General features: G+C 39.9%; 3 protein-coding genes across 8 annotated transcripts; all 3 read left to right on the top strand.

Annotated features, from left to right (window-relative positions):
• Positions 1-67702: 67702 nt before the first annotated feature.
• Lcp1 (lymphocyte cytosolic protein 1) lies at positions 67703-117012 on the top strand. The gene is made up of 16 exons (XM_048341356.1): positions 67703-67815; positions 93416-93503; positions 94095-94258; positions 94430-94559; positions 96366-96498; positions 97758-97839; positions 100168-100333; positions 102528-102670; positions 105349-105444; positions 107890-108085; positions 108859-108937; positions 109495-109609; positions 110798-110931; positions 112730-112853; positions 114712-114836; positions 115168-117012. The coding sequence occupies exons 2-16, from the start codon at positions 93440-93442 to the stop codon at positions 115298-115300; spliced, it is 1884 nt and encodes a 627-aa protein (XP_048197313.1). The 5' UTR covers positions 67703-67815; positions 93416-93439; the 3' UTR covers positions 115301-117012.
• An 11546-nt stretch (positions 117013-128558) lies between these two features.
• Cpb2 (carboxypeptidase B2) lies at positions 128559-160949 on the top strand. The gene is made up of 11 exons (XM_048340589.1): positions 128559-128632; positions 140100-140175; positions 141523-141647; positions 143659-143767; positions 145918-146019; positions 148217-148321; positions 149237-149347; positions 150675-150768; positions 153006-153208; positions 155826-155913; positions 160412-160949. The coding sequence occupies exons 1-11, from the start codon at positions 128559-128561 to the stop codon at positions 160594-160596; spliced, it is 1272 nt and encodes a 423-aa protein (XP_048196546.1). The 3' UTR covers positions 160597-160949.
• Positions 160950-161591: 642 nt separating this feature from the next.
• Positions 161592-221434, top strand: Zc3h13 (zinc finger CCCH-type containing 13). Of its 6 annotated transcripts, none has more exons than XM_048341350.1 (21): positions 161592-161914; positions 170666-170792; positions 171547-171656; positions 173214-173325; positions 180557-180665; positions 185522-185661; positions 186708-186862; positions 191153-191350; positions 192100-192410; positions 194397-194852; positions 195298-195339; positions 197772-197951; positions 201219-201302; positions 201662-202223; positions 205277-205380; positions 205935-207140; positions 207809-208321; positions 210149-210298; positions 211875-212075; positions 215511-215674; positions 218158-221434. In XM_048341350.1, exons 2-21 carry the CDS (start codon positions 170676-170678, stop codon positions 218326-218328), a joined length of 5085 nt encoding a protein of 1694 aa, XP_048197307.1. In that variant the 5' UTR covers positions 161592-161914; positions 170666-170675; the 3' UTR covers positions 218329-221434. The 6 variants fall into 6 exon arrangements, with proteins under 6 accessions (XP_048197307.1, XP_048197306.1, XP_048197308.1 ...); XM_048341349.1 differs by having other exon boundaries at positions 210146-210298; XM_048341351.1 differs by lacking the exon at positions 195298-195339 and having other exon boundaries at positions 210146-210298.
• The last annotated feature ends 49228 nt before the right edge of the window (positions 221435-270662 follow it).

Genomic DNA, 270662 nt, shown 5'->3' with positions numbered 1-270662 from the left:
AATCATGAAGCTTTGGGAATTTTTTTTTCATAACACTTCTTTTTTTTTTTTTTTTTTTTTTTGCCAGTCTTGGGGCTTAGACTCAGGGCCTGAGCACTGTCCCTGGATTCTTTTTGCTCAAGGCTAGCACTCTACCACTTGAGCCATAGTGCCACTTCTGGCTTTTTCTATATATGTGGTACCGAAGACTCGAACCCAGGGCTTCACGTATGCGAGGCAAGCACTCTACCACTAGGCCATATTCCCAGCCCACTTCATAACACTTCTTTATACTGATATTGCTTTCCTGGAAAATGAAAGCCTATATTTTTTCCTTCTGCCTTCTATATACCTTCTTCTACTTAAGACAGGGAAAGAGAGGGAAGGAAGGAAGGGGAAGGAGAGAAAAGGAAGGAAGAAGGCAGGAGGGAGAGACAGAGACACAGAGAGAGTGATTCAGTGAGGTGATATGGAGCACATTGGAAGAAATGAGTGTCATCTCTTAGTCTAGTGTCTTTTCATTCATCAACCGTTTTCTCACCTGTGAAGCCTCTGTCAGTGCTGTGGTCACATTTAGTATTGAAGCCAGGCCTCTTTGCAGGTATGTATTGAGGCATATAGGACAAATACTACTGAAATGCAAAGTTCCATTCTTTGTCACAGCTCAGCTACCCTCTAACCTCTTAAGGAATCAAGGGTTCTTGTCTGTTTCTCTCAGTCTCTTTCTGTGTCTATGTCTGTCTACCTGTCTGTTCCCCCCTCCACACACACATAAGAGGAAGGAATGAGTGGGGACTAGGGGACAACTGTGGCACTTCCTTGCCCGCCTGTGCTGCTGGAAAAGCTCCTGCAGTGTAGTAAGCTTAGTCTGGGCATGTGGTGCCGGAGGATGGTTATCCCTAGAATGAAATGCAGACCAGCGTCCTAAGATGCTCCAAGGTCCATGTTCCTAATAAGGTGACAGTCTTAGAGAAGAGAAACAGCTTCCCAGGTTCCCAAGGGTCCTGTGTGGTACAGCACAAAATCTACCTGCCTTCAGGACAGACTTGGAGATAACCTGAGCAACACCAACTTCAACTTGTGCTCATCCAACCTCCTCTAGGGGCATGGGTGTTTTCTAAGTGGTTCTCTGGTGTTGAGTTGACAGACTCGGGGTCACTCTAAGTGTGTGTGTGTGTGTGTGTGTGTGTGTGTGTGAGAGAGAGAGAGAGAGAGAGAGAGAGAGAATGTCTATGTGAATGACACATCATTGATATTTGGGAAAACATGCATGGTGGTTATCAGAAAGTGATGCTTTTCACTTTGTATTTTTGGGGGAGAAGGAGGTCATTTAGAAAACTGCTCTATGGTGTTTCCAGATGTGGGTTCCTGCTCAGCCTGGTAATGGAGGCTCCTTCCCTGCAGAGAACAGATAAATGCCCCCTCTTCCCATTAGCAGTGTCCTGCAGGGAGGAGACTAATCCCTACCTCAGTTGCTCTCTAATGGGACTTGCTCTGTGGGTGGGGTTTCCACTGGGCTCTGCTCTCCCTGGGATGCTGGAAGGGAGAAAAATACTTAGTGTTTCTCTGGGAGACTGGCCCACCAGGAAGCATCTAGTCCCACATGCTGAGATCCTCCAGGATGAATTCCCTGCCTCCCCTCTCCTCACCACCCAGTGAGGTGCCATTTACCGTCAGGATCCTCATCTTTGTTCAGTGTCTTACACCACCTGAGGGCAGATGTAGGGTGAAGAAGGGGAGCAAAGATCTGTTTTAAAGACAGCCTGGCATGTTGGCCTGCTGAGAGTAACTGGCCAGATCTTGCTTCTTCCTCATGCAGGCAAGCTTCACCCATGATCAGATTGCCTTCTGCCTAATACACCATTACTCAGAAAAAGAACTAGTTTAGCTCCTGGTGAAGTGGGGGAAAAAATTAAAAAGGGAAGTATGGCTTCCCTTTTCAAACCAGTTGAGGATTTATCTACCTAAAGGCAGAGATGTTTAAATTTTAAAGATGCATGCCTGTAAGTGATGTTCACAAACGAAATTGCACAGCTCTCTAGTCATTTCTCTTTAACAAAGACCCTGAGAAACCTGACCTGGCGTCTGGCTGGTTGACATCAAACAGTCACAAAGGCTTAGACCTGGGGGTAGGAACTGAAGTACTGACCCCCTGTGGACAGGACTCCTTCAGGGAGAACAGGAAGCCCAGGGGCAGGGCACTGAATGGGTTCCTTAGATCATCAACCCTGCTGTTCAGAGTTCTGCACCAGCAAACCAGCCATCCACCCCCAGAACTTTCTTCTTGCCAGCCTAGTCACGGGCAGAGAAGTTTGATTGTTCATTAGGAAAGCTCCTCTTCCATCACTACCACTATTTCTTTGTGCTGGTCCTTGGTCCATACTCTAAGTACACATTCCAACATTTTATTCAGGGGTAGGGTTGGGAGAGATGGGAGAGAATGAAGAAAGGGGTAATATAGATGAAGATGCACTGTACTCCTAAATGGATATGAGGAAATGAAAATTTTTGTACAACTACTGAAAGGTAATTAAAAAAAAAGTTTTAAAAGACAAGGAGGAGGAAGATGAGAAAGGAGAAAGAGGAGGAAGTGGAAAAGGAAGAGGATGAGGATGAGGAAGAACAGGAAGAGGAGGAGGAGATAATGAAGTATCTAGGCATCAGTGGTTCCCAGCTGTAACCCTAGGTACTCAGGAAGTTAATATCTGAGGATCATGGTTCAAATGGAGCCTCTGGGCAGGAGAGTCTGTGAGACACTTATCTCTAGTCAACTACCAGAAAGCCGGAAGTACAGTTGTGGCTTATGTAATAGAGCACTAGCTTTGAGCAAAAAGGCAAAAGGGGACAATGCTCAGGCCCTGAGTTTTAAGTTCCAGTATTGGCACACATACATGCACAAAAGTAACAGAACCATTTAGTAGGTCACTTATTGAGCAAGAACTGTTGCTAGACCTACAAAGCTGCCTTTGGGAAGGGCTTGACTGTGGATTACCTGGATGTGAACTCAGGTGTGAACTCTTTTCCCTGTGGCCTGTCCATTGTATACTCCCAGGAGGGTAACATAGGAGCAAACCACATTTCTGAAGACCCCAGAAAACAACTCCTCTGTCAATAACCAACAGAAAAAGACCTGTTGGTAGTAAGGAATCCTTATTACAAGTTAACCAACAGGATAGTGACTTCCATTAACTATGGTCCTGTAAGAAACCCAGGGCAAATATGATTCTCATTTGTAGAGTTCCCTAACACAAAGCCCTAATACAGGCTTCTCCTGAATGGTTGGTTACTGCCTGCCTGTGGTCTTTATCCTGGGGAGAATGGGCTGAGCTTGTTTCATAAACATCAGTAGAGTTCCTGGTGCTCTTAGCCCCAGACCCACCCAGCACCAGTGAGAAGACAGCTGAAGCGGAAACCCTGGAGAGCTGGGACTGAAAAGCTGAAAGTCCAGGAAGAGCTGGAGGGGGCTTCTGTAAGTGCCAGCCTTTGGAAGATTTCCTGAGAGCTGGGAAGGGTTAGGGGTCAAGGGTCATGACACAGGAAGCTTGGAGATAGAACACTGGCTTCTGGATGCAGAGCTATGGATGGTCAAAGCCCAGAGCAGCAAGCTTGACTTGACATCTAGAGCCATGAGCCTCTGGCATTTTAAGCCTGGAGCCATCTGCTGCTAATTCTCAGGGCCTAGAACAATAAACCTTTGGCTTTGTACACCCAGCCCATAAACCAAGAGCATGCAAGAGCGCAGCGTGGTGATGCTCCGTTGTACCTTGCCTATGCGCAACTCCCATTTTCAAATGCAGTCACTCTGAAGAATAAATACCTCTGTCTTCATAATTAACAGTATTTTTATTATCTATCTATTCCAGTCAGCACATTTTCAAAGAGTAGTAATATTAATTTATTTTATGTATCAACTTAAAAATTTTTCAGACCAATTTGCTGGGCACTGGTGACCCATGCCTGTCATCACAGATACTTGGAAGTCAGCACTGAGGATCCTAGCTTAAAACCAGCCTGAGCAGGCTTATCTCCAATTAATCACCCCCAAAAGCTGGAAATAGAGCTGGAAATAGTTCAAGTGCTAAAGCACCAACCTTGAGTGAAAAAGCTAAGGGACAGTGCCTAGGCCCTGAGTTCCAACTCTGATATCTAGAACCCCCCTCCTTCCCAAATAATACCCCTTCATACATAGGTTTTTCTTGTATATTTATTTCATACATATTTTTACTAAAGTCTTCTAAGGTTGAATTCAGTTTGCTTTATCATTGGGGAAAATAGGTCACAAGGGTTTAAATAGCCTGCTCAGTGTTGTAGAGGAAAAAGGAGGTCCATGGGGGTAATCCATCATACTGTGTCCTTTGTTGGTATATTTGCATGCACCATATGGATCTGGTTAAGCCCTGTAGCTTTTTATATAAAAAACTTCAATAAAGCCAGGTGCCAGTGGCTCATGCCTGTAATCTTAGCTACTCAGGAGGCTGAGATCTGAAGATCACAGTTCAAAGCCAGCTTGGACAGAAAAGGCCATGAGACTCTTCTTTCCAATTAATCACCAGAAAACTGGAAGTGGTGCTTCCAGTTTCAAGTGGTTGAGCACTAGTGTTGAGCTGAAGAGCTCAGGGACAGCGCCTAGCACCACCTCACCCCCACAAAGCTTCCATATAGCTTGATACAAACAAAGCTCTGATGCATATTTTACAAAGATGTCACACAGACAGTACACATCATTCTGCTGAACAAGTACACTCTGAAATCAGCACATCAGTCAGAATTGCTTGGTATGCTGAGAATTAACCAGAAGGAATGAAATATCATAAGATATAGCCATTGGATTTGGAAACATAAACAATTGTTTCCATTAGGGATTTTTGTGTCTAAAATTGAGATCCGGTTATTGAGGAACAAAGATCATTTTCCATAAATGCAGCTGGAGCTCTGACAATAGTCTTCCCTCCCTCTCTCCCTTCCTTCCTTCCTCCCTCCCTCCTTCCCTCCCTCTCACCTTCCCTCCTTCCTCCCTCCCTGCTTTTCTCTCCTTCCTTCCTTTCTCTCTCTCTTTTTTGAGAGAAAGTTTGGGATTCAAGGCACTCTAGCATTTGAGCTACATCTTCAGCCCTTTTTTTTGCTTTAATTATTTTTTGAGACAGAGTCTTGCAATTTTACCCACAGCCAGCCTGGGCAACAATCCTTCTACCTATAAATCCGGTGCTGCTGGCCACGCATGCCTACCGCCACACCAAGCTTGCTGCTTCAGATGGAGCCTTGATAGCTTTTTGTGTAGGATGGCCAGCACACAGCCTTTCTGGTCTTCTCTTCCTCCTGATAAGCCACCATGTCTAGCCTGTACTACCATGTCTAGGTGTAACCTGATTGATTAAAGCTCCATATTTATCTTATTTGGTCATAATCTGGCCCATTAACTACCTGTGATTGACTGAAACTCAGCTGTTTTATGATAGCCTGAAAGTGGCAATTTGTTTTATAAATATCTATGTATATATAATTATCTATAAATATAAATACATAAAAGACATAGAATTATATAAATATATATAATTACATTTGGCTTCCTTGTTTACATACTAAATTATTTTTCAAGTTATGTAGGAAGTCAAAGTTTGATTGTAGCTTCTTATTTGCAATTTGTAGCTTCTTATTTGTTTGATTGTGGCCTTCTTATTTGCAATTCTGTCCCTTTCTCAGTTCATACTAGCATACTGAAGATGGAGAAAGAGCACAGAAAATTGTCTTTAATGCAGTCTTCCTTGAATTTCTTTGTTCATAGGCCTAGCTCTTCTCCCCCCTCCCCCCCAATCTTATCATCACTGTGCATTTCCGTCTGGGGAAATACTGGCCAGGTTATCTCTGAGGTTGTTTCCACTTTAACACCTTATGAAAGCAGTTTCATCTGACTAGGCAGCATATTGTCCATTTCCTAACTCCAAGTCCTGGAGGCTGACTTGAGTGAGTTTTGTCTTCTGTGACCTCTTACCTGTATGACTGTGCACAGCTGGGCTCAGCCTCTGCATCCTTAGGACCTCAGTTCTAAAGTGGTAATGGCAGTGCCACCTGCCACACAGGAATGGTGTTTAGATAAAATAAGGCAATATATGTAACACCGGTAGATCAGTATTTGGCTTTAGGAAACCCTCAATCAAATAACTAAGAAGGGTCATTTGGACTTAATTTCCTCAAAGTGCTGTGGCTGCTGTGTCAAATCTGCCCACCAGAGGGCACTGGAGATTCAGCCTTGACTGAAATATTTCTAAATAGGTTTGAAGGCCTGGCAGCTTTGTTGATGTAGTTGGTGGATCTCTTCTGAACTGCTCAAAGCAGGGTTTTAGAGCCTGAAGAAACCCTGTAAATGATCGGCTTGGATTTTGCAGTTGTAAGCCCCAGGTCAGATGTGGACCTGATGAATGCGACTCTCAAAACTGTACAGGAACAGAAAAATTAACTCTGAGTACATATGTACACTCTCTGTAGAATATGACAGTAGCATAGAAACATCATCTTTCTGGAGTAAAAGGCCATGAAAATTAATGGCAGTGCCCAGCTAAAATGTGTGTATACATGTATACATGTATACATGTATACATGTATACATGTGTGTGAAGAGAGTGAATGAGAGACAGAGAGACAGAGAGACAGAGAGATCATCTTTTTAAAAGATGAAAGTGCTAAAGAGAGCACTGGTAGCTCATGCCTGTAGCCCTAGCTACTCTGGAAGCTGAGATCTGAGGAGAGGATCACAACTTGAAGACACTGGGGCAGAAATATCCATGAGACTCATCTCCAATGAGCCAGCAAAAAACTGGAAGTAGAGGTAGGGTTCCAGTGGTACAGCACCAACCTTGAGTGCAAAGCAAGGGGACCAGCATACAAAATTAAAAACACTGAGGGAAGGGATAGCTTTCAAGGATGGATGCAAATGCTGAAAGGGTGACCATTGATCAAGATGCCTTTTATTCATACGCTGCTTTTTGAATGATAACTCCCTCAACTACTGTACAACTACTTAGAGATTATAACAATGTATTTTAAGAAAAAGAGAAAGAAAAAATAAATCTAAGGGCTATGGCCCAGACCCTGAGTTCAAACCCTGGTAACTGGCACAACACAGAATGAAAGCACCAGATACTCTTTAAACCAATTTTTTTTTTTTTTTATCCTTCCTGGGCCAGCTGAAGAGACTAAAGTACTCCAGACATTGTTTGATAGGCTGGGACTGAGAATGCTTCTCTCTCCCTTTACCATCCAAGAAGCATCACTGCGTGGCCACAGCTACTGCGGCTCAGGCTTGTGAGCCTCTTTGGTCCTTCCCCTCCTCTCAAACTACAACCCACCCCAGCATGTCCAGTTCTCATGCTAGCCAGAGACCTGTGCTTATTTCAAGAGTACTGAGAGTGCAAGCAGGAACATTCTAAAGCCCTTATGGGGTGGGGTAGAGCGAGGATGGTGGGCACAGACCAGCACAAAGTAGTAGAGCAATAAACATGGCCAGGGAGAAGAGCCATGAACCAGATGAAATTTTATGCTTTCCTGGAAAGGCTAAAGTGGCAGCATCCTTCTTTCCTCTTTTTATAAAGCAACTAGCATGGCTAGTTTCCTAAAAGAAAATTGTTCAAAGAGAAATATTCATGTTTGTGTTTTGTTTCATTTTGAGATAGGATTTTGCTATGTGGCCTAGGCTCAAGCTCTTCAACCTCTTGCTCAGCCTCCTGAGTGCTGGCTAGGCGTATACCATTATGCAAAGGCATCATTGATGGTGCACGTTTATTAAAGTGATAGCTTACTGGAAGAATGCCTTCAGGTGTGTGTGTGTGTGTGTGTGTGTGTAGTGGGAAAAGAGCAAGAGATGCTCTTAGCTCTCTCCTTCTTTCTCCTTTTCTACTTCTCCCTCCTTCTCTTCCTTGAAACTTCCTCCTCCCCTTCTTCAACGTCTTCCTCCTCTTTCTCCTTCTTGCCTTCCTTATTGGTCTTCCTTCTCCTTTTCTTCCTCCTTAGCTCCACTACTAACTTTAACACCCTTTTAGAATCATTTCAGAATTACAAAAAGTTACAAAAACAGTAGCTTCCATATCTGTTTGTGTAGGGTCCTCAAAAATGCGCATTTTATGACATTTTCCTGTGTCTATATTTGTGTTTCTAAGCTATTTGAAAGTAAAGTTGCAGAAATAGAGCCCTTTGCTTCCAAATATTTCAGTATGACTTTCTGAGAAATAAACAGAGTTCAGTGGTCAAACTCAGGAAATCAACACTGACACATAGCTGTATACCTTAAAAAAATAAAACTCTGTAGACCAGGTGTGGAACTTGCCCTCGCGTTTATTCTGAAGTACATATTTTATTTGTCATTTCCTGTGAGTTGCTTTAACCTAGTTGGTTCTGCTGCTTTGTTTCTTCTTGGACTTTGTCAGACTAGTGGAAGTTTTGTAGGAGTTTTTGAAGGAGTTCCCTCAATCTGGGTCTTTCTGGGGTTTCCGGTGACAATCACACTGTGCATGTTGGGCAGGAATTCACACAAGTGAACTTATGTCATTCTCTGTGCAGGGAGAAGAGGTGCATAATCTCATATCTGTCGTGCAGGGCAAAAGCAGCTTAGCCCTTTGCAGATGTGTTAGTCATACCTAACCGGTGCTCAGACCTTTGAGATGTGCAGATTCCTGGGAGAATTAACACCTAAAATAAGGATGGGAGAGTAATGAAAAATGACTGAGATAAAGACCAAGGGGAAGGTATTCTGGAAGGGAGGAAGCTCCTTTGCTCAGAAGGGAGGAAGTGCACTATGTTGGGGACCTATTGGTCATCTCTTGTGGTCTTTGCTGCTGTCGTATACATGGCGACCTCCCACTGTCCTGGTTCTGCTCACTCTGAGTGCCTGGTACCATGGATTCCACTTTTTACCTTCTCCCTCTCCTCAGTAATGTCCTCTCAGTCTTCAGAACCCGTTAGAAGTGCTGCCCTCCTCCCTGGTTTCCACAGACTGTTTAGTGTCCAACAGGCCTGGGTTCAAATCCTGTGCATCTGGAACAGTGCTGCTTTGGAAAGCCCATGGGAACTGCCACATGGGAGTCCTGTGGAAACAGCAGATGAGCACCCACTGGGATCTCAGCTGGCAGACGTGGAGGATGGTATGGAAGGAAGGGCCATGGTCATTCAACATGACTGCTGGGTAGGCAGATGGGGTAAGGAGAGGGTCCTACCAGCCCCTCATCCATGTGGGTACCCTACCCCCACACTCTGCCATCTACCTTCTCAGCTACTGGGCCCCTGGTTCCCACTTCCCACCATATGTCATTTCCACACCACTCCTGTAATCACATTTGTGGCACTAGCATCATCAAGAATTGCATTGTATCTGAGCCCTCATGGCCAGGCCTCGAGTGTGTGCGTTATCCCATGACCTCCAGCTCACCTCTTTGTCTCCTCACCCCTGCAACTCTCTGGTAATATTGAGCACTATTGGTTCCCTCATCATTGATCACCGTATGCCATCTGACCTCACCTTTCTCTGTCCTGCCTCTGCTTATGGGCTTCCGTGACTTCCTGGGCAGCATCTAGCTCTCCCCACTTTGAGGCCTTTGATGTCTCTGCCAGAAATGTCCTCCCTGTATGTGTCTGGTTTTATTTCTTTTTTATTAAAAACTATTTTAAATAACTTATAAGTAACATGTACTCATCAATAAATATTCAATCATTAGGAAACAATTGCTTATTTATTAATGAAGGTGATGTTTATAAAATAGATGTCATAAGGAACAGCATACCTTATGCTCATGGCTCCCGCAGTCATTGCACCCATTTCCTATCACACCTCCATTAGTTCTTGCCTGGTCCAGCCTTTCTCTTACCCCACTGGAGAGAGACACTGGCCAAGGATCTTACATAAAGTGCTGTCAGCACCCCATCATTCGCTAGAGGTGCTAAAGTCTAGAACTAAAATAATACTTTGGGGTTTATTTCAATTTAGCCTTCCCTCATTTCCTGTGTATATCTATGCAGAAAATAGAACCAAAATTTACCTTTCAAATGTTTAAAGCAAGCAATATTTCTTCTCTTCTGAAGCAGAGGGAGCATATTTAATGTGTGTGTGTGTGTGCACGTGCGTGTGCACGCGCAGGCACATGCAAACTTAGACTTGGGCATTATTTAACTTTTTTGGGGGGGGGGAGTCCCCAAGGCTGGCTATCTTCTACTTGAGCAATAGCTCTACTTCTGCCTTTTTTGATAGTTAATTGGAGGTAAGAGACTCATGTACTTTCCCGTCCAAGCTGGCTTCAAACCAAGATCCTCAGATCTCAGTCTCCCAAGTAGCTAGGATTATAGGTGTCAGCCATCAGCTCCCAACTCTAATGCTCCTTTGGTGGCAACCAGAAAAATTGCACCTCCTCACAAAGATGAAAACATCCTAATTTCTGAAATCTGTGCACAGATTTGATATATGCGGTGGGGTTGGTGAGGTTCTTGACTGAATGATGGTTGCTCATCAGCAGGTCTTGAAATAGAGAGATTACCCTGAGCCTTACCACTGACACCCATTTCAGACTTCAGATTACCCTAACTGGGAGATAACAAAGCTGGGTTGCTATACACATTGATTTTGTGGTTGTTACAGCAGCAATAGGAAGCACATGGAAGCACATAAACCTTTCATTTGAGTGTATTATTGTGTCTTTAGAGTAGTGGCTTCAGTATCTTTCAGAAGATACAGCTGTGTGTGTGTGCGTGCATGCGTGTGCATGCGCACGCTCAACAGTCCTTAGGCTAACACTCAGGGCCTGGGTCCTGTCCCTGAGCTATTTTGCTCAGGGCTAGAGCTCTACCACTTGAGGCACAGCTTTACTTAATTGGAGACATACGTGTTAGTGAGATTTTCCTGTCCAGGCTGTAATGGAGTCACCCCCCCCCCCCAAAGGAAAGGATTCCTGGTTCCTCCTAGAGTCCACCACTCAGTCTCCAGCAAAAAGATGATAAAAAGATGCATTTATTGGGGACGTAAAAAGTGAACTGACCCACCAAGGTCGCAGCCCAGACTCGGGAGCTGAAACTGCGACCACATGCGGCCTTTCAGGCCTGGTTTGCAAACATCACATAGTCAAACCTGCCACAGGCAGGTGGCCAGTGGGGTTACAACATTTACAGAGCATGCCAGGTCACACACAGGTGGCCAATGGAGTAACAGTCTGCCTCACAGTATCTGTTTGAACCAACCTATCATTCTAGTTAGAATTGGTGCATGGATTTGGTGGGGCTCACATGATGCAGGTGGATACCCCTACTCACGGGAGGGCACAGGTTTAACCTTGAACATTCCTTGAACCCTCCACACCTCAGGTGGTCAAGCAGTTTACACAATCTTATCACAGCGAAGGGGAACTTCCCTGGATAGGGTGGGGGAGATACTAGTGAAGATGGAGTCGGCTTCTGCTCTCTTTAACTAATCTGAGATGGAGTCAATCTGACACCCCTCACAGCCCATGATGGCGCTGGCCAGATCTGACCGCCATATACACAGGCTGGCTTCCAACTGTGATCCCCAGATCTCAGCCTCCTGTGGAGCTAGAATTACTGAGATAAGCACCCAGCTGAGACACAACTTTCTAAGGACACATGTCTATTTCTATATTTCTGTCAGAATCTGCCAAATACAAAGTAACCAGAGCAGGAAGCCTGCTTCTTTCCATGGTGAAGGGTCTTCTGCTGGTCCTCAATTCAGCTATTTTGGTTATTGATGGATATAGATATAGATATGAGGGTAATTGCCCTGGGACATTCAAATGTGTTCTAAAATAGCTGGCAATCAGGTTTTTGTTCCTCTTACCTGATCACTGATTTCAGTTCAAGCTGCAATCTTTTCAGAAAGCTCTGTTCTCTTGCACTGTGCCAAACACTACTTGCCAAGAAAGGGTTGTTGGGAGGGGCAACAGAAGATGTCATGGTGTCTAGTGGTAGCAGACGGTTTGTGGTCTCTGTTGCTTGCAACAGTCATCTTCCTGTTTGAAAAAACACTATGAAAGGTGTCACCCCTTCTGGCTTAGGTCCTGGGTCTCAGATGCTTGCTAGCCACATGTGTGTGGAGGAAAACAGAACTCCAAACAGGCAGCACCCATGACTAGGAATGGGACTGGGTTTTTGTTAAGAGGGGGAAAAACTCAGTGGGAATCAAGCTAGTTTTGACATCCAAACCCACATGCTTCCCGTCCTGTGGGCCTGTGCCTATAGCTTCTTCTTTTTTTTTTTTTCTTGCCAGTCCTGGGCCTTCTAGCACTCTGCCACTTGAGCCACAGCGCCGCTTCTGGCCGTTTTCTGTATATGTGGTGCTGGGGAATCGAACCTAGGGCCTCGTGTATCTGAGGCAGGCACTCTTGCCACTAGGCTATATCCCCAGCCCTGCCTATAGCTTCTTGTTGAGGTGTCAGGCCTGAAACCCTGACTATAAAGGCAAAGTCTTTTCTGCTTCCTTGGAGTACAGAGTTTGTTCCTTATTCGGGAGGTTGGGGAAGGGCTGGAGCATTCAGTCTTTTACCTTATAATATTTTTTATTTTATTTTTCTTTTGTGCAGGTATTGGGACTTGAACTCAGGGCCTAAGTGCTGTCCTTTAGCTTTTCTACTCAAGGCTGGTACTCTACCATTTGAGCTACAATCCCACTTTCAGGTTTTTGGTGGCTAATTGGAGATATGAGCCTCCTAGACTTTCCTGCCTAGGCTGGCTTTGAACTGTGATCCTCAGCTAAGATTATAGGCATGAGCTACCAGCATCTGGTGGCATTTTACAATGTTCTCTTTCCTTTTCAAACACAAACTGCTGAGGCTAGTGCCAGGTAATATGGCTAAAGCATTTAATGTATTTGAGATATATGCTGTGTTTTCTTTCCACAAAATTCAGAAAGGTTATAAACTTTAACCACCAGACAGCAGAATTTAAAATAAAGCCAATTGAAAAAGTGACATTAATTCCCATTGCATTACTGTTTTTTGTTTGTTTGTTTTTAATGTTATTTGGTTTTGGCCCTGTGGCTTGAACTGAAGGCCTGGGAACTGCCCCTGAGCTCTTTTGTTCAAGGATAGTGCTCTACCATTTAAGCCATTTAGTGGTTAACTGGAAATAAGAATCTCATGGACTTTCCTGCCTGAGCTGACTTAGAACCACAATCCTCAGATCTCAGCTTCCTGCGTAGCTAAGATTATTAGGCATGAACTACAATGCCAAGCAATTACTAAGCATTTTTAAATGTTTAAAATATTTTGGGGAGTGTGGTCTTGGAAAGATGATGACACCGAGCTGGTCTATACACTCATGGGGAAATAAAGAAAGTGGGCTTGCATATTCATATTGATTACCCTGAAATTTTGCTATTCAGAGTTTATTCTTTCTTAACTCAATTTGTTTCAGTTATTTGTAAAATAGACATGTTATTAGGAAATCTTTTATTGACCATTGTGAGAACTAGATAATGAATAACTAGCATACAGACCCAATGTACACCCCACAATTGTTAGGTAAAAATCCTGATAGAAATGCAAATCTTTTAGACAGAAGTTAATACAGTGTGGGCATAGAAGTTCAGGTGTTTATACTGGAATGAATCTAAAATATATTTTAACAAGAAAGCTTTGGCTATGCTTTCCAGCTTTCCACCCACCCTCTTCTCATTCTGTTCTTGACTTGCACTCTTAAGATGTCTGAAAGTTATGTAAATTGAGGTCAAGGTTTAATTCATAGATATAGTCTCAGAAAAAAAGAACACAAAGAAAAACTATAACCTATTTCTTTCAGTTGCTTTTAGGATAGACTTAGTGTCTATTAGGCACTTTCTAGAGAGTATTGTTGCCTTGAACTGTGTGTTAACTTATCAAACAAACAGTGTCTACTATTGTAGGACTGGGATTGGGGTCTATTTCTGGGTCTTGAAGATAATCTTGCTGGCTCTTTAAAAAGTATATATTATGTTACTGTAGTTATAAAGAGGGGATTTTATGTTTAACTTTCTAAACATTTATATGTTCTAGTTTATCTCATTGCCATACCACCTGATCACCACTGATACTTTTCTATTATCATCCTTCTTTATTTTAAATATAGTGCAAGTTTTACTGATTCAGATTTTCCCAATGAGCAAATGATACAGTAAGTTGCTTCTGAAGTACTGCTAAGGTGAGCCAGACATCCCCAAACTCATGTGACACATAGAGTAGTAGCAGATGAACCTAAATTCTTCGAGGTGCTAGGTGTCAGAAGGAGTTTTTGATGAAAGGTGATCCACAGCCAGGTGCCGTTGGTTGGTACCTGTAAGCCTAGCTACTCAGGTGGATGAGATCTGAGGATCATGATTCAACGCCTTCTTGGAGCTTCACCAAAAGAAGTGCAGTTGATCATTTTGGGCCTCTATTTTGGTATTTTGCCAGAAAGAAAGGGAAAATGAAATGGGAGTGTCTCAAATAGGCAGTTCTGTCTATGATGAATGGTACTATAAAGAAATGCCCTGCCCTAAGCTGCTTCGAGGATGGTTATCAAGCTTTCTGGGAGAAGAGAATGTTCAGTTAAGGTCATCTGGAAATCTGGCATCCTGGCTGATACCTTCAATTAGGTAATGACTTTTTGTAACTGTCTCTGTATTTTCCTTAGGCTTTATGGAGTTATTGATCTGTGTGTCGAGCCAAATTTTGCATTACTATAAATGCCTTGGGTAATGCTTGTGTTTCAGGACCTCACTTCTTAAATTAAAAGTAAGAATGACCCAGGGATCATAAATGATAATTAGCGTGCGTCCCTTTGTAATAGAAAAAATTACACATGCAGCAGGTATAGGAAATTGGACAAAAAAATAAAAGAAGAAAAATGAAAAAAATATATTATTTTATAGCTTTACATAAACTCATGGTTCTTTCTTAACCTTTTAAGTAAGTGGCCTGAGGAATAAGCCAGTTGGCTCCATGAAGTTTCAATTTGAGAGAAAGAAGTTATTCTGGAGACATCTCTTATGGATGCATATATTTCTAATATCAGCTTTCTTTAAACAGGGTGGAAATTTTTAACTAGTTCAGGTGTTCCCAAGGAGCAAACAGTTCAGTGAGTTGCTTATGAAATATCGTTAAGGTGGGCCAGGCATTCCAGCACTGATGTGACACATTATGTTCCAGACTGATCCCAACTCCCTCATGCTCTCCGTGTCAGGAAACTTTCTTTCCAACTTTCAGGTACAGTCAGGTGGAATCTTTCAAGAGGGATGGGCTACTCCAGAGCCTAAGATTCACACATTGTTCCTAGCTCCCAAAGGGCTCTGGGCTGAAGGCAGTGTGGCTGCTTCTTTGGAGCAAATAGAGCCCAAAGAGGATTGGTAGCAGGGCAGGAGAATGGGAAGGGCATCGTGGAATAACTTTAGACCTCTGCTAAGTCTAGTTCTTTCCTTGTTTCTGAATAACACCTCTGGTAGATCCTGAGGGTAGTCGGGAGGACAATAGTTCCCAAATAGGTTGAGTTTGGGCATGCTGAGTCATTTGATGGAAGGAAAAGGTTCTCTGAAATCACACCCTCCACCCTCCTTTTTGGTACCAGTATTGGGGTTTGAACCCAGGGCCTCTCACTCTCACTTGGCTTTTTCTCTTAAGGCTAATTGATGTTCTACCACTTGAGCCACACCTCCGCTTCCTGGAATTGCCTGATCTGCACTGAGGTCAGTGGAGATGGAAGCCCCATGACTACTGAGTAGCCATACCCAGATGGACTTGCCTTACACACAGAGTCTGTCTGTGATGGTGCTTCCTTGGGTGGCTGCTTTCCATTGCCTCCATTTACCCTTGCTCTTCCAGCAGTACATTTCTCTGCTGTCACTGAGTGTTATTCCAAGCTTATGCCCAAGCTGCTCTGCCTCCTTGCTCTTTGTTTGGCCAACATGGCCGGCTTGTTCCCTTTCTATTTATCCGAATGTGTCCAGCATCATAACACCCCAGCAACTTATATACACAGCTGATAACCTAAGAGTGACAGATGAAGACTTATTAAAGATTTCATAGAGCAAATAATCTTATTATAAAGGGAATAATCACCCTGACTTAACAAATCTGCAATTTTTTCTTTTCTTCCTTTCCTTTTTTTTGGTCTGGTGTGTTTTTTTGTTTTTGGTGCTGGTACTGAGGCTTAAACTCAGGGCCTGTGTGCTAGTCCTGAGATTCTTTGCTAAAGGCCAGCATCCTATCACTTTAACCACAGCTCTGCTCCCAGATTTTTTGCTAATTAAGTTTCTCATTCACTTTCCTACCCAGGCTGGCTTTGAATTGCAATCCTCAGAGCTTAGCCTCCAATGTAGCTAGGACTATAGGCATGAGCCACTTGCACCCAATGTCTCACTAGATTTTTTTTTTTTTGGCCAGTCCTGGGGCTTGGACTCAGGGCCTGAGCACTGTCCCTGGCTTCTTCTTGCTCAAGGCTAGCACTCTGCCACTTGAGCCACAGCGCCACTTCTGGCCATTTTCTGTATATGTGGTGCTGGGGAATCGAACCCAGGGCCTCATGTATACGAGGCAAGCACTCTTGCCACTAGGCCATATCCCCAGCCCCTCACTAGATTTTTTTTAAAAAAACATGTTATATTTGCATAAAGTAGCTTTGGCTCCTCTTTAGTATGCAGAAAAAATGGAATCTGAATTAAGATCTATGTGCAGTTTTGCAATGTCAACTTTTTCCTCTGATAGTATTTTTGGAGTCATGAATTAATGAACAAAGATTGTTCTTCATTATCTCTTATCCCAATAAAAATATCAAAAGATATAAAGCAAGGGAATTACCTTAAAGATTCCTTTCTCTCTTCCCCATGCTCAAGATCTAATATGACAGTTTTATATTCTTATCATTTCTTGTAAATTCTCTTCCTTATGGTTAATGTCAAACCTGGTTAGAAACCATAGCATTGTCTCTGAATTTCCTCTGGACATCTACCAGATGATTCTATTTAGAGAACACACTGATTGTGTTATTCTTCCCTTAAAACCTTTTCATGTCCCTGGCCCTGTTTATTTCTTGAGTCTTATCTCCCATAACTCTCTGCTGTGCATTTTACAATGGAAACTTTATTTATTTGGTTTGGCTAATACACCTTCAGGAAATTTTCCTTGAATTCCCAGAACTACTTGGTGCTATATCTCCAGCCCCTTGGGGCATGATGAGCAAACTTCTCTTACAGGATATTTCCCATCACAGTCCTTCCTCAAGCTCTAGTGCTGTGGCAGGTTTCTGATAGATGCTCAATCAATCCTTGGTGAACTGAACTGAGCTGACAAAATGAAATGTCTGGAAAACACTAGTTTGGAAGTTTTTTTTTTTAGAGCTTTTTTTTTTTTTTTTTTTTTTTTTGCCAGTCCTGGGCCTTGGACTCAGGGCCTGAGCACTGTCCCTGGCTTCTTTTTGCTCAAGGCTAGCACTCTGCCACTTGAGCCACAGCGCCACTTCTGGCTGTTTTCTGTATATGTGGTGCTGGGGAATTGAACCCAGGGCCTCATGTATACGAGGAAAGCACTCTTGCCACTAGGCCATATCCCTGGCCCCTAGTTTGGAAGTTTTGTTCAATAGTTAATATGAGTATGAATATGAATGAATGTCACTTATTTTCTTTCTCTCACTACAAAACAGAGAGATATAGTAGAAGGGCACTCTGTATGTCTTCATACAGAGTGTGTCTTCATACAACATTTTGTATAGCTAAAAATCAAACCAAACAAAAGCCTGTAAACAGAATTTCCTTGCATGCTAGAAATGAGTGGTGAGGTAGTCTGAATGAGTTGCTATTCTTCATCTTTGGATACATGGGTTTCTGAGATGAATTGCTTTTGCATTTGCATTTCTCAGTAGCCAAAGGATTCCTATTTAAAGGTTGGAAGTGTGTAACTAAGCACAACTTGGAGAAAATAGGAAAAAGTCTCCGTTTTGTCATTTCTTCCTCTCCCCCAAATGTAATGAAAATGACACATTAAAAAATGAAGGGTCTTCAAGTGACATTCAGTCATTTGGAAAGCTCCTTGTGTTTACAATTTGAAACACATGTACTTAAAATCTATTTTTAAATAAACCATAATCCCTTTGAAGGCAGTTGGCATTCTGTAGGAGAGGAGGTCATGAGCCTGAGTAAATAAGAGTTATGTTGAAAATAAGAGCTTCCCGTTCCGAGTCCTTACCCTGTGCTGAGTACTGCACAGGTTCTTTCTTGGTACTATAAGGAGTTGGAGAGCCTTGGCCAGGACCATGACCATTTTGTTACTTGGAAGTGAGGATCTGGAGTCTGGGTTTTGTAAATGAAAAGAAGCAATTTCCATTCCTCACCTCCCGACCCCAAGGCAGGTGACCACTTTCTAACAAGGGGTTAGCACACTGCTGGGAAGTGGGAGGTGAGATGGAGCAAAGATGGAGGAAGGGTGTTGGCTAGGAAAGGCCATATTTGCCACTACAGAATAGGCCACTGGTCTGGCCTCCCTGGGCAAGGAGACTCCAGGTCTCCTCAGTGCAACACACCTCCTGAAAGCACAGGGAACAGAGGCTCCGGGACAATGTCACCAGGATCTCTTATTGCCATTGTGCCAGCCTGGGCTGGAACATGTGCTGGGGTGCCACTGTTGAGTATTGGTCCTTCCCATTCCTCTCACTCCTTGTTATCTTTGGCAGATAGCAGGGCCTGGCAATATCTTCGTGAATATGGTACCAAGGGAGTTTGTGGGAGTCATATAGTAAAGGCTCAGAATGCAAGAAGTCAGATAGAAGTACAGGACTCCCTTCCCAGGCAGGTTTAGCAGTGATACCCAGGGCTGCTTAGGAAGCCTAGCTACCCAGAGGATACTGGCATCCCTCTGGTGTACAAAGGAGATTACCTAATTCTTTCTGCTTAGATTCCAAACAGGAGATGACAGTTCCTAGCAATGGGGGCTTATATCCTTGGCTTCACTCCCACCCTTGCCCTTCCCAGCAGTCAGCGGAGAATTCTGGTGGCCCACCGAGCCCTGATTGCATTGAAGAAAACAAGACAGGGACTTACCAGAGATGGTGTTCCATTCTTCTTCTGAGTAAGGCATGGTGGTTTTGTGAGCAGAATTCTAAGCTTGGAATATGCTCTCTGAGTTAGTACACAAGTAGTTACCCATAATTACAACTCACAAACAAGATGCAGATGCCAAACACATCACATTGGGTTTTTTTGGGGGGGAGCATAAATAAAATGGATCAAAGGCAGGGCATGGTGGCACTTGCCTATAATCCCAGCTACTATGTATGAGTGGGATGCAATTAGAGGACAGAGGACAAGATTCTACCAAAACAAAACAAAATAAAAAACCAACAACTCACAAGCTAAAAGCAAAATGGCCTAAGTGGAACAACATTTGCCATTGAGGCCTGGGTTCAATCCTCAATACTGCAAAAAGAAAAAAAAGCATCTCCTAGTGGCTAAATTAGTATCCTTATCATTATTATTATTGTTACAAATATAAAGTTATACCATTTGTTCTTGGATGGAAAACGCTATAAATTCTCTTTAAAGTAATCCTAAGGTGTGTTTTATATGGATGAAAATAAAAAAAATGAACCTTCAAAAAAAAGTAATTTTAATTAAAGTCCAGAGCAGTGTACTTGTAGTGAAAAGGGAAAATAATTTTATTGAAAAATAAAGGCATAAGAATGGCTAAAGAGATTTCATAAAGATAGCAATTATTTAGAACTGATAATCAAGATATGATTTTTTTGTTTTTGTTTTTGTTTTTTTTGGCCAGTCCTGGGGCTTGGACTCAGGGCCTGAGCACTGTCCCTGGCTTCTTTTTGCTCAAGGCTAGCACTCTGCCACTTGAGCCACAGCGCCACTTCTGGCCATTTTCTGTATATGTGGTGCTGGGGAATCGAACACAGGGCCTCATGTATATGAGGCAGGCACTCTTGCCACTAGGCCATATCCCCAGCCCAAGATATGATTTTTGTTAAACAAAATAAGGTGATATTGGCATTAAGTAGGCAAATTACTAGGAAAGGAGAGAAAGTAGGAAAATTTTTATAACATACAAAAAGAATTTAGTGTATCATGAAAATAGTGTCTCATGTTAGTAAACTTGTTAGGGTAAAGACTGAGAGCCACAACTTTCCAGCATGCTAGAAAGACTTGAATGTTAGAGCCATATGTCACTTCCTATACTAAAGAAATTCTGAGTGATTCAGTAATCAAAATGTAAGGTAGAGGGGCTGGGAATATGGCCTAGTGGTAAAGTGCTCGTCCTGGGTTCGATTTCTCAGCACCACATACATAGAAAAAGCCAGAAGTGGCGCTGTAGCTCAAGTGGCAGAGTGCTAGCCTTGAGCAAAAAGAAGCCAGGGACAGTGCTCAGGCCCTGAGTTCAAGCCCCAGGACTGGCCAAAAAAAAAAAAGAAGGTAGAGAGTGAGGGGTATCGACACATATCCATAATTTTAGCACTCAGAAGGCTGACTTGGGGGATGATAAGTTCAAGACTAGCCTGGGAGACATAGGGGGTTCTAAAGCAGGTGAGCTAAATAGTAAAAGTCTAAATAACTAAACATAGATCAGACCAATAAATAAACAGCAAAGTAAAACATAAAGTAGGCAAGATATAGGTCAATAGTTATGTAATGTGGAAAGTAAAGAAGGACTTATTGTGCTTGGCAATAAAGAACAATAACATAAGCTGGAAGTAGAGGTATAGCTCAAATGGTGGAGCACCAACCTTGGTCAAAAAAGATGAGTGAAGCCAGGTGCTAGTGAGTCATGCCTGTAATCCTAGTTACTCAGGAGGCTGAGATATAAGGATTGCAGTTCAAAGCCAGCCTGGGCAGGAAAATCTGTGAAACCTCTATTTCCAATTAAACACCAGAAAACCAGAGGTGGCACTGTGGCTTAACATAGTGTAGCACTAGCCTTGAGCAAGAGCTCAGGGACAGTGCCCAGGCACGAGTTCAAGCCCTTGACCAATAAAAAAGTAAAAATAAAAACAATGACAATAACATAAAAATGTAGAATGCTCTTCCTGTGCAATGACACATGTACACCACTATACCTCACTTGTTCAAGTTTTCTAAGAACCCAGGAAATGAACACACACAACTGGAAACTAGTGTGGACTTAGTATTTTATTCCCAAAGCAACTGAATTGAAACGGTCCATACCGGACAGATTTCTATAGAAACATACAAGCTAACGTCGGGTATTTGCGTTAATTAACTTGAAAGTCATATCAACACACACTTCAGTGATGACTTTGAGATGCTGTTTTGTCATTTGGTTTGTATATATGAAGAGACCAGATGTAAAAATAATCCTTTTTTTGTTTCTTTTGGCAAAGGATTTGGACAATTTTCTTTTTATAATTAGCATGGCCTAAAAGAAATTTCTCAGATTTTCACTGAAATCCAAAGGCTCATGCTGATTTTTTACAAGTAATTGTTCTGCAACACTTTCCTAATCATTATAAATTTGCATAAGGAGCTAGGATAACAAAGAGAATCAAATAAGGAGACACTTGTGTCTTCCATTCAGAATCTGTACTCCAATACAGGAATCACTAATGTGTAGCTATGCTTGCCTTTTACACATAGTATGCTTCTCTGTATGCATCTTCACTTATCCAATCCATATTTAGAGATATTCTTTTATTTGTAAGGCTTGTATAAATAAAACTGGTTTCCCTCATTTTCTTAAAGCAAGAAGAAGAGCAGACCTGAAACAAAATAGGAAGCTGTGTGGTTCCAAACATTTCCGTGGAGCGGATGATATGAAAACCTTCTCCAAACCTAGTGCCTTGACACCAATCACACTTGGATGTGCTGAAAGTGAAGAAACAGACAATAAGGTTAACAAAACATGTGATATTGACCCCAGTGCTTTGGGCCAGGGGAGAGGTAGAACATTCTGGTGGGAGCCAGTGGCTGAAAGTTGCTCACCTCATCATGAAGAAACAAAATAGAAACAGGAAGATACTTAGGTCCCACAATTCTCTTCAAGGTCATGTTTCCCAATAATCTCTCATGAGGCCCTGCTTCTTAAAGATTTTACCTCCTCCTCCATTGCACCACTCTGGGTGGGGGCGGGGACATTGAGGATACAAACTATAATATCTATCTTTTATTAAGTCAATACTGGTAATTTGTATATTCCTGGTAAACTACTCTTTTTAGGCATACAACAGATGTCTTTCTTTCTGTGTGAGTTCTGAGGCTTGAACTCGGGGTCTGGACACTTCAAGGCTAATGCTTTATCACCTTCTTAAGGCTTTTTGATGGCTAATTGGAGATAGATGTCTCCCAGACTTTCCTGCCCTGGCTGGCTTTGAACTTGGATCCTCAGATCTCAGCCTCCTGAGTACCTAGGACTACAGGCATGTGCCACTGGCACCCAGCAACACATTTTTTTTAAAAATCGATAGTTTGGGCATTGTCACTGAATATGTAAGTAAAAACAACTTCATACTATCTGAAGGAAATAGAGATCTATTTGAGTGGACTGTTGGTATACAGAGTTTAAGAACCTTAGTCCTGAGATCAGGTAATGATTCCATCTATTCTATGTTTGTGGGGGGTGGGGAGGGAGGGGAGGCTTGAACTTAGGGCCTGGATGCTACCCCTGATCTTTTTCTATCAAAGAAAGTATTCTACCACTTGAGCCATAGCTCCAATTCTGGCTATTTGGTGATTAACTGGAGCTAAGAGTCTGTATTCAAACCATGATCAGCCTAAATAGCTAGGATTATAGGTGTGAGCAACCAGCTCCTGGCTTGAACCACATTTTAGATACTCAAGTGTGTGCTTTGGTGAAAAGCACTTTAGAATTGACGTACCTTTCAAGTAACCTTTGAATTTCTGGTGAAATGTTCCCATTAAATATACAGAGGTTATTTCTGAGAACATACAAAGCACAGATGTCAGTAAGTCTTAGGGGACTATTTATGGAATTCTCTGCCCAAAAAGCAGGATGAGTGTATGTATTCTCATATTGGAATTTTATCAGGTTGAGGTCCAGAATTCCAGGTGGGAAAGCCGTCAACTCATTCCCGTCCACGTTCAGTTTTTCAAGTGATCTGCACATTAAAAACAACAACAACAACAACAAGAACAACAACAACATAGTGTGTTAAAAAAGATGTTCATGCAATGTAAAATACTGAAGTAACATTCTGACCCAGCGTCCTAGAAATTGACACCAAACTTGGTAGCAACAAAACATGTATTTCAGTTTTTCCTTAGAATTAAGAGAATTTGCTGAGAAAATAACCTAGCCAATATTAGTATGCAAATAAGCACAAACTGTGTGAACAATATAGTTGAAACATATGTCCAGAGATGTTGGCAACCTGTGTCACTATAGAAAAAGAAATATCTCCAAACACAGGAATACTACAAACATTATATTATATATCACAGTATAATGATACACTGAAAAATGTTCTCATAGCTAAGTCAAATATCAATACATACTTACTAATTCAAGCCTAATAAAAACAAGTAAGTTTTATCCTATTCTAATGTATGACATGTTATACCTTGTTAAAAAATTATAGAGACTCAGATCTTTATAAAGTTCTGCACATTAATCATTAAGATTTTGCATAAACTTTATATGCCTCTTATATCTTATGGTCATTAAATAGAAAAATAACTCAGTGTCCTTAGCATCATCATTACCAATTATCCTTCAAGGGACATATACTGGGCACTTGCCACTTCCAAAAAAATACCTGAGTTTCTGGATCTCATTTGGAATGACAGTAAATTCATTGTAGGAAACATCAAGTTCCTCAAGATTGAGAAGGCAAAATAACCTTAAATAAACAGAGAAAATCAGTTGCAAAAATGAGTATGTATTTTTGTCACTGAGAGTAAAACAATAATGAAATATGTAGTGGTATAAAGTATACTTTTGTAAGATCTTGCAATTTATATAGACTTTTTTCATTATAGATGGTACAATTACCACTTAAGTCCCTAATTATGAGTTATCTATATATACAAACTGGTTTGAGATGTTTGGAGTGGATAAAGCCCTATTCAATTTTTTTAAATCAGATTTTTTTCCCCTTGAGTGCATTACATAGCTTCCTAGATTGAGAATGTAAGAAATAACCACATTCCGATAGATAAGTCATTTATTCTTTTACAGTTCAGGAAGCCAAATCCTCAGGACTCTTACATCCAATTAACTAACAAAAAGCTGGAAGTGGTGGCATGGCTCAAATGGTAAAGTTCACCCCCAGTGAGTGCGCAGATCTGTCTCCTAAGTAGTTAAGAATACAGGTGTGACTCTCCAGTACTCAGAAAAGATTTTTTTTTTAAGTACTGGGATTTGAACTCAGGCCCTAGGGTTTTCTAGGCAGGCACTCTACCACTAAGCCATGTCATCAGTCCTTTTTCAGCTTCAGTTATTTTTTGGACAGAGTATTGAGTTTTGCTGGGGATTAGCCAGAGACCTTAATCCTCTTTCCTATGTTCCCATATAACTAGGGTTGCAGGGGTTTTTACCCTCCCCCATCCAGCTTTACAATTGAGAGGGAAGTCTTGCTAACTTTTTGCTGGGGCCAGTCTTTGTCTCTCAAGTAGCTGGAATTGTAGGCATGCGCTCAGCTCTTTTCTGTCTTTAAGAGTCAGTGTGATTGGGGCAGGGAATATGGCCTAGTTCCAAGGGTGCTTGCCTCCTAAGAGTCAGTGTGATTAGACTGGGACCACTTAGATATTTTATGATCTCTTTACTTTAATATCAGCTAAGTAGAAACATTTGATCTCCAATCTTAGCCCTCCCCCCCACCCCCCAGTCACGAAATGTAGTGTGTTCGCGCATTTTGGAGATTTGGAGGCAAGCATCTCCAGGGGCCACTATGCTGCCTCTTGCTATCCATTCATAGACGCTGGCCATATTTCACTCAATAGGAAATTCTCAAGGATTTTGTTGGTCTCCCATGCATGTCATGGAGATTCATCCAACAGGATCTGAGACCATAGACCTTTCCTACTCTACCTTCTGCCTCTCCTAAAAATGCAATATTGTACAATTGGCATTATCCATTTCCAAAATTAAACTTGATACCCGTCAAACAAGCCCAGCCTGGGGTAAAACCACCTCCTCTTTCCCTCCCTTGTTCTCTGACACACTCAGCTTCAATTTCTGTCTCAATGGATTTGCCTGCTCATAGGTACCTCATAGAGGTGGCATTATACAATATTTGTTCTTTTGTCTCTGATTTATTCCACATAGTGCAATGCTCTTAAGAATTATCTTTGCTGTAGCATGTGCCAGAATTTCATCCTTTGTGAGAATGTGTGTGTGTATAATTTTGCTTATGCATAATCTCTTAATGGACATTTAGGTGGAGGTCATATTTTGTCTGTTGTGAATAGAAGCAGTAGGTTTATCCATTACCCTTTTGCTGCACAATTGAATTGCTGATTTTTTCAGACTCTTTCAGAGTAAATAAAGTTGCTATAGATAATAGCCAATAGCTACCTTCTCCCTTTTATAAAAAAGTGACTGAGAGCTAGTGAAGAAAATCACATGGGAATGCAAATTCATGTCACTATAAATTAATAGCACCCAACCTCAGCTAAGCCTATACATTTGTCTCATGCCTGTGAACCTAGCTACTTAGGAGACTCAGATCTGAGGGTCATGGTTTGAGGCCAGCCCACGCAGGAAAGTCCATGAGACTCTTACCTCCAATTTATCACTAAAAAAGCAGGAAATAGAATTGTGATTGACGTGATAGAGCACTAGCACGGAACACAAAAGCTCAGGGACAACACCCAGGCCCCGAGTTCAAGCCCCAGGACAGGCATACATGCACACACACACACACACACACACACACACACACACACACACACACAGAGATACCTGAGCAATTCACTTGAGTTACTTTAGATGATTTACATTCATTCCGTTCACAAGAGATGTCTGCATGTCTACTCACTAAACCCATATTTTTCCTACCAATTGTGTAGCTAGTAGAATCATTTTGAATACCAGAGTGAGAAACAAATCAGCTAATTTTAGCAGAGTAAGAATTACTGAGTAATCAAAAAGCTTCTAGCTACTTTCAAAAGGGAAATTGATTTTTTACTAAATTACAAGCTCTTTATTTTCTGTGTTTATACTCCCAGAAAATCAACCTTACCCATGTGGAAGATCATAAATCAAATTGAATCCAATGGCAAATATCCTAAGGTACCTAAGAAGGTAAATTTCAGAAGGAATTTCTTTGATAGGATTATTTCTCAGTTTCAGGACTTGTAAATTTTTAAGATAAAGTATCTGGGGAACATAAAAGAGAAACAAGCATGGATAAAATAATACAGTATTAAAACCCATATTGGTTATCTTTTATAAACTGAATAAATGCAGTAAAATCAGTATGAAACATTTATTGACACATATCATAGGCCTTAATAAATACTTTCAGTCAATTTTCATAACTAACAGCTAGCTCTAGTATGCATGACAGTGAGATACTGCAACTATGGCATGTGTATGTCTTTGGTCAAGAAGAAGCCTTTTTAAATATGAAAAGCTATTCGATAAAGATGAGAGGAAGGATATTTACAAGCACCAGGAAGGTGAATAGAATTAATCTTTATGATTAGTGTCTTGAACTTGGCTTCTCATAATAATCTTTTTACTTAATGTTTCTGCTTCTACCTGCTCCTGTCCTTAAACTACTTTAGCACTCTGCGCTCTACCTGATTCCATGGTTTGGAACTTTTTATGATACCCGTATTGACTGCAATTACCTCACCTGCCCCAACCATGGGTGCTCTATTCACTGCTTTTACCCTATGCTAAGAACTGGAAACCATTAGCCTATTTAAGAATGAGCACTTTTCCAGGTGCTAGTAGCTCAGCTCTGTCTGTAATCCTAGCTACTTGAGAGGCTGAGATCAGGAAGATTAAGGACAAAAGCTAGCTTGATGAAAAAGAATTCCTGAGATTTTGTTTTCAAGTAACCAATGAAATTCCAGACCGAAGGAGTGGCTCAAGTGGTAGAGCATACCCCAAGCAAACAAGACCTTGAATTCAAGCCCTAGTATTGTGAAAGAAAGAAAGAAAGAAAGAAAGAAAGAAAGAAAGAAAGAAAGAAAGAAAGAAAGAAAGAAAGAAAGAAAGAAAGAAAGAAAGAAAGAAAGGAAGGAAGGAGGGAGGGAGGGAGGGAGGGAGGGAGGGAGGGAAGGGAAGGAAGGAAGGAAGGAAGAATGAAAGAAAGAAAAAAAAGAAAGAAAGAAAGAGAGAGAGAAAGAAAGAAAGCAGGCAGGCAAGCACTTTATAGCTTACATCCTAATAGCCCCCTTATAATTCTACTTAATTTTTTACTTGAATAGAATTTTTTTTGGTCAGTTATAGCGATCAGACTCAGGGCCTGGGTATTATCCCTGAGCTCTTTTGCTTAAGGATAGAGCTTTATTACTTTGAGCCACACAGATCTACTGGTTTTTTGGTGGTTAATTGGAACTAAGAGTCTCATGGACTTTTCTGCCCTTGCTGGCATTGAATTGCGATCCTCAGATCTCAGCCTTCTGAATAACTAGGATTACAGGTGTGAGCCACCAAGGCACAGCTGGATGGAATATTTGGGGTAGATAATTTGTGTATAAGATATAAATTAACACGAAGAACTAAGATCTTTATATTCCTTGGGAATTCTTGTCAATTTGGTCTAGTCAAATTAATAAAAATGGTTTCATGTATTAAAAAAAGAAAAGAGTAGCTCTTTCTAGTGACACCCCCCCCCCCCCCATGTTACCACTTCCTGTCCTGTCCTCTTGCATTACTTTCCTTCCTGGCTCTTACCACCATAGGACACACACGACCTGTGTGTGTACTCCTGTGCTCTCACCCCACTACAACACAAGTTCTATGAAATAGGCATTTTGTCTGCTGTGATTGAAAATGCTTCCAAAACTAGGCATTTGAAATAAGAAGAATGACAATTTGCCAAAATCCAATTCAGCAAAAGTCAATTTTCTGGAAGTCAATTTAGCAACAATCCAGTATCTAGCAACTGATAAAACATTTACCAAAACCACTGAAAACAAAATTTGCCCCTAATTATTCTTAATGTCTCATTTATTTGAAGTGACATTAAGTGATACTATATCTGGTGATTTTTCATACAATTTATTAAGCAGAATGTGTAACCGTTCCTTATCGTAACTGAATCTTGTTACAAAAATATCTGGTAACTGGATTCTGTTCGCTCACAGCTGAAATCCTAGGTAAGAGCCTAAGATCTGAGGACTGAGGTTCAAAGACAGTCTGGGCAGGAAAGTCCATGAGACTTTTATCTTTAATTATCTAGCAAAAAGACAGAAGTGGAGATGTGGCTCAAGTGCTATAGTGTCAGCCTTGAGTGAAAAAGGTATGGGATAGCACCCAGGTCCTGAGTTCAAGCCCCAGTACTAGCATACATAAAAAGTCCTGTTATGAACTATGTTTCTGAAGCTTCTTATTAGCACATGGATAGATGTATTTTAGGTTTTATTCAGAAGAATAAGTTACTTGTTTTCAATAACACAATTATGAGAATGTATTTGAGAGCCTGACTTTCACACAGTCTTTAAGGATTATAAGGTTGAATCTTCCTAAGAAAAATCTACTGTGCTTTTTCTACAGTGAGACTTTTTTGGAAATGTATTTACTGAAAATGTATTTACTTTAAAATAACTTGAGAGTGTTTAAGATGTCTATTTTTGTTACAATTATTCACAATAATAAATTATATCAATACACATACAATAATGAAATGGACTCACTTCAAGAGGAAATTGGGTAAGATCATTAAATGCTAGATTAAGATATACCAGTTGTAAAGCAATTGGTGTCAAGTCTGGACAATGGCGGATAGAAAATCCCTAAAGGAAAGTGACAAAGGATAAGGAATTAATTATTAATATAAATTCTGCCCACAGAATTACAGCATTTTTGATTTCTAACAACAATACTATAATCTCAGCAATAAGATGTACAACAAAACTTTCCTCAGTTCATGGAGAAATTGTAACTCTGTGTAGTGTTAGTTTTATTTAGGTGATTGCTTTTTAAAGCAGGATTGCTACAAAGCAGAGGCTGGCTTCAAACTTGTTATCTTCCCAACTCCATCTTTAAAATGCCGGCATTACAGGATTGGGCTATTATGCTAGACTTTCCATGCAGTTTAGTGTTTTCATAGAATAGAATTCATATTCAATAAACCATAATGAGCATTGTTGTTATTGTCCATGCTTGTAAAAATCTGGCCTAGCAGATTTGGCATGAGTTCCAAAGAATGCTGATAATTTAAAGATATAATAATAATTGGAAACTCACTGTCCTTACCATGCTGGGTAATGAAAAAAAAAGCACTGTAATTATCTTTTGATACTATAGCTAGTGGGACTAAAAACAAATGATTACAGATAGATTAAGAGGTGAAATTTTACTATGTTCTTGGGGGGGGGGATCTCTTGAATTAAGAAAGACTCCATAAATACCATGCAATAGGAAACTCAAAGGAAAAAGTACTTATTAGTGCAGCAGGAAATTGACGTTCAAGAGCTGTAGCGAACCTTGAGACTAAGCGCGTTTCTTCCATGTACTTGGCAGTTCACGATGGCCAGTTCAGCCATGGCCATGATGGTTTCATAGCGTGTGGCTGCAACCATTTTAAAACCTTCACCATGTAAAACATGGGTCTCTGGCTTTATGGTTCTAATGTATCCTAAATACACAAAGCAGAAGAGAATAGAAAATGTAAAGGAAACCATGAGAACATAACTCAGATATCACCTCCCAAGAGGTAGCTCCATTTCCCTTCTAATATCACCTTGATCCAAATACCCTGTGCCATTGGACTCTTCTCTCAGCTTGTAGATTCCATGTAGAAAAGGACAGAAAAAAGTAATCGCAAACAGCTCAGGAATTAGCCAAGAAAAGACTAGCTGGGCACCCCAGTGGCTTATGCCTGTTATCCTAGTTACTCAGGGAGTTAAGATCTGAGGATCAAGGTTCAAAGCCAGCCTTGGTTGGGGAGTCTGTAAGAATCTTATCTCCAATTAACTATCAAAAAAACTGGATGTGGAGCTGTGGTTCAACTAGTAGAGAACTCTCCTTGAACAAAAAAGCTCAGGGACAGTGCTTAGGCCCTAAATTCAAACCCTAGGGCACCCTCTCCCACCCCAAAAAAAGACTGTACTTAAATGTACTTTATCATGACCCTGGTGGGCTTTGTCTTCCATGAAAAATATCGACTATGTAAGCACACAACAAGTTGTGGCTGAAAAATAGTTGGGGATTTTATATTCAGTAATCGATTTTGAAATATGCAGCCGTTACTTGCCACAATGTATTTTGAGATCTCTACAATCTGTATGTCATTGGCTTCAGTGAGAGAAAATAACGCATCTTAGAATAACTACTACGTAAAAAAAGTTCCCCTTTTAACTCCTAAAGCACATTGGACCCATTTCAGATCAATAGAGATGAAAATCAACTGCCGAGTAAAGAAAGGTGTACGGTGAGATGTAAAGAGACTTGTTCTTGAGAGAGGGAAGGCAGCGAGAAGGAAGAGTGCATGAAGACATAGGTCTCCCCGGCTTGCTGGCTGCTCACTCGCCCTTGTTGCCTTTTGAGTGGGAAAGAGGGAATGAATAGAAATTCCTTCATAGATTCTGAACGATCTGGATCCTTTCACTTGCTTTTAATCGTCCAAGGAGTGAACTTGCAGAAACTCAAGGACAACAAAAAGTATCAGACTAGTAAGGTGAATGAGACCCCAAAATGAATCCATGTCAGACTGGCTGAATGACAGGAAGGGTTATGAGGTCAGGAAGTCTGATGATGGAATATTTTTTTTAACCCCAATTTCTATATTTTAGTGAACCTCACCAACAATTTTTTTTTTATTGAGCATGATAATCATAGTGACTTTTAAAACTTTGTCAAAAACTCCAACTAGGGGCTGTTTCTGTTCTTTTCTTTCTACTAATTTTCGGACACTTTGTTTTGTAGGGTGCTCCTTCCTTCCTTCCCTCCCTCCCTCCTTTCCGTCTCTCTTTTTCTCTCACTCTTACTTGCTTCTTCTCTCTCTCTCTTTGAAACAAAATTTTTCTCTGTAGTCTAAGCTGGCCTTGATTCCCAGGCCTCTGATGTTTTGTGATATTCTTGAAACTTAATACTGAGCTAATGTTTATAAAGGAACAATTTTAAGTGGTATAGAGAATACTCCCTCTTACCCCTCTTTTTCTTAGACACACACACACACAAACACACACACACGACTTTTTTTTTTTAGATAGTCAAGAGTAGCACTGATTAATTTCATGTCTAGTTTTGAGCGTTGTTAGAAAGGCTCTATTTTCAGCGCTGTCCTTAGTCCTGAGGTATAGGTCCTCTGGTCTTCAACTCAGAGCTCAGTGTTTTCACCAGGGCACTTACACTTTGACAGAGTTTGAGCTCTATTATCCATCTTTTGGTGCAACTGGAAACATGTGTGTGATTAGTTTCTTTGCTGTTTTTTTTTTTTCTTGCTGTGATTCTCAGAATCTCTTTTTCCAATTCCAAGCTTAGAAATCAGTCTGTATTCTTGAGGGAATTTGTACACAGGTTTTTGAATTCACTTCCTTTCAGTTCTCTCTTCTGCAAGATTTTACTCCCTGTGTCCTACTGGTCCTTTCAGACTTGAAGCTGAGAGCCGCCTCCTCTGCCCATTGAAATGGACGTGTTCTGCTTGGATTTGCTTCTCCCACAACACAAATGCCAGTAGGCAAAGTGCTATGGGTCAAAGTGTGACTCTAGCGATGAGCCTCCCTTCCTTCAGGTATTGTAGCTACTAAAGCCATGCCTGCATTGGTTACTTTCCAGTGCCTTCAACAGCTACTTCAAGTACATTTTGGCAGCTTTAATAATTGATTTGGCAAGAAAGCCAATCCAGTAGAAGCTATTGATCATGTATAGAGCTAGAAGTCTTAGGGTTATTTTTAAGTCTGTATCTGATAATTCTATTACCTAACATTCCTGTGGGTATCAGTTCCTGCTGGTTTTTAATTATCTTTGTCTTTCTCTTTGGGTGCCTGATTATTACAAATTATTTGTTATCAACTATCTTTGTGATAACGTTGGTAGAGATCGGATGATGTAGGCTTTTTCCCCCATTTATGCTAGGAAACTAAAGTTAAAGCACTATGACAGTGTCTGGCATTGGTAGTTAACTCTCATTAATTCATGTCTATCTGCCACATCCAGATTAAAAATGCATCAGCTTTTAGGGGCTCAAGGTATAGTTAAGTGGTATTGCACATTGCCTAGCCAGTATGTCTCCCTGGGTTCTCTCTCTAGCACCACAGAATATGCAAAAATAATCATGTGTCAGTTTTAGCATTCCTATCATCAACATAATATCTACTTCACAGTTAAAAGTTAGTCAGGCACCTGTGGCTCACACATGTAAGCCATTCAGGAGCCTGAGAGCTGAGAACCTCAGCCAGCCCAAGCAGGCAAGCCCATTAGACACTGATCTCCCACACCAAAAAGCTACAAGTGGATCTGTGGTTCAAGTGGTAGCCTTGAGCAAACAACATCAGGGTCAGTGCCCAGGCCCTGAGTTCAAGCCCCAGAACTCATGCACACAAATACACATAGACACACGGACACAGACAGACAGAAGGACAGACTGACAGAGAGGCAGACACACACACACCACACACACACACACACACACACACACACACACACACACACAAATTAATTGCTAACTTGTGGGAAGGGATGGGAGGGGGGAAATGAGGGAGAATGAAGAAAGGGGTGACACTGACCAAGAAGCATTATACTCATAACCTGAGTTATGAAACTGTAACCTCTCTTTATAATTTTATGATAATAATATTTTAAGTTAATTGCTGAGTAATTGGTTTAAGAAACTGAAAATGCAGTTGAGTCACACTGTGAATTATACAAACACATATCCAGACACAAATTCACCAATATTTATTTAGAGATAAAACCTTACAGTTTCTAAAAGAATTATATAAATCTAGAATTTACCTTCCTGTGGTGCTCTTTTGATAGTTTTTTGGATAATCTCTGCCTTTCCATGTTCTACAAGAGCCTCTAGAAGAGAAAAAGGCGGGGACAAGCTTTGGAATTGTGAAAATTCATTCAAGGGTATTAGAACTTCATTGTAACTGCTCATCATTTAGTGAATTGGGATGATCCATGAAGTGAATCTATGAAGGCCTCTACTTATGGAGTTTATCTAGATAACCTTCTCCTTATTGTTCACACACATTTCTCCTTCCTGTCAGTTTTTCTGAACCTTTGATTCAGAGATCCTTGTTGGCTCTCATTTTTACCACATGGATAGAGCCCCCAGTTTGTTCTTGGCAGATCAACAACATCAGGATTCCTGTTACAGCCCACTGGCCTAGAAAAGATGATTCTACCTTTTCACCCTTAAAACCCAGAAGAAGGGTCCCATTTGCTTACATTTCCCCACTTTACTCTAATTGACCCTCGTTATTATGGGCCATATTCTATCATACTTACCTATTACAGATTGCCTTTGAGGTTTTCTTGGGATAAGTGGTTTGGGTAACATATTCATTCCTACAAATGTAGCCATGCCTAGTACCACTTTTCTGATGACATGCTTAAAAGCAGCTCTCTGAGGTAGGGGCTTCTCTGACTCAATAGCTGTACTACTGGATACAGAGCTTAGTAATACTTCAGTTGACTCTTTCAGAATAGGAGGAAGCTCAAATTTTTTAGTCCTTGGCACACGTTGAAAGTGAGCAGATCCTTTCTTCAACTGGGGAGTGATAATCAGGTAACGGCCACTGAAAGGTCGGAGAATCTTTGATGAAAAACCTAAAGACTCTCCTATTATTTCTTCATGAATCTTTCTCTTGAGCTTTTTTTTCAACTTTCCCCTAAAAACTCGCTTAGAAGCTGATTGACATCGTGGAAAAAATAAGGAACTAGTTCCAGTTGCTGGTAAGTGCCAATAGGCATGGATAAGAGATTTGGGGATCATAGCCAATCTTTCTGGTATCTGAAGATCAAAATAGATATTACGGACACTGACACGTAATTGTGGCTGTTTCTTTGAAGCTTCAAGAAAACTAGCTCTATCTTTTGCTATTGTAGTGATTTTATCTTGAGTGACCATTACACTTTGTATCTTAGTTTCACCAGTCTTGGCTAAAAGAGAGAAAGAGGAAGGAAATTTATATTACATTTATCAGTGTGTCAGACATAAAACTACAAATGTCTTAGCTTTCATAATTTTTCTTTACCCAGTTACAGATCTCTCACCTTCTGAAATATGTTTATGCCTGCTCAGCTGCCAAAGCTTTTGTCAAGTGATAGGGATAAAGTTTGTATAACCGGAAAAGTGCAAAAGCCAAATCACATTAGATTTAGAAAGAGGAGGCAGGTGCTCTGGGAAGAACAGAGCAGATGGAGAAATATGGGATACAAGGAAAAATGGTAAACATTTGCCACTCAAACTCTAGAAACATGACTTTGATGAAGTTTGGCTATTTTTTCATTAGCTTTTCCTTCATCTCAATATTTCTGAACAAAGTAGACATTTCAAGTCCAAGTGGAAAAAATAATGCATATAACTTGAATTTGAGAACATTCTGATACTAGCTATAAAATGCCACACATTTATTTGGGTTACAACAGTAATTCTTTTCTCTTTTAGCTCCAGAAATTCACTGAACCTACATTCTTTTTGAGTGGGGGGGGGGGCGGGCAGAGGGTCATGGGGCTTGAATTCTGGGCCTGTGCTGTCTCTGAGCTTTTCAGCTCAAGGCTAGCTCTCTACCACTTGAGCCACAGGGCCACTTATGGCTTTCTGGTGGTCAGTTGGAAATAAGTCTCACGGACTTTCTTGCCCAGGCTGGCTTTGAACTATGATCCTCAGATCTTAGCCTCCTGAGTAGCTAGGATTGCAGGTGTGAGCCACCAGTGCCCAGCAAAGCCCACATTCTTATGTACCTCACTCTCACAGGTGTGCCTTTTCTTTCCCATGGCACAGAATGTTACATGGCACTATTCTGTTGTCTCAGCTGAGTGCAATAAATGGATGATCTCTATATTGAAATAGGAGACAAGATGTTCATTTTTAACATATTAATCACGGTTATTTTCAGTTTTCTCTTTGATCAATTTCAAGGTCTGTGTCATTTCTGAACATGGTTTTGATGTTAGCACCATTTGTTTAGATTGTATTTTTTCCCCCTAGTCTTTAAACATGCTCTGTAGCTGAGTGCTGGTGGCTCACATCTATAACATAGCTACTCAAGAGGCTCAAATCTGAGGATCAGTTCAAAGACAGTCTGGGTAGAAAAGTCCATGAGACTCATATTTCTAATTAACCAACCAAGGCCAGGAGAGCTGTTGCTCAAGTTGTAGAATGTCAACTTGGAGCAAACAGTCTAAGCCATTACAACCCAGGCCCTGAGTTCAAGCCCTAGTACTGACATAAAAATAAATAGATAAATAAATAAGCAAACATACAATGTAATTTTTAAATTGAAAGCTAAACTTGATATATCCAATTTATAAAAGCATAATTACCTTGTAGCTTCAGTCTCCTTTATCTTTTTAAATTGGTCTTTTAAAATTTTTATTTCATTTTATTGTAAAGGTGATGTACAGAGTGGTTACAGTTACATAAGTAAGGTAATGAGTACATTTCTTACCCAACACTGCCACCCTCTCCCTCGTTGTCTTTTCGTCTTGGTTGTCTTTGAGTTTCCCTATGAACTCCTTAATAAATAGAGTATGCGTCTTATAACTCCCTCAATTGCAATACACTATTATTATCCTAGAACTCTGTTGATGTTGTGTAAGGTGAAGAGTGTGGGAAGTATTCTACAATATATTAAACCTTAGTTTTTGAATGGGACTGAACTTCTTTTCTATGGGTCAGGAATGTGTTTAATATCCCTCTCCCTACCTTATGTGGATAGGAAAGCTAAAAGGGATTAAAATTGTTTAATTTTCCCTTCCTTTATATCAGTGGTGACCTAGTTTATCTTAAAGAACATGTGTTTGTTGTGGAGAATGCTCTTGGAGATGATTTGATTTAATTTTATCAGTCACGGGGCTTGAACTCAAGGCCTGGGCCCTGTCCCTGAGCTTTTACACTGAAGGCTAGCACTCTACCACTTTGAGCCACAGCTCCACTTGCAGTTTTCTGGTTGTTACAGGCATGAGCCACTGGTGACTGGCTCCTGGGGTTATTTTAAATGAACACTCTTACCCCTCTTCCTTGAGTTTCCACTCTTCTCTAAAAACTTGGTGGGTTCCAAAAGGAAAAGCTATGGCACCATAGAGCTACCAGAAGTTTTTTAACTCACAAGGAAGTCCTCATTCAACCCCCAGCAATTCATCAAAATTGGCGTTTAAGTGTCCTACCTGGTACTGGCTCGATTTTCTTCTGCTTCAAAGGAACTAGTTTCAGTCTTGGTTCTATCTTTCCAGACTTTGGGATGATAGTTTTTCCTGTGAAATACAGAAAGGAAAAAGAAGCGAGAAGACAAAAAAAAAAAAACTTTCTATATTGTGCCATGTTTCTTCCCACCTTCAGACTTTACACAAAGAAATAGCACAGAGAACTGGAAATAGCTTCCTTCGGGCAATAATGTGTAAAGAAAGCAGATACAAACATATCTCTAGCAACTTTTAATGAATTTTACGCAAGAATACAAGTAAATGATTGTACTCCCTTTGGTTTAACTCCCTTGCTGTCTGAAGTCACAAAGCACAATAAAGGCCATAAAACCTTTTGGAATAAGTGCTGTATGAGCAAAGCAGAGAATTATGGGCTATGTGGTCAACACAAAGAAATCCACTATAGATAGGGATATCACGGACACAAAAGCTATACATTATACATGCCCTGCTAAAAATAGGATAATGCATCTCTTCACACCTGCACTGTGTGTGCGCCATCCTGAAGACACTGCTGGAGCTCTCAGGTTTGAATGCATTCTGCCTCTAAATTCTCTTTTGTAACTGAGTCAGGGACCCAGTGTTGAAGGGTAACTTGAGTTCCCTACCTCCTCCCATCCCATACTTGGAACCTGACTTCTCGAACATAGTAAAGATCATCGATTATCAGCACGTTTGCTTTTTTTTTTTTTTTTTTTGGCCAGTCCTGGGGCTTGGACTCAGGGCCTGAGCACTGTCCCTGGCTTCTTTTTGCTCAAGGCTAGCACTCTGCCACTTGAGCCACAGCGCCACTTCTGGCCGTTTTCTGTATATGTGGTGCTGGGGAATTGAACCCAGGGCCTCCTGTATACGAGGCAAGCACTCTTGCCACTAGGCCATATCCCCAGCCCACGTTTGCTTTTTTGATTCATCTGAGGATGGAGATGGTGACTTATATATTTGCCAGTCCTGGGCCTTGGACTCGGCCTGAGCACTGTCCCTGGCTTCTTTTTGCTCAAGGTTAGCCCTCTGCCACTTGAGCCACAGCGCCACTTCTGGCCATTTTCTATATATGTGGTGCTGGGAAATCAAACCCAGGGCTTCATATACATGAGGCAAGCACTCTTTACACTAGGCCATATTCCCAGCCCCCGAATCTCTTTATATTTTAATGCTGATGCCATGAGTCTACTCACATTTACTTTTCAAACCATTATGACTTGCAGTTTCTTATTTCTAATATCAAAACTATTATCACAGTTATTACTGATATATTGTGGCTAAACTCACTGGATATGTACTAGAATTTTTCTTTCTTTCTTTCTTTCTTTTTTTTTTTTTTTTTTTTTTTGCCAGACTTGGGGCTTTAACTCGGGGCCTGGGCACTGTCCCTTGGCTACTTTCGCTCAAGGCTAGCATTCTACCACTTGAGCCACAGCACCACTTACAGTTTTCTGGTGGTTAATTGGAGATAAGAGTCACATGGACTTTCCTGCCTGGGCTGGCTTTGAACTGCAATCCTCAGATCTCAGCCTCCTGAGTATCTAGGATTACAGGCATGAGCCTATAATTTTTCTTTATGTAACATCCTTTTAGCATTTGATATATATTTAATACATGTACACATATAAACTAGTAGTTGCCTTTTTATGTTTTCTAAGTGGACACATTTTATTAGAAATTTAATTTTTTCACTCTTCTGTATTTGCATCAATTAGTTGCACAAGAGAGTTTTGATGTGATGTGTCCACACATACATACAATGTACTTTGATTAGACTCATCCCTCCCTATCCCCAAACTAATCTTCAAGAGACTGTTAGAGGGTGAATCATATTGAAGTGCACTGTATCTGTGAACAAAGATAACAAAGTGAAATTCACTGAAAGCTGTTGAATAATAGGTGCAGAGGGATGAAGGGGAGTGAGACTAAGTGAAGAGGTGCATCTGATTAAAATATTACATGTGCAGGTATGAAACACCAAGGTGAAACCCTTGAGGACAATGAACATAACCTTTAGAAAAAAATGACAGGAATATCAAATAGGTCCTATTCAGGGTAAGGGTGTAGTTGGAGGTATAAATGGAGAGCATGATGAAGGAAGAATATAGTTTAAATACTTTATGTACAAGAAGGACAGCTGAGCATTTGGTATTTTAATCCACTCTTTGCTTCCGTGATAACATTTTTCCTTTCTTTTCCTATCATTTTTCCTTTCTTTCTACCCTGGTAACTCATCCCTCCTTTCTAGAAAAATCTTTTTCTTTCCTAATTCACCACTTAATATTCCTAGGAGCTCAGTCTAACTTAGTTGCTACATACAGTAATAATTTTTCTGTGTCAATCCTGGGGCTTGAACCTAATAGTTTGAGTGCTGTGCTGTCCCTGAGCTTTTCTTTAAAATTTTTCTTTTAAAAATTTGCTCTACCACTTACTTGAGTCACAGCTTCATTACTGGCCTTTTGTTGGTTAATTGGAGATAAGAATCTCACAGAACTTTCCTGCCTGGACTGGCTTCAAACCTCTATCCTCAGATCTTAGCCTCCTGAGTAGCTAGGATTACAGGCATGAGCCGCCAGCACCCGGCTTCACTAATTAATTTTTAAGATCTCAAATTTGAAGCCCTAAATACCTCAAACTTACCTTGTCCAAACCACATTCATCAGTGATTTCTGTTCTCATTTCCCTTGTAGAGATATATATTCTATGTAGACACACACATACACACACACACACACGGGGGGGTGGGGGAAGAGAAAAAATGGTCTTAAGAATAGTGCTGCAATGCTATCCAATATTTCTGCATATAAGAAGTCTGTACTTGTCAGAGACTTGATTCCACAGAAAGGACTCCATTGAGAGAATCAGCCTGCTTATACCTTGATTGCGGCTTCGTGATACTAATTGTAAACTTCTGGATTCCAGGCAGCCAGAGAACAAATTTCTGTTGTTTTAGCCACCAAGTTTGTGGTAATTTTTTACAGTGACCATAAAAATCTATGCATATGTACAGTATTAGAGCTTGAACTCAGGGCCTCTTGCACTTGCTTAGCTTTTTTGCTCAAGGCTGGCACTCTTATCACTTGAGCTACACTTCCACTTCTGAGATTTTTTTTTATTATTTTTTTTGCCAAGTAATTGGAGATAAGAGTCTCTCAGATCTGTTCGGATGGACTGGCTTCAAACCATGATCTTCAGACCTCAGCCTCCTGAGCAGCTAGGATTACAGGCACAAGCCACTGGCACCCAGCTGGTAAGGGCTATTTTCAATAGTGCAATTACCAACAAAAAGCAATAAAGTTGGAGAAAAGTGGCACTAAATAGACAGAGAAAAGGAAAACTTGTTCACAGTGTGAGAGTTGAAACAAGAAGTCATAGGTGTCACTGTTCCATCTCAGCAGGGAGCATGTGTGTTGGATGACTCATATCTTTATCTTTGCTTAGCTGCACATAGCCACCCGTGACTTTGAAAGAGCTATATGTACTGATTTAGAATTACAAATAAATTTTATCGATGAGAAAAATCTACACTTACCAAGTGCACAAATAAGGATTGTACTTGTAGAATTGACAATCCAATATAATACAATTGCATTGTATTGTGCTGGTAGGATTGACTATCTGATGATATCACTTTACAACACACATTTGTCAGTTACGGTTAGTGAATGTCCTTAGTAATTCTGAGCTATGCAAGTCAATGAATTTCTACTGAAATATATAAAGGTTAATGCAAACATCTGATTAACACACATACCTGTAAGGATTTTTTTCTTATACGAAGACAGCTTAGGGAGTTTTGGAGGTAAAGGTCTTCGAAGAAGTAGCAGCGGTTTTTCCGTTTTACAAAGATTACCTTTTTCCATAATTGTTGATCAAGTGAGAATTGAAGTCTTTGAGTGTGCTTAAATTGCTACTGAAAAGTAGTTTATTATAATTTAGATTTCATCTTAATGAAAAACCATTCTGTGCTAATATCATACTGAACTTAAGTAGAATTTTTTTTTTTACAAGATAGAGGGTAGGAAATAGTTCTTCAAAGTTTTAGGTTTATAATTAATCAAGAAGTGCCAAGACATAGTGGGCATCACTCCTGTGGTCCTAACCACTCAGGAGGCTGAGATCTGTGGATCCAAGCAAGCCAGAGCAGGAAAGTATTTGAGACTCTTATCTCCAATAAGCCATCAAAAAGCCAGAAGTGGAGCTGTAGCTCAGGTAGTAGAGCTGTGACTCAAGTGGTATAGCACAAAAGTTCAAGGATAGTGCCTACACCCTGAGTGTAGGCCCCAGGACCAGCAATAAATAAACAAAAGTATCAGAATTTGAACTCAGGTCCTATTCTCTATTAATTGAGCCATGCCTCCAGACCTGCTATTTGCTGGTTAATTGAAGATAAAGTCATGAGGACTTTTCTTCCCAGGCTGCCTTCAAACTGAGATCCTTTGGATTTCAGCCTCCCGAATAGCTAAGATTACAGGTGTGAGTCACCCATGGCCCATTCAGAATTTTACATATACATTATATATACAGAAATTATATGTACACATATATGTATATATACATATACATTATATACATATATTACATAAACCAAAATTTATATACACAAAATTTTATATATGCATATATACATTATATGTATATAGAAAATATATGCATATATTGCATTATTCAAACACCCTCTCCCACATACTGCTGTAGTTCTAAAATTTCTCATATGAAATGGGAAATGTACTGTCAACGTTATTTCAGTCAGTAAAGGGTGATATTTTTCCCCCTTAACGATAAAAAAGACATTTCTTTCGCTACCTCCAAAATGCTATCACTCCAAACTTAGAAAGTTTTTGGTGAGAAGATGTGAAAGATCCTGCTATTATACAAGCCTCTGAGGGTAACTTGGTGCACGGGCGCTCAAGGTTCACTTCCTGGCAGCACGTCCCAGTTGATGATGGCAACTTTCCTTCTGTAATAGCCAAAGGGATAGCTGGAAGAACTGGATTCCTACACTACCCAGGGGCTCTTCAAACCAACTGTTCATCTAGGCAGACAGGGAAAGCTCTACTTAGGCCGTTGGTGTTCTTGCAGGATGCTGCTCCGCAAGAAGCATCCAGCCCACCTAGCCAAGTGCAGCCTGAGGTTAAGGTGGCAGAGACCGTGGCAACCAACATCCCCAAGCAGGTAAGCCGGTGGGGGATCGCGGACTGAATCACAGGCGCGAGAGGCAGGAAGGCGGGGGGCGTGGCCACGGCGAAGGGCGGGGACAGGGAGTGGGTGTGGCCAGGGGCGTGGCGGGGCCAGCGTATGGGTGGGGCCAGCGCGCGGAGCGCGTCCCGCACGCGCCACTGAGCCCCGCGGAACCCGCAGGAGCCGGTCGGGCCCGCAGCCCCGTGCAAGTGGCACCCAGTGGCCCAGCCCCAGGACTGCTTGGAGAGGCTGCGGAGCTGTAGAGCAGCGGGAGAAGCCGCTCCATAGGCAGCTGCGGTACACGGGAGGCTGTGGTGACATGATTATTCCTATTCTTCTTAATGGCAAGGACCACGGTTACTTTTGTACTCTAGGACTAGATGCGGAACCCCACGGGGTGGCTAGAGTGTGGACACGGCTGCTCTGGCCTCTCTTGCGGTGCCTCCCCCGCCTCCTCCCCTCACAAAAGCTCACGTTCTGTGTTCTTGTTTCTCCCCCTGGATGCACCTGTTACCCGCCCCGCTTTCTCAGCCGTTGGTCCTGGTTGTGTTCTGGGTGTGATTTTGTCGTGGCGTTAATGCACCTGTATGTGCAGAGTTAGGTCCCTCGAGGGTGTCTGCGTGTTTGTGCATGCGTCCCTGGAGATGCGAAGGGGCAGAACAGGAGAGAGAATTCTTTAGGTACGTGGAGAAATCCCAACTTGGAAAGGAAGGTAGACGGAGCTTCCTCGGCCTGCCCTTTTCTTAAGCACAGGTGCAGGAACTTTAGTAACTGTTGTTGGGAAACCAAAGACTTCTGTGTATAAATAGCTTTTTAGCTCTGGGGATTTTTCAAGGTTCATGGTCTACCCATCTTCCTTTTTCTCCACAAAAAAAAAGCAAAACAAAAAGTGGACAAATTTGAGAGTCTGGGGACTATTGTACACAGTGTTTCCCTGTAAAGCATTAGCATATGGTCTACTTTCCATAGGGATTACTTTGTTCTTGGTTCTTGTTCTCTTTGGCCATTCCAGACCATGGATTTAGTCCACTGCTGCCTGTATGGATATCATAGATTGATGAGAATTACAAAACAGACAGTCAAAGGCAGATCTAATAAGCAGTATTATCTACATTCTGCATATTTTATAAACGTGAAAAAATGTTTCTATTCTGAAGCATTAAAAAACTGCATGTGTTCACTATGTAAGTCAAACTGCATGCTTAAAAGTAGGGTTTGTTTCCCCCCCTGTGAGAACCACAGTGTTCAATTTTACTGGCTGATGCTTTGATTTTATAATTCATGATCAGTTTTGAATCAAAATGAAGGCAATGCATTCTTCATTAAAATATATAAACTAAATAAATAGGAAAAGAAAACTGCAAGATCACACATGGCATCTCCTGGCATCAAACTTTGTTTTTTGCAGATTTCTAACCAGTACCAGGCCAGAACTTAGGGCCATTTGATGTGCAACAACTTTCAGCCATTAAGGAAAATAAGATAGTTATTATATGAAAATCCATGGCCTGGTAGGCTTCATATGCATATGCCCATTCTTCTAGCACATCCTACATGCTTATCGATAGAAGTTTTATAGGAAAACATAGAGTGAGTTTTAAAAGCACTTGGATTATTTTGCTACCTTTTAAAAAATATTTTATTCTTTCTCTTTTTGAAAAAGTAATTATTGTCTGCCTCTGAAATAATGGCTCTCTGTCTTTGATGTTAAAAGTCTACTTGGTTGCATGTTTAGTATGTCCAGCCTATTTATTTGTCTCATAAGCTTTGCCGTCTGGCAGAACCACTTCTTGTCAGAGGGAGCCACAATGCTTTCACTCTGTTAATAGATTGTATTACAACAGCCAGAGTCAGGGTGAACACCAAGGTTATAGACATCCTACATCACTCTTTTTTAATGTTGCTAAAATGGGATGAAAGTCTTAGACAGAAAGCATCCCCAGGCACCCAAGAGAAAATGCTATTGATTTTCCTAATGTTGGGCAAGCTCAGGAACCTCAGATTTGCAGTAGATGAACGGAAACAGCCCTATTGGAAAGATATAAAGAAGTGTTACTATGCCAGGTGATAGTGGCTCACACCTGCAATCGTAGCTAACCAGGAGGCTGAGATGTGAGGATCACAGTTCAAAGCCAGCCTGGGCAGGAAAGTCAGTGAGACTCTTTATCTCCAACTAACCACCAAAAAGCTGGAAGTAGAGCTGAGGCTCAAGTGGCAGAGCTTATTATTGGGCATAAAAGCACAGAGAGCCCAGGACTGGCACAAAAAGAAAATAAAGAAGTTTTGCGAGAAATTTTCATTATTTCCCATAAAGTCCTTTCTTTATAATTTCTTATTTATTCTTTGTTTGTTTATTTAGTGCCAAATATTGAGACCTTGCACCGCCCCTAACTTTTTCACTAAAGGCTGGCATTCTACCGTTTGACCCCCAGTTTCACTTCCAGCTTTTTGCTGCTTAATTGGAAATGAGTTTCTTGGTTCTTTCTGCCCAGGATGTTTTGAATCTCAGTTTTCAAATCTCAGTCTCTTGAGTAGCTAGGATTATAGGTATGAGCCCTCAGCACCTGGCTCCTATATAGTTCTTTTGTTTTCAAAGAGGAGAAAAGTTTTGCAAAAACAGTCTGGCCAATGTAGATCTAATCTTTCACTATATGGAAGTCATGGTAGTAATTTTTATTTGCTCATATTAGTTTTAAGAATTTCTATAAAGATTGAATAGTTGTTTTTCAGATCATTGATTGAATATTCAGTCTAGAATAACTACAGATGCTCAATTCTTTGCCAAGAAGGTGTTTTTCTTGGTAGGCATTTACCTGTATGTATGAATTAAATGAAATATCTTTAATCCTCACCATAGCTTAAACACATTAGCTAGAGAACAATTTACATCTTCTCAAACATTCACTAAGATACTTGCACATGTTGTTCTTTTAAACTCTCTTCATTCCTGTTTTTCTTTGTTTTTGGCCAATCACCTTTTTCTCTTCCAAGATGATAATTATTTCCTTTCTTTTGTATGAATTAGTAATTCTGTAATTATAAAAACAAATTGCCAGTAAAGAAATGTCATGCAATCTGCAACATAGATTTTTTTTAAGAATCCCAACTATAATGAAGAGACAGTATCTGTCTGTAAAAATGTGTTTATTAATTCATGCACTCCAGGATGATATACACTAAATGCCTACTATGCACGAAGCATTTTGCAACGTAATAAACTTTTAATTTTATTTAGGTAGTATATAATGATCAGTTTAAGGCTTTAATTTTAAACATTAAAACAAAATTTTAAATCACTTCTAGGACCCTGCTTACCTATAATTATAATTACTTGGGATTTTCTTTTTAATAATTCATTACATTGCTTGGGTAGAGTTATTTTTACTGTAATAAAACTTGGAAACATTTTATTATTTCTTTGCTTTCTTTTCTTTTATGATTTCATTTTGGACTCTTTATCTACAATCAGGTGATATTAGATATTTGTGTATATTTTATGATTCTGTCCTTCACCAAAATAGTTATAAAATTGTTTCTTCACCTTTTTTTGGTGGGCACATGGGTTTGGGCAATACTTGGTTTGAATTCATGGCTTCATACTTGCTAGACAGGCATTTTCTACCACTTGATCCATGTCTCCAAACCTTTCTTTTGCTTTGGTTATTTAAAAATTTTTTTTTCCAGTCCTGGGGCTTGAACTCAGGGCCTGAGCCCTGTCCCTGGCTTCTTTTTGCTCAAGGCTAGCACTCTACTGACTTGAGCCACAGTACTACTTCCTGCTTTTTCTGTTTACATGGTGCTGAGGAATGGAACCCAGGGCTTCATGCATGCAAGGCAAGCACTCTACCGCTAAGCCACATTCCCAGCCCCTTGCTCTGGTTATTTTTGAACTAGGGACTCAAATTTTTAACTGGGCAAACATGGAGCTGATCCTTCCACTGCGGGATGACAGGTATAGGCCATCATACCCAGCTATTGGTTGAGATGGGATCTCTTGAATTTTTTTTTCAGTCTTGAATCCTCCTCTTCCTGATCTTTGTCTCCCAAGCAGCTAGGATTACATGTATGAGCCATATGCACTCAACCTTTTTGTCTTTAATATTATGTTAACAGAACAATATTGCCTTCCATACTGTGTTTTATGAAATGTCTTGGCTTTATACATTAAAATAATTTTTTACTATGTGGAAGGCATTGTACTAAATTTTAGCTTTCTATGTTATTTTAGTTGTACAATTTTTACATAGACTGAGGGTTCTGCTGTCTCTACATCAGAATTTAATCAAAGGCAGCATAGCATAGCTCTGCTTTTCTGGGTTTAAAATCTTTCTGCTGCTGGTTAGCTTTGTGGGTAATGGCCAGCTGCCCAACCTATCATCAATGTCCAGATTTAGTTCTATGCTAACCACAGCGCAAGGCATTTGGTAGGTGTTGGTTGTAGAAAACTCAAGCAAGAAAACAGACCATGCCCAGGCTCTGAGTTCAAGCCCCAATACTAGGGCATATACACACATACACACAACACACACACACACACACACACACACACACACACACACACAGAATGGATATATCACAGAACTGTTGAACACACTAAACTCAAAGGCTCCAGTTCCAGGTGTCTGGCTGTGGCAGAAGAAATGAGAGTTCTTTAACAATATGAAGACTACTATGTACCCCTCCCTACCTGACCAGTCACCTCTGCTTGTCCTCTCTATTCCTCTCCTACATAGTCTGTAGCCCTACTACACTTGTAAGAAAACCTAAGCTATAAGCCCCAGCAGGATGGTGATCCTAATGCAGAATGACAGGCTTGAAAAGCCTGTCATACTATTTGTTGTTTTTTGAGATTATGAATTGCTACTGAGTGACAGTAGAATGAAGAACAAATCCTTACAAAGCATTCCTAAGTGCTACAAGGCTGAACAGAGGCCACACACTTTATAGGTATGCAATGTTTTCCTTAGAAGTTTAGAAGTAAACCCTAGCAGGGCCTAAGGACTCAATCTAGTGAACTCCTCAAATCTGGCGTGCACACTGGAAAGATAGGGGAAGGTAATGTGTTTCGCAGCCCCTTCTCCTCTGGCCATGAAAAAGAGTTTCATACTGCAGCCATTGTGCCTGTCTACCTTCGTTACATTCACCGCTCACCTGGGTAGCTCAGAACAAAGCATTTCCACCCTTGGGTTATTGGTGAACACTCATCACAAATTCAGCCCAGCTTAATCAGTGCTGACAGCAGCTCATAGCTTCAGCTCATGTAAGCAAAGACTTCAGACTTCCTGTAGACACCTGATTACATTTGGAGTCTTTCAGGCACAGGCTGTTTACCATTCCTCTGTGGTTCAGAGTACAAGAACCGGTGACAGGAGGCAAGAGCACCCCTAACACACAGTCTGTATGTCATGCTTGAGCCGCAAACTAGATCTGCCAATATCCAGAGACATTAGCACACTAAGTTGGGAGTCTTGATGGGAACAGTGACCAGAATTTACCCACTAGCCATCCAATTGTGAACATCAATTATTATTATTACACAAAGCAGGGACCATCAAAATGGGAAAGCTTGACCATCTGTTTTCTTGCTTGAGTTTTCTACAACCAACACCTACCTGGATGTCCACAGTGAAAGTGAAGGAATGCAGCACCATTCAGGACAAGAATGATCCTGACATTCTGACAGGAGCTAAAGCCATAGACACAGGCATTGAAAACAGAAGCCTGCACTTAACAAATCCGGTTTGGCACCACTTGCTCAGTAGAAATGATTCAGTTAGGAACCAGAAAGGCCAGTTTTGTTGATCTGGTACTGTGAACTGTAAGAGGACTGTGAGGAATTGGAACAGCTTTGATTTCTTTTTCAGACCCATACCTGAGGATTAGATTTGGCCTATGGTGTTTCTTAACAAATGAATTTAATCATTCAAATGAATTTAATCATAACAAAGCGTTTTGTGTAGTTTTAATGTATTGCAGCATTGAGAGCTTGAGAGCTGCCTACAGGTCTGAAGGTGTGAGTTTTAAACAAGTTGACAGGTCCTGGCAAAGGGAATAAAGAAGCCCGGAGGGGAAGGGCTGCAGTTGTAGTGGAAGAGAGGCCCTCATCTACTGTGTGGCCACTAAGATCTCCCCCAAGTAGCCTCCATGCTTCAGGATGAATACACCAATAGTAACAGGCCTCTTCCATCCCAGTAGGTCTTTTTTACCTCTCTGAAGTAGAAACACATGTTTTTAATGAGGACAGGGTGAAATACAGGAAGTTACTGCCCTCTGAGGAGGTCACACGAGTCAGAGACTGTCTCCAAAACTAATACACTGTATATTACAGTGGTTTTACCTGTTTGTTTTAAAGTAATGGGTGCCTTTCTCAAATGTGCAATCCTGAAGCTTACATAAGCAGTACCATTACTCTGCCAGTGCCAGCAGAACACCTTCCTAAGTCTTCCAAAGTTATTGATCATCATCATCTGTGTTGTCAGTCTAGAAATCTATCAACAGCTGCAGATGGCCAATCTTTGTGGACTTGTTTCCTTACCTTCCAGGCTCTTTTTATATTCATGTCCTATAATTCTGTTACTAATTTCTACTCCAATTAGTATTGTTCAGTTCCTCCTAGTGTAGCTAAATAATGGTGGAATATGTTGGTATTTGTCATATATACTAGTCTTGAAGTATGACTGTCTACAAATCTATTTAATTTCCAGCTACTAGACTGTTTGATTTTATTTGTCATTAAATAATGTCTGTCAAGCTTTGGTGGGTAAGCCACCCATATTGGATGTTTTTATTACTGAATGAGCAAAGCCATGCGCATGTTTGGGGATTTTGATTGCCTTCTTCAAGTTCTTTATTTTTATTTGTTTTTATTTTTGTTGCTAGTCCTGGGGCATGGACTCAGGGCCTGAGCACTGTCCCTGGCTTCTTTTTGCTCAAGGCTAGCACTCTACCTCTTGAGCCACAGTGCCACTTCTGGCTTTTTTCTATATCTGTGGTGCTGAGGAATCGAACCCAGGGCTTCATGTATACGAGGTGAGCACTTTACCACTAGGCCATATTCCCAGCCCCAAGTTCTTTATTTTTAATTGAGAGTTTTAATTATAAAATATTTTCTGCTTGTTGGGGGAAAATAATCATTGAAGTATAGAAAGTTCAAGTCTTGCCAGGCACTGGTGGCTCATGCCTGAAATCCTAGCTACCCAGGAGGATGAGATCTGAAGATTGAGATTCAAACCAGTTCAGGCAAAAACCATCTGTAAGATTCTTATCTCTAGTTAACCAGAAAAAAGGTGGAGGTAGAACTGTGGCTCAAGTAGTAGAGTGACAGCCTTGAGTGGAAAAGCTAAAGTGCAATTCCCAGACCATGAGTTCAAGCCCCAGTACTGAGACAAAAACAAAAAAGAAAAAAAGTAAACATTTTTGTGTTTTCTTCAACCCAAATGTTTGGCGTAAAACATTCCAGGAGGTACACACACACACACACACACACACACACACACACACACACAAATCTACCTACCTACCTACATATATTTACATGTTCATACATATATGTATGTATTGGCAATAATATGTTAAATAGGGCATAATATACACAAATATGTGTATATATATAGACACATGCACATATACACCTACACATATAATGTAAAGAACTTATATTTTTTAACAAGCTAAACTTTTTCTCCTGAGTTTTGATCTAAGACTTCCCCATGATAGTAGGCATCAATACACTTTAATATCAGCCTTTGATTTTATAAGTGTAATCCTTTGATTTTCAGTCTATCTAGTTATTGTTAAGAAAAGTCTGCACTAGAAGTCCTGACACTTATTCATATTTATTATAGAAAAATAAGATTACACAAATTAAAAGGAGAGAAAGGTAAAATTTCTCTTCATAGAGATAACACTTATATTTATGTTTGTTTATTTATTTGTATGGGGCTTGTACTGAGGGCCTAGGAACTGTCATCGAGCTTTTGTTGCTCAAGGCTAGCATTCTACCACTTGATTCACATCTCTACTGCCAGCTTTTTGGTGGTTAATTGGAAATAAGTGTCATGGACTTCCCTGACTGGACTGGCTTTGAATCAGCCTACTGAGTAGCTAGGACTATAGGTGTGAGCCACTGGTACCTGGCTAGGAACTAATTCTTTTTAATATAATTTCATTGCTTTTTATTAAGGTGTTGTACAGAGGGGACTTATTTCATAAGTCAGGTAATGAGTACAATTCTTTTTAGACAATGTTACCCATTCATTCACTTTCCTTTTTCCTACTTCCATCCCTGCTCACAAGCTCCATAGTTCATTTTCCACATAGTGTATTCTGAACAGCTTGATTGTATTTATTCACCTTTCCTCCCTCCCTTCATTTCTGTGCCCCCTTTTCCTGTACTAAAAAATACCACACACACACACACAAACACAAAGGCAAAAACAACCACCACCACCCAAAACCCCATGTTCCCATTTCCTGGAATTTGTTTCAATAAATAGTATTTTAAATATTCAGAGGAGTTACACTTTGGGGTTCCTCCCCTGCGAGTGACCTCTTTTAGTCCGACTGTGTGTGAGTACCTAGAGTCCTGTAGAGGTTATCATGTCCAGTTGTATTTTAGATCTGACTCCCATATATGAGAGAAAACACACACAGGTTGTCTCTCTGACCGGGCCTACCTCATTTAACACGATTTATTCTAGGTCCATTCGTTTCTCTGCTAATGACATAATTTTATTCTTTCTGATGAATGAGAAAAATTCTATTGTGTACCATGATTTTTTTATCCACTCATCTATTTTGAGGCATCTAGGTCACTTGAGAACTCATTTTTAAGGATAGAAAAAAAATGTTTCAGCAAGATTATATACCTATGTGAGAATTTCTGCTCTAAAACAACGTAACTTTTAATACATAAAACAAGAGATGACAAAATTACAAGGAAAGTTGGGTGCTAGTGGCTGACAGCTGTAATCCTAGGTACTTAGGAGGCTGAGATCTGAGGGTTGTAGTTTACAGCTAGCCCAAGTAGGAAAGTCCATGAGACTTTTGTCTTCAATTACTACAAAAAAAAAAAACAAAACTGGGAGTAGAGCTGTGGCTCAAATAGTAGAGTATTAGCGTTGAGCAAAAAAGCTCAGGGACAGAGCCTAGGCCCTGAGTTCAAGCCCTAGGACTGGCACACACACACACACACATACATACACATTATAGGAGATATTGGTGAATCCATTTCTAAATGGGCCATTTTCTGTGGGTATCAATAAACATGTCTCAAAATAATGCGTGAACAAGAATCTTAGGAATATTTAGTTTTTAATAAATAAGTAAATCTGGTCTGAGAAACATTTTGCTTGATACCTCTATCCAATAAATAGAGGACATAATAATCTCCAGGCCACATGGACTTGGTACAGGGACTCTAAAAAATTCAAAAGGTTGCTCCGCAGGCACTTCAGTTGACTAGAGAAGAGGTTGTATAGAAGAGACTGGAAATGTAAGTCTGGGAGGCACTTGAATACTAGGGCAGCTGAGTCCATTGACCAACTTGGGGACAGGTGCTACAGGCCCTGCCAGAGAAGATGAATCTGTGAGGAAAACCAGGTCACTCCCATAACAAAAGCTAATGAGGAAAGAGCAAGCTCTGAATAAATCACGAGTTGATGCAAAGTAAAGACCCAAGCGGGTCCTACTGGCTCATACTTGTAATCCTAGCTACTCCAGAGGCTGAGATCTGAGAATCACAGTTCAAAGCCAGCCATAAGACTCTCATGTCCAATTGACCAGCAAGAGAAGCTGCAACTGGAGAGTGCAAGAGAGCTGAGTAGGTATAGAACGCACGGGGATGGAGCAGAACATTACCTCAGTCCCTGGCTCACGGGGCAGAGTGAGACTTAATTCCAGAAACTCACTACTGCCATTTAAATACTTAGTTTGGCTTTGTGTATCTCTCTTGGCTTATTTGGGGCATACAGTTAAAATCTAACTTCAATAGTAGCTTATACAAAGTTTTATATTTGCTTATATAATTAGAATTAAGACAACAAGACAACGCTGCTGGGAGTTTAGAATAACTGTTTCCTTGTGTTTACTCACATAAGAGAGAAACCGTATTCTTGTTTCTCCTTGCTCTACAGTTATGGAAAATGAAGCCCAGGAAGGTGACTTCCGATGAGTTGGGCTGAGTAACCTTTGTTCTTCATTTATGCTTCGAAGCTGTTCTGTGGTACAAGTGCTATTTACCTTTCCTCTTTTGAGGATTAGGAGGCTGAGACTTCAAGGTCAGTTACCTGGAGGAACACACCTAAAATTCCAGCACTTGGGAGTCTCAGACTGGAGGGTCCAGAGTTTGAAGCCAGCCTGCCTGGGCGACGTAGTAAATTTCAGGCTAGCTTGGGCTCTGTAGTGAGATCTTGTCTCAAAATAAGTAAGAACTACACTGGAGGCAGAGATAGGAAATCATGATCCAAAGTATGTCTGGGGGAAAGTTTAAGATAATTTAAGACAAACTATCTGAAAGACAAACTAAAACAACATTGAAAAATGAAAAATGATAGGGGTCAGGAGTGTGAAGCCCTGAGTTCAGTCTCTAGTACTGAAAAAAATAATGCAGTAGGAGCAGGCAGGGTAGGGAAAGGGAGTGGAGGAGGCGGAGATAGATGAAGTGGAGGGAAAGTCACTAAGACTAAACTCAAGGATCAACCAAGAAAGTTCAGAATATATATTTCTTCATATTTCCATTTTTTATTTAGGGGAAAACTGACTTTTCATAAAGTCCCTGCTGTCTTAATTATACATTTGTCATCTATGTTGTGTCTCCCATAGCATATGCCAGGCGTTCTGTTTTTGATTAATAAGTATTTATTGGATAGATGGATGCCTCTCATAAATCTCCATTCTACTTATGAGAGAAGGCCAGATTTCATACGGCTCTTTTCAAGTATATAAGCTTGAATTACTCAAGTGGACTTAAGAACTATTTCTCAGAAGTGCCCTGAAGCATTTCCGTGAAAGAGAGGGAGGGTTTAAATTGTGTGAACATTAAAATCAGGTCTGTTTTCCCTCTGAGATCATTTGTAATCCATCTGACATCCTTCCTATAGATTGCTTTTGGTCTCCATTGAAAATCAAGGAGAGATTTTAACCCACTTGCTTGATAGTATCTGCAAATGTTGGAAATTTCATCTTACCTAAGGTATTCACCTGATAACACACCATATTTAATCAACTCTCCACCTACTCTGTCTTGCAGCAAAGCAAGAGAAAACCCACAAGGAATGCTCTTATTTTAAATCCACCGTCAGGCAGTTAGGTCATGTTCTTTGAAGGTTACACAAAAGTCTTGTCTTTTTAGAGTCTGTGGTCACTTAGTAATTCCAGAGGGAAAATTAGGAACTTTATATTGAAGGACCCTGCAGATACCATATGTTTTGTGCTATGATTCACTGAGAAGAACACAAGATCACTTTTAAGGTATTATTGCCAAAAATTCATTCCTGAATCCAACTATGAGGATGAGCCCAAGCTGAGAATCATTCTATGACCTTTTCAAGTACAAAGTGATGAAAGGCCAACTAAAGGAGACCAAGGAGATAGCACATACAGATGGAATAAGGAATCATGAATTAGACCCTAGCCCAGAAAAGGGACAATAGCAGAACTATGTCTTAATAATCTGTAGTTAATAGTGACTCAATGTTCATTTCCTCCTCTTGACAATTGTACCATGGTTCATGTGAGATGTTAATGTTTGAGAAAGTTAGGTAAAGAATAGAGAGGAATTGTTTTAATGACTTTGACACCGTTTTCTGTAACTGTGATTATTTTAAAGAACATTTTTAAACTGTAATCACTCACCTTGAATATTGCTCAGCCATCATCTGATATTCCCCTAAAGCATTTATTCGTCTATGCTCCTAGGTAATTATTTCACAGACTCTTCTTTCTCTGTAACTGTCCCCTAGCTGTAGCAATGCTGAATTCCTGCCCACTTGCCCCAAGAGATCTACTGTTGAAACCTCATTCATTAAGAAGATAAGACAAGCTGAGGAATTTTAACCAGCAGGTCTCCCAGCACCAGTGTTTACTTCTCCTATCCCAGAGGCTGTCAGTGTTCCTAGACAAACCACAGAGCCCCTTCCGCTCTGGCCTCTCCCATCCATTCTCAAACTTTGTTCTGCCACATCTTGCATCTTCATATCTGCCCTTTGTCTCTTGCTTGATATCCTCTATCTCTGTCTCTGTCTGCTTCTTCCTCCCCTCCTCCCCTCTCTCTTTTTCTCCCTTCCCCCTCCTGTTATTTCATAAAAGGAAGAGAAAAAAAACCCACACCTCTTGAGCCCACTTCCTCCTTCAGCCAGTTCTTGTGTAACACTTCCCTTCCTTCACAATGAATCTACTGAAACTTATTTTCAGTTGCTGTCTCCAATGTCTCCCCTTTCATTCTTTTGGGGATAATTCTAGTGGGACTTGAGTGCTCTCTTCCACCCACCATTCTTATTGGTTATTAGTGGCTTCCATGTTTCTGCCTCCAGTAGTCAGTTTGCCTTGGGTCCATAGCTCTTCGGCAGTCCCTCCTCCTTCCTCCAGGTCTGTCCTCACCCTCTCTTTCTTATCCCAGTCATCTGATTTATCTTATGCTCCTCAGGAAGCTCTTTCCTCATGTCTTTGCAGGTCCCTGCTCATTTTCCTAACTTCCTTTTCTGTTGGAAAGCCCCAGAGCCTAGAGTTTGGACTTCTCTTTATATTTATTCTGTGGGTGATCTCATCTGATCTTGCAACCCTAATGAAATACTATTTATATGCTGATGGCTTCAAATGTATTTCTATAGTGTGGATATCCGGCCACCTTTATCTAAGTGCCTGTACAACATCTCCTTATTAGAAAACTAGAATATACATTTCATAAGGAGGCCAGGTGCCAGTAGCCCTCTCCTGACTATAATCCTAGCTACTCAGGAAGTTGAGATCTGAGGATCACAGTTCCAAGCCAGCCCAGGCAGGAAAGTCTGTGAAACACTTATTTCCTATTAGCCAGAAGTGCAGAAGTGAAGCTGTGGCTCAAGTGGTAGAGCAGTAGCCTTGAGGGGGAAAAAAAAAAAAAAGCTCAAGGGCAGACCCAAGCTTTGTGTTCAAGCCTCGGGACCAGCACAAACATTTATTCATTCATTCATTAATTCCAGAAGGCCAAGGACTTCTGTTTGGTTCATTCACCATTATAACCCAGTGTTTCTCAGAGTATCAGAGACATAGTAAGCATTTCGTTTGTTGATGAATGTGTGGATTTGCGACTCAGAACTGGAACCTCAGCACAAACTTTTGCACAATGAACTATGAACCAATGGAATCACCCACACCCTGTTTTCAGCATTAGTTCAACCGGATCTATGGATTACATCCATTCCTAGCCTGCTGAATTAACCTTTGGCCTCCAGTATTTACCACACCAAAGATTCCCCCCTAGTTTCTAGATGATTACCATGCTTGCTGCATAGGTTGCTCTCATTTGAGCCTTCAGCACAATTTGTCATGTTTGTTTTTGTCGCTGTTACTGTTCACCCCCAAAACACTCATAAACATTGTTATTTTTGTTACTATTGTTATTGAGGAAATAATGCTCTCTCCTTGCATTCCCATCACTGAGATGTATTTTGCTAAAGTCAACAATAATTGGAAATCTGAAATGACTTCCAAATTTTGGAACTGAGTGCTGGTGGTTCACATTTATTATCTTAGCTACTCAGAAGGTTGAGATCTGAGGATTACAGTTCTTTTTAAGCATTTTTTTCTTTATTGTCAAAGTGAAGTACAGAGGGTTATAGTTTCATATGTAAGGCAGTGAGTAAATTTCTCTTCCAACTTGTTACCTCCTCCCTCATTTTAACCCAGCCTCCCCTCTCCCCCTTTTCCTCTCCCCCTAATGAGTTGAACAGTTGGTTTATACCATTTGGTTTTGTAAGTATTGCTGTTGTGTTGGTTTGTCTTTTTATCCTTTGTCTCTTGATTTTGATATTCCCCTTTCCTTCCCTAGTTCCAATACACATATATACAATATCTAGGGTACTAAAATCGGTTACAGTGATATCAGGGGTTAAACCACAGGATTAAAGTTCTAAGCTAGCCTGGGCAGGAAAGTATGTGGAACTTTTATCTTCAATTAACCACCCAAAAGCCAAAAGTGGAGCTGTAGTTCAAGTGGTAGAGCTCTATCCTTGAGCACAAAAACTCAGGGACAGAACACAGGCCCTGAGTGCAAGCACCAGTACTGGCACAAAAGAAGAGTTAAAATATATTTTTTGAAGAGCCAAGTATGTTACTACATACCTGTATATACTCAGGAGGCTGAGGCAGGTGGATTGAGAGTTTAAGGGCAATGTGCATTACATGCTCCATAGCAAGACTATATCAAATACACACACACACACACACACACACACACACACACACACACACACACACACACAGTTTCCCATTCATTTATCCTTCATTTTTCTTGGTTTAGATAGGAAAGAGTGTTAAGAATGAAGATAAGATGAGAAGAATCCTTGTCCTTCAGTGAGCTTTCTTTGAGAATTAGGAGGCTGCTAGGCACTGGTGTTTCACACCTGTAATCCTATTTACTCAGGAGGCTGAGATTTGAGATTGTGGTTCAAAGCCAGCCCAGGCAGGAAAGTCAGTGAGACTCACTCTTATCTCCGTTAAGCTCCAGAAAACTGGAAGTGGTGCTGTGGCTTAAAGTGATAGTGTGCTAGCCTTGAACATAAAGAGCTCAGGGACAGTACCCAGGCCCAGAGTTCAAGCCCACAACTGCCCACAACAAAACAAAGCAAAACCAAAAAAGCCTTTGGAGGCCTTCAGAAGGCTGAAACTCTCTGCTGTGTAGACCACTGACAAAGCCCCTGGAGTGATCACCAGAAACACCTACTAGAGTTAAGGCTGCTAATAATTCATTTGAAAGAAGATATTGCTCTATTGGTTAGTGAACATCTAGCCTTTATCTATAAAAAGTGTATATCCAAAAGACACCAGGAAGGACATATTGATCCTTGTCACTGAGATTCAATTGCTAGTTCTGTGGATTGGAGGCAATGAGGCAGGATGCAGTTGCCTCAGGTTTGACTCTAAACTCTGGAAGCCCAGGCTGTTTCCTTATTCACAGTTGTATTCTCAGTATCTGGTTGAATGGCTTGTAGAACATAAGCTGCATGAGGAAAGGAGAGAATAAATTTCGATGTCATGGTCACTATAGGCAAAAGTGTTTTCAGATTTGCTGGGTACTTCCTGGGGTGGGTTGTTTGTTTTTTATGGAAACAGGTCTTAACACATGGTGAATTAGAAAAGTGTTTTTCCTATTGCTGTCTGGCACAAGGGAACTTATTTTTGGCCCTGATTCCTTCCTTCGAGTATTGTTCTTCTCAAGATGGACAAAAGGTAAATCTCACATACTTCCTTCGTTATGATATTTATCCTTTACTGAGTATATAGCAAAGCAGGAACAAAACAATCATTACTGCTGAAATTAATCCATGTCAGTAAATCCCTTCAAATGATTAAATTTACTCTTCGTTTCTCAATTTAACTTTAGATATTATTAAACTTGTGTTGATTTGCTTCTTTTTTAAAATTTAATTTATTTATTAATTGAACACAAATTTTTTTGACAAGGTGTTGTGCAAAAAGGGTACAGTTACATAGTAGGGCAGTGTGTACATTTCTTGTGATATCTTACGCTCTGTTTTTCTTTCCCTTCTCTAGGTCAGGTAGACATATATACAATATACAATGTATCAAGAACATGTACAGTAGCCACATGGCCAAGCCCAAGAAAATTCGCCTAGGGCTTTAAATGTAATGTTGATATTAGACAATATGTCGACAGTAGTCTTATATGAACGTACATACATAGCTTTTGAGCTATTGTATTCCACTGAGAGGTCGATTTTTGACCTTTATATGTTGAGTAGTTGTTTGGTTTTAGTTACATACTGTTGGTTTGCTGCCCCAATCCTGTGGGAAATACCATTTGACAAGCAGTTTTTGGTTTCACAAACCTGGTCTCTACTGTCTCTCCGTCTCCCTTTCTTAACAGTCATATTTGATTTGCGTCTTAAGTGTACCTTTTAGGCAGTTAACCCTGCCCCCTAGTTCTAGTTTTCTCTGTTTCTGAGACACAGTTCTATGTCTTCTGCTCTGACCAGGTATATCAACTGTTTGGTCACATGTCTTGTCTTGTGCATGGTCTAGGACTTGTGAGCTATCTTTAGGGTTGGCTCAACCTCCTCGTGGTCCAGCAGACTTCATCTTTCCCTTGCCTAAATGCTACAATGCTGTTCACAGGAGCAGTATGGCTCAGTGTCTTGAGATGATGAAATGTCTTTGACGTGCCCACCTCACAGATGCTGAATGGACAGCCTGGACACCTCCTCTTAAGTTTGCCTCTTGCTGCTGTAGTCCCTTGCCATTACCCTAGACATGGCAATTATTGCCACACATCTAGTCTTTGCCACAGTTTCCCAACCTGCTTCATTCTAGCTGCTTTTAGGTTGTCTATTTTTTTGCCAGCAGGCTAACCTAAAATGATTGGTTACATTTCATACTCTATGATCAAATATTCTGTGACTGTTTAGCCTCAGTTTGTGTCTTCTTTACCACTTTTTGCACATGGCAAAATAATTGCTTGGTATGGAAGTACTAATAATAATAGAAGTACAGAAGTTGTGTCATATGAATTTGTTGAAACTGTGTTGATGATCCTTTGACCTAGTATGTAGAAAACAAGCAACTGATTCATATTTCTATTTAAAGAATGGAGAACATGACAAGAAACATTTTTCTATTTCAGTTGTATATAGGTAATTGTATATAACTAAGAAAGATAAAGGTTTTTCATTTGGAACTGAGAAAAGGTGGCTCATGCCTGTAGTCCTAGATGTTCAGGAGGCTGAGATCTGAGGTTCCAAGCCAGCCTGTTCAGGAAAGTCTATATAACTCTTTTTTTTTTTTTTTTTTGGCCAATCCTGTGGCTTGGACTCAGGGCCTGAGCACTGTCCCTGGCTTCTTTTTGCTCAAGGCTAGCACTCTGCCGCTTGAGCCACAGCGCCCCTTCTGGCCATTTTCTGTATATGTGGTGCTGGGGAATTGAACCCAGGGCCTCATGTATACGAGGCAAGCACTCTTGCCACTAGGCCATATCCCCAGCCCCTCCATATGACTCTTATCTACAATTAACCACCAATAACCTGGAAGTGGAGCTATGGCTCCAGTAGTAGAGTGCACCAGCCTTGAGAGAAAAAAAAAAGGCCAAGGGATGGTGCCCAGGTCTTGAGTTCAAGTCCCCCCAAAACTTTTTTTTTTTCATTTGGAACTCAGTTTCTTTACCCTAAGAGAGAGAAAATGTTTTTCACATTCCAGGTTTGCTGGTAGTATTAAATTTGTTATATTGGTTTGGAGGAATGGCTCTGTGGTAGAGCACCTGCCTACCTAGCAAGACCAAGGCCCTGAGTTCAAACCAGAACTAAAAGAAAGGGTGATATTTTAAGGCGCTCCATTAGGCTATACTAATAGATACAAAAATAAATCCTACTTGAGTCTCAAAACAAAAGATTGAGTAAGTTTGATAACATAATGAAATATTTCCGCTTATATGTAAATCACAGCTTGCAAAATTCAGACTTAAGTTTAGCACCAATGGGACCTCTATCTAAGGTGTGTTAACAAAGATCTCATTTATTCCTTGAAATAACTCGTTTGTACAGGTGGCATTTTCTCAAATATATGTTAGCAAAGTTTTCTTAGTTTAGCCGAGGAAAGGGAAATGCTTTACTCTGTATCTGTTCGTACACACTAGAATCAGAATTTGTCTTTTAGATGTTCTAGTCCCAGGACTTTTGCTTCTATTCTGTATCATACTCCTTAAATGGTTTCCTTTCCACCAGTTGATTTCATTTCTCTCTTTATTTTTTAGCTTTGCACACAAAAAAGGATCATGGCTACATGTGCACTCTTCCATTGAAATAGTTGACTCATACTTTGTCTTGCATTTTCTGCATATTTGTTTTAAAACCTTGTCCTTATTTTTGAATCTTTGATGAGTGAGAGAATCTCAAACATTATTTCAGCAGCAGCATATCTGTTTGCAGAACTGGAGCAAATGTAGTGTTTCTAGCGTGGGAGGCTCAGGCTAAGTGGCAGTCATTCATTCTCATCTGTGCCTGCTTCAATGACTCTCTGAGTGCAAATGAGTTGGAAAATGTCAGGGAGTGTCTAGGGAGTTGTTATAAGTTATAGGTAGAGGGATTTTCTACTTTTGAAATGACTGCAACCTGCACCTATTGGTGAATTTCACTTTTTACTACTTAGCAATACTGTAGACATAATGTTTTTATGTGTTTGACATTTTATAATAATCAAATTTGCAGCTATGAACAGCCTTCTTCCTTTCATGATCTACCTGGCAATAAACTTTAATTAGCTTTTATTGCACTGTTATCAGAAAGGGATGGTAAAATTAGCATTACACAGATGCAGCCTCGACCTTCATGTGGCAGCTGCCTATGTAAATTCTTTGGAAGACATACGACACTTAAAGATTAAGTCTTAGATTTATATTTTAAATATTCTATTACTTTCATTCTTTGGTTCAACTTTTAAATGTCATATTGTTTATAGAATCAAATTTTCTTCCCCTCTAATGAAATATGTATTGAATTTGTCTACATGCAATGTACTGTATTAGGTGCTATGGTAGGTGAAATTCTTGTGTTCTAGAGGATGATGTTCGGTTGGGCAATGCATGCAACACTGCTTATATCTGCTAGTCCTTCTAGCTAAAAGGCCATTTATCATTCTCTCTTCCCTATTGTTTTCCTGGCCACCTTCTAAGCATTTTTTAAGCCTAAGTACTATCATCACCACCTTCTTAAATTGACTCTTATCTATCTATCCATCTACTATCTATCTACCTAATTTGTGTGATGTTGTGATACAGTGTGACTTATGGTACATGTGTACTTTGTACATGACTAGGTCAACTTAATTAAAATATCCATTACTTGGGAGAATGTTTTGTAGTGGCAACACTGAAGAGCAACTTTCAAGTATACCTCATCATTGACTGTAGTCACCATGCTGTGTAACAGATACCTAGGACATGTCTCTTCTGTCGAATGGAAATTTTGTATCATTTGAGTCATATCTTTCCATAACCCCTATACTCCAGTTCTGGTTTCTATAAATTTGTTTTTCACAAAAGATTTTACACCTTAGTGAGATTGTGTAGTATTTGTGTTTCTGTGTTTGGCTTATCTAACTATGTATAATGTCTTCTGGGCTCATCCTTGCTGTTAGATGAACAGAATTCCCTTCTCTTTTAAGGCTGAATACTATTCTGTTGAGGGTGTGTCCATTTTGAATCCATTCATCTGCTGAATTCTTGGGTTGATGGCAAAACTTGGCTATTGTGAATAGTGCTGCAGTACACATGGGAGGGCAGGTCTCTCTTCCACATACTTTTTTCATTTCCTTGGATTGCCAGAAGTGGAACCTTTAGATCATATGGTAGTTCTTTGTTCTAACTTTTGAGAAACATTCATACTGCTTTTCATGGTGGTTATACAAATTTACATTTCCCAACATCAGTGGGCAAGAGTTCCCTTTTCCCCACATCCTCTCCAGCACTCATCTTTTGTGTTTTCCCTCCAAAGGCAACCTTTTTTTTGTTTTGCCAGTCCTGGGGCTTGAACTCAGGCCCTGAGCACTGTCCCTGGCTTCTTTTTGCTCAAGGCTAGCACGCTACCACTTGAGCCCACAGTGCCACTTCTGGCCATTTTCTGTATATGTGGTGCCAGGGAATTGAACCCAGGGCTTCATGTATATGAGGCAAGCACTCTTGCCACTAGGCTATATCCCCAGCCCTAAGGCAACCTTTTTTTTTTTTTTTTTGCCAGTCCGGGGGCTGGAACTCAGGGCCTGAGCACTGTCCTTGGCTTCATGAGTCACAGCGCCACTTCCGGCTTTTTCTGCTTATGTGTGCTGAGGAATCGAATCCAGGACTTCATGCATGCAAGGCCAGCACTCTACCACTAAACCATATTCCCAGCTCCAAAGGCAGTTTTCTAAAAGCAAGATGAAGTGATGTTGCATTGAAATGACAGCTATATATCTTCTAGTTTGCCATTATTCCTCCCATCACACTCTCATGTCTTTTTGAGGGGTTACAAGTTTTGGTATATTTGGTAAACTCACAGATTGCAAATTCTTGACATTGTGAGAATGAGTCTTGCATGTGAAAAATGTCAAGAATGGCTTATGAACAAGGACTAACAGTAAGAAAGATAGATTGGTGGTCAAGGAAAGATTCTTGATCAGAGCCAGCTTCATGGGTTTGCATTAGCCTGGAATATTAGAAAGGACGTGATGCATAATTTCAGATGCTTGCCTAGTGAGCTGGAGACTGATGGGAAGAGAGTATACTTTCTGAAGAGTAATTTGGTGGTGAAATGCATGATGTATTGAGGAGTGGTGAGATGGCAGGTAGGAAGACAGGAAATCAGGAAGCTAATCCAAATGAGCTTAAAAAGCATTGCAGGAAAACATTATGAGGGAAAAATAACTGCAACTTAGATAATATGCGGGAACTAAGATGATGAGATCGGACTGTATAAGACTCAAGGAGTATTGGGGAACCGTCTGTGTTAGAAGCACAATCCTGACTGAATAAAGGGAAGGGCTGGTGTACAGGAAGCTGTTTGTCAGAGGAATGATGGCTTCAGTTTTAGATACTTGAGGGGATGAAGGGATTTCTATCTAGAATTGTTCATTGTACCTTTAAAAAACGTTTCAATTGTTTTTTCCTTTTATTAAATGTATTTATTTTTGATATGCGGTACCAAGGAATTGAACCCGGGACTTCATGCATGCTAGACAAACACTGTACCACTAAGCCACATTCCCCTGCCCCTCACTGTACACTTAAATATCAGTATTCATGGAGGAGACAATTTGGAAGAAGAAAGAATATTGCATGTCAGGACATTGAGGACTGAGAAGAAGCTAGTTTCAGAAAAGTGGTAAGAATAGCCAGAACAGATTATGTGGAAATGGATGAAATAAGTTAGAATTTCTTCAATTCATAATCATCTTCTCCAAATTCTCCCCGAGTTCCCTTCTCTGTTGAGTGGTACCATTGTCCCCTACCCAGCTCACTGTCTAGATGTGGGATCACCCTTGACCCCTCCACCTCATTCAGCTTCCTTTTACTACTACAGCAAACACAACCTCCTTGCCCTGTTGCCTATCAAGTGTCCCATGCATTCACCCACCCGTGTGTCTTAGAGCCACTATCATCACGTCACCTCATACCCAGTTGAAGACCAAGACCTTGAGGATGGCTTGTTCTTCATTCTTCCCACCCCTACTCAAGTCTTGCCGTCTCATTCATTCATTTTTTTTTCTTCTGATCCTGGACCTTGAACTCTGGGACTGGGGTGCTGTCCCTAAGCTCCTTTTGCTCTACCACTTGAGCCACAGCTCCGCTTCCTGCTTTTCCTGGGATTAATTAGAGATAAGAGTCTCACGGACTTTCCTGCCTGGCCTAGCTTTGAACTGTGATCCTCAGATCTTAGCCTCCCAAGTACCTAGGCCTACAGACATGTAACACAGGCACCGTGCCATCTCATTCTTTCTAAAACAAAGATCCAACTGTGTCACTTTCCGTTAGACTCTGTTATTAATTGTACCTCACCAAAAATTGTTGAAGCCCCATACCCCAGTGCCTATACACATGACCTTATTTGGAAGTGAGGTCTTTGCAGATGATTGAGTCAAAATGAAATCATTAGGATGAGACTTAATCCAATATTACTACCTCCCTTCACAAAGGGGAAGTTTAGACAGAGACATGTGTAGATGTCAGCAGAAATGAGAATGATGTCTTTATAAGCAAAAGATGACCAAGATTGCCTGAACACCTCCAAACCTAGAAGATGAGCATGGAACAAGTAATCAATCCATCTGTCACAACTCTCAAACAGAATCAATTTGCAAACAATTTTCTCTCAGACTTATGGCTTCCAGAGCTATGCAACAATACTTTTCCTTAATTTTTATTTTTGTTTATTTGCTTGAGATGGTGTCTCACCATATAGCCTAGTCTGGCCTCAAACTTGCACATCTACTTGGTCATAAAAAATGAATATTCAGAGAGTTTTCAGCTATTGCTGTGATGGGATGGGACTATTTGTACCCACAAACATTCATGTTAAAGTTCAGTTGTCATTGTGTCAGTATCAGGAAGTGGGACCTTTAAGAGGATTAATGACATTGTTCCAATAGGAGTTCAGTGTGTTTGGTTCTTTGCCCTCTCACCTTCCACTAGACAAAGTTGCAACAAGAAGAACCTTCCTTGCCAGATGCTGGCAGCTCCATGCTGGACTTTCCACTTTGTAGAATTGGAAGCCGATGTAACTTTGTTTCTTACAAGTTATAGTCTGTGCCATTTTGTTGGAGCAGTACAAAATAAATTAAGACATACTTTTAGGCAACCAAGGCAGAAATAAGACATTTGAGAGGAAGTGTTGAAAAATTCTGAGAGTGGAACAGGAAGGCTAAGAGGCAGAAACCAGGAGAGAAAAGGAAGAAATTATACTATCAGCCCAGGAGGTACAATATGCAAATAAATGTGATGCCAGGGAGATAGGACAGAGAAAATGGTGGAAAAGGTGAGAAAGAGACTGACAAAAAGACAGAGATCCTCAGAAATAAAAAAACTAAAATAGGTTACTGAGTACCTATCCCAGGCCTTCACAAGGTCATATCGTCCAAACATTTTAGAACACCAGTCAGGCATGAATGAAAAAAAATCCAAATAATACCCAGAAAGATCATAAGTCAGAAAGCAATCAGACTTTTGGACAGCATGCACAGGATTATTTCCTTCAAAATTTGGAGAGAAAATGATTCCTAGTATGTACTTCTAAGAACAGGAATGGACTATATGTATATTTTTCTCAGCTACAAAACATGTCAAAAAAGTTATGTCCCATGCATTCTTAGGAACCTAGTAGAGGATGTGCTTACTAACATTAGGAAGTAGACCAAGAGAGTAGAAGGTGTGTGGTTCAGAAATTGGAGATCTGGCCCACAGGGGGAAGAAGGGGCTTCTCATGATGACAGTGAAGGGACATTTTGGTAGCAGAAGGAGCCTCTCCAAGGGAGCAAAAGAGGAATGGTTGGGTGCCCATGTCTCACACACCTAGCTACTCAGGAGGCTAAAATCTGGAAGGGTTACAGTTCAAAGCCAGCCTGGGCAGGAAAGTCTGTAAGACTCTCATCTCCAATTAACCAGCAAAATGCAGGAAGTAGAGCTGTGGCTCAAGTGGTAGAGCACTAACCTTGAGCCAAAAAGCTCAGGGACAGTGATTAGGCCCTGAGTTCAAACCCCAGGACTGGCATAGAAAACAAAAAAGAAGAGTGTACTCATGCCTTGATCCTTCTTTTGTATTTTATCTGTGTTAGAGAGTTTAGTGCAGTATTCATAATAAGTACTTGGAAGCCATCAAGTGAAAAAAAAAGGATAGAAAAGTAGTGTATAACTTAACTTGGTTGTGAATATCGTGGGATTGCTGCTAAAACTTGAATACTGATTTAACTGAAAAGGGGTCAATAGAGGGATGTGGAGAGTGTGTGGTGGGAGAGATCCATTCTGCGAAGGTCTATAAGGGAGTACATTGCTTGCAGAGAACCTAAAACAATAATAAAACCAAAGCTCACTCCTCTTTAGTTTATTATCATAATGCACAAGCAATATGAAACACAGTGATAAAATACTCCTCTCTGCAAAAGTCTGAGTAAGACCTGAGCAATTTCCTGCAGCTAGATAGACTGACGCCACTGAGGCACAAAACGAGATGAAGGTTGAGGGAGGAAGGGTGGATTTGAAATAGTCAAATCCCGGATGTGGTTGAGGGGGTGATGGGTGGCAGAGATAGACTTAGCAACGTATTCATGCTAAGGTAGGGAAGCACTCTCTCCATTGGGAGGTTATAAGCTGCACCCAATTTGATGGGTTTTGTCTCTAAGGATACTGTAGAATCCTCTATTTTTTTCCTTACTGGCTATAATGTTAACCCTGTCTGTTTTACTGTCTTCACACAGCCTCTCTCCTCACTGCTTCCTATCCTGCAGATTTACTCACCCTCTCTGTCATTAATGGCATTTGTTCACTCCCATGTTTTTCTCCCACTAAACTTTCTATTCCCTTTGAGGTCAGTGTTTGCCTCTTTTCTCTGTTACCAGTTATGAGAGATGCTCACACACTGGTAGAACTATTGCAACAATAGGTTTGTCCTTTTTTTTTTTAAATAGCTTCCTTGGGGTTGCATGGGACCAGGCTGTGGTTGATACAGAATGCTGCTGCTTCCTGCCTCCCAGGTAAATGAAATGCAGATCTATTCCCTTCAGTGAAGCATGACTGGTAGACCTTCACTTCCTCTGACTCCAGGTTGTGAAACCAGACTGGGGAGATTTCACACTCACCGCATAGTCCACCCTTAAAAACCATCAAACGACCTTCTGTGGAGCCTGCTACAGGGCGGAGAGTGAGGGCTGTTCCCACCAGAATAGAAGCTACCAGCATTTTGCTGTTTTGTGGTGTGGTCACAGTCCTGTAAGAACAATGCATACATGTTCTTGTATCCTGAAAGTACTTAGGTGTTTCTTGAACTTTCTCTGCAAATTACTAATTGGAAGTCATTATGAAATGAGGAAAACAGGGTCCCTTTCCCTGTCTGCAGTGTTACTTGGGAATCACAAGAGGGTTGGCAGTTCTCTGAAAAATTATTTCTAGATTGTTCTCTAGAACCATTTCTAGAATGGACTGAATTATTCTGTGTGGACTCCCACTGTCCCATCCACCCTTTTCCTCAGGATAGACTCTGTGATCTAAGAAAGAAGTCAGCACACCATGAACAGATCGAGGAGGGAAGCCAATTTGCTTGCCAATTGAGATCAGGCACAGGAATCTTCTAGAGAAATCAAAGGGGAAAAGTAATCTAAGGGGAACCCCCAATTAGTAGAATATTATTGCTATACTTTGAGAGGGTTCATGGCTTCTCACAATGCATGATCAGACATCTTCACCTCATCATCTCATCTGGGAGATATCATCCATCTTCATTGTTAAACCTATTATTACTGCCAGGCCACACTGGCTCCAGGCCCTGTGCAGAGTACGCTGAATATTTATTTAGTTAACAGAACTCAGGCTGCTTATAATCTTCACCTCCAGGTTGAACTCTTGGGCTTTTCCACTTGCTGGTAAGAATGTGCACTCAAGATAAGCAAGAGGAGTTTGGACCTGGAATGGAGCTTTTATAAAATGTACATTCTAAAAAAAAAATCTGCTTTGCATAAAAGAATTAAGCTCCCCAATTAACAATAGCTGCTGGTGTGATCTGCTGCCCTTTATAGAAAAACATCTAAATAATTGATACCTTGAATTGGGTTAAAGAGATCGTTAACGCAAAGGTATTCTATAAATAAAAGGATGCGTAAATAAGAGAGTAACCTTTCTTTTCAGACCTTTCTCTTAACAAGATCGTGTGTGTGTGTGTGTGTGTGTGTGTGTGTGTTGCACCACTAAGATCAGTGTTAGGAGACTTCAGAGGCATTGGCTGAACAGGTGGAGCCCTCCTAAGGAAAGCCCTTTCTATTTGTCTCAGGTGTACTGCCACCTTTTCCTCAGCTTTCTCAGTGGCAATGACTAATTTGTTTATCCCTGCTGAAGTAAGCAGGCACCTGGCCTTCGCTTTTGCAACTAGAGTCAGACAAAAACCATCCAGGTAGGAAGCTGACCATCCCTTGCTATCTGGGATCATCAGAAAGGTTTAAGTAGCCGAGGGCCTACTTAGAGACAGCTGGGAGAGACATAGGGAAAGAGATCGAAAAGTGCTTGTAAATAAGAGGAAGTAGCGAGAGGCTACTGAATTTCAGTGTGACCTGTTCTGTCAGGTGATTGGTTTAAGGGGGAGGGGACATGAAGACAAAAAAAAGTTAAGTGAAATGTCCTTATAAAGACAAAATCTATTTCTTTCCTGCCTGATGATTTGTCATTCTAGTCACTTCCTGCCTTGTGACCACACACCCGGGCTTGACAAAGCTGTTCTGCAGATCAGAAAGAAAAGAGCTCCTGGTCACACACCAGCTCAACTGAGGACAGAGTTTCTACAAGGTAAACTTTTTGGGTGTCTGTCTGTCCTTTCTAAGTGCATGGGGCTCTATTTCCCGGGATTGTGGATTTTGCCTTTAGAGAACAGAAGATCTGTGCACCTGTCACCCCCTGTGCGTTCTACCTCCGGTGACTGCCGGAACCTCGCAGCCGCCCTGTGGTTCTGTCTGGGGTGGGGCCCCTCTGCTCTGCAAGCTGGGTTCTTATCTTCAGCTACCACTCTTCCAAAACTAGGATTCTTTTTTATTTTTCCTTTTTAAACCAAACTATGATCTGCTTTATGCCTATTGCTTTAATTCAGGAAAGCTGTTTACTGTGATTTTTTTTGTCTGCTTTAAAATGTCTTTAGGAAAGTGCATATCGATCACTTAGATTGTGGTGCTTTAATGGGGGCAGTTTAATTTTAGCTTCTGTGGTTCTGTTTCTCTATAGAACTTTTATATAATACTTTAGTGGCTACATTAACTTCTTGGGTCATATGTTCCTGACTGTGATACTGTTACTTTTAAAAGTGATTTTGGGGTACCAATGGTTTTTAATGGGTGTGCTTAATGACCACATGGAATTAGAGTCTCCTCTTCTCCATTTATTCTTTAAAAATACAAGCGACCTGTGTTTCTTCATGGTACTGCATTTTTAGGATTAGCTGAATTATTTGTCAATGCTTATGGCCAAATAATTGGAATTCCTCAGTTAAATTCTGTAGGAAAGCCTTGTGTCTACAAAGGAAATTCTTTAAAACTTTGCTGAAGCATCTGAGAGATTTGAATCATGAAGTATCTGCTACAAATTCAAATTTGAAGCATTTAGATCATATAATACCAGCTTTTATTTATATATCATTTATTCATTTATCTACTATATCATCATGACACAACTCTAAGAACCATCAACAGATGATAAAATTATCTAGATTGACACTGGATACATTACTTGGTGTGCTCACAAAACCCACTGTTTCTTAGTCAAGTATTAGCAATTTGTTTCCTATAATTACTCCTCAGAACAACTTTATAAAAAAAGAAAAAAAGGGGCTGGGAATATGGCCTAGTGGCAAGAGTGCTTGCCTCCTACACATGAAGCTCTGGGTTCGATTCCCCAGCACCACATATATGGAAAATGGCCAGAAGGGGCGCTGTGGCTCAGGTGGCAGAGTGCTAGCCTTGGGGGGGGGGGGGAAAGCCAGGGAAGGTGCTCAGGCCCTGAGTCCAAGGCCCAGGACTGGTCCCCCCCCCAAAAAAAAAAAAAGAAAAAAAGAAAAAAAAAACCTCTTACTAAACAATAAAAACAAAGTGGCTTTTCCATTGGCAGACTAACTTCTTCACCAAGAATTGTTATAATTGGTATCTATTAAGTAAAGTTATTCAGATAGGTCTGTGTGGGCAAATTTGAATGGAGTGTGAGTTTCTGAAAGTTGCAAAGTGTGACATCTCACCTGAATCATTTAATACTAGCAAAAATGTGGGAGCCTAAAAGGAGAGGTTTCCACCCCCAAAAGACTAGAAAATATACTGTTTTAAGTAAAGCTAATGATGAGAATCAAATAATCAGGTGTGAAGGATGAAATAGAAAGAAATAAAAAATAGTAACTTTATATCAACCTAGTTATGCTACAGTATGGATCAGGGAAGTTCTCAAGTATCCATTCCTCTTTCTTCTTGCTCATGTCCAGTGACATCAGAGAGGATTTTGGGGGTATTTCCCTCAGTATTGCTGAGGTGGAATTGAATGGACTGGTGTCTATTGCAATCCCAGGGAGTTTCTTTGTAGCATTTAAAATTTCATCTATTTATTGGCTGGTGGCTCATACCTGTAATCCTAGCTACTCAGGAAGGAGGCTGAGATCTGAGGATTGCAATTCAAAGCCAACCTGGACAGGAAAAGTCCATACGACTCTAATCTCCAATTAACTACCAAAAAGCCAGAAATGAAGCTGTGACTCAGTGTGCAAAAAAGCCTTGAGCAATTAAAAAAAAAGTTCAGAGACAGCACTCGGGCCCTGAGTTCAAGCTCTAGTACTAGCATGTGTGTGAGTATGCAGACACACACATCATCATCATCATCATCATCCTCATCATCCTCATCATCATCCTCATCTCCTTTTGTAAATGATGTTCCATAACAATCAGCAATAGAGGACAGGATTTAAGTGTTTTAACTTCATTTAAACTTCTATGGTTAAGTGCTTTGAGGAAGGCAATGTCAACAAGTAAAGTCTCATTTGGATGTCTGCATTTAAACTAGAGGGGACAGGAAGAGAACCTTCGAACCCGGCATATGCTGAAGTCCCTAACAGAAAATGGCTCCCTGTTGCTTAGCAGCTAAACACATCCTGCTGAAAGTTTCAACCATCTCTAGATGACTTACAACACCTCATACAATTTAATGCTATACCTATCATTTTCTACTGCATTCTCTAGGTAACAGTGGCAAGACAGAATCTGTAGGTGGACACAATAGTTATACAGACAACATTTTGTAAAGTTGGTTGAGTTTGTGGATGCCGAACACAGGGTGATGGAGCTGACTGTCATAGTAACACTTTGTTTTGTTTTTTTTTTTTTTTTTTTGGCCAGTCCTGGGGCTTGGACTCAGGGCCTGAGCACTGTCCCTGGCTTCTTTTTGCTCAAGGCTAGCCCTCTGCCACTTGAGCCACAGCGCCACTTCTGGCCATTTTCTGTATATGTGGTGCTGGGGAATCGAACCCAGGGCCTCATGTATATGAGGCAGGCACTCTTGCCACTAGGCCATATCCCCAGCCCATAGTAACACTTTGTATGTCTGTGTTTCTTATATGTGTGGCCACTTTGGATGCCTGACCTCTCAACAACCATCAGAGATCAGAAGTAGGCTTAGTTGTTCAAGGATGCCCCAAGGTTACAGGCAGTGGAGGCAGGACCATCGGTGGTCAAAATTCCAAGTTCTGTGCTTCCTGTGTCCCAACAGAGCCTTCCTTAGGTGCCCTATGCTGACTCCTATGAGGATTATAGGATTTCATGACTAAATCTGACCAAGTGCTTAAAGTTTTGAGACAGAATGAGAGATAAAGAGGAAGGTAGAGAGAACGAAAGATAAAGGAGAAGAAATTTGCAAGAATCCAGCACACTTTCATTTTCTTTCTTCTTCTTTTTTTTTTTTTACCATTTCTCCCTGCAGAACTCATATGAAGTATTTTCTTTTAATTAATGCACAGTTTTTCTGAGAAAATTTTGAACCTTCACAGACTTGCTTCAACCCACTTCCCCAACCTCATTTCTTGTCATTTCCTTCTGCTCTAGCTGTCACATACACCCCACCCTTCCCCTTCCCCCCTCCCCTCTCCTGCCCATATTCTGGGTGCACCAGACCACAAGCCACCAGAAAGTTCCATGCTCTTTCACTCCAACTGTTTTTTTTTTTCAAACTGCCACAAACTTTATTGAATTCATTTCTTTACAAGCAACAAAAAAGATAAAATCAAGGTAGACAAGCATGCATCATGGCATTTATTGTGCACAGAGCCCCTATGATGCTGTTTTTACTCAATTATAAGCAGGTGTTAGCAATAGCTACACAAAGGCTGCAGTGTGAGACTATAAGTGCACTTGAATTTAAGCGATCTGGCTAGGCTAATGTTCTTTACTTACAGCCTGGTACACAAGTTATCTGGCTCATGCTACAGACCTTAAAGCTCTTAATTCAGCTAAAAATGACTTCATCTGAGGACCTTTTTCCTAGTTAGCTGCTTTTCCAATTTAGAATCTTCTAAATTGTCAAGATTAATTTCAACATAGCTAGGCTATCATCTGGCTGGCTATTCAATAACAAGCACAAATTTACTCAGTGACAAGCATAGGCTTAGTGAGTTTTGTGCTCAGATGGCTTTATTCATTACATTACTGGTTGGTTTTCAAAGTTCATGTTAAGAATCATGCCTCCCCAGAGACCTTCCCTAATTATTTCTCTCTACTAACTGTTCTATTTGTGGTGGGTGGGTGTGCGTGTACATGCACACGCACATACATACACACATATATCACTTGGATTTAAGGCCTGAGCACTGTCCCTGGCTTTCTTTTGCTCAATGCTAACACTATATTTGGGCCACAGCACCACTTCTGGCTTTTGCTGTTTATGTGGTGCTGAGGAATTGAACCCAGGGTTTCATGCATGCTAGGCAAGCACTCTACCACTAAGCCACATTCCCAGCCCATATCTGTGTATTTTTTAGATGCATTTTTTAACAGTATCTCTCTCTCTCTTTCTTTCTTTCTTCTTTCTTTCTTTCTTTCTTTCTTTCTTTCTTTCTTTCTTTCTTTCTTTCTTTCTTTCTTTCTTTCTTTCTTTCTTTCTTTCTTTCTTTCCCTTCCTTCCTTCCTTCCTTCCTTCCTTCCTTTCCTTCTTTCTTTCTTTCTTTTGTCAGTCCTGGGCTTGGACTCAGGGTCTGAGCACTGTCCCTGGCTTTTCTTTGCTCAAGGCTAGCACTCTGCCACCTGAGCCACAGTGCCACTTCTGGCCGTTTTCTATATATGTGGTGTGGGGGAATTGAACCCAGGGCTTCATGTATACGAGGCAAGCACTCTTGCCACTAGGCCATATTCCCAGCCCGATGCATTGTTTTTGTTTATTTTAATCTTAGAGTACGTATAGCCTTGATCCCACTGTTTTAGTTGTGACTCTTTATTTTGTGACAGATTTGAGTTCTTTCTCTCCCTCTCCAGGCACATCCAATGTCCTAAAGGTGTTTATGGAAACAAATAATTGTTCTCAAGATTTTATAAAAATGAATTTCTTATATACACATGGGAGTCTTTGATGTCACTCTCTAGCTTAGCATTTATTGAGTTCTCATGGTGATTACTGTGATAGGAGATACAATGATAGCTTAATGTTTTTGTGGCTATCACTCTTTGGGGTTTTTTTGTTGTTGTTTATTTGTTTTGTTTTTTGTTGCCAGTCCTGGAGCGTGGGCTCAGGGCCTGGGCACTGTCCCTGGCTTTTTTTTGCTCAAGGCTAGCACTCTGCCTCTTGAGCCACAGCACCACTTCTGGCCGTTTTCTATATATGTGGTGCTGAGGAATCGAACCCAGGGCTTCATGTATGGGAGTCAAGCATTCTTGCCACTAGGCGATATTCCCAGCCCTGTGGAGATCACTCTTCATCTCTGTTAAAGCCACATTCTTTCACTATAGCCTCAAAACAGCAAGTAGAATTTCCCCACAAGAAATTTAAGAAAGTGTACAAGAAAAAATTATAATCTCATTGTTTCAGCCTAAACATACTCATAGAACTAAACTTTAGTTACACCCACCAAAACTGTGTACTCAGTAATGTGCTTCTTTGAAGGTAAAGAACATAAAAATGTATATTATTAGTTTTTACTTCATGGATTCAAGTTAGTTTTAGACAATCCTTAAGTCAGCTTCTCCTTCAGGCCTCTTGGTGTGGAGAAGAAAGATAGAAAACAAACTTTAAAATCAGGTTAGGTAAAATAAAGTGCAGAACATTTATGAACATGTTTATAAAAGCATTAAACTTTATGATTAATACAAGATTTTCGAGGAGAAAGGCATTATTTAGATTAATTTTTTCTCCTAGGATATTTTGTGGGTCCAGTAGTTTCCCAGCTCAGAGATTTCAAATTAAATGACACTATTCTCTCTGTCAGTTTGTCTCTGTCTGTCTGTCTGTCCATCCTGGGGCTTAAACTCAAGGCTTGGGAGCTGTCCATGAGCTTTATTTTTGCTCAAGGCTAGCACTCTAATACTTGAGCCACAGTTCCATTTCTGACTTTTTGCTGTATTGGTGAAAGAGTCTCATGGACTTTTTTAAAAGCCCAAGGTGACTTTGAACCATGATCCTCAGATCTCAGCCTCCTAAATAGCTAGAATTATAAGCATGAACCAATGGTATTTATCTCCATCTTTATATTAAGCACTGGAAGAATTTAAAAATGGGATTAAAGCCACAAAAATATATAACTATTCAGACCTGCAGTTGTCTATTTCTTAAGTCAAAAGTGCTCATGCTTCATATAGTTTCCATTTTGAAGCTCTAAGAAGTTACTTCCTGATTAGACACCCATCTTCCTATAAACAGTGGCTGAACATACAGTGCTCCCAAGGTGGTAGCATCCTGTTCCCTTTCTCTATCCCCCTTGGTTCCTGTCTTAGACTAGATGCTTCCTGTTGTTTTGCTTTGTCAATTTCAATCATTACACCAGTCTTCCCAGCAGTTGCCTAAGTCCTCTGTCTTGTAAGATATTGCGAGCAATGGAAGGGAGAGCAGGGCAGGGCAGGGCAGGGTAGGGAGGAATTTCAACTTAACATCCTGTAATAATCACTTATACCTACACCCCACTTACTTTGAACTGGTTATTTTTCTAAATCAAATATTTGTGGTCATCACAACATTCCTATGACATAGTTACTCACATCATCTTCATACTTGATGACTAGTTCATTTATGTATTCTGTTTAATTTTTCTACAATTGTACCAATGTTGTATCAACTGTGCAATTTCAGAGCAACTTTCTAGAATAATAGGTAGCAAACCATAGTAATTAGATATGCCCAAATTCTCAAATGGAGCTCAATTAATTTTTATTTCCCTCAGAGGTGTATAAAATGGTCTGTTTTATCATTATGATCAATATCATTGCTGTTTATTCAGCTCTTTCTGTGCAGTTTTTTTAAACCAATTTAATAGGCATCTGAATAGGTCATAAAATATGACCTCCATCCTAAAAAACTCCAAACAATTTTTCTTTTTTCAAACAATTTTTCATCTTAGAAATTTATAATAATTACAGTCAAGTGAAAGTAACATTTTCTAATCTGTTGTGACCAACAGTCACGAACAAATTCAGCAATTTAATACTTCTACCCAAGTACACATACCTATAATTGCACAAGAATGGCTAAATATAAGTGTCCTAAATACTATGAAAGAATGAAAAATTGTTAATTGTGAGTGGGAGAACAGAGGTTTAAAAGTGACCCACTTAGTAAGGAAAAGTAAATTTTGCTCAACTTCAGAGCCAGGGCTATGTCAGCCCTACTTATAAGCTACAGAGAAGGCTGTTTGTCAAATATGGTCGGTCAGTTGTTTTTTCTGGCGGAAGGAAAAGCTAAGATGTTAAACTGAGGAACTAGCAATGCCACAGTTTTGTGGTTGCAGCATTGATTCTTGTTTTAGAGTAGCACCAGTTACAGGTTATATGGAGAGGCAGAGTAGCTTTCCCACACCCCTCTCTCTCATACACATATACATGCACATACACAAATACACATGCATGCATGTTGATGGGTAAATAAAAGTAGAAAAGGGGTTTTGTTCTCCACAGTAGAAAATCAAAATTGACTGGTCAGATAATTTATGCATATGGAATTGCATCTTCCAGATAATTTGTTTTCCTTTATACTCTGGTTGCACTTCCCAGGGAGAAGTGATTTAATGAAATACTCACCTCTTACTTACACTCGAATAACACCCTGTATTCTGATCCCTGCATCTGGTAATCCTCACCAAATTCATCCAAACTAGGTTTCCAAATGCACATTTTGGATTAGAGTAAATTTTTGTGGACTCTTATGTGGAAAATTCTACAGTGCATGAACTTTCCTGCCCAGGCTGGTTTGGAACTGTGATCCTTAGCTCTCAGTCTCCTGAGTAGTGAGGATTACAGGCATGAGCCACGGGCACCCAGGTTTACCCTATGAAGTCATTGGTATATAGGAGTTGAGCAGACCTAATCTAAAAATCTGAGTTCTGAAGTAGCCTGTAATGCAAAACTTTGATTTGATACTCAAAACGTTTCATATTTTGGAGTATTTCAGATTGTAGATTTTTGGATTATGGATGCTCAACTCCAATGGGAGTGCAAATACTTGGGATGCAAATATTTGAAAGTCCAAAAATTTCTGAAATCTGAAGCATGTTTAGCATTTTGGATAAGGGACACTCAACTTGTATTATCTTCACCAGAAGGACCAGTTTAAAGAAAGAAGAGAGGGTTATAAGATCTTTAGAGAAAGCTAAGTAACAGGTATAAAGAGAAAGTTAGAAAGATGGGATCAAATATGCAGTTTTACATTGTGGTGTACCCAGTCTTCATCTTAAAAATGTGAATTGAGACGAATGTTGATAGTTTATCCCTATAATCCTAAACTGCTCAGAAAGTTGAGATTCTTGTTTAAAGCCAGCCCAGGCAAGAAAGTATGAGACTCTTATCTCCAAATAATTATTAAAAAAAACAGAAGTGCTGCTGTGGCTCAAGTGGCAGAGCACTAGTCTTGAGCACAGTAGCTCAAGGACATTGCCCATTCACTGAGTTCAAGCCCTAGTATAGTGTGCATGTGCACACACACAATTACAAGTTAACTGAGCCAGGAGCAGTGGCACATGGCTATATCCTAGCTACTTGAGAAGTAGAATTTGGGAGATTGAGATTTGAGACCAGAGGCCAGCACAGGCAGTAAAGCTTGAGAGACTCCATCTCAGCCAATAGTTGTCCAAGTGTCAAGTGCCCGTAATCCCAGCAGTGGAGAAAGGACAGTGACTGAGGGCAGTATCCCATCTATCATCCCCAGTGTCCCAGAGAAGCACCAGTAGGAGGATTGAAGCCAGACAAACCCACCTCAGATATTAAAGCAAGATCCAATCCAAAAGGGACTGGAGGTACAGCTCAAGTGATAGGGCACCTGCCTAGCAAGCATGAGACCCTGAGTTCAGTCCTCCAATACCAACAAATAAGTAAATACATAAATAAATGACATTACCCACTTTTCTCAATGGCTTCTAAATATTTTTAAGTCCCTTATAAAAGATGGAATATGTGGGCACCTTTCCACATTTCCCCTTCCCCCCCTATGTCTTTCACATGGGGACTTTTCATCAAAATGTCACTAATTCTGTGTCTTCCTGGGCCTGTGGGGGAGTGACAGTTGAGATACTGCATCTGTCTGGTAAGGATCACATGGTTCCATTCTTGCCCCACTTCTGCCTGCACTTTCAGGGCCTTGATTCTCTCCCCAGTAGGGTGCATATGTCAGAGGTAGGTGTGTGTGTGTGTGTGTGTGTGTGTGTGTGTGTGTGTGTGTGTGTGTGTGTGTGTGATCTGCGGTTCAGGAAGGCTTAAGGAATGACCTCTCTGCTGATGACTGGTGCACACACCTGTCATCGTAGCTGTTCAGGAGGCTGAGATCGGGAAGATCGGAGATTGAAGCCAGCCTAGGCAGAAAAGTCCCAGAGACTCCCATCTTAGATTAGCCAACAAAATGCTGGACTAAAGGCATGGCTCAAGTGGTATAGCATACCAACTGAGTGAACAAGCTGAGCAAAAGCATGAGGTCTTGGCCTCAAACCCCAGCATTGCCAAAAAATAATGAATTAATCAATAGATAAATAAAGAACAAACCTAAGGTCAGAGAACTGGTAAAGGAAGAGTTAAGATCCTTAAGAAAGAAAAGATTCTCAGCTTACCTCTATTCTAGTAAGTAGTTTGTTAAATGCTCAAGCCATGCCTATTTAAACTACATGGTAGCTTTTAACATGATCTGCTAGATTCCCCCCAAAATAAACCTAAATATTCCTTTCTGTGACTGAGTTTGGATGATTACGCCTCATACCACACTTATCAGGAAGATCTCTTCCCAGCGCTACATTGATGAATCTACTGTCATACCGAACATATTTGAAAAGCAAGCAAATAAATACCTGAAAACTTCATGATTCAATGTCCTTAAAATAACATCCATAAAATGAAAGAATCCCATTAGGGTATTTAGCTATTTACATTTCACTTTTGTGCCACTTAAAAATTGGGCAAAAAATATTTGTAGCATAGGTCATTGTAAATTGGTATTGGTAAATATTGGCCAATTGATTATAACTTTTTTGTGTTTATTGTATTTATTTGAGGGGATTTGAACTCAGCGTCTGAGTGCTATCCCTGAGTATTTTTGCTCAAGGCTAGCATTCTACCATTTGGGTCACAATGCCAGTTCTGGCTTTTTGGTGTGTTAATTGAAGATAAGAGTCTCATAGACTTTCCTGCTCAAGCTGACTTTGTACTGTGATACTCATATCTCAACCTCCTGAGTAGCTATGATTACAGATATAAGCCATTGGTGCCCAGCCTCTGCTAATTTTTTAAAAAGTCAAAATAAATAGAACCCTATCAAGTCATACAAATTTTCAGCCTTCATTTATCTGAAATTCCTTTTCCTTCTGGTAGAAAATGAGCTTGTCATTAGGGATTTTAGGCATTAACTCCAAGAGTTCCTACTAAATATAAGACCACATTACTAAGTGTAGGCCGGGTCTTGTGTTACCATTGCTAATATACAAATATGAGCTGTGCATGGTCTCACTATTTTTCTGGTTCAAACTAAAACGGAGAAAACTGCTGGGAGACTTAGGGATGGAAATGCAGGCAGAAGTACAATGCAGAGTAACAGACTCAGCCTTGAGCATCTGCCCACCAGAGGGGGGGGCACCTGAGAGAGGGGAGCCAGAGAGGGGGGAGAACTCCTGAGATGAAGGAGCACCAGAGAAGGGAGGAGCATCTGAGAGGGAAGAACATCTGAGAGGGAGAGCACCTATGGTCTCTCTCACAGATGCCCAGAGCTCTTGCTTCTCATGACTCATAATGGATGTGACTGGGCTTTCTTAAGCTTGCTGTACATTTTTCCGCTCTGGCTACACTTCCTCAACTGTGGGAAGGGGCTTTCCACTGTCGGTATTTCAGGCAAACAGTCCAGGCAGAGCTTCTTGACTACTTCACATGAGATCAGTCAGAACCAAGTACTTTGGCTTCTTGTATCATCTACCAGTTCTGCCATACCTGGGGACAGTGTGTGTGTGTGTGTGTGTGTGTGTGTGTGTGTGTGTGTGTGTGTGTGTGTGTGTGTGTGTGTGTGTGTGTGTGTGTGTGTCTGTGTGTGTGTGTGTGTATGTGTGTCTGTGTGTGTGTGTGTCTGTGTGTCTGTGTCTGTGTGTCTGTGTGTGTATGTCTGTGTCTGTGTAGGTGGGGTTGGGCACTCTGGATGGGCCAGCGTGTGATATAAGAGCCAAACAAGTCAGGCAAAGAACATTTTCCAAGAGTACAGATATGAAATCTAATCTGTATTCATATGGAACATGCAATACACACACAATGAAGGGTTAGCATTTAGGTAATGACTATAATATTCATAAAACTTACAGAGCAAATTTTAATTTGTAAATGTTCTAGTTCTTTTAAAGTTTCAATATCCTCCCTCCTTCCCCCTCCCTCCCCACCACTTCTTTCCTTTAATAGACTGCATGTCAAGGTTTGTTGGTTTTTGGTTTTGGTTTGCTACTTTTTTAACACATAGATCCTTAACTTTCTTTTTTAACATTTCAGAACAGGTTTATCTGAAAGCAAAACAAGTAAACAAAAAAATAGCAAAAGAAACATTGAGAGTGAGACTCATATAGGGAGAGGCCGGGGATATTCCAACCTTTAGGCTCTTGGTGCTATCTGACTTGTGTGTTTCCCATGACTTGGCTGAACCAAATCAAGATCCCAGAGGTTTTACTTCTCTTTTCTGGGTAGTCAGTGACTCACTTTGAGTGAGTGGGAAGTAGCTTCACTCTCTAGGGCCCCTTTGGACACCTCTACTTCCTACTTCACTTTGTAATGTTTCCTAACATGAAGTGGTAGTGTATGGAGGACGCCGGGCAGGTGCATACAAGCAAACCCAAATGGCTCCGGACACAATGGTTTTGTCCTTTTTATTCACATTGTGCCTGTAGTAAGGGGAGCTGGCACCAGAATCTAGCCTAGATTTTCCTTCTTGGGATTTTCCTTCTGGAAATCAAAGCCAGAGAAGGAGAGCCATGCTGGCAACCTCTTCTCTTGGAGTTCTGCCTTCCATGGCCCTGACCTCAGTCACCTCAAACCCACAATGGCCTCCTCTGTGTGCTTTTGCTTGTCTCTCACTTTGCTGAGTTATATTATTTTAAATTTTTATTTTTTGCCTGGAATGGCAATTTCATTTTGTGTTCTGGAAAACTCCAAGTCATTACTCTAGTCAATACTGCCTTCTCAGAAAAACCCTTCCCTTCCTTTCCCCTCCCCCCCCCCCCCCCCCCCCCCGCACACTTCCCCCTCCACTCCCTTTTCTCCTCTCTCTCCCCTTTTCCTCCCTTCCCCTTCTCTTTCCTTGATTCTACACTCTGTAACTTTGAGTCTGGAGTACAAGTGGTTTATAAAATACCAAGAAAATGACTGGGGTGTGGAGGCCACTGAGAAGACTCCACAGTCAGGCCTGGGTGTGACTTTGCTGGCTTGTTTGCTTTATGGTTCTAGGGTTTGAACTCAGGACTTCACACTTGTTAGACAAACGCCTCATTGCTTGAGCCAAGTCCCCAGTCATTTTTTTTTTTTTGCTCTACTGATTTTTTTGGATAGTGTAGTATTATGCCTCCTAAGTAGCTGGGATTATGGAGTAAACCACCACACCCAGATTGTTTGCTGAGATGAGGGTCTTACTAACTTTTTGCCCAAATTGATCTGGAATAGGGATTGTCCTGATCGCTGCTGCTCCACTAGCTGGTAGTCTAGGCATGTTATAGGTACACCAGACTGTGACCTTGCTGTCCTTAACACTTCCTTTAAGATAATGAGAATGACTAGGAAGAATAGATATCTAGAATTTCCCCCAAAGGACACCAAAGTCCCCAGTAAAATCTTCCAGAAATGTGTGTAACTAAATGACAGGAGGTCAGATCTTTGACCATTTACACTTTCCTTTTGAGTGACCCCAAAGATAGACAGAGAATCTTGAAATACAGGAATTGGGTGATCAGAATAAGGATGAGAATTGTCCCCTGTTCATAGCTATGTGACCCTGTCAATTCATCTTGGTTCCCCATCTATAAAGAGAGAATACTAGCCATATCTAAGACTGTGGTGAGAAATGAATGAAACCATGCACATAAAAGCATAGAGTGCTGAGGAACCACTCAGCAAGCATTAACATTAGACACTTAGCACAGTCTTCCCATTTGTCCTTTAGCTACTGTTTCTGTGAGTCCGACTAGCTAATCTTTCTGTAGACTGACTAGGATTAATAATCCTGCCTGAGTAAGGAAGACAATTGACTGATCTTCATTCATTCTTTCACTCATCTGCTCAGTCTGAGGGTCTTAGTCCATTTTGTGCCAGTCACCAAATACCTGAAACTGAGCAATTTATGAAGAAGAGAGATTCGTTTCTTACAGTTTTGGAGGCTTGGAAATCTAGAAACCAAGGATCTGCATCTGGCAAGGATCTTCTTGCTGCATCATCCCAGGGTAGAAGGCAGATAAGCAAGAGGGCATGCGTGAGAAAGAACAAGAAGGCTGTCCATAAACACCTTAAAGGAGGTGCCACCTGTCAACACTGCTGTGTTGGGGATTAGATTTCCAACATAGGAACTTTGGAAGATATATTCAAATCAAAGCCTTCTGTCACAAGTCACTTTCTCTGGGGACCATCTTTTGTTCTCCAAGGGAGAGCTACTTTTTTTTAACCTCTTCCTGTGAATCTTGAATGTCCTTTTGTGTTCTAGTGACTGGTATCTTTCTGACTACATAGGCACTACCATTATCTTTGTATCCTTAGCATCCAAAAAAGGACCAGGTAGTTGGTAGATGTCTGTTGAAGTCACAGTGTATGAATACATGGATTGGGTTGCGACAACACTATAATTTCTCAGAAGGCAAATTTCACAATCCAGTAAATAATATGCAAAATATGTGCAGGAAAACATGCCTCCTCTGTGTTCTATGACTCTAGGACTCACTTTTCCTTAAATAAACTGTTCATATAGGGATAATTCTACAGCTATAGACAAGTTACAGAGACAGTACACAGACCTCATATACCCATCACTCTGTTCCCTTACTCCAAATAACTGGACTCTCTATTATATTATAGATTAGTGTTGTTTCCCTTCTTTTTAAAAATTGATATATACAATTGAATGTGTCATATACAGCAGAATACTTTTAAATATACATGTACTTTACTGTAAATATCTATATATGTGCATATATATGTGGGTATGTATGTACAAGAGATCATCTATGTAGCTATAACAAATACCTGCTATAGAAAACCATCCTAGCCTCCCAGAAACAGCATTCTACTCTCAACTTCTGTAAGATCCACATTTTTAGATACCACATAAATGAGATCATGAACTACTTGTCATTCTGTACCTGACTTATTTCAGTTAAGATACTATCTTTTAAGTTCATCCTTGTTCTTATGAATGAACTATTAATCTATTGTGTTTACTATAGTCTCTTTATCCATTTTTCAGTTGTTGGATACTTAAGTTCTTTCACTTCTCAGGCATCATGGGTGTGCCACAGTGAACATCAGATGCAATGCTGGGGAATGAACACAGAGCATACTGGACAGGTGTTTTAGCACTACGCTACATCCTCACATGTCTTTTAATGTACACATTCATGTCCTTTGTCTCTATACCTAATAGTGGGATAGCAGGATCAGATGGGAGTTCACAACCTCCATACAGCTTTGCATAAAGGTTGTAGTATGGCTATTAATATTTCTAAATAATTTTATTGTTTTTAAGTAGTTGTACAAAGGGATTCTAATTCAACATGTCAGTTTATGGGGACAGTGCATCTTGATATGGCTATTATTAGTATGCTCATAGTTTAAGGAAGTTGGTACAGTCCTTAGAGATAGCCAAGTAAATAAAGATTTGGGGGGAAAAACCCCACAGGATAAAGGAATAAAAAAGGAATTTAAAAAAAAGGACCTGAAGGCAGGCTCCAAGGCCGGTGATGGAATTTTTATGAATTGAATAGCTCTTGTAATTCCCCTTGAGCATATCCCAAGAAAGAGGGAACTTTCATCCTATCAGCAAGGATTTAGGTTACAAGGTAGAAATGTGAGACACCAGTAGGGGTGTGGAGTTTCGTTATTTGGATATTTTTAAAGAAAATAGCAGATGACTCTCTTTCTGGGACAGTTTGTGTAGAAACCAGGATTGAACTGGATCAGCATGTCTTAAACGGTGTGATGACATCCCAGAAAGGCAGGTCCCAAGGGTTCTCCTGATAAAGTCTCTGCTCTGCACAGTGCAGCTGAGCAGCTGAGCAGTGAGCCTCTGCCTTGGATCGGTGAGGAGATGCATCTAGAGGAGCCTTGTGTACTGCTGAGGTAAGAGCAGGAACAGAGTCCCCAGCCCCTGGGAGCCAGGCTGCAAGGGCCGGAAGCCCCTCCTCCCCTACTTGCTGACCTCACAGGAAGTAACTCACCTGGAGGCCATAGCCACAGCTGTGCAGGGCTTCCTGGCCTACTTCACCTACTTCGCTGATCATTTGCAATACTGCTTATGATTTGTACATGCATTTATCAGCTACTTAATAGGAGTAGACTTTTGAATAAAGAAAACTGAGGCCTGAAGAACAAGCTAGGGGCTGAAGTAGATTTCTGGGTTTTTCTGATGGCCAAGCTATTACCTGCTAGTTATTTCAACTTGACTTCCTTTGGAGTTCTTCCAGTATATTAATTATCCCCACATCTTCATTGCTTGGGTTGATTAAGGCATCTGATATTGTAATTTTTTTATAAGCTTTTGCTATTTAATCTGTTTTCCTCCACAAAGCTCTAGTTTCAGTTTTTCACTTGTTTCTGATGTTGGGAAGATTTATTTTACAAGACCATATGTAATAAATTGGCCACAATGTATTTGTTGTGTTTGCAACCTGACATTTACCTGTGAGCATCATGCAGTCCTAGTGTTTGTGACCCCCCACCCCCTCATGCTCAAACCCCTGACTCCAGAAACCACAGCAACACTCTGTTCAAAGCTATCAGGTGGGGGTGAGAGAATGAGTAATGTTGGAGGGAAAATGCACAGTACAATGACAAGGAATCGGCCGGCACATGAGAATGTTCAACTTCCTGAGAAATAAGCATTTGGAATACTGTAAACTTTCAGGAGCAGAGAGAGTTTGAGAAGTGGTTGTGGTAATATGTGAAAATGAAGGGAGCTGTGGATGGTCTTGGTACCCGGAGTAGCAGTGTTCATAGCCTAAGGAAGGAGGGAGATCCTGAGGCACCCCAGTCTGGAGTATCCCCTTTGCTTGCAAGAGGTTAATGTAGGTAACCTGGTAGAAAACAGAGGTATTAAGAGTATTCTGGGGAAACAGGCAGAGAGATGAGAACTTAGCTGATGACAGCGCCAGGCTCTGTATGCCTGGCTCTACCTGGCTTTAGATGGCCCCATGTTGAGTGGCCAACCAAAGAAGTTTCTAGACCATTGTAAGGGTAATCAGGTGGGAAGTCAGCCAGTCTGCTTGCTTCTCCTGCGTGTTCATGGCAGGACTGAGCCTCTACTATTTTCCACCCTTGGGCCTTGGGTCAGAGACTACAGAAACTGGAATTCTGTAGCCTGGAGCAGCCCTTGGGAAATTAGTGAGTTTGCAGGAAGAGAAGAAGACTATCTAGATGAGATTTTAACTTAATAAAAGGATTCCTAAGAGTTACTCCAAATGGTTATCTATGTTTGAGGCCTTTTTTATTATAATTTGGATTCATAGAAACAGGCTGCTGCTGGTGGCCCATACCTGTAAATCTTATTTTCTCAGAAATCTGAGCATGAAGAATGGGCAGTTGGAAGCTACCACAGGTAGGAAAAGTCCTTGAGACTCTTACCTCCAATTAACCAGCAGAAAGTTAGAAGTGAGTCTGTGGCTCAAGTTGGTAGCATACCAATGTTGAATGAAAAAGCTAAAGGACAGCTTGAGCGACTAGGCTGTTAGTTCAAGTCCCTTTACTGGCCTAAGAAAAGAAAAAAGACTGAAATAAAATACAGAAGCACAAAGTCACATACTTTACAAGTTTTTTTTCAGACTTATCAATTAATAACATAACAGGCATACATGTATCTACAGAGAAATAGGCTCTCAAGCACAAATATTCTTTTTTAATGCATTTTTATTGTTATTGTAGATGTGATATACAGAGGGGTTGCAGTTATATAAGTCAGATAAAGAGTACATTCCTTTTTGAACAATGTCACCCCTTGCCAGATGTTCTTAAAGTCAACCTCCTACAGTGACCTACTTTGGAAAATGGGGAGGGCAGGATTAAGTAAAAGCAAAGAGTTTTCTTACATAGCTTTATCCTGATGGCTTAAAAAATAAGTACATGGGCATTTTATTTTTCTTAAGGATCTTGTATATGTTTCATTTCTTAGTAATTATAACCCAGTGCTTAAGATTTCAGGAATCAGATAAGCAAAATACAATTTAACAACAGATTGAAGAACTTATAATGTTTTCTATAATGTGTTTTGCATTGCTTATGGTGTATTGAGGTGATTGGAAGTTGTATACTATCAGATAACATTGAAAGTCCTAAGATAGAGCTAGGAATTTGCCCTGAGTATCTAGTTTTACGTTAACTACTGAGTCAAGTTGCAGGAAAAGTGGGGCACATTCAAAAAGGGCTGCATCCGATGCCCAGATTCAAGCAGACTGCACAATTGGCATCCGTGTATTGAATCACAGCCCTGAGCTGCCCAGAGAAGCCTCCTTTTCAGTAAATGGGCGGTGAGCATCTTCTCACCCTGGGTAGCTACTTTCCTTCCTTTCTGCTTCTTTCAAGATCACGTAGAAAGCTCAGGAAAAAAACAAGTCCATTCATATTAGCATATTGACTTTAGAAAGCATATTTTCTTCTGTAAATTCTTTGGCAACATGTTCAGTAGTAAATTCCTACTAATAGTCCCTGTATTCAAACTTCAGGGAACTTGAAGCAGGTACTTTCGTGATAACTCATTGTCAGAAATTCTCTGATCTGGGAAATATCTAATTTGAACAAAGACACAAACTCACAGACTTGAAAGGAATGAAGTTTCTGTGGCTTTGGCAGCTTGAGTGACTTACAGTAAAAAATAACCTCATAATTAAATTATCTTTCTATCTGTCTGTCTAGTTAAAGATACATACAACAACAACAACAACAACAACAACAACAACAAAACACTGACATTTCCCTTGGCTAAATATCTTGACATTCTTTTTTTTTTCTCAAATTTATCTTGACATTCTGTAACTATTGATTTGATAAACTTAAGTGCTCATTGAAAAACTAACAGTCAGAGGTGACCTTGATGCACAGTTTGAGATTTGTCTTAGATTTGTCATTTCAAAACAAAGTTTTTGGGGCTAGGAATATGGCCCTGGGTTCGCTTCCTCAGCACCACATATACAGAAAATGGCCAGAAGTGGTGCTGTGGCTCAAGTGGCAGAGTGCTAGCCTTGAGCGGGAAGAAGCCAGGGACAGTGCTTAGGCCCTGAGTCCAAGGCCCAGGACTAGCCAAAAAACAAAATAAAACCAAACAAAAAACCAAAAAACAAAGTTCTTGATTTGCAAAAGACCTTAAAATGATTGCTGGTAGGATATCCTAATTAGATGATACAATCACTAAGAAGGATGTGGGCTGGAGGTATGGCTCAATGGTAGAACACTTGTTTAACCTATACAAGACCCCATATTCAATCTGGAGACTGAAAATAAACTAATAAGCAATTAAGATCATACTCAGTACAGGGGCAAGTAAAGCTGAGCTGAAGAAACCGTTCATATGGAGCCTTGTAATTCTGCCTAACAAGGAAGCTAAGATCTGAAGATCTGGGTTTCAGCCCAGTAGGGGCTGGAAAGTTTGTGATACTCTTATTTCCAATTAACCACCAAAAAGCTGGAAGTGGAAAGCACCCAGGCCCCAAGTTCAAATACCAGTGCCAGCACAGTACCAGCAGAGAAAGAGAGGAGAGGGAGTGATGGAGAGAGAGGGAGAGGGCTGGGGATATGGCCTAGTGGCAAGAGAGAGAGAGGGAGAGAGGGAGAGAGAGAGTTTATAGTCTAGAAAACCCATGCATTCTCCAGGACCTGCTTTCAGGTACCAATGCTTCATCAGGCCCTGTGACTACTGCCAACATGGCACTTGTGTTACAAACACCCTCACCAATTGCCCTATGGCATCTGAATAACTCTATAACATTATCATGGCTATACCTTCAAACATGCATGAATTAAAATAGGTGCATGTCCTACAGGCAAATAGAGACTGTGTAATAGCTAAATCTGATTGCATCCTCAGCAATATCTTTCTTAGCAATGCTCTGATTTATGTGATTTTTAAAAAGTTTATAAAGGTGATGTTTTGACATTAATTATATCCTCTTCCTGGCACCCTGATGCTGTCATTTGCACATTCAGTTCCATTAGTTTAAGGGTCTCTTTTGTTGTTAGACACCTTAATGGTCCTTTTACTGCTAGCCCCACCCTTTTCCTGCTCTGCTCAAGAGTAATTGCATCTATCAACACCAGCCTGGTCTGAGAACTTCTGCCTTGGAGGAGAACTTGTACACTGATAAAGCATTTCATTTGCTGGAAACTTCAGTTTCCTTATCTAGAAAATTAGAGGGCTGTAGTAAATTATTTCTGAGGTGACTTCCATCTCTTAAAAATTAGGCTGTGTTTCTAGGACCCACTGTTCATTGTCATGGAAAGCATCACTGCCTAGCTCTGTGTAGGTTTGGGCTCAGCCACAACACAAACTATCAAAGCAAGTTCAGCAGCCCACTCTTTCTTCCCTTGTTCACTTCTCTCACTGCTTCAACCCATTTCCCTTTTGTAACTGTGAAATCACTGGGGAATTTTATACTTTAAAATTTTTTGCATGTTTTCTTACTATTTGGCTTCTTTGTGTTGATTTTCCCAACTTACAAATCTCTTAGAAAAGTTTTAGGTACTTACATGTCCTATCTTAAAAATCATGTGGTTTTAAAGGCAGGTACAGTCAAGGTTGTATGTAATCCCAGCACTTAGGAAGTAGAAACAGGAGGATAGAAAGTTCAAAGCCAGTCTGAACTATTTAGGACTACTGTCTCAAAAATTCCCAAATAAGGCTGGGTGCTGGTGTCTCACACCTGCAATTCTAGTTACGCAGGAAGCTGACATCTGTGAAGATCACAGTTCAAAGCCAATCTGGGCAGGAGAGGGTAAGACTCTTATCTCCAATTAAGCAAAGCAGAAGCAAAGCCATGGCTCAAGAGGTAGAGCATGAGTCTTGACTAGAAAAAACTAAGGGACAATGCCCAGGCCCTGAGTTCAAGCCTTAGTACTGGCATCAAAATAAATGAACAAAAAGCAACAACAAACCAACAAAATAAAAATTACATAAAGTAGCCTCCTTTTTCCTTTTCAGTATTTTTTTTTTACTTCTGTGGGTCCTTCAATTTTTATACTAAAATGTTCTACTTTTTCATTATACAATGATCTGTAGATTTGTTTTAACATTTGTTCTTATCCAATACTATAATACTTTTGTTTCTTTCTTGGCTCTGATTTTGACACTCAAAACAGACCCTTATTCCTGCCAGTACTTATGTTCCTTAGTAGTCTTTTAAAAGTCCTATAAAATCTGACACTCTTCTGCCAAGGATTGGAGCTGGGTTTGGATCCTGTTTGTCCTTACCTTTCACATTGCTTCAGGATTACTGACTTGGCCAGTACTGTTGAAATGAAGAACAGGGCTCCGTTTAAAAGTAGACATTCATAAACTAGTGTGTTAAATATGCGAATTTATCTCACAAAAATCACAAGCACACATGAACCAAAAGGTGTTAAGACCCTAAGAGCCATCTAGCTGTTGAGCCCTAGACCAGTTCTGACCTCATTCCGGCTGCAGTGTGACAAGACCTGGTGTGAATGCACACAGGGAAGTGTTGGTATAAAGGAGAGCCCAATCAAGCTAGTCACAGGACTCATCAAGTATGCAAAGTTCTATGTTGATCTCTCAACAGAAGTCTTAATTTGGTAACACAAAAGAAAACATACTCTCTTCAGCTGGCATGTCTAGACAGGCTCGTGAGTAGCTTGTAAATCTTCTACAATCTTTCAAGATTATAGAAATGTAATGAGTAATTTAATGAATGATTGGATACTAGTCAGAATCAGAAGGTGTGGAGCCTGCATAGACAGATGGGAGAGGAGGAGAGACTTGAGAGCTGGAGTCTCCACTGCCCCTCTACCTAGCTGTGGGATCTGAGAAATGTATTTTAGCTTCTGTGGACTTCTGTTTCCTGGCCTATAAAATGGAACTGTAAATTGGGCCCTGGTGGCTCATGCCTGTAATCCTAGCTACTCAGGAGGCTGAGATCTGAGGCTTGCAGTTCAAAGCCAGTATGGGCAGGAGAGTCCATGAGACTCTTAGTTCCAATTAACCACCCCAAAAGCTAGAAGTGGATTTGTGGATCAAGTTGGTAGAGAGTGCTAGCCTTGAGCAGATAAAGCTCAGGGACAATGCCCAAGCCTTGAGTTCAGGCTTCCGGACTGAAAAGGAACTGTGAATATATTCTGTGTAATGTATAATTCACTCATGCATAATGTATTCTATCAGCTGATATTGTGGGACATTAGAAAAGACACAAACTATTGTATTTCCTGCATCTCACAAACAACCTCTTCTTTTCACAAGCCCAGTGAGGATTTAGTTATCAGATCTCTGTTCTGCCATGATAAGAAAATTAAAGTTGGTTTATCACCTATAGACAGGGTGAATTATACAGCTGATGATTCTATTTTTGTGTTAGCTCTAGAGAACAAGGGTTTAATTTTTCAGCCTATTTCCAGCAAAACATGCAGATGTCTGCTGAAGTATTAAATTTCCTCTGTCTTCATCTCTTATCATCAATGCTCACTTCTTCCTCACCAGTTGCATTATTTCATTGATTTCACCTTTAGGTTTGGATATATCTTTGTAACTTGGGCTGAAACTATGTTTGGAAAAAGACATTGTTGAAAGGAAGGAAGGAAAGATGGAAGGAAATTAGAGAAAGGAGAGAAGGGAAAAAGAAAAGAAGAAGAAAGGAGGAATGGAAGGAAGAGAGGAGGAAGGGAAGAAGAAAGGAAGGGAGGACAGATAGATACTATCTGTCTCTTAAGGATTTTTGTATTGCATGAAGAAGATTGTGTTTAAAGTGGAATTTTAAATGAACTGAAATACAATAATATAATTCTGTAACTGTTCAAAGCATGTTCCTCAGAGTTCTAATAAATGAATCAAGTGACAAGGAGACATGACGCTATGATTTTCAACCAAAGATTCTCAGGGTTGTTATTTCAATGTTTACTTCTTTGTGGTGCTGATTATTTGTTTACTGTGTGTGTGTGTGTGTGTGTGTGTGTGTGTGTGTATGTGTATGTATGTATGTGTCTGTGTGTCTGTGTGTATGCCTGTTCTGGGGCTTTAACTTGGCACTGTCCTGAGCCTTTTTGCTTAAGGCTAGCACTTTACCACTTGAGCCACAACTCCACATTCAGCTCTTTGGTAGTTAATTGGAGATAAGTCTCAGAGCTTTCCTGCCTGAGCTAGCTTTGAACCTCAATCATCAGATCTCAGCCTCCTGAGTAACTAGGATTACAGGCATTAGCCACTAGCACCCAGCTACTTGTTTACTTTTATTTATATATAAAGGTCACTGTTAACAAGAGTTGCCTGGGCAGAAACTAAAGTTTGAAACTGTTGATGGACTGGGCTCTTGTTCAAGTGAAAGAGTGCCTTCCTAGTAAGTACAGAGCCATGTATTGAAACCCAAGTACTTCCTGGAAAAAATAATAAGTATAACTCTATATAATGGTATGAAATCATGAAAAAAAAGATTTTAAACATCCTATTCCAAATTTAAAACATTTTAAGGAGTGATCATTTTATTAAAGGTTCAAAATATAATTGCACTTAAGAATATCCCTCATCTACCCTCCCACTCAATTTATCACCAACCTCCCCCAAGTGGAAATCTAGAGCCAGCTTCAACTTCAATGTGACACAAACTGGATTGGTGCCAAGACTAATGAGGGACAAGGAGAAAGAACATAATCCATTTTCTAGTTCATGCTCTTTCTGCCCACTAGAGGGCAGAAATAAAGTACCAGAACCAAGAAATTGCTCAAGCACTAGCATATTTCTCACTAAGATTGTAACTTTGCTCAGACTGTCACACAGAAATTACTAGAAGGCCAGCTACATTTCCTCCATCCCTACATACATAGGGAACTTTGACTAACTTTCTTTGAGTTTATAACATGTATTTCAACATGGGTTGGCCAATTTACTTTTTAAGTATTTTTCCAACCAGTCTTTTATTATTCCAATCAATTTTCTTTTTCCAATCAATTCTTACTATTATGTAAGAATTGGACAAAGTTGTTTCCTGTGATATTTTCATAGATTCATATAATAAAAATTCATTTCTTCAATTACTCTTTTCTTCTCCTTTGTAAAACAATTTTAACAAATATTATTCTACTTTCATGGAAAAATACTTAGATCTTATTCATGGAGCATCTGCCAACCAGTAAATTTAAATAGGCATGAGGGTATTTTTTTAAAGCATTTGTGTAAAAATTAAGGGTTTAGGAGTATACTGCTATGTTACGAACGACTCCAAAATGTAGATCTTAATACTTCTCTCTCTCTCTTTCTCTCTTACCTCCTCACCTCCACTGCTACTGATTGGCTGAGCTCAACTGGGAAATTCTTCTATTTCTTATGATACTGTCTAGCACTTGTAGTCATCTGGGAGTTCAAATGAGCCTGAAAAGCCGTATTTGCCTAACTGGGTGTCCAGAAATTGAAAGCCGACTATCACCTGAAGCTCAGCAGAGACTTAACTAGAGCACCACAAATTCTCTCCTTCTTTGGTTTCTTAATGTGGCCTGGATATTGCACAACATGGCAGTTGGGTATCAAGAGGGAGTATCCTAATAATGGACATACTCAAGTTAAGCACTCCGATTCCACCCTATCTCTTTAAAAAATTTTTTTAAATTTTTATTGTTAAACTGATATACAGAGCGGTTACAGTTTCATACATTAGACGTTGGATACATTTCTTGTACTGTTTGTTACCTCCTACCTCACTCCCCCCTCCCCCCTTCCCCTTTCCCTTTCTGTTCAGTAGATTTACACTAAACAGTTTTGCAAGTATTGCTTTTGTACTCGTTTGTCTTTTTTACCCTGTGTCTCTCGATTTTGGTAGTCCCTTTCAGTTTCCTAGTTCTAATACCTGTATACACGGTTTCCACTGTACTCAGATAAGATACAGAGATAGTGCAGGTACAACCACATCAACCCTCTTTTTTTAATTTAATTTATTTATTAATTGAATACAAATTTTTTGACAAGGTGTTGTGCAAAAAGGGTACAGTTACATAGTAAGGCAGTGTGTACATTTCTTGTGATATCTTACGCCCTGTTTTTCTATCCCTTCTCTAGGTCAGGTAGACATATATACAATATACAATGTATCAAGAACATATCCAGTAGCCACGTGGCCACGCCCAAGAAGGTTCGCCTAGGGCTTTAAATGTAATCTCTATATTAGACAATATGTCGACAGTAGTCTTATATGAACGTACATACATAGCTTTTGAGCTATTGTATTCCCCTGAGAGGTCAATTTTTGACCTTTATATGTTGAGTAGTTGTTTGGTTTTAGTTACATACTGTTGGGTCGCTGCCCCAATCCTGTGGGGAATACTACTTGACAAGCAGTTTTTGGTTTCACAGACTTTGTCTCTACTGTCTCTCTGTCTCCCTTTGTTGACAGTCATATATCAGGGAGATCATGCCCCTTTGTGTTCTAGGCTTGTCTCGCTCAACATTATTTGTTCGAGTTCTGACCATTTCCCTGCGAATAACAATATTTCACCATTCCTAATCGCTATGTAGTATTCCATTGTGTATAAGTACCATATTTTTTGGATCCATTTGTCTGTGGAGGGGCATCTGGGTTGTTTCTATATTTTGGCTGTTGTGAATTGTGCCGTGATAAACATGGAAGTGCAAATGTCTTTTTGATATCTTGGGGTTTGCTGTTTAGGATAGATGCCTAGGAGTGGTATGGCTGGGTCATAGGGTAGGTCTATATTGAGCTTTTTTTTTTTTTGGCCAGTCCTGGGCCTTGAACTCAGGGCCTGAGCACTGTCCCTGGCTTCTTTTTTTTTTTTTTTGCTCAAGGCTAGCACTCTGCCACTTGAGCCACAGCGCCACTTCTGGCCATTTTCTGTATATGTGGTGCTGGGGAATTGAACCCAGGGCCTCATATATACGAGGCAAGCTCTTTTGCCACTAGGCCATATCCCTAGCCCTATATTGAGCTTTTTGAGAAACCTCCATACTGTTCTCCAAAGTGGTTGTACTAATTTGCACTCCCACCAACAATGGAGAAGGGTTCCTCTTTCCCCGCACCCCCTCCAGCATTTGTTGTTGCCTGAGTTCAGAGTATAGGCCATGCTAACTGGCAACCCTATCTCTTGATATGAGGAAAATCCACCTATGAATTAGGGAGGGGGAAGATGGCAAAAAGATGTCCTTGGAAACCACTATTGAAAAGGTTGAGGAAAGGGCTATTTCTGACTACATTTTATTCTAAAAAATGATTGTAAGCCATAGATGAAAGATCATTTCTGCTTTGTATATGTGAGACTTGCTTCTAAATTCAGTACTTTAAGAATGAAGCTGCACAAAAGTCATTCTTCTCTTCTCTCCTCTCCAGATCTGTTACCTAACGCAGAAAAAGATGGCTAGAGGATCAGTGTCTGATGAGGAAATGTTGGAGCTCCAAGAGGCTTTTGCCAAAGTTGGTGAGTAAACCTCAGGCCTCACAGTTATTTATTGAGTAGCTTCAGGTCAGATTCAATGAAATGGCAGCATAATCAAAATAGCAACAGTAGAAGGAAGTTAGTGGATTGGCTACAGGTACTGAGAGAACTTACATTTCACAGATAAGTTTGACAAAAGTACTTCTTTATACCAACGTGGAATGTGAATTCTTTCTCCCCTGTAGCTTTCTCCTAAAGATGGTCTTCAAGACTCGTCTTTTATATCTTGTCTGCTTTCAGTTGCTTTCCTTTAATACATGGCATACTTTCTTACACTTTATCACAAGGCCTGCGATGTACTTAATAGTTTAATAGCTTTGAAAGAGCTATTTCAGATTCCTTTTCTCTTCTTTGACATTAGGACTCTGTTACTATGAAGGTTGGGTGAGGCTAGCACCCTTACCCAATAACAATAGGCCACTTCTGAGATTTTTTTTTCCCACTCCTTCAGAGTCAAGCCTAAATCCTTGAAGGATCAATACCCCTAGTTCCTCACTTCCTATTTGGTCTTTTCTCACCTTTCTGAAAGTGGTACTTGAATTATCTTGAAGTGTCATATTGTTTGCATTACAGATACTGATGGCAATGGGTATATCAGCTTCAATGAGTTGAATGACTTATTCAAGGCTGCGTGCTTGCCTCTGCCTGGGTACAGAGTAAGAGAAATAACAGAAGACCTGATGGCTACGGGGGATCTTAACCAAGATGGGAAGATCAGCTTTGATGAGTTCATCAAGGTGAGTCTCATGCAGAATCCTAGGTGATACATTTGAAACTTGGAACATTTATCAGTGAAAAAAAATACCAAGAAAAGTGTTCCTACCCTCTTTACTTCATCATTTATACTTTTTCTTTGTTTTCTGGAACACTGATTAGAATTTCTAAAAATTTATTTTCTCTTTGTGCAGGTTTTCCATGGCCTAAAAAGCACAGAGGTTGCCAAGACCTTTCGAAAAGCGATCAATAAAAAGGAAGGGATTTGTGCAATCGGTGGTACCTCAGAGCAGTCTAGTGTTGACACCCAACATTCCTACTCAGGTAGGTTGTACTAATAGGTGGGAAGATGAGAGATCCAATGGTTTGAGAAGAAGGAAATGTGTGGGAGGGCTAGGTACTGTACTCAAAACCTGAGTGGGTCAAGTTGGGCCATGGTGGCTCATGCCTGTAATCATAGCTATTCAGGAGGCTGAGATCTGAGGATTACAGCCCAAAGGAAAGTCCATGAGGTTCTTTTTTTTTTTTCACGTTTGACAAGAAATTTATTCACTAAGTTACAGATGTAACTTTAACCATTCTGTACATCTCCATGAGGTTCTTATCTCTAATTAACTACCAAAGAGCTGGAAGTAGAGCTGTGGCTCAAGTGGTACAGAGTTAGCCTTCAGCAAAAGAAGCTCAGGGACAGCGCCCAGGCCGAGTTCAAGCCCAGGACTGGCACAAAAAGGAAAACAAAACCTTGAGGTATAAAAATTGAAGATAGAAGTAAACACAACTTTATGAACTGCCATCTCTTTTCTTGTGTGTAAGTGGGCCAGCTCCTGTATATAATATAGGAGCTATCCTAGCTCTAGATAGGGTTTGATACCAAGTGATCTTATCTGTGTTAAAAAAAAAAATAACAGTTTAAAGGCTACCAAAATTCCTGTATGAATCTATGGACAAAATTAGCTACTTGAGTGAGCTCTTGTCTTCAATGTAATGATTATTTTTAATGCCTGCTTAGTGGTTAAAAAATATCATATCTTCATTGATTTGGGAAAAAGACATATATTTATTCTGAAAGCTGATATTTGTCTTAATGGAAAATTCTAACAGTCCCAACAGTAAAAGTATCTAACATTTCCCAAACCAAGTCCTTTACATTAGTTAACCTTAAAAGTAAACTCATAGTTAAATACTACTTGTAGTTGGTAAGACAGAATTTAGCCTTTTATTTTTAAGTATAGGAACTTTTATCGCTTTTGCTATATGAAGTGTGTGTTATACATCTGTAAGATATTGATTTGCTGTGCAGGTTTTTTCCCCCCCAAAGTCAATTCCTTCTAAGCACAACATACATGCATTTTGTTGTTTGTCCTAAATCTCAGAAATCTTATGAAAGATACTTATTGTCAGTGACACACAATTTTGAAAGCATGGCTAGGGTAACAAGGCATAACTTGAAGTTTTACTACAACTTCAAATTAAAAAAAAATAGTATGTGTGTGTGTGTGTGTGTGTGTGTGTGTGTGTGTGTGTGTGTGTGTGTGCTGGTGTTGGTACTGGGGCTTGAAACTCAGGGCCTTAGGGACTTGGTTTTTAGTTTTTTTCACTCAAAGCTGACATTCTACCATGTAAATAACAGCTCCACTTCAAGCTTTTTGGTGGTTAACTGGAGTTTAAGAGTTTCATAGAGTTTTCTGCCCAGGCTGGGCTTGAACCACAATCTTCAGATCTCAGCCTCCTGAGTAACTAGGATTAAGGTTTGAGCCATGGGTGCCTGGCTTAATACAACTTTTAAAAATCAACCTATAGCAGTTTTATAGAGGAGAGAAAGATTATATCACAAGTTATTTAATTTTGTGACAGTTTCATTATACTTACATAAAGAAATTCAGGAGTATGGGAAGAATTTTCCATTGTCATCTAATATTTCAAACAGCAGGTCTATAAATAGAACTATACCTTTTATCCTGTAAACATTGGATCATGTTTTTTTTTAATTATAGCTTGTTCTTTTAATTATTTTTGTTACTTAGATATAAACATATATGTGTATACATGAAAATCTGAGACCCATGTGGGTAATGTTGTCCTATCCCATTTTCTCCTTGCACATAAGTCATTTTAATCATTTATTTGCAGAGGAGGAAAAATACGCTTTTGTCAACTGGATAAACAAAGCACTGGAAAACGACCCTGACTGTCAGCATGTCGTCCCAATGAACCCGAACACCAATGATCTCTTTAATGCTGTTGGGGATGGTATTGTCCTTTGGTAAATAGAAATTTCTTATGGATTTCCAAGGAACTGCCCATTTTCTGCAATGTCAACAATGAAGTGTGTTTATCCTAGGCTAACTACCTTTGGTGCTCAGCTGTTCTGAGAATGCTTTTTTGGACTTTCACTTAGCTGGGCCCAGGGAATCAAACCAATTTCAGAAGCAATTTATAATGAAAAATATAACATTGCTACTGCTTAGATGAAGAGGAAGGGTGTATATAAAGATGAAATAAAGATGAAGAGGAAGGGTGTATATAAAGAAGAGTGAAAGCATCGATAGACATGCAGTAGTACAAGGTCAAGAGCAATGACATTTGGAACATGCACTACTTTGCTTCATCTGAGCATGGCCTACCATGAAAAAGGAGAAGAGCAGATGCACTTGAGAATGTCAGCAGGATAATAGCAATAACCCAATGCCAGCCATAGTCCTTACGCAGAAGGACTGATGAGTGTCACACACTAACCCATAACTCAAATAATGAAGGATACCTGGAAAAGCAGATCTCTGAACACAGTGCCAGTCAGTTCAGAATGGTGTTTCTGAAAATGCCTCTGCAGTTCTTAATAGCTTTGCTGTAGTTGAACGCTAGATTGTATTCTTCTGGCCCCACCAGTTATGACATTCAGAGACATGGCTGGGGATCCATGGCTCATGCCTGGGAACATGATCCAAAGCCAGCCTAGGCAGAAAAGTCCATGAGACTCCATCTCCAAAGCAGGGCTGGAGGTATTGGGTCATGTGCATGTGCTAGAGTGCTAGCTGAGTAATGAACTCCAATACCAGCAGCAGAAAATAGAGTTATTATGTGATAGAAGTATTAATCACTTGCCAATAGAAATAAATATTATATAATGATATTATATAACCTCAGAAATGTAGCAATAATATTTTCTATAGTGAAAACAAGTGTCATGGCTAAGAAAATAGAAGTACCCAGTGTGTGTGGGGAGGAGAGGGGTAGGTTTGGTGATCTAGGGCAATTCTGCACTATTTTGGGTGAATTGAAAGGATTAGTATTCTCATTGCTTACCTTACTTTATTAGGATAGCTTCAAAGGTATTAACCTTCCCCGTGGATAGTTTACATCTATCCAAAGTAGAATTCTTGATTTTATATGTACACCCTGGGTGCATAAATTATGTTGCCGACATATGTGTTCACTCATGATGTTGCTAGAATTCAGATTCAGTGTTTCTGAGATCTGTTACTCAGGAGGCTGCTTTCTTTAATTTCATTCGTTCTCTTTCAGTAAAATGATCAATCTGTCAGTGCCAGACACCATTGATGAACGAACAATCAACAAAAAGAAGCTTACGCCTTTCACCATTCAGGTAATTCTCATAATCTCTTCCTCCCTCCCTCCCTCCTTCCCTCCATCCTTCCCTCCCTCCCTCCCTCCCTCCCTTCCTCCCTTCCTTTCCCTTCATTTCCCTTCTTTCTTCTTTCCTTCTTTTTTTCCCTCTCTCTTTTTCTCCCTGCACCAAAACTCAGGGCCTACAAGCTATTCCTTAGCTTTTTTGGCTCAAGATTAGAAATCTACCACTTGACCCATATCTCCAATTCTGGATTTTTGATGTTTAATTGGAAATAAACCAGAGTCTCACAAAATTTCCTGCCCCAGACTGGCTTTAAACCATGGTCCTCAGATTGCAGGCCCCTAAATAGCTAGGATTACAGTGTGAGCCATGGCTGCCTGGCCTCCCCACCATTATTTTTAACCTGCGGCTGGCTTGAAATGAATGGATACCTTCACTGCTGCGGAATCAGCTTTTTAATCAGAGTTCTAACATGATTTCCCAAACCTATGCTTTGGGCTGGGGATTTGTCCTAACTGATGGGGACAGAAAGACACATTTCTATCTTGTTTTATAATTAAGTAAGGATGTTGGTGGGGTAGTCATAGTTGGAAGATTATATTTTGTTTTTGCGACTTAGGCATAAAATCCACATTGGCTGAAGTTTCAACTCTAACTTCCTGGCAATTTTTCTTTGAGTTGATGCCAAAGGCAGAGCATTTAGCTGAAAAGATACCTTTCTAAGAAATGAGGGAGAGGGGAGAACGGGAAGTGCTCTGGCAGCCAGGAGCTTAATTAATAGAACTTGCTTTTATTCTTTCAATTTGTTGATTAATTGGAATAAAGCCAGCATAAAATAAACCATATTTCTATCTTCTTATGTCCCAATATTTTATCATCCTTGTCATGTGCTTGCTCAGAAACCATGTCTTAAATCTTTGATCATGAATAATACAGTACCTCCTATTTGGATATAAGTGACCCTGTGGACTTTTAAAATAGAAATGGCTACCAAATTGAGAACAATGATCAAGCATATAAAAATGTACTTAATGTTAAATTTATTTATAATTCACCATAAGTAAAAGCAACAATTTTTCTTTCTGACAATACAAGGGTTTTGAATTCAGACCTTCGAACTTGCTTGGCTTGCTTTGTCAGCTGGGGCTCTACCACTTTAGCCCTGCCTCTAGCCCTATTTTTTGCTGGTTATTGTGGAGATGGTGTCTCGCACTATTTTTTTTTTCCCTGCCTAGGCTGGCTTCAAACCGTAATCATTGGTATCTAAGTCTCTTAAGTGGTGAGGCTTATAGATATGCACCAGAGGTGCCTTGCTCAATCTTTTCATTCTTTGAATGATAAGTTAAGAGTGCTAATTTTCTGATGGCCTTTGTTTTGGTTTTAAATTTTCCTTAATAAAAAAAAAAGCTTTCTAAGCTGGGCACTGGTGATTCATAATAGTTACTCAGGAGGCTGAGCTCTGACAATTACCATTTAAAGCCAGACTGGCAGGAAAGTTCATGAGAATTTTATCCCAATTAACCACTTAAAAAGCCAGAAGTAGAGCTGTGACTCAAGTGGTAGAGCACTAGACTTAAGTATATAACCTAAGGGACACACTAAGATCCTGAATTGAAGCCCCACTACTGGCACAAGAAACCCCCCCCCACACACACATGTTCTACACGTAACTGATAATGATATCTTCGTCTTTATGGATTTAAGAATAGTATATAGATTTGAGATTCATTTTTGACTGCTCACACTGTGAGTTTTACTATATGAATGGTTAGTCGTAGGAACATACAATCTCAAGCACCCTAGTTATAATGAATACTTAAGGAATTGTATTTAAACTCCTGCATCTTTTTCCCCCATGAACTTGATCTGAATTTTTCCCATTCCATAGTACTCAATGTACAAGTCAAAAGATATTTATCTTCTACTTTCTTATGATCTTAACTGACACTACTGATTGTCTCCTTAATGACGGCCAGTAACAGGACAATGACTTCTCCCTCCTAGCTGCCTTTTCATTCCAGGCTAACATACTGAGTGTGGGCCTCAGCACAGAACCACGGCGACATGTGGGACACAGGGAAAAGACTCATTAATTACCTGTTGTCCAGCACTGGCCTTCTATGCAAGGTCTGGTTTGATTGAGCAGCCCATTGTGTAAGCTCACTATCTAGATTACTAGCTTTTTGTCTCATTATGAATCACTGTTCTTTCTCGGAGTTATACCAAGAGAAGACTATGCCTCTAGGCCTGTGGACATTCAAGAAAGAAACTGTCAGTATACCAACAGTAATCATTTGGCACCTGTAGAATGAGAACCATGCTTGCTTCCTTTTTCTCCCTTAGGAAAATTTGAACTTGGCTCTGAACTCTGCCTCAGCCATTGGGTGCCATGTAGTTAACATAGGAGCTGAGGACCTGAAGGAGGGAAAGCCTTATCTGGTCCTGGGGCTTCTGTGGCAAGTCATCAAGATTGGGTTGTTCGCTGACATTGAACTCAGCAGGAATGAAGGTAAGCGCAAAGTTCCAGATGTGAGAAGTGGCATGGCTTTCTATTAATGTCTGTGTTGGGGGCTGGAGGAGGAAGAGGTCAGGAATTCTAAAGTGTATAGGACTGCTCAGTTAGATTGAATCTGTGGTTTCAACCTAACACTATCTGTCCTACCAGAGTTTAGACAAATGACAGAACAAAAGCTTTTTAAGACCACAAACAAATAATAATGCTTGTTTAGAGTCTACAGCTCAGTCTAACTGTCTGGGACTTCAACCTCAAGAGCTTTTCTCAAAACTCACCTTGCTTGGATACTTTATGACAAATAAAACTAGCTATAGTTTTGTATTTTGTGAAGCAAGTCACATTCACATCTGTATCTGTACTAGATTAGGAGAAATTTGGATCTGTCAAGACTACAGAGACCAAGACTACTTATCAGGACTAGGGAGGAAGATGTAAGCCAAAGGGTACAAAGTTGAATTCATGTAGGACAAATGAGACTAAAGACATACAGTACAGCAATGAAGACTATGATTAGTAATATTGTATTATATACTGGCAATTTGAAAAAGAAAAGCAGATTTTCGGTTCTCTTACTACCAACAGTAAGGGAGAAATAAAAGTAATTTTATGAGATATTGGGGTGTTAACCTGCTGGATGTAGTAGTCACCTTATGTGTATATCATGATAATTATATGAAAACATTATGTGATATGCCTTAAATCTATACAGTAAATGTAAAAATTAGAGAAAGACTGTAGAGAATTACATTTAAGGTTTCAAAATTCAGAACTAAACATGCAGCTGTAAATTTTATTCAATCTTCTCTTGTCATTTAAACAACAATGGACTGGTTGCATAGCTAAAAGTACTAGCCAAACACCCATGGCTCACACCTGTAGTCCTAGCTACTCAGGAGACAATTCAAAGCCAGCCCAGGCAGCAAAGTCCACGAGACTCTTATCTCTAAAAAGTTACTGAGAAAAATCAGTAAGTGGTGCTGTGGCTCAAGTGATAGAGTGCTAGCCTTTGAGCAAAAGAAGCTCAGGGTCAGAGCTCTAGCCCATAGTTCAAGCCCCTGGCCTGCCAAAACAAAACAAGAAGTAATAGACCTTGATATGTAACAGACAATGTTACCTTTCAGCTTTTAGGTACAGATCTTCCCAATATGAAATCTGTTTCCCAATTCTAATCTTCAGTTACACATCTTTTTAAATTTATACATAGAAGATGCAATAACCAATGCAGAATCCTGAGCTATCACTTGAAAACCAATGTACTAAACAATGAAAAGAAGTAGGGGAGGGCAGGAAAATGGGAATCTTAAACTCATGCAAAAGAATATTGATTTGCAAATTCAAATCAGCTAAATTTAAACCTTTTAACTGAGCAAGAAAAAAAAATATCCATCTGGGGAAATGAAGAGAGTTGATTACATTATTGAGTTGCTATAATTATGCAGGTAAGCATTTACAATATAAAATATCCATGGGACTAGAGAAGAGAAGATGGTCATTATTACAAAATCAATCGCTTGGAAGGAAAAGTGTTGTCACTTCATGAAAAGTGGCTTGCTAGAACCAGCAGAGGATTTTGAGCCAATAGCCTTGGTTATTTTCTTGGCCATGCCTTAGTGGCCATAGGCCTACCACTGAGATGTTTTAGATACCTTGTCTTCTCCATCTAAAAACCGAGAGTTCACAATAGTGTGAACCTCCTTTTTCTCTCTGTGTGTGGGGCAGTTGTGAGGCCTGAACTCAAGGCCTGTATGCTGTCACTGAGCTTTTCTGCTCAAGGCTAGTGCTCTACCACTTTGGCTTTTTCTAGTAGTTTATTGGAAATTAGAGTCTCTTGGACCTTCCTACCTGCACTGGCTTCAATCCTCGATCCTTAGAGCTCAGCCTCCTGAGTAGCTAGGATTACAGGTGTGAGCACCAGTACGGACTGAACCTCCTTTTAAGAAATAATAATCACCCAAGGCCCAGCATATGAAACTGTAACCTCTCTGTACATCACTTTGACAATAAATAAGAAAAATTTTTAAAAAGAAATAATAATCAAGTATTTATTCCATGGGAAAGTCTGCAAGAAATGTATCCCAGAGAGATGCTGTCACTAACTTTCTAACAGGGCTTCATGAATGCTATAATGAACATCCCCACCCTGCAAAAACCCTGTGTTTATTTTTGTTTATTTGTTGTGCTTCTTCAGCTCTGATTGCTCTTTTGAGAGAAGGGGAGAGCCTGGAGGATTTGATGAAGCTCTCCCCGGAAGAACTCCTGTTGAGATGGGCTAATTACCACCTGGAAAATGCAGGCTGCAACAAAATTAGCAACTTCAGCACTGACATCAAGGTAGGAGGGAATGGCTTTGAATTCCACTAACTTGCTACAGTGCAATTATATTGATGTTCATAGAGAAAAGGCAGATACTGAGCCTCATGTTTTCAGCAGCTCTAGGCATAGTCTGGTCTTGTTTGGAGCTCTTCACTGTGCTCAAAAATCCATCTGCTGCTTTCCTTTCAAGCCACACACATTATCATCCACCCAGAGTGAGTACTGGCTCAGTATCAAAGGGCAGGGTGACAAATCTCACTTAGAGTTTCAGTAGTAGGAAGCAGAGGGACAAAAGAGAGTAAATGAGATGATACAAAGGAGATAAGTTTCCTTTAAGGTGAAAAAGAGTATGCATAGAATGTCCATTTCGGTTATGCAAATGGGCACATCTAGTGCAGTGCCCTTCGAAAACCTAAGTGAAGATGATGCTCCTAATTACACTAATAACAGCAAACATGATGTCTGCTACAGGCCAGGCATTGATGCAGCTCCATTATAAGTTCATTGATTGACTTATCCTTATAAGAAGCCCTAAGATAAGGAAATGGAGCTAAGGAGCTCCATAAGGGGAAAGGCTGGAGAAGCAATCACTGTGGTTTTCAAGTATATGAAGAGTTCTGTGTCATGGGGAAATGTACCAAGGTAGAAAGCCCTTAAGGGGCAGTTAAGGAAGGTCAGAAAGCAACCCCCATAAAACCAAGTAAGATGTGGAGATGCTTAGAAGGAAAATGCTTCAGGCTCCACTTTCTTCAAGATGAAGGAAACTCCATCCAGGGAAATGGTCATGTGATTTGCCAAGAGTCCATAGGGCTTCAAATGGAGTAACAGCTTCCAGTTGCTGCACTGCATGGGCCCAGAGGTGTTTAGAACTCAGAGTCTGCCAGCACAAAGTGACACTTCTAGGTGGAGCAGCCTCCATTTCTTAGAACCTCAACTAAATTCCATTTTCTTAATACCCAACTTCCATTGGTTTTTCAACATTCTTCAAGCAGCACCTACCAAAATGAAGTTTAGTGGAAGCAGAACAGCAACTGCCTATGTACCAACAGTCAAACCCAGCAATTGTTGAGCTTTTTAGCCAAAATTAGGTTGTTTGATCTCAGCCATACATCAGTTTGATGTCTTAACATGAAAAGGCAAGGTTTTTAGAGTCATTATCCATTTGGGTGCCTTGGGCAGTGTGTCCATGACAGGAACATGCTAGCTGAGTGTGTACACAGTGAGTATACCTGTTCCAGGGCTTAGGCAAGGGCTGGGCTTCAGGTATATGTGTGAGTAGCTAACACTGACTGAGGATATTTTTCAATCACATAAAATCATCAAAGAACATCCATACTAGACAGAGTGAGTAGAAAAGGATTATTAGGGTCAAGTGAGATGAAATGACTATTAGCAAAACTAGAAACAAAATGTAACCTGTAGTAAACAGGAGATTTCTGATATGGTACCTCATACCAGAGTGAAACTTTCAACATAGCTGTAGATACAATAAGAAGGAAAGAGAGAGAAGAGAGGTGGGGAGACAGAAATGAGAAAGAGACAGAGAGAGTAAAGAGACAGAGACAGACACAGACACAGACACACAGAAAGAGACCTGTTCCTCCCTTTGCAACATCAATGACTCAAATTCTCTCATTCTCTTCTTTCTAATATCAAAAGTGATAAGCATACATCTTGTCAGCCTACATCCTACAGAGTTTAAAAAGCAAAGCAACAGCGCTGATTTTCAATCTTGAAAAGAAACTAAAATGATTTTAAAAAATCTTTAAATAAATTACTTGACATTCTGTATGTTTTCATTGACTAAGAATAAATTTGAATTTTAACGACCAGTTTTGAGAATTCTTGTTATCAATAAGCCTATTCTGAATCAAAACGAGAATGCAATGCCTATAGCCAATTGATTATAACTGAACTTAGTATATTTCTAGTTTCTAGAGAAACTTTACATGTACTTGTCATCATATTTTTCCTTTTACAAAAAGACTGTTAACACTTCAACTTTCTGTCTTTGAAATCTTTTCCATTTATTTTGCTGATTGTCCATTTAAATGTATTTTTAAACTCTGTTTTAAACTTCTGCTTCCTTTTTCTGTCACTTTTTTTTTTTAAAAAAATGAAGCCTTAGCTGACTAACTTCTACAGCAATATACAGGCATATATGTTTTTCTGTATACAATTTAATGCTTATAAATGAGATGATTTTTTTTCTCCCCAATGGACAAGAGAATAATATTTGCCTCTTTGGGTTGCCTTTTGTATATGACTTGCATTTTTATTTGTTAAATTCCTTTAAAAAGAAAATCAAGGTCTGGGGATATGGCCTAGTGGCAAGAGTGCTTGCCTCATATACATGAGGCCCTGGGTTTAATTCCCCAGCACCACATATACAGAAAATGGCCAGAAGTGGCGCTGTGGCTCAAGTGGCAGAGTGCTAGCCTTGAGCAAAAAGAAGCCAGGGACAGTGCTCAGGCCCTGAGTCCAAGCCCCAGGACAGGCCAAAAAATCAAATATTCTATTTCAACCAGACAAATAAAATGTTCAACTTAGTATTTCTAAGCCTTGTTTTTTAAATTACATTCTGGAATGACAGTGGAGTAATAAGTAAAATATGTGTTCTTAGGAAATTATGGTTGTGCTAAATATGTAATAAATGGCAATGTTTCAAAATTGTAATTTCTTCATTTTTTTCACAGGACTCAAAAGCTTATTACCACCTGCTTGATCAGGTGGCTCCAAAAGGAGATGAAGAAGGTATTCCTGCTATTGTGATTGACATGTCAGGACTGAGGGTAAGACCATGCCCTAACTTGTATGTAGTGAACCTGGAGCTACTGCCTTTGTGTTAGTCATTCCATGATTGCCTATGACCTTTACTCTAGAGTTCTGCTTAAATTTGTCTTTAAATGTTGAGCACTGTTACGGTCTTCGAGAACTATGGAAAAACAGAATCTAGAAACAAAACTTAAAAAAAAATGAATCCTAGTTAAATATCATATACCATGCTAGGCAATTCTAGGTACATCCTCATTTCATAGCTCCTATAACACCAACCTTAGTCTGAATGCTAAAACTTCAGGATTTCTTAGCCAGACACCAGTGGCTCACACCTGTAATTCTAACTACTCAGAAGGCTTGAGAGCTGATGATGGGAGTTCAAAGCCAGCCCTTGCAGGAAAGTTGGTGAGACTCTGATTTGTGATTAACCACCAGAAAACCAGAACCAAAACTGTGGCTCAAGTGGTAGAATGCCAGTCTTGAGTGAAAAAACTAAGAAACAGTGATCAGGCCTTGAGTTGAAGCCCTAGTACTGGCATCCACAAACAAATGTTAAGAGTTTTCTTGTATTTATATTATTTTTATTTATTTCATTTTATTTTTAATTGGTACATAATCATGGTATAATTGAATCTGTTAGATGCAATATTTCCATACATTACCCTTTGAGCCATGACCAAATCAGGAGCATATTCTTTAGTGTAACTACCACTATTAATACTGGCCTTGACTTTGTGCATTTGTGTGTCTCATTTCAATAAATGAAACAATGCTGGGTACTGGTGGCTTGGTATAATCCTGGCTACTCAAGAGGCTGAAATCTCAAGATCTCAGTTTGAAACCAGGTTAGGCAAGAATGTCTGTGATAATCTTTTCTCCAATTAACCACCAAAAAGCCAGAAGTAGAGCTGTGGCTAAAGAGGTAAAGAGCCAGCCTTAAGTACAAAAGCTAGTGGACAGTGCCCAGGCCCTGAGTTCAAGCTTCAGGACAGAGAGACAGACAGACAGACAGATGACAGACAGACAGATAGACAGACACACACACACACAAACACACACAAAATCCAATGAATCAGTAATGAAGTCAACATATTCCTGAATGAGAAATAATGTAAAAGTCAATAATAGGTGAAACTCATGAAATATAGTTAGGCATCAACATAAGGCAGTTGTTCTAGTTTAAAGTTTTATTTTCTGAAAGTCAGTTATTTCATAGACTTGGCAAAAGTCACATTTCAGCAATATCTACATTTAACTCTTATTATAAAAGTCTGCTTACAAATGACTGTGGTTCTCTAGAATAATTTGAGCTATGTTATTATAAATTTCTAACAATATGTAGGGTTAACTCACTGGCACTAATTTTGTTTAGGTTACAAGTACACTAACTCATGGTGGGAAAAATAGTTACACCAATCAGATATTCTTATTGGCAGTTGTAAATAACTTTTATGAGTTAGAAAATGGAATATAAATTATTACTATAAAATAATTTTAAAAAATAATACTGTGGTTTGAGTTTGGGGCCTTATGCTTATGAGCCAGGTGGTGCTCTACCATTTAAGTTATGCCTAACTCTTTTAGGCTTTAGTTCTGTATGTGTGTATATATGTGTGTGTATTTGTGTATAAGCATGCCAATACTGGGACTTGAGCTCAGAACCTTGCACTCTTGCTTAACTGGTGCTCTACCACTTGAGCCATGACTCCAGTCTAACTTCAGTTATTTTCTACAAAGGATCTTGAGCCTTTTGCTGAGGGCTAGCCTTGAATCATGATCCTTATATCTGTCTCCCACGATCCCAGGATTGTAGGCATTTAGCCCTAAATAATCTTTTCAACAGAGAAAAATCCCCTAAAATCCATGTAAAGATATGATAGCCAGGTATTGGTGGCTCACTCCTGTAATCCTAGCTACCCAGGAAGCTGAGATCTAAGGATCATAGTTCAAAGCCAACCTGGTGAGGCAAGTTTGTGGGATACTCATCTTCAGTTAACTGGCAAAAAGTCAGAAATGGCAGCCTTGAGTGAAAAAGCTGAAGGACAGTGAGGCCCTGAGTTCAAGCCTGTGTGTGTGTTTGTGTGTGTGTATGTATGTGTATGTGTGCGTGTGCACACGCGCACGCGCGCGTACTTAGGCATACTTAGTGGACAAAAAGGATTCAGATCAATGTAAGTGATAAGATCTCAGAATCTACTGAATTGCATTAAAAGCAGGGCCACCAACCATTCATCTTTGAGTTCTGTATAAGGAGTCTTAACTATTTAAATTCAAAGGCTACTTTTACTTATGGCTTTCTGACTTACAGAACCTTCTGAAGGTATGTGATAATGTTCTGCTAATCAATATCTATTAAATTCCAAGCATCTCAGTGAGACTCCTGTTCCTTTCTCAAATTATACGTGTTCACACATGGCTGGAGAGCCAAGACCTAACCCTGGAAGTCCTTTTCATTGCAGGAGAAGGATGACATCCAGAGGGCAGAATGCATGTTGCAGCAGGCTGAGAGGCTGGGCTGCCGGCAGTTTGTCACAGCCACAGACGTCGTCCGAGGGAACCCCAAGTTGAATTTGGCATTCGTTGCCAACCTCTTTAACAAATATCCTGCTTTGCACAAACCAGAGAACCAGGACATTGACTGGGGAGCCCTTGAAGGTAACTGTAAACCAGTTGCTTAAGTTGTTCTGAAAAAACAATCACAATTCTGATTGAATGACAACCCCAAATCACCCCTAAGCATATGCAACCCCCTCCCGCATGCAAAGAGCCATCTATTCAGTGATACATAAAAGAGAATAAATAAATAAATTAAGGCAACTGCAGCCACAAGGAATAATCAAATATAATTATATCACAACCATTATACACTGGCCCTATCTATTATCAGAATTAAATGGTTTCATGTAGACAATACATTTAATTATTGAGACAAAATAAATCCTATGATCCAAGAAACCTAATTTATGTCCACAATAGATGATATTAATTCCTAGAGACAAGAAATCCCCACCACACGCTGTCTAAAGTAACATTTTAATTTGTACAGGGATGTGCTTACTAAGTTTTTCTATTTTATTTTTGCTTCTTTGGTTTGGATTACTAATGCACAGACCAGTTTCCTGATGCTTGTATTTTGTAGGATTATGCTATAAGATGGGACAAATGACAGATAGCTGTAGTCAGCTTCCATAGCTAAAATGGTCACAGATGTTCACTTATTCTCATTTTCATCATGAACTAGTTCTATTAAAAAATTCAAAACCAATATTAAGTAAATGTCACCAAAGCAAGAAGGTTCAGATGTCAGGTGTGGGTTGAGCCCTTCTATATGTTTTTCTGGGGCTGGAAATGCATGTTGGATACAGGTCCAACATAAGACCTGCTAAAGTAATAGAAGGGCTAAAGATAACCAGTCTTTATTAACCTAGGTGAGACACGGGAAGAACGGACATTTAGGAACTGGATGAATTCCCTGGGCGTTAATCCTCGAGTCAATCATTTGTACAGGTGAGAATACCTGGGACCCCATCCCTGATAGGAGACACAAAGAGCTATAGGATTTCAAATATGGCTGTGGTGTGCATTCTACTCTCAGAGTATGTGTTTCTTTGTGGGGGAGGGGATCACATTGACTGGCAGATGTTGGATGTTCAGCTGAGAAGCCCACCTCTGTGTGCCAGCTTCATTGTGTGATTAATACAAAATTCATACCTCAGCAGAATGACTACTTTGTGCAGCAAGCCTATGGTCTTCTCAAGGTCATCTCACAAAAGGGTGTTGCCTTTGCAGTCAAATGTCTCCTATGCCATTTGTTAAAGCCATGTTCCTTCTTCCTGGAAGAGTGTATGTCCTCTGAAGGGGAGGAGCTAGGCACATCTGGGGAAAGCCCAGGTCCCTAATTTCTCTGAGTCTGGTTTCTGCATCTCTAGAGATGGAACTGCTCTGATGAAAATTTCAGGGTTCTTGTGAATGTTGCTAAATATCTAAGGAAGTGCCTGGTGCGTTGTAGGACATGAAAAAAAATGTTGGCTCTGTGAGAATTCTTTTGTGTTTGTTTTGTTCAGTGACTTATCGGATGCCCTGGTCATCTTCCAGCTCTATGAAAAGATTAAAGTCCCTGTGGACTGGAACCGAGTAAACAAACCCCCGTACCCCAAACTGGGGGGTAATATGAAGAAGGTATATAATAACTGCTCTGATGTTCTGTGAGGCAATGATGTCATTGCTTGCAAGAGTTCTTTTCAAATACTTTATCAGACAGCCAAATTTAGATAAGTAATGTTTATCCAGGGATTAAATTACAGTAGAGCCTTCAGAAACCTGAGTAGGTTTATTTAAGTGAGTCCATTATTTCTGTTGATTGCTTACTTACAATTCCATGTTGGGTGTCTTTAAACACTAGCATGTAAAAATTCTAATTAAGATAATTAGAGCAAGCAGAGCTACAGGGTTCTCCCACACCCCAGCAGGCTCTTTGTTCTAATTTTTCAAAGAATTAAAGCTTTGTACTGACAGCTTGGCTGGTACAGTTTGTCTGCTGTCAACATAGTGGGAACATTGTTTTGTAACAACCAGCTTGGTACAGCTTTCCTCACTGTTTCTTTTTTTTTTAAAATTTTTATTGTCAAACTGATGTACAGAGAGGTTACAGTTTCATACGTTAGGCATTGGATACATTTCTTGTACCTCACTGTTTCTTGTTGGTGTGATTCTTAGTGATCCATGAGTGGCCATAGGGCTATCTGCCTTCCACATCTATCCACTTTGTATTTGTACAATGGAGAATACACAATGTTCACATCTGTCTCCATGAATTCAGCTATTTTAGCAATATTGCAGATAACTGAGGATGGCTCTCTATTGACTGTGTATTGCATGAAAATGTTCTTAATAATGAACTTGTCCTAGTTTTAAGGGTGCACTAGGAAGCTGGGTACTTGTTGGCTCTCACCTCTTATCCTACTCAGGAGGCTGAGACCTAAGGATTGTGGTTTGAAGCCAACCTAAACAGGAATGTCTGAGAGACCCTTATCTCTAAGTAACCACTACAAAGCTGAGAGTGGAGCCTATAGCTCAAGTTGCAGAGTGACAGCCTTGAGCAGAAAAAGCTAAGGGACAGTGCCTAGGTCCTGAGTTCAAGTCCCACCCATTACTGGCACCAAAAATAAAAGAGTAATTTGGATATTTTTGATTGGAAAATGTTCTAACTCAGAATCTTAGAATTACAAGAAGGAGTGGAGATTACAAAGATTATCCAGGGTGACCTTATGTATTTCATTCTGTATCTTTACTTGCTATTATTTTAGCAGGTATTTATCATAATTGAGATAATGACATTAAACATTTTTCCTTCGGCCTCCCTCATAGCTAGAGAATTGTAACTATGCAGTGGAACTGGGGAAGAAGCAAGCTAAATTTTCCCTCGTTGGCATTGGCGGGCAAGATCTCAATGAAGGCAACCGTACCCTCACCTTGGCCTTGATTTGGCAGCTGATGAGAAGGTAACACAGCTCCCAGGATTGACTACTGCTGATGGTTAATTGACATAGAAATATATCATTTTTAGGAATGTGATGTAATTCTGTAAAGCTGTGTTTTAAACTAAACTTAGTATCTAAGGACATTTTGCTTTCCTACTATAAATGTAATTTATTTCTGTTTCTTTCTTTATCTGTCTATCTATCTATTTATCTATCTATCTATCTATCTATCTATCTATCTATCTATCTATCTATCTATCTATCTATCTACCTACCTATCTATTTTTTTTAACCAGTCTTGGGGTTTGAACTCAGGTCCTGGGCATTGACTCGAGCTTCTGTTGCTCAAGGTTAGCACTCTATCACTTGAGCCACAGTGCCACTTCTGACTTTTTCTGAGTAGTTTGTTGGAGATAAGGGGCTCATAGACTTTCTTGCCTTGGCTGGATTTGAACTGCGATCCTCAGATTTCAGCCTGCTGAATAACTAGGATTATAGGTGTGAGCCACCAGGGCCTGACTTCTATCAATATTTTTTTTAACATTTCATCTTTTTCTTTATAGTTCTAATAGTTTTTATGCCAGGTGTTGTGAAAACTACATTGTTACATTCAAAAATATTTTAGGTGATTATTTTATCTTGATTAATCTCCTACTTGTATCATGATAGAGTGACCTTTACTGCCTGGTAAGATTCTTTTCTCTGAAATTTATTCCTTTCTGTATTAATATAGCCAACTACTGCTTCCTCTAGTAGTGGTCAGCATGATATATCTTTTCCTACCTTTGTACTTTTAACTCATTTGAGGAAGTTACAGTCAATTACCTTTTGGAGGGATTTGACAATGATAAGAAAACCATGCTGTATGTCACCTACATATCTGATACTTCTGGTGTTCTCTCTCATTTTGTATGGATTTAGATTTCTACCCAAAATAATTGTCTTGTATCTGTACTATTTCTAATAGTTCAGGTCTGTTGGTGAATGGTTCCAGCTTGTGTAGATGAACAAAAACTATTTGTTTCTATGGTTAATGTGTGTGTGTGTGTGTGTGTGTGTGTGTGTGTGTGTGTGCACGTGCGCTGATACTGTGGCTTGAATTTAGTGCCTGGGTGCTGTCCACCACTCAAGTGCTTTTACCACTCAAGGCTAGCACTCTACCATTTGAGCCAGGGTTTCACTTCTTGCTTTGTAGTGGTTAACTAGTGATAAGAATGTTAGGGCCTTTTCTGCCTGGGCTGGCTTTGAACTGGTGGTCCCCAGAGCTCAGCCCCCTTAGTAACTAGGATTATAGGCCTGGAAGTATCTTTTCCTTTCCTCAGGGTTCTTTTCTTGTTCTTGCTGCCCAACCCCACCCCACAAAGACCCTGCTTAGAAGGAAGGGTGTGCTTAATGGTTCATCTTCACCACCATACATTTGTCTTTTAAGATAGTAGAAGAGCTAAGGTTGTTATATAATCTTTGTTCCCCCCAATGTCATGAATGGTATTTTGATCATCTTCTAAAAAGAAAAGATTTAGTTTTACCCTATTGAATTTTTCAGCAGCTCTTCTATAGAAATTGATCTTAGGGGCTGGGAATATGGCCTAGTGGCAAGAGTGCTTTACTCGTATACATGAAGCCCTGGGTTCGATTCCTCAGCACCACATATATAGAAAACGGCCAGAAGTGGTGCTCTGGCTCAAGTGGCAGTGTGCTAGCCTTGAGCAAAGATAAGCCAGGGACAGTGCTCAGGCCCTGAGTCCAAGGCCCTGGACTGCCAAAAAAATAAAATAAAATAAATAAAATAAAATAAATTGATCTTAATTTTTTTTTTCAGGTACACACTCAATATCCTTGAAGAAATCGGTGGTGGGCAGAAGGTCAACGATGACATTATTGTCAACTGGGTAAATGAAACATTGAAGGAGGCAGAGAAAAGGTCCTCCATTTCTAGCTTCAAGGTAAAAGTTTTACTCTTCCCTTTAGAAGCCTGCATGTTGGTCTTTATTGTTTTTGTTATATGCTAAATAACCTTCAGAGTTATACATTTCAGGCTCCTCCTCCCTAAAGATTTTCCTTAAATGGCTCATTATTGTTTTAATGTTCACTGACAAATTTTTCATTACTTTCTTCCATAATAGGTTTTTTTTCCTTTTCCACTTTTTTTTTTTCAAGGCTGGGATTGAACCCAAAGCCTCACACTTGCTTGACAAGTGCTTTACCACTGAGCTATATCCAGCCCCATAATACTAATTTAAACAACAAAAAATTGCTATATGTAAGACATCATTTTAAGCCTTGTTCTTTAAAAGTAGCATAAAATATAATTACTTTTAAAATGCATACACTTCCATAGTTCAGATTTTGAATATAATGGCAAAATATAAAATGGTTAAAGATGGCTCATGTAATTTTTTTTTTTTGGGGGGGGGGGCCAGTCCTGGGCCTTGGACTCAGGGCCTGAGCACTGTCCCTGGCTTCTTCCCGCTCAAGGCTAGCACTCTGCCACTTGAGCCACAGCGCCGCTTCTGGCCGTTTTCTGTATATGTGGTGCTGGGGAATCGAACCTAGGGCTTCGTGTATCCGAGGCAGGCACTCTTGCCACTAGGCTATATCCCCAGCCCTCATGTAATTTTCTGAAGGGGAAAAAATAGTCCCTGATTACACCTTGTATCCTAATCCCATTTTTATAGGTAAAAATAATTTTGTATTAAACTTCTAAACCCACACATTAGCTGGCTTCTTCCTGAAGGTACCCATGTACTTGTTTCATATTATGATAATATCTATACATCTGTAGTACAATTTTCTAGTTTAAAAGTAAGGACTGGAGGGAAGTATTTTCACAGGAGTCCTGAAAGGGCTAGTAAAGGCAAGTGATCAATCTTCTGTGGCTCATGCCTATAATCCCAGCTACTCAGGAGACTGAGATCAAAGGATCACAGCTCAAAGCCAGCCCAGAGAGGAAAGTCCATGGGACTCTTACCTTCAAGTAAGCTAGTGATAGAATGCTAGCCATGAGCACAAAAGCTCAGGGATAATGCCTAGACTCTGAGTTCAAGCCTCAAGGGCTGGCACAAAAATATGTATTTTTTAAGAAAAATAATTGAGTGTGGGCAATGGTGGCTAACACCTATAATCCAGTCTACCCAGGAAGCTGAGGATCAGGGTTCAAAGCCAGTCTAGGCAGGAAAGTCTGTGACTCTTATCTCCAGTTTAGCACACACACACACACACACACACACACACACACACACACACACACACAAACACAATCCAGAAGTGGAGCTATGGCTCAAGTGGTAGAGTGCTAGCCTTCACTGAAAAACTAAGAGACAGTGTCCAGGTCCTGAGATCAAGCCTAGTACTGGTGAGCGTGCACGCGCGCACACACATATCAGGAAAAACATTCCAGTTCCTCCCTCCTTAAAGAAAAAAAGATCAAATTCTCCACCTTATGGCTGTGATGACAAGAGAAATAAACCAAGGTGGTGTGAGGTGATATATGAGGCCCTGGCAAATGTGAGATAGTTGTACTTAATCACACAGTGGCAGAGGCTCTCTTTCCCCAAGTTCTTCTGGGAAAAGAGCATCTATTGTCACTCCTGTCACATACCACTTCTTCTCTATGCTTACCACTTACTATGGAATAGCTCCCCTGCATGAGACAGTGTATTTCTGAATCCTATTCTCAAGCCCCTGGACTCACACACACACGCACATGCACACGCACACACGCATGCATGCGCGTGAGTGCGCATACACACACACATGCCTTGAGCTGAATGGAAGTAAAAGTTTTCCTTTCTCTTTATGTAGGACCCGAAGATTAGTACAAGTCTGCCAGTCCTCGATCTCATTGATGCCATTCAACCAGGTTCCATTAACTATGACCTTCTGAAGACAGAAGACTTGAATGATGAGGAGAAACTCAACAATGCAAAGTATGTTCAGTTTTCAGACTTTTTCTGGCACACTATGTATGTAGCACGAGAGAAAGCTAGTAGCATAGAAACAAAAAGTGACAGGAACTGAGGATATTTCTCACAATAAACATTACATCTGAACATACCCATGAGCCTAGACAGCAAGACTGATGCTTTGATTGGAAACTTTGTTGAGCCAAGATTTGTCTGCATGGATGGGAAGATGTTGATGACCAGCATGAGCGAGTCCATGACTGATTTGGGCCTGTAGGATACCAGGAACCTGAGGAATCGCCTTCATTTGCTGTTGCTCAGGCTCTCTTCATTTGTCCTCTCTTCTTTCCTTTAGGTATGCCATCTCTATGGCCCGAAAAATTGGAGCAAGAGTATATGCCCTTCCAGAAGACCTGGTTGAAGTGAACCCCAAAATGGTCATGACGGTGTTTGCTTGCCTCATGGGGAAAGGGATGAAGAGGGTGTAGGACCCAGCAGGGCAGGCTAGAAGACATTGCATTCAATCCAGCCAGCCCAGCATCAGTTGCTCCAGGAATGAAGATAAGGACCATTTAAGCCATTCCAAAGTTTTCAACGTGGTGACATTATATGAGATTCCAAAAAGTGCATATTTGCTAGCCAAGTAGCCTTTCTGTACTTTATAAAACTGCCTCTCTATCTCTCTTTTATTTTTTTTGCTAAAGACACAATCTCCAACAAATGTAATTTTTGTTCCTGATTGATTTTTGCTCCTTTGCATATCAAGAGGGAAAAAAAGAAAAACAATTCCAGGTACCCTTCCTGCTTTGAGCCATTAAGATAGAAACTGCTGTGCTAGTAATTTTGACGTAACTGTGTGTTCAAAAGTGAGGACAGTCTAAAGACTGATATTAGAGGCCAACACTGGATCTGTGGCAAGCCATCTGCTCTGTCCTCTCCTTTCACCTTATCTGTGAATTTGCCTCATAGAGCCATGCCTGCTGTGTGGCCCCACCTCTTCTTGCCATCCTTGTCCCTTGATCACTTGGAGCATCTGAGAAACCAATGAAGCTATTGGGGTGCCAAAAGTTCCCAGTAGCCTGCAGAAGTAAGCCTCATCGTCAGAGCTGTTCTTTACCTGGAGTCCCAGTGGTTGTCAGGTTTTGTTTTGTCAATTATAAGATACTGTCTGCTTTCAACTCTAGGCTTTGCACCGAAGACCTAACATCTTGAGTACTGTGTCCTCGGTCTGAGAGTAGGACTGGAATTCACTATCTGACACTTGCTTATTTGCTCATGTTCATTGGTTGGCACTCTACCACCTGGGCTACGCCTCCAACCTCTCAAGTAGATTAATGATAGCAAGAAAGGCGTATCAGAGAAAGAGACCATTAGGGGGCAGCATGGAGCTGTCACTAAGCATCTACCTTTAAGAGTGCTGTTGCTTATTAGATGTATATTATGGTATGGCAAGATGTCTAGTAATATTTGGAACAATTCTGCTCTGTTTTTATTTGCTCTTAGATAGCAGTAAATCTGATTTCTTGCTGGACCTTATTATCAATGTTTACTTTTTTGGTACTACAAAAGACTTTTGCTACTCCTACCCCCCCTTGGGGTGGGGGGACAGTATGTTCTCATAAGCAGCACCCCACCCCACCTTACATACACTCATAGGCTCCTGTACACAGCCAGATATTGAAAGATTGTGCTTAAGAACTGCCTGAGTTGCTCTGTGAAGTGCTAATCAACCTTTATTGGACATACAAATAAATTTCAAAACAGAAGGAGTATGAATTTAAATAGCTCTAACAGATCAAGCAATGTATATGAAAACCTACTGTATTCTAAAAGTCAACAGAGCATGGTGAACCAACACTAGACTCCCTCTGTCCCGGTGAAGGGGCTCAATTATGAGCTATCTTCTTCTAGAGGTGGTATGATGTAATGAAACTTAGCCATTTTTCAAAGCAATCTAAATGCAATATACTGGGCCTAGTGGTAGGCTCAGGAAGCCCATATATGGCTTCTTCAATCTCATCCCCAGTATTTCTGCTGCATCTGAATGCACGATGATTCGCTTTAACTTTTGTCTGAACTTTAAATAGTCTCAGACAAATCTCTCCATCTGCCTCTAGGAAGGAAGAATGTTAACTGCCTTAATTGAAAATGAAGATTAAAATAATGCTGAAGATCTTTCCAAATAAAATATTTCTATTTCTGAGTGTCTCTGTATGTTGCCTTCTGAAGTCGAGTAAAGATGTGTTCTGAATTCATACATTACTTCATTCAGTTAATAGGTATTGAGTGCTGACTACCTGGGAGTCACTATGCAAGATTGTCTGTAAAGGAGATCAGCATTGTATTTGGCTGATTGGAAAAGACAATCATTATAGAACTCAACATAAGGTATGCTATGTGGTCAAGAAGGCCCCAGGTGAGAGGTGAGCTTCTGGCAGGAAATGAACAGAGAAAATTTCCAGGCATATACTGAAGGGTACCTTGCTATGGGTTAGGGAAGAAAGTTAAGACATGAATTCTCAGAAACATATTGAACTCAATTCGGAAGCTTAGATGTAGGGCTTGGTACACAGTAGCTCCTTGAGCAGGTATCTTTGGATCAGCACTACCTGAAGTCTCCCCTCCCTCCCTCTTGGCCAGGCCTTACTTTGGCACAGCTGGTGTGTCAGCGGATAATAGAAAAGGGTTCTGCTGCAGCCAGTCCCCTGTGGGCTGGACTGCTCACTCAGAGCAAACCTGCCATCATTGAGGCAGGGTCATACTTGAACCTGCAGAAATATGATATGCCTACACAATGGGCAGGGCACCTAGCTTATGTGTCCCAGCTTTACCAGCTGGTTGGGTTTTTGTTGTTGGTGGTGGTCATGGGGCTTGAATTCAGAGTCAGAGTGCCGTCCCTAAGCTTTTTGTTCAAGCCTAGTGCTTTACCACTTTGAGCCACAGCTCTACTTTTAGGTTTTAGGTTAGTAATTGGAGATAAAAGTCTCATAGCCTTTCTTGCCTGGTCTGTGTTTGAACCACAATCCTCAGATCTCAGCCTCCTGAGTAGCTTGGATTACAAGGCATGAGACACCAGCACCTAGCCAACTGGCTGTTTTTGACAGTAGCCTATCAATGGAGATCTATGGTGTTTCAATCTTTTTGGCCAACCAAATAAGATGAGTAAGACTATTCCCACTTCTGAAATGGTCTGTTTTTGGCTTTAGCGACAGTAATAAATGTTGAATGGTAAGACATCAACTCTCTTAAATTTCTTGAAATGATTTTACAAGGGGCCATAAGCTTGGACAGGTTGTTTGAGCCAACCCCAACTTCTCCATTTTGTATCTAAAGGAGCAAGATAATCCAGCAGACAGATAATGGACACAAAACACATAAACACATAAGCTATAATAGAAAGCAAACTGATATATCCTACCATATTTATGAATGAAATACTAAAGGAGCTCAATGTAAAAATCAATTCTAAATGAACCAACAAAAGTTTGTAGAAGAACTTGGTCTGATGAGTGAAAAGTGGGAATAAACTATGACCTGCATGTGCTAGAGAGCCAAGCACATTTCTAGATGCTTTTTAAATTATTTAATGTTTTTGTACTTACTAGGGTTTGAACTTAAGGCTTTGAATTTACCTAGCAATCAACTGCTTGAACCACACCATTCCCCCCCCCTTTTTTTGCATTAGCTAATTTTCAGATAGGGTCTCAAATTCTTCCTTGGGCCCCCAGGCTGGCCTGGATTTTACTCTTCTGAGGTTGGTCTGCCTTATTATGACTAGGATTATTGTATCTAAAGAAGCAAGAAAAGTAGGGGAAACTGAGATTGGCTTAAATATCTGTTCTACCTTGTAGTTCTTTGTAAATTGGAAGTATAGATGACAAGCCACCACATCCAACTTATTGATAGAGATAGTGAGAGAGGGACTTATTTATTTCCCAGGCTGGCTTAGGACTGTGATACTCCAATTTCCATCTCGAGAGTACAAATTACAGGCATAAACCATCCTTCTCAGCCACATTTCTAGATTTTTTACATAATACCTCATAACATCTCTTCATAACATCTCTTTGACTGTTTGCTTACTAGTCGTAAACATGTATTTCCTGACTATAAGAGTTGAACAGAGAGAAATAATTGTGAGGAAATGGTGTGAAATAAACTTACCCAGTGAGTTTTTAGAATAGAATGAAGGGATGTCTACCTAGAAATTATGGCATTAGAGCCTAGTGATCCAATGCATTGGAGCGGATGACCTTCATCCCCATAGACATGTGTGTGCATCCACATGTGTGTGCATGGGCATGCACATGCCCCTCCCCCACACCTAGTTTGTGTCCAGGTGGCAAATATGATGTCTTTTGTAAAGATTGCGTAAACTCTTGGACAGCCCATATCAGACTAATCCTGGGTGCATGAGACATGTCTGTGTGCCTGCGGCATGCCTGGAACAATTCCTAGGTCCACTTTCCACCAGACAGTGGCTGTGTCTGTTGTCATTGACCTTTGTTCTTTGTCCACATCAGTGAACCAACAGGCTCAGCAAAAAGGTCAGCAGTGCTCTATTGGTGAAATTGACATTGCTATACCCAATCCCAGGGCTGCTAGCTTCACTATGTAGGAAACCCAGCTGATAGCCAGAGAAATGAGTAGTGTTGACTAGGCCTCTTGTGAAATCCCATCACTTTGATGGCTTCTTAATACAATTCCTGTAATGGAACCCTTAGCTACTAAAGATGATTCTTTACTCAGTGTCCCTTCTCCCTATTTCTGAAAGGCAGAGTTTACCAACCAGATTTGTGATTGAATGACAGAATATTGTGTGGTTTCCTGCACCTAAGATATATATGTGTATACATACATATATGTGTGTGAATACATACATACATATATCTAATAGCCATAAAAACATATATAATCAAGGAGGTAAGTGGTGGTAATTTTTATGTTCTCTAACATCAAAATGGAGGAGTTCCATTTAAACCAGTATTTTGGTTAACAGGCATCACACATGGTTTTTAAAAATAGAAACCTTTAGGGAATTAGAATGCAAGCAAACATTTTATTCTAAAGCTGTAAAACCTAACACAATATTTAATGACTGAGTAGACATTAAACACAATATGACTGAGTAAACACAATATGACTGAGTAGACATTTCTGGATCCAGCTTCAACAAAGGCTCACTAGAAGCCCCAAATATTCAATCCTTCTTTTGTAAGTATAGCGTTCCGGCCAGAGGTGCCTGGAGAGTGTTTAGAAATGCAGAACCTCTAGACCTACTGAATCAGAATCCACATTATTTTTTTAAATAGGATCCTCACTTGATTCATTCTATGGTTTGAATGTTTGTCCCCCAGGACTCATTTGTTGGAAATTCAATCCCCGAAGTCATATGTCAATGTCATTTAAAGGTAGGACTCTTGGGAGATGATGAATGGATTAATCCCCTCATAGGTTCTTATGGAAGTGGTATTTTTTTAATGAAAGCCAGCCTCTTTGACACTTCTCACTGTGTGATACCTTGCATCATCTTTGACTCTGTAGAGTCCACATCAAAACCAGCCCTTAATCTTAGATGTCTCAAGCTCTAAAACTACAAAAATAAATTTCTTTTCTATATAAATTGTCTAGGTTGGGGTACTTAATTGTAGCGATGGAAAATGGACTAACATATTCCATACACATGTCAAAGTTTGAGAAATACTGCCCTAAAAAGAGGTTTCATTAAATAGATCTATTGTTTATAGGAGACTAAAATTAGCCAGCTTTGCTTAGATTAGACATGAGAGGTTAAAATGTCTTCTCCTCGTTGGTATTTCATTGCAGATAGATAGAGTGACAAATCCCTCTCTCCGAGTACATCCTCCACCATGTAGTTTTTCCCTTTGGCATCTCCTTCTCTTTTATCTGTTTCTTCTGTGGCAGAGGTCCGAAAAGTTCTAGCTTGTTGTCCTACCAAGTCCATCTAAAGTGTCTCTTGCTAAGAACCACCACCAAGTAGCTCATCCATCTTCCCTTTGGTCACTCCCTCAACCCACTTCAAACCTACAGACCTAGGATGTACTTCTCCATGGTGACCAGTGAAACATAGGTACCTTAGTAAACCAAACAGCCCAAAGGCATCCAGAGCTGTTCTTTCCTCTAAAACAGGTATTTTGCGATCACTTTCTGTAGTTATAACTTTGTCATCATAATCTTTGCCGAATCCCTAATGAGCAATAGAGATAAACGGATCCAGAAAATAGAGTGCAATATTCAAAGATCCTGTGAATGAAAGGAGGTGATGTCTTTGAAAAACAGAATACCAATATGGCTGATGGAAAGTGGGAATTTCCCTTTCATGAGTCACTGATAGGTTAGGGCATAGAAGTGATTCTCAGACTTGAGGATAACTGCATCACCCGGTGAACTTGTTACAAAAAATGTTCCAGATTCTGCCTTGAAACTCAGTGCCTGCAGGGTTGGTGGGCTCAGGATTCAGCATTTTCTATCTTTGGAGATTCTGAAGACTCGTACAGATCAGCTCCTCTCCACCCTGACAGAGAGAGACAGAGATACAGAGCAACAGAGAAAGACAGAGACAGACAGAGACAAAGAGAAGCTGAAAGCATAGAATCATTTGATAGATAAGCCTTGCTTTTTTCACAGTTTAACCATTCAATTAGCAAGTGCTTGCCTGCCTGGCTTTCAAGGTAACTGTCTTAGAGCTACAAGTCTCAGACTCAGTCTTGCTGGCCAAAGTGTAAGGAATTAGAACTCAGAATTGAGCTGTCTCAGGCCCCAAACCTCCCCTTTGAATAGTTCCTAAGACTGTGTCATCATCTCTACCTTTAGAAATAGAATTTGCCAGATATCTCAAGAGTTTGTGTAAATTATAAGATGATTTGCTTTCCATGAATAAACATGAGAGAAAATGTGTGAAATGAAAAAAGATTTATCAATTATTCCTCTTCAAAACCTCCTAAGATTATGCAGCTTTAATGGCTGACTGATTTTGAAAGGAAAGCTTGCAAATTAAACTGCACATGAACTCATAATAAAAAGCATTAAATTAATTGAGTCTCAGTGCTTAGCTAACAATGAGTCAGAGACTAGCCAGGATCACTGTAGCTTTTGCCCTTATTCTCTGACTGCTCCAGTTTGAAAGAAGCTCTCAGGCAGAGCTGATCTACAGGAACAGTTTTAGCAAAGACAGAGGGTTAGGGTTCTTTGTGAAATGCTTGCCATATTATGTTTGCCACCTAATGGTTCAAATGGCTAGAGAACCAATCTACAAAGTAGCTGGGTCTCACAATGGGGTCATGATTCAATCAACTAGATCCACCAAGCCTGCATTGCCTCTTGGAATGTAGCTTACTACCAAAACTCTCAGGAAACAGCTGAGGAAGATGAGCCAGATGAGGTTCCAGGAAGAGTATATACTGACCTCTTCCCACTGCCCCCATTTCCTTCCTTGTTTACCTTTTAATATGAATGAGACACACAGAGTGCCTGGTTTTGCCAATTTCTTTTCTTTTCTTTTTTTTGTCAGTCCTGGCTCTTAGACTCAGGACCTGAGCACTGTCCCTGGCTTCCTTTTTGCTCAAGGCTAGCACTCTACCTCTTGAGCCACAGTGCCACTTCTGCCTTTTTCGGTTTATGTGGTGCTGAGGAATCAAACCCAGGGCTTCGTGCATGGTAGGCAAGCACTCTACCACTAAACCATATTCCCAGCTGCCAGTTACTTTTATGTTACCACATTCTTCAGTTCTGACAACATCACTCTAATGTAGAGTGATTATTACTATTATTACCCTCACTTTTGCAGAAGAAACTGTACTTCCAAGAAGCCAAGATATTTATAGGGAATTCCATGCCTACAGATAAAGCCCATTTGACCCAAATTCTTGTGCTCATTTAACATCCTATTAGAAGTACCAGGATCAACACAGAGGCATCTAGGAGAGATAAAGAATGAGGAAAGAATCTGAGGACTAGTGGCTCATGCCTGTAATCCTAGCTACTCAGGAAGCTGAGATCTGAGAATGGGAGTTCAAAGCTAGCCTGAGCAGGAAAGTCCATGATCTCTTATCTCCAATAACCACCAAAAAGCTGGAAGTGGGGCTATGGCTTGCTCAAGTGGTACAGCACTAGGGTAGAGAGAGAGAGAGAGAGAGAGAGAGAGAGAACGGAAGGTGGGGAGAGAGAAGCAAGCTCAGGGACAGTGTTCAGGCCCTGAATTCAAGTCCCAGGATTGGTGTGCATGTGTGTGCACACACACACAAATGAAGAAACTTGTCTTCCTTCCTTTCTTCCTTCCTCCCTCCCTCCATTCCTTCTTTCCTTCCTTTCTTTATTCCTTCCTTCCTTTCATTGTTTTTACGTACAATAAAACAATGAGTTACATATTACTAAAACTCAACTTTTGTGTGTCAAATTTGGGACTCCTAGTTAGAGAGAGAGAGAGAAAGAGAGAGAGAGGCGAACTGTAATAGAGAATTAGCTTGTATACTTATAAAAACTGAGAAGTACTAAGTAAATTAGAATTAAAAAGATCTAGGAGTCTGTGTTGAGAGATTCCTAGCACAAGTTGAAAGCAAAACAAGACAGACAACCCAGTTCAGACAATTAGTCGAAGAGAAAGAATTCTTTCCTATTCAGTCTTTTATCCCATTTAGAATTTCAATGGATTGACTGAGGCTTACACTCACTATGCCTGTTTTACAACCTACTGTTTCAAACTAGAGACACTTTCACAGATATATCCAGAAGTAATATTTAACCAGTATCTCTCAGGGTACCCTGTAGCCTAGTCAAGGTGACTATAAAATTAGACAACACAAACCCCAAAAACATTCTAAGCTTCCTCGGTGAGAAGATCTGAAAGAGATAACCTCCCTGAGGCTTAGTGACTCAGAACCTGCTGAGAGGTCAGAGGACAGAGAAGAGAAGCCCCACAGGGTAGCTGGCCCCTAACCCTGTGTAGGAGGCAATTTCTGCCTATGGCTGAGGGACGGCACTGGGTCTTCCTTATAGTTAGGAAGGAGAACAAAGACAGAACTTTCAGACGCTCAAGTCCCAACACATGCCCCAAGAAAGGGTCTGTTCTCAGATAACTGTACCGATTAAACTGTGATATATGAAATCTAGCAAAAATAAATACATAAATAACATGACTCAATCCTTTGCTTTGTTGACCGGAGGCAGAAGATGTGTGCCCTTTTTCTTTTTTTTTGGTCTGTCGTGGGGCTTGAACTCTGGGCCTGGGTGCTTGAACTCTGGGTCCTGAGCTCTTCAGCTCACAGCTAGCACTCTACCACTTGAGCCACAGTGCCACTTCCCCTTTTTCTATTTATTATTTTATACATCATTTCTGCCATTTGATTTTACAAAATTGTAAGCATGTAAAATCTTTAGGAGAGGAAAATGGCTGAGAGAACCAGGTAAAGAGAGGGTCATGGACACCAGGCAGGGACAGAGGAATAAAGCTGTACTGAAAAGAGCCCAAAAGAAATGTCCAAAAGAGCTGGGCACTGGTGACTCATGCCTGGAATCCTAGCTACTCAGGAGGCTGATATCTGAGGATAGCAGTTCAAGGTCATCCCAGGCAGGAAAGTCCATGAGTCTCTTAACTCCCATTACTAGCTAAAAATCAAAGCTGGAAGTGGAGCTGTAGCTCAAGGAATAGAGTGCTCTATCCATGGGCGAAAACAAGCTCAGAGACAGTATCTAGCCTCTGGACCAAACAAACATTTGTTTTAAATAAAGTAAAATAAAAATTCCAAATAGAAATGTCACAGGACTAGATGACTTGATTTACTTACTCCTGGTTTGGTTACTCCTCTGTCTCCTAAAGAATGGCATATATATAACCTAGTCCTAAGTAGCAGTGAGCTACTCAAGACACATTAAGACAACATATTAAGACACACACAATGAAATGCACAGCTCTACTGGTGTAAAGTAATACATACCCTATCAGGAAAATATAGAAAACTATACCATTACCCCAGAGAGAACCCTCATATTACTCCTAGTCATTGTTGTGATTTTGAAACTGTGTTTCTAGACCCCCCCAGGCCCAAAGTCCAAGAGTCTTAAGTTAGGCCCAGCTATTTACCCCATATGCCAAATAATGAGACATGGTAAAGGGCAGAGAAAGGAGACTGATTACATGGCAGCCATGGGAAAACAGCCCTTCGGTACATCTTTTGCCTTCCTTCGGGGTACAGACATTAGCTTTATGTTAAATAGGAAGAGAAGGGGATGGGATGAGAAAGATATGCACACCTGAAACAATCCCAGGTTGCAAAGTATGGCCTAGTGGTCCATTAGCTCAGTCCTTGTCCTTGGAGGCATTCTGGAGAAGTTGTTACTACTTCATTACCCGAACAGAACAGGAACAAGGTGCTCTCCTGAAATTTCAGCCCTTTGCTTTAATAAGGAGACATTGTAACATGGTTATCACTGAATCTTTTCTCTTGGAAACAGGTGATTGTAAAGGGATTGCCCCAGACAGTAGCTCAAATCAAAGGGCAGAGATACAAATTCAGGGGGCTTTTAATGTAGAGGACCCAGCAAAAGCATTTTTTAAGTTGCCTCTTAAGATTTTCTATCACCACAGATAATTTTTCCTGTTCTAAAACTTTATGGAATCCAGGAGTATGTTCTTTTTGTGGGTCAGGTTTCTTTGTTTGAATGTCTTAAAGATTCTTCTAAACTGGATGCTGGTGGCTCATGCCTGTAATCCCAACATATTAGGAAGCTGCAGTCTGAGGATTGAGGTTCGAAGCCATCCTGGTAGAAAAATCCATGAGATTCTTAGCTACAATTAAACACCAAAAAGCAGAAAATGGAGCTATGGCTCAAGTGGTAGAACACTAGACTTGAGCATAAAAGTTCAGGGACAGTGCCAGGCCCGGCACACAGAAAAATTCTTCTGTCTTATAGTATGTGCCAGTAAGCCATTCCTTTTTTTTTTTTCTGGTTCTGGGGCTTGAACTCTGGGCCTGGCTGCTGTCCCTGAGCCTCTCTATGCTCAAAGCTAGCTCTTTACCATTTGAGCCACAGTGCCTCTTCTGGCTTTTTCTGAGTAATTCATTGGAGATGAAAAGTTTCATAGACTTTCCTGCCCTGGCTGGCTTTGAATCACAATCCTCAGATCACATCCTCCTGAGTAGCTAGGATTACGGGCCTGAGACACTGCTACCCGGCTAGACATTCCTTTTCATTACTGAGCAACATTCTATTCTATGAATATAACACTACTAGTTTTCTCACTTTTTTATGAATGGACACTGGGATGTTTTCAGTTTGGGACTGCTGGGCATGGAGCTGCTATTCATATTCTTGTACAAGTTTTATGAGGGTAGTGCTTTTTAAAAAAATTATTATAAACATGATGGACAGAGGAGTTAAGTTATGTAAGTCAGTAAATGAGTACATTTCTTTTTGAACAGTTTTCCTCCTCCTGTCTCCACTGCCCCCCAAGTTGTATAGTTTATTGCCAACATAGTGTCTAGTGAATGTCACTGCCGAATTGGTTCAACCTTTTTCATTTCTTTTAAACCAAATATTTTTGTATGCAATTGTTTGGGGAATAGGGATGTTTATAATTATAAGCAGTTGAAGGTATTCAAATATATTTACATATGGGAATATGGGGAGGGGTATAGTCCTGGGAGGAGTCCTAGGAAGCCCCAGGACTCTCAGGCAGGTTACTACAGGAAAGAATGCTTAAACCCCACCTTTCTTCTATGCATGCCCTGGTAGACATACATCCAGGAGTCCCTTCTTCTCCTTCTATATCTTCTTTTAAAAATTAAATGGGGAGGGCTGAGGATATGGCCTAGTGGCAAGAGTGCTTGCCTCGTATACATGAAGCCCTGGGTTCAATTCCTCAACACCACATATATAGAAAATGGCCAGAAGTGGTGCTGTGGCTCAAGTGGCAGAGTGCTAGCCTTGAGCAAAAAGAAGCCAGGGACAGGGCTCAGGCCCAGAGTCCAAGGCCCAGGACTGGCCAAAAATAAAAATAAAAATAAATTAAATGGGATCAAAATTGGTCAAGGTAGGGAAATATGATAACAGATAGGTGTAGAGGCATTTTTTTTTTAAATGTGTGTGTGCTGGTCCTAGGGCTTGAACTTAGTGTTTGGGCACTATCCTGAACTTTTTTTTTTCTTAAGGCTGGCTTTTTTTTAGTGGTTAATTGGAGATAAGAATATCATGGGATTTTCTGCCCAGGCTTGCTTTGAATCATGATACTTTAAAGAACCTCATGAGTAGCCAGGATTACAGGCATGAACCGCCAGCACCTAGCATTCATTTTTAGTTTGAAACCCCCATTTCCTGCATGAGGAACAGAGACAAAGAGCTGTGTAGCTTGAGCCTACCTTTTCCCCTAATTGTGTACTACTCTTTCTTTGTCTCTATCAAGTCTTTTTCTTTGCCACTTCACTTTTGTGTGTGCGTCTTCATTCAGTTCTTTGTTTGGAGGTGCCAGTCATCTGAGCTCTACACCTCTGCAACCATCCACAGATAACATATCCATGTAAGAGTATAGATGTGGCCTTGTATAAAGTAGAATTTTATGTGCTCACACATTCAAAATGACGGATGGGGAGCCTTGATTTAGATGAAGGTTATTTTGGTAGCCTTCCTTAAGTAAATGTGACTTGAAGCTACCTGATGTCTTTACTGCTTGATCTAGTATTTCTTCCTTGAGGTGGCCTACCTCACAATATGTTCAAGAAAATGTATTTTTGGATGGAGATTCTATTATCCTCCACACACACTCTGCCTCATATTTAGCACGGTATTAGCCACAATACTGAGAAACTATCTTTCATCTAAGTTGAAAATGTTGCAAAAGACAGAGGCAAAGAAGGCATTTTTAAAAAAAATTTTATACCAGTACTGGGGCTTTAGCTCAGAGTTTGGGCACTGCCCCTTAGCATATTCACTTAAGGCTAGCACCTGAACACTTGAGCCCTTGCTCCACTTCTGGCTTTTTGGTGGTTAATTGAAGATACGAGTCTCATGGACTTTCCTGTCAGAGCTGACTTTGAATCCTCAGATCTCAGCTTCCTAAATAGAGGCACAAAGGATTACATTGCAGGAGCCACCAGTGCTCAGAGGAAAGACACATTTTGTTTTGGTTTTTGCCAGTCCTGGGCTTGAACTCAGGGCCTGAGCACTGTCTCTGGCTTCTTTTTGCTCAGGGCTAGCACTCTACCACTTGAGCCACAGCATCATTTCCGCCTTTTTCTATATATGTGGTGCTGAGGAATAGAACCCAGGGCTTCATGTATACGAGAGCACTGTAGCACTAGGCCATATTCCCAGCCTGTGGAAAGACATTTTTGTTACTTCACTAGAAAACTCCCTATCAGCACAGGGTAAGGTCCACCAGGCAATAGTTTATGACTGTGGGTTTTTTCCTGTGTCCAGAACAGATCCTTCTTTATTACTGCTCTCTAGGCCTTCTCTTCCCTGATGAATTAACCATCTTCTAGACAGACAGTCTAAACCAAGAATGGCTCACATCATACTTTGTTTTTGAAGGCTCAGTTATCAAATGAGCTACCATAAACATGTATTGTTTTCTTTTGGAGAGTGGAAGTAGGAGCTAAGTTGACTGAGTCACAGGAACAAGAGGGAACATGTCATTATATTTTAACCAGTGTGTAAAGAAGACTCTTAGGCAACCATCTATCTGGGACTTTCTCTTCAGAGAATTTTGCTGTACAGAAAGTTGCCATCGGGATGAAGCTTTGTAGTCTTGGAATCCTGGTAGCCTTTGTCTTCCTCTGTGAGAAACATGGCTTGGCTTTTCAGAGGTAATTCATTGGAATCCTAGACAGCAGGGAGCTATAGACTAGAGTCGGGGCTGTGGAACAGCAGGGTTGAGCTGTGGAAGGCCAACTCCTTTGGAAATTTTCCAAATTGCCCTAACAAATAGGTAATTTCAGTATAATAGATTATCAATGGATATAGAAATCCTTTTCTTTTGCTGGCTCTAGTTTCTTACTATTAGAAGCATCCTAGATGATAAGATAGTTAATGGCAATTAAAAGAAATGGAATCTTTACAAAGGTAATTATGTGTACCCTAACATATGACATAATTTACATTCTTCCTTTCTACCTATTTAAATATATTAACCACAGCTAATTTATTTTCCTCTTGTACAGAGAATATGACAGGGTAAAGGTATTAAATAGATTTAAATGGTGAATATTCATCATAGAATATAAATGGAAGAAAAGTTGTTTTATGGAGATCACATACATGAGCAGCTAATTTTATTATTCTTAAAGTGATTTGTTTAGGATATTCTGTCATGAGCCACAAATGAGCTTATACCCAAGTATGAATAAAACAAGGGGTAAGTAGCTCCCTGATACATGTATTTATTAACTAGTCAAATAGAATACTCTTGAAAATTGATGTTGTTTGCTTTGGAATTGTCTTATTTTTTTCTCCTTTGTTTTACTTCTATCATTGTTTTCAACTGTGAGTCAGACCTCTTTCCTCATGTGTGTACAACAAAAGCAATGGAGATGTATAGCAAAGGAAGACACAAAAAGCAGGAAACAATTTTAACAAAAAAATTAGCAAACCTCCAAATAACTTTCTGAGTCATAAAAAAAATAGGATATTAGTTCAGAGAACAGGGTTTCTCTGGTGAGCATGAAGCTGAGTTTGTACATCATTACTTAGTAGGTGCTTGATTTTTTTTGGCTCAATATGACTCTTAAGTAGTAGTAAATCCTTTCATGAAATATTGGTTTTATTGAATTGACACAGGAGTTAAACTTGCTAGAATAATTAGTGGCTTGTGTCTCTATCTTATTAACATATCAGATGAGCATGATTTTAAGGTTTTTGCTATTTTTAATGTTCCCTAATTTAATGTTTGGTTTAACTTAGGGACAAAGAGACTGAGGGAGAAAAAGAGTGATAACATCATGTTTAAATTAGACCCTGTAAGTGTAGAGGATTTGGATTGGATGCACTTTAGCTTCATTTTGACACTGAACTCTGTAGCCTTGCCACTTAACAATCTATAAATCATGAAAGGTGAATAGAGATGAATATGGTTCAAGAAGATTCTTTACATGTATGAAAACAGAACAATGCAATCTGTTGACAATATTCTAAGAACTGAATGGAGGAAGGATGAGGGAGGGGGGCGTGACACTGAACGAAATACATTACATACATGAGTAGAAATGCCAGGGTGAAATTACCATAGTAGGTATGGTAATTTTAAAAATTGCAAAGAAATTATGAAAGGAATCAGTTTGAAGGAGGCTTTATCTAGTCACAGTGAGTTCAAGGAGAAGATAGTGGAAAGATGGCCTGGGAGTATGGGTAGCTGGTAAATAGGAGGGATGAAGGTCTTTTCCTATTGACAGGTGTAGGTATGGCCCCAGCAACAACCTGGTACAAGCAAATTTGGGGCTGACTGTTGAGGGGGCTATTATAAATGTTAACCTCTAGGCTGTCATCTTTTTTTTCCTTTCTGAGAAGAGAATCTTACTGATTTTCCCTGAACTTCTGAGCTCTAGTAATTTTTCTGCTTCAGCCCTTCTGGACAACTGGGATTACAGGAGCTACCATCTTGATTCAGAGTGAACTAAACTAAAAAGGACATCCCATTTAGTTTCAAGTTCTACCAAAAGCCTTACTATATCTAAATAAGGAAATGTTTTCAAACCAGTTGAGTGGGGATACATCATGTAAAAGGAGACAGACAAAAGAAAATGGTAAAATGGTAGACATATCAAGAAAATTCCCACATTCGTAGCTCTCACTATTTTTTGCTTCAGCAAATACCCTGAAATTGGATTGATACTAGTTGGTGCTTGGAGAGAATGAGAATATGACTATAATTTAATCAAATAATAGCACATTGAGAATATTTAATAATTTGTATATCCTGTAAAAAAGGGGGAAGGTAAACTGCTTCTTTGTAGTACACACACACACACACACACACACACACACACACACACACACCCCAAATGCTTCTGCACTGTTTTTCTAGAAATGACACATTACTGAAGCTAAAAGGGAAATCTAATTTCATTCAGAGTGACAGTCTTTGATAAATTATTTCTGGGGGCTAGAATCTAAACCCTTCTAAAAAGAACTAATGGCCTGGCATTTTCCTAAAGCTGTTTCTTCATTATTGTTTCCTTGTCATGACCATTTTCCTAATAACACTTTGTATTCAGGCAATCTCTTCGTGGCTGATTTGTAGGTGCATTTTGATAAAGCTCATCAGTGAAATGCCCTGGAACAACAATAACATCAACAACAAAAATTAAAGGCATAAATACCATATGCCAAAGAGGAAGACAGCTCAAAACCCAAATCTTCATATTTACTTGACTTTAAAGGCCAACACTGTAAAGGGTAAAAATAAAATACTAGCAATTTTATAAACACAGTCATTAATTGTGTTGTGCAATGACTACCGAAGTGCTGCTTGTTGGCTGGGCTGTTTAGGAAAAGAAAGTGAGGAAAAATAGAAGGGGAAGGAGCCAGAGGTGGGGGGGGTGGCATTAGGATAGAAATCTTCTGAATTATTTATAGACACAGGAAGGATTCTCTGCATTAGTGTGATGTTCTATCTGGCTACCTGGAGAATAAACTGGTTTATTCTCTTTCACTTAGCTCCTGATGATAAATTATTTTCATCTCAAAGAATAGACTGCCAGTGGCCCTAAAACCCTGTAAAGCATTTAGCTAAATTGTAGCCTTAAGATTCTTTCCATGGCTCAGAAACATCTTACCAACTTTGTAAATGCAACATAATCTTTCAGAACTGTGGTAAGAGTGGCCTTTCCCCTGGAAACTTTACAGGGGACAAACCTTGATGAAGATGATCTCATTCTTAGTGGAAACAAGAAGTACTACATAGGGACTAAAAACTGAGAATCTGGATAGCTGAGCTAGAATGCCAGAACTGTTGCCTATTAACCAGCCACATGTTGAATTGAAACTCCTATGGTACAACTACTTAGAGATAATAATCATAAGCAGCCTTAGAGCCCGGATGTAGTTTTTAATTAGGTGACCTGTTGTTTCATTATGCTTGTACTTTTTTATCTCTTTTTTCTAGTTCTTTATTTTTCACATCAAAAACTAGCTCCCCTTGAGTTTGCCACTCCCAAAGGATGCCTAAATACCTTGTAGATATGAACCAGAATCCTGACTCCAAAATTTCAGAGCCTTGATGGTCAGATGCTCTTGCTGTATCTTTACTTAAGACCCATTTTCCTGCCCACCTGAATCATTTGCCATTCCTAGAACTCTGTCCATTCATATATCTGCAGGTCAGCTGTTTCTTTTCTTACTCATTGAATCCTACCTCTCTGAGGAAATTTCCATTCTCTGACTACCACAGCCCAAAGCAACTTCAGACATTGTATTTGATAGCAGACTATTTATACCATTCAAAGTTAGCACTTTTCTATTTTGTTTATTTATTTACTTATTTTTATTTATTTATTGTGCCAGTCCTGGGGCTTGGACTCAGGGCCTGAGTACTGTCCCTGTCTTCTTTTTGCTCAAGGACAGCACTGTAGGTCTTGAGGGCATCACTACTTTCACCTTTTTCTGTTTATGTGGTGCTGAGTTACTGAACCCAGGGCTTCCTGTATGCTCGGCAAGCATGCTACCACTAAGCCACATTCCTAGCCCAACACTTTCCTATTTTATTATTAGTATTTGTTGCTGGGCACTAATGACTCACACCTATAATCCTAACTACTCAAGATGTGAGGTTCAAAGCCAGCCTGGTAAGAAAAGTCCCTATGAGACTCTTATCTCAAATTAACCACTCAAAAAACAGAAGTGGTGGGGCTGGGGATATAGCCTAGTGGCAAGAGTGCCTGCCTCGGATACACGAGGCCCTAGGTTCGATTCCCCAGCACCACATATACAGAAAACGGCCAGAAGCGGCGCTGTGGCTCAAGTGGCAGAGTGCTAGCCTTGAGCGGGAAGAAGCCAGGGACAGTGCTCAGGCCCTGAGTCCAAGGCCCAGGACTGGCCAAAAAAAAAAACAAAAAAAAAAACAAAACAAAAAAAACCCAAAACAAAACAGAAGTGGTGCCATGGCTCAAAGTGGTGGAGTGCTATCCTTGAGCACAAAGAGGCACAGAAACAGTGCCCAGGCCCTGAGTTCAAGCCCCACAACCAATGAAAATAATTATTAGTACTTGTTAGGTGTTTTCTTAGGACATTTCTACACATGTGTACAATGTATTTTGATCATAATCCCCCCATATTGCTCTTTCTTATCCCCTCCTTTTTTTCTTTTTTTTTTTGGCCAGTCCTGGGGCTTAGACTCAGGGCCTGAGCACTGTCCCTGGCTTTGATTTTGCTCAAGGCTAGCACTCTGCCACTTGAGCCACAGCGCCACTTCTGGCCATTTTCCGTATATGTGGTGCTGGGGAATCGAACCCAGGGCCTCATGTATATGAGGCAGGCACTCTTACCACTAGGCCATATCCCCAGCCCCTCTTATCCCCTCCTTTTAAAAACCATTTGATGGGTTACATTGTGCTATTTTCATACTTCTACCTAGTGCACTTTGCTCATCATTATCACTGTCCATAGTTTATCTCACAGACTAGACTGTAATTGTGACAGACTAGTTTCCCCCAGGAAGTAGACTCCAGGGGATTTGCCTGTGGGAGGCTGGCTGGGAGGATGCAATCAACAGCTCTGGAGGAGTGAGTAAAGAACGAATGGGCAGAGGGGGAATTGAACTGTGATGGTTCAGCTTCAGCTTCTCCTATAGGCTTGCAGAATTACAGTGTTTCAAATTGGGGCAAACAGGTATCCTTTGTAACCTCTGTTTATTAGTCATTGAATGTGGATCACACTGGGCATAGGGCAACATGTCCTGTTAAGGAAGGGACTCAGCTGAGAATGTAATTCCTAGCACTACTACAAGCTGAAGAATGTGAGTTTATTCCTGAATGGAGAACTGGATGAATATAGCATCCACTATAGTGCACCCTCTGTGCCACTCAGATCAATTTGCTTTATAATGTAAGCTTTTAGAGCAACTCTTCTGGGACTCTAATTGGTTTTTTTGTCCTGGAAGAAAGATGCAAGAGGAATAGTAGTGGAATGAACTACAGCCTCCACAGTTGTGGCTAGTTTTGAGTTGCATTTTCCTTCTCCGACACCTGTTCTGTATTCCTATCATCCTAAGCTAGAAGCTGTGTTTATCTACCCTGTTCCCTATGGGCCAAAGTTCCAAATACCAAATACCCTACTCTGTTGAGCTATCGCTGCTGCCCTTAAGTACACTAAATTGGGCAAGAGTTTTACAAAATGCCTCAATTTATTGTCTGAATGACAAATAAATTTCTCTTTTCCGCATTAATTGTGTGAATGCAGTTTTCAATATCCTCCCCTTGACATGCTTGGGTTACCCTTTCTCACATGCTACCTCATCTCTCTCCAGCAATCTGTTGACACACAGAGGCTAAAATCACTAGGTAGCCACAACAGCTTTCAGATAGGGCTCGCGTTATGCTCCTTTGAAAAGCACTAATCCTCTGGCTATCAGAACATGAAACTTAACAGAGTCTGTACTAGATTGAAAATATAAATTCCTCTGGTGGGTTATTCCTAATGACGGTAAATAGAGCCACTCCACTCCAACTTGGTTACTGAAACCGTGTATTCTCCCAGTAGGGTCACAGCGTCCCATAAAGATTATTGACTGAAAGTGAGTATTGCATTGGGCAGGATGTTGCCCCTTTCCAAGTTAGCACTTCTACTGCTCCTTTAACACAGCATTCTAATTACTATTTCAGGTTACTTGGCTTCTTGGTGGTATAGCACATGGATCCCATGATAATGTGCCAATGTTTGCAATTCTTTTGTTGCCAAGTAAATCCCTTAATCTGATACAATAAGAGATTGTGTATCAGTGGATCAAATACCCTGTGATCTTCTATGGTGGTTTTAGCAGGCAGGAGAAGTAAGCCAATATCTAGAGTGGAAGGGATGAGATGCAGTCAGGGTGCTCAAAGTAGTTGATTGGTTCCTCAAGGTAGGGTGTATTCACCCTACAGATACCTCTAATTCTAACTTATCTCTCAATGGCCTGGGTAGTGCTTCCTGAACCATCTTCTGAACCTTTCTGTTTGGGTTGTCTCACAAAAGTGGTGGCCTTGCATGTCCCCCAACATATGAAGCAATATTTCCAAGGAAGGCATATTCAAAATCCCAGAGTTCTACCAAAGAGCTGTTCTCTTTTCTTTGTCATGGAAATAAAAGATGCATTCACTTTTGCTTTTAGTTTGAAAAGGCTGGCTCAGTTTACCCCCAGACCACTTGATCCTCAAGTTTTCCCTAACATGACACTGTGAACTTTTTTCTTTTTAAAAAATTTATTCTATTGTCCAAGTGAAGTACAGAGGGGTTACAGTTTCATCCATAATACAGTGAGTACATTTCTTATCTAACTTGTTACCTCCTCCCTCATTTTTCCCCCGCCTCCCTCCCTGACACTGAATTTTTATAGTATATATTTCCCACCCTTTGGAGCATATGTGTCTTATCAAGGCCTCCAATGTAGTTGGTATCTTCATCAAACTCAAGAGTAACATTATGTCATACGATGGACTGGCATACTGGCATACACAAGCTCGCTGCTTCTAGACTGTCACATGAGAGAGAGTGGGAAAGTTCATTTATGCTGAAGCAAAACTCTAAGTATACACTGATGATCCTGTTAAATATATACATATATAGATATGTATATATACATATAGATATGTAAATATATGGATAGAGATATGTATATATGTATATACTATACACATATATGTATACATGTATGTATGATGTATGTGCATATATATGTACACACAGCTATGCATACACACATATCTATATATCTGTAGATGCATACACACATACGTCCCCCCCATACACATATATGGTCAGTTGTGGGACTTGAACTCAGGGCCTGGACACTGTCCCTCAGCATTTTTGTTCAGGGTTAGTGCTCTACTACTTTGAGCCAAAGCTCCACTTCCAGCATTCTGGTGGTTGATTGGAGATAAGAGTCTCGTGGACTTTCCTGCCTAGGCTGGCTTCAAATCACAGTTTTGAGATTTCAGCCTCCTGAGTAGCCATGACTACAAGCATGAACCACTGGATCCCAGCTCCTAAGTAGATATTGACTATCTCTCTCCCTCTCCCTCTCCCTCTGCCTCTCTCTCTCTCTCTCTCTCCCCCTCTCTCTCTCCCCTCTCTCCCCCCATCTCTGTGTGAGTGCTAGTCCTGGAGCTTGAACTCTAAGCATGGGTGCTGTCTCTGAGTTTTGTGCTAAAGGATAGTGCTCTACCATTTGAGCCACAGTTCCACTTTCAACTTTTTGGTAGTTAACTGGAGGTAAGAGTCTCATGAACTTTACTGCCTGGGCTGTCTTAGAATCATGGTCCTCAGAGCTCAGCTAGACTTATAGATATGAGCCCTGTTGCCTCGCTGATATTAATGATTTCTGGGGCTGATTTAATGGGGATGGCCAGCTCAGTAGCTGAATATCACCTACCCTATCCTAGCAAAGAGAGCATATTGAGTATAGTGATGGCAATTGATGAGAGTAGAGCAGGTGAATGAAATGTGGATTTGATGGTAACTTCTATCTCTGAATCCTTTATATCCTTAAGGCAGTGCTCATATCCTCCATTCCTATCCCCTTCCCTACTATGGCTAGAGGGGAAGGTAATTTCAGAGATTTCTTTAAGTTTTCTTCTTCTACTGTAATAACTTTATGCCTTACAAGTAAGGAATGAATGTACGAGTCTGGCCAACTACCAAGTATATTCATTACAAGTATATGCTTGGGCTCCCGAGAAATGATCATGGAAGGATTTGTGCACCCAGTGCACCTACTGGGAGCTAGACTTACTCCAGGGCTCTAGATACAGCCATCTATCAACATCCATTTAAACCCTGTGTCCAGCACAGCTCAAAACATTTTCAGTATTCTCTTTATCAGTATGCAGTTGCTGGAGTAAATTGCCACAGGTCTCTGAGAAAGGGATTTGGATGGTTTTTATACTGCTTTAGCATCTTTCTTGGTGGGTACCTGAGAACTCCTGGCACTAATTCTCAATTTAAGTGCTGACTCCGTTCCAGAAACTGGCTATGGCGGGTGATGTTTGATTGGATAGCTGTCCTCAGCTTCTCTCTTTATCCATCCTTACTTTATTTTGATTACAAAGATTTAGCAATACTTTCATTGATCCTTCATCTATCTTGTCATTGAGAACTCTGTGCTCTCTTAATTAAGACCATGGCTTTGTGGGGATTATTTTCTCTGGCTACTGCTCCAACCTTGCTATTCATTGTAATAATTGTGCCCTACTTATGACTGGTGATCAAGAGATCTCATTGTCCCTGTTGCTATCAGGGGCATGTCCAACTGTTGGCTCTCAGAATCTACTTTCACTTCCTGTCTGACCTCCAAGCTAATGACCAAAGTTGAAACAAAGCCTGGTTGTGCTAGTCACGTAATTTAATACAAGTAAATATACCCTAAGGATGAGGTGAATTTGGCCATACTAAAGCATTTTACATTCCAGTTTGGTCCTGATTGGATGATTTTTTAGAAGCTTCAAGAAAGCAATGACTTGAACTAACTAAACTAGAAATGTCAGAACTAAGATCAAAAGATTCACACAGAACAAGATAAGCTGAGATTAAACTCACAAAGTAAGTCTAGAAAACCCAGTGGGTATCCATGCTTTGCCATGGACCCAGAGGATGTTTTGCATATTGAAATAATAAAGAATGTTCAGGTGTGAGGGGAGGGGAGAGGAGAGGCGGGAACTGGAGTCTAGACGGAAAAGCTCACCGTATCCCTTAAATATGTTTTTACTGATCCATTTTTAAGTTCTTTTTTTGTTTATACAAAAGTAAACAGATGAGACAAGGAGCACAAAGGCACAATGCCTCTCATCATATAAGAGAATATTTATCAAAATGAACTCCAGGAAATGGAAACAAGAGCTTTGTCTTTGCTGCTGTTTTTGCTTCCTTTCATTTTTGTCTTGTTTGCTCATTTATCTGTCTTGGGAGGGTAAGGGGGCACAGAATGGAGGGACAAAGGAAGAACAAATGCTACTGTAGCTACTGGAGAAACTGAGATCTGAGGATCATGGTTTGAAGCACCAAAGGCAGGAAAGTCTGTTAGACTCTTTTTTTTTTTTTTTAATCCTTTGTGGGGCTTGAACTCTGGGCCTAGGCTGTTTCCCTAAGCTCTTTTGCTCAAAGCTAGCACTCTACCACTTGAGCTACTTCTGTGAGATTCTTACCTCCAATCAACTATCAAAAAGACAGAAGAGGACTTGTGGCTCAAGTGGTAGAGCACTAGCCTTGAACACAAAAGCTCAGGGACAGCACCCAGGCTCTAAGTTGAAGCCCCAGGACTTGCACCAAAAGAGAAGAAAAAGAAAGAAAGGAAAAGGAATAAGGAAAGAGGGATGGGGGAGAGGAGGGGAGGAGGAGGGGGGGAGGGGGAGAGAGAGGGAGAGGGAGAGGGAAAGGAGAGGGAGAGGGAGGGAGGAAAGGGAAGGAAGAGAAAAAAGAGGGAAGGAAGAGAAAAAAGAAAGAGGGAATGAAGGAAGGAAAAGAGAGAAAGGGAGAGAGAAAGAAGAGAGAGGAAGAGAAAAGAATAATGTTATACATGTACAAGGCTCTGGGGCTGATCACAAATACTGAAAATAAAATCACATTGACTTCCTCCTCCTTTCATCTTCAATTATAATTTCCATCTTCCAAATCAATGTTAACAACGTGTTCTTTATTCATAACCTTTTCCTACTCTTAACACATAGTAGCTTTTCTTTTTAATATTTTTCCAAAAATAGGATCATATTTCACAGTTTGACACATCTGCTTCACTCCCTTACTACATCATAAAAATTGTCCTAAGAGAACTCCCATAAATCAACCTTATTCTTTATGACTGCGAAACATCCTGGGATGAGGAGACGCTACCCCAGATTTAACAGCTCTCTTACTGACTGGCCTTCACCTAGCTTCCCGTCATGGTTTTATGAGTAATGTTATATCCCATAGGTTTCAATGTATATTCTTAAGCTGTAGTTGAACAGTATATGCTGTTCAGTGGGACTGGCATAAAATTTCCCACTATATGGTTTCTTGTGAGCCACTTCCTCCCTCTTCCATAATCCAGACTCTTCAGGCTTGTTTCCATGGTTTGGAATCATATTTCTCCAAATAAAACCACCACTCTCCATCAATGATGTTACTCTACTGTTTATTTTGTATGCACTCCAAATTTCTCAGCATGCATGCTCAACTTTATCCAGGAAGGGATAACATAACTTGCTAAATTCATTTCTGCTTACCTATATTATTCTTGTCTCCAAACACCCAACTCCTACACTTGGCAACAATGAGTGGGTTGCTATCTTCCCTGGATGCTCTTTGGTCTCCTGCCATTATACCCCAGACATTGTTACTTAACTTATTCTCTCTCCCTCTCTTGTTTCCTTTCTCACAGCAGTACTGGAGTTTGAGCTCAGGATCTTCCATTTGTTCAGCTTGTGCTTTTACTGATACACAACCCATGGTTTTTTCTTCTCTGGAGAAGTACAGAAATAAAGTCAGGAATCACAGAAAGTCAAACAAGGAAAAGGCCACTCAAAGCAAGCAGCAGGGTAAAGAGGCCAGAAACTGGTTGTTCATTTAGGCTGCTCAGGTGATTCCTTTTATTCCCTCTCCCTGATCAGATTTTCCACACACATATACACACTCACACACACATACATACTCACACTGATCCTTACTCAAGAGAGCTTTTGCTTCTGCAATTGCTTAGACCCACAAAAAAATATGTAAGACTTACTATACTTAATCTATGGTGGTCTAAAGTCTAACAATTTTATTTTGGGGGAGGGAAGGTAGAAGTTCTCAAGTTTGAATTCAGAGTTTCCTTCTTGCTAGGCAAGCATTCTATCACTTACACCACATACAAATCTTTTTGCATTAGTTTACCTTTTTTTTTCTTTTTAGAGATAGGATTTCATTAACTTTTTTGATTGGGCTGGTCTTGAACCTCAACCCTTTTATTTCTAGTTCTCAAACTAAATGGGCTTACAGGTATAAACAACCACACCTAGCCCTAACATTTTACATTTTGTTTCCTTCTTACAATTATCTGAAAGGCCTACCTGGTATAATATATTTTTTCATATTTGTGTTTAACTAAAATCTGTTTTATCTTTTTCCTAGTGGCCAGGTTTTATCTGCTCTTCCTAGAACCACTAGGCAAGTTCAAGTTCTGCAGAATCTTACTGCAACCTATGAGGTAACTTCTCTTTACTTTATGTTCATGTTGGTTGTATTCGTATGAACACTGTGTGCCATGTACCCTCTTACATGCTGGATGTTGTATATGTACCTGGAGAGAACCCCTTTTTCAAAGGTTTTCCTCCCCACAGCCACAGGGCTTTTGCTTCCTGGAATCAAACATTCCTTTGTGCTGTAATTTCCTAACAGTATTTATGGTTATAGAGTATGTCCTTACAAAGCTGCTACAGTAGGAAATTTTTAATAGAATTTTGCTTACAAATCAGTGGATCTTGAGTTGGGCACTGGTGGCTCATGCTGGTAATCCTAGCTACTTAGGAGGTTGAGATCTGAGGATCATTGTTTAAAGGCAGTCCAGGTGGGAAAAGTCCATGAGACTCCTCTTATCTCCAAGTAATCACCAAAAGGCCAGAAATGGAGCTGTGGCTCATGTGGTATAATATCAGGACAGAAAAGTTAAAGGATAGAACCCTGAGTTCAAGTCCTAAAACTAACATTAAAAAAGATAAACAATAGCAATAACAGTGGATCTTAGCTAAGGTATAAACATCAAAACCACAAGGTAACAATGATTAAAATCTTGTCAACATATTAAGGTGTACAACATTGTTAGGAGTTAGAAAGTGACCATTGCAGAAGATTAATGGATTTGTGTTTGTTAGTGGTCTCTTGCTTTGTTAGTGGCCATCTTGGCAGGAGAAGGAGAAAATACCAATAGAGGAAGCATCGACTTAGAATGTTTCTTCTGCTGCTACCTGGTATACAATTTTAGACAAATTAGCTTAATTATTAATCTGAACAATGAAAATAACAGTATCTGCCTGGCTGATATCTAAGTGGCATTATAATGATGAAAGCAAATTAGTGTGAAAGTGCTTTGGAAAAGTATAGTAAAATGGGACAAATGTAAATATTATTGAAAGACATTGCCCAAAGACCATAATTAAAAAGAAAATGAGTGCTGACTTGATAAAATCAAGCATATGCAATTTTACTAAATAAAAATCAATGTTTAATCAGCTCTCTTTCTAGACAAAATTTTATTTTTCTTTTAAACATCTGACATGTACAGCTATAAATTCATTCATTTATTGTCTCAGCAAATACTTGAGTATCCTGTTTGTTGTAGATCTTCAGCATTTAAGAGTTACACAGAAGAACAGAAAGAACTCCTCACAAAGTGAAGTTTATATTAGCACGTGTAAGGATGGGGACCAATCATATCAATGAAAATAGCCATTTTGTGTCCCTTTTACAGACAAATTTTATGGCTTTAGCTATAGATGAGAATGATTGGGACAGCTCTGTTTTTATTTTATCCATTTTTTTCTCCTTGAAACTGTAGATTGTTCTCTGGCAGCCAGTTACAGCTGAATTTATTGAACAGAAAAAAGAAGTCCATTTTTTTGTGAATGAGTCTGATGTCAGCATTGTGAAAGACCACTTGAATGTGAGCAGAATTCCATACAGGTAGGCACCATGTGTTATACGATGAATATCTATTACAGATGCCTATCACACATCTAACTAGAAAGTGGTATAATTACTTCCTGAAAAAAAATCAAGAATATGAAACATGGTGGCGTGGATAGCCACAAAATGGACTGGTGATAAACCCAGTTCTGTAACAAATGGGTTAACCTCTTAGAACTTCAGTTCTCTAGCAGAAGTAACAATTACCTATGTAACTCCTCCTTCATCTTTCTGTCATCACTGCTTTGTACGTACACCTAGAGACAAAGTTGTCACCCATCATGGTGACCATCATGGCTTCCCACTGTCTCTTGACAAAAGGTGCTGGACTAGGTGGGGAGGGGTCATTAGTTTTGTGGAGTCTTCCTTCACAAAGTCAGTGAGCACTTCTGAAGATGCAGAGGAGGTGTCAGATGCTCTGATTCTGCGGAGAACCAGAGCTGGAGTCTGCTACAGCTACTTTTCTACTCATGTAGCTTTGTAGGAATTACCCATCTCTCTGTACATCACTTTTGTAAATTAGAGATTAAATTACTCCCACCACTGGGATTAAGTGACTTTAGGTTTTCTAAATGTATCAGAAGTAACTTCTATTCAGAGTCCACACTCCCTTTTTCTTATCCACTGCCTTCTCTCCCTATTTACCACTGAATTGCTAGTATCCTCATGCGGCCCTAACTCCTTAAGATCAATGCAGCTCTGGATAATATGTTGGAATAATTATTAGTAACTTACAGGTGTTTACTGCCTTGTAGAAATTATGCCAAGCCAATCTACATTACTTAACCCTTGTGCGTGTGTATGTGTGTGCATGTATACGTATGTGTGTGTGTGCTATATCAATTCACTTTTTTCACTCACAGCTGGCACTCACCCTGTAACTCTACCACTCGACCCACCCCTTCAGCTTTGGTTTTTGCTGGTTAACTGGACTGGGAGCCTCTTGGACTTTTCTGCAGGCTGGCTCTGATTTGCCATTTCCTGTTTTTCAAGATCCCGGGTAGCTAGGATTACCAGTGTGTACAACTGTTACTTGGCTTTGTATTTCTGAATCCTTATTGAATCTTGTACTTGCTCAAATGTGCAGATGAAAAAGAAAACATACATTATTAAGAACTTTCTTCTAGCAAGATGAATAGTGAGGAAGCTAGAATTCTAACTCGAACCTTTCTGATACTTTGGCTTTTGACATTGGCCTCAATAAAGTGAAGAAACTTGTTAATCCTATAATTCATTTAAAATTGTTCAGCCTCAGCAATGAGACTGTCTTTATTCAGTCAAAAGTTTGTTTCCCTTCTTAATAGCTCAAGTATGATTCCTATTCATATCTTCTCTTTTGCTGCAATTATGTTTTATAAGAGATTTGATTGTCCTTGGCGCTGCAGAGCATATGGTGTAGGTTGATGAAAAGCAACAGGAGCAGTCTGGGAATATGGCTTAGTGGTAGAGTGCTTGCCTAGCATGCATGAGCCTTGGGTTCAATTTCTGAGTACCACATAAACAGAAAAAGCAATAAGTGCTATGGCTCAAGTGGTAGAGTGCTAGGAGCAAAAGAAGCTCAGGGAGAGTGCCCAGGCCCTGAGTCCAAGCCCCAGGCCTGGCAAAGCAAGAACGAAGGAAGGAAGGAAAAGAAAAGCAACAGGAGAAAGTTTTTTGTGTCTCCCAAATCCTTAACTGGAAACAAAATAATGAGCTATTGCTCAGCATTAAAGCAAGGTATCCATTCATCCCTGTGTTCATACAAAGCATCCCGAATCATCACAATAGATATAGATGTTGGCGGAAGGGCATGGAACCATTCCTCATAGATGCTGCCTTCTCTCCAGGGCCCACTTAGGTTTTCTGAAAGGATTTGTGAATTCAACTTGTCACAGAGTGAGGTGGTGGGGTTTCACTGCACATGCATTAGGGATGTTAACCCAAGATCACCCGTTGTATCTGCAATGCGCCATGTGGGGAAGTCAGTGCTTGGCCTGGAAACCAATTAGCCCTTTGTTTCATCACCTAGTGTCCTGACGGAAAATGTAGAAGATGTTATACGACAGCAGACCTCCAACGACACCATTGGCCCCCGGGCCTCCGCGTCATTCTATGAACAGTATCACTCCCTAAGTGAAGTAAGTCTCTGTACTGGGCTCCAGTTTGACTGTTTTCACTTAGCATACTCATTCCAACCACCAGACATTATTCAAGGATCATAACTGGTAGAGGATGGTCAGAAAGAAGAATCACACTTAAGGTGATTATATACTGGCAATTCATCCTGTTGTAGATCTCTTCCCTGAGATAAGTTGTGTTGTATTTGGTAAATGGCCTCTAAACAGGATGTCTGTTCAAACCCAAGAGTACCTCAAGCATTTAGAAGTCACACCGCATTCTCTGGAACAATAGAAAATAAAGAATAGGACCTTTTCATTAAAACTGCCATACAAAAACATTACTGTTCAATTATTCCTATCTCTTTGGATCATTATCCTAATTTTACTCTTACTGAATAATTGCTAGACTACCTCACCTAATTAAAACAATACATTCAGTTATATTTAATACAATACAAATAAGTGCATTCAACTCCCCCCAGGGGAACTTTTTTAAACTAACACAGCCATGATAATGGTGATGATAATGATAACTTTGTTTTAATTTTTAAGAAACCAGGTAGTTTTCTATTAGTATTTATGGGTTCCAGTTTTTCTAGAGAAAATCTAGTATGTTGCTGATATTTGATTGCCCTTAGCCTAGGATTTTACACAGTATATGAAAAACCATTTCCCCATACTAATTAGCCAAAGAGTAAATCCCTCAGGAGACCTTTTATGCAGTAGACTCTCTGTAATTAAAACATCTGGATGAATTCTGTTCTTTCTTAGGAGTATGCCGCTATATTGCCTAATAGTGGTGTATTTTTAAGCTATCTTTGACTAGGTATGAGAAACTGCCAGAGACAATACACATGCCTTTATGACATCTAGGACTAAGAAAATAACAATAAATTTTACTTTTTATTTTTTATTTCAATAAATATTATTTTTATGACCAGAGGGGTTGGGGCGTGCCTTCCCCGTCTCTCCTGCAGGTCAGGGGAGCCCGGGGGGGGGGGGTGCTAAAATCCCTGACACAGAGGCATAGAGGCACTGAGACTTTTGTTCCTCCCCTCCTTTGGTCTCACTTTATGTGAATGCCTAAATTATATTGTGTCTGTCTGTCTGTCTGTGTATCTATCTTGTGTGTGCCAGTTACTAGGGCTTGAATTCATGACCTGGATGCTTATCTGTCAGCCTTTCTTTACTCAAGGCTAGTACTCTATTCCTTGATCTCTACTTTCAGACTTTTTTGGTTGTTAATTAGAGAAAAGAGTCTCACAGACTTTACTGATGAGTTTGTCTTGGACCTGTGATTCTCACATCTCAGCCTCCTGTGTAGGTAGGATTACAGGCCTGAGCCACTGGTGCCTAGCAAATTGATTTTTATAGTTAATCTTTAAGAATATCTGATACCTTTCAGTGAGTTAAACCAGAACCTATTGTGCCTCTAGCTTGCAACTATGTGCTTGGCTGAGTGATGGAGGCCTTTAAACCACAACTGCTGCTGGGCACTGGTGGCTCATGCCTGTAATCCACAGTTGGAAGCCAGCTCAGGCAGGGAAGTCTGAGACTCTTATCTCCAATGAATCAGCAAAAAGTCAAGAGTGGTGTTATGGCGCAAGTGGTAGAACACTAACCTTGAGCAACAGCACATAAACTCTGAGTTCAAGTTTCACTACTAGCACCAAACAAATAGCCTTTTGCCTTTCCTACCCTTTTTACTCCACATAAGCCACTCATCACCATTAATCACCAACAACACTGTACAAGCATGCTGCTGGAGAGGCTGAGTAGGTGTGATTGGCAAAATGAAGAAGAGGAATATGATACTGCTATGCAAAGGTTGGTAGGGTGAGGGGAATGTCTTAAACACAAGTATTTTTAAAGTGTTGTTCCAATGTACATTTTAATTATTTTGTTTTTTTAAGTTACTTTTCCTTGTCATAGCTTCAAGAAAAAATTGGATTGACACAGAAGGAAAACACAAGTATATGACCATATCTGATTAATACAGATTCTTTGACAAAATGCCATAGAATGTATACTGTAGCTGAAACAAACATATGTGCTGACCAATACAAAGGTTTTAGAGGAATCTCCTGTGAGGAAGTTGTCTGCTTCCTTTGGCCAGGAACATCTTCTGCCTTTGTTCCGTGACTAACTTCTGGTTTCTGTTTGGATAGATCTATTCTTGGATAGAAGCTATGACTGAGCAGTACCCTGACATGCTTACAAAAATCCACATTGGATCCTCTTATGAGAAACACCCACTGTATGTTTTCAAGGTATGTTGTGAGGACAGTCTTTCACCTTTCACCTTAAAGGGGGACTAATTAATTTCACCTTAAAGGGGGACTAAAGGAGGCTTATCATTTGAATCTAATTTTCTTTGAGTTCTAGAAGTATTTGTATTTCAAGTATTCCTCAACCTTAAAATTAGTTACTCAGAGCTATTATTGCCTTTCATTTTTTCCCTTTAATAATGAGGTGATGGAATAAGAGAGGACTTCCCAGTTCTAGCTGGGTTTGGAGGTTCATGTCTCTAATCCCAGCACTTGGGAGGCTGAAGTAGGAAGACTGAGAATTTGAAGCTGGTCCAGGATATACAGATGGTCTTGAAACACCCAAAGGAGGAGGAAGAGGAGGAGCTGCAATAGTCCTGGTGGTAGAATCAGCTGTGTGTTTTTGTGTGATGTTACACAAGCTATTTACCTCCCCATGGGTGTGAACACTCACATTCTAAAATGAAGGAAGTGGTCTGGATTAGTTTCCAAGTCCCTGTTTTATTTATATCACTATCACAAGGAGAAAGAGAGACCGAGAAAGGCAAAGAGGCAGGGGGATGGGAGAGATGGAAAGAGGTTGAGAGAGAATGAGATATTACTAGAGAAAGATAGTTGCTTTTAGAACTAGGGTAAGAACCAAATAACCAAACAAAGGAAAGGGTACTTCGGGGTTCTTTGCAGTGGAGCTCATGTCATGTCTTCAGCTCTGCTCACTTTCCCTGTGGCTGTTTCAGTTGCAAAATCTTATAGAAGAAAATCTGTTCAACTTGCTTCTTTCCTGAATAAATTGACCTTAGTAGAGGTGGTACACATAGCAACGGGAAGAATTTTAGCCATGTTGGTAAGACTTCCTGCCTGTTATACCTTCTAATTTTATAGTTCTGATTTTTATCACTCTCTCCATTAAACAAAATGACATCAGTGGAAAATACATTTGGTTTAGTGACAGAATCTACATATAATTATGATAGGTGAGCCTCTCTTACCTTTGAATGATGGCATTAGAATTTCTTACTTTTCTTCAATCACTGACAAAAACTTGCAAACTTAAGGCTGGCATGTGAAATGTCTAGTCTTCTTACTGGGTGGGTTGAGCAACCAGATTAGAGCTGTGGACTCATTGCACCCACCTGTGATATTTATTTCATCCATGTTATGTGCACCTCTTAGAATGTATGTATTGGAAAAGCTTGAATCGTGGATGCTTTTAAGTTCTACTTTTACTTGATGGAGAATGTATACATAATGTCTATGGAGTTCCTCTATACTGTCAAAATCAGAGCCAGATGTTGAAAATATTATGGCATCTAGACAACTCAGCATTTTCTTGACAATGAGTAGATCAAATCACCCAGGCCCTCTGTACAATGTGGCTGTGGATGGCTATTTGACTTTCTCCCTTACTTTCTTGTTGCTAGTTCCTTATTGGAAGGATGAACCTCTTGGAATTGTGTGTGTGTGTGTGCATATATGTCTTGTTTTGAAAACTCTACATATTTGTTTCACTTTATAATTCTCCTTCCTTCCTCTCATGCCCTAAATTGTGTTACAACTAATTTTTGAAATTCAAGTTATGATTAATGGGGTGTCTGAACTCTTCTAAAGACATCAAAGGCTGCCATTGAGTGTTAACACCTTGTGCTAGCCAGCCATGTGGTGATGCACAACAAAGTGATTGTCTCTTCATCTGATGGCCCGTTTGTGTGAAGTGAGATGTGTATGTCTTTTTGTGAGAAGAGGAGAAACAGTCTGCGTGTAAAATGTGTGCATTCTAGGGAAATGAGAAGGGCACTTCTGTCCCTGGTATGTGTCTGTCTACTCTTCCCAGAATGCTACTCACCCAACATTCACTCACTTACCCGAAACAAATGTGTGAAGTTACACCTGAGGCACTTACCCTCGGACCTCTGCTTTTACACTGCCACCCTTAGTTGGTAATTGAGGGGAGAGGTAACAGAAAGAGCTTTATGTCAAGAGCACTGATCTCAAACATTAGTCCTGACTCACACCAACAGTGTGACCTAAACCAGTGTCCCTTAATCTTACCAGCTTTTAAATTATCTTTGAGAATTCCCAAATGAATATAGAGAACAAGATGTAGCTATAGATATGATAAAAGGAATAAAAGTGCCATGTAATTAAAGTTATTATCCCAAGACTTACTGTGATTGATGCGTTTTGTTTTTTATTTATGTAGGTTTCTGGAAAAGAACAAAAAGCCAAAAATGCCATATGGATTGACTGTGGAATCCACGCCAGAGAATGGATCTCTCCTGCTTTCTGTTTGTGGCTCATAGGCTATGTAAGTACTTTTGAACAAAACCTAAGGCAACAAAGAATTAGAAATGAATCCATAAAAGGAAGGAAGGAAGGAAGGAAGGAAGGAAGGAAGGAAGGAAGGAAGGAAGGAAGGAGGAAAGGAGGGAGGGAGGGAGAGAGGGAGGGAAAGAAGGAGATTGTTTTTCTATTTGTGTGGAAAATGATGATTGAATTTTGGTGGGGCTGCAAAAAGCTTTCAAATTTTAGGTAGCGTAAGCTCTTTGACAATATTATTTCCATTTTTTTTTTGCCAGTCCTGGGGCTTGAACTCAGGGCCTGAGCACTGTCCCTGGCTTCCTTTTGCTCAAGGCTAGTACTCTACCACTTGAGCCACAGTGCCACTTCCAGCTTTTTCTGTTTATGTGGTGCTGAAGAATCGAACCCAGGGCTTCATACATGCTAGGCAAGCATTCTACTGCTAAGCCACATTCCAAGCTCTATTATTTCCACTAGAATGTCTTTCCATTAAAAAAAAATGAATCCATTAATCAAAATGTAGTGATGTTGCCACGAATGAAAATACTATCTTAATTGTGGGGGTTAAGTAGGTCTAAATTTTAATTTATACAGACAGATTACTGAAAAAGAAGCTGAAAAATAGATTTTTGTTTCCTTAAAGCTTTAATAAATAATTCATTTTGTTTTTAAAGGAAATTTCAGAAATGTATGGCTCTATTTTCTGCCTTAAGACTGTACCACATGAAAGACACTAATACTACTTAGCAGCAGAATGCCCTAAATTCAGTCCTTTTAAGAAAGCAATAGTCTTCCTGAGAGTTTTATCTGCAAACCGAGAGATGCCAAATAACTTTAAAAAGGAACACGTTGTTTAAAAAAAGACTATGTTTAGAAGGACTTAAAATGAGATATTATTAAATATGCTTGGCTTAACTCTCAGGTAACTCAAATGTATGGAAAAGAAAAGCTGTATACCAATATCCTGAGGCATATGGACTTCTATGTAATGCCAGTGATTAATGTGGATGGTTATGACTACACGTGGAAAAAGGTGAGTGAAGGCCAGGAAGACAAGATATATACAAGATGTATAAAATAGAGTCAATATCCATAATCCTGGATCTTAGTAAAATGGTCTTCTGAAAGAAAAAAAGTTTACGTGTTATAGCAAATCTCGGACATATATAAAAGTAGGTATCATATAGAAACATCTCGTGTACCTATCACACAGCCTAAATGACAATCAAATTGTATTAGTGAGCTTTCCATCAGTGTGACAAAATACCCGAGGTAAAAAGCTTATACAGAGGAAAGGTGTACGGTGGGAGCACATGGTGTTGCACAGATGCTTATCTCACCCAGGTGCTGGTGGATTACACATGTAGTCCCAGCTACTCAGAAGTGCTGAGAATCATGGTTCAAAGCCAGCCTAGGCAAGAAAGTCCATGAGACTCTTACCTCCAATTAACCACCAAAAAGCTGGAAGTGGATCTGTGGCTCAAAGTGGCAGAGCACTAATCGAGCAAAAGGCCCAGAGACAGCATCCAGGCCCTGAGTTCAAGCCCCATGATGGACCAAAATACAAAAAGACCTCATCTCATGGCTAGGAAGCCACCAATGAGAAAAAGGGAGGGGGCAGGACCTCCATATGCCCCTTCAGGGAATGTACAAAATGACATGGCTTCCTTTCACTAAGCCTCACACACCACAAGCAGTAGCAACTCTGATTGGTGACCAAGCCAGTGGTACATGGGTTTCTTATTTAAGAGCCAAACCAGAACTCAATTCATGGTCATTCTTATCTCATCTGTACCCCCAAACAGCTTCTACCATATCCATAGTATTTTGAAGTATCGACCATACCCAGAAATCATATCACCAATTCATTAATATAAATATTTTAGTATACATCTCAAAAACTAAATGGACTCTTGAAAAAAAATCAACACAACACAGAAAAATTCATGCCTTATAGATCTGAGTTCCAACACAAAGCTGTTTGACTTGAAGGAGCTCTGAATGAGCCTATGAGCAAAATTAATTAGAAATAACAAGGCCAATTAAATTGGCCAATAAACAGTCTACAGGAACCAGTGGCAATTTTTTTTATTTGTGTAGATTAAAATCCATCAAATATTACCAATTTGGTTGTTTCAAAAATAGTCTGAGCAAACATGAGTGGGACCTGGGCATTAGCAGGGCTGGTGGGGAAGGAATGTTGCAGACAGTAAGAGGACTACAGGATGGGGAGTGGAGGGGAGGTGGGGAGGCCTAAAGGACAGAGACTCAACTTGGCCTCTTGGATTTTATAACTTAGAGCTTTCTTCAATCTGCAAATGTGGCCACCTGGCTCATCTATTCTTGTCTTGCTTATTTAGAATCGAATGTGGAGAAAGAACCGATCTTCCCACAGGAACAATCCTTGTGTTGGAACAGACTTGAATAGGAATTTTGCTTCCAAACATTGGTGTGGTAGGTTGTTAGCGTTATCTAGCAATGCCTTTTAGTTCAGAAGCTGGGAAAAGCCTTTGAATTCTAACTAACTAAAGGGAGACCCTATCTGAATTTGGGTATAATACAAATATATTGGGGGTAAATGCAATGCCACAAAAGTTGACTGGAGTGGTCAAATCACTAATCTCTCCTCCCTATTCTCTCCTCATCTTTAAAATGAGGAAGTTGGATCTGTTCTTAAAAGTCTCTTCTATGGGGCTGGGAATATGGCCTAGTGGCAAGAGCGCTTGCCTCGTATACTTGTAAGCCCTGGGTTCGATTCCTCAGCACCACATATATGGGAAACAGCCAGAAGTGGCGCTGTGGCTCAAGTGGCAGAGTGCTAGCCTTCAGCAAAAGGAAGCCAGGGACAGTGCTCAGGCCCTGAGTCCAACCACCAGGACTGGCAAAAAAAAAAAAGTCTCTTCTAGTTTCAAAAGTTAGAAACTCTATAAGGACATGAAAATAATAGCACTGTCTTAATAAGTAAATAAAACATTCACCATTAGGATATCAAAGATCCAGGGTAGGACCTCTTGTTTTCATTCATACATGTATTTACTGCTGTACTGTTTGAAAACATTTTTGCTTCGTTATTCACCTTCTTAAATTCTTTTCTATCATGAGCAATGTAAATAAAAGTAAAATAATGAAACTGTCAAAAGGTAATATAAAAGTAAGCACAGTGACAATATATCACTTTGATTTGAAGGAGTTAGGGTAATCAGTGAATACTGATTTGAGAATAGTCTGCTCTCAGGGAGGGAGATATTAGTTCATCCCTTCTCCTCCCAATACCAACACTTATCTCCCAATAATACATTTAAGAAACAACCAAATTGAAAAATTAAATTAAAATCATATATATAAATATTTAATGCAGGTACACATGGCTTGGGTCAGATGAAAGTTAAAGGCTCTATATTCATGAATTAGGGACAGAGGGAAACATTTTGTGAGTCTAGATTACCATCTGAAGTGAAGTATATTATAGTCTCTTAAGTGAATGACTAAACATTACTTTGGCAAGAACCTTAACATGCCATTTTATTTACTAACTCATGCTAGTAGTTTATAAATAGCAATGGAGGCAGACTTAACATTGCTCATCAGTGTAATCCATTAAAGAAGATTCTCAAGTCTCCCTCCACAAGTTTTTCTGTGTGTGTGTGTGTGTGTGTGTGTGTGTGTGTGTGTGTGTGTGTGTTTGCCAATCCTGGGGTTTGAACTCAGGGCATGGGTGCTGAGCCTTTTTGAGTTTCTTTGAATTTTTTTGGTTGGGTTTTTTTTAACTGTATTTTTTTGTTTTCTTTTTTGGTACTGGGGATTGAACCCAGGATATTGCACTTGCTAGGCAAGCGCTTTGCCACTGAGCTACATCCCAGCCCTTCTTTGAACTTTTTTGCTTGAGGATAATCCCCTATCACTTGAGCCACAGCTCCACCACCACCGCTGCTTCTTCTTCTTCTTCGTCTTCTTCTTCTTCTTCTTCTTCTTCTTCTTCTTCTTCTTCTTCTTCTTCTTCTTCTTCTTCTTCTTCTTCTTCTTCTTCTTCTTCCTCTTCTTCCTCTTCCTCTTCTTCCTCTTCTTCCTCTTCCTCTTCTTCCTCTTCTTCTTCGTCGTCTTCTTCTTCTTCTTCTTCTTCTTCTTCTTCTTCTTCTTCTTCTTCTTCTTCTTCTTCTTCTTCTTCTTCTTCTTCTTCTTCTTCCTCTTCTTCCTCTTCCTCTTCTTCCTCTTCTTCCTCTTCCTCTTCTTCCTCTTCTTCTTCCTCTTCTTCTTCTTCTTCTTCTTCTTCTTCTTCTTCTTCTTCTTCTTCTTCTTCTTCTTCCTCTTCTTCTTCCTCTTCTTCCTCTTCCTCTTCTTCCTCTTCCTCTTCTTCCTCTTCTTCCTCTTCCTCTTCTTCCTCTTCCTCCTCTTCCTCTTCTTCCTCTTCCTCTTCTTCCTCTTCCTCTTCTTCCTCCTCCTCCTCTTCTTCTTCTTCTTCTTCTTCTTCTTCTTCTTCTTCTTCTTCTTCTTCTTCTTCTTCTTCTTCTTCTTCTTCTTCCTCTTCTTCTTCTTCTTCTATTTTTTTTTTCAGTTAATAGAAGAGTTCCATAGATTTTCCTGCCCAGGCTGGTTTCAAAACTCAATCTTCACATCAGCCTCCTGGGTAGTGAGGATTACAGGTGTGAGCCACTGATGCCTGGCCTAACTCCATGTTCTTAATTCAATCACAGAGAAAGGTGCATCAAGTTTCTCATGCTCTGAAACCTACTGTGGACTTTATCCTGAGTCTGAACCAGAAGTAAGGGCAGTGGCTGATTTCTTGAGAAGAAACCTCAACCACATTAAAGCTTACATCACTATGCATTCCTACTCCCAGCAGATACTGTTTCCCTATTCCTATAACAACAGCAAAAGCAAAGACCATGAGGAATTGGTCAGTATTATTTATTTCTCTCTTTACCATTTCAGACATCAAGTAACACTTAGGTGATGAATAAGAAAAAAAAACTCTGCTGTGTGTGTGTATGTGTGTGTGTTTGAGGGATCCTCTTTAGAGAACAAATGGAGAAATGTTACATCACCATCAAACTCTATAAAAAAATTGGCCTCATCTTGAGAATATCAATTTCATTCCAAGCAGGTAGTTTCCCTAAGAAAATGGCAGACAAACTCTTCATATGTCCACAGGAAACTATTTCACTTGACCTCTTCTGCCTATCGAGCCATATGAACATCCTCGTTCATATATCAATGGAATCATAGGACTTCTTACTTCGAGAACATACTGTAGATGAAGCCCAAGCTACACTAATCATTTTGGTGTTAACAGTGAGAGATGGCTCCAAGGGTTTAGTGCTATTAAAGAACCTTCTGTGTCTGTATTGAGACAAGATTTTGTGTGTGGGGGAGGAGGGCTGTCCGATCTACATGATCTTACTCTTTGGTCCAAGATGCTTTGCGTTTGGGTTAATTGTAAAGGATGAAATAACATTTGATGGATTTTAGCTATGTTTAGTCAAGCTTCCATGCTAGATCTTTCTATGGTACAGTAGCTGATTCTTATTGCTCACTCCAGTTCCCAGCTTGCTTAACAGAATAAAATGTAACCACATTAAAGATGACAATAAAACAATATTACTGATGATAAATACAGGTTTGTTTTGCATTTTTGGAAATAGCTCATTTAGAAGATATACTTGGTACTTAAGAATCCTTTTCCTTCTCAAAGGAAATAATGGTATTATCTTTGAAGAAATGAAAGTGTTTATTATAATTGGGATAAGGATTAGTCTGTGTCTTAATTTTGGATTGCTATCAGTGAAGTGAGAAGTATGTGTAAAATACTATTCAGTAGTCATTCAAAGAAGCATTAGCTAAGATCCTTCTCTTTAGAATAATTCCATATAACTAGAATCTGAGCCATAGCAAATGTCACAAGTATCTGGACTCTTAGGTGACTTATGGTAAATGCTAAAGAAGTATACTGCACAAGGGGAAGAATTTACCTCATTGCTGACTGGAGGGAAATGCTGAGATAAATGAAGGAATAATGGCTCTTGCCATTGAGAATTTTATAGTCCATTAAGTGTGTCATACTATAAAGAAGTGAGAATAATGAGGTACTATTGACATCAAGGAGCAGACAGAATTGCAGAGAGGCACTGAAGAGGGCTTCTATTGGCAAGGGAGGACCTTCTAGAATCCCTCAAAAAAATGTACTTAAATTTGTTTGAGCTGAGTGTTGGTGTAATTCTAATGACTGTAATTCTAGCTACTTGGGAGGATGAGAACTAAGGATCATGGTTCACAGCCAGCCAAGACAGGAAAGGTGATGAGACTATTATCCAAGTAACCACCAGAAAACCAGAAATGGAGCTGTGGTTCAAAGTGGTAGAGCACTAGCCTTGAGCAGAAAAGCTCAAGGACAGCGCCCAGGCCCGAGTTTAAGCCTCATGACCAAAGGTAAAAGGAAAAAAAAAGTGCTGATAGTCAAGGCCTGGACATTGTCTCCAAGTGATTTTGTTCAAGGCTAGCTAGCACTTTACCATTTGAGCCACAGCTCCACTTTTAGGTGTTTGTTTGTTTGTTAGCTAGCCAGAGATAAGAATCTAGTGGCCTTTCCTGCCTGGGCTGGCTTCAAACAGTGATTCTCAGATGTCAGTCTCCTGAGTAGGCAGGAGCCACTGGTGCACAACTCAAAATGTAGTTTTTGAACAATAAAAAAGAGACACAATAATATCTACTGTCTATTATTTAGATATTCATCTGGCTTTTTGGAAAGGCTGATGGTAAAAATAATATCAGAAATGTCAGAAAAGATCTTGATTGAGCAGAAATGTCAGAAATAGATTCTAAGTCAGAACCAACTGCAGTCTAACAGGGAACTTAGTTATTATGCTACTTCATATTGGGGATGGCATCTTGGGTATTTGTTTTTTTTTTTTTTTTTGGCCAGTCCTGGGCCTTGGACTCAGGGCCTGAGCACTGTCCCTGGCTTCCTTTTTGCTCAAGGCTAGCACTCTGCCACTTGAGCCACAGCGCCACTTCTGGCCATTTTCTGTATATGCGGTGCTGGGGAATCGAACCCAGGGCCTCATGTATACGAGGCAAGCTCTCTTGCCACTAGGCCATATCCCCAGCTCCATGCATCTTGGGTATTTAGTAGACAATTTACAGATGAAGAAAATAGAGTGGGAGGTTGAGGGTATGGCTCAAGAGGTAGAATGCTTGACTAATATTTATAAGCCCCTAGATTCAACCCCTAGTATCACCAGATAGATAGACAGAAAGACTAGACAGATAGACAGAATTTCGATGCAAATTAGCTAAAATGTTCAAAGTATGGGAAGAGTTCATCTACCCAGTTGTGACTGCCATAAAGTGAAAACACTATTTTGAAGTTAATATATTCTTCTTAATTTACTTTTTGGATGAATCCAGATTTTTTATGTATTTTATGCAATTAATATGATTGTGTTTTTTTAGAAATGTCTACTTCTTCCGTTTCACTACTGGACACTAACCAAAATTTCACATGCTATTGCTTCTAGTCTCTAGTGGCCAGTGAAGCAGTTCGTGCTATTGAGACCATTAATAAAAATATCAAGTATAAACATGGCAGGGGTGCAGAAACTTTATGTAAGTATTTTTCCCTCCTCTTTCTCCTCTCCTACTTCTTCCTTCTTCACCTCTGTTGTTCTTCCTTCATCTTCTTCCTGTCTTCCTCTTACTTCTTCTTTCATCTTTCCTTTCTCTTCCTCTTTTATTTTTGCTGAGAATTGAAGCTAGAGCCTGGGGAAAGACCAGAATTTCTTCCTGAGATCTGAAAATATGTGATGTACTAAAGAAATATCTATTCAGATTTTCTGTGTAGCTATAACTTTTCTTACTTTTTTCTTCTTTTTTTTTTTTTGTGCCAGTCCTGGGACTTCAACACATGGCCTGGGTGCTGTCCCTTAGCTTTTTCGCTCAAGGCTGGCATTCTACCCCTTAAGACACAGCTTCATTTCTGGCTTTTTTTTTTTGGCCAGTCCTGGGGCTTGGACTCAGGGTCTGAGCACTGTCCCTGGCTTCTTTTTGCTCAAGGCTAGCCCTCTGCCACTTGAGCCACAGCGCCCCTTCTGGCCATTTTCTGTATATGTGGTGCTGGGGAATTGAACCCAGGGCCTCATGTATACGAGGCAAGCACTCTTGCCACTAGGCCATATCCCCAGCCCCATTTCTGGCTTTTTGGTGGTTAATCATGGGACTTACCTGCCTGGGCAAGCTTTGAACAGTGATCCTCAGATCTCAGCCTCCTGAGTAACTAGGATTACAGGTGTGAGTCACTGGCTCCCAATTATTTTTAAACAGAGGCATAGGCAAAACAGTTGCATTATAAAAATCAGAAACACAAAGCACAGTAGCCATAACAGTTCTGAAAGATAGCTGTACTAACGAATGCTGTAACCTAAAAGAAACTAAAGTGGTATTTAAAAACTCAGCTCATTACTGTACATCAGGGATTATAGAATTGACACCATGCTTGAAAAGGAGAAAGGTCATAAAGGGTTAAGAGTATGCAAGATGTTGACGGCCATCATGTAAGGTTGTACATTACACCAATATAGGAGTTGCCATTTATCTTAGATGCTTTTGTGCAATATCCTATTGCCTAGAGTATAACTTACAACACATTGCAGTTTGATGTCTTTTGTGTGTATCACACGGATTAGAGCTTGTATAGGCCAAACTTTTATTAATTTCTGCTGGAAGATGTTTGTTTATTGAAAGACTCTATAATGGGATAACAAGGATTTAGCCTTTTTATTTTTTGGCAATACTTGGGTTTGAACTCAGGGCATCACACTTTCTTTCTCACTTAAGCAATGACCATGTCCCTTTTTGTTGTCATTATTTTTTCCAATGAGACCTCACAGTTATGCCTGGGCTGATATTTATTGTGATGTTCCTATTTATAATTCCCATATAGCCGGAATAAGAAATATGTACCACTGCATTGTTTTATTGTTGAGATGGGGTCTTGTTAACTTTTTGCTCCTGATCCCTGCCTTTTGAGTAGCAAGGATTACAAGTTTGAGCCTTTATGTCTAGCACATGATTTTTGTCTTATGAAACTGGAGGGCAGATGGGATAAATGGAATAGAAAATAAACATGTAGCCCACTGCCAGCAAATCGCAAGCCAAATTCAGCCTACTGCTAAGAATGGCTTGCACTAAGAATGATTTCATATAACTTAAGTGGTTGAAAAAAAATCCAAGTAAGAATTAGAATGTTGACACCTGAAAATTGATAGGAAATTTTTCTTTATTTACATAATTAAGTTTTATTGGAACACAGCCATGCTCTTTTACTTACATATTTTGTATAATGGCTTTCCTGAGGTCAGAGTTAAGTGATGTTATCAGAGATCCTTTGGCTCACAAAACCTAAAACATATACTACCCTGTCCTTTTCAGACAGTTTGTCAACTTCTGATGGAAACAAATAAGAGTATGATTTCATCCAGCGTTTTAAAGAAAATGAAATAGATTTATAGGTTTAAGAATGACTACATTTGAGTTAAGAAGGCCTAGTAAGATAATAAAGGAAGAGCAGCTGGTGTGTTTCTTCCTTCTCATCCCTCCCCTGTGGCAGTTGCTGGACTGGCTTTCTTAATCCTTTTCAGTAAGAAAATATCGTTGGGTTTTCATCACTTTGAATTTTCAAATTTAGGCTTTTCCCTAAAAATCATGTAACAAAGACAAGGATTCCAAAATCCAAACATGCACTTTTTACTGTATATTCACTTTCAGGAAGAATATTTAGTTTTCATTTTGTCCATTAAACTAGGCTTTGCTTTAAGTTATTTAAAAAAAAAAGACTACATTTGAGAAAAGCTATTGAGCTAAAGTGGCCTGGGAAAGGTCTACTTGTGAGGTAATATTTTTGAGGGAACCACTTAGTAAGCAGCTGCCAAATAAAGGCATAATGTATTGTATTAAGGGCTGGGAAAAGGCTTTGAGCCAATATATCCAAATTTCTAGGGTTTCCTGTAAGAAATATGATCTACTAGAGTATAAAAATAGGGATATTCAGATCTTCCTCAATATGTTGAGCACCAGATAACCTATTAATAGGAAGTCCACTTCTTCCTTTCTCCATAACCATCCCATTGCCCACCAGATTAGGCCACATTATCCCTCTTTTCCTTGGTGTCACTTGATTCACCGCTTTCTCTGCTGACATAGGCCTTACCTTGTGACCAAGGAACCTCACAATCAGCCTTCACAATTCAGAGCTTTCTTATGCCCCATTTTCTCTATTATTATTCCTCAAACCATTAACTACAGTGCCTCTGGAATGGATCCAGTTACAGAGCATCCTCCTATTAAGATGATTTCAGTCCATCTCTACCTATCCATTCATCCAGGACATATCTCTATGCATGTATGTATAAGTACAGAAAAAAGGCTAGAGGAATCATTGCTAGATGTTGATCATGGCTATGAGATATCTATTGAATGAGTGAATGGTTTAATCCACTATTAATGGGTATTTTTCAATATAAACATTGCCTCAGTAAACAACCTCATAATTAACTCAAATATACATAAATATAACCTGGTTATTCTTTGCATGTTATATAATTATTTACCTAGAAAACAAAAAAATTCCAAACCATCATATCATTAATTATGGGGACTATGAACTAAATAAACACAAATCTAGAACTTTCTTTTTTTTTTTAATAAAAAAATCAGGTAGAAAATAAAACAGAAAAAGGTTTCACTGCCCTACATTACATATATGTATACACACATATACACATGCACACACATACATACCCACTGGATTCATTGTTAAGTGTATATGTTTGTATGTGTGCATGTATGAGTAAATCTATAGGATTTAAATGAAACACCAAGAAGAATTTTCTGATAATCAAAAACAGAAGCCCAGGGCTGGGGATATAGCCTAGTGGCAAGAGTGCTTGCCTCGGATACACGAGGCCCTAGGTTCGATTCCCCAGCACCACATATACAGAAAACGGCCAGAAGCGGCGCTGTGGCTCAAGTGGCAGAGTGCTAGCCTTGAGCAAGAAGAAGCCAGGGACAGTGCTCAGGCCCTGAGTCCAAGGCCCAGGACTGGCCAAAAAAAAAAAAAAAAAAAAAAAAAAAAAAAAAAAACAGAAGCCCATATGTATATAGGTAGAAGGAAAATACAAAGAATTTCTTAATTTGTATATTTAATGCAATTCCAGTGAATACCTAAGTGATTTTGAAGTTCATTTGAAAGAATAAGCTGGCAGGAGAGCTTGTAAGATATTGAAAATAAGTTGACTGAGAGATTTGTTTCCCAGTGAGATAGTAAAGCATATCATGAACCTAGCAAGCACAGGACTCTGGTGTAGAAACTCCAGTATTTTTTCCTTTAAATATAATTATTCATCAATAAAAGTGCTTGTCCTAAAAAAACAAACAACTGTGTATAAACTAGACTGTCATAAGTTATCTATATTAACTAAAAAGTGGGAAAAACTGAGTATCAAAAGAAATAATTAGGGGCTGGGAATATGGCCTAGTGGCAAGAGTGCTTGCCTCCTATATATGAGGCCCTGGGTTCGATTCCTCAGCACCACATATACAGAAAATGGCCAGAAGTGGCGCTGTGGCTCAAGTGGCGGAGTGCTAGCCTTGAGCAAAAAAGAAGCCAGGGACAGTGCTCAGGCCCTGAGTTCAAGCCCCAGGACTGGCAAAAAAAAAAAAAAAAAGAATTATTAAGTAAATTACATACTGTTTTACAATGCAATGCTATGAGATCATTGAAAATTTGTAGAGTGGAACTCAGTAGAACTACATTTGGAAATGTTATAAAACAGCATTTGCTGTGTGACCTTATTTAGTAAAAAATTAAGTAAGCAAAATGAAAGCACTGAAAACAGTGCTACATTACAGTTAATCACTTCTTGGTAAGACTATGGGAAGTTTATAGGCTTTTTTTATCAGCCAAGCAACACGTTACTTAACAATCAGAAGGCTATTTTCATTTTTCCAAACAAAAAAAAAATCCTATGTTGTTCATTTGAAATATCTATATTCCAAAAAAGTAATTTATTTCTTCGTCTCCCTCTTCTTCTTTTCCTTTTGTTTTTAGACTTAGCACCTGGTGGTTCTGATGACTGGATCTATGATTTGGGAATCAAATACTCATTTACAATTGAACTTCGAGATAAAGGCAGATACGGATTCTTGCTGCCAGAACGTTTCATCAAACCCACTTGTGTAGAAGCTCTGGCAGCTGTCTCTAAAATAGCGTGGCACGTCATGACGAATGTTTAAATATCCTGGATTTTTCAGTCTGCTCCCATATTGTTAATTTACGGATACCAACAAGGCCAAATCATTGTACTAATTTTTTTTTTTAAGTTTGATGGGTTGTTTTGCTTAAAAGGTTTTCCTATTCCTTGGGTTTATCAGAGATCAGAATGCGTGATTTTTTTTTTTTATTAAGGGAAACAAGGTATCACGTGTTATTTTAATTTAAAAAGAGGCTAGGTACTGACTTTTTCTGGATTGGTGATGTCTGCCTAACCATCTCAAGGAATTTCAATACCTAGCTTCACGCAGTTCCTACCCCAGCATAAGGAACGTGATCTGAAGTACATTAAAGGCTGCACATTTTTCATTAAGTGTCTGTCCACAGCTCTGCACACTGGATCATCCAGCAAGAAAGGGGAAGGGCGTCAAACCGTGGGCGAAACCCGGCCAGTCGCTCTACTGAACAAAGTGGGGCGGCTCGGGTTCCTTTTCAAGAATAAACGAGACACTTTGCGCAGCTGTTCTCATTGTCGTAGCGGGAAGCTGTTTCTTTTTACAAGTTACACCTCTCTCCCTCCACCCATCCCCCGCCTTTTTGTGCCTACCAAGCCTGGGGCTGGAACTCAGGCCTGGACTCCATCCCTGGGCTGGCACGTCCCGGCTCCCGGTGGTTAAATGATAATAATAAAAAAAAAAATCTTTCATGCGAAGGCTGGCTTTGAACCGCGACCCTCAGATGCCAGACTCCCGGGGAGAACGGCTAGGGTTACAGACGTGAGCTATGGGCGCCTGGCTTCTTAAAGTAACCACACTGGGGAACTTCAGCTTTCAGGACTCCCGTCCTAACCCCCGCTGGACCTCCCCGACTCCCGAGCTGAGGATTTCCACTTCCGGGAAGACTCCGCGCAGTCCATAAAAGGCCCAAGGGGGAGCGTGTCCGCGAAGGGGGCGGTGCCTGCTCGCTGACGACTAATCTGGTGGCCGGAAGCTGGGGCTACCGAGGACTCGGACAGACCCCTGACTTCCGGCGGTATTTGGAGTCGATTCTCCTAGCGGCCTGACCGTGCTTTCGTTGCTTTTTCGGACCTTCGGGACTCTTCGTTTTTTTTTTTTTTTTCCCCCAGCCCGAGGCTTCTCGATCCTGGCGTAGAGGCAGGCGGCTTCCGCTTCACGTCCGTCCTCTTGTCTCCCTTCGCTGGCCAAGGACCGGTTCCCGGGAGCCGCGCGTGCTCCTTCCCCTTCTTCCCGTCTCCGTCCTCCCGTGCCGGGCGCGGGGACGCCGTGGAGCCGGGACAGCGGGGCCTCCGGGCCGTACTCGAGGCGGGAGTTTGGAGAGGAGGTAAGCTTCAAGTCAATGGGTGTGCGTGTCTAGGGGTCAAAGCCTGGTCGGGGCCGGCTCGGAGGCCTCACTAGTTTCTCCTTCTTCTCCACTTTGGTTCCGCCCGGATGGTGAGCTCTGCTTGCGCATCTCATCTTTAAGTCTGCAATAGCTGCCCACCTCGGACCTCTCAGTTCATGCTCTATTTAGGACTCGGGTTTGTCCAGTTGAGGTCAACTCGAATTAAAGGTTGCCCCCCCCCCCCCGCCCTTTAAACTGTTTGATTCAGGCTTGGGAATCCTTGCGCTGTGATCGCATTTATTTGTGTGCTTTGATGGGTGCAGCAATGGAGTCTTCAAGTCAGAGACCTGCTCTTCATTCACTCCCCCCTAGACTTTTTCCTTGTGGTTGTGTTTGGTTTCGCTTATTCCTCTGCAGATAAAGAAGACTCAACGTCCTGGGAGTTGAGTGCTGCTTCGTCTCACACGCCTTTCCTAGTTGGTTGCTTGAGGCAAGGTAGTTATTGGTAGTTAGGTTGCCAAAACCGCAGGTGGTGTGAAGGAGAAGGTGTGGCATATATGGCATTGTCTTTTCTTTCTAAATAGTTCAACGTAATTTTTGTGAGCGGAAACATTCTGAGTTGGTGGACACGACTTAGTTTTAGTCGGATCTTGTTTGTGGAAGGCAGTGTCCTAAATCATTTGGTTAGTATTCTTTTCGGATAATGCAAACTACTTGGAGAAATGTGGTTTTGTGCCGCCTTTTCGGGTTTCGGATTTTTTTTTTTTGCCAGTCGTGGGCCTTGAACTCAGGGCCTGAGCACTTTCCCTGGCTTCTTTTTGCTCAAGGCTGGCACTCTGCCACTTGAGCCACAGCGCCACTTCTGGCCATTTTCTGTATATATGGTGCTGGGGAATCGAACCCAGGGCTTCATGTATGCGAGGCAAGCACTCTTGCCTCTAGGCCATATTCCCAGCCCCGGGTTTCGGATTTTTTAAGAAGTAATTTTAAATGTTTGGGAAGGAGCTTGGCGGTAAGGTTTCGAAAATTCATGACAATGTTGCAGTGAATCCAAACGGTGGTACAGTACAGTGTATGTTGTCTCTGTGGTGTGTATGGTGTGGTTCTGTAACTTTGACATTACTGATTTACTACCAGTAGGGCATTTTGGAGAGTTTTGTATACTTAATCTGTAGATCTTCAAGTAATTTCCAACTGCATAATTGGTTTAGATTATATCAGAAGATGTTTCCAACAAAATGTGTGCAACTGATGGGTGCTTCTGATAACACTGGTGTATCCAGTTCATCATATCATACACTCTACCTGGGTTATCCACAGAGGATTGGTTCAGATATTCTGAGTTTACTCACGTCCCTTGTATAAAATGACCTAATATTTGAATATACCTTTCATGCATCCTCCATATGCTTTATCATCCTCATACTTATAGTACTTACTATGATATAAGTGGTACATAGATAACTGTTACACTGTGTTGCTTAGGAATAATAAGGGATAAAAATTTGTACATGTTCATTACCAACACAACACATTTTTTTTCTGAATATTATCAATTCATAGAACCCACAGACAGGGAAAGCCAACTGAATGCCTTTTATGATCTTCTTCATCACTTGTGATTGGAAATGACAGAGATATCTACTAGTGCCCTGTGATAAAGTGAACCAGAACTGCAGCTCTCATGAGAGCCCACATACCCCTTTTGGTGGACTGTAGTTTGGATCGGCATCTTTTGCGATGGAGAGGCGCAGAATGGGGAGAAGGATCAGAGAAGTGAAGACACTCTTGTGGGAAGTAATCACTCTAGGGCCTATATGCAAATAGAAATATGAAATAGTGTAATTCCAATCAATTATTTCTCCACCTAAGGAACATTGTTGCCAACAATTATTAGCTCTCTTTAAAAACAAATTTGTCAGAATTTATTTACAGTTAAAAAGCCCATTTTATTTATGTGTTTATATGTATGTGTGAAACCAATTGTGAAACAATGCTTATCCTATGCCTTGTAATCTTAAAAATTTTTAATTGTTATTATAAGGGTGATGTACAGAGGGGTTACAGTTATACAAATCTGTAAAGAGTACAGTTGGACGATGTCACCCCTTCCCTGGCTCCCAGTCTTTTTTCCTCCCATCTCCACCCCACCTACAAGTTGTATAGTTTATTTTTGACCTGGTGTCTAGTGTACTACTGCTGCATTTGCTCACTCTTTGTCTTACCATCTGTGTCCCCCTTACCCTCCCAAAGACAGATAAATAAACAAGGCAAAAGAAAAACAACAACAAAGAAAAATCCTTGTTTCAAAAAAAAAAGTTTGGTCCCCAGCATTTTGGATAAGGAATTCTTCTTTTTTTTTTTTTTAATATACTGTTTCTTTTCTTTTCTTTCTTTTTTTTCTTTTTTTTTTTTTTTTGCCAGTCCTGGGCCTTGGACTCAGGGCCTGAGCACTGTCCCTGGCTTCTTCCCGCTCAAGGCTAGCACTCTGCCACTTGAGCCACAGCGCCGCTTCTGGTCGTTTTCTGTATATGTGGTGCTGGGGAATCGAACCTAGGGCCTCGTGTATCCGAGGCAGGCACTCTTGCCGCTAGGCTATATCCCCAGCCCCTTTTTCTTTTTTTTTGCCAGTTGTGGGGCTTGGACTCGGCCTGAGCACTGTCCCTGGCTTCTTTTTGCTCAAGGCTAGCACTCTGCCACTTGACCCACAGCGCCACTTCTGGCCGCTTTCTGTATATGTGGTGCTGGGGAATTGAACCCAGGGCCTCATGTATACGAGGCAAGCACTCTTGCCACAAGGCCATATCCCCAGCCCTGTTTCTTTTCTTTTTGTAATTATTGTCACAGTGATGGATAAGAAATTCTTATTGACAAGATTTTGATAATTAGGTCTCAGGAGTAACTACTTATTAAAAAAATAAGCACCTCAGACTTGTGTGGTACTGGATACCTGTGGTCCCAGCTACTGGATAGGTAGAGGCTAGAGGATTGCAAGTTTGAGGCCAGTCTGGGCAACATAAACTAAAACTTTCTTTCTTTTTCTTTTGCCAGTCCTGGGGCTTGAACTCAGGGCCTGAGCACTGTCCCTGGCTTCTTTTTGCTCAAGGCTAGCACTTGAGCCACAGCACCACCTCTGGCCTTTTCTATATATGTGGTGCTGAGGAATCGAACCCAGGGCTTCATGTATATGAGGCAAGCACTCTTGGCACTTAGGCCATATTCCCAGCCCCTAAAGCTTTCTTAAAACCAAAATACAAACAAAAGGATTGAGAGTGGAGGCAAGGAGAGGAAGGGCAGCTCAAGTGGTCAAGTGCTTACCTAATGTCCTTAAGACATTGTGTTCAATGTTTAGTATGAGAGAAAGGAGGATGGGAAGAGAGGGTAAAAAGGGAGAAGTGGAGGTGAAAGAAGGGAGGAAATATGTAAGGAAGATAGTGAGAGGCGGAAAGGAGAGGAGCAAAGGAATGGGAAAGAGAACAGAGATATTGGGAAGGGGAAAGGCCAGAGGGAAGATACATCTCTACCTTTCACCTTTTTTTGAGTACATTGTGATATCTTAAGTTTTCGGTAGTATGGGAACAGGTCTCACATTTAAGACTTGTGTGTCTTAATAAAATCAAAGTTAGTCCTCTTTTCTAATTAAAACTGCAGATAACTATTTACAAAAGGAGAAGAAAAATAGAAGACTGGAATAGACTTTTAAGCAGTATTGCCTGACTTTGTTAATGCCTGTGTTTGGGAAAGATGTGATAATGCGGGTAGAAATGACGGCAATTTAAGCCAATGAATAATTTGAAAACAAAAATTTACTCTTCACAGAAGAGTACATTGTTAACTCATTGGTGTAATCTCAGCTCATAGTCTTTGTGGTATGGAAATACTAGAGTTTACATTTTTATATTATGGTTTCTAAATTTCCTCATGTGCTTTGAAGTACAGTGTGGTCTGCATTTTACTTTGTTGTTACTCATCTTCCTTTGTGGGCCCAAATGTTTAAATAGGATTGAAGAATTTGAATAGTCACATCAGTTGATTACAATTGAAATATTTTATGAAAAAGGAATTATTTTCCTGTGTATTATAAATATTGTACATATTTTCAAAGAAATGGGATTTTTAACATTTCAGATTGCATTCTGTACAAACAAAACATTTTATTTATGTAAACTCGTGAAAGTTTCAGATTATTGAAACGTATATTTAAGTAACTTTTTATTGTTGACTGCTGATAGAAGTCCCTAGATAGATGATGTGTTAGTGAACTTTGTTTTACTGTAACACAATACCTGAGGCAGGTTACTTATGAATGAAAAGTTTATTTATGCTCACAGTTTTAAAAATTTAAGACAAAGATTGGGTCCATTGCTTTGAGCCTTTTGGGAGAGTGGCAGATCATGGCAGGAACGTTTGTAAGAACAAACTGCTCATGTCCCCAGCCAAGAAGAGATAGAGATAGATAGACAGACAGAGACAGAATAGAGACGAGGAGAGAGAGAGAGAGAAAGAAAGAGAGAGAGAAGAGAGGAAGAGAAGAGAAGAGTACAGTTGTTTTTGAGGGCATTTTCCAGCATTCATGACTCAAGGATCTTCTAGCCTCATCTTAGGCTTTGCCTCTTAAAGATCCACAGCACTTCCCACTACCCTTGCCCTGGGGACCAAGCCTTTACCATGTAGAACTTTGGGGGAATTAATCTAAATCATAGTCTATGATCACAGGACAGGAATTCTTTCCAGAAACTGGCGTGGTTGTACAACTGTAATTCTGACACTTGGGAGGCTGAGACAAGGCATATCATGAATTTGAGGTGAGCCTGGGCTGTATAGCAAAATTTTATCTCACACACACAAAATTTCCTTTCCAGGTCGAAATTTTCTTAATTCTTAATTTTGCCTCATGATAGCAAGGTGCATTGTCATTATATTGCAAGACCAGCCTGGCAGTGTTGGACTCTGAGAAAAAAGAGAGCATATTTGTATGTTACTGGATTTTTCCCCTTAAGAGAGAAGAATCCACAGTTACTGGAAGTAAAATTCCTAGAAAAATTACCATGTAGATAAATAAATCCTGTTAATTTTTTTGTTTGTTTTTTGTACTGGGATTTGAACTTACAGTCTCTAGCTTGCTGGCATGATAGTGCTGAACCATACCCCAAGCCATGTTGTGCACTGATTATATATTAGGATAAGGTTTTTACTTTCTGCCTGGGTGTTTGCCTGAGCTGTGCGCTTCCCATTTAAGCCTCCCTGATCATTGCTGCGTCACAAGTGTGTTCACTACTGCATCCTGGAGATGTTATCTCATAAGACTTTTCTGTTCAGGCTGATCTGGCTATTCAATCTTTCGAATATCAGCTTCCCATGTGGCCTGAGGTGACAGGTGCATGCCACTGTGTACATCTGTGGGTTGTGAATGGGTCTTGTGAACTTTTCTTCCTGCCTGTCCTCAAATCCTGATATTCTCCTTCTCAGCCTCTCAAGTAGCCAGGATGAGCTAGTGGTGTTTGGCTTGAGTAGTTCTTGAAGTCATTGGTGAAAGCCATATTCTCTGTTTGGAAAACATAGAAGTTTTGTTGCTTTCATAATATTTACAAGTTCAATAAATTTCATGAGAGAAGTCAGCAAGTAAGCACTTAAGAGAACAGCAAATGCTCCAAAAGTCAGTTGGCTATTGAACCCACAAGAAGACAAAAAGTGTAAAATTATAAAATGTTAAGAGATGAAATCCCATCACAACATACTCTTTTCAAGCTGTACTACAAGTCTGTAACACAGTGCTAATTAAACTTTGTCATGTATAATTTGGGCATGCTTTGACTCATACTCCAAAGGAAATCTCATTTCTTGTACAGACTCTGTTGCGGCCTAGTTTTCTTAACAAAATTACCATTTTCCCCCCTAGTGTCTCCCCAAACAAAACTAAATTACAGGAAAATGAGGCAGCATCTTTTATTGGCAGGAGTAAATTTTAAGATTTGATCATTAGTCTTCACTTGGTTGTCTTTGACACAGTAGTTCAAATCCTGTGACATTTTCAAAGCTGTGGTAGAGATGTAGGATCAAGAGAAGCTGAGAAATTTGATGTTCTAGTAGTAATGATCTCCAGAAAGAAAAAACTGGTCAAATCCCAAGAAGGAGAGAGAGAGAGAGAGAGAGAGAGAGAGAGAGAGGGAGGGAGAGAGGGAGAGAGGGAGAGAGGGAGCGAGGGAGCGAGGGGGAGAGAGGGGAGAGAGGGAGAGAGAGGGAGAGAGAGGGAGGGAGAGAGGGAGAGAGAGGGAGAGAGAGAGAGGTGTGGCCCTCAAGAATAGAAAAATAAGAAAAAGACATGGTTGATAGATGACCAGTATTTAAGTATAGGGGCTTTGGGGCAGATCTAACCCACTTCCACTGATAGATGAGGGAAAAAGAAAAGATTAGCGTTTTAGGGTTAGTTCTTTTGAGGAAATGTGGAAGGATGAAACAGTCTTCTCGCAAAAAAAAGGTGTTTTTTTGGGGGGGGTTCTTAGACAGCTAGTTCACAGGAAGTTTTGGAACCCAATCAGTTTTATTGTTTTAAAAATTGAATTAGTGGTTGAGAATTATGTTTGCCTATATATTGATTTTGTAGTAATATAATTTCAGATACTTCGTTGTGTATTTTGTAATATATTTGTTATTGGTTTTTTCTGATTCTAAAGTGTAAGTTGCTGGGTGTTTTCCTCACTAAATCAAAAGTCTGTTTTTCTATGTCTTCTTTGGCTTTTTTTTTTTAATCAGCTTTTAGTTCTTTAGGTTCAATAAATCAAATGGACATATGGAAGTTTTACCAGATTATTCTCTAAATTCACATATGGATTGAGAATGAGTTCAAGAAAAAATAAGGATTCTCTTGAAATGCTGACACCAGCATGTAGACCTGGCATGAAGAACAGTTGATACTTGATTGATTTTATGTTGCAGCGGGTTCTTATTTAATATTTCTAAGGTACATCATACTACCATCTGATACTTTGATTTCTAATTGAATCACCCAAATATAAAAATGGGTTAGCTTTCTCTTATATAGTCTTAGTTTTTTTTTAAGTTTGATTTATTTTTTAGAAAGTTTTAAAAATTGTCTTTTTTGTTGCTAATAATTGTATAAGACTGTATTCATTTTTGTGTGTGTGTGTGTGTGTGTGTGTGTATGTGTATGTGTATGTGTGTGAATGAACTCTGGGCCTAGGCACTATTCCTCAGCTTTTTTGCTCAAAGCTATCACTGTGCCACTTGAGCCTCAGCCCCTGTTCCTGCTTTTTGGTGGTTAATTCACGAATTTTCCTGTCTAGCCTGGCTTAGAACCTGGATTGTCAGATCTCAGCCTCCTAAGTAATTAAGATTATAGGCCTGTGCCACTGGTGCCCTGTGGTGTTCATTAATTACTTTTATGACCTTTGGGTTTCATGTAAATATGCAGTAGACTACGGGAGCACTTGGATTTTTCTCGTACAGGCTGTCATAACAGTGAGTTTCTTTTTTTTTTTTTTTTGTATTACTGAAAAATAAACATACTTCATTGGATTGTTTTCCTTTGACCTTTTCTTTTTTTTAACGTTTTGAAAATTAGAAAATAGAAATTGTATTTATTGTGGATAACATGATGTCTTGAAATGTGGATACATTGTGGATGAAGAACATATGCATAACTTCACATAGTCGTGACTTTTTTTGGTGATGTGAATATTTAACATTTCTCTTAGCACGTTTTCTGTTGTTATGCCCGCACCATGCTAAATGGAGTCAATTCCCTCCCTTGGCTTTGACTTTCTCCTAGAATTGAATGAGTGAGATGCCACAGTTTCTGTAATCTTTAAGCTTGAACAAACTAGGACTCTCAGGAACACTTTTCAGTGGTTGTTTTCCATCACTGCTTAGCTTGTCTGTTTCCTCTTAAATACTCCGCTCTCCCTCACCAGTGGAATTTGACTGAGGGAAATGGCCAATCACAAGTTAGATAAAAAAGAAGGCATTGATAATAAGTCATTCACGGGCTGTATCATTTCTGCCTCCTCTGTGTCACCTCGTAAGAAGATGATGATGTTCTAGTTTCAGTCCTATGGAGTCAAGTCCTTTGACCTTTTCAAGACAAAGAACGTTCCTAAATAACATTTGGTTGTCTTCTATTCTGATTTATTGTTTTGTTTTTAACACAGGATTTCAAAATGTGGTCCAGGCTGGCTTTGAACTAGTCAACTCTCTCCCCTGCCTCCTCACTGCTGAGGTTTCACAGACATGCCAGTTGGCCTGGCTTTTTATGTGCTGATATTTGAAGCATAACTTTTATTGTCCTTTAAACTGTATAGAAACATGGTTTCTACTACCAATTAAAATCCCCCCCCCCATTTTATTTGACATAAAGAATGTAACAAGGTTTTTTTGGTTAACAACTTTTCCCCTAAACAGTGAAGCTTCTACTAAAATTGAAAGCATTTTTTAAAGTAAATTGTGAACTAGACATTTTATAGTATGATTTCTGAGGTTGAGTGTGTTATGAGCTGAAAAGAGATATAATTCTAGTCAACAGATTTTAGAGTTGTTACATATTTACTAGCACATTCTGTAGTATATACTTGATATATATGCTTACCTATGACCTCTTCTATGCCTTTTTCCCCCAAGGAAAATCCCCTGTAACTTAGAGTATTACCTGCAGTTTGGTTTACTTTCAAGTTATGAGTTAAGTTATTTAAAACTGAAGACTTTGACCATTTTGCCTTTTTTTTTTGTCATTGTTAGGTATTACAAAATGTCAAAAATAAGGAGGAAAGTCACAGTGGAAAACACCAAGACCATATCTGACAGCACATCACGAAGACCCAGTGTATTCGAGAGGCTTGGACCAAGTACTGGTAGTACAGCAGAGGTGAGTTGTTACGAATGTAGTCTCAAAGGGTTGTTCTTCAAGTCCTGTTATTGAGCCTGGTACTGGTGGCTCATGCCTGTGATCCTAGGTATTTGGGAGGCTGAGATATGAGGATATTTGTTTGAAGCCAGTACAGTCTGACTCTGTTTCCAGATAACCAGCAAAAAGGCTGGACTGGACTGGAGGCATAGTTCAAGTGGTAGAGCACCAACTGTGAGCAAGTGAGAAAGACATACACACACACACACACACACACACACACACACACTTCATTGAAAGGGTTGAGAGTGTGGTAGAGGGCTTGCCTAGCCTGCATGAGACCCTGATTCAGTCCTCACTGGAGGAAAAAAAGGAAAAAGAAAATATTGAGAATTGAAATACTGGGGTAGATGGCATGGCTCAGGTAGTAAAGCAACAGTCAATGAGTGAAAGCAGCAGATCATGAGTTTGAGTCCTGGTCCAGAAAAAGTTAAATAGAAATACTGAGTGGTATTGTAAAGCTGATTAGTTTTTTTTTTTAAGTATAGGAATATTGTCTCAGTAACACTTAACATTTGTTAAATGTTTTGTAAAAAGGAATGAGAAAGTAGGGTTTATGGGGTTTTTCGAATTTTTCTTATTTTTAAATTTTTTTGGTAGATTGATATGTCATAGATTAGTTAGGATTTGGGTAGCATTTGTTTTAACTTTGGTCTAACAGCATCCTTTCTCAAAAGTCAGTGTTAAACTTACGTAGCGATAATCTGTCTCTTAGACCCAATGCCGGAACTGGCTGAAGACTGGCAACTGCCTCTATGGAAACACATGTAGGTTCGTACATGGCCCTTCGCCTCGTGGAAAAGGTTATAGCAGCAATTATAGAAGGTAAACTGAGAACATCCAAGTTTTCACATACTATTAGAAAATCACACTTGCAAATTGTCTAATATGGAGGTCTAAAATACAACCATATATTTGGTCAGTTTCGATTTTGGTGATATTCTTATTGGCAGGGTTAGGATGGACACGTACTTTTGGGTTATTTTAAAGATTAATAAAATACTGTTTTAAAAATTAATGTATGTGCTTAATAGTTTTGACAATATGTTTTGTTGTTTTGTTTTGTTTTTTTGGCCAGTCCTGGGGCTTGGACTCAGGGCCTGAGCACTGTCCCTGGCTTCTTCCCGCTCAAGGCTAGCACTCTGCCACTTGAGCCACAGCACCACTTCTGGCCATTTTCTGTATATGTGGTGCTGGAATTGAACCTAGGACCTCCTGTATACGAGGCGAGCACTCTTGCCACTAGGCCATATCCCCAGCCCTTGACGATATGTTTTGATGATAGATCTTGTAATGAGCCTATGTATGGCTTGCTTTCTTTATGTATTAAATTGCTACTTGTGGCAGCAGAATTCAATGGTGCCAGAATTTAAGTGGGGTGAGACTATTGTTAACTCTTCATATATTAAAAATGAATTGGTTTATGTAAGGATGGTCTAAGTTAAAATCCTGTACTACCATTGCTGATTAAAATGTATTTGCCAAATTCTTTAGCACAATATGTTAATTTAAAAAACATGTTTACATGTTGGTAAACATAGTTCCTATTTAGAACATTATTTTGCCTTTAGAAGAGGTTTGACTAAATTTTTTACTTAATATAGTCTTTCTTGATGATTTTGTTATGGTATTTAAAAAGGTAACATACGTAAAGTTTATCACAAAATAATTTAAAATTATTATTATTATTATTTTTGCCAGTTGTGGGGCTTGGACTCAGGGCCTGAACACTGTCCCTGGCTTCTTTGTGCTCAAGGCTAGCACTCTGCCACTTGACCCACAGCACCACTTCTGGCCGTTTTCTGTATATGTGGTGCTGGGGAATCGAACCCAGGGCTTCATGTATGGGAGGCAAGCACTCTTGCCACTAGGCCATATCCCCAGCCCCTTAAAATTATTTTTAAATGATGTAAATTTTAACCACTTTTATTCTGGACTAACAAGAGAAGTTAGCAGAATCACCATGAAATTCCTACATGTTTCATTTTAAGGAATATAAAATATTTTTTAGTTGTATCCAACTGCTATCTATATTATAATGTTTTTACTTCTAGATTAATTTTGCTATTTGTATCTTAAAATTGCTTTATTCTGCTGTCTTTTACTTCCAAACATAAGTGTTACATTTATGTAGCTAATAGGAAAAAAAGTCAAGCAATTAGTTTCATATTACTTTTTCCTCATACTCAGATTTTATTGCTTGATTATTAATCCCTACCTTGAAGTGAATCATATTTTAGAAGTTTAGGAGTTAAAAAAAGATGGAAAATATATTGAGATTATGTCTATAAATATATTCTAGTTTATTTCTATAAATATGATCTTATAAAATTATATATAAATAAATGTTTTTGGTTTTGTTTGTATTTTGTCTCTTAAAAGGTCACCAGAAAGACCTACAGGGGATCTCAGAGAAAGAATGAAAAATAAGCGCCAAGATGTGGACACCGAGTCCCAGAAACGAAATACAGAGGAGTCATCTTCACCTGTTCGGGTAGGAATGAATTGCTCAAAACTCAGTGATAGTTCAGTGGTGATTTATTCTTTAAGTTCTGTTTAAATATTAAGTTGTATTTTAGATGTATGTATAGTAAACTTGGTTAGGAGTTATGATGTCCTAAATGGCTATAATAATTTAAAGGATAACAGTACTCTGGGAAAAAGTTGCAGTACTTTCTGGTGGCTAGTTGAAAGGGATTGATGACAAAGCTTAAAAGTAAACTTGTAAGGTTTCCCTGTCTTGCTGGAGATTATGAATTTCTAAAAGTTTTCAGAAGTCAATCAGATTTTACTTCCAGGAAAGATTGAAGTTGCTTCTGGTAGAACACTTGTGAGCTATAATATAACAATGGAAGCAAAGTTTGGGAACAATGTAAAGTACTTAAGCCCAGCAATTCATGTGTGACTGCAAAAATTAGATGTGAATTTGTTGACAAGCCAAAAGAAAAGAATAAATTTGAGATAAAATAAAATATATAATAGTTAATTGAAAAAAGAAAATACAAGTGTTGGTTATGAAAATGAATACCTTTTCCATATTGAAAATTTTTCCAATATCATACTTTTTTTTACTTCCATCCACTTTATTTAAAAAAATAATTATTTATTGTCAAAGTGATGTACAGAGGGGTTACAGTTTCATGCGTAAGGCCATGGGTACATTTTTTGTACTATTTGTTACCTCCTCACTCATTCCCCCCTCACCCTTCCCCTTTGTAATATCATACTTGTTTGTTTATAACAGATTTATTGAGTTAACTTCACATATATTTATTCATTCAAGTCATACATCCCAGTATTGTTTTTTTTGGCACCCAAAAAGAAGTCCTATACCTTTTAGCAACTCTTTCCTGTTTTCTCCACTGATCATCAGCCGTGGGAAACTACTAACATCTTCCTCTTTCTGTGGATTTGAGCATCCTGGGTGTGTCATGTAAATGGAAGTGAATTCTTTCTCTTAGCATAATAATGTTTTCAAGATTCAGAAAAGATCATAGGATGCATGAGTATTGTATTCCTTGGTTTTTGCCAAGTTACATTTTATTGATAGTCCTTATTTTGCTTAATTAATTAGTTGCTGGATATTATTATTATTTTGGCTCTTCTGCATGATGCTGCTATAAATATTTCTGTACAAGTTTTTGTGCGAACATATGCATGCACTATTTTACCTTTTTAGTTTTGCCTATTGTGGGATTTGAACTTAGGGCCTGGTTGCTGTCCCTGAGACTCTTTGTGCTCATGGCTAGTGCTCTACCACTTCAAGCCACAGCTCCACTTCCAGCTTTTTGAGTGGTCAATTGGAGAAAAGAGTCTCTCAGACTTTCCTGCCCAGGCTGGCTTCCAATGTGGTCCTCAAATCTCAGCTAGGATTACAAGTGTGAGCCACCGTCACCTGGCTTTATTTTACATTCTTGACTGTAGAAAATGAGGGTTCCAGTTTCTCATTTCCATATCCATACTTATTGTCTAATTTTTTGATTATATCCAAGTGGCTTTGACTTAGATTTCCCTGATAGATAATATTGAGTACTTACGTGTTTTTTGACTATTTGCACATCTTTGGAGAACCCTTAAAAATTGAGTTGTCTCTATTAAATGAGTTATAAAGTTTATATATGTGTGTATGTGTATTGTTGGTTGTGGGGCTTGAGCTCAGGCCCTGGATGCTGTCCTTTAGCTCTTTTCCTCAAGGCTCGCACTTCACTACTTTGAGCCATAGTTCCGCTTCCACTTTTGGAGTGGTTGATTGGAGATAAGATTATCACAGGGATTTTTCTGCCAAGGCTGGCTTCAAACTGTGATCTTCAGGTCTCAGTCCCCTGCACAGCTAGAATTACAGACATGAATCACTGGTATCAAGTAAGACTTGTTTATATTTTAGATACATCTCCTTATACTCTACTGTTTCTTTTGTTTTAGATTTCCTTTGTATTTTAGATACATTCCCCTTATCCTTTACTGCATCTTTCTCTCTCTCTTTTTTTTTTTTTTTGAGATGTAGTCTCTAGTTGCCCAGGCTGGTCCCAAACTCATACACTCAGTCAATCCTTCTACCTGAGCCTTCCTTGTACTTCCTGGTACTACTGGCACTTACCATTGTGTCTAGCTGCTTTCATATTGTGAAAGCACAAAGGTTGATTCTAAATCACAAGGGTTTTTAATTTGATAAAATCCATCTTACTTTATTGTGTTGCTTTTGTTTATGATGGTATCATTTAAGAAATCATTTTCTAAACCAGCACCAAAAAGGTTTATGTATATGTTTTCTTAGAAGAATTTTATGGTTTTCACCTTTTTATTTATTACATTGTTAGCTAAGTTTTATTTATTTAAGGGCTCTGCCTCATTCTTGGATATATGGACAGTTGTCCTGTTATAGTTAAACTATCATTTGAGCTCCCAGTCCCTCTCCGTGTGTGTGTGTGTGTGTGTGTGTGTGTGTGTGTGTGTGTGTGTTGTTTTGGTGGTAGAGTCTCACTCATTTCCCCTGGGCTGGCCTCCAACTTGCGATCTTCCTGCTTCCACCTGCCAAGTAGCTGGCCTTTTCATGAAAATCATTGAATTGTATAAGCAGCACCCTTTTTGATAGCTTATTTTTGATAGCTTATTGGTTGTGGGGCTTGAACTCAGGGCCTTGAGCTTTTTTGCTCAAGGCTAGTGCTCTACCACTTTGAGCCATAGCTCTACTTCTGGCTTTTGAGTAGTTAATTGGAGCATCTCTCAGGGACTTTTCTGCTGCTGGGGCTGGCTTTGAACCATGATTCTCAGATCTCTCAGCCTCCTGAGTAGCAAGGATATTACAGATGTGAGCCACAGGCACCGGCTTGAAACATTTTTTATTTCTGACCCATGCTAAAGAAGATGTAACTCTTTTACATTATAGTTTGTAAAGCATGTTTGGTATAGAAATTAATGCATTTTAAAGTATAGATTTGTAACATATGCTACAGTAATACAGTTTTAGAAATCTCACATTCTTTTTGGCTGGAAGTATTTATCAGAGTTCTTTGGGAGAGAAGATCTTTGTAATTAAATACAGATAGTATTTCACCCCTAATCTACTGAATCAGAATTTCTGTTAGGTGTGTTGTATTTTTGTATGTATGTATGTATGTATTTATTTATTTATTTTTGCCAGTCCTGGGCCTTGGGCTCAGGGCCTGAGCACTGTTCCTGGCTTATTTTTGCTCAAGGCTAGCACTCTGCCAATTGAGCCACAGCGCCACTTCTGGCCGTTTTCTATATATGTGGTGCTGGGAATTGAACTCAGGGCTTCATGTATACGAGGCAAGCGCTCTACCACTAGGCCATATTCCCAGCCCTGTATTTTTAAATAACTTACAGATTCAAAATGAAGGATGACTTAGTGATCAGCTGATAAATGTGAAAGCTGTGTCTTGTAGGATTTGCCAATATTTTTAGTACAAATATTCCCCAAATGAACAATTTGAAGCTCTCAAAGAGATCACCTGAATGCCTATTTGGGACGAGATGGTAAATATCATTCCATTGTATATAGTATTCCACTACATACATGTACATATGCATATATGTATACCACATACAAAAATATAACCATTACAGAAAAATATACTAAAATTTTAAAAAGTGAGCAGTTTATATACATATTTGTTTATTAAAATTTACTTTTTAATTATGACATTTACCATAGCTTTTAGAATTCTTAAACATTTAAGTCAGTTGTTGTGAGTTCATAGACCCTGACACTAGTATAACACCAGGGGAACAGTCCCTTGTGTAAATCCTTACTATGAACACATCGCTAGAAGCATTTGTTAAACTTTGCCATCAGGCTCCTTACCTGTGAATTGAAGGTGCTGGCTTTGTCAGTATGTTGCTGGGAAGGAACAGACATTGCAAACTCCTTATAGTGCACCACAGAACTACTCCATTTGGTCCATACCTACTCTTTTGACCCTCATCCTATATTCAGATGCCCTTAAATCGTATACTTTGGGTACACAGCTTCACAGTTTCTCAACACTTTTATCTTTTCTAGGGAAAGCAAGGATCAGGCTTGAAATTTCTAAACAAATTGACAGCTTCACTAAATTGAGCTGATGAACATAAAAGCCTTTAGGCTTAGCAACACATTTATGCTAGCAAGTTAGATCTCCAAATCTCTAGTGCTGATGATATTCACTTTCTTTATTATTTTTTAATTAAATGTGTTTTTTTTTGGCCAGTCCTGGGGCTTGGACTCAGGGCCTGAGCACTGCCCCTGGCTTCTTTTTGCTCAAGGCTAGCACTCTGTCACTTGAGCCACAGCGCCACTTCTGGCCGTTTTCTGTATATATGTGGTGCTGAGGAATTGAACCCAGGGCCTCATGTATATGAGGCAAGCACTCTTGCCACTAGGCCATATCCCCAGCCGCAATAAAATGTTTTTTTAATTAAATGTTTTTTATAAAGATAATTGAGTTTCAAGGTATATAAAGGTGATGGATACACTGAATATCTTGATTTGGACTATGATTACATAGGCATGGTTTCCAAAATACATGAAGCAGACCAAAGATTTGTGCACTTTACTGTTTATAAATCACACTCAATAAAGTATTTTTAAAGACAAAAAATGTTTTTTTTAACTGTTATTGTAAAGGTGATGTACAGAGGGGTTACCACTTTATTAATGACTACATTTTTTCGGACAGTGGCATCTCTTCCTTTATTCACTCCCAGTATTTCCCTCCTGTCCCCATCATAGGCTGTGTAGTTCATTTTCAACACAGTGTCTGCTAAGTACCACTGCTGCATTTGTTTACCCTTCCTCCATTTCTGTCCCCTTACCCACCCAAAGACAAATCAATGAACAAACAAGAAAAAAAGTGAAGAAAACAAAAGCATTAACAAAGAAAATAAAACCTCTTGTTTCTATTTCCTGGAGGATGTTCACTTTCTAAGAGCCTGAAGCTATTGTTTTTTTCCTTTTAAGTACTGAGGGGTCTGATGCCTTGCTAAGCAGTCACCTACCACTTGAGTCATGCCTTGACCCTCTTTAAAATTTTTTTTGTTATTTTTTGTTTAGAGTTTTGGATTTTTGCGTTGGACCAACCTTGCACTGCATTCCTCCGACTTCTTGCACTTCTGTGACCCCATCAGATGCATTATCATCATGCCTAGATGATTGGTTGAGTTAGGGGCTTGCTAATGTTTATGGCCGTATTCAAGAAAGCATTAATTTGTAGGAGAATGTCTAGGATTTATTGATGCGCTATGGATATCCCTTTGCTCAAAACAGATGGGCAAAGGCATGTTTAGTTGTTTAAATTTTTAATTGTAATAAAACAAAATTTACTGTTTAGCCTTTTTTAGTATAGAAATCAGTGGCCATCCATTTCCAGAAGTTTAAATCAGTGGCCATCCATTTCCAGAAGTTTTTCATAATTTTTGTTTTTAGTCTTGAGGGTTTTTTATTTTTCAAGGAACAAGTGATTCAATTCTGGGCTTTGGGCTTTAATGTCAATTTAGTTTGTTTTGTTTCTGTACTAGACAAACTCAGCTCTGGGCACTATCCTTTAGTTGTTTTGCTCAAGGCTAGTGCTCTACCACTTGAATCACAGCTCTACTTGTGGCTTTTTGTTGGTTCTTTGCAGATAAGAGGCATAGAGACTTTCCTACCTGGGCTGGCTTTGAACTGCAATTCTCAAATCTCTGTTTTCTGAGTAACTGAGATTATAGGTGTGAGCTACAGCACCTAGTATAATCTTTAATAGTTTTTTCAGCCATTGTTGCTTAATAAGACTTAAGTCATAATAAGTAGTCATATAAGTTATTTTGCTTTTGATACTTACAATACAACTTTATATCTAAATAAGTAAAGTTTAAAGGCAATTACATACAAGAGTTCTTTAAAAGCAAATTTCAGGGCCAGGAATATGGCTTAGTGGTAGAATGCTTGCCTCGCATACATGAAGCTCTGGGTTCGATATAGAAAAAGCCAGAAGTGGCTCAAGTGGTAGAGTGCTAGCCTTGAGCAAAAAAAAAAAGAAGCCAGGGACAGTGCTTCGGCCCTGAGTCCAAGCCTGGCAAAAAAAAAATACAAAAGAAAGAAAAAGCAAATTTCAAGAATGTAATTTGTGTTTTAGGGCAGCCAAGTTGTATGATTGATGATGCTCAGAAAAAAGTTTGAGCACGAAGTGTCATTTATATTATCTTACATAGTTGGTAGATTGTTAATAAAAGTAAGAATTTTGTAGTAGTGGGAAGGTAACAATTATATGACCCTGGTTACTTTTATTTTTCTTACTACCTAATAAAATGTGGTTTAGAGTCTTATATAAGAGGCTGAGTTAATTGGTCAGTTGAATTTTATAAATTGAATTACTTATTGTTTTCTGTATAGGCTACTGTTACACTTAGAAATAAGATGTAAACCCAGCCTTTTTGTTTTTTTTAAAGGATGAATCTATTAATTGGTTTGGCTTCATAAAAATAGGCAAAAATCGCCTTTTTGTGAAAAGCTTTCATAATCCAGGTACTGGTGGCTCACGCCTGTAATCTTAGCTACTCAAGAGGCTGAGATCTGAGAATCATGGTTCATATCCTCTCTGGGCAGAAAAGCTTGTGAGACACTTATCATCTGTTTACCACCGGAAGTGGAGCTCAGGTGGGAGAACATCAGCCTTGGGCAAATAAGCCAAGTAAGAGTATAAGGCTTTTGAGAGTGCAGGTGCTGGCACCAAAAGAAGAAAAAAAAAAAAGCAAGAAAAAACTTTTATAAAATTACTAAACAAGATTGAATTTATCCCTCAGTATGTAAGAAAATGTGGGTTACTTTAGAGATCGTCTTAGATTGATTGTTTTTGAGGCTACAGGGGACTTAAAAATATTTTTATTGATTTTTAAATGTGGTAATTTTCTAATCTATCCATTTAAAACTTTTCCCATAGAAACTTAGTTTGTAGGAGAATATCAAGTGCTCATTAAGGTATTCGATTTTTGTGACATTTTTAAAATATGAAATACTAATTACATTTATCAAATCACTATTTTTTAATAATAATTACCAGATAGATCTTTTCTGTGGTGCTACAGTAGACCTTGTTATTCCTATACTTGAGGATAAATGATTGTTTTAATCTTTATTTAACCATATGTTTAATGAAACAGCTAAATGAAATTAAGATGTTATTCTAAGAACTGTCTCGTATAGTTTTTCAAAATATGGTCATCTGTATATTTATATATTTACTTTTTAGAAAGAATCTTCAAGAGGGAGACATCGAGATAAGGAAGACATAAAAATCACTAAAGAACGAACCCCAGAAAGTGAAGAAGAAAATGTAGAATGGGAAACAAATAGAGATGGTGAGTTTCAAAAACTTTGCTTTCTGATCGGCTCTTGATCATTCACTTTGTAGACTCTTAATGATCCCTAAGACAGTATTCAACTGTGACCTCTCTAGTCTTCTAGAGTCATCATATTGACCCATTTCTGAGCAGTAAGGCAGAAATTAGTATATAGTAGTGCAGAGGCAGAAAAGATACTTTGTGCTGCCTGCTTCATCTGTCCTATCCTTTCTTCCTCCTCTGCAACTTCATTGTGCAACATGGGGTTTTATGGTGTGTAATACTAAAATTCATCAATAGGCTAAAAAAAGAAAAAATTTATTACATGAAATGCTAAAATGAAGGATTAAACGCCTGAGAAAATTATTTCCGATAAATTATTGGTTGTCATTTTTCAGAAGAAATCCAAGTGAAGTGATAATTGAACCACAGAATTTATTTATGAATATAAATAGAATCACCTTTGAGTCTTTTTTTTTTTTTTTTTACAAATGGTAGGTTTTTCCTACCATGAATGTTTTTCTCCTCTTGGTTGTCTGAAAGGTGAGCTCTCACCTGACACAGATAGGAAGTTAATACTGTACATTTTAAAATACTTTATATTCTCATCCAGTAGTTCTATCCAGTATAAAACTATTTTGGTAATCTTAGAGACAAGTTCATTTTTCCACAATAACGTGTAAAGTAAAAAACATAGAAATAAGAAACTTAAAGATTTGATTCCATAATAGACATTTCCGTATAACTAAATAAATGTAGCATTAAAGACAGACTAGAGGAAAATATTTGACGTGGTATATTTGACATGAGAAAATATTTGACATCTGTGAGTTAATAAGACATCATATAAGCATTATAAACTCCTATAGATACCCAAGCAGATACTAATCAAGTTAAAAATCTGCCAAAAAAATTATGTGATAGGTAACTAAGAAGAAATAGAAATGGTCAGCAACAAATGGACATCCTCACTGCCGAGAAAACTGATAAAAACAAAGGCAAAGTGTTCCTCCTGTCAGTTCAGCAGATACAAAATCTAAAGTTTCTAAATAGAAATTTACATTGGTATGGTTGCTTTGGGGGATGCAGTTTGGCCATGGTAAAAAATAGAAACTATGCTTACCTTTGATTCCAGCAAATGCAGTTTGAGAAATTTGTCATAAAGAAATAAATTGCTCTTATAAACCAAAATAACTATCAAAATATTCATTGAGGTCTTGTTTATAGTATCAAATTGTTGCAAACAAGCTGTATGACTGTCCAAAGGAAACTGGTCAAGTAGGTTCATTATTATGAAATGCTTTGCAGATGTTAAAATGAAGGTGATTGAGGGCTGGACGTGGCTCACACCTGTAATCCCAGCTACAAAAAATTATCAAGACCCCATCTCAATCCATTAGCTGGATGTGGAGATGTGCACCTGTAGTCCCAGCTATGTGTGAGGCTTTAGGTAAGACGATACTGGTCTGTGTCTGGCCCTGGGCAAGAATGTGAGAGACTACTTGAAAAATACCTAAAAGCAAAAAAGGGCTAGAGGGAGGACTCAAGTGGTAGAGTGCCTGCCTAGAAAGCACAAGGCTCTGAGATCAGACCCGGACATTGCTGAAATACGTAAGATGAAAGGGAATGAGGAATGGCATGGAATGTGATGGAATGCAATGGCAGAAAAGGAAAGTGATTGAGCCCTATGTATGACATGGGAGAATATGTTTATAGGATAGTGTTTGTAGTTTTGATTCCATTGTTTTGTTTATTCACTTACTTATTTCAAGATTGTGTGCTATTGTGTAGCCCAGGTTGGACTCCCACCCTTTAATCCTCCCAAGCAGTCTTCTGGATTGCTGAGGCTATTGTTTTAATGCTTAAATTGTTTTAATGAGAAGAATGTAAAGGTTTGTTTTTATTCATGAAACATGAAACTGTCAGCAGTGTTTCCACTGGATGGTAGATTTTTAATAATGAGAAGATATCATAAATGAAAACAAAAGGAAGTAGGAGACTTCCTAGGCTTTTAATACATTTGTTATTTTTTAATGCAATAATTTACTAGAAATAAAATTATTATATAAAGGGTGTATGACTGCCCTTAAGGCTTGTATACTTATTTTTACAATAGAAATAGTATCTGAACCTTTTGCAAATAGTACTAAAATTGAAAACAAAAGACTCCAAAATGCACGAAAAAGACGAATTTATGAATTGTTTGCATCTTTCTCTTTTTGTTTGAATTTGTTATTTTTCTGTTTTATTCAATAGTAAGAGTTCTTTATAAAGAATGTCACTTTAATGTGTTACATATATTTTTGTTGCATTTTGGATATTTTCTGTACAAGTTATATACTTAATATTTTTGAAATCACTGAGGATCTGCTTCATACTCCTCCATAACTGGGTTTGAACGTGGCCTTGTACTTGCTTGACTTACTTGTTTGACTGGCACTCTTAACACTTGAGCTACATCTCTAGCTGGCTTTTGGCTAATGATTTTGGTGATGGAGTCTCACAGACTTCTGCTTAGGCTGACTTTGAACTGTGATTCTCCAGATCTCAGCTTCTTGAGTGACAGTTATTACAGGCTATAAACCATATTTTTATGATGTAATTATATAGTGATAGCCTCAAGCTGATAGATATGTGAAACATTTCAGATGCCTGCTTTTGAGTTCCAGCCTATATTTTGTGCTGTTGTGTTCGTTAGGTATAGGTCAGGAGAACATCTTAAGTTTTATAATATATATGCAAAAAAATAAGTGCCTTTTGACTTAAATGTTTTAAAGCTTCCTCTGAGCAAAATGTTTTGGCAGTAGTATGCTGACTCTCATATGTATATACACACACATATAGACACATACATGTACACATAGATGTGTATATATTTGGAGGGAGGTACTTGGGTTTTGAACTTAGAGCCTTGAGCTTGCTTGGTACGCACTTGAGTCTTACCCCATTTTTTACTTTTGAGTTATTTTTCAGATCATCACACTCTTGCCTTTGTTGACCTGGGACTAGGATCCTTTCAGTCCTCTACTTTCTCAGTAGTTAGGATAAAGATTTGAGCCTTCCCACTGGCCAACTTTGATAGATATTTTAAGTTCCAAGGCTTCTCCCTTCCCTTGATTGAGTAGTTGGGAATTAAGTACCAAAAGCTGTCTTTTTGTTTCTTATGTGTTCTCTATTGATAATTGACAGATAGCAGGGTTTAGATGGATAAGGCACAATACTTCTTAAAACACTGTAACATTCTCTTCAATTACTCTGCTTTGATTTACTTAAATGTTGGTTATAGAGTTTTATTTAAGAATACAGTCAAGCAAGTTGACTGAATCTTTTTATTCATCTATGTACACTGTCTTAAATCCAGTACAAAGTAGTAACTAGAGGTAGCTGTTACTCATTTCATTAAAGTCAGTACTTCGAATTATTTGTAGTAAGAACTATATGCCCTTAAATATTTAGTAATTGCTTTCTGACTGAAAACACGGGTTTTATTATTATGGTGATACACCATCATACTATAACAAGATGAGTAATCAAGTTTGATCACGTAGACTATATATATGGATATATCTATGTGTATATATATATATGTATATATATATCCTCAGTTCCCAATCAAGAATATTCAAATGCATTTGAGTTATGCATGGCAATGTATTTTCTTGTGTTTTAAGCAGTTATGTAGAAATACTTGTATTTAGCATGTTTCAGGGTTTTTGTTTTTAGTTCTTTAGCTCAGGTTAAGAAATAATCTAAGGGCTGGGGATATGGCCTAGTGGCAAGAGTGCTTGCCTCATATACATGAGGCCCTGGGTTCAATTCCCCAGCACCACATATACAGAAAACGGCCAGAAGTGGCGCTGTGGCTCAAGTGGCAGAGTGCTAACCTTGAGCAAAAAAAAGAAGCCAGGGACAGTGCTCAGGCCCTGAGTCCAAGCCCCAGAACTGGCCAAAAAAAAGAAAAAGAAATAATCTAAAAAGTGATTAATTAAAAAGTGATTAATCAAGCCCTGTTTGGTATTGGATTAGGACAGAAATCAGTGTAATTTATATGCAAAAATTGATCAATTAAAGTTACTTTTATTTTAGTTGTAAATCTTTTTTTTTCTTTCTTTCCTTTTTTTTTTTTTTTTTTTGGTGCCAGTTCTGGGGCCTAGTGTTCTACCACTTGAGCCATAGTTCCACTTCTGGCTTTTTGTAGTTTGTCGGAGATAAGAGTCTCATAGACTTTGCTGTCTTGGCTGGCTTTGAGCCATGATCCTTAGATCTCAGCCACATGCATAGCTAGGATTATAGGAGTGAGCCACCAGCACCCAGCGCAATGTAAATCTTTGTCTCACAAAATAAAAAATTACAAAATTATAGAAGGTAATGTTATAAATCTAACATAACCTTATTTGAGCAGTGAATCTTTCAAATATATCAAGAAGATAATCACATCAAATACAGTATGAAACATTGAAGGCTTTGTTATCTTTCATAGTCTATTTCAGTGCTTTAATTATAACTTGATTATTTGTGCAACACTGGATTGAAGCTAGGACCTTCATGTTAGGCAACCTCTTGTACTATGTTAAAGGTAGCGGCAACTTTTACTTTGTTAGCTGTTAGTTCATTCCCAGCTTAATTTGTAACTAAATCTCATCTCTTAACAAAATGCCAAACCCCCACATAATCCCAAATTACTCTCAAGAAACCTACAAACCTTAAGAAGCTATTGGTTTTCATAAAGAAATTAATCATAGTGATTTTCATTGTTTTTAGACTATTTTATATTTAGAATTCTGTTAACCCTAGTGAAAGAACTTGCCATGTAAATTTATATAATTTTTATAAAGCTGTATAATTATGGTTTCTGACAAATTTTTATTTTAAAGATTCTGACAATGGAGATATTAATTATGATTATGTTCATGAGTTATCATTGGAAATGAAGCGGCAGAAGATACAGAGGGAGTTAATGAAGCTGGAGCAAGAAAACATGGAGAAGAGAGAAGAAATTATCATTAAAAAGGAGGTATCTTATTTTTTCCATAAATATATGCTAGTGACAGCATGAATAGTGATCAGAAAAATGAGCTATTTCTGTATCTTTTAAATTACTCTAGATACTGATACACATTGATCAAGTCACTCTATTTACGTTAATAACTAGTATTTGCGTGAATGTTTTAGCTAATAGGAAGTAGTGTTACTGTTGAATGAAGCTGAAGAATCATTGCTCAGGGCACAAGCAAATAGGAAGTAATTGAATGAATGTACATATCTGTTTTAGGTCCATTCTGTTTTTAGAGTGTTTTGCTCACTTTTCTAAAGTGTAGACATAAAGTTTGCCGGAAACTAATTTAGGAGACCTTGAATCTCCTAACTTGAATTTGGGTTCTTGATATTAGAGTATGTTAGTTCAATAAAACAATGATTGTTTAAACTGGGCACTGGTGGCTCAAACCTGTCATCTTAACTACTCAGGAGGCTGAGATCTAAGGGTTGTGGTTCAAAGCCAGCAAAGACTGTGAGACTCTTATCTCCAATTAACCATAAGAAAACTGGAAGTGGTACTGTGCCTCAACGTTCTAGAGCACTCACCTTAGCCAAAGAGTTCAGGGACAGTATCTAGGCCAAGAGTTCAAGCCCCACAACTAGAATAAATAAATAAATACACACATATATAAATAAGTAGATAAGATAGGTTAAAAACTTGGGTTCAGGGCTGGCAATATGGCTTAGTGGTAAAGTGCTTGCCTTGCATGCATGAAGCCCTGGGTTTAATTCCTCAGCACAGTATAAACAGAAAAAGCCAGAAGTGGCGCTGTGGCTCAAGTGGTAAAGTGTTAGCCTTGAGCATAAAGAAGCCACGGACAGTGCCTAGGCCCTGAGTGCAAGCCCCAGGACTGGCAAAAACAAAACAAAAAACCAACTTGGGTTCAGTAATTAGACTGTCAGCAGATGGTAACTAGTACTACTTAGTTTTTAATCCAAGGGTTCTTTTTTTTTTTTTAAGATGTTATTGTTGTACAGTGATTGAATGAATTTCTGAATTGGCTTACTGAATTCTCTTGAAAGGTTTCACCAGAAGTGGTTAGATCAAAATTGTCTCCATCACCTTTAAGAAAGTCTAGCAAATCTCCAAAGCGGAAATCAAGCCCTAAGTCTTCTTCAACTGCCAAGAAAGACAAGAAGACATCTGCAGTGTCTTCGCCCCTGCTGGACCAGCAGAGGTCAGTAGGGAAGGCTAACTAGAAAGAATTATTTAGTTGGTTGTAGAAAGGTACCTCTAGTACACTTAGTACTTTGTATAAGCTTTTATCTTAAAAGGTAAAAGAATTACAGAGAACTACAAATAACTATGTCATAGCCACATGTGCTTCAGACTTTTTTAATTTTTAAGAAATAAAATAGTAGATATTTCTTGTGTGTTTATAATATGTATGCGTGTTTGTATATATTTTCACTAATATATACTGTGTACAAACTACATACAGTACTGCAGACATCTTTTTAATTGTAATACAAATACATTGCGTAACTTGGTTTGTCTATCTTGCTTTTTACACTTAACATTTTCTGATATTTATCTATACTGATACTTTTAGCCTTACTTCATTTAGTATTCATACTACATATTTACTGTTATTGAACCTATTGCTCTTAGTTTTTAGATATTGTAAAGTATATACAATAATTATTCTTACCTCTTTATGTACATGATGAAGAAAAAGTATACACATAGCAGCAGCTGGGCCTATTTAGAATGGTAACAGCTGTAGAAATAAGAGATAATTAAATAGAATTACATGGAGGATTTAACAATACTTTAGCCATTTTTTATTAAATGCCACTCTACTATTTATTATTTTTATATCACCAACTTCCATTCATGTTATACATGCTTTTAGGGAAATCTTTAAGGAACTATTATGATTAAAATATTACCATGGAAATTTCAGAAGTTTTCCATTTTATAGAAGGAAATTGAGTTGTTCAGTATGACAATGGTACTTTGATCTTTTCTATCTTGGCAGTGTTACTGTTTAATCTCTCTCCTACCTACAATCTTCTACATGCAGTCTGTCAATCTTTAGCTTAAATTCGGAGGTTTTGAATGAGCTTTTTATTTCTCCTCACCAGACATGTTTTCTTATGTCCTTTGTGCACTTATATTTGGCTATGACATATGCTTTACAACCTCTATTAAACTTAAGCTCCTTTAAATTGAGATCTTGATGGTTCACTGTTCTGTTTTTCCACAGTGCCCTCTTTGCATAGAGCTTTGCATTGTAATAAGGCACTCAGTAATGTTGACTTGATCCTTTCCTTTGTTTCTGGTAGTGAGTAAATATCACAAAGGGATGTGGAAGAACTTGAATGAATCTTGGTGTGATCTGATCCTTCTCACTTATTCTTATCCTTTTGGCTAACCATATGTATTTCCTTTCATTTCTTCAATGAATTGCATACCAGAAATACCTTCTTTCCTTGGTTTTCTTATCTTTTCCATTCATGAAATAATTGAAATTTAATCTCTTTAGAAATTTTTATTTACTGTTTATGAAGGCTTTGTTTCATCTTTCATTTAGTCTTTTTTATTGTACTGGTAACACATCCTTTGATAAATGTGTCACATCAATTTTGCTACCATATTTCCTATATTGCAATAGTTTGTTAACTTTAAATGCACAATTATATCAATAATAGCACAGAAAGTCCTAGAAAAGAGCACATGATAAATATCAGAAAGGGGCTGGGACGTAGCTTACTGGTAAAGCACTTTCCTATCAAGTGCAGCATCCTAGGTTTGATCCCAGTTCCAAAAAAGAAAAGACAACAACAAAAAAAAGTACAGTTAAAGAAATACAAAAAAAAAGGATGCTGAATTATCATTATCATGTATTCTTTCTCTATGCAATGCATATTGTAGAGTATGCCAGATAATCAACTTTTAATTTTATTGTTAGATCATACAGTAAATTGAAGACACATTAAATAAACACAAGTTAAGATTTGAGTTTCAGTTATATTCAACTTAACATTTCATCTAATACCAGTAACTAAACTCAGAGGCAAATATTTTTATATTGAATGGACAGATACACTTATTGACAAATGAAAACTCAAGCGTCTTCCTGAAAGCTAGCATTTTTTTATACTTAAGATTCAGTATAGTAGTAAGATTATCTTCAGATATGTAATACAGTGTTAATAAAAATCAGAAATTGCTACTCACTCATGGCTCACACCTGTAATCCTAGCCAATCAAGAGGTTGAGATCTGAGGATTGTGTGGGACTCTTATCTCCAGTAAACCACCAAAAAGTCAGAAGGGGAGCTAGGACTTAAGTGGTATAGCACTAGCCTTGAGCATAAAGCTCAGGGACAGCACTCAGACCCTGGAATTCAAGCCCCAGTACTGACATTCCCCCATGCCCCCCAAATCATACATCTATTATCTATCTATTTATCTTTGGTTTTAATCTTAGTTTTTATTCTTCATACAAAGAAATAGGAATTAGGTCAAAAGATAGTCAAAACAAATAGATTAGGATAGGGAGAATCATATCTTAAAAGATTTTATTGATGTCAGAATATACAAAATCGATCTTGGTTCCCTCCTTTGGAAAACAATGCAATGTAAGTAAGTATGTGTTTTTTTAAAGCACATAGATTTGTAGCATGAAGGAACTTGTCTGTGTGCCTATGAGGACAATTTAGGTTATAGTAATAGCTAAATCCCAAAATGTCAGTGGTTTAACATCACATTTAGGTTCAGAAGTAACAAATATTCCTCAAATGGAATCAAAATAGGTATTTGCGATTATTAGCTGTTGTTCTATACATGAAATTCAGTAACATAGATGCCTTCTGACCATGATTCTGTTTTCTTGGACTTTCAAGAAAACCAAAGAATGGAGTGTACTGGGAAAATAAATAGCTTTATATTGCCTTTCTTTAGCTTTGTAGCCTACCAGTTGTCTGGTCTCTGAGAGTCTTTAGAGAGTCAGACCTGGACGTACACATTCTTTTTGCTCACATTTCTTTCTTCTTCTTTTTTTTTTTTTTTCATTTATGGTCAAAGTGCTGTAAAGGGGGGTGTGCAAAATGAGGGAGGAGGTACGTACTGTCCTACCTATGAAATGGCTCGCATTTCTTTGACCAGGTTTCAGTCACTTGGTCACACCTAATTTCAAAATGTGTCAGCTGTATGGTTCAGCACTCTGCCAAGGAAAAAGATTGGTAAACATAAGCAGCAATGTGGAAATATAGATTCTGATAAGAATTCTATTTTTGTTTTCATTCAGATGGACAGATACCTAGGAATACAAACATTTAATACATTTAATACAAGCATTAATAATACATTTAAGTGTATGAGAAGGTTGTCATCTCAAAAATACTCAATGAGATGATCACTAATATTGTTCTTAGAAATTAAGAATGAAAAATAAATTTTGTCATCAAGGTTTTAGTAATTTCTTACTTTCCTGAGTGGTTGACCCAATCTGGAAGAAATAAAGATAAAGAGAGCTAAATTTTCTGAATGCTAATTATGAGTCAGATGCTTTTATGTTATTTTCTTAAAATCATACCAGCAATTTTAAGGACTGTATACTATGTTTTTGCATCTAAAGAATATTGAGACTAGACTACTCAAGGTAATAGGAAATAGATTTAGGATCTAAGATGGTTTCTGTTTAAAGAAAAAGTTACTAACTTTGCTAACAACTTTAAGATAATGGCAAGTAGAAGAGATGGGAATGACATTGGAATTTATATGATGGAATTTATATTTATCCAGGAGATAAAGTAGCTAATCAACTTAAGAAATTTTGATCATAACAGAGATGCCATGAAATTAAAACTAATATAATTAAGGGAGAAAATATGGAATTTCAGAGTTCCCAGCTTGTTTATGGAGATAAGGAAGGGTCTAGTTAACTTTTTGTTCAGGCTGGCTTCAAACTGGAATCCTCCTGTTTTTGAGTTGTTACAATTGCACAGGTGTGAGTCACTGCACCTGACAAGTTTTGCTGTGTTTAGAATAGAAGTAGCAAGTAAATTAATTATTTTTTGTCCTTTCTATTAGTCTCTCTGTCCTGGATATCAATTATGAGTGTGCACCATAGATAAAGGTCAAGCAATGGGAAAAAAGAGTGCTTGTGGGGCCGGGGGGGGGGGGGGCGGGAGAGGAGTGGGGTGGCAGTCCTAGAGCCTGAACTCAAGACCTGGTGCGGTCCCTGAGCTTCTTTGTGCTCAAAGCTAGCCCTCTACTGCTTGAGTCACAATTCCGTTTCTGGCTTTTTCTGGTACCTTATTGGAGATAAGAGTCTCACTGACTTTCCGGCTGGCTTCAAACTGTGATCCTTAGATCTCAGTCTCCTGAGTAGCTAAGATTAAGTCATGAGCTACCAGTGTCTGACAAAGGCTGCCCTTTTTAAAAAGCGCCCTAACAAATACCCATTTTCTATTCTAAAAATATTTAGACCTCTAATAATAGTTCTTTGTTACCTTCAGGAATTCAAAAGGCAACCAAAGTAAAAAGAAAGGGCCACGCACTCCCAGTCCTCCCCCACCTATACTAGAAGATATTGCTCTGGGGAAAAAATATAAAGAAAAGTATAAAGTGAAGGATAGGATAGAAGAAAAACCGAGAGATGGGAAGGACAGAGGACGAGATTTTGAAAGGCAAAGAGAAAAAAGAGAGAAGCCAAGGTAAGTAAGATTGTATTTTTTTAACAATACTACTTTTATAGAATCTTAAGGGCTTACTTCGCAGAAGTTTTTAACCATTGGTACAATGAGGTTTTTGTTTATTTTCAGCTGTGTATTATGTTTAGTAGTTTCCATAGTGAATCATGGATGACTAAGCAAATACCAGCTTTTGAAATTTATCAATGGATTTTTTTTGTTGTAAAGATGTAAACATTTACTGTCATAACCATTTTTAAAATATATAGTTCATTAGAACTCAGAAAGTAAACATTGTTAAACCAGTACTTACAGATTCTTCTTTGAGTTACTTTGAATACATACCCAGAAGTGGAATAGCTGGCTCATAAGATAGTTTTATTTCTATTTTTGTGGGCATTTTTAAGGAACTTGCTTTCCATAGCAGTTAACACCATTTTACAGTCCCACCAACAGTGCACACAAGTTTTTATTTCTCTACATCTTCACCAACACTTGATATTTTCTGTGTTTTGTGGTAACTTGATGATGAGTGTAAAGTACTAAATATCAATATAGGCAGCACAGACTTTGCTTGGCCCAGGTAGTGGTAGCTTCCCTTTCCTAGAAACCTTAAATTTATGAGCAGCTACCTGCCATGTAGCTCATACTAGATCAGAGCTGATCAGAGTGAATTCCAGGCTTTAAGTAGGGTATTCAGTCTTTACTGTTTTAAAATTTTTCCTTTGGCTACAATTGAGGGTCTTGAGCATGTTTATTGTTTTCCTTCATAGATCCACTTCCCCAGCTGGACAGCATCATTCTCCTATATCTTCTAGACATCACTCATCATCCTCCCAATCAGGATCATCTATTCAAAGACATTCTCCTTCTCCTCGTCACAAAAGAACTCCTTCACCATCTTACCAGCGGACTTTAACTCCATCTTTACGACGTTCTGCTTCCCCTTATCCTTCACATTGTTTGTCTTCTCCTCAGAGAAAGCAGAGTTCACCAAGGCATCGCTCCCCAGTACGAGAGAAGGGGAGGCACGATCACGACAGAACTTCACAGTCCCATGATCGACGGCATGAAAGGCGGGAAGGTGGGCCGCTGTTAATTTTGATAAGATACTTAACAAGTATATTTGACCAAGAATGAAGTATATATTTCATTACTACTGAAGATTCTGTATTACTATTAAACATTAGTGAAAGGAAAGTAATATGTAGTCATATCTCAGAAATGCTTTTCTTGTGGAAAGAAGGACTTAGAATATAGCAGAATTCTTTTGTAAATTGGATGTTTCTTTATCTTTCCATTAAAGCAATTGAATGGATTTAAGCAGATGTTGATGTCCCTATTTAAATGTCATCTTCTGAAATAAGAATGATTTCAGTGGAAGGATGAGTGAGTAGGGTAAAGACGAGAATGTATTAATTAGTTATTTTTGTGAAAATAATGGGGATTCAGGAAAGAAGTCTGCGGTACTAAGTGAATATATTTTAAGCCACAGTTGGCATTGGAAGAAGAGCAGAAATCATAATTGTGTGCCCAGAGATCTATGTTGGACCCTTGCCTCTTGTTTTTGTCCTTATTAGCATTTGTGGCTCTGGGTATATAAGGAAAGCCACTGGCAAGGAGTTAGACTATTGATATGTGGTCCTAGGGCCTGTGAATTCTAGGTGTTTGGGTCCTTGAAAAATTCCATTTATCCAACCACCAGAGGAAAGGCAAAAGAAGATAAATTTAAAAGTTTTAGGCATACGGCTACTACATTTGCTAAAATAGCCTCAGAATAGTACAGTTCCAGGATATAAGAGCAACTTGCGTAAGAACCTGACTAACTGCTGGATGCTGTTGGCTCATGTCTGTAATTCTAGCATTTCAGGACTGAGTTCAAAGCCAGACAGGTAGGAAAGTCGGTGAGACTATTATCTCCAGTTAACTAACAAAAAGCCAGAAGTAAAGCTGCTAACTCAAGTGGTAGAGTGCTAGCCTTGAGCAAAAAAGTCTCAGGAACATCATCCAGGACCCACACATGCATGCATGCACACACGCACGTGCACACACACACACACAAAGAACCTGACTAAAAGGATAGGGTTTATTCTTAAGCGTTCTCATTTATTTTTTGGCTACATATTAGATGTTCGTAATAAGCTATGCCTTCTGTAGGCATACCTAACTAATGGTTCTTAATCTTTGCAAATTCCTTTGAGATACAAAGCTGACTAACCATTCAGCCTTGGACCTCTGTTTCTTCTTATATAATATGACAAGATTGTATTATGTAATCAGTGAGGTCCACTTTTTTTTGCCAGTCGTGGACCTTGGACTCAGGGCCTGAGCACTGTCCCTGGCTTCTTTTTGCCCAGGGATAGCACTCTACCACTTGAGCCACAGTGCCACTTCTGGCTATTTTCTATATATGTAGTGCCGAGGAATCGAACCCAGGCCTTAGTGTATGTGAGGCAAGCACTCTTGCCACTAGGCCACATTCCCAGCCCTGGTCCTTTTTTTTTCTTTTTTCTTTTTTAAATCAAGGATTTATTTTTTTCTGTGATACATTAGAAAGTGCTTTAGAGAAAACTTTAGAAATGGTTGCACTCATGAGTGATATTTAAACAGCTCAGAAAGATAGAATAAAAGAATTAAACACTTTTTTTTTGCCAGCCAGCTACTCTCCAGTGCTTAAATAAATACATTTGAGATGAACATATATGTTGTAATGTAGCTTAGTACTTGTAGAAATGATTAACTATGTGCATCAGAATCAAAAATTGTTACTAAAAACCCATAAATGATACAAGTTCCTTTTTTATTTGTTTGAATTTGGGGTCTCTAAACAGAAGTTCCTGTTCAAAGTTTATCCAATTAAAAATATAGTTATCAGGTGTCAATAAAATTACCTCTTGAATTTTAATAAACACATTGTTTAATTTAGTATTTGTCTATGTTTTTGCTTTTGATGTAAAAAATAATACGAATTAATATTGTAATAAGATTGTAAAGCTCTTTATTAGATAAACAGTCTAGTTTTGTGAAACTCTGTAAAAGGAATTACAGTTTATTTCCAATTGTGTTACAGAGACTAGAGGCAAAAGGGACAGAGAAAAGGATACAAGAGAAGAACGAGAGTATGAACAGGACCAGAGTTCTTCGAGAGATCACAGAGAAGACAGAGAGCCTCGTGATGGCCGGGATCGGAGGGATGCTAGAGACCGCAGGGAACTGAGAGACTCCAGAGACATCCGAGACTCTAGAGACATGAGGGACTATAGTAGAGAAACCAAAGAAAGCCGAGACCCCAGAGATTCGAGGTCCACCCGGGACTCGCATGATTATAGAGACCGTGAAGGTCGAGATACACATCGGAAGGAAGACACATACCAGGATGAATCTCGGAGTTATGGCAGAAATCACTTGAGAGAAGAAAGTTCTCGTTCTGAAATGCGGAATGACTCCAGAAATGAGTCTCGGAGTGAAATTAGGAATGACCGCATGGGTAGAAGTAGGGGAAGAGGACCAGAGATACCTGAAAAGGGTAAGGCTTTTCATCTTGTTAGTCAATTGTATCTCATATGTTCCTATAGCAAGTACTAAATCTAAGATTGCTTTTCTAAATACATTATTTTTTACATTCATTGTTATTATTTTATGATTTTTTAGTCAGTTGAATGTCTGATCATCTGGATTTGTGATTTTCCATTTTTTTCTTCTTGGGGGGGAAAAAGGAATTTACCCAAATGACTTTGTATTTATGACTGTCTCTAAATTACTGAAGCTATATAGTTTACTGTATTGATTTAGGGTAAATACCCCTTTATTTACCCTACTCTCAAACACTACTACCGAACTACAGAACTCTTTCTGTTGGCCTATTTGTCAATCCCTGGTCAATATTACAAAATTACATATAAGTGTTGAGGGTTCCTGAAGTCCTGTATAATGGTTTTTTGAAATTATTTTTCTTATTTATTTTGAGACAGGATCTCACTATGCTGTCCAGGGTGGCCCAATCATCCTGAGTGGTAAGATTACCACCGTGCCTGACTTCTTGGCTTTTCCTGAACCTTTTATATGCAGATTTTAAAAATTAGATTTTAATTTTATGAAAAACTGTTTTTATAGTAATTTATCAGTTTATACATTTCCTACTGTCTGTTTTGTTGCCATTATAAATTGTAGTTTTTAGTCAAAAAATTTTGCATCCACTATTATTAAGAATTTTAAAAAAGAGATGCATAGTCAAAAAGCTTCCCTTCTATCTTTGACCATTCTTTTTCACCAGCTTTATATATCTCTTTCCAAAAAGATGTTTGACACAGCAAATGTGTATATTTCCTCATTCTTATCTCTGCTTTATAAAATATAATTGGAGATGAAATCTTGAAGACTTTTCTGCTTGGGCTAGCTTCAAGCCTTATTCCTCAAATGTCAGCTTACTGGCATCTGACATACTGAGTAACTAGGATTATAAGTGTGAGCTACCAACACCTTGCCTGTAGCACTTTTATAGTTTTAAAAGCTGTTTAAAATTTTTCTTCTTCATCTTTAATTACTAAGACATTCCTCATCAGTATTTACGTATCAAAGTACATTACTTTATTCAGGAATGCCCTCTTAATTATTTAGGTCTCAATGCCTCCTCTTATATGCAAAAGTGTGTGTGTGTGTGTGTGTGTGTGTGTGTGTGTGTGTGTGTGTGTGTGTGTGTATCTTGAGGAAGTGCTATCTAATGACTACTTCTGGTGAGTTGGTTATTTGTGAGTTTTTAAATTTGGAATGAACTCCCCCCCACCCCCGCCCGTCTTCATCAGGATTGATTTGGTAGAGTTGTAAGGTTGAGGGCAGAGCCTGCCAGAGTTTTCGCTTTTGCTTTTACAGCCCCATACTCATACTCTTTCTCTTCTTGTATCATCCCCATTAAAAGGCTTAACTTCTTTTAAGTAGTTAGATATTCACAGGAAATTGCAGCATGATGTATGGGGTTTTTCTGATGTTAACATGTTACATAACTATGGTATGGAAACAAAACCAAGGAGTAAACATTGGTATAATCCATAGGCTTATTCCGATTCACTGGATGTGTGTGTGTGTGTGTGTGTGTGTGTGTGTGTGTAACTGCATCTTTATTACATGTGTAGTTCTTGTATTGCCTTGTCCACAATCAAGACACTGAACTGTAATGAAATTTCCTTGTGTTACTATTTTATAGCTGCGCTTACCCCCTCCCTCCCACCTCTCTGACTCCTGGTAACTTCTAAGATGGTCTTGCATCATCAGTATTTCATAAACAGAATGATGCTATTGTCATTGGCTTTTTTTAAAATCAGCATTATCTTCTTGGATTCATCCAAGTTGCATGTATCACAGTAGTATGTTCCTTGTTACTGCTGAATACTATTCCATGGTATAGTTCTGCCATGATTTAACTCTTCACCACTGAAAAACACATGGGGACGTTCAAGTTTGAGTCTGTTACATATGAAGTTACTATTAACATCCTTTTCCCACCTCTTTTAATAAAAAATTTCAGATAACATTTCATATTGCCAAATTACCTTTGTTCTCTCCCCCGCCCTCCTCTATCAGATTTGAATGTGTTGGGCTGGTGTACTAATATTTGAGCCATGTCCCCATCTCTACTTTTCTGCTGGTTATTTTGGAGATGCAGTCTTTCAGACTTTTCTGACCTTTGCTGGCTTTGAACTACAATCTTCCACATGTTTGTCTCCTGAGTACTCAGCTTACCTTGCTTTTTCTTTTTGTCATTGCTTTTTGTTTTGGTGTCAGTGCTAGTGCTAGAACTCACTGTCTGGTCATTATCTCTAGCTTTTTTCTCAAGGCTGAGCCACAGCTATACTTCCTACTTTTTTGTTAGTTAATTGGGGAGGAAAGTCTCCCAGATTTTTCTGCTCAGGATGGCTACAAATCGAGATCTTCAGATCTCAGCCTCCTATTGAGCTAGGATTATAGGCATGAACCATTGACATCTGACTTACTTTGGTTTTATAATGAAATAATTCATTATAAACTAATTAAAGCAGTAGAGCATATTAATATTTTTCATTTTTACATTATTTTTGTGTATAATAGGTATATTTTTGTTGTTTTGAGGGTTAAATATTGCTTTATGTTGTCGTTATATGACCTGATTTTCTTCTCTTTATAGTTAGGGTTTGAACTCTGAGCCTTATGCTTGCTAAGAAGGTGCTAACTACCACTTGCGTCACACTCTCAGGCCTTCTTATAGATAGAAAAAAATTGGGACTTGGTTTATTCTAGTCAATCATTAGACAAACTCAGATATTCTAATCTAATATTTAATATTCTTTTTAGTGATTACCACATTTTGGGATAAAAAATTAATAATAGTACTGTTTGGGGAGAAAAGAACTAGTGAAACTTGTTGAAAAGTATTAATATTTGTTAAATGTTTGTGTGAATATCCTTTCTTTAGGAAGTCGAGGCACAAGAAGTTCTCAAATTGATAGTCACAGTAGTAGTAGCAACTATCATGACAGCTGGGAAACTCGAAGTAGCTATCCTGAAAGAGACAGATACCCTGAAAGAGACAACAGAGATTCTTCCTTTGAGAGAAGACATGGAGAGCGAGACCGTCGGGATAATAGAGAAAGAGGTTTGTTAACAGAATTTTATTAACTTGAGCCAAGGGAATTTTTTTTTAATGGATATCAATTTACTTTATAATGCCAAATATCTTTTAGGATATTTGAAACTATTGTGTTTATTCACATAATCTTTGTCTATGTGGTATAGGAGTGATTATGTAAATAGTTAGCTACCAGTAGATAAAACAGCATAGTTGAAGAACTGGGATGCTCTATTGTTCCTCCCATTTTAACCAAATAGTTCAAGACTCTTGAAACAATGTGTAGATGATGATACAGTGCCAGTCTGGGACACTGTGATTCGGCAAAGATAATGCTACTCACTAAACTAGCTGTGAGTAGTTTAATAGTTTAAAATCAATAATTTTCTAAAGACAGCCAGAAAGGAGCCAGAAGAAAATGGTAATAGGTCTGGGGTTTTTGAGTGTCATATTGTATTCATATTTTGTTCTGAGAACACATAGTATTTGCTTTAGCTAATTTTGTACTCTTGTATGTCTTAAGCCAAAGATTTTTGGTTAATCTGTTATATGGTCTCTTAAATCAGTTTTTTTTTATATTTAAGAATGGGGTCTCAGGGCAAGCTTTTATTGTCTGTATTAAGATTGTTAACCTCTAAAAATCTTAGGAAAGTCTCACTGTGTTTGGCTGATCTTAAAGTAAGGCTTATTATAGTGCTGAGTTTGAAATATTCATCAGTTGATGAATGTTAATCTGTTAGTGTGGGCTGAATCAAGGAGGTAATGTTATTTCTTGAAATAAATAGTAATAAGAATAACTCTCTTAAGGTACTGTCTACTTTAAAGAGTATAGACAAGCCCAGAGACAGGAGTTTTGGTTGAGATGAGTTTGTTAAAGGTAAGCTTAATACATTGGGTTGTAAGGTATATTAGGTTCTTCTCAGTTACAGGTAGGACTGGAGTTTTTACATTCCATACTTCTGAAATTATTTCTTCCCTTGCATTTTGACAACTTCTCTCTTATACTGTGTCCTGATACTTGGCTTATCTATTTTCCTATCCTAGCTCAGGTTTCCTCATCTCAGGCCTGAACTCAGCAGTAGGATTGATTTCAATCCTGTGTTTAGTTCAACCACACACTTGCTTCTACTGGACGACAAGAATGCTGATAATATCATTATATATATTGTTTTACTTAATCTTTACAATAGTCTCTAAAGTTAGATAATCCATATTTTACAATCTTGGAGATTTCACTTAGACATTTTCAGTATTACAGAGAAGTTCTAGAACTGGACTTAAACTCAGGTCTTTTGAGTACCAGTCCAGTTGTCTGTGTATTACTGTAATCACCTTAATAAATATCAATTGTATGACTGAGATAGAAGTATATTTCTGAGGTATTGAGAGTCTACATCAGCATTTAGAATATAGCAGTTCTTGTCCTTGTATAACTCGGTGGTGAAGAGTCTCCTCACCTCCAAAAAGATTTACTGAAACTGTCAAAAAACCCAGCATTGACTGAAACCAAAGGAAGAAAAAGAAATAAGAGAATCTGCTTTGGAGGGTTAAAAAAAATTGAGGAAAAATTATTTAGGTGCAAATGGGAGAGAGAAACTAGCTTTACAGAGGAAACTAGCATTTTAAGGGTAAAAATGATTTCATGTGCAGGAAAGACTTGGTACAAATTTCTTGAGCTAGGAAAGTCTTTCATGTCTCAGGGTAGAAAAGAAGATTTCTGTGTATGCAGAAGAGAGACTGATAGAGGTTGAGAGTAGAGATGTGTCTAGATATTTAAATCTGACCTTCATAGTCTAATCATAGAGTAGACTGTTGAAATGTAGCAACTGCTACTATTATATAAAGTTGTATGAGAAGACAGAGAAGCAAACAATTCCAAGTAATTTCAAAAAAGCTGCTTTAACTACGATGTCAAGGATACATGTTTGCTAGGAGGAACAGTGGAGGAAGCATTTTGCAGGTAAAGGTACAGCATAAACAGATATGTAGGACTGAAAGGACTGTGTGCTTTATTTAGAATAGTACAAATTGTGTTATGAGGTTTGAGTGGTGACATGCCGTAATTGGTATGAAGAAAAGAAGCCAAGGAAAAGGACTGATGAGAGACTCATTAAGAGCTTGGCAGCTTTCATGAGTGGGTATGTTCATCAAGATGAGGAAACATCTGAAAAGAGGCACATCTTTGAAGAGCAGCATGTTCCAGGGGAATGATAGTGAAGAAGATAGTGTGGCGTGATCATATTCTTTCCTTTTTCAAAACTTGGGAAATAAAAGTTGTCATCTTGGTTGAGAAAAATTAAGGTTTTTATATGTGACAGTATCCTTATATGTGACTGGTATTCCTATATTCAGAAGTTTAAAGTGCAGATTCCTATAAGATAGAGTTTTGATTTTGTTTCAGGGTATTTGGTTATGATCATAAACTAGGAATTCAGACTGTCTAGAATATGGATATATAACATTCTGGGATTCTAAATACTGTAGAGCCATTTTTAAATTAACTTGGTTTCAGCAAAAGTAAAATGGTTTAATGAGTACTTAATTTTGAAGCATAATTTCCATAGTTCTGGGCCATATTTCTATGCTTTTAAGAAGTAAGGTGGGAAAAGATTGTTTAGATTCTAAATTCTCAAAACTTTTCTGTCTGGAAACAAAATCCCTACGTAGTAAATATGGGTATCTCGTTTTCATCGGTGATAAGGGAGGAAAGTTTAATTTACTTTATTAAGTACTTCCCTAGAAATATTCTAAAATTATTCTTTATAGTAAATGGATGTTAGGTATTTCACTTAACAAACTAAAATATGATTTCTTTATCAATTAACCAATATACATTATAGAGTGAAAATATAAGCAACGCAGTAGCATAGATCATACTAGAATATAATAATTGCTGTCAAAAATGGCTGCCTCTTCTAAAAGTTTGTGGATCTTAGACACTTTTTTCCCCTTTATCTTAGATTGATTTCTTGCTCATCCAGGCATCTGGTCTTTTTCTCTGTGTTTATGTGATTCTTGTATAGATTGAAACAAAAGTGAGATTATCAGTAATTAATAGTTACTCATAAGTTTATTACCAGTTCAGATACTTTTTACATTTACTTGTTCCACAACTGTTAGACAATAGTGTCTTTAATTCTAATGTATGATAAGGGATTGATTATTGCAGCCACACTTTTGACATATGTTTTATTCCATATTTTTCACATATAAAATCACTGCACTTTCATGTGTATATGATCTGGCCTGAAATTAGAGGTGTGACTTACGAGGGAAATTTTTTTTTTCCTTCAGCTCCTATGTTCTACACCTCCTGCTGCCCCTATCCTTTGCCACCAGTGTTCTCAGGTCCTGCTGGGGGGACAGAGAAGATCAGAGGTGAAGGGTAGAGATGGCAGAAAGTGGGGTTGGAGCAGTGGGCTGGAGTAGGGTAGGGAGCATGCAGACAAAAGATCACAGGTGGATCAGTGGGAGGAGGGAAGGGGGCTGATGGGGAGCAGAACACATGATAGTTAAGAGGGCAAAAGAAAATTGACTTTAAGCAAACATTTTTAAAGGTCTAGGGGTGATTATTATTTGATTATTATAATATTGCATTATTGAAATTAAATATAGAAGCTGATTTATAATTTGTTGCCAATGTGACCCTATATTCAGACAAAATTTTAAGATTTGCCATGCTGTTTTACTTATAGGTTGCCAGATTAATCACTGACAAAACTTGATTTTCATTGTAGATCAAAGACCAAGCTCACCAATACGACATCAGGGGAGAAATGACGAGCTTGAGCGTGATGAAAGAAGAGAGGAACGAAGAGTAGACAGGGTGGATGATAGAAGAGATGACAGGGCCAGGGACAGAGATAGGGAGCGAGAACGAGACAGAGAGCGGGAGAGAGAAAGAGAACGTGAACGGGATCGGGAAAGAGAAAAGGAAAGAGAACTAGAAAGAGAACGGGCCAGAGAACGGGAGAGAGAAAGAGAAAGGGAAAAAGAAAGAGACCGTGAACGAGAGAGAGATCGTGACCATGATCGAGAGAGAGAAAGAGAGAGGGAACGAGACAGGGAAAAAGAAAGGGAGCGAGAGAGAGAAGAAAGGGAGAGGGAGAGAGAGCGAGAACGGGAGAGGGAGAGAGAGCGAGAGCGGGAACGAGAAAGGGCAAGAGAAAGGGAGAAGGAACGAGAACGCCAAAGGGAGTGGGAAGACAAAGACAAGGGACGGGATGACCGCAGAGACAAGCGAGAAGATATCCGAGAAGATAGGAATCCCAGAGATGGGCATGATGAGAGAAAATCAAAGTAAGAATGATTCCCATTTTCTCAAAGCTATATTTCAGTAAGAATTCAAAAGTGTGGTGTGTTTAAAGGGTTTTTCATTGCATGGAAAAAAATGAGAAAATCAGTTTTTAATTCTGTTGCTGAATTCAGGGGCTACAAATAATCTACAGGTCTATTTCCTGTTTCTATAACAAAAATAAAGTCTAAGTAATGTACAAAGAAAAAAGGTTGGGCAGAGTTGGCAATTGAACCCTGGTCATGGTGCGTGCTAGGCTTACACTCTTTCATTGGAGGTTTGCCCATAACCCCCTTTTTTAAATTTTGTTTTTGAGAGCCTATGTTTTCCCTCCAACTGGGGATCCTACTTCCCCCCATCTTCCAAGAGGCTGGGATCACAGATGTACACCACCATACCCAGATAACTACATTTTCTATGACACGCGAGCTTTCTTGACTGCTGCAAACTTTTTCTCACAGGAACCACATGTAAAGGTGATAGTGAACTTCTTTGTGTGCCATCACATCCCTTCAAACTGGTTGATTAGGTGACTAGTCACTAAGGGTTACTGCCCTGTGGTTGCCATGTTTCCTATGCCTTTACATATGTCATTACCACTTCTTAAGGTACCAGCAAAACATTCACAGATGTTTTAGAAACATCCTTAAAATCAAAACATAGCTAGAAGAAAATGAGAGATATGGAAGTGACCTCTCTTGTGCTGTGAAGATACAATAGGTTATTAGGGCCAAAGATATGTTCTATGTGATGTATCTGATGGAATTTTTTTCTCTCTTTCTTAAGCCAAAATGACTGATTTGCTGAGCTATGAGTTAGATTAGCTTTTGTTTCTTCTGATGTGATGATATCTTGATTTTGAAACAAAGCATTAGGAATAATATCTCTCTCCCTGATTTCCCGTTGTATTAGTTCCTGTCTCAGAAAGGGTTTCTCCAGGGGCTGGGGATATGGCCTAGTGGCAAGAGTGCTTGCCTCCTATACATGAAGCCCTGGGTTCAATTCCCCAGCACCATATATACAGAAAACGGCCAGAAGTGGCGCTGTGACTCAAGTGGCAGAGTGCTAACCTTGAGCAAAAAAAGAAGCCAGGGACAGTGCACAAGCCCTGAGTCCAAAACCCAGGGCTGGCCAAAAAAAAAAAAAAAAAAGGGTTTCTCCAAATGGTGAAAAAGACTGTCTAAGGTTCTACCTGTCAGCCTAGCAGCCCTCTGCTAGTCTTCCCCTAGCTAAAGTGTAGAGGTGGGCTTAGCCAGGTTTTTCATCCTTACTATTGTTGATTATAGTTATGAACAAACAACATAGCACATGAATGGGGCCTTCTTCCATTCTGCATTAGATGATCTATAACCCCTGCCTTATTTCCTGCTTTCCTCACCCCACATTTTAGGAAAAGCTTTATTTTATTATAAACCTTGTAGACACTTAACACATATAGGCAAACATACATATTATTGTTCTTCCTCTGACCACTTGAAATCTGCACTTTAAAAAAAAATCTGAAATTTTTATATCACATCTTTTATCTAGTTCTATGAGTTGTTCTTTTTCTGTGCTTTTACTCTTCTGCTTATAATAGTGAAAGTTTTTCTTGCTAGCAGACTCAAGAGTTGACCCTAGGAACATAGGAATCACAGAACTATAACAAAAAAGCAATTTAAATTACATTAATAGCTTGATGTTGACATTAATCAGATTGTCGCCTCAGTGCTTTGACTTATCTAGAAAACCAGTTTTTCAAACCACTGTCATGTAGATTTGCTGAATTGGCACAGTATTTGTTTTACTATAGTTTTGTTTCTTTATATATTTCCTTAGAATAATTTTTTTATGTTTTAAAACTTTATTTAAACTGAAATGTTCTACTATATCCGTTATCTCTTGCTATGTTTACAAACTACCCCCAAAAGTTTATTAAAAGCAACGATTATCAACCTGACATTTCAGCTAGGCTTGATGATTCGAAGTGGACTTCCTCACATGTCTAGTAATTTGAGTGCCTTCTCCGCCATGTGACATGGTCCTGTTGAAGTCCAAAGTTGGCTTTTGTATATAATAGTAAGGCAAATCATGAGAGCAAAAGCAGAAGCAGGAATGCCTCTCGTTTCTTTCCAGATTTGTACGGTGTCACACTCATTAAATTCTCACATCATACAAGGAGTCACTAAGCCAGTGTAGATTTGAGCACTGAAGAAATAGGCCACCTTTCATTTGGAAGAAATGTGCATAAGGAATTGAACCAGCTGGTGCCTGTGAGTAGTCATACTACTCCTGGGCCAAGTTCTCTACTTGGTTACTCACCTGTGTACAGAGAGGTGGGCCACTGCATATTTCACAGCTTTGACCATGGTATTTATAAATAGAGTCAGTTAAAATAGTGGTCAAGATTGAAGGAAAATATAAGAAAACACTAAATAAAACATTATAGAATATAAGCACCCCAAATATATAACTCACTGTTCATTTACAGTTCATCTAAAGAACAAGAAATACAGTCAGCATATGAATCATTTTACTAATTTTTCACTCAGTGAGTATCCTGGTTCTAGGAGGGGGAAGGAAAACTATGGCATAACTCATTTATTCCTTACTACAGTTTTATCAGGAGGACTTTCATCTCCTCAGTTTTAGAAGAGAAAGATAAGGTTTTATGACTTTAAGGAACTTAAAGTTGTATTATAAGTACTGTGGAACTCACAACTGTTGGATTACAGAAGTAATGCCAGATTTTCTCCTTCTCAGCATAAGGCATTTGCTTATCATAAGAATGTAAAATTGAAGAGTGTTTATATCGGAAGGCACATTAATATATTGATTTCTACTTGTTTTCGCTTTGCAGTATTTATATTTAATTTGTCTATTTAACTTTGAATGACCATGTATAATGAAATAAATGTTACCTTGTGCTTTAAAATCCACAACTCTTTAGCAGATTTTTATTAAGGACAATACGTATTGTCTTTTGTGTGATGCAGATGACAGTACAGTTACTGTAAAGAAATGCTAGTGAAAAACAACCATCAGCATTTTGTAATTTGCATTTACTTGCCCAATTTAGGAAGCGCTATAGGAATGAAGGAAGTGCCAGCCCTCGGCAGTCACCTAAGCGCAGGCGTGAACATTCTCCTGAAAGTGACACCTACAACAGTGGAGATGACAAAAGTAAGCACAGTCGCTCTTTCATGTCTGTAGTCATACTTGTTTGTAGCTGTGAAACTATGCAACTGATAATTTGTTGTTTTTAATAGTTTGCTTGCTATACTGTTGCCGTACATTTTCTATATAACTAACATATATGTTATAAATGCCATTTTAAGCCAGGTACCAATGATAAACACCTGTAACTAACCACTCATGAAGCTGAGGTCTGAGAATTATTGATCGAAGCCAGCTTAGACAAACAGGTCCAAGAAATTCTTATCCCCAATTAACCAACAAAAGCCAGAAGTGGAGCTGTGGCTTAAGTGGTAGAGTTCAGTATTGAGTGAAAAAACAAAAGCACAAGGCCCTGAGTACAAGCCCAGTACTAGGGACACACACACAAAGTCATTTTGTTACAATGGCATTTTCTTTTCCCACTGTTGTTAATTAAAGCTATATTTTTGCCCAAATGATTAAAACAAAAAGGGAGAGGCTATCCTAGTATTATTTCAATGTCATGTGCTCTGTTGCAGCCTGGTTTAAAAAAAATGGTTACCTATTATCTTTCCATATAGATGAAAAGCACAGACTCTTGAGCCAGGTTGTACGACCTCAAGAATCTCGTTCTCTCAGCCCATCACATCTTACAGATGATAGGCAGGGTAGATGGAAAGAAGAGGACCGTAAGCCAGAAAGAAAGGAGAGTTCGAGGCGCTATGATGAGCAAGAACTGAAAGAGAAAGTTTCTTCTGTAGATAGACAGAGAGAACCACCAGAAGCCATGGAGAACTCAAGAGTACGTGCCCAGGACCTGATTGGCCACCACCAGTCTGAAGATCGTGAGCTATCTGATCGAGCTCATGATGAAAGTAAGAAAAAAGCAAAGCTTCAGAAGAAACCCATTAAGAAAAAGAAAGAGGATGATGTTGGAATAGAGAGGGGTAGTATCGAGACAACATCTGAAGATGGTCAAGTCTTTTCACCTAAAAAAGGACAGAAGAAGAAAAATATTGAGAAAAAGCGCAAAAGATCCAAAGGAGATTCTGATATTTCTGATGAAGAAGCCACCCAGCAAAGTAAGAGGAAAAGAGGTCCACGGACTCCTCCAATCACCACCAAAGAGGACCTGGTTGAAATTTCTAGTGATAAGGATGGCCCGCTAGAGGACCCTCTGAAGAAGGAAGACACTGCCTTTAGTGACTGGTCTGATGAGGATGTGCCTGACCGTACGGAAGTGATGGAATCAGAGCACACAGTTGCTGCTGCCACTGCGACTAGTACCCCTTCACCTCTGTCTTCACTTCTTCCTCCCCCTCCTCCTGTGTCCACTGCCACTGCGGCAGCCTCAGCCCTCACCTCCACCCCTGTGCCTGCTGCCACCTCTGCCACGCCCACACCCACCCCTGTCACTCCCTCCTCCTCTGGCAGTGCTACTTTTGCTGGTGAAGACTCACATAGAAAATGCCACAGAACACGAGTGGAAAAAGTAGAGGCTCCTCATGTGACTATAGAGGACACCCCACACCGTAAGCTGGCAGACCAAAAGAGGAGCAGCAGCCTGGGGAGCAACCGGAGTAACCGGAGTCACACCTCTGGCCGACTGCGTTCCCCATCCAATGACTCCGCCCACCGCAGTGGGGACGACCAAGGTGGCCGCAAAAGAGTGCTGCATAGTGGCTCAAGAGATAGGGAAAAAACAAAGAGCTTGGAAGTCACAGGGGAGAGAAAATCTAGGATTGATCAATTGAAGCGTGGAGAACCCAGTCGAAGTACTTCTTCTGGTAATAAGTTGAATTTTGTGTTTCCTGTGCTATATATTTTATCCAAATGATCATTCTAAGCTTGGTTACTTTATAAACTACCTTAGGTTTTGTGAGACTTAAAAAAAAAATTTAGCCATCCCATTAAAAACTCACTTGTTTTCTATCACTTTGTTACTAACTTTATAATAATTCAGTAGTTTTAATAGATTAATATCAGGCTTAAAGTGATCTGGCTTGTTGAACAGGGGGTTTCAATTCATGTCCCATTTTAATGTTCCTGAATTCAATACTGACTTTTTTGACCACAGAACATATGATAACGAAGAGATTTTAAAATTAAGTAATTAGTTCTACCAGTGCATAATATAGTTACATACATACTAAGCTATTTTGGGCCTGCAATAAGAATTATAAGACTTACTTTGACATTCTGAGAGCCATAATATTTTCCTCAAAGTTATATTTTAGAGGGATAGAAAAAGGAGATGGAGAAGGAGAAAAGGAGGGACAGAGGAAAGAGGGAGAGGAAATGTAAAACGTAAAAATACGCAGAGTATATGAAGAGAATGTTAAAAATATATGTAGAACATAGAAAATAAATTGTAACTTTTAAAGAACCCTATAAACTAAGCATTTTGTTCCTATTTTGTTGTATGTTAACTTTGGGTATGGCATATTGATTTTAGATCGCCAAGATTCAAGAAGCCATAGTTCAAGAAGAAGTTCTCCTGAGTCAGATCGGCAAGTCCATTCAAGATCTGGGTCATTTGATAGCAGAGACAGGCTTCAAGAACGGGATCGATATGAGCATGATAGGGAGCGGGAGAGAGAGAGGAGAGACACACGGCAGAGAGAATGGGACCGAGAACTTGATAAAGATTGGTCACGGAATCGAGATCGGGAGAGACTGCGGGAACGGGAGAGAGAACGGGACAAAAGGAGAGACTTGGACAGGGAAAGAGAAAGATTAATTCCTGACTCTATGGAAAGGGACCGAGACAGAGATAGAACTTTTGAGAATTCTCAAATAGAGTCTGTGAAGCGCAGTGAAGCAAAACTGGAGAATGAACATGAAAGAGACCTAGATGGCGGTTCCAGAGACTCTGTAGCCTTGGATAAAGAAAGAATGGATAAGGATCTGGGGTCTGCACAGGGATTCGATGATATGACTAAAGCTGAGAGAACGGAAAGTGTGGAAGGTGAGTGCACACCCTGTTACACAGCTCTCTCCTTGTCCAGTTTTATGAGGAACAAATACTTGCTTTGAAAGGCCATCCACTAATAGGCAAATAGACTATTCTTTTACAAAAGACATGGCTTCATAAGGAAAAAGCTTACGATATTAAAAAAAAAAAAAAGAAAGGAAAAGTGTTCTGTCAGCAGTATTTTCAGTGCAAAATTTGGTTCAGATAAGTCTAATGAAATATGAGAAGTAGTGACTGAAATTAAAGGTAGGAGAGTGGAGAGAAATCAAAGAATGAAATAATTGGTTTTCTTTAATGCCTAACCATTGAAATAAAAGATTGCTTAGTTGCAATGACTGTGGGCGTTGAATAATGATCTTTACATCTTTTTTCTCACATCTTTTAAAAAAATAAATTCAGATGGACATGCTGGTAACACCTGTAATCCTAAAGTAGGAGAATCTTGAATTTGAAGCTGGTCTAAGCTACACACAAGCTACACAGTATCACTGTCACAAAAGTATAGAAATCAAGTAACTTCTTAGTTCAGTGAGGTCAAATATTATTAGCTTCTGTTTAGTGGTTTGTAGGGCAATTGAGAACAAACGCGGAATAATAACATCCCTGCAACCATTTAAGGGCAGATTGACTGAAATCCTGCTGGTACTCCCCACTCTGAACAAGAACACAGAGAAGTCTACATCAGCCCTTGGGCCAGGCAGAGCCAGTCTGCTCTGTGGAGCCACCCCCACTGCCTCTGCTTTCCATCCTCACTCCCACTGGGCCAGACTGACTCCAGTTACCAGAGAACCATTACAATGATTAATTATGTTCAGTTATGCCCCCAAGGTTTTATCTCCTTTACAACCATGGCTCATGAGTTCATGCTGTTTATACTCAAATTGAGATGAAAATGTAATATGAAAGGAGCTGAGGTAGAATTGCCTTTTGTAAAGTCAAATGGAAATGCATATATAACGGATGGCCCATTGAAGTATCTACTAAGAGATATGTGTCTACTTTTTAATACAGTGGATTCGGCTAAATACTGTTTATGTGCTGCAGATTCACAGAAGACTTACTACCTTCAGTCTATTGGACAGACTGACCTGACCTTTTTATTCTCTTTCCATTCTTTGTCCTTTCATTTTTTTCTTTCCATTTTTATTATCTCTTTCTTATTGCAGCTTTAGGCCCTAGTACATGCATTACTTGCTCAGTGAAGCCCTCTCTGCTAAAGACACTCCTTCCACTCCCCATAGCACTTTGTTTGTGCATCTTTCATAGCATCCCTATACTGTATTAGGATTGTCTATGATTTTTCCACTCACTTTTAGGAACCATAGCTTTTCATCTTTCTATCTTAAAGGTTCCATAGTAAAGGTACAGTCAGTGGTGGATAAATGAAAATGTGTTCTGTGTTTATATAGTCCCCACATCTTATTCATTGGTGAATAAAATAGATTTACAAGATTTGTGTGTTTCATTAAAGAAATTGTTGAAGCCTTTGAAGTTAGATTTTTCTGAATGTTAAAGTTTTATTGTCAACTAATACAGTGTCCTTATCAATAAATATATTACTAATAGCTCTTATTTCTGATACTTTCCAATGAACTGTACAACTTGGTTTGGTATTTCTCTTGACCATACTGTACTCTTACTATTAAAAAATTTAGCAAATTAAATTTCAAGGTTTTAGAATTATCACATTTGACTAGTATAATTTTCTGATGAAAATAATTATTTTACATGGTTCTGATGTGCACAGCTTCTCTCTTTTGATTTGATTTAGGCATCCCTTTTAATGCTTTCTTTGACATGAAGTTGATGTCTGTTTAGCAGGAGATGATGAATCCAAGTTAGATGATGCACATTCATTAGGATCTGGTGCTGGAGAAGGGTATGAGCCAATCAGTGATGATGAACTAGATGAAATTCTGGCTGGTGACGCAGAAAAGAGAGAAGACCAGCAGGATGAGGAGAAGATGCCAGGTAATGGTTTGCAGTGGTAGTTGAGCATTTTTTAAAAAATCTGTATCCTTTGTTCCCTTTTATGCTCTTAAGTATTCATATAGGCACTTAGAATTTTTTTCCATTATAATTTTAAGATTGAAAGGTCAGTATAAAGAAATTCTCCCCTATGAGACTATTCATTTTAAAGTAGATATTGACTATGAAAGAGCCTTATTTGAAAAAAGCAAAATTCTAAGATTTCCTTTTCTGAATTTTAAGAATCATGATATATGACCTGAAATTTGACCAAATACTGATTTCCTCCTAGTGTTTGACATGGAGGTAGATAGAAAGTGCAGTGCTTCACAACTGTGGTACTACAAGCCAGCTTCTTCTTCTTCTTTTTTTTTTTTTTTTCTTTTGATGCTGATCCTGCAGGGCTTGTACTTGAGGCTTGAGCACTGTCCTGAGCTTTTGTGCCACAGGCCAACCTTTTAAACAGCAATTCAGAAATATATGTTAGCTGAAATCTTCTTTCAACACTGTTTCCCCCAATTCTGTAAATTCAAGAATTGTATGTACTTCTTCTCACTTCTACTACCATGAAGTACCCCTCCTTGACATTTTCATTGATTCACCTTAGTGTCTGATTGTTCAGACATATTTTCCTTTTATCATAGTGAGGATCTTTGCTTGGTTTGGATATGTAAAATATTACTAATTTTTTAAAATGTTCTCTTACATTTTACATTTTTCTAATGTGGAAGTTATGTGTGATTTTTTTTATTCTTTGTCCTTTTCTGGTAGTAGGTGTTTCTGAGTAGAAATACATACTTAAGTATTCATTTTCAATGGATTATTTGCCTATGGTATCAGATTCCTAAAAGAAAATCATAATGAGTTACTTGTTTATATGTATGTGTGTGCAGATATTTAAACTAAATAGTCTCTTAGGCTTAACCCCTAGGTTAAGGATTAAAGTAGGATTCTAATACCAAGTTTCAAAACACCAGATTTAATCTTTATGAAATAATGGAGATCTTCCGAGAGTCTTCCATGTAATTTAAGTGAGTTATTTTATGGGTATGGTTTAACTTACCTTTTTCTTTTGGTGGGAACATGTTTTTTTATTTGTAAGGGTTTTAGATTCTAAATACTAGTTTTTGTGGGAAAACCTTTAACAATATGACATTTTTGGTTTAAAGTACATATAATTTAATGGGGCCTTACTGAGCACATAGTCACCCTGGGTAATAAAACCATGGGAGATTGGCTCCTGGATTCTTACAGATACCAGAGTCTGTAAACGCGCAAGTCCTTTTTATGAAGTGACTTACTATCAGAATGTAATGTATGCACAACCCCTAGTATACTTTACTTACTTGTAATCCCCATTACAATGTAAATACTATGGAGTTGTCAGACAATATTGTTTAGTGTAAAGGATAGGAAAAAAAATCTGGAAATGTTTGGTACAAACTTCTTTTATCTTTAATTTGTGATTGGTCAAAGTCATGAATGTGGAATCCTTGAAACTGGAGGACCAGCTGTATTTGTTTATAGATGAGACTACTATTTTTTGATGCAAAATATAAACCTATTTCACTTTTGACAGATCCTTTAGATGTGATAGATGTCGATTGGTCTGGTCTTCTGCCAAAACACCCCAAAGAACCACGGGAGCCTGGAGCTGCACTCTTAAAATTCACTCCTGGAGCTGTTATGCTGAGAGTTGGGATTTCCAAAAAGTTGGCAGGTTCTGAGCTGTTTACTAAAGTCAAAGAAACATGTCAGAGACTGCTAGAGAAACCTAAAGGTAATTCCATTTTACTTTATATAATATCTGTTAAAACTATTAAGATGCTTCTGAAAAGAGTTCTGTTTGGTTGTTGTATAGTACTTTATACTATATGAAATGCTTTTTGAAGACTTCATTTTTATCATTCCTTACTCAGGATCAGAATTTCTTAGATCTTGAGAAAGATCTAATTTGCACAGACAAGTTGCAAAAATAGTAAAATGCACTTTGTATATTTTTTATGCCAGTCCTGGGGCTTGAACTCTGGGCCTAGGCACTGTCCCTGGGCTCCTTTTGTTCAAGGCTAGTGCTCTACCACTTGAACCACAGCACCACTTCAGCTTTTTTTCTGTGATTAATTGGAGGTAAGAATCTCACAGGCTTTCCTGCCTGGGCTGCCTTTGAACGGCAATCCTCATATCTCAGCCTTCTGAGTAGCTAGTATTACAGGCATGAGCCACCAGCACCTAACTGCAAATAATTTTGGGGCTGAGCACAGGTATAGCTTTTCATAATAAAGCATGTATTTTCTATGCATAGGGCTCTGGGCTCTACTCTAGAGCCCAACAAAAACTAAACCAAAACAAAATACCCAAAGATTTTGTTTAACACACAAGTTCACAGTGGTTTGTGTTGAAGTACACAATGGTTTTCTCATAGCTAAATAAAGCAGAACTTTGGTGTGGCAGTATAGAATTTTTCCCAAATGTATTTCAGCTTGGTCCATAGGGCAAAGTGGTCAGGATTTCAACAGGCACACTGCACTAGCTATTATTTGATCTCTCCATGTGATCCTTCCATCATCTGTAGTTGGGAATGATTATATCAAAAACTTCCTGGAGTGGTTGTAAGGAGTAACATGACCACTAACTCACTTAAACACTGAGAACAGCACAGTTACTATTTACTGCTCCTATTTACTGCTACCATTGAGTCTGAAAATACTTGGTCACATTGACTTTTTATCTTATTTGTCTTCATTTGATTTTGTTCATTTTAGCTGTCATTTCCAATACTTTTATTATTAACAAGGAGAGTCCAAGTAGATGGTAAAACAAAGGAAAAGAAAGTAAAGACTACATTAATTCTGTGTCATATCCCTGAAAGTAAAAAGCTTGTAGTTTAAAAAAAAAACGGTTTGTTCAAGCATGGTAGCACATGTGATAATCTAATCCCAAGCTGAGTTAGGAGGACAGTGCTAGGAAGACAGTGAGCTCAAAGACATCCTGCTCTACAGAATGGAAACAACAGATTTTTTTACTAACAACATAAAACTGAAAAAATATATGACTGTCATGAATCCATGTCCTTTCACCTGTCAACATAAACAAGCAAAATTCTTATTTCAGTATATGCAATAAACAGTATGTATATGAAATATACGAATAAAACAACTGTGAACCTTTAGTAACTGAATAGTGGCCAAAGACTTAGGTGCTTGCCCCATTCTTTCTACTTTGGTTATATCAGTAGCCCTAAGAAAGTTAACTCTCATAGACCTCAATTTTATCTGTAAATTGAGGGAATGAAACCCTAAAGATGCTATCCACCTCCAAATCTATTTGGTTCTGTGACTTTTCCTAATGGCATTTCAACTTACAATCTAGTGTAATGTTGCTAACTATGAAATAAAATTTGACCGTTCCTTAACAATGACTTAAGTCTTAAGTACATGAGACAGCTTAAGTATATGGAGAGTTTGTTGCTTAACAATCAGACCTTTCCTATTTGAAGCTGCTGTGGAGACTGTATTAGAGAACTGACAAATGATTCATCAACTGAATGTGATTCATCCAGAATAGGACTTAGTTTTGTTTCCATATCCAGTCTGATTATCTGTTCATAAAAATTATGCCATTGCCTACATATTCTGTAAATGTTTATGCAGTGATTTGTAACTACTGTTTGTATTCCATCCGTTCTGGAGACCCAACACTGACGACACTATACCTTCATACCATATGTAATTTTAAAAAGTAACAACAACAACTAAACTTAAAATGGAATCATAGTGGAATTTAAATTGCTTTTCTCTAGGTTTTTTTTTTTCATTTTACTATGGTTTTATTCTTTTGAGCTAGACTTTCCCGATTATAGTGTATCCTTTGTTGTACTTAATCTTAGTATGTAATTAGTCTGTCTTTTGAGTAATTTGCTGCTGGTCAGCTCAAAACCATAAAAAGAATGAAAATTTAGTCAAGTGCTCTCAGGAAATTTAGAGGCTTCTTGAAAAAACAAGTATTTTATATTCTGCTGCTGTAAATACAAAAAGTCAGGATACCAATAAAAAGAAAATTTTCATAGCAGTTTAAGGGCATGTGTTCAATGCAAATTCTTTTTATGTACTATCTGTACATATTTATATTTTCAGTTATTTGTATGGTTAATGATGGTGTCACTGGTGCTCTCAAACATTGGTAAATCACCTGAGGAGCTGCCTTTTTTAAGGTAATCCAGTCCAGCCATGATGATTCTCATTTTGTAGGTTGGATACATTTTAAAAAGTTCCTCAGATGATTGCAACAGGCTGCAGAGGTTGGGGACTGCTTTGGAGTTATGGTTTACACTTGTTATATACCTGTTGTCTAGATAAATTGCATGAAACTAGTTTCTTGTTAATTACCTAATCATATTAATCATGCTGTAGTCCTGAAAATTCAAATATGTCACATAGCTTTGGTTCTTCTTAATCAAATGTGTTTGTTTTTAGTTATATGCTATTTACTGGTTTTCGTTTGTTTTTAGTTAGATGCTATTTACTGGTATTCGTTCTGGGGTCTAACAGTAATCTGTTTGATCTCAGTGTATGAATAGAGGATAGAGACACTGCTTGAGGCCTTTATTACTCTCTGCCAACACTTCGTTATTCATTTGGATTACTGATTGGTCCTGTTCTGTTATTTGTACTTTTTGCCTATTTTTTGACCCAGTTTACTTCTTTTAATCAAATCTTTCCTCGTTTCTTTTATTTTTGTAACCTTTTAAATGTTTTCTCTCTAACTTAGAGTTGTCTAACAACTAATCACTTTTCCATCTTAGCTGATTTTTTTAGAGGGCATTCTCTTGAGTTTTATTACATTCATGTAGGTGTATGTATACACATATATATGGCATTTATGTCTTTCATATGAATAAAGTTCTGAAATTTAGAACTTGGTGGTGAAGAATATACTGAATTTAATTTCAGTAATTCTTTTAAACTTTTCTTCTCATTCAGTATTCAGTCTCTCCATTCTCCCTCCAAAGTCTGCTTTTCTTGTATCTTATTTATTTAAAGCTAGCAAGGTAACTAAATGTTGACAGCCTTCTACAGAGAATGTCACCTTTAATATAAAATAATTTTCACCAATATTTCTAACTTCAATAAACCATAGAATCACGTAGTATTCAGTTGAGTCACTGATAATACTTTTCATCTTAGGAAAATTTAATATATGTGTTTTGTATTGAAAGATGCAGAGAGTCTTTTTGAACATGAACTGGGAGCTCTCAACATGGCTGCATTACTACGAAAAGAAGAAAGGGCAAGTCTTCTGAGCAATCTTGGACCCTGTTGTAAAGCCCTGTGCTTCAGGCGGGATTCTGCAATCCGAAAGCAGCTTGTTAAGAATGAGAAGGTACTGTTGCTTCTTAGGGGAAAAACGCAAAAGTGCTGAACCAGATGACCTTGGTTTTACATTTGATTGCTTGAAAAAGTGAAGTTACAGTCCAACTCACTTTTATCAATTTGGCTTCTAGTATTTTATACATGTAAAGAAAGAATTATATAAAAATGTATAATACATTTATTTCACTCACTTTGGTATCGATGTGTGGATTTCAAACTTTCATGCACAAAGTTTTAAATATTCATTCTGTGAAAGCTTTTGCACTTGTAAAAAAGCTTCTTTAGATAAGAAAACATTGGAAATTTATTTTCATTGAAGACCAAGGAAAAGTAATTTCAGATAGAGTGGTTTATAATCTTATTAGAATCCTGTCCCCTTTGTATAAAACATACTTAAAATCTTAGTTGATTCATCCTGCAACCATGCCATAGTGTTCCTCAAAAATCGTAATAACCAAGAGCACCCCTGACAATGTTCAGAACCTTCTAAACCCTCAGTACAAGACACATACACGCATATAGACACACCAAAGAAATTACCAAGATACAGACAGTATAGTGTGAAATACACTAATAGAAGTTTTAATGACACATTATAAATACGCTATGAAAAGAATTAACCTTTCAGATTAATCTGTTAAAAGTATTAGCATAAGCAGGTAGGTCTCACATGTTTGCATAGAGAGAGAGAGATGCTGTGAGTGTGTAAGTAGAACAGGAAACAACTACAGAAAAAATTTCATAGGCTGAATAACACATAGGCTGTATAACAGCCTTGTGAAAAATGTGAAGAAAAATAAAAGCATTTAACTTATGTATGATTAGAAAAGAAAAATTTAGAATAGGACCATTTATTATGACAATGGTAGACTTATTACCAGGTGACAAAAAGTGGAAAACTATTGTCCTCATATATTGGTGTAATCTCCATTTAGGGAGGTAGCGGATACAAAAAGAATACAGCTATAATAAATTACTTTAAATCTCATTTAAAAATATACAAACTGTGTAGCAGTAATCATAGAAAGGGATTAAACTGAAGATAGGGAAAAATTAGAGCAAATTAGTGAAATCTAAAGTTGATTCCTCAAAGAAATGAATAAAATTGATAATCCCCTAGCCACAATTGACAAAATAAAAAAACACAAAAAACTGAAAACACAAATTCACTATTAGGAATGAAAGTAGAGATATCACTGTTGTACACATTTTAGAAGTATAAGGGGGCAGGCAATATGGTTCAGTGGTGCAGTTCAATTTCTACTGGGGTTCAATCTCTACTGATGAAAAAAATAACATCAACAACAATAATGAAGGAATACTATGAATAAATTTTACACATAAATTTGATAATTTAGAGGAAATGAGTTGAATGTGTTAAAGCTTTAGTCTTTTAAAATCACAGACTACCAAAAGTTTATAAGTATTTTTTGGTCAGTCATGGCACTATAGAACTCAGAGCCTGGGTGCTGTCCCTGAGCTCTTTTGCTGGAGCCTAGCACTCTGCCACTTTAAGCCATAGCTCCACTTCTAGTATTCTGGTGATGAATTGGAGATGAGTCTCCCAGACTTTCTGGCCTGGTCTGGCTTCAAACTGCGATCCTCAGATACTTAGCCTCCTGAGTAGCTAGGCTTATGAGTGTGAGCCACTAGCACCTAGTTCTATATCTACTTTTAAAGTTGAATTTTTAGTTTGAAGTCTTCTGAAAGAGGAACCTTTAGTCCTAGAATAGTTTCTGTTAGCAAAATTACCAAATACTACAAGTAGAAATAACACCAGTTCTACACAATAATTGAAGAGGCAAGAATGTTTCCAGCATATTTCATGAGCCTAACATTACAAACATATCATGCTCTTAAGAACATTATAGATCATCATCTCTCATGAAGGTGGACATAAAAATCCTCGGAAAAGTATTAAGAAATCAAATCTAGCAATATACAAAAAGCCAATGTATAAATATATAGCAATGTATTAATATGTACCCAAATATGAGAATGAAAAAGTACCTCAGTATACCACAATTTCTCAAAGTAACCCTCCATATTCATTCATTAAGGGAGAAAAAAATACATGATTATATCGGTCAACACAGAAAAAGCACAAAATAAAATCTGGTATTAGGGAATGCAAAATTTGAGAGACACGGGGTAAAAAAAAAAAAAGACAAAACTACAAAAGCAATACTTGCAAAACTGTTTGGTGTAAGTGAACTGAACACCTCCGTGGGGGGGGGAGGGAAAGGGGGAGGAGGGAGGGGGGTATGAGGGACAAGGTAACAAACTGTATAAGAAATGTATCCAGTGTCCAACGTATGAAACTGTAACCTTTCTGTACATCAGTTTGATAATAAAAATTTGAAAAATAAAAAATAAGAATTCTCACCAAGTTGTAATTAGAGGGATTTGATAACTTTGATATTTTTAGTGACCACCCACTTGTTTTATCAACTAACAATACATCTTTTCCTCCTTATTGTTTTCTTCAAATAGGGCACAGTAAAGCAAGCTTATACAAATGCTCCAGTGGTAGACAATGAATTACTACGGTTGAGTCTTCGATTGTTTAAACGGAAGACTACTTGTCACGTCCCCGGACAAGAAAAGACTGAAGATAATAAACTAGCACAGTCCAGTATCCCACAGGAACTGTGTGTGTCTTAAGACCGAAGTTGAGTATGACGTTTGTGGTATTGTCTTCCATGTGCAGTGCAAATTTTTCTTTCAGAGTTCTTTGATTTGAAAAACATTATTAGTGACAAAGGCAGAAAAGTCTTATCAGCCATGCTAAGGGTGAAGAACTTTGATCTGTAGAGACACTAGTTTTGACCAACTTAAGATTTTACAATGATTTTTATACAACCATTGATACTCATGCAAAATAATGTTGAAAGCATCTAAATTTAATAGTATAGTCTGTACTTTTTGTGAAAACTGAAGATTTTGGAAATTGGTTGTCACTGCTCTTCCAGCCTGTGAATATTTTTTATGAAATGGAACCACTGATTTATATTCTGGATCATCCATACAGAAACTGACTTTATTCAGAAGCAAGGTGTTCATCCAAGTAACTGCACACATTGTACTGGTACCATATTGTAAGGAACATTGGAAAGGGAATGTTTGTCTATCATAGTGTGTTTTAGGCAAATCCCCATCAGAAGAAAGCCAGATTTTTTTTTCTCCTTTTAAAAGTTCTAAAAACATGGGTCTTTGATTTTTTTTAATGTGTGTACATTCTTACCGTGTATATTGGATATCTTTGGATTCTGAATGGGTGTTTTTTTCTGGTTGTTCATCAGAGACTATGTACTATTTTTATTTTTTAATAAATGTACCTCCTTTTTTCTTGTTCTTGATTTACTTTACTCTTATTAACTATATTCCTAATGTTCTAAAACATGTATTATCAACACTACAAATTCAGATATTTTCCTGCTGTTTTTGCATTGAACAGTTGATGGAATGGTGAGATAGGAGTTGAGATACTTGAAGTATAGCTCAGTGATTACTGAAGCAAACCAAGACTTAGCAAACCTATTTAGTATTGAAATCCTACCTTTAGGTTTTTCACTGCTGTATTGCCTTTAGTTATAGTTGACTGCCTCCATCTTATACAATGTAATGTTCTTTTCTAAAGTTGCAGAATATTCGTTTTTGTTCTTTGTACATGTTTAACTCATGAAATAGACTCTTCAGAAGAATTTTAAATTGACTACAAGCTGTATAACTTGTAGGCCAAACAGTAGTAATAGGAGTAGGAGTAGTAAAGGAAACCAGTTAAAAATTTTAATTTGATCATGGCCTTTCACAGGTTTTTGTTAAAATGGTAAGCCTATGTTACCAATCTTTAATTTTAAATTTTCTTCTCCTAAAGGTTACATAATGACACTGGTGTAAAGTTCCTGTTCATTTCAAGAAACATTTATTATACAGCTAATTTGTACATGATATCCAGTAAAGGAAATAACCTTATTTTCTAATGACTTTGAAAGCATGTATAAGAAAATGTAGGAGAAAATAAGTAAAATTTCCTGTTGTCCTTTTCTTTTCCTAAATGTTTTGAATAAAAAACAGAACAGAAAATTATGATCTTGGAAAATGAATACCCTTTAAGAAACCCATTCTGATTTCAGGAGAATACTGTTCTCTGTAGCATAAAGATGTAAAGCCTGAAAACATTAAGGATTAAATAATACAATAGAGTCTTAGACCATGTAGTTCCCATAATGCTTCTTCCTCTTGTCTACTGAGTTTGGGAAATTTTTCCAAATTATTTATACCATGTAGTTAAATCTATTATTTAAGTAGTTATACAAAGGAGTTGCTGTTTAGCACACCAGTTTATGAATAGCATATATCTTGATTATTGTCACCTCTTTCAACATTCTCACTCATCCTTCTCCTCTCCACTTCCTACCTCACTCTTCTTAACTTTGTAGGATATATATAGGATTCTCTCCTCTTTTTGTTTTTTATTTTTAGATGATACTGGGGCTTGAACTCTGGGTCTTGGAGCTTGCTTACTAATTAGTTAAGTACTCTTATTCCGACCACATCTCCAGCCCTGTGTTTGTTTTTCTGGTTATTCTTTTAGATGGAGCCTACCTGCCTGAATGTGATTCACTTATATTAGGCTTCCTGCCGTTGCTGGGATGACAGTCTCTGGCACCACTGTTAGTGGGGTGAGGGGACAGAGGAGACTGGGAGTTATTTTCGCCAGTGGGCTACGCAAGATAATTCCCAAAGACTGAGCTCCGATTACAGTTGAGATCAGGCCGATGTACCTAGAAAGGGGGAGGAGAATGTTACAAGTGGGTGGTATGGAAAGTACTGAGACACTCAACCTTTTTGAAGAACAAAATGAGGGACTTTTGGCCACTTGGAAAAAAGGAACTAATACCTTTTCCTTCAAGGGAGGGGTGCAAAACAGCTGACCACAATCTGTTAAGAAACAAAAGTTACAAATTGATTACAAAAATACTGTTCTGGAAGTGTGTTTTGTAACAGTCTTATTAGCATAGCAACTTACCTCTGTGTTAAACCACAAAGTTTTCAGTGATAAAGCTGCTAGGGTGGCAAACTTGAACATGAGAGAGTTGTTCTTTTGCTTTTTACTGAAAGTGAGACACTGAGGCTAACGGGAAATGGGTAAATTTCAGAAATTCGTAAATTTGACCCATTCACCACCACCACGTCTAGCTTCCCATTGGTAAAGATGCACTTTCTGCCTAGGCTGGCCTTGCAATTTCCCAATCTCATTATCAAATTGCTAGGGTGGTTGTGAGCTACCAGCGGCCAGCTTCACTGCTTTGGTTTTAAACCTCAGTATTACCCCCATATTAAAGTTCTAAAGCAAATCTTTTAATTGAATTTTTCATTAAAATTCTTGAGCCAGAAAGTCCCCACCAAATCAGTATTTCTGAAAATTGCCTAGTCTATAAAGTATTTGCTAGTACACTTAAAGGTCTTGTCTCATAAGTTTGTCTGTTTGCTGTAATTGTAAAATTGGATTGAAGTTGTAAATAGAGAAGCAGAAATATTTCTGCAATCCAGAATAAATGAGTGTTGACACATAATTAGGTTAACTCAGTTAACTGTTTGATGTTATTTTTGCAGCCCTCATCATTTAGTAAAGTACTGTTAGTAGCAAATGTGTATTTCATAGAAATATACATATATTTGAGTAGTAATTTAATATTTTGGAAAATCTTCTTCACTTCTCTTTACTATGACCAGTGAATGAATACAGGTTATCTTCTCTATCCGCCTCATGACTTCATTAGCATTTTGTGGTTTTTCCTTGCCAATCTGAACATTTGTGGCATCAGTAGAATATCCTACTTCTTTCCTTACAGTTTTTTGTTTGTTTTTCTGTTGGTCCTGGGGCCTGAACTCAGGGCCTGGGCACTGTCTCTGAGTCTCTTTGTGATCAAGGCTAGCACTGTCCCATTTGAGCCACAGAACTACTTCTGGCTTTTTTCTGAGTAGTTTGTTGGAGATTAGAGTCTCACAGACATTCTTGCCTGGGCTGGCTTTGAACTACCATCCTCAGATCTAAGGCTCCTGAGTAGCTAGGATTAGAGACATGAGCCACCAGCACCCAGACTGTTCATTACAATTTTAAGTAAAGATTAAGTACACAGTAGCAGTTCTTAATGATGCTTTTAAGTATCAGAGTGAAAAGCTGCTAACTGAACCATAGCTTGCAATTTTATGAATTTCATGGGGCTGGAGATAGACTGTTTGCTTAGCATGTATAAAGGCCTGGATTCAAGCCTCAGCATAGGAAATAAAAGTGTGGGTCACTGTATGTCTATGCATATTTACCTACATATGTATTCACATATGTAGCTATAATTTTTTTCTGTGTGTCTATGTGTGTACTTTTAAAAACTATATGAACCCCTCCCATTCTAGAAAGTATTTCCTTCCGTTGATATCCTGTCAGAAATAATCTGGCTTTTAAAATACTGTATTTGAATTTGAACTTGGATTTGCCTTATTTTTAGATTAATAAATTTCTTTAGATATTAAATTTCTGTTATTCATTAGTTTCATTAATCTTTCCATTTGACTTAGTATTTTGAAAGTTTAAAGTTTTAGTTTCAGAGCCAGGTGCTCACACCTATAATCCTAGCTACTCAAGAGGCTGAGATCTGAGGATCATGGTTCAAAGCCAGCCTGAGCAGTAAAGGCTGTAAGAGTCTTATCTCCAATTAACCACCAAAAAACTGGAAGTAGTGCTGTGGCTAAAAATGCTCTATCAGTACTAGCCTTGAACAAAAAGAGCTCAGGGACAGTGCCTAGGTCCTGAGTTCTAGCCCCACAACTGGCAAAAAAAAGTTTTGGTAAATAATTTTCTAGATATAACTTACTACTGAATTGAGATTATTTCTTCAGGTTTAAATTTTCTATCATGTTACCTTGATAATACATTTTTTTGTGGACTCCATCATTTTGAACAACTTAGGTATAGATGGGAAGTAAACATTCATGATTAAAATAATTTCAAACTGCAGTGATTGAGGTGGCGTGGAGGTTGTTAGGGAGTTATTTTTGAGCACTGGTGGTCTTGTAAATGAGTTGAGGTTGAGAAAATGAAATCAGCTGACTAGGCAAAGATCAGGTAAAGAGTGTTTCAAGCAGATGGATTGATAGATTTCAAGGCTGAAATAAAGAGTATTGTTACACATTGGATGGGAGTGGTGCTAAAGAGAAGGCCAACAACCAGTACAGGAAATGTTCCCTGCGTAGGCCCTGCCCAGTACCATAGCAAAGAGCTTTGAGTGACTGGTACATTTAAAATGTGACCAGTTGACAGAAATAGAGTTTTTAATGTTAAATAGATACCATTTAGGTCACTGTTGCTCTAAATCTTAGCCAGGCCTATCGAATTGAAAAATATTTCCAAAAGTTAGCAAATAAATTCTTTTTGTTCAGTTTTAGTTTAATGTTTTATTTCCTATTTATGATATGAGGTATTGATTTGTTTACCTTAGAATAAATGCTAATGACTACATCAGATATTAAGTACTGAGATAGAACAAAACTAATATGCAAATAAGTTCAGGATGTACAGGCTTCATATGAAGTTGGCATTTTATTTGAAAGCATGTAGTGGAAACCAAAGGAGCATTGGTAGGAAAATTTTTAAATGCATAGTTACCAACAAATGACAGTACCTGCAAATAGATTCAATATTCCAATTAAAGACAAATTATTAAAATCTTTCTTTCCAGGAAACTAGCTATATTTTGCTTACAAGAGTTTGGGGCTGTAACACAGTGGACCAAAGTTTTTCTTTTCTTTTCTTTTTTTTTTTTTTTTGGCCAGCCCTGGGGCTTGAACTCAGGACCTGAGCACTGTCCCTGACTTCTTTTTACTCAAGGCTAGCACTCTACCACTTGAGCCACAGTGCCACTTCTGGCTTTTTCTATATATTTAGTGCTGAGGAATCGAACCTAGGGCTTCATGTATATGAGGCAAGCACTCTACCACTAGGCCATATTCCCAGCCCCTGGACCAAAGTTTTAAAAGGAAGAGATGGGGAAAATATGTAAATATCAAAACTAGACTATGTTACTATTCCTATATTTTCATATTTATTGCTGTGGAACTAAGTGGCAGTTTTCTTAATTCATTTCTTATTGGAATGCTGCTTTAATTAAAAGCTCCTACCTATTTATTTTCCCATCATTTATTTACATCAGTATAAAGTTATGGAGTGCTCTTTTATATTCTGAATTATAATTCATTACTATCGTTACTTGGTTTCTCAAAACATCCAGGTTAATTTATCTTTGTTAACTTACATGTGTATGTTTGCCAATACTAATTCTTAATGCTCCTTCAGAATGTGTCTCATGTTTCTGTTGATTCTTTTTTGTATTTTCTACCCTTCATCTTGGTTCTCATTTATAAAGGCCAGTGTCATATTGGCAAAATTATAGAAAAAAATGAGATTAAAATGCTATTGTGTCCTCCATGGTTACATTTGGTGTCACGGACACTGAGAACATCTTGATCAAGTGTGAGGAACTGGTGTTATCTCGGGCACCCAGGTGGCTGAAGTCTAGACTATGTTTTATCCTTGCACACTTCTGGCCACCATCAGCCCTTGTGCATGCAAAAGCTCCTATTCATGGGCCCGTGTTCTTGTCTCTGCTTCTCAGGAGGATGCCTTTTAAAATGACACCCAGGCAAAATTGACCACAAGTGCCAGTTTAACTTCTGGATTCCCATAGCTGGTAATTTGGCATAGGAATTCTCCTTATCTTACTAGCTTTCCAGTATTCAAGCATGATGTTTTAAATAAGTGATCTGCTGTCGTCTCAAGTTACCAGTGGGAAACTTGGTCTCGTTTATCTAATCTATTACCAAAAAACAAACCCAAAAAACAATTTTTTCTCTTTTCATTTCACTTGGTTTTGTTTTGTTTTGTTTTTTGGCCAGTCCTGGGCCTTGGACTCAGGGCCTGAGCACTGTCCCTGGCTTCTTTTTGCTCAAGGCTAGCACTCTGCCGCTTGAGCCACAGCGCCACTTCTGGCCATTTTCTATATATGTGGTGCTGGGGAATCGAACCCAGGGCCTCATGTATACGAGGCAAGCTCTCTTGCCACTAGGCCATACCCCCAGCCCCTCACTTGGTTTTGATTCTTTTATTTTATTATTTATGTCCCAATGGAAAAATTGGTGGATGCTTCATATTTCCCTTGGAACAACATTGAAGCACACCACTCAAGGCAAGGCAGTGAAAACCCTTTATACTCGCCCCCATCCAATTAAGCTTTCCTGGTCCTCTCAGGCATCTTGGGTATTCATGATAACACTTTTGTGTGTCCTAGCACACGAGCACTTTATGCCTGTTGGATGCTTGCTTCCTCTGCCTTGAATACCACTTCGTGCTCATCATCTCCCTAGGACCTCTTTTTCCTATTAAGTTTTTTTAAATTTAGTTTTATTGTCAAGGTGATGTACAGAGGGGTTACGGCTACATAAGGCAGTGAGTATGTTTCTTGTCAAACTTGTTACCCCCTCCTTCCCTGTTTGTGTTTGTCCATCAGATAAATCCAGTGCCACTTCTTAGATGGCACTTCTTGTTCCAAACTGACCATTCTTGTCCTAGATTTTGTGTATAGCACATCTAACAGTACATTGCACATTTTTGTAGTCTGCACCATATCATATCTGTTATATGTAGACACTAGATGGTTGTATGTCCACTTTTCTCAAAACTATATTTAAAAAAAAAGTTAGCATATTAAAATGTAAAGAATTTGAGCAGTCAGCACCTCATGAACTGGACAGCTCCATACAGCCCGTACAGGAAGTGGTTCTGTACTACAGGTAGTTAAAGGAAAGCTTCACAGAGCTAATGCAGAAGTTCAACAAAGTAGTTAATGTTGGAGCTGATGCGTTATTCTTGTGAGAAGTTTAAAAAATATAGAAATTGCTTGGATGGCCACTTCTGACTAAGCTTAAGTGTCATTGTTTAAGTTATAAATTCAGTTTGGATTTACTTAAATAAAACCCAGGGTGCTGACATCATCGGATTATTTTAATGCCATAAACAATTTGAATTCAGAAGCCATTTGTATGTCTGTGTGGGTGTGCTTCTGGGAATCAAACTCAGAGCCTATGCAAGCACTCTATCCCAATAATGTTTTCTTGTTAATGTAAGCACTCTACCCCAATACAATCTTTTTCTTTTTTTCCTGAAGGGATGTTAGGGATGGCACCCAGAGCCTAGCGCATGCTAGGCAATTGTTCTACCACTTAGCTATATTCTCAGGCCACCCAGAAGTCATTTTTAATTGACATGAAGTCCTCGCTCCTACCCTGTTCCAAAAGAACGAATAGCTTTTTATTTGACTATAATGAATGTTCAAACATTTGTTTACTAAAAATCAAGTTGTAGAGTAAGTAAAATGTGCCCACTGTAGCATGCAATTTAAAGAAGATTTCTTCCTTTGAATAAGGATGGGTGAGACTGACACAGTCATCACCAGTCAGGTTCTAGTTGTGGCCACTTTAGACTTCCATGCTCTGCCTGTGGCTTCCTCCCCCACATGAAGACATAAATTTATGTCTTAAAGATTTCCTAGACCTCATTAATTTTTACTCCTGTTCCCAGACTTCAGCTCCGACTTGTTGTTCTAGGTCAATTCAGTTTCTTCAAGTCTTGAGAATAAGTAGACAGAATGATTAACAACAGTGAGTTATTTTAAAATTAAAACTATAGTACAGTTTTCCCTCATCATCTCAATTTTTATCTTAGTTCTTGCTCTCTCGGGCACCTCATGGAAAGAAGCCAGTTCTCTTTTTCATTGCTATCTTCAGTGCAGTACTTAAGAATTCATTTCAACTGTCATGAATCATCAAGGGCAATTGGAGGCAGCAATAAGCTTTGTCAAAATTGTTCCTGTGGTTAACCAGCTGCCTGAAACATTCACCACCACAGATTCCATTGAAGTAAGTTACCTAGCAAACCCGCTTTCTACCACTGATGAACAGGATTAAAGAGAATATTACCTACTTAATTCTTGTATTGTGCTAATGCACATGATAAATGGGTTCAATATGAATTTGATTGTTAAGAGAGAATATGAATTCCCTAAAGTGCAAATGGGGTCAGGTTTCTTGTTAAAATTATTCATTGGATGGATGTCAATGGTTCTCAGTAGCTACTTAGGACTGAGATCTGAGGATCACGGTTCAAAGCCAGCCCAGGCAGAAAAGTTTGTGAGACTTACCTCCAATAAACTACGCAGAGAAGGTTGGGAGTGGCACTGTGGCTAGCCTTGGACACAGATAGGCTAGGACAGAGCCTAGGCCCTGAGTTCAAGGCTCAGGATCAGCACGCACACACACACACACACACACACACACTCACACACACACACACACACACCTCACACAAAAATAGTCATCTGACCAAAAATTCTATTATTTTGAAGTCAAAAAGGCTAAAAGGTGATTTCAAAATAACTTAAGGACATTTCTAGTGGCTTTATGCGAAAAATTATTACCGTCTCTCCAGAACCTCTTTCCCGGTTCCTTTACAAATGTCTAAATAGATGCTGGCTTTTATTTTTGATTAAGACTACTCAGGGTATGGCATAAGTTAAACTTGTAGCACTTATCTTTAGCAAGCAGGTTTTGGAAAAGATGGAAAATATCACATACCTGTAGTATCGTTATCCAATCAAGAACTTGTTGCGTTAAAAAAAAAAAATCTACCCAAAATTTGTAAGATTACACTCTAAGATCATGTCAGAAAAGGACATGGGGGAGGGAGACGGAGAGAGGAGAGTTCCATTTACCCTGTACTGCTATCCTGTAGGCTACATGGAAAGGCCTCAGTCAATCTCTCCTGTGGATAAGGATAACTCGTTTATCTGTATAGTGTGTCCCAGGACCAAACATTTATAGAAGCAAAATGACTAAGTTTTCGGGATGGGGTCCCCATGGACTGGGGGCTAGATATGCGGGAAGATTTCATAAAAACAAATAGTGGATTTACAGCTGTTTGGCAAATGGAGCCTGGCTTATCCCATTGCTCATACACATTGTCTCTATTTAACAGTTGCTGGCCATTCTCACCATGTTTGCTTTTCTTGTTCTTGCTCAGACTCCAAAAATCATCTGTGGAACTGTCTTTCTTTCCTTGTTATTTTATTTGTTTGAAAAATAAATGTTCTCTAGTTATGACACATAGGACAGTAGGAGGCATTTCCTTGACCTTAAATGGGTTTTGTATACATAAATTGAAAGTTTTTTCAATTATGAAATTTTTTTTTAATTCCTGTTGTTGACTTGTAATGTTGAGTAAGCCTTTTTGGTATTTTAATCATGGGAACAGTTTTAATACTGAGAGTTGAAATTAACCTGCTGAGCATAAGTAATAACCGATTTGAATGATGCTAGCAATAGATTCATAAAATACCTTAAAACACAAGTTTAAGTAATGAATCCTCTGAAATCTAAGTACACACATATTGACATGGTAGATATGCCGCTTTAAGACTTACTCACTTGGAAACAGTTTTAAACACTGAAAGTTGCAGCTGAAAATGTGTAAAATAATTGAATCAGAGATACTTCAGCCTTTTCTTTATCCATGAGGCGACTGAAATGATGCTTTTATTTGAATAAAAATCCCAAATGCCAAGAGCTTTATGGATAACACTAAGACAATTAACAAAAGATTTACTTTTGAGACTTAGATATTGTCCTGTGCATGATGTGCTTTGTCTTAGAGATAAATCCTATCTTAACACTATTATCACCAGAGAAGGGTAAGAAAAAAGAGAAAGTTTTCTACTCAGCTCCTCAGTAACTCCCAGATCCAACAGGAAGTATGTAATGTCTGGTTGTCTCTTTTTATGGAGTTTTCAGTGGCTTTTGCACAATGGTAATAGCTGAGCCCTTCCTATCATTCCTTCTCCATTGTCCACTGGAAGCCTTTCATAAAGAGAAATGACAGTTGAGCTAGAGGTGTGGGTCAGTGGTACAGTGACTACCTAGCAAACAGTACTACAGGAAGAGAGCATTATTTAGTTACTATAAGATACATATTTGTTCTAATGAATGTAAACAGTAACTGAGTATTAAAGTGCTTATGACTGAAAGCTCATAGATTTACACATATTAGATCTGCTTTGGTCCAGTTTTTCTCATCCATGCCCAGTCATGCCATCTCCGACACCTAAACTTTCTTTACATGACCAAGATTTAAAAAAAATACCTTCCCTGTTTTCTACTGTTAGATGTTTCAAGATTATTTGGTACATTTTGTCCCCAAGACATGCAATCTGACCTTTCTTCAAAGAACCATAATCGAACTGTAATCATTTTAATGGGCTTTATTTATCTTATTTATTTGGAAGGCTGACTCTGGATTATTGAACTCAAGGCCTGAGGCTTGCTAGGCAGGCTCTACTATTTGAACCACATCTCCAGCACCTTTTTGCATTGTTTTTATACATTCATTCATTCATTCATTGTGTTTAGTTGTAATAAAGGAGTCTCAATTGGACCTATCAAGTTTATGAATACAATGCATCTTTTTTTTGGGGGGGTGGATCTTCACTGATATTTTTTTTGACAGTCTGGGGGCTTGAACTCAGGGCCTGGGCACTGTCCTTGGCTTCTTTTGCTCAAGACTAGCACTCTGCCACTTGAGCCACAGGGCCACTTCTGGCTTTTTCTGTTTGTGTGGTGCTGAGGAATCAAACCCAGGGCTTCATGTATGCGAGGCAAGCATTCTACCACTAGGCCATATTTCCAGCCTCTGGACCAAAGTTTTAAAAGGAAGTAATTTTTTTCTTTCCACTCACCTTCCTGTCCTCCAGCATGTAATTAGAAGTGATAGTATTTTACTCATAATTAATAGTATAAATTCATTAAGAATATACCTATATATTTAATAAGTTAAATATGTTTAATGCATATATTTAATATATTCAATGTTTCTGAATATATTTATATAAATATGTTAAACATTTATTTGTTTAATGCTCGTTCTTATGCTCATTTTGCTCAAAGCTTGTTCTAAGTTGGTTTATCAGGAAGGGCTCATGGGAACAGTAGTTTCTAAATTCTAATATCCAAGTAACAATCTGTGGCACTTGTACTTGAAGGTAACTTTGTCTGGATGTGAGTCCTTGCTCGTGTTTCCACTCTTCTGGTGCTTTGCTTCTATTACCCTACACTTTCTGGCATAGAAAACTGTTGTTCAAAGTCTGATATTAGTATTGAGTTCTTTCCTTCACAAAATCCTTGGAGGTGTGTTTCTGGTGAGCACAGGGCTTTGGACGTTTGAGAAGCTGGGGCCCCATCCTTGCTCCTCTGGATTGGAGCTCTGCTAGCTGTGCTATTAGTCCTGTTTATTTCTCAGCTGGGAAAGGAGGAGGTTTACTAATAATACACAAGATTATCATGAAACTTGGATTAGGTGATGTGTGTGAAGGACTCAGCCTTTCAAGATAAGGCATCTGTAACAACAGGTGTTTTGTGAAATAATACCTTTTTTATAGAGAGAACAAATTTCAAGTTGAAGTTCTAGGAACCATAGAACAATAAAACTCACTAGTAACTCATACTTCAATAATTTGATATAAAATGTTTTTATTACAAGGAGTTGGTGATTCCTTTGCTAGCTAAGAGAAGGCTGAAATCTGAGGATCCAGGGTTCAAAGCCAGCCTGAGTAAGAAAGTTTGTAACACTGTTACCTCCAATTGACCAGCAAAAAGCCAAAAGCAAAGCTGTTCCTCAAGTGGTAGACAGCCTTGAGCAAAAAAGCTAAGGAACAGCACTTAGACCCTGAGTTCAAGCCCCACTGCTGGCACACACACACACACACACACACACACACACACACACTAATTAATTAAAATGCTTTCATGACAAAGTATTTCAAAGAGCATCTAGTTCAATACTGGGGAAAATGGCAATTCTCACTGTTTACCCCTGTTTTTAACACATTTTTTCTTTTTGCTATTTTTAACTCTTGTCCTTTTTCACACTCAGAAAAGACATCACAATTTTCCAGTCCTTGAATTCTTTAAATAATGCTGATCAAAAAATCAATATTTAACTAGCCTTATCAGCTCTTTGCACAGACCCATTAACTAATGAAGGTATCCTGTTAGCAAGACGAGTGGCTGGACAGCCACATGAAATGTGTTTGCTAGATTCTATCTCCCTCCTGTGCTTTCATGCCATTTATCTAATTTGCCAATCAAAGCACTCCACTAGATGATCCTGGAGGAGACATTTTTATACTTCAGAACAAGGATAATCTCACAATGGTGTTTCCACGTTTGCCTGGGAATGAGGACACACCTCTGGGAGCTCACAGGTCACCCACAGCTCAGCATAGCATGCAGGCTTGTGCATGGGATAGACTGATGTCCAGGGTTGGCCTGTTGTAATGCTAAGAATGAAAGAATGTAGCAGAAGTTTCTGGGGTTTCATTGCGGCTTTGTCCTATTTTCTTGTGGTGTCCTGGAAACTGCTCTTCAATGGTATATAAATCTCAGAAATTGGGCTGCTGCTGCTGCTGTTACAGTGGAAAACCAGGGGAAGTGGAGGACCAGTCTCCATCCTCCTCTATGACAGACACCACATGTTAGGAAAATCCTAAAATTCAGCCCTTTGGTCATTTTCTACAGATACCAACACTACCTGACTTAAGTGGGTGCCACTGAAATAGTGCAATACCCAAGATACTAGTGAGGGGATTCAAGGCCCCCAAAGTCCCCACTTCATCCCCACACAACCTATGGCTGGCCATTTTCTATTTCAGTGACCAGGAATCTACAACCAACTAAGTTCAATCTTTCCATCTGCCATTTGGCTTCTATCCCTCTGCCTCCTAGAAAATCTCACCTTGTTTCTTCTCTCTTTCTCTTGGCTCCTCAACCTTTCACCACCTCCTACACTTCCCCCTCAATAGATGAACTGGTGTGCCCCTTTCACTGAGAAAGAGAGCCTAGGAGGGAATATGAGATGCTCTCCACCAGCACCTGGCTGCTTTCCCCAAACCACAATTGCCACACTACTTCTTTCTACATCCAACTCCAAGAGTCACTCGCTGAACACACCCTCCTATACTACCCCCACATACACCCTAGGCCCCCTGCTCTGCCCTCCCCTGCTTCAAGCTCCAAAGCCACTTCCCAGGGTGCCCACCGCACATCTCCAGCCTGCAGCTTTCTTCAGGCAGCCTGTCTCCGAGCTCTGTGTCCCCCTGACCCTGATGCCCCTTTCTCACATCCCTTCCCCGGTGCTTCTTATTCTTCAAGGATTCTGCACATCCAGGAAGCCTTCTGGGATCACTACTCATGCCCAATCTTTTTTTTTTTTTTATTTTCATGTCAGGTTTCTGTGCTGTTGGCACATCTGTGACATATCTGACATGTTTTCCTTCAACGTGTGAGAATGAGCAGTGAAGAGCGTGAGGGCCTGTGGTGGGGGGGAGGGGGGCACAGATAACAGTTTTCCATCAGTTAGCGGAGGGATCTTGGTAGTGTGCCACAGCTCACAATGGCTGCCATGGCATCCTGGGGTGAGTGCAGATAGGAAAGGGATGAGTGAGAGTTGGGTACACATGGGAGCCAATGGCAATGAATGCTAACGCTGCACTTGGGTTGTCATTTTGGGAGAGAAGAGGCAGATATTCCAGGCCTTCAGGGATCCTTGTACTGCTCCAGGTGGATCAGACAGACGTAGCTCTGCTTCCATGATCGGGAAAGTTCTGGCACAGCTGGATACAGGAAGACCAGCATTCCAGCTCAGTGTTTTCTCCATCTTTCTACTCACACTGCTCTCTGGGGGTATGTTTGTCCTTGTCCAAATCCTGGATGCAGGTTCTCTCCAGGTTGCAGGAGAGATGTCTTAAGGAACCAGAGCCAGCCTAATAGAAGGGAAACACTCTCCCCTAAGTCCATAATCACATGCTACGAGAATTGTCACTGACCAAATGAGAGGAGGAATCTGCCTGGCACCTTAGTTCTTGGCTGAGTGGGGGGTTGCTGGCTAGTATTGGGGCTTGAATGTGTAGAGCCTATGCACTCTGACTTGATTGGAACTCTACCACTTGGGCCATGCCTCTACATCTGGCCTTTTCCTGATTAGTTGGAGAAAAGAGTCTTATGGACTTTTCTGCCTGGGCTGTCTTTGAATCATGATCCTCTGATCTCACTCTTCTGAGTAGCTAGGATGACAGGTGTCAGCCACCGGCTCATGGCAGGACTCATTCCTTCAGAAAGCTCTCACTTGCCAAGTAAGTTTTGATATGCATCTCTGTATGTGTGTGCGCGCGCGCACGCGCACAGCATTAATCAGGACACACGTAGCACAAGACATGTTAGACTGGATTGAAACAGATCCCAGAAAACAGATAGGAAAAAGACTGGCCCTCACTTGTCTGCCTCACCACCCTCCTGCCTAGTAAGGAGTTTTTCTGGCATTTAAGGGACAAAGCCTGAGAGGTGGTGGCCTTACTGTCCCTGCCTGGGCCTGGGGAGGCTACAAAACAAGAATGCAAACACCAAAGCAGGACCACTGGCTCCAACTGGAAAGAGGAAAGTGACCTCATTATACTCCTGAATGCAGGAAGGTGACCAAAGGCCTACTTGGTCAGGAGTTGCCCCTCCCAGCAACATCCCAGCTGCCCACTGATTCAGGAAGAATCAGAATGACTGGGTCTCTATGCTAACTGTGTCTCCTGATGCCCTTGCTCTCCTGAGGGGCTTTCTCAGGCAGCAGGCCAGATTCCAAGGGTAAAAATAACAATGCAAAGGTTGGCGCAATCTCTGGAGCTTTGTCTGAGCCCCAGCAGGCTGCTGTGGGCTCTTTTTTCTCGGTTTCTTTCTTTCTGAAAGAAGGAAAGTTAAAAGCCCTAGAGATCTCCCTTTTGTGAAGGAAACTATTTCCAACCAAGGGATGAGAGTGTAATCATGTTTCCACACAAAAACTGGCTGGAATCTCAATTCTCAACTACAGAACATTTCAGCAAACCATTAAGGAAAAGAAAGCTCAGGGAGCCTTTGGTGGGATGGGTTGCACTTATGTCCTGAGGGTTAAGGGGAAGGACTGATGGGGGACACCACACCCCCTGTGAGGCTCAGCTGGTCACACTGCTCCTGGAACAGCTAGCTGCTATGGGGTGTGTCTTAGGGGGTGTCATCCACAGAGTCTCCTGTTTCTGCCAATCTCTGTCCCTTCATTTCTTTCCTTTAGTCCAGTGAAGTGGCAACAATGCTCTGTTGCCTGCATGCACTAGGGCTTGAGACTTTGTTACATCCCTGGTCTATGACATATAGGATACTGCTTTGTTCCCTTTCCCAGAACCTTTGATTCTCCAAACCCCTCCCATTTCTGTAGAACAGGGGGGAGGGGAGGCGGTGAAGTCATCCCCACACCACAAATCCCAACAATCGCATTAATGCAGTCTTTGAGAGAAGGCAATCCATGGGGAAGGAATGGTGGCTCACTATGACAGCTCGGAGCTTGGGCACAGCATCTTTTATATTATGAACTTCTAAGGTTTCAGTACAGCATCCCTCTTCATTTCCTACTCAAGCCAATGGGGGCACACTGATTGGGCACCCAGGTCTCCTAGCTGGAAAGTAAGATAAACAGAGCTTGAACCTGGGTTGTCTGACTCCACAGACTGTGTGCTGCCCCCTGCTGGCCACTAGCTCCTGATGAGTGACTTTCTTGGTGATCAGATGGGAGAGGAAGGTACCAGATAGAGAGGGGGAGGGCAGACAGGAGGGAGGTTTGAGGTTCCCCCAAGTCAGGCTTGGGGTTCCCTGATTTTCCCATTCCCCCTTACAACTCTTATTTTGTATGTGTACCAGAGCCAAGGGCGAGCAGGTGGGTTCTCCTGTCTTTAGCTCAAGCTTCAATTACAGCAGAGGAACCTCTTCACAACTCCTCACCGTGCCCACAAGGTGCCCACATCTCTGCTCTCCTCTGCTCTCCTTGTCCTTCCCTAGGACTCTGAGTCTCCCCCTCCTCCCGACTTCCAGGGACCTTCAGATCTGATCTATTAAATGTCCCTACAGGGTATTCCCATTGACATTGAGCATGCCGCCAAGTGGAGCTCAGCAATAAAAGGGGGGAGGGGGGAATTAATAGGCATTTAAATTTCCAAAATTAATGACGAGAGGTGAGAGGCTTCAGAACATCTGTTTTCAGCATTTTCAAGGGGCCTTTAATTTTGCAGCCAAGAGTCAGCCATGTGGTTACCGGCAGTTAATTGTGGCTTTGCAGAGCTCTGGGGGTCTGTGTGACTTAGCCACATAGACGATGAAGAGTGGGATCTGTAGGTAGATGTCCACGCTCTAGGTGTTTAGGAACCCCAAGTTTGCATTTTCCCCATCTGTTAGAGGGTTAGACCATGTAGGTGGTTGGCAAGTATAAAAAGAGAGACATGAAACCTGTGGTAATTGTTTTAAGAAAGGGGAAAGAATCCAAGGGAAAATGATTGATAGAAGGAGGAGATTGACTGCAATATTTTGTAAACATGGGTGAAAATGTGGAAGTGATTCTCCCCACCACTCCCACCATATAAATAATGAAGGCTAACTTTTTTTTCTTTATGTGGGTACTAGAGGTTGAATTCAAGGTCTGGGCATTGTCCTTTAGTTAGTTTGTTTGTTTTAAATGTTTTAAAGCTGACACTCTACCACTTGGGCTACAGTTCTACTTCCAGCTTTTTTATGGTTATTTGGAGATTAGAGTCTCATGGACTTCGTGGCACAGGCTGGCTTTGAATGGTGATCCTCAGATGTCAGCCTCCTGAGTAGATAGGATTACAGGCGTGAGTCACCAGTGCCTGGCTAATGTATGCTTCTTTTTTCAAAAGAGTTGCGAACATTGAGAGTTCAGAAAAGTAGTCCTTGTGCTGAAGAAAGGGACTTGCTGCTTTCTAGAGATGCATTGTCCAAAATGGCAGCCACTGGCCATGAGTAACTGTTGAGCATCTGAGATTTGACTCACCTGAGCTGAAAGGTGCTGGACTTGCAAACATTGCCCTGGGTTTCAAAGACTTACTAGGAAAAGAAGTGTAAAACATCTCATCATGGGGCTGGGGATATGGCCTAGTGGCAAGAGTGCTTGCCTCGTATACATGAGGCCCTGGGTTCAATTCCCCAGCACCACATATACAGAAAATGGCCAGAAGTGGCGCTGTGGCTCAAGTGACAGAGTGCTAGCCTTGAGCAAAAAGAAGCCAGGGACAGTGCTCAAGCCCTGAGTCCAAGCCACAGGACTGGCCAAAAAAAAAAAAACAAAAACAAAAAAAGAAAAACTCATCAGTTATTTCTGTATTAATGATAAAAAACAGAATTTTGGATATATTGGGTTATATGAAACAAGTTATCAAAATTAGTTTTAAGTATTCCTCTTTAAAAAAAAAAAAAGATTTATTCTGTTGCAGCCATGGAGAGACAGCACCTCAGTACATCAGTGGTGCAGACACTGGCTTCAGATTAAACAGAGAGATTGGAGTAGGAAGGGCAAGGAGTGAAAAGGGTGTTAAAAGCAGTCCCATGTTGCAGGTCAGCAGCTGGAGAACTTCAAATTGGGTACATGGTTCACATGCTTGTATAAGACACTCTTGCTTTCGATTTTCTTTTGTTGTTGTTAGCTTGGTATTCCCCTAGGAAAGGAGGGGGCAGATTCCCTAGGGAGTCTTTTGGAAGCTTTGGAGAACTCTTTGGCATCACAGTGTTTTTGAGTTAGGAACTACTGGCATGTAAAGTATTGGGTAAGTGTAACATGGGCAGTCCCATAACTACCAAAGCAAAGCAGTCGCACACAAGAAGAGTTATCCCAGGCCAGATGGCATGGTTCAAACTTGTAAATCCAACTTATTCAAGAGACAAAGATAGGAAAAACACAGTCTGAGGCTGGCTCAGGAAAAGTCAACATGAGTCCTTATCTGAAAAGTAAAATAGAGTAAAGGCACTGGGGCTGGGGCTCAAATGCTAGAGAGCTTGCTTTTCTTAGGAAGTGTGAGGCCCCGAATTCAATCCCTGCTCCACCAAAATTATCCTTAAATCTTTGTCATTTTGAGTGTCAACAGAATGTCAAAATTTGACTATGAATCAGAGCCCAACCAAAGGACAAGACCAAAGTCAGGCACTCAGAGGCAGAACAAAAGTCTTCTTTCTTTTTGTTCTATTAATGCCTTCGGGAGATAGGAGAAACATTAGTTTTAATTATCTGAGCCCAGACCAAATCGTCCCTCTCTTCTTCCTTTCCACCTTTCCTCTCTCCCCTTTCTTTTCCTTCCTTCCTTCCTTCCTTCCTTCCTTCCTTCCTTCCTTCCTTCCTTCCTTCCTTCCCTCCTCTCTTCCTTCCATCCTTCTTTCCCTCTTTCCTTCCTTCTTGAAATCCAACTTCTGCTCAATCAAGGAGTGACTTACATCTTGTTTTATCTTGAAAGTTACCAAAGTTTTTCATCAGTTAGAAATTCACAGCACTAAGAAATGTACTCGCTGTTTTATATATGAAACTGTAACCTCTCTGTACTTCACTTTGACAATAAAGAAAAAAAATTAAGGCAAAAAGGTAAGAAATTCACAGCACTGCTGCTGCTTACAGTGTTTAACTTGCCCACACAACACAGGACATCACATTTCCCATAATTCCAGTGGGATGTGCAATTCTCTGTCACTTTCATTGCAGCTGCAGTGTATCTGCACTTGAGTCCTTGGACATGGAAATGAATATCATTTGACAGAAAGTGCTTTTCCTTTGTTTCCCTTTTATACTACTTTTTTTTTTTTTTTTGCCAGTCCTGGAGCTTGAACTCAGGGCCTGAGCACTGTCCCCAAACCTGTTTTTGCTCAAGGCTAGAGCTTTAACACTTGAGCCACAGCGCCACTTCTGGCTTTTTCTGTTTATGTGATACTGAGGATTGGAACCCAGGGCTTTATGCATGCTAGGAAAGCACTCCACCACTAAGCCACATTCCCAGCACCCCCTTTTATACTACATTTTAAAAAAACATATTGTGTGTACATGACATACTACTAAAGAGGATTTAACAAAAACTTAGAGAGGCCTGTTTCACCTGATAGACACAAGAACACATGTGTGATTTCTCTGGACTCAGGAGAGGGAAGTCTTTGCCTAGGTCTGCCCCACAGTGGCCCTTCTTCCAAACAACACTGTTTCCTGTACTCTGCACTCACTCATTACCCATCCACTGCCACAAAGGATGTTTATTTGCTATCTTCTCTCTTGTAAGGAAGATCAGGGGTCTTTCCTGTGAGATTCAAGCATGTAGGAGCTATGCATTAGACATATTCTCCACCACAGTGCCCAGCATGGGCCAAGTATGTGTTCTACTTTGTGAGTGAATGAATTAAATCATGGAGATAAAGAGGACTTGGCTCCACAGGGCAGTAAAAGTAAATGGGACTAAGTACCATCAGAGGAGTGGATGTGGCTGACATTTCCAGGGGACCCAGGAACTTGGGCTTTGGTAAAAATAATAAGCCTAGACTGGTATACAATGATGTAAATTCTAGTCAAATCTGAAAGCCTTAGAAGCCGAAGATCAAATGGTGTGATTTTTGCCTGAATCTGAGTCCAGAGACAGAAGACTCAAGTACAATCACATAAGGGGTGGATTGTGGGTGGGAGAACTCTTCTACTTCTATTGTTTTGTTCTACCGAAACCCTCATGAAATTGGATTTAGCCATTCCTTTCAGGAGCACTGTTTTGGAAAGGCTGGATGTGTCTCTAGCAGAGATCCTAGTTGCCCTAGTCTGATTTCTACCTGACACTACTATGTCCCCCCCCCCCTCCAAGACAGTGTTTGGAGGTGAGGGTTGGGATTGGAGGGGGGGTTGTATGTGCTAGAAGCGAGCCCATTCTGGTGAAGGGGAAGTTGACCACGGGTAGCTGGAAGGGCACCTGCTTCCTTTACCCTTCCTCTCCATGCTACTTTTCTACAAAGTTCTTCAAAGTATGCACAGAACATCTGGAGCCCTACATCTGGCCTGTATGATGTGGAGATATGGCAGGTTTTTTTCCTCAGTAGAAGGTCTGGGTCCACATAAATGAAGTGTTTGTGTATGAATTATAGAATAACACAGAGCATGTGGGTTTAGACAAACACTTGAACATTTTCCTGCTGGACTCAGAGGACTATTTTAAGCACCAGTTTCTTAACACTGAAGTGAGGATAAAAATCAAAAGCATACAAGTCCCACAACCAACTACAACAACAACAACAATTCAAAGCGTATGCACTGAGTTTTGTAAGGCTCAGATAAAATATGATGTAAACATAAGCCCTGACACTCAACTTGTACAGTCTTTTAAATACTAGATAAATATTAGGTGAAAGGCAATATTAAACAAGATGATAGGAGGTTAAAGAAAAAAAAAGACCCTGTATTCACTGTATTCAGACACTGACCTGTATGTGACTTATTTCATTTTGTCCTGGCTCCTTTTCCTTCATCCCTCCATATCTCCTGTCTGTTCAGCTCACCTGGCCAAATTTACACAGATGTATCATACTACATGATTGCCAGCCTCCAAGATGGCTCCAGCGATCCCTGCTACCTGATAATCACACCCCAGTGAGGCTTCCTACCATACTGGAGAGCTTGAAAACAGTGGCACAGGTAACTTCTGAGGATCTCTCTCTCTCTCTCTCTCTCTCTCTTTCTCTCTCCTTTCCCTCCCTCCTCCGCCTTCCCCTCCCTCCTCTGCTCCTGCCACCCCAAAGCCTTGGTTTTGGTGATTCATGTCTGTAAGCCTCTCAGAAAACTGAGATCTGAGGATAGAAGTTCGAAGCCAGACTGAGCAGAAAAGTACCTGAGACTCTTACCTCTAACTAGCCACCTAAAAAGCTGGAAGTGGAGCTATGGCTCAAATGGCAGTGATGGACTTGAGTGAAAAAGCTTAGGAACAATGCCCAGGTCCCAAGTTCAAGCCCAGGACACACACACACACAGAGCCAACCACTTATAATCAAATCTTAAATCCTCAGCACTGGCAGAAAATTATGATTTAGATATGAAATTGAAGATGTAGCTTTGAAATCCTTTGTTGTGGTGGCAGAAAGATTCAATAAATTGCTCCAGAGAATTATTTAGTTTTAAAAAGTGGCATTGGCGTTTGGCCTAGTGTTAGATTGCTTGCCTAGCATGCATGAAGCCCGGGGTTCGATTCCTTGGTACCACATACACAGAAAAGGCCGGATGTGGCACTATGGCTCAAGAGGTAGAGGCTCAAGAGGTAGCAAAAGAGGCTTAGGGGCTGTGCCCAGGCCCTGAGTTCAAGCCCCAGGACAGGCAAAAAAAAAAAAAAAAGTGGCTTCAAGGTAAAAGCTGGACCTCCAGCCTGGAAAGTGTGTGCTTTTTTTGTTGGATTTTCACCGCTTCCTGCCAGGGGTAGAAGGCAGACCTCATGGTGGAGATGGTCCAAGAACACAGAAAATCGAATTCCCTAAATTGGAACTGCTGAAGTGCATTGGGCTGTTCAGCCCTGCAGAGAGTAAAAGGAAATTAATCTTTTGGAGCTGATCCAGAGAAGAAGATCATACATTAGATATTCATTTAAGACAGAGGAATTTGAGCATTCCATTGTACCCAGATGTAAGGTGTCTTTGGATGTGCTTCAATGAAGTGGGACAGCGATGTCATTTTTCTAAAGAAATATTGTGCCAAAGCTCTACTTAGTCATGTTGGCCATTCATTCCAACAAGCCAGCTTGGTCCATGATGGAGGCCAGGTGGGAAATGGACAATCACATGTCTTCAGAAAGCATAAGACAGCTATTTCTGTGTTTTCATTCTGAGGGCTTGACATTCTCTCAAGAATCTTTGAGAGCTAGGCACTGTACTCCTAGCTACTCAGAAGGCTGAAACGTGAGGACTTTGGTTCAAAGACAGCCAGGGCAGGAAAGTCCAAGATGATTAACCAGCTAATTAACTAACCGAAAGTCATAAGCAAAGCTGTGGCTTAAGAGCTAGAGTGCCAGCCTTGAGTGAAAAAGCTAAGGAATAATGCCCAGTCCCAGAGTTCAAGCCCCAGTGTCAGCACCAAAAACCAATCAAACATACTTGAGGATGAAGCTGATGAGCACAACTGAGAAAGGAAAAGCAAAAATGTGCAAAAGGAGTATGGATATAGGGGATGTTGGTGACCCTGAAAGAATGCTTCAGGGCAAGTTAGCCTGAATCATCTACACAACTTCTGAAGGCAAGATTAAGAATTTCATGTGTCACTTCATTCAGCCATAGACATGTGACTTCATCAAATACCTGCAAGCAGAAATTGATGGTGACCTTCAGGGTCAGCAAACAGGTGACCCTCTCACCGAGGATGATAGGGCATGAGAGATGATATTTCAACCAAGAAAAGAGCGGCCTCCAAGGAAACAAGCAGAGCCATGGAGTTGGGCCGGGAATAGAGAGGTGCCAGGCTGAATATGAGGAGGCAACAGAGACTCTGCCTAAGAATCCTTGTAGAAGGGTTATGTCAGTTTTTGCTCTGAGTGTTGTGCATGTATATGCGTGCACACAAGCTGGTACTAGGGGTTGAACTCGGGGCCTGGACACTGTCCCTTGGCTTTTGTACTCAAGGTTCGTGCTCTGCCCCACAGCTCTACTTTGGGGGGGGGAGGGGGTGGGAAGTGGTTGCTTAGAGATAAGAGTCACATGACCTTTGCTGCCTGGGCTCCTTTAGATCCTCACATCTCAGTCTCCTGAATAGCTAGAATTATAGGCATGAGCCACCCACAGTTGACTAGAAAGATTTTTCTTTTCTTTCTTTTTTGTTTTTAAAGAAGACCAGTAGTAGCCAGTAAAGATCTTTTCCCAATCTGTGGGCTTACTGTTTATCTTGCAAGCTATGTCTTTTGCCCTGCAGAAGCTCTGCAGTTTGATGCAGTCCCATTTGTCCATCCTTTCTTTGATTTGTCGCATTTCTGGGTCTTTGTTAAGGAAGTTCCATCCTGTGCCAAGGAGCCCAAGTGTTTCTCCTACTCCTTCCTTTAGTGTTTTCAGGGTATCTGTTTTAATTTCAAGGTCTTTGATCCATTTGGGATTGATTTTGGTGCAGGGTGATATATAGGATCTAGTTTTAGTTTGTTGCAGGTGTTGAACCAGTTTTGCCAGCACCATTTATTAAAGAGGCTGTCTTTCTTCCATCCTATTTTTTTAGCTCCTTTATCAAAGATTAAGTAGGCATAGTTCTGTGTGTTCATTTCTAGGTCTTCAATTCTGTTCCATTGGTCTTCAGGCCTGTTCCGGTGCCAATACCAAGCTGTTTTTATTACTATAGCTTTATAATACACCTTGAACTTGGGTATTGTAATTACTCCAGCACTGTTCTTTCTGCTTAGGATTGTTTTTGCTATTCTGGGTCTTTTATTGTTCCATATCTAAAATATATGCAGAACTAAAAAAATTACATTCCTCCAAAACAAAACCGCAAAGAACCAATAGCCCCCTCATCAAGTAGGCTAAAGACTTACAAAGAGACTTCTCTGAGGAGGAAATGAGAATGGCCAAGAGACATATGAAAAAGTGCTCTACATCACTGGCCATAAAAGAAATGCAAAACAAAACAACATTGAGATTCCATCTCACCCCAGTAAGAATGTCCTATATCAAGAAAACTAACAATGACAAATGTTGGAGGGGATGTGGCCAAAAGGGAACCCTACTTCATTGTTGGTGGAAATGTAAACTGGTTCAGCCACTCTGGCAAGCAGTATGGAGATTCCTCAGAAGGCTAAATATAGAGCTCCCCCCTATGATTCAGCAGCCCCACTTTTGGGCATCTACCCAAAAGACCACAAACAAGAACACACTAAAGCCACCAGCACAACAATGTTCATCGCAGTACAATTTGTCATAGCTAGAATTTAGAACCAACCCAGATTCCCCTCAGTAGATGAATGGATCGGGAAAATGTGGTACATATACACAATGGAATTTTATGCCTCTATCAGAAAGAATGACATTGCCCCATTTGTAAGGAAATGGAAGGACTTGGAAAAAATCATACTAAGTGAAGTGAGCCAGACCCAAAGAAACATGAACTCTATGGTCTCCCTCATAGGGAATAATTAGCACAGGTTTAGGCTAGTCACAGCAGAGGATCACAAGAGCCCAATAGCTATACCCTTATGAACACAAAAGATGATGCTAAGTGAAATGAACTTCATGTTATGGAAACAACTGTTATATCACTGTTGTAGTTACTTTCAACATGCGATGTGAAACTGTAGCTTCTATTATTGATGATCCTCTTGTATCCCCTTCCTGTGATTGTACCTGCAATATCTCTGTATCTTATCTAAGTACATTGGAAACTGTGTATACAGGTATTAGAACTAGGAAACTGAAAGGGAATACCAAAATTGAGAGACACAGGATAAAAAAGACAAACGATTACAAAAGCAATATTTGCAAAACTGTTTAGTGTAAATCTACTGAATTACTCATGGGGGGGAAAGGGAAAGGGGGAGGGGGGAAGGAGGAATGAAGGAGGAGGTAACAAACAGTACAAGAAATGTATCCAATGCCTAATGTATGAAACTGTAACCGCTCTGTATATCAGTTTGACAATAAAAATTAAAAAAAAAAAAAAGAAGACCAGTAGTGAGTTTCTCAGAGGGAAGAGGCTGGAAAGAGCCGTGACTACACTGAGAAAGGCACGTTAGTTCCAGGTCTTCTCAGGACTCCAGGATAAGCAGTGGAACAAGCTGTTGTAGTACCACCACTTCTTTAGGGGGGGCTCTGGAGGTGGCAGAAGCTAGGAGAGGGTTGTTCAAGTGCTACGGAAAAGTGTAACACCTGCCTTGGGTCCTTTGTCCTTCTGGACTTGAAGAATGAGTCCACTGACATAGCGAGAGTGAAATGGCAAAGGTTTATTGAAGAAGAAGACAAGCAGAGTTCCCACTAGATGTGAAAGGTCCCAAGGGAGAACACTGTGTGGGGTGCATTGTGCAGGGGCTCATAAGGTGTCTCTAGGAGAAAGCTCTGTGACTCTCCTGCTCATTGTACAGCCTGGGGGCCATATCAGTCCCCAGGCCCAATGAGAGGCCTGCACAAACTCTCTGTGAGCTGTTTTGTCCCTCTGACTAGATGGATGTCCCTGCCAGCCCACACCCCTGGGGTCCAATCATTCTTCTGTGTATTCAGAAGTCTTCCAGGGGACAATGAGCCATGACATCATGCCCAGGGGCATATCTTGTCCAATTTAATCTTCACAACAGACAGAGTCACTATTCTTTGCCAATTACAGAGAATTTCAGAGAAGTTACCTCAACTCAGCTTGTGTGCCATCAAGTGCCTGTGTTATGTGGTGGGAACAAGACTCAAATTCAGATCTTCCTGATTCCCCTGCTCTTGTTCTTTTCCTACTCACTGGCTACTTTTAGAATTGTCTTTTGTGGACCCCAACAGGAGCATATAGAAAAGCCTGGAAAAGCCTGGGACCCTTGCTCATGACTGCAGAGGCTGGCTGCTATTACAGGATGGTAGCAACAGAACAGACTGGTCCCATCTTCCTCAAGGGCTGCCTTGGCCCTGTTTTTCCCAACCATGATTGCCAATGGCTGATACCCAAATTCAGACCATTAGGCAGCCTAAACAGAGACTGGCTCTGACTTGATCCCCAAGTCCTCCCCCATGCTTATCCCCAGAAACATGAGTACAGCGCAGGGAGTCGGCCGCTGGCAAGCAGCAAGTCCCTCTCCTCGTGTCCCGGCGCCTCCCCAGGCCGTCCAGAGAGCAGGGCCTTCACGATGGCAGTTCCAGTCTGTTCCAGGCATGGTCTCCTAGTGTCTGTGAGGTCTGAGTGTGGTCTCTTCGCCTCCTTGTCCCTTCTGTTTAGATGGTGCTCGACAGTTTATCTTCACAGACATTTCTTGCTTCTTCTGCTAAATTGAGAGTTTGCAAACTCTTGCCAGTGGGCTGACTCCTGCTCCTAGCCTATTTTTGCTATTGGAACTCATCCAGCTCATTCTTTCCTGGCTTGTCTGCTTTCCCTGTCATAGTGCCATTGAGTGGCTGCTGCAGAGTCTATCAATAACCCTCACAGCCTGGAATATTCGCTCTCGGCACTTTACAGAAAACATTTGCTGGCATGCTTTAAACAGCTCCATGAGGAAAATGCAATTATTCTTATTATTTTCATACTGAGATAGACAAATTTCATTAAAAAAAAAAAAAACAACAAGAGGATCAGCAAGCACTTTAACATTTCCTTAAGAACACAGAGCTGGTTGGCAGCGCCAAACCAAAAGCCAAATGTTCTTGCTCCGGTGGAAGAATGTATATGGGAGAAAGGAAGAGTAGGAGGAGGTAGGAGGTGGGAGGAGGCGTGAAGGTGGGGGGAGGTAGGAGGAGGTAGGAGAATGTGGGAGAAGGGGGAGAAGGTAGGTGGTTGGCAGCAGAGAGGGAGATCTTCTCTGAAAACACCTTTAGGTCCACTATGTCTTGGAGAACACAACAGTGGTTACCAGCACTCAACCCAGGAGGGGACTAGTGCTGGACTAATGTTTCAGGGTTTTAATATCAAAGGTTCTGTGATATTTTATTTGCTTTTTATCTCCTAATTCTAAAAGTAATGCAGGTCCTCACAACTACTAGGTATACAGGACGTAAAGGTGGACAGCAGCTTGTGGGAAGGAATCAGGAGTCTCATAGTGGAGCCAGAGGACTTCAAGGGACAGCTCTCCTCACATAAAATCACCTCCCCTCTCCAGCCCCCACTATACACAGGACTGGAGTGGCTGAGACAGCACGGTCATATCATCCTTTCCAGTACCATGTAGAACCACAGACATGTCTCACTGGTTGGTCTCAGGTTCTTCTGATGTAACACACACACACACACACACACACACACATATTATATGTATATATACATATATATGCGTATATATGTATGTATATGTATATATACATATGTATGTATATATATGTATATATGGGACCAAGCAGGAAGGGAGGAGGAGGAGGAGGAGTCAACTCTGGAGGTGGTAAATATCAGCAGCACTCAACACTAGCACTGGGGCCACAGGATCATGAAACTCAAGGGGCCAGGTGCACAGCTACACCTATAAATGCTCCTCCTCAATGGTGCAATGTACAACCTGTGCAACACACATGGCAGCTCTGAGAAGGGTCAATTGGCTCAAAGCTTCCAGAAATGAATTTGGGAAATATAGGGTTAAGTCAAACACAATAAACATATATACATATGCATACACTCATGTATAATATGTATGTGTGTGTGTATATATATATATATATATTCATGCACACACAAGTATTTATGTGTAAGAAAGAATGAAAAAAGCAAGACCAAACTAAAAATAAGTAAAGAGAGCACATCTCCAAGCCTTTTGTGCTGATCTACATTATTAATGGCCAAGGCTTTCCCTGCCTTGGAGACAGAGATCTAAGAGGTTTTAAGCAGTCATTTTGCATGAGAAGGTCAAAGGGGAGGAGCAAGGAAAAGGCTGACTTGAGACCCGGGCTCTCCCTGGCGCCTGTGTTTCTTCTCTCCTCTCCACCAGAAGGAGGAGTGCTCCCAGCTAGCCTTGCTCTTCGCACATCAATATTTTCCATCAATTTCCTTCCAGTCCCCTTAAAAACATGATGTTATCAGCGGGAGCCAATTTCATGAACACTACGGAAATGAAGTGCTGGGCTTTCTGGAAAATGTGGTAGGTAGTGGTTCTCAAACTTCATTGGGCTCCAAATCTCCTAGAGGACTTGGAGACACTTGATGCTGAAGCTGCAGGCATGGGGTCCATACTGAGAATTTATATATGAGAGAAGTTTCGCAACATGGACCTTGGATTTGGATAGCCAGCATGTGTGAATCCTCATCTTACCCTTTGCTCCACCGTGACCTGGAACAAGTAACCTAAATCAAGTTTTTTGAGGCAACTGACGAGAAAGAGATGCACTAGCAAAATGCTCATACTTTGAGCCAGGAGTCAGAGGGAAGAGAGAGAGAGAGAGAGAGAGAGAGAGAGAGAGAGAACATGGAGAACATCAGTGAGATCCCATCATCCTCTTTGAGTGCCCTCCCCATTGACTTAAAGACCTCCCACTAGATCCCACCTCTTAAAAGTTTCCCTACCTCCCAGTAGTAGTTCACCCTAGTGACCACGGCTTTATCACGTGGCCCTCTGGAGACATCCAGCATTCACACCATAGCATTATTCAAACTCTTTACACCCATCATCGCCGATATTAGTATTTTTTTAAAAACTGAGATTAAATGTGTTCATGACACGCACATAGAGAACATAATGCATGGGAGGCAGCCAGATAGGCCTGGCTTTCCCACTCCCAAGTTGAAGAACAGAAGCCTGATGGGGAGCAGCACAGTAAGAGGAGAGGACAGTGAGATTGGCAGATGGGGCTAGCTGGTGGACAGGGGCTCTCCAGCCTCATGATCTGTCTGGGGGCTACCTGACCATCCAGTCTACCCACTGAATTTCTACCACCCTGGATAACAGCAGACAGAAGAGGTGGCAGGTTTTGAGCACTCTCCATTTGGTTGGGACTTCCACAAACACCATCCCATTTGATCTTCTCAACAACCTGTATGAAGAGCCACAGTAGATAAGGCCCCCCAGGGCCCTGCAGATCAGCTGTTCAGCCATGGTGAGGAAGCTCCTGGCAGCAGCTCCACCCAGGCCCCTTCCTAGCTTCTTGCTGGCCAGCCCTGTGGCTAGGTTCTCTGCTGATTTTCTGGAAACTGGGATCAGGCTCATGTTCGAAATGAGGCTGATAGAGCATGACTGAGGATGGCATTTCCCCCACTGACAGGGTCTTGGGACTTCTGGGGATGGTGGCTTCTACATTAAAAAAAAAAAAGAAGAAGAAGAAAGAAAAGAAAAAACCTCAAGGATCAAGTACAGGGTGGGCTCCTTCCACTGGGCTTAGCATGAGGTCCTTGGATCAGAGTGCTTGAGGATTAGTATGTGGTGGCCACTCAGTAAAGGCGAGGAAGGGAAAGTGGGAAAGAAAGATAGAGGGCTGGTGCTAGTCAACTGACTACCCCTTTTGGGGAAATGTAACTGATTTGTAGCAGAACACAAGATCATATTCTAACCAAGTGTTCTTAATTGTGGGAATGTTTTGGGTGCGCTGGCTCACGCTTGTAATCTTAACTACACAGGAGGCGAAGATCAGGAGACTTGGTATTGGAGTCTGGACAAAAGAGTTAATGATACCTCCATCTCAATTAATAAACTGGGCATGGTTGCACATATCTGTGGCCCCAATTATATACAAGAAGCCCATTCAAAGGAGGATTGTGATCTGAGGTGGACCCAGGCAAAAAATGACCCTACCTGACAATTAAGTACAACAGAAAAGGGTTGACAGAGCACTTACTAAGTATATGGCCCAGTCCAACTAATAATAATAATAACTATTATTATTAATGAGAATTCAAATTTCAAACCCAGTGGCAAGGAATGAGATGTGGCAGAACGGGTATCATTTAGCACTTTCAAATAATATCATGAAGTGCCTTCAAACTCTTCTTATACAGAAGGGAGGCTGTGTAAAAATCTCTTTCCTAAAGACATTTATGATCCCAAAAGGCCCATTTAGTGGCTGAAGATTATCTAGTGCTGATAAAAGGAGAAATGTGGTTACATCAGAAAAACAGACAAGCCAGGATGTGTGTGGGACATATTAATTTTCAGCCTGTTTCCGTCACTCCCGTGGAGCTTATGAGGTTTGTGACATGTTTGTATGCATGTAGCTGTCACCCAGATGTAATTTACAATGTTTCCTGGAATCACACTTTGGGTTGAGGGGGGGGCAAAGAAATAGATCCCTGACAACAGCCTTTGTTCCTGTGGGCACTTCAAGTCCCTCTGATGATGTCCCTTGACTTTGAAATTGGACTGGAAAGAACATAGGAGAAAGAGAAAAAAAAGAAAAAAAAACAAGCACATCTTTCCTTAACAGAAAGATGATCAAAACACACAGGGCAAGAGGCTGCCAACTATAGAACTTTCTCTGACACCTACCTGCTGCTGGTGTGTCAAGCAGAAGCAAGGGTAGAGGAGTTTGCCCGGACACAGCTCAGGCAAGCTAAGAGGCCAGGGCCGCCTTGGCCAGTGTGTGGGAGAAGCAGTCAAACATCTCAAGAAAAGGAGAGAAAAGAGCAGCCAATCCCTGACCCCTACCTCCTCACCTTTTTAATGCTGTGACCTTTCAAGACCTGAAGGGATCACAGCCATCAGAACACTGAAATGTCAGGTGATGGCTTTGGCCTCTCTGGCCCCATAGCTGCCACCTTTGCTAAGCCCACCTTGCCCAACACTATGGATGAGCCTCAGCAAAGCCACCTGGCTTGTAGGTGTGTGTGTGTTCTCTCTCTATTAGCTCCATCACTCCACCCCACAAGTAATCTGGTATTATAGACATGAGCCACACTCCTGGTCCCAAATCAGCATTTCTAACAAGTTCCCATGCTGGTTTGGGAACCCCTATACCACGTGGTGATACCCACACAGGCTCCTTCCAAGGCCTTACAGAGATGCTACAAATGTGTTAATAAGATAGTATCTTTATTATAAAATAAAATAAAAACCAAGACATTTGTCTATTATTTTCTTAAAGGGCTTTCTTATATTTGTGTATAGTTTGCACTTTGCAGACCCTGAATCTGCCTACACCATTGTGTCCTTGTTCAGCCACATTTCTCTTGCTTTTATCTCAGATCAGATCTGGCTCCTATTACAAAGTCCAGCCAATGAGGCAAAGCTGCCCCTAGCCCAGCAGGCTAGGATTTCCTAAGGTACTTAAATCTGGGCACATAAATCCAGCACAGAATCTGTCTGCAGGCTTCAGATAAATAGAGGACCCGCATAGCTTAATGTATTAAAGTCATCTCCAGGGCTATCAGGACGCCCTGGTGGGAGGCTGATTTGATATCTTAAAGGATGTCATTCACACTCTTTGTAGAGAGATTGCTACCCGAGCCTGGGAAGCAAGCCTCTGGCTTGCCTGAGTAGCAGTAAGGAAGCCCCCTAGTTAATATTGGAAGGGGTCTTGCTGTCAGATGGTGAGAGCCAGAGCAGAGTGGGGGTTGTTCCCACCCCCCACCCCGTTGCTCCAAGTCTTCCATCAGCAAGAACTGTGGTGACCCTCCAGGAAGAGTTTAAGAGCCAGGAAAGGAGAAGGTTAGGAATGAACATCTCTGCAGGTCTGTCCAATTGGAATACATTTGGAGCCACAGATAAAATTCTGTAGTGACATTAAAAAGGTCCAAAACAAGTCAAATTAATCTTAACAATCTACTTACACTACACTAATATACTCAAAATATCACATCATTCTTATAATCAATACAAAAGCAATGAGACATGTGACATTTCTTTTCATAGTTTTTATTTTCCTTTTGATCATACAACTGGGGCTTGAATTCACAGCCTTATCACTTGTTAGGCAGGTGCTTTACTACTTGAGCCACACCTCCAGCCCTTGTCATAAGCCTTTGAAAGCCAATTTAACTTAACACCTACAGTTCATACTTTAGCATTTACATCACAATCCGGGCACTAAACTATCAACAGCAAAATGTAGTCTGAACAAAAGAACACAGTGCTGTTTGATGAAAAAAATCTGCTCACTTTTAAAATCTGTATAAAAATTTAAATGAAAGCTCCAGAATCTCCATTGAGCTAGCTATATTTCACATAGAGCTCAAAGATTAAGTAAACTGTCATCCTGGGCCTGGGGATACCAGCTTCCACAAAATGATGGGAAGGTCTCATCAGTGATGAGAATAGAGCAGCTGTTTGCAGACACCACCGGAAAGACAAGGGAGAAATCTGGAATCTGGAAAAAGCAAAAAGAGGAAATCCAATGTGGGTGGGGTTCTCGGTACCATCTCTGTCCCAGGAATAACTGCTTCTCATCTATGTCCACTGTTCATTGGTGCAGCCCATGATGTGTGTGGTCAGTTGTTAGATTCAGTGCAGTGGGTAGGAACTGTACCTCTTATTCACTGCTGTGTCTATTGAGCCTTGCACAGAGCCTGATAAGAGTGCTCTCAGAATTGGAAACCTAAGTTAAAAATTGCCCTAATTCCTTTGAAGGACAAGGTAAGGTGGGGTATCAGATATTCTGTTCAACCATGAGAGAATCTGCCCACAGGCAGGGGTAACATCTGAGCAACAGGACAAGGTGGCTTACTCCTCAGCTTCCGTGGGCAGGTTGTACATGATCTTGCACACGTGAGAGGTGTAGGCCTTGTGTGCTCGTGGCTGCAGGCTTATGGCACTTAGCCTGTGATGCCCAAGGAGTCTAGGGGAACGTAGAAATGGCACTTCTTCTACATTGGCTGCCTTCCCAGCTTCTATCCCTAAGGCACTGCTCTCCCAGGGTGGAAATTGCTGCTACCTCTGATCCCTCCCCCGTGATGTCCTTTCTGAGGGAGGCTCCTGTGCCATCTCTTTCCATCTTCTCCCCTATTTGTGGCACAGATCCCAATCATGTCTCAGAGATACAAAAGCCTAGCTCAGCTGTTCCCTGCCTGGACCATGGAATTGCTTGGTTATACCTGCTACCCATGGCTTTTGGCTGGTCCCCTTGCCTCTATAATGGTCCCTTTCTTGAAATGGCCTCTTAGCCTTTAGCCAATCCCTGCTGCACTACTGATGTGGGTGGGGGTGGGGGTGGGGGTGGGGGTGGTCTCTGATCCTTTTCATTTGGGCAAATTCTAATCTAGAGGCTCCTGCCCTGAGCTTTGTCCCTGGACTGAGCAGGCTGTAAGCATTTGTTTCTCTAAGGGGACCATATGAAGGCTATGACCCAGGGTTCCATTTGTTCTCTCCTCTTTCACTAACATCTGACCTGGCAGGTAGTGTTTGCTATATGTTTGATACTCCCAGCTTGTTCCACTCAAGAAAACAATTGGCAAATGGGAACAAATGCATGTGGCTCTGTGAATTGTATGGACCGTGGTATCTATTTCCCCAAGTTTTGGGTCTACACAGGTAGAAGAGGCTATTCTCTTCTTTTTCAGATAATGAAACAGGCTCAGATGGGGGAAATAGCTCCCTGTAAATGATTCAGGTAGCACCCTCTGCCATCTAACTCCCCAGCTCACAAAGTCATAGGGAACATCATTGTACTTTATCTCCCTCCTCAGTGATTACAACATTCCCCCAGGGTGATTTCAAAGAACTTGCTCCATCACATACACGTTTAGGGCTTCTAACCAATAGCCTTATGTCATCCACGCATTGGGATGTGCATGTGGTGTGTGTGTGTGTGTGTGTGTGTGTGTGTGCATGCGTGTGCACATGCATGCATACACACATGCATGCTAATACTGTGGTTTAAACTCAGGCCAGGGCACTCTCCCTTAGCTTGTTCCACTGAAGGCTGGTGCTCTACCACTTGAACCACAGATCCACTTCTAGCTTTTTGGTTGTTGATTGTAGATAAAAGGGTGTCATGGGTTTTTCTGCCTGAGCTGGTTTTGAACAGTGATCCTCAGATCTCAGTTTCTCAAGTAGCTAGGTATTACAGGCATGAGCCACCAACACCCAGCTTCCCTCCATGAATCTTTAAAGATCTATTCATTTGCTTCTCATCAAGCTGAGGGACCTTTGCAGGATTTGTGTCATTCATCTTTCTACAATGTACAATTCTTGACAAGTTGTAAGTATTTTGTAAATATTTATTGACTTGGATGAACCATCAAATTATTTGTTGATTTATTACGTGGAACTCTAATGGTGAATTTTCTGAATCAGGCCAGAAAGTATTTTTTGAGCAGATGGCTCATTCCAGTACGCATCAAATTATACTTGATAGGTCATTTTCTGAGCACGGGGCCAGCCCTGAGGCTGTAGATAGAACAAATTTAAATTCATGATGAATTCATTAAAAATTCTAGGACAAGAAATGTTTCAGAAGCACTAATGACATCCCCATTTAAAACAAAATTAATTCTGTATGGTTTAAATGTTATTACAGTGAAGTGCAAACGAACGTAATTGTGACGAGGCTCTGCTACAGAAAAAAGGATCCATTAAGACTGTCACTCATCCTTGCTTAGCTATTCATTTGTATTGCTCTACGTCTTCTTAGGTGCGTCATCTTCCTAGTTTGTATAGGCAATGTGGATTACCAAATCCTTGCTCAAACAACACAAGGTACCAGGTATGCAGGGAAATAAGCTAGCAGTGCATGGTGAAAGCCCCTGCTCCAAGTGTGATGTGACCACCAGCACACCCTGGAAGCTTGATAGAAATGCACAGGCTGGGGCTGGGAATATAGCCTAGTGGTATAGTGTTTGCCTTGTATACATGAAGCCCTGGGTTCGATCCCTCAGCACCACATATATAGAAAAAGCCAGACGTGACACTGTGGCTCAAGTGGTAGAGTGCTAGCCTTGAGCAAAAAGAAACCAGGGACAGTGCTCAGGGCCTGAGTTCAAGCCCCAGGACTGGCAAAAAAAAAAAAAAAAAAAAAAGAAATGCACAAGCTCAGACCCTGTACCAAACCTCTCATTGGTTTAACCACAGCCCCTGGGTTTAGTATGGCTATTGAACTCAAGGAGCTAATCACTGTCCTGTAGGTGGTAACACAGGCCAGTCAAATGAGGTAAGTGCTGAATGGCTAGAACCACCCCCCACTCTCCTCCCCCCTTGCCTTGGCCTCTGGGACCTTTGACCCTTGAAACCTGTTAGGTTTTTTAAAGTAGGTAGCCGGTAAAGGAGAACACCACATGGTATTCAGGCAGGAAAGAAAGTTTATTATCCAACTGCTGGCCTGTGGCCAAGATGATCCATGGCCAGAGAGAAGGGAGAGAGAGAGAGACTCCCACCCAGCCCTGCCTTATATCTAGGGCAGGGGCAAGGGGTGTGGCCAGGTGGATTAGGATGTGACCTCAGGGAAAGGGGAGGTAACTGCCTCCAGGTCTGCAGGTTACCCAGGTAACTGGGTGGAGACTTAATGAGGTGGGGGCATCTACATGGAGCCCTCAGGGAGAGGACCTAACAAAACCCGAATCACCACAGTCCACCACCTTCATCATTGCCATATCCTGCTCCATTTTTCTTCTTTTCAATAGTATTTCAACATATACCACACATATGCTGTGCACACTGTTCATTCTGTCTCCCTCTGCTAGAATTTCAGGCCACAAGGGAAGGGCTCTCTGTCCACTGACAGTACTCTGTGATTTGAGCTCCTTGGAGTCATGTTGCCTCTCATGTTCTTCCAGCGCCCAGCACAGGGTGTGACTTTGGAAATGCAGAACCCAGAGACCTTAATCATCCAATGAAGATACTGCTGGCTGTTTGTTTCCAGAGGCCCAAAGACTCATAAACCTCAAGCCTTCCGGCTCATCATCTGAATTCATAAAATAACCTGAATTGGGAGACCCTATCATCCACTCTTGGGCGCTTCTGAGACAGTTGGAGTAGGAAGAGGACATGAATCATGCTATAGGGGGTTGTCTCCAGGTCACCTCAATGGGCTGTGACCTTACCTATGAGGCTAGTGAGCTGGGTCATCCTCTACTATCCAATTATTAGAGGATGTATTGGAAAGCTGCCTCCACTTTAGTTCTTCTCATACACACTTAGATTTTCATATTTTCCTGGAAAAACAGTGTATGTTTTCTCATTTGACTAAATCCTATGGACTGTCAACTCTTACTTCTGTTTGTATGGTACCTGATAATGCTATTTTCAGTACCACAGCTAGCCCTCATTGTCCTTGCAATTTCCAATGCCTCCTTTAACCTTTTAGGTCTGTGAACATGTGATCTTATTGGTTCTCAATTCACTTGCCTATAAGCTAACATCGTTTACTAAAACTTGGATGTACTATGTTATAATCCCAACACATGTGAAAGTGCCCTCATTTACTCCCCCTCCCCCAAATTAATATTTTCGCTTATGCATTTGCTGCCCACAGCTGTTCTCTATTTGAAGAGGCATCATAATGCTCTGAAGGTAATCAAAGAAGTTACTTAAGAACGGAGTGCTGCCTTTTGTGGAGGGAAAGCAGCCTCATAGTGCTTGTATTGGACTCCTGTAATAATGAGTTCAGACAGGAACCCAAATGAGACTTCCAGGGTCAACCCACCCAGCTGGGAGATTTGCATTTTACACAAATCATTTTATGATGCTATAAATTTCACAAGTTTCCAGTTACAGGTCTTAATCATCATGAAAAACCATTTCTGCTTGTATCTCTGATAAACAGAATTAAAATTCCCACATGATCTTTAAAAATGCTAAATTGTTAATAGCTTCTCTAGGGCTTTGTAGCTTGCTATGACCTCTGGTGATTCACCACTGGTTAGGCATATGAAAATCACAATTTAGGCTGATTAGCCCAATTTAAATTTCCAAGTAGGTTTTTTCTTTTTATGACCCCCATTTTGCTGCTTTTTTTCTTTTTCAAGGTTAAAAAAAGAGTTATTTTATAACAACCTGAATATACAACAACAAATATACCAATTGATAAGCTCAGCATATTATAAACACCACTGTATCTATTTCCACTCTTTCACACATGCATTTATAGTATTCAGTCACAATATATAATCCATTTAGTTGCTTTGCTTCATAGTTGGCTCTTAAACAAATCTGCTTTTTCATTTGAATCTTTTTCTTACAGAGTGCTTTAACCTCATTCATTTGAAGTTTTTGACTTGCTCTCTTTTATATTTGCTTACATTGTGCTGGAGCTTTATGAAGCCCATTTAAGCAAATTTCTTGGATCTGGTTAAGCATTTGACTTAAAAGTCAAATAAACAGTGCATAGAATTCTGTGAGAACCTGTCTCCATTTTTCATTTCATGGTATTTTCTGAATCAAGTCTGTATGTTTGGAGTAATGGACATTAAGTAGGAGATAAGTTCGCAAGACACTTTAAGAAACCGGGTTTTTGTATGTTTAATTGTTTTTCTGATACAAGGACTTTTCTGGTACTGGAGTTTTTCTGGGCGCCGTCCCTTAGCTTTCTTGCTCAAGGCTAGTGCTCTGCCACTTATGCCTGAGCTCCACTTCCAGTCTTTTAGTGGTTAATTGAAGAATTTCATGGACATTCTTGCCTTGGCTGGTTTCAAACCCAGATCCTCAGATTTTAGCTCCCCAAGTAACACATTACAGGCATGAGCCACTAGCACCCTGCCAATAAATGGCATTTTTAATGCCCTTTCTAAAACTCTCCTAAATTGGCCTATGTTTTGCAGGGAAGACATACAAATGAGTCAACAGGATCTCTTAAGCAGACTTTATTAGTAGCATTGGCTCCTGACCACTCTTGTGGCCATGCCTCAAAGCATTCTCTTTGCTCTTGCCTTCCCAGCAGCAGAGCTTCTCTGAGGCCCTGTAAATGAAGTACACATCTGTTTAAAGAACTTTCCTGACCTTTCTCCTCTTCATCCTTCAAGATCCAAGCTAAGCATTATGCCGATGACTTTATCCCTGACCACCAGGCAACATGTCATTCCACAATATGTCCACACCTTGGTCCCAGGTCTCATCACTGTTGCTACTGCTCTCTCACAAGCATGTGGCATGTCACAATGTTACATATTAGAGTTTTGAAATCAAAATACCTGTGCTTAGGCTGCCCTTTTGATTTGAAAATGGCATGCCTGAGTGAGGCCTAGGAACCTTTCCATCTCAAGGGCTCTAAGCGATTCTGATGGAGGAACCTGCTTGAGAGCTCACTGAACTGTGTTCTCAAGGACAAGCTAGGACCCGACCTTGTTCATCTTTTTAGCCTTTGTCTTCAGCAGGATGGCATTTAGTAGACTTCCAGTTGGTATGGAAGAAAGAAGAAAAAAAGAAAGAGAAGAGGGAGAAGAGAGAAATGGGGGAAGGCAGGAAACATATAGGAAAGAGGGAGAGAAAGATGGAGGGGCAAAGGCCAAGGGGAAGGAAGGAAAGAGAAAGAGAAGGAGGAACAGAGAGGGACAGGGGGAAGAGAGTAAGAATGAAAGCAAGATGATACAGGAATCCTAGGCTTATTGGAAAAATCTTATCTTCCAGGGAAAATTGTGCAAAAGAATAGCAGGAAGTTTGCAAAAATAAATAAATAAATAAATAAAGAAGCCTCCTGGCTTAGCTTTAAGGACTGGGTCCATGAGATAGGAACCAGAGATACATTCACTTTTAAAGGCACACTGGCAGCTGGTGGGGAAATTGTGGACACAATCACTCCTGGTTTTCTATTTCCTTGCAATGTTGGTCGGAACCTCCCATGGCAGGCATACCAAGCAGCCTCTTTCCTGGGCCCACAGTGGGCCGGTCACCTTTGGAAGTCTAACATCCAGCTTAATAGGTGTTCCCCTTGTCAAGCCACACACAAGTCCCCAGCTTATCCCCACATTGCCATCCACAACAACCTTTTTACTTCTTTTACAACACTGCCGAACACATGCACCTTCTTCTTGGTTCCATTGTCCAGCTCTTCTCCAAGCCCAGACCTATGCCAGAAAATAGGATGAGGAAGACTAGAGAAGGTTCCAGAGTAGAATGGGAAAGAATTCACCCTTGTTGTGGGGGGCAGTTCTCCAGCTCGACAACAGTGGGTTGTTTTCCTCTGTACTGAATACCAAGACTGGGTATGCATGCCATGCAAAATTGGCCCCAGTAGAGCTGCCAGACTTGTGCAATATAGGTAACTAGTGAATTCCAGCCCCCAGTAACTCTACTCTTTATACTCCTAGTTTTTGCAGTCATTGGAAAACAGATCTCAAAATTTTAGCAGCCAAGTTGGTCAGGATAAGAAGCCCGGAATTGCTAGGCAGTCTGGAATGGCTAACTCTGGTGTTGTTTGTTTGTTTGTTGTTGTTGTTGTTGTATTTAATGTTAAATATATGCATAGGTTGGGGAAGGAAAATTCATTGTGCAGGGCCTTGCATTTCAAAGAACAAAACATGACTCAAGGAAGAGTTATGAGCCACCACAGTGCTGTTCCTCTTGGGACCAGCCAGAGCCACCACGCCACAGCCCTTTTCTGGAGTCTACACCAGGTGCTCTTAGGTAATCAATTTAAGAGGCCTTTATGAGATGCCAGCACACATTACTTAAAGCAGTCATGTTTATTTTGCGTTACTTTGTGTTTTTATTACATAGAATTTGAGTTACATCCATTTGGCAATATTTTCTAGTGGAGGGAGGCAGGAAGAAAAAAGGAATTGGTCACCCAGCTCCAGTGGTCAGATCCCAGGGCACAAAACAGAAACTGAGGCAGTTCAGCGGTTCAGGGCCAAAAAGCACAACATTGGCCTTCAGTTTGGTGAGGTGGAAAGCTCTTCATGCTTCTTATCCATACCTGCAGTTTTAAATACGTTTTCTAAAGGGTACTGCTCACCATTGGTCTCTGGTTTTCCTTGATAAAATTCACCTTTAGAATAGAACCAACAGTCTTCATTGTTACATTTTTTATCACCAAATCTGCTTCTATAACTTGATTTTGGTCCATTCCTTTCCCTTCCCATCCCTTCCCTTCCCTTCCTTTCCTTCCCTTCCCTTCCTTTCCCTTCCTTTTCTCTTCCCTTCCCTTCCCTTTCTCTTCCTCTTCCCCTTCCTTTTCCATACCTCTCATCTAATTCTTTCTGCCAGGCCACAGGAGAGCCTATTTGCCTAGGCAGGCTCCCCCATCCCTCTTTCCACCATATGACCTTACAGCTAGAGCTTTTGCAACTGGGGGAGGGGGGGTAGCAGGGGGGGCAGATGTGTAGTCTGTTTTTCTTAGTTGGAATTTCTCAGCAAAGGGAATTGACAATGCCAGCCCATCGCTGTAAGCCATATGCCTATAGTACTTGGTCAGCTATCTCCTAGGTCTAGTCATGAGAGGCCAGGCAGTCATTGCAATGGACATATCCCACAGTGTTCATGTTCACCCTTACCCATAACCTTGAGGGTAGAAAAGGGAGGGGGGGGCACTTTCCCTAAGTCAGAACAGCTAAAGAAACGCAGGGACCAGAAGACATGACAGCTAATTTTCCCAGATGTCCTAGTTAGGACACTATAGAGGAATGAACTGGGTACAGGGTCTTGGATAAGTGAGTGCTATGGTCAGAATGTCCCTCTAAAACTAATCTTTAAAAGCTAATCCCAGTGTGATGGTATTAGATAGTGTGGCCTTTTGGGTGCATGAATGGGGAATAGTGCCATCTGGAAGAGGCTTTTGTATTTTGCTTTTTAAAATAAATAACCCAGTGTGTAGTGTTTTGTTAGATCAAGAACTGTAGAAATTGAAGATATGCACAGGAAGAAAGAGAAAAGTGAAAGAAAAGAAGAAATAGATTTGAATCCCTGATCAAGAGCTGGAGTGACAAGCCTGTCTCAGACTGCACAGGAACATCAATGTCTACAGAGCATCTGCTCCTCCCATAGTTTGCCTCCACATTCTACTCTGGGTCCGCATTTCCAACACACTTGAGATTTAGCTTTGGATACTGAAAAGGGGCGGCGGGGGGAATTCTCCTATGACATTGGCTGATTCATGTTGGAGCCTGGGTGGTTTCTGACATTCATTGCAAGTGGTCGCTAGAGGTGGGCATAGTCCTTTAAAACAAAAAACCTAAGGAGTTCCCTGTTCTCAGCATTCCTCAGTACTTTTTATTCACAGATGAAGAGTCATGATTAGCTACTCTGTCTGATGACCACAGGACTTGTTCTTCTAGAAGAGTTAAACAATCACTTTCCTGTGTGTCTGACAAAAAAGAGTTGCTAGGATTTGATCACCAGGTACCCTCCTGTCTCCTCCCCTTCCTCCTCCTCCTCCTCCTCCTCCTCCTCTTCCTCCTCCTCCTCCTCCTCTTCTTCCCCTAGCCTCTCTCTCTCTCTCTCTGTCTCTCTCTCCCTACCCCCCCTTTCAGAAATGCTCTGCTTGAGAGGATGAATCCCATAGTGATCCTAAGAACCAACATCTATTGAAAGCTTAATACATGCCAGGCACGCTTGTAAGCCCATTCCGTAATTACCTCATTTAATCCCCTTGACAGCCCTGTGAGGCAACAACCATCCATATCTCGACTTTACAGATGGGGACTTGGAAGCAGAATGTATTTCTGTTACTTGTCCAAGATCACAGCCCTGATGGGAGACTGTGACCCAAGTGGAGGAGCCTCTGAGGTCTGCAGCCTGCCCACAGGTTCCTCTTCTGCTCTGCTTTGCTCAGCTTTCAGCCTGGAGGGAGATGCATGGGGCGGTGTGGGGAGGGGAGAGGAAGGAGGGCACAGAGTGGGTAAAGCCAGAACCAGGGCTTGGCAGGACTGTTCTTGATTCAACTTACTGGGCATGTGACATGAAGGGAGGTGCATCATCTCCGGGTGCCTCAGTTTTCTCATGTCCATGTTCATATTCATTCATATTCTGTGGGAATAATGATTATCTCTAAAGTTTGTGGGGAAGATGAACTCATGAATGGAGAAAAAAAGTACTCAATCCACGGAAGCAGTGCTAAGTGTATCTATTGTATCATATTATTGTTTCCAAGTCAGGCTTTCCTGGAGCAGCTGGAACATCTGGGAGCAGTCTAGGCTGTTGGCTTGGTGACTAGGGATTCCTGAATTTTCTCTTCCAGGGGAGTGTGCAAGGCTTTGGCAACAGAAAAAGGAGAGAATTTCTGGATCCACTGCAATGTGATAAAATATTCTTAGGCTGTGGCTCATGGTAATGGTTTGTTTAATTTGCACTGCAATGTCTGAGATAATAGGTACTATCATCTTCATTTTACTAATGGGAGCTTTATTGAGGGACTTGTCTACCATCAGAACTGGGAAAGGGGTAAACTAGTGCTCAAGACCAGGCACCTAATTGGCCGTGACTCAACCTCCCAGCACAGTGAGTTGCACTGGGAAGGGTTGGGAAGCCATGATTTTGTATCTTAAATGGTACCCTTGTCGTTGTAGGCTTTATGTCTCAGGAGCAGACCTGCTGTCTCCTGCCCTGTGGCCCATGGCCGTGGCCCATGGCACTTGCAACCAGCCATGATTTTAATCATCATGGCTGTGCCTGCCCCCACCCACAATGCACAAGAGGGAAAAAAAGTGTTACGGGGAAGAAAAATAACTTTCATTTGGCCTGGAAGATTTAAATTGAGAGGTTCATCCTGCTGCACCACCAAGACAACAGAAATGTACAATTATTGTGAGATACTGATTTTGTCAAGGGATTGTTAATTTCACATTGTTTGCTATTTACTTTTGTAGGGAAAAGTCACTGTTCTACTTCTCTGCCTCTTGAATTGCTGTCTTAAGGTATCTTTCATATTCCCCATTATGTTCATTTTTATGCTTTAAGGGCATTTTTTCACTTGATAATTCCCTAGAGTCTATATTATACTGCGCTGCCCCAATTATCACCTCTGTGGGCAGCCAAACTTGCCACCTGAGTTCCAGCAGAGGAAGGGAAGGAGCCGCCCCGTGCAGCAAGGCTGCAGCCACTTCTCTTTCCTCTCTTTTTCTTGTTAGCAAAAGAAAGATAATGTGAAGGAAGCCTCATCTTCAGAACTCCAACCTCAGCCCTCTGTTTCACATCTACCACCTTTTAGTTAAGATAGCCATGTTCTAGCACTGTGTGTGTGTGTGTGTGTTCATGCCAGTACTGAGGCTTGAATTCATGGCCTGGGCTCTGTTCTTTACCTTTTTTGCTCAACACTAGTGTTCTACCACTTGAGTCACAGTTGCACTTCTTGTTTTGTGCTATTAATTGGAGATAAGAGTCTCATAGATTTTTCAGCCTAGACTGGCTTTGAACCTGGAACTTCAGATCTCAGCCTTCGGAGTAGCTAGAATTACAGGGTGAGACACTATCACCTAGTGCCAAGTGTTTTTTAAACAAAACTTCAGCAGTGATTTTCAGCCCTGAAATAGTGCTATCAAATTCTGATTTTTGTATTATTATTTATTAATATAGACAAATTCTTTGACATCCTTTTCCTGGGTGTTGCAACTGGAATAATTTGACTTCATACATAACTTTATCAAACACAGGAAAACCCTAGTTGACTAAATTTAGGAGCCCCATGGGGCCCTGCCCTGCCTTATCCTTGCCTGTAAAGAATTTCTCCCCAATGGATTGGGTTTTCCTACAGTGCCAAAGGAAAGTTTGGGATACCCATCTGAGATCTTTGACTAATTCATTATTCAATAGACAGTAAGCATCTACGGTATACCAAGCACTGCACTAGTTAAGAGAATAGAAATAATAAGAGATTCATGAAAGAAGAAGGAGGAGGAAGAGAAGGAGGAGGAGGCAACCATTTATGTATCCATGCTCAGTGTAAACCCACTGGAGAGGTATGTTTGGGGGTCTGCTGGATGGAGATGAAAATTGCAAGGTTGGTTATTGGGAAATGCTGGATTGAAGAACCTGGCTTAGATGCTCAGCATCTTCTGACCTCACACACCTGCCCAACCCATCACTGAAGGCCTGGACCACTACAGCTGCCCCCAAAGTGCAGTGTGTGTCAGGCAGCTCACTGTGAGAACAGCAACACAGGTGCTGGTTCCTCCGCAGGAGCCAGATCTGAAGGCATGAAGTAGGCAGACCCCAGGGCACTCAATCCATTATCAGAACCCATCTGATTGGTAGAAAGGCTACTGATTGGCAAAGAAGGAACCAGTGAGGAGCAGGGAAGGATAGCAATGTGATTCTGGCTGAAGCTCCTCCCCTTAGAAATCTCTCTTGGTAGGGATAGCTCAGTGGAGAGAGAGGAGCCAGTGGTGGGTTCACAGAGCTCTGGTCTCTGGGTCAAAGTCAGAAAGATGAGCAGGGACCCAGCAGCTGGGCAAGTTCAGATGGATCTGAATGTGTCCAGCTCCCACCTACAAGAGCCTGACCTAGAAAGTGGAAGTGTGTGGCTTACTCGGTAGAGTGCCAGCCTTGAGCAAAAAGGCCAGGGGAAAGTGTGAAGTCCTGAGTTCAAACCTCAGCACCAGTACACACACACACACACACACACACACACACACACACACACACACTCACTCCAAACTCTAGAGGCCAGCATAAGAGGAGAAGAGACATGCAAGAAGTAACTAAGGGGACATTCATCTTTCTGGGCCTCTAAAGACCACTGTTCTGAACCTCCTTTCTGAGGTCAATAGAGAATTGAGTATAGAGCCCACACCACAGACCCAGGCTGTCCCTTACCCCCACCCTCAGGGCCTGCTGCATGTCTGACTTTGCAGACTTATTTGAATTGCTGTCATGTTGCCTTGGCTGCTATGAGCCCTGCCTGGGTCAGGCCACTCTTTCTTCATCCTTTTTTTTTTTTCTTTTAGCCCGGGAGGCCCCCATTTGAGTTACCTTCCCACTGCCTACAGTCTGTCTTGAGCATTCCCCAGGGACGTTTGCACAAACGGCTCTTGCAAGCATGGCTCTTGGTAAACACTGAGTTTTATTCTTAGAAGAGGATGAATTTTCAAAAGGCCAGTTCTGGCCTTTTCATCACCAAGCGTAAGGCAAGTCTGTATACAATTTGCTCCTTCTTGCTGGGCAATAAGTGGCTCACATTTGTAATCCTAGCTACTCTGGAGGCTGAGATCTAAGGATTGAGGTTCAAAGCCAGCTGAAGAAAGAAAGTCTGTGAGACTCTTCAATTAGCCCCAAAAAGCTGTGGGGCTGAAGACCCAGTGTCAGGCAGCCATTCAGACCTCTCAGGCCCCGGAGCCAGGCATCTGTGAGGACCGCGGCCTGCCTAGCAGGACAGCTGCTGTCCAGCTCCTGAGACATGTTTAGGAATGTAGGTCCAGCCTGGCTTCTCAAATGAAGGCAGAGATGTGTGTGTTATGTGAAGTCTCTTTTATTGATTGATTGATTGATTGGATTGACAGTCCTGGGGCTTGATACTCAGGGCCTGAGCACTGTCCCTGGCTTCCTTTCGCTTAAGGCTAGCACTCTACCACTTGAGCCACAGCACTGCTTTCGGCTTTTTCTGTGAATGTGGTGCTGAGGAATCGAACCCAAGCTTCATGCACGCTAGGCAAGCACTCTACTGCTAAGCCACATTCCCAGCCCCATGAAGTCTCTTTTAAATACTGACCTCAAGCCCTCTCTCCCAAAACACTTAAAAAAGAGAGAGAAAAGATAACTGAGCATATGTATCTTTTAGATGCTAAGATATGTTTGTATACACTTTATACAGAACATGGCACCGATCTGAGCCTGGCATAGGATTGATTCATGAGAGTTAATGTAACTTTAAATTTTCCTGATGTCAAATTCTACCCTTCATGCCTCCTGGCTGTTTACATTTTCTAGTCTATTCTTGGGGGAAGGGGGAGAGAATGGCACCACACAATCACTGAACTTCCTAGAAAATGGTCTTAATCTTTTTTAATCAAAATTAAAATCCAGTTTTCAGAACTTCAAATCTCTTTATCTTATTTTGCCTACTGTTACTGAGCTACCTACCTCTTCACTAGCTTGAATGTCAGTTGTTTTTCTATTAAGAAAACAAAACAAACAAATCAGCTTTCAAGTGTCTGACCTGGAGCCAAAAAGATGGAGAAAGACAGAGGAATGAAAGCAAGGCACTCCCACTCTGGGGGAGACAGGTGGGAACACTTGTGTCTGATGTCCTTGGTGCCTTTGAGTTTTCCTTCTGGCTTTTCACATTAGGGAACCAAAGCCAAACTCACCGTGGGCCTTTGGCTGCAAGTGGCCACATCAATTTGGAAGTTACTTTCAAAGATTTCCAAGCAAGGATTGCCATGGTAACCTGGGGTGGCGGGAGGAGATGTTTGAGACATTCCAGTTCTTAGAGGTAATTGGTTTTAAAAAAATACCTTGACAAATTGTTGGTGTATTAATTTGAGGTGGAGTCAGAGACTCAGCCTGGGGCTCTGAGATGAAAGTAATTCTTGATGTCCTTAATCAGACTCCTAAGGCAAGACAGTGGGGGTGGGAGCCTTAAAAAATTCCCCACTTATTATAAAAAGGTCCTATAGCGTTACAATCACAGGGCAGACACGGCTCTGGACAGCCATGACAAGGCCAGCTTGGTGGCCCCTCTCACCTCCACACCAAGCTCATGTGTGGCTGTGGCAGACAGCCAGGCTTTGGACACTCCCAACAGGGGACAGTGGCAGAGGCATCCAAGGGAAGGAGGCACTGCTCCCTTGGGATTCAGAACATGACACACCCACTGACTGGCATTTTTTGGTTTTGCTTTTGGGTGTTTTTTTTGGCCAGCCCTGGAGCTTGCCTCAGGGCCTGAGCACTGTCCCTGTTTTTGCTCATGGCTAGCACTCTGCCACTTGAGCCATAGCGCCACTTCTGGCCATTTTCTATATATGTGGTGCTGGGGAATCGGACCCAGGGCTTCATGTATATGACGAGGCAAGCTCTCTTGCCACTAGGCCATATTCCCAGCCTTGTTTGGTCGATAGTGGGGCTTGAACTCTGGGCCTGGGCACTGTCTCTGAGCTCTTCAGCTCAAGGCTAGAGCTCTACCACTTGAGCTACAGTGCCACTTCCTGTTTTCTGTTGGTTAATTGGAGATAAGAGTCTTATGGACTGTCTTGGCCAGACTGGCTTTGAACTATGATCCTCAGAACTCAGCCTCTTGAGTAACTTGGATTACAGGCACGAGCCACCAGCACCCAGCTTGATTGGTATTATTTTAAGGAAGGTCTTTCTTTCAGAAAGCAGCCCGGCAGGCACCAGTGGCTCATGCCTGTAATCCTAGCTACTCAAGAGAGTTCTGAGGATCATGGTTCAAGGCCAGCCCAGACAGGCAAGTCCATAAGACTCTTATCTCCAATAAGCTCTCAGAAAAAGCTGGAAGTAACACTGTGGTGCAAGTGGTAGAGTGCTAGCCTTGAGCAAAAAGAACCTCAGGGACAGTACCCAGGCCTTGAGTTCAAGTGCAAGACCAGGAAAAGAAAGAAAGAGAAAAGAGAAAAGGAAAGAGAAAGACAGAGAGAACGAATGCGAAATAAAGAAAAGGAAGGTCTACAAAACAACAAACTTCTTTTCAAATGATATTTCCACAGGTTTGGGTCAGCGACCTTACATTATGTATCTAAAACCAAACAACTACTAAACATAAAAAGGTCTAGAATAGACCTATCAGTGGATCACAATAGCTCAACAGCTATGTACATATGATCATATAAGACGAGGATAAGCCAAAACAACTCCAAGAGAAGGACACAGGAGGATGCTATTGTTGACGTTACATTTAAAGTTCTAGGTGAATTTCCTTTGGCGTACCCTATGTGGTTACTGTATATGATTTTGGTACACTGGATATTGTATATATGCCTACCTGATCTAGGGAAGGGAAAGAAAAACAAGGGTGTAAGATATCACAAGAAATGTACTCACTGCCTTGTTATTTAACTGTACCCCTTTTGCACAACACCTTGTCAACAAAATTTAATTAATAAAATTTTAAAAAAAGAAAAGGGAGGAAGGAAGGAAGGGAGAGAGGGAGGGATGGAAGGAGAGAAGGAAGGAAGGATGGAAGGAAGGAAGGAAGGAAGGAAGAAAGAAAGAAAGAAAGAAAGAAAGAAAGAAAGAAAGAAAGAAAGAAAGAAAGAAAGGAAAGAAGAGAAAGCAAGCAGCCCAGCCATCAAAACCCTTGTAAGTGTTATGAGCAGAATCAATGGTTGAATAACTGGTCCCTTCAACTCAGGAAGTCTAGCATTTTCTTTACTCTCCTACTCACCTCCATGTTTCCTGTCTAGAACCTTCTGTTTTCTCTCCCTCCCCCCCCCGCCCCTCCCCCGCCTCGGGTAATGTCCCTCACTGAATTTTGCATTCATTTAGACAAACAGTTCAATCCCAGTCATGTGGCCTTGTTTCTTAATTTCTCTGGGCCACTAAGCTCTGCAAAAAGAAGAAAAAAAGGCAGCAGTGTCAATGTTGAAAAGCCATCTAGGGAACCAAAGTCATCAAGTCTCCCAGATCACAAATTTCATTTCAAATCCTCATGAACTAGGATGCTACCCACATCCCACACGGGCAAGGCTTCAGGCTATCTTTCACATGTAGGCATTTGATTTTTCTGTCTGAAGTCTCCACATTTTACCCTGAAGGTAAACGAACCTCCAGGGAGTTACGTGTCATTAGACGACTGTGTCTCTGATGTTGGTTTTTATCTTCACTGGTAAGTCTTTTGAAGACTTCAGGATCCTCAAACCACCAGACCACACCCTTCTGGGAACATGGACACCTCCTACCCTACCATACCCTACCTGACACACTACCCTTGTAAGCAGAAGGTTGCTTCTCACCTGGGGCATGCAGACTAGAGAGGCATGGGGAAAATTTTTGTTCTAAGGGTGGCTTGGATTAAATGATTGCTTAAAAATGGTAAGTGCAGTGAATTATTTAATGAATTTTCCACTTAAGGGTTTAGACTTCTGTCTTCTTTCAGTGGCGGGGAATAAACAAATTCAGCAACACACTTTGATGTTTTGCATGAATGTGGAATTTGGGTCCCAGGTCTCCCAAAAATCATGTCATGAAACCAGAAGGAGCTGAAGCCAGAGGAAGAGACTGGGGGCTGGAGGTTGGCTCTGATCAAGGCATGGGACAGGTGTCTGCCATCACTAAGTAGCTTCTATAGTCCTGAGTGAGTGAAATTAGGATGTTTTGTGTTGAGGAAAGGAACAAACCCTGACCCTGGGCTCCTTTAAAGGGGAAGGATAGTATTTCCGAAGCTCCTTTCATCTCACATGCCTCTAGACCCTATCTTTGGAGTCCTCCCACCCATCCTGTGCCTTAGATGCAATTCTGTTCATTTGCTACTAAATGGACCCCACAGGTCCAACTCTGTCCATCTCCTACTAGTGGGAATAATGGCAAGGAGCAAGTAGAATGGCTTACTGAAGTCCAACCAGATGATCGGGCAGAGGTAGTGAGATGCTGAGCCCTCTCTGAGATCCATGTACAACAACCCCTACCCCAGCATACATGGAAGGTGTTTCCAATCTGGGTAGGCAAAGGGGAGCCAGAAAGCAGTCCCTGGTATAGTGCTTCAAAACCAATCAATTATTCAAGGTTAGGTTCTGGAGGTCTTTCATTGCTAGAAGGAGTCTTGCTAATGGTGATGAGTAATCAAGGTGGGGCAGAGCACTGAGGGTTAGAGGAAGCCATTGTCCATGCCAGAGTTTCAGGAAGGTTCTTCCCGAGGAGATCTGGGACAAATCAGCAGTGGAGAGCTTTATGGAATGTCAGTGGTTGCGCTAAAGATTGCAGGACTTGGGCTCTTATTTTTGGAGCAGCATCACTTTTTCTGTATCTGATCACATTCCTGTGGGAGGAGGCAGCCTACTGAGCTGGATTGGAGTGCTCTCAAGCCTTGCCTCCATAGCTGTGTGATTCAGGGCAAATGCTGTTTCTCCTCTGTGATGAGTTTTCTCTTCTGTAAAACAGGCATAATACACACCTCATTGAGTTATTGTAATATATGAGAAAGAAAGGTTATAAGAGATATGATTTAGCAGGTGGCCGAATGCTACATATCTCTAAATGACAGCTATGATTATCCCTGTTGGAAATGGATGAAAGTACTTGCTGTTTCCATATAGCTTGGCAAGTAGATCTGGCCAGAATCAAAAGTAGGAAGTAAGTGGGAATAATTTTTGGTGTTTTTTTTTTTCATCTCTGATCCCTATTCCCCCAAACTCCAGAGCCAATGATTACTTTATCACTCAAATGGTGGCAAAATCTTAGCTGAAGTCAACGGAGGCTGGTAAGAGAGCATAACTTACTTGGTATGGAGACTGGCACATCTTGCTGCCAAAATGTGTATATATTTGCTGATGGCATTAGGCCCCAGTGCCCCATTGTTGGGTCAAATATTGCTTACAGGTTGCTGTGAAGACATATTGAAGATGTGATTGACATCTGCAGTAAGCTGACTTCAGTCAGAGGGCATTACCCTCCATAATGTGGGTGGGTCTCATATAAGGCTATTTACTTGTTTTGCAATTTATTTTTTACTGCACCGAGGGACAACAGTGACATAAAGTAGGTAACAAGTATATTTCTTTCTGAACAGTGTCATGTCTTCCTTGTTTTCTCTGTTTTTCCTACCTAAACCACACCTCAAATTGTATAGTTCATTTTCAACATAATGTCTAGTGAGTATTGCTGCTGCATTTGTTCACCCTTTCTCCCACCATTTCTGTGCTCCCTCTTCCCCTCCCCAAAACAGATAAACTCACATATAAGACAAAAAGTACAGATCAAAAACAGGAACAAATGGGGGGGAAATTAAAACAAAAAAAAAAAACCACCAAATAACCAAAAACCTTGTTTCCATTTCTTGGAGCTCATTTCAATAAGCATTATTTTAAGTGTTCATAATAGCACAAAGCTATTGAGCCTTTGTGATCCTCTCCTAAGAATATTCTTCTTTGGTCTCACTGTGTGAATGTCTAGAGTCCTGTATAATTAATCATGTCCCAGTATATTTTTTGAGTTTTATTTGTTTAATTGTAGATTTATAGGCACATTCTAGTTACCACAATTGAGGGAAACCATGCAACTTATGTTTCTTTGGATCAGGCTTACTTCATTTAGTATTATTTTTCTAAGTCTTTTCATTTCCTTATGAATGGTACAGTATCTTTCTTTCTGATGGAAGCATAGAATTCCATTGTGTATATATACCACATTCTTGATTCATTTGTCGACTGAGGGGCATCTGGGTTGATTCCATATCTCAACTATGGTAAAGAATGCTGCAATGAACATGGTTGTGCTGGTCACGTTAGTGTGGCATATGGCCATTTAAACAACAGAAATTCATTTCTCCCAGTTCTGAAGGCTGCGAGTTCACGTTTAGGTGGTTTTCTCCTGTGTCCTCTTTATCATCCTCTGTGTTATTGTATAGCCTGTTCTCTGATGTCTTTTACTTTTTTTTAAGATACTGAGGTTTGAACTCAGGACCTGTGCTTCCTAAGCAGATGCTCTACCAGTTGAACCATGTTCCTTGGCTCTTCTGCTTTCATTGTTTCTTTAGGTAGGGTCTCACTTTTTTTTTCCCCTCAGATGGTTAGCCTACATCCTCCTCCTCATGCCTCCAACAAAGTTGGGATTCCAGGTATGTGTCACCAGGCCCAAGTTTGTTTGTTTGTTTGTTTTAACTGAGATAGGGTCTCATTAACTTTTGTCTGAGCTGAGCTTGAGCCTCAGTTGTCCACGTTGATTATGTCTTCTTATGAAGATATAGATCAATAGGATTAGTACTATCTCTTTATGGCCTTATTTCCCACAGTTACCTTTTCAATGGCCCAGTGTCCAAATACAATCAAATTGGAGATTAGAGCTTTAGCACAAGGAGTTGGGAGGACACATTTAGTGCATAACAACTTCATCTAATCCATTGAAGAAAAGCAGGTTGCCTAAAGAATGAATCTGCCTCAATTCCTGAATATGGAATTCCTGCCTGAGCTGCTAGTCTTCCTCAGAGACTTGCCAGCACCCACAACCACATGAGCACAAAGCCAGGCTGGCCTTCAACTCACCATGTGGCCTTTGAGTCTCTTGCCTAAGCCTCCCAAGTGCTGGGGTTTATAGGCATGAGCCACCACACCTGACTTACATGAGTCCATTCTTTAAAACAAGTTCTGTGTATGTGATATATATATATATATATATATGCATGCATATATCTACGATGACATGTATAATGGTATGTGTATAATATTGTTTGGATAGTTGGAATGTCTCTGGAGTGCCACAATTTGTCACTGGACACGTGTACAGGTCCAGAGCACACTATGATGTTAACAATTCTATGATAGAAGAAAGGGAAATATGTTGCCCCTTATTCTCAGCTGAAGAAACAGATTTCACATGCTGTAGTAACTAAGGCCCTCAGGGACTATAGGGAAAGGGGACAGAGTGGCCCACCTGGATTTCAGGTTCTCAGTTGAGGTCTCTGTAGGGCTATGCTCTGAAGCCCTGAGGGCCCTGGACAAAATCCTTGAGATTCAGCTC

Source organism: Perognathus longimembris, chromosome 3, assembly GCF_023159225.1.
Source record: "Perognathus longimembris pacificus isolate PPM17 chromosome 3, ASM2315922v1, whole genome shotgun sequence".
NCBI classification, from domain to species: Eukaryota; Metazoa; Chordata; class Mammalia; order Rodentia; family Heteromyidae; genus Perognathus; species Perognathus longimembris.
This window is presented reverse-complemented; position numbering and strand designations above follow the sequence as displayed.

What these genes read in the sequence shown, in the direction of transcription:
- Lcp1 (XM_048341356.1), top strand. Translation starts at nt 93,440, where the DNA reads ATGGCTAGAGGATCAGTGTCTGATGAGGAAATGTTGGAGCTCCAAGAG. An exon ending in GGGGATGGTATTGTCCTTTG is followed by an intron (nt 96,499 to 97,757) that starts GTAAATAGAAAT and finishes GTTCTCTTTCAG; the next exon opens with TAAAATGATCAATCTGTCAG. An exon ending in TTGACATGTCAGGACTGAGG is followed by an intron (nt 105,445 to 107,889) that starts GTAAGACCATGC and finishes TTTTCATTGCAG; the next exon opens with GAGAAGGATGACATCCAGAG.
- Cpb2 (XM_048340589.1), top strand. Translation starts at nt 128,559, where the DNA reads ATGAAGCTTTGTAGTCTTGGAATCCTGGTAGCCTTTGTCTTCCTCTGT. An exon ending in CATGGCTTGGCTTTTCAGAG is followed by an intron (nt 128,633 to 140,099) that starts GTAATTCATTGG and finishes TCTTTTTCCTAG; the next exon opens with TGGCCAGGTTTTATCTGCTC. An exon ending in ACCCACTGTATGTTTTCAAG is followed by an intron (nt 146,020 to 148,216) that starts GTATGTTGTGAG and finishes TTATTTATGTAG; the next exon opens with GTTTCTGGAAAAGAACAAAA.
- Zc3h13 (XM_048341349.1), top strand. Translation starts at nt 170,676, where the DNA reads ATGTCAAAAATAAGGAGGAAAGTCACAGTGGAAAACACCAAGACCATA. An exon ending in TGGCCCAATCATCCTGAGTG is followed by an intron (nt 195,340 to 197,771) that starts GTAAGATTACCA and finishes TCCTTTCTTTAG; the next exon opens with GAAGTCGAGGCACAAGAAGT. An exon ending in CAGTCGAAGTACTTCTTCTG is followed by an intron (nt 207,141 to 207,808) that starts GTAATAAGTTGA and finishes TATTGATTTTAG; the next exon opens with ATCGCCAAGATTCAAGAAGC.